Source organism: Bos taurus, chromosome 10 (genome assembly GCF_002263795.3).
Source record: "Bos taurus isolate L1 Dominette 01449 registration number 42190680 breed Hereford chromosome 10, ARS-UCD2.0, whole genome shotgun sequence".
Taxonomy (NCBI): domain Eukaryota; kingdom Metazoa; phylum Chordata; class Mammalia; order Artiodactyla; family Bovidae; genus Bos; species Bos taurus.
Genome location: NC_037337.1, coordinates 70,261,477 through 70,549,834, shown reverse-complemented (window position 1 = coordinate 70,549,834; position 288,358 = coordinate 70,261,477). Strand labels below are relative to the sequence as shown.

Sequence of the window (288,358 nt, the reverse complement as noted above, 5' to 3'; positions counted from 1 at the left end):
TTAGGTTTGTATGATGTTTTTTCATGATTCAATTTGGATAAATGCATTTTTGTCAGGAATGCGACAAAAGTAACCATCTATTCATATTAGAACCTTATGTTAGGAGGCACACTGTGTCAATTTGTTCCACTAGTGATGTTAACTTTAATCTCTTGCTTTAGATTTCTCCACTGTAGTTTCAGTTTTGCCCTTTGTAATTTATAAATATCTTATACAAAACTACCTGGAGACTATGTAAATATCCTGCTATTCCTCCACCTTTTACCCACTAATTATAGTATCCGATGATTCTTATGATAATGGTTTCCAAATGGTGATTTTCTAATTTTTCTCTTTCCTTTTGGCTTTATACTATGAGATCATCACAGTTTTGTAAGCAGAATGATACAATTATTAAATGAAGTCTCTTGCTTCTATATGGAGAATGATAAATATATGAAAGAGTAGAAGCACAAAGACTTCTATGCTTTATTGGCATTATACTATAGAAGAAAGACTAGAAGCACAGAGACTTCTGTGCTTTATTGGCATTATACTATGAGATCACTAGCAGTTTTTTAAGCAGAATGATATGATTATTAAATGAAGTCTCTTGCTTCTGTGTGGAGAAAGATAAATACAGGGAAGAATAGAAATACAGAGACTAGTTGGAAATCTTGCAGTCCAGTGTGCAAGCAGTAATGGAGAGTGAGTAGAATCGTCGCAGTGGAGGTGGAAATATGTGGATGGATTTTAGATATGTAGGCTTGCTGAAAAATTAAACGTAGGAAGTAAAGGGAAAAGGAAATTCAATTGCTTCTTCCTGTTAATGAAGCATTATAATTTAAAGTATTTATTCGTGAATAAATGGATAAAAAGGATATGGATATACTTGGAAGACTAGCAGTTTAATTTGCCTAACCCTCACTGAAATATCCTAGTTGCAATTTTTTCATGAAGAGTCCTGAGTTAGACCACTGTAGGCCAAGAAAGGACTTCTTCCCAGGTGTTACTAGTGGTAAGGAACTCGCCTACCAATGCAGGAGACAGATGCAAGTTTGAGGCCAAGAAAATGCTGAAGAAAGCTAGAGTATAGTCCTAGGAGGGTTCACCTTGAAGGTAAATTAGTACTCCGAACTTGTTTAAGGATCCAGTGAAACCCTTAATTAACTTTCCTGTTTGTGTGTGATAAACACAATTTGAGTGTCTAGGGCCTACTGTATATTCATTAACAATTATGAATTTGGAGCTCTTTCTGAACCCATTATCAGATGAACTGTTTATGTGGGGGCTGGATTGTTGATTTATCTTGTACCTTGGAAAAATGCATTGAGTTTATGGTCTTAAGGTTCATGATTATTTGCCTGATTCATTATAAAACTTAAAAGGTGTGAGTATGGAGTATGGATGTGTTTTAAGTATTTTAAGTTACTTTTGGAAATAGTGCATATAAAATCAGTATGTAATCTATGCATATATCTTTCTTATAGGGTGATAAGGCTTTTGAGGTTATCAGAGTCTGTTTATACTTCCATCTATTGGAATAGTGCTTTGCACATGGTAGGTACTTAATAATTATGTTGAAAATGCAAATAAATACAAATTCACTCCCCAAGTACATTCTGCCAAGTTATAAAATAGTTACAATACACCAGACTTTGCAACTGCAAGAAAAAAAAATTGTTGGTGAATAATTGCATTAATATTTCAAGCTTGAGAATTCTAAATATTCTACTTAAATCCTAGGGCACTTTGAGGAATCTAAACATAATTTATGCCATACTTTATGACTCTGTTTTAATTAAAATAGCCCTGGAAACATGATGCCCAATGTGTTTAACTTGTAAATACTGTGTTTTAGGGTTTCAGAAATTATTATTCCTAAGAATTCTTTGTGACGCCCAGGTTTACAATAAGGTTTTATTTTGCTGTTCTGAGCAGTAGAATAGATACCACTCCCATCACAGAAATCTGCAGATTTCCTTATCTAGAGAACTGCACTAGTATCTCAGAATATATACATTTCTGTAGATTATTCCATTATCTCAGCTTGTCATAATTTGATCAAAATTAGTTTTTTTCTCCTAGAATTAATTCTTTACCATAAAACTCAAACTCTACAATCCTTTCCTCTCGGCCTGTCTTTTGTGATGGATGGATGTGTAATAAGAACCTCTGAAGGTCCTATCTCTGAATTGTCAGGCAATTAGGAGAAAGAGGGCTAATTTTAACTGAACCGGTTTCCTCTTCCTCAATTTAGCTTTCCGTGACTTGATCATATCAAAGGGAAATAACTAAGCTCCACTGTTCTTCCGCGTACAACTAACTTCATTAAAAACTTTGTATTTTTGCTGTGTCCAAAATGGTAGGAATCCATTGTGACATTCTAAAGAAAGTGAACAGCCTTGATACGTGTTTATGTAAAGAAGACAACTTATCGGGTAGTAAATATTCTAAAACACTTCAGAAAAAAGATTCAGTGATTCTGTAATGACAGACACGTAGCTTTTCAGTGCTCTTGTGATACGCCCACGCTAAAAATTGCTAAATATAAGTACAGTTAAAGAATTGTTTTAAAGAATTTTTAAAACCAGTTTGGAAGTTAACATCTCATAGCATGGCATGTTTTTTTTTATACCAACAAAGAAGTATAAGAAAACAAAATCAAGTATAGTTAAACACTTTAAGAGAAGAAAAATCAACCCTCTCACCCAGGTGCCCGGCTAGCTCAGTCGGTAGAGCATGGGACTCTTAATCCCAGGGTCGTGGGTTCGAGCCCCACGTTGGGCGCATGTAGTATTTTCGGTTTTTTACTTTGCTTTAACATTCCGAGTTCTCTCTACAGCATTTTAACACACGAGGGTTGTGTTTTTAAACCGATTTTAGATACTGTCAATATTAACCAAATCTCTGGAAAAAAGACGAGCTTGCAAATTAGTTCTCAAATTGCGCTTGCGTACTTAAAAGCACACGTTCCTATTCCTTTCTCCTATCCCTCTCCTAGCTCCTCCTTCACTGAGGGAACTGAAACGGCCAATGTTTACAGTTGAAATTGATTTTCTGTGTTACTGTGCCTTCCTGCATTATTGCTGAGAGAGGACGGTTTTTTATTTAATCGGAACAAAATTCAGTTCAGTTCAGTTGCTCAGTCGTGTCTGACTCTTTGCGACCCCGTGAATCGCAGCACGCCAGGCCTCCCTGTCCATCACCAACTCCTGGAGTTCACTCAAACTCTCGTCCATCGAGTCAGTGATGCCATCCAGCCATCTCATCCTCTGTCGTCCCCTTCTCCTGCGCCCAATCCCTCCCAGCATCAGGAACAAAATTAGGAGCCTCAATACTGGCAACTTTTCTAAAACTTAAGCAATCCCATGGAAAAGCAGAGAGTCGGAGGACTTCGAAGTTCTCTCTTGTTTATTTTACGTTTTTTCTCAATATAGGGCTTTCCTAGGGTAGGGAAGGGGAAATGTCTTCTGGAGAAATATACAGTGAGAAATAGTCCATGCTGTTGTGAGAACCAGGGCACAATCAGGTTTTCTTCCACTGTTCGTGGGACTTATTTGGAATCTATCCATCCAGTTGGATAAATATTATCAAGTTAACATTCCGGTGAAGGGGAGGCTCTTTGAAACCAAAGCACAAAAGAACTGAGATGTGAAACTTCGAAAGGGCAATTATTACTAAGTACTATGGAATGTAGGACTTCCGCTTTTTTACCCTCTTCACTAAGAACTTCGAAATAATCAGGAAGAGAATGTGCACACCACAGCCAGTCACGTTCCAGGATCTCTCACCGGCCGCTGTAGGTGAAGGGCCAGGTTCCAACCTGAATTACTATTTTCTGTACGCCCCGTGTTATCCGCTAGCTTTCCTCCTACTAAAGGACCAATTTGTCTCTCTCGGTTTTTCCCCTCAACATACAAATATGCTGTTAATTCTCTATCTTAAAACATAACTTAGAACTTTGACCTAGGTTCCCTGCAAGCTACCATTTTACCGTATTTCTCTGTTCCTCTTTGGAGCAAGTTACCCCACAATGGCGCAAGCTCACCATTCTCTCCTCTCACCTGACAAAGACCAAAAAACAAACTCCTGTAGTTGAACAAGTTTGACTTATAACCCCTTGCAGTGAGGGAGACCTGTGGGGTGTCTCAGTAAGAGGGTGTTAGAATCTACCACAGGATTTGTGTTTTAGTCAGGGAATTTGGGAGAGGGTCTAAGGAAATGACCCTGGTGACTCAGAGATTAAAGCGTCTGCCCGCAATGCGGGAAACCTGGGTTCAATCCCCTGAGTCAGGGAGATCCCCTGGAGAAGGACATGGCACCCCACTCTAGTATTCTTGCCTGGAGAATCCCATGGACGGAGGAGCCTGGTGGGCTAAAATCCACGGAGTCGTAAAGAGTCCGACACGACTAAGCGACTTCACTTTCACTTTAAGGAAATGAGGGCGCCCTCTGGATTTCTGTTGTCAGGAAGCAGGGGCCATTCTATGATGAGAAGGCGATGGCACCCCACTCCAGTGCTCTTGCCTGGAAAATCCCATGGACGGAGCCTGGTAGGCTGCAGTCCATGGGGTCACTAAGAGTCGGACACGACTGAGCGACTTCACTTTCACTTTTCTCTTTCATGCATTGGAGAAAGAAATGGCAACCCACTCCGGTATTCTTGCCTGGAGAATCCCGGGGATGGGAGAGCCTGGTGGGCTGCCATCTATGGGATCGCACAGAGTCAGACACGACTGAAGTGACTTAGCAGCAGCAGCAGCATATGGAAAGGAGACTAAAGGAGGGATAAAGCTTAAACTGAAAGTCGCTCATTTAGGACAAAAGTGTTCAGTGTTCTGAGTGGGATAGGGACCAACTTGTCTAAAGTGAATGTTCTATGAAATCTGGATTCCACGTCCAGGCCTCCCCAATTTGTGACCAACCCACCATAAATCAGGGGTTCCCACGGTCTCTCCTGAGGTTTGTTAATTTCCTAGAATGGCTCACAGAAAAGGATACAACTCAGAAGAGCTAACTGGGAGAGATGGTAAGCCAAGGTAAGGGACTAGGGTTCTCTCCTCTGCTTGCCACTCCCCCAGCACCTGAACATGTTCACCATTCTGGAAGCTCTGTGAACAATGTATGATAGGGATTTTTATGGAGGCTTCTTCACACAGGCGTGATCAGTTATTGACTCAATTTCCAAACCCTGTCCTTTCCCTAGAGGATGGGGCAGGCAGGGGTGGGGCTGAAAGTTTTCCTTCAAAACCTGACTTAAGACTTTCTGGTGACCAGCTCTCATCCTAAAGTTATCCAAAAGCCCCCCAAGAGGCACCTTTTGGTGAGAAGTACAAAAGGCACTTCTATTACCCAGGAAATTCTAAGGGATTTAGAAGCTCTGTGTAAGCTGCTCCTAACACCCCTATCATGCAGGAATCAACAAGGATTTTAGGAGCTGTGTCAAAAACTACAGGTAGAGACCAAATACATTTCTTGTGTCACACTTGCCTAATTTGTCTGAGTCACTATAAGGCCCTCAATCACCCTATTCTAATTGCCAAGTAGCCCCCCCATTCACCTCATCCTACATTATTTTTTTCTATAGAAGTATCTTCTAATTCTTATTATTTGCTTTACTTTCACATCCTTGGAACGTAGGTCCACAAAGGCAGGATTTTTGTCTTTGCTCTCCAATGTATCTCAAGCACCTAAATTAGTATCTGGCAGATGTTCAATAAATATGTTAAAAATTAGTGAATTAAGAAGGCTGCATTGGTTTCTTAAAGCTGCCATAAACAAAGTGCCCCAAACTGAGTGACTAAAGAAATATACTGGCTCCCAATTCTGAAAGCTAAAAGCTTGAAATCAAAGTGCAAGGAGAGTCATGATGTTAAAGACTCTCTTGAAGAATCTGTCACCTCTTTCTCTTAGCTTTCTTGTGGCAGCAGCAACCCTTTGTGTTCTCTGGTTTGTTGGTGCCTAACTCCAATCTCGATCTGTTGATACATTTTCCCGTTTCTCTCTCACATGGCATTTTCCTTTTTGTATAATGACACCAGTCCTAGTATCTGATTAGAGCGCACCCTAATAATCCCATCTTAATGTGGTTACACCTGCAAGTAAGGCCACATTCACAGGAGCTAGAACTTGCAATCTCTCTAATGCACACAATTCAACCCTTAACAGAGGGCTCCATTTCTTAACCTCAATCGCTGGTGTCTGCTACTTTATAGTATCTATAAAGTTGTATTTCAGCTAGAGACCTTATGTTTTATATTATTCAGTAATGAAAACCTAGTAAGTCATCCAAATGCTACAAAAGACAATTTTATGTTTACTTCATGAGATAATGTTAATACTGAATCCATACAATGGACAATTAGTAGTATACCTATTCCTGGCCTAGTACACTTAGATTTCAAAGTTAAGAAATGGAGCTTTGTTCTTACGGAGCTTACATTCCAGAAAGAAGATAAAACCTGAATAGAAACAAATACAAGGTGAAATTGTAAGTGCCTTGTTACAGATAATGTGCTTATGGGAAAGAGGACTACTTTGGGGAAAAAGGTGCTGTAGGAAATGGTAAGTCGAGAGGACACAGGAGTCTCACTTTAGGAATGAATATATTGGGAAACTGAATTTTCAGTTTTAGCTTTCAAGTTCTTTGTGGTCTAATTGTAAATTATTTTAGTAATGCCTCATCTCAGTGCCAAATGCTTTAAGATTTTGTGCAGAGCAATCAGTTCACTTAGGCTGGAGTAATCCCCTATTATGGATATTCTCCTCATTCTGCAGGATCAAGGTCAGAAGCCTCCTCTATGAAGTGTCCCTGGTGCACTGGTCAGAACCAACTCCATCGGCAACTGGCAAGGGATCCTTTGATGGCACATACCACATTCTGTTTTGTATCCTTGTGTACACATCCACTTCTATTAACCTACAACCCTTCCAAGGGCAGAGGTCCATGTCTTACTGTTGTAGCATTTACAGGATCTAAAACTATACATGGTACACAGCCAAGAGTCAATAAATACTGAATGAATCATAGTTTGGGGCTACTAAAATAGTAGTACACGGTGACAAAGTAAACCTAGATGTATTTTAAAAAGTAACACACACACAAAGATAAAAATGAATCCTTTCCTATTCTTAATGCCAGGAACCAACTCTTTCAAGTGTTACTTGGTGTTAGTATCTTCATATACAGAGCACATAGCAAAACTAGGCAGACTATAGAAAAAGGAGAAACAAAATGATCAAACTATGAGTAAAAACAGACTTGGGACATATAGTCTAAAAAATGTATAAATTCTTACTCAGTCTTCAGGACTATGAAAATACATATATATTTCCTATCTTCACAGGTACTTAGAATGAAACCAGCAACATTCTAGTAAGAGGTAGTTCATTAAAAACAAAGGAAGAAAAACAAAAATAAAAATTAAACAATGACTGAGTACATATGACAAAGAACACTGCTTTTAGAAAATAAAAAACACAAAAGATTAAAGACATTATGAAGACATGTTTAAACAGCAGCTGCATAAAAATGCATGCGTATCTTTGCATTAAAATATCTTTTCCTTAGAAATTCATAAACTATGAAGTTAAGAAAGTGAACATTTCCACATTTTGCTTACCAAATGCTTAACTTACTACCCAAAATTATCAGTCCAAAAGTAGCATTATTATAACCTGGACACAAACATCAAAACAAAAGGATCTTCAGACACAGACCCATGTAAATATTTGAAATAACTAGAAATGGTAACATTATTCTTTATATGAAATAATTGATGAAAATAATGAAATTAATGAAGTCTCTGATGCCCAAGACAGATTATGTGAATTATGGAGAGATGCTTTTCCTCTTTTTGAAAACTTAACTATGTAACAAATCTCCAAAATGAAACCGCTTTAGTATATTTTATTGATATAAATACAACTAATTTCATAAGCATCAGCTACCATTCTACCATTATATAAGAGAAACCAGTCAAAATGATTAAATATTAATGTGACAAATAATTACAGAAATGCTTTCACTTCTACTAAAGTCGTCTCTAACAGCATTCTATATACTTTGTACAATTTGCTTCTAATTGATGAGATACTTGAAGCAAAGCTGAATTTTAATCAAACTTTCATTTCTCAGTGGAAAATGCTCTCTTCATCAGAGGAGGCTGATTCTTCCCAACATCGAACATCATTTCTAAAGGTGGATTATTAAGAGAACACCAATCAGGTATACGGCCTGTCTGGTTGTAATAATCCTTTGAGACTGAACGGCTCCCAAGTATGTCTTGAAGTGCTCCAAAAATAGCTCCTGTGTGGTAAAAAAAATAAAAAATTTATAGCTGATATGAAAACTTTTACTGGAAAATTTTATGTACACATATATCCACTTCATTATATGACAAGAGAGAATGGGTAAAATTCAGTAAAGCATATTCACAGTCTTCAGATTAATTCCAGTTAAGCTGTTCTATATCCTATATTTTGAAAAACCGGGTAAGCCATAACTCTTGTGTTGAAAATAACTTAAATGGCCTAAACTAGATTATAGTGAAAATTACTGTGTTACTATGTTTAAATACAGGTAGAGTACGGTGGAAATATTTTCAACTCTGTACACAAAATAAATAATAATCTTAGTTTTCTTAGCCAAAACTCTATACGTGGGATGACTTTAATGGAGAGAAGTTCATTTTAAAAAAATCAAAGGGCAAATGCTAAGAGAAAATAGACACATAATTCTGAAAATCAATAATGTAAGGAAAAGTAAATGGTCAAAGAAAATTGATTAATTAATTGTTCTATTAACTAAGTAGGCAATTTCTAATAATGAATCATCTATAACCATTAGTAATGTCATTCAGGAACCATTTACTATATAATCATTATTTTAAAAAATGAAATTCTTGGGAATTCCCTGGTGGTCTAGTGGTTAGGACTCTTCACTTCCACTTCTGGGGGTCTGGGTTCAATTCCTGGTCAGGCAAGTAAGATTCTGCAAGCTGCAAGATAAGGCCAGAACAAACAAAATTAGAAAAAAAAAATCTTACCTCCCAGCCATGCTACACAATTAGCCTTTGCAGGTGGAGTATGAATTCGGAATGTCTTGGTGGCAAGCGTTTTTTTATATTTTGGTTTTTCTACCAAATACCTTATTTCTGCAAGTAGTCTGTGAAGGAAACCTGGCAACATAGACGTGCCACCTATGACTACCAAATTCTCTGCTAGCTGCTTCCTGGTGTCTATTGGGCACTGTTAATAGAAAGAAGAGAAAAAAAAAAGAATTAACTTTAACTGTATAAATAATGCCTGACTGAATTTAGGAAAATATACAGATTATTAGGTGATCATTTTTATCACAAAAAAGGGTCACAGCAAGCATTCTTTAACAAGGGATTTTTTCATGTGACAAACATACCACCATGATAACATTACCATGTACTTAAATAAATCCTTAAAGATTTAAAAGCTAATAGTGTAGAATTTTAAATTCCAGAGGGCATATAGTAGTAATATGGGAATATTCTCATTTTCAGGGTAGAATGTCTGAGTTGAGCAAAGAACATAATAAGAAATTACTTTTTGTGGAAACCTAATTTTTCGAAGGTACTATTGCCATGATATCCAGAGTTAGCTGTCAAGAGGTAAGATAAAATTCTTGGAAAAACTGTTTCCACAAGAGTTCTCTCTAAGCATCAGGAATGTTAAAGTCCTTCACTGATGTTATGATTTTCAAAAAAGTCCCCAGGTAGAGTGGGAGAAGTAGATAATATCTCCCAAAGTATTTTACAGGAGTTCTATGGCTCCACAGTCATTACATAAAAAGAGACATATATACCCTGTGGAATGAAAACCTTAATACTACACAAACGTGCATGTGAAGAAACTACTCAGTACATAATAAAAATCTGGTATTGTTATCATGGAAAAGAATGCATGATACATCTACAGCACAAACTACCCTGGGTTTGAAATGCTGTCGGTACCATATCTCAGTCTAAAGTAAAACTCAGTAAAACTTCACATAAAAGATAAAAAATGTAACCAATGGCTAAAATTAAAAATACAGATTTTAAAAAATTCTTTATAAAGGACTGTAGTCATAAAAAGAAACCATTTACAAAATAAAAATACCTGCATAAGGGAATCCAATATTAAAGTGGCAACTGATTTCTCTTCATTATCTTGCTCAAAAAGGATCTCCACAACAGAATCTCTAATGAGATTAAGAACAGTGTTTTGTTGGCATCACAGAACACAACACAGTACAATAGGTCTACAGATATATTTTTAAGTACCAGTACTATGTGAATGTAGAGTAGTGATTAGGACACAAGGTGTCTGCATTTGTAAATGAGAAGAATAACAGTACTTGCCTCACAGGTGTTGCAATAAAGATTCAATGACTTAACAGAACAGCGCCTGGCACATACAAGGTATGCCCTAAATACTAGCTATAACTATCACTATGTATAGATTTTGGGGGCTTCCCTAGGGGCTCAAACAGTAGAGTCTACCTGCAATGCAGGAGACCCCAGTTCAATCCCTGGGTTCGGAACAGCTCCTGGAGAAGGGAATGGCAACCTACACCAGTATTCTTGCCTGGAGAATCCCATGGACAGAGGAACCTGGAAGGCAACATAGTCCATGGGGTGGCAAAAAGTTGAACATGACTGAGCAACTGACACACACATGTATAGATTTACATATATTTTGTCCACCTTAAACCTAATAACAAAAAGGACTGAAAGTCTGTAAAAGTTAATGGAATTCAACAAATAGATCAATAGTGATACAACAGATTTAAAAACAAACCTTACCCCACCAGGCCAAAAGTATTCTTTGTTGGTCAAAACAATACGTGGCAAAGATGGCTGCTGCTGCTGCTAAGTCGCTTCAGTCGTGTCCAACTCTGTGCGACCCCATGACAGCAGCCCATCAGGCTCCGCCGTCCCTGGGATTCTCCAGGCAAGAACACTGGAGTGGGTTGCCATTTCCTTCTCCAATGCATGAAAGTGAAAAGTCAAAGTGAAGTCGCTCAGTCGTGTCCGACCCTCAGCGACCCCATGGACTGGAGCCCACCAGGCTCCTCCGTCCATGGGATTTTCCAGGCAAGAGTACTGGAGTGGGGTGCCATTAGTTGCCTAATAAAATACTCATTTTCCTGTTCATTCTCAAATTAAAAGAACTCTGTTTTTGGTAGCACAAGGAAAATCTTTGTTGTGATGTAATATTTCTCTACCTTGATTGTGGTGGTGGTGAATGAGAAACCTACACGTGATAAAATCACAGAACAATATATACACATTGTACCAATGCAGATTTACTGGTTTTAATATTGTATTACGGTTATCTAAGATGTAACCATTGGGAGAAACTTTAAGGAGTTACATAGGACCTATCTATATTACCTTTGCCAACTTCCTGTGAATCTATAATTATTTGAAAATTAAAAAAAAGATAAAACTCCATTTTAAGCTGGATACAAAGCCCCTCCCCAGTTGAAATACTATATTTAACAGCCTCTCTTGCAGCAGAATGTAGCTAAGCACCAGACAATGAGATGGAGGCAAAAGTGGTAGTTGGGACTGGTAGAAAGTCTCCTTTACAAGGAGAGAAGGCACTTTTCTCTTTCCCTTCCTAGGACTGCATGCTTGGAAAACACATGTAGTAGCTAACTCCAGCAACCACCCTGGAACCCAAGAACAAGGGCTATGCCCCCAAAGATGATGAGTGGAAGGAAACTTGGGTCCCTGGTGGCAATTTTTATACCAACTTTGGACGATCTACTTCTGAACTTCTTTTAAGTGAAAGACAAATTCTATCATGTTGAAGCCAGTATTTTCAGGTTTGGATATCTGGTAATCAAACTGAACCCTAACCAATGCAATACAAAACTATATATATAAATATACATATACTGTTAAAATAAAATTTGAACCACACTATGCATACTAAAGTTTTTTGAATCTTTTTCAAAACATAAAATTCTCTTCCTGATATTCAACATACTTGCCTACTGCCCATCTTATGAGTACAGGATACTGAGGCCTAAGCGTGCTGAACACTCAGTCACTCATGGTTAGCCACCTGCCTCTAGGCCTGCACACTGTTGCTTCTGCCAGCTGAGCTGAATACTTACGAACCATCAGTTTTCTTTTTCCAAATTTTTGTCAGTTAATGTGATATTGAAAAGACATAATTTTACAAGTAGTATTTAAGAAATGAGGGCTGCCGAGTGGCTCAGTAGTAAAGAATTCACATGCCAATGCAGAGACACAAGTTCTCTCCCTGGGTCAGGAAGATGCCCTGGAGAAGGAAATAACAACCCACTCCAGTATTCTTGCCTGGGAAATTTCACAGACAGAGGAGCCTAGTGGGCTACAGTCCATGGGGTCACAAAAAGTTGGACACAAATGGGTGACTGAGCATGCACACACTTAAGCAATGAAACAGTAGGGTAGAAAATAAACACTCATTTTCTTCATTTCTTATTCTGGGCTCCAGTAAACAGGAGAAATTTTAAAACAGTAAATTAGTGAAAATAATTTAAATAAGAGGTAAAATGATAAAAAGTTACTATCAAAGAGTATTACATTCTCACTTTTTTTCCCCCAATCTACTATATTTAACATCTGTATGTTTATGTAAATCCTTTTTGAATCTCAAACTCTATGCTAATTATCTCAAAATCTTAACAGGATCTTCCATATTTCTGTAATTCTTTTCTGTGCATCTTCTGATCTAATATTTTACAGATGAAACTTTTATAATACAAATTTCATATAGCTTGGGTATGAACAAAAATTACATTGTTACCAGCATGATTATGTAAGTTCTTGGCAACTTACACTGCATCATCAGATTGAAAAATAAATAATAAAAAGGTGAATTACTAACTGGTCCTAAAGATTTAGTACCTTTGGAAGAATGAATTCTTTCTAACTAGACAGTATTTTAAAACAGGAATCAGCAAACTATGGCCTGTAAGTCAAAACCAGTCACTGTCAGTCAGTCAATTCAGTCGCTCAGTCGTGTCCGACTCTTAGCAACCCCATGAATCGCAACACGCCAGGCCTCCCTGTCCATCACCAAATCCTGGAATTTAGCCAAACTCATGTCCATAGAGTCAGTGATGCCATCCAGCCATCTCATCCTCTGTCGTCCCCTTCTCCTCCTGCCCCCAGTCCCTCCCAGCATCAGGGTCTTTTCCCATGAGTCAGCTCTTCACATGAGGTGGCCTAAGTATTGGAGTTTCAGCTTTAGCATCATTCCTTCCAATGAACACCCAGGACTGATCTCCTTTAGGGTGGACTGGTTGGACCTCCTTGCAGTCCATGGGACTCTCAAGAGTCTTCTCCAACATCACAGTTCAAAAGCATCAATTCTTCGGCGCTCAGCTTTCTTCACAGTCCAACTCTCACATCCATACATGACCACTGGGAAAACCATAGCCTTGACTAGACGGACCTTTGTTAGCAAAGTAATATCTCTGCTTTTGAATATGCTGTCTAGGTTGGTCATAACTTTCCTTCCAAGGAGTAAGTGTCTTTTAATTTCATGGCTGCAATCACCATCTGCAGTGATTTTGGAGCCCCCAAAAATAAAGTCTGACACTGTTTCCACTGTTTCCCCATCTATTTCCCATGAAGTGATGGGACCAGATTCCATGATCTTAGTTTTTTTAATGTTGAGCTTTAAGCCAACTTTTTCACTCTCCTCTTTCACTTTCATCAAGAGGCTCTTTTAGTTCTTCTTCCCTTTCGGCCATTAGGGTGGTGTCATCTGCATATCTGAGGTTATTGATATTTCTCCCGGCAATCTTGATTCCAGCTTGTGCTTCCTCCAGCCCAGCGTTTCTCATGATGTACTCTGCATAGAAGTTAAATAAGCAGGGTGACAATATACAGCCTTGATGTACTCCTTTCCCGATTTGGAACCAGTCTGTTTTCCATGTCCAGTTCTACCTGTTGCTTCCTGACCTGCATACAGGTTTCTCAAGAGGCAGGTCAGGTGGTCTGGTATTCCCATCTCTTTCAGAATTTTCCACAGTTTATTGTGATCCACACAGTCAAAGGCTTTGGCATAGTCAATAAAGCAGAAATAGATGTTTTTCTGGAACGCTCTTGCTTTTTCCATGATCCAGCGGATGTTGGCAATTGGATCTCTGGTTCCTCTGCCTTTTCTAAAACCAGTCACTGTATGTTTTTGTTAAAGTTTTACTGGAATCCAAGTCATGCTTACTCATTTACATACTCCCTAGATCTCCTGGAGGAGGAAATGGCAACCCACTCCAGTATTCTTGCCTGGAAAGTCATTAGGAGGAGCCAAGTGGGCTACAGTCCGTAGGGTCGCACAGAATTGGACGTGACTGAAAACACACACACACACACACACACACACACACACACACACACGGCTGATTTTGCACTCCAACTGTAGAGCAAAGTAGTTGCAAAAGAGACCATATGGCCCACAAAGCCTAAGGTATTTAGCATTTGGTCCTTTATAGAAAAAGTCTGAGGACTTTCCTGGTGGCTCAGTGGTAAAGAACTTGCCTGCCAATGTAGGAGACACCAGTTCGATCCCTGGTGCAGGAAGATCCCATATGCTGCAGAGCAACTAAGCAGATGCACCACAACTACTGAGAGTGTGCACTAGAGCTTGGGAGCCACAAACGCCAAGCCTGTGTATCACAACTACTGACGTCCACGCACCCTCGAACTTGTACTCTGCAACAAGAGAAGCTACCACAGTGAGTACACTGCAACTAGAGAGTAGCCCTCACACGCTGCAACTAGAGAAAAGCCCACACAGCAACGAAGACTCAGTACTGTCAGAAATAAATAAAATTTTTTTTTAAAGTTTGATGAATCCTGTTTTAAAGTATCATACTTTATCCTCCAACTCAAAGAATGGCTAATTCTGAATTACTCTGAAGAACAGAAAAAAAATTTTTTTTAACTTTTAAAAAGTTGAATAATAAAAATAATGATAAAGTGTGTTAGTCACTCAGTTGTGTCCGACTCTTTTGCGACCCCATTGATTGTAGCTGGCCAGGCTCCTCTGTCCATGGGATTTTCCAGACAAGAATAATGGAGTGAGTTGCCATTTCTTTCTCCAGGGGATCTTCCTGATCCAGGAATTGAACCTGGGTCTCCTGCATTGCAGGCAGATGCTTTACCATCTGAGCTACCAGGGAAGCCCCAGTGATGAATGATGAAGCTTAATGAAAAACACATACTTAGTAAATTAATAATACTAAAGGCTTCAAAAATATTAAGGCCAAAAATTTATTTTAGTTCATTATTTTGCTTGTAAAAATTAAGGTCTAACCTGATTGATCCAAGGACATGTAAAATCTTCTCTCCATCTAATGGGTAGTCAACATTTGGGGGTGGTGAGGGACGCTGAAATATAAATATCACAGGCATAAGTAAACAAAATACAACCTGCAAAAAGGATATACATTTCTTTTTCAGCTTACCTCAGTATTCCCATCAATATTAAATTTTGCTGCCTGGATATTTAGTCCACGCTTCAGATCACTAACAAAGCAAGTGCGCACTTAAAAGAAAAGGAGACATCATTACGGTTTGTGATTGAGTCAATGTTCCAGTTAAAACAATTCTATTCAAGTAAACATGTTAATCATCTGTTCTTTCCGATTTTATAAACTAACTCTGTCTTTAGTTAGCTTACAATTTATTCACATCTAAAAAGCTTTCATTCACTACAGAATCATAAGACATTTTCCTGCCACAAAGCCACATTAAAAAAAATCTTGGTTGGTCAGAACACAAAGCTAAATTTTGGCCTTAGCTACAGTAACACTCTTTAGTTTATGGTTTTTTCTCCCTCTTTGCACACTACATCACCTTTTTTTCACTTTGAACATTTATTCTTTTAAATATTATTTCTGCTGCAAAGTACCTTTTATAATAAGTGGCTTCAAATTATTTTCATAAATAGGTAAGAAATAAAAAATTTTTTCAAGAAGGGACAAAACTGACATTGAGAGCGAGAAATCTAATGATTTGGTTACTTACAAAACATGTTGACATAACATTATATTATACAAAATTCTTTACATTTACTAATTCAAAATATACTTGTTAAGAATCTAAAATATGCCAAGAACCTACTGTATAGCACAAGGGACTATATTCAATATCTTGTAATAACCTATAATGGAAAAGATTCTGAAAAAGAAGATGCATAACTGGGGACTTCCCTGGCAATCTAGTGGTTAAAACTCTGTGCTCCCAATGCAGGAGGCACAGGTTTGATCCCTGGTCGGGAAACTAAGATCTCACATACCTCATGGTGTGGCAAAAAAAAAAAAAGAAAAGAGAAAGAATATATATAACTGAATCAGTTTGCTATTCCCTGAGATACTGTAAGTCAACTATACTTTGACTTACAGTAAGCTGGTGCTCAAGTTACAACTTTAAGTCTTCATTAACTATTTAAGAAATGTGAATACTCAGATGCTCAACATCTTACATACTTAGCATATGAAGGTGTTCTTTAAGGAAACTAAATTCATTGAATTAAAAACCCGAGAACAGATAAATTACACTTAAGGATTTTAAACTAATTGAAAAAACTTAGGTATTACATAAGTAACATAGGAAGTTTGTGAGAGTTAAGTGTACATATTGCATATTTGTTTTTAATATAAATGGGTTCCTACTACACATATTTTCCAGCAACATGCTTTTTCCCTTCATATATTATTGATACCCTTCCAAATCAATACATCTATCTCCTCCTTTTTAAAAGTTATATGGGTCCCACCTGGGGTACCCAATAAATAAATAAAAAGCCATATGGTAATCCTTATGATGAAGGCATCAAATTTCATTCCGCATTCCCTCTTGCAGAGGATGCATATCTTTCCATTTTTATAAATATGCCAGAGTGCCTTCCAAAAAGGTTAGTTTTCAATTCTTATTAATAGCAATATATTAATTTTCCCAATCTCACCAACACTAAATGTCTATCTTTCAAATTTTTGCCAATCTGATGTTTGCCTGGCTAATGTAAACTTCTTTTCACAAGTTGGAGGCTATATGGAAAGAAATATTCCAAGAAGTTATCAACTGTTACATTATGGAGAATAGGACTGGAAGAATGGAAGAGAAACTATTCATTTCACTTGAGATATTTCCTCTATTATTTGAGCTTCTGCAAAAATAATGAAGAAATGACTGAAGTTTTATAGTAACTGAAGAGGTTTTAGATAATTATGCCGCATAAGTAAGCAATATAATGAAGAACAAGATCTATTTTGCAGCCCTGGCTCTCACCTTACCTATTGTGTGACAATGAACAAATCATTTAATATCTCAGGGACCCAGCTGTACCAGAATATCTCCAGGTCCCATTTAATTTTAAAATTCATTATTGTCTAATTCTCTATTAAACATTCTAGAGTATTAATTTTACATGACACTTAATAATGAAGAACGCTATAGTTTAACTGATTTCCTTTCAGTGAATCAAGATACCAGAAAACTCAATTTAAACATTATCATAAAAATATACTCTAGCAAAGGAGGAATATTAATAATGTATCTTATTAAAGTGAATCTAATATATTTACCCAACTGTAGAATTTCTGAAGTCAGTAAAATGATTTTTTTAACATTATAAAAATGCATTTAAAATACTAAAGAAAAAAAAAAAGCTAAACATAAAATCAGTAGTTTCCATAAGCAGTATAATTGTTAATTCATACTGTGAAAACTACTAATTCCCTAGTAACTCTGTATCTCTATCACTGAGAAGTTTCTTTACTAGTACATTAAAAGTAATACCAAAAGGGAATTCTCAGGAAGTCTAGTGCTTAGAACTGTGCACTCACTGCCGAGGGCCTGGGTTCCATCCCTGGTCAGGGAACTAAGATCCCACAAGCTGGTGGTGTGGCCAAATTAAAAAAAATAAATAATGCCAAAAGCTTCCACAAATCTGAAGAAAAACCAAAATTTTATATACATTATTCCATAGGATATATGTTAAGTAGTTTTAGGTTACTGCATTATAAATTTAATACATTTTGTATCTGTATAAATACTTAGAAACATGCCCTCCAAATGAATATTTAATGATGAAAGGAAAAAAAATAGGAACTTAGTTCACCTTTAATGTCCTCCAAGATACCTTCTGGAATTGAACCTAAAACAGAAATTTTATTTACAACTATAGAACTTTAATAAGCAGAAACAGTCTATTAAATTGCACTCACATTTCCATTTTCCATTTCAGCAAACTATTAAAAAGTACTATAATTTTTTTTAAAAGACAAATAGAAAAATCAGGTTCCTCCCTAAAAAGGGAGGAAATGTCAGCATTCAAAGTCAAGCCAAAGCACAGAAGTTGAAGCCAGATGTACACAAAGTACTAAAGAATGTGACTAATACTCATAAATTTGATTAAAAAAAAAAAAAAAAGACCTGAAAAATATAGCAGAATAAATGGCATTGGATAGGAACTGACCAAGGAAATCTTTTTTACCATAAAAAGATTTGCTGGTTATCTTGTGTTAAAGTACTTATAAGAAATAGTAAAGCTTAAAAATGAGCTACGTACTTTTCTTTTACAAAAAGGGAAGTTTCAAGTTGGCTTATCTTTCCTATGATAATGAATGACTGTCAGTGAGTGACATACTAACTTTATGCATATTTGTAAAAAGAATCATGCATAGACAATTTTTTTCTTCAAGGTAAACGTGATTTTTAAAAAAATGAGTGAGAAAGTACCTATTATATAGATTTCTTCAAATTTTTAGAAAGATTTTAAAAGATAATGTTTGGATATGTTATCATTGTTATGTAATTTTATTGCCAATAAATCGAGTTTTCCAAGTCAGACTCAAAAATTTAGAATCTTTGAAACTCAGAATTTTTAATCCATTGTTAAATATGTAAAAACAGTCTCATTAATTTGTAAGAACAAATTATTTATGTCAAGGAAGACAGAAATTTATAGCTATAAAAGGAACCATGATTTAGTAAGGGTAATCATGCACTTCTTCCATCTGGAGCTACATATCTTGTCTGTTACTGAAAGAATTAAAATTAAAAACCACATCTTTAAGATGTTAAGCCATAATCTTTAAAAATTAATAAACTATTTAATCACAAATTTTTTAAGAGGGAGCAAAAAAATTTACCATTAGTAAATATGAATTTGGAATTATTATTTTACCTTTATTATAATAAAGGTATTACATTGGTCCTTTATTGGTCCTTTCCAAATTCTTGTGTGTTTCATAATACAGTAATAATGATATACATAAACTTTATAAATTAGTATAAATATAAGTATGTATTGCAGGTATATATTCAAAATTTTTTTTACTGGTGAGGCCAGTGTGTGATCAAAAAGTTTGAAGACTCCTAAGGAGATCAGCCCTGGGATTTCTTTGGAAGGAATGATGCTGAAGCTGAAACTCCAGTACTTTGGTTGCCTCATGTGAAGAGTTGACTCATTGGAAAAGACTCTGATGCTGGGAGGGATTGGGGGCAGGAGGAGAAGGGGACGACGGAGGATGAGATGGCTGGATGGCATCATTGACTCGATGGACGTGAGTCTCAGTGAACTCCGGGAGTTGGTGATGGACAGGGAGGCCTGGCGTGCTGCGATTCATGGGGTCGCAAAGAGTCGGACACAACTGGGCAACTGATCTGATCTGAATGTTAAATGTTAAAATTTATCCCATGGAGAATATAAAGATTTCCAAATCAATTTAAACCTGGCTATATATAGATGAGAGAAATGTAACTAGATTATAAAGAATTTACAAATTTAAGAATAAGTGCTAAAAACTGTAACATTTCACATGTGCTAAACTCTCTCTAGGAAAATTCAAATGAACTCCAACATGTGCCAAAGACATTTGGTAATGTGAGAAAGTTTTCTCTAGGCAACATGGAAGGCAAGCTTGAAAATAAAAGGCTTATTTTAGTTAGGAGTAGATGCTGGCTTTGGGAAGGAGCTTCTCAATCTTAGCGGTTTAATCACAGCCATTTAAACACTGCAAATCAGGCATTCATTGGCTCTGGCTTTGAAAAGTCATATTTAAATTTCAGCTAATTTAGAATAATAAGTATAATATTTTACATATAATTTACTTTTCAACTATACTTTTTAAATTAATGTATTTAGTCTTTGTAAGTTTTAAGTTAGTATATTCATTCTTTTTTGAACAAGGTTCTAAATACTAAATAAAGAGGTCACTTAAGGATACCCAAGTATATGTAGGACTTAGATCTAATCTTTGTCAGAACCATGATAAGAGATATTTAAAATATATTTGCATTTCTGACCCTAAGTGGAAAGTAAAAGTGTTAGTCACACAGTTTTGTCTAACTCTCTGCGATCCCATGGCCTTTAGCCCGCCAGGCTCCTCTGTCCATGATTCTCCAGGTTAGAATACTAGAATGGATAGCCACTCCCTTCTCCAGGGGAGCTTCCTGACCCAGAATGAAACCTGAGTCTTCTACATTGCCGGCAGATTCTTTACTGTCTGAGCCATCAGGGGAGCCTCCCTTCTAAGTGAATCCTTCAGCAAACAGTGATATGATTTAATTCCTCAACTATGGGGAATATATGGCTTACGATGACAGAGTCAAGATTTGGGGGCATATTAGAAGGAAAGATTAGAATCAGACTTCAAGACAGTTGGTTAAGAAAAGGGTGTCCAACCTAGATGTCCATCAACAGATGAGTGGATAAAGAAGTTGTGGTACATATATACAACGAAATATTGCTCAGCCATAAAAAAGAATGAATTTGAGTCAGTTCTAGAGAGCTAGATGAACCTAGAGCCTGTTACACAGAGTGAAGTAAGTCAAAAGGAGAAAAATACCACATATCAATGTGTATACATATGGAATCTAGAAAAAGGGTACTGATGAACTTATTTGCATGGCAGCAACGGAGAGGCAGACATAAAGAACAGACTTGTAGATGCAGGAGTGGAAGGAGAAGGTGGGGCAAACTGAGAAGCAGCAATGATAAATACACATCACCAAATGTAAAACAGACAGCCAGTGGGAATGTGCTGTATGACACAGGGAGCTCAAACCTGGTGCTGTGACAACCTAGAGGGGAGGGGTGGGATGGGGGTAGGAGAAGGGTTCAACAGAGAGGGGAAATATGTATATTTATGGCTGATTCATGTTGATGTATGGCAGAAACCAAGACAGCACTGTAAAGCAAATATCCTTCAATTAAAGATTTTTAAAAAAGAGAGAAGTGTCTAAGAACACACAGTTCAGAATTTTAAGGAAATATTAAGGTCAATTTTAATGAAGACTTTTATTTAAAATATCTTGGGGGACTTCCCTGGTATCCAGTGGTTAAGACTCTGTGCTTTCACTGCAGGGGGATGGGTTCATGTCCTTGGTTGGGGAACTAAGATCCCACATGCCATGAACCAAAAAGAAAAAAATCTTGGGATGCTACATTAAACTACACTAAAAAGGTAACAAAGTTTATCTGGAATGGATGAATAATAAACTGATCTACAGAATAAAGAATGCTATTATCTTAACTATCTAAAGACAACAGGAAACAATACATGTAAGGATAAAAGTCCTAACAACCTGCCCTTCTCTTTCCAACATTTATTCAACGTCCAGGCGCTTGAAAAATAAACAAGACAGGGATTCTCAAAGTCTACTGACAGAAAAAGTTAAAATGTACTATAATTGATACTGCTGAGGGTATAACAGAGAGGGGAATAATTTATTCTGCTTAGGGAAATGAGGAAGGCTTCATAATTTAAATGACCTTTCTGTCAAGGAGATAGATAAAAAACTCAAATAGGTAAAGAAAAACATTCCAGGTAAAGAAACAGTATAAATGAAGGCATGGGGTTATGGAAGAACAACGGTGCCAGGAATATAGCCTGGAAGAGGTAAGAAATTTACTACAGCTGAAATAAGGTGCAAAGGGTTGAGTTTAGTAGTTAAAGCTAAAGCTAAGTTAAAGTTAAAGGGTAGAATAAAGTTGGATTGTAAAGAAACATGTGTATCAAACCAATAATTTGGATTTTAACCTGTGGGGACCAGCAAAAATTCTCAAGCAAAAGAATAATGTAATCAAATTAATTCTGTGAAAGTTATTCCTGGCAAGAGTATGAAATAGACTAAATGGGTCCAAAGAGTAGGCTCCAAGAAAGAAGCAATGAGGACCTAGTTTACAATGTCTTTGTTTTCAAATGTTCCGTGTTATGGAGGACAGAAAAAAAAAAAAACAAGACAAAAAACAGATTTCTGAGGAAGAATTCAAAGGATTGATACACTAGTTTTCTAAAATGTGAGCTCAGAAAGAAATAATCCAACAATGATTTGTTAGAATGAATTTAGGGGAAGAGATAATGTGTTTACTTTTAGAAGCCTTAAGTTTGAGATGCCTAGAGGCATATGTAGTTTCTATCTAAAATGAGCTGAAAACATGAAGTTTAGAAGAAGGGCCAGGCTCAGTGATACAGTTAAGAATCAACAGCATATAGATGTAGCTGAAGTTATGGGAACACATGAGATCACGTTTAAAAAGCCAGTAGGAGAAAAAAAGGAACAAAAAATAGATCCCTAGAAGAATATCAGCAGGGAAAGAAAGAGGAGAGCAAACTAGGAAGGAATAGTTGGAGAACTAAAAGAAAACCACAAAGGAAGAAAAGTCCTGAAAGCTAAGGAAAGTAGTATCAGGAGTATATGACGATCCAGATGCAAACTAGTACATACAAAATGGATAAATAACAAGGTCCTACTGTATGGTACTGCTGCTGCTGCTAAGTCGCTTCAGTCGTGTCCGACTCTGTGCCCCATAGACGGCAGCCCACCAGGCTCTCCCGTCCCTGGGATTCTCCAGGCAAGAACACTGGAGTGGCTTGCCATTTCCTTCTCCAATGCATGAAAGTGAAAAGTGAAAGTGAAGTCGCTCAGTCGTGACCGACTCTTAGCGACCCCATGGACTGCGGCCCACTAGGGTCCTCCGTCCATGGGATTTTCCAGGCAAAAGTACTGGAGTGGGTTAGGGTTAGGGTTAACTATATTCAATATCTTGTGATAAACCATATGAAAAAAGATATATATATATATATATATATATGTATAACTGAGTCACTTTGCTACACAGCAGAAATTAATATAACATTGTAAATCAACTATACTTCAATAAAATTTTTTTTAAAAAAGAGAGTATATGATAATCCATGATGTTAAAAGTTCTGGAAAGAATGATTAAAATTTAACTACTAGATCTGGTGATTAACAACAGCTCAATAATGACCTTGTAATTGGAGCCAGGACATCAGAGTGATGTGAGAAAATGAGAGTAAGTATGCAGTGTGGGGGGGAAAAATGAGTTGAATGTAAACCACTCTTAAATAGATTAAAATGATTTTACCCATCACAGAGGGAAGGCTCTGTTCTTTAGCAGCACCTGTGTCAACAGTACATTGTTCCAACAGTTGAGTTTCCAACTCCCTGAAGAAGAAAAAAAAGTTACTGTAATTAAAATATTGCAATTGATATCCTTTTCCTATTTAATACTTTTACTTCATAACAGAACATGATGCTTTAAATAACAGTGGTTTTACCCTTAAAAGATGAACATACTCAAGGTTAATAAAGTGAAGTCGCTCAGTCGTGTCCAATTCTTTGCAACCCCATGGTCTGTAGCCTACCAGGCTCTTCCATCCATGGGATTTTCCAGGCACGAGTACTGGAGTGGGTTGCCATTTCCTTCTCCAGGGGATCTTCCTGACCCAGGGATCGAACCCAGGTCTCCCGCTTTGTAGGCAGATGCTTTTACCGTCTGAGCCGCCAGAGAAGTAAAGAATGGAATAAATAACAATGAATGTCCACATTACAAGTCTTCTATTAATCACTGTCAAAAAAGTAGCATCTTTTTTTTGTTGTTGTTACTTTTTGTTTGTTTTTTATTTCTTTAACATCTGCTTTTTTGGTATAGGTGAAGCAATGTGCTAAATGCCAGGAAACTTACTTGTGAAGAGCTTTTCCTCCTAAGGGGAGTGCTCCCCAACAATTTAGTACTGGGATTCCTTCATATATCTATAAGGTAGTCAAGGATATTACTATTTGAGGAGGTAAAAATGTGTTTCCCTCACCTCTGCACTACTATTCTATATCAGCTTGGCCGGCTAAATTCTTTAAGGAGTTACAGAAAAATCAGTCTTTTTTTCTTCTCCAAAGAAAATAGCTAAACATATACATACAAATACATGGTAAACACCACACACAGAGAACTCATCTGTTAGAGCCTGGGTGTCCAAAAAAGTAGCCACTGTCCAAATATGGCTGGTCTGAACTAAGATACACTATAAGAAGAAATTCCACAACAAATTTAGAAAACAGTAAAAAAAAAAAAAAACTGTAAAATATTCCATTATAATTATGTTAATTATATATTTAAATGATAATATTTTAAATATTGGACTAAATACACTACTAATTTCATCTCCTTCATTTGTATTTGTAAACTTTGTAGCTCTTAGAAAAATTTTAAATTACATGTCTCACACTGTATTTCTATTAGAGCTGAGAGAACAGTGAACGATATTGTACTATGGATTTGCTACCTTATTTTACATGTTGTTTTTCCTGATGTTTTATAAAGTACATTATTTATGAAAAGCAAAAAGTCTATGGGTAGGAACACTGGCTTTGAAAACTAACATGGGTTTGTATCTTGCTGTACACTTCTATTAACTTGGGTCAGCCACCTATCTCAACTTTCAGCTTCTCATTTATATAATAATACTTTTTGTTATGAGACTTACACACGAAATACTTTCTATTTTAAAAAGCTATTGCCTAATTCAGTTCCTGAGCAGCTAATGATCCTTGATTTCCTTCCCATGATTATTTCTTCTAACAAACACACATATAGATCTCAAAATTCCAAGAGTTTCGCACTTACGCACTTCAAATTCCTTTTCAAATGTAGCAAATATCTACTCTAACGCTTGTAAGAAATATTTATACCTATACTTAAATTCATTTAATGACTGAGAATGGACCAGTTTATAGTCAGTAATTTCATTTTGTAACAGCTGAAATTACTAGGGAGTTCTTCCCTATGGCATATGATACAAAAACTACAGCACTTACTGCACAAGTTATGTGCCAGGTTCTGTACTAAATACACATATTATCTCACTCTAGTCACACAATACCCCTATGAGGTGCAATTATTTTAATTCCCAATTCACAGATGAGGAAACCTGGGCCAAGGGAGAGTAAGCTACCTGCCCAACATCATACAACTAGAAAGCTTAGCTGAGACTTAAACTTATGTATTTGATTCCAAACCCCAAACTCACAAACCCTATGCCATACTGTCCCCATGATAGCCTCAGGAAATTGAGGGGAAAAAAAGGAATTTACTTTTCGACAGTGAGCCCTTCAGTTTTTTGAAGGCAGATCTCATGTTGTAATTAAGTTTTAATTTTTCTTGATTTAACTTTCTCATTTGTTTCCAATTACTCTTCATATGACTTATCTTAAAACTTGACTATCCTATCCAACTTCTTTGATCCTAGGTCTGATCTCTGGAGTATATACTGGGATCAAGCCATAATGAAAATTTCTACAGAAAGTACATCTAAATCTCAAAATTCTGTGAATTTTTCCCACATATATCATATTTGTACATGATAATCCAAAATAGCTTGATACAACAAAAACAATTTGTAATAACCCTAACTATTTCAAACTAGAGTAAAAACTGCAAAATTAGCTGGTTTACTAAAAAAGATACAGGTAACACCAGGCTCTCCCTATATCCACAATCTAGGACCATGGCAGAGTTTATCCCAAGTGTAAGAAGAGCCATTAGATGACTTGGAGCAAGCAAGACAGACGGAACCTAGAAAACAACAAAACCAGAATGAAAGTCAGTAGTTGAAGGTGTTTCCTTTACATTTCAAATATATTTGAAAAAATTCATAATTATGATACTTACTCAACCAGTTTATAGCACCTAATAAAGAATTAACTGATTTACTTGAATTCACACATAATCAAAATATACTGTAATACACAAAAACATTCTTTAAGTTCTACAAGTTGTTTCATTTTGAAATGACAATTATAAAACTTTTCTATTAACTCAGTTCTTTCTCTTTTGGAAGAAAAACCTAAAATAATAAAGAGATGGTCCAGAAACACACATTCAAAGAAAATGCTAAATTTAAAAAATAAAGAGATGTTTTTACCATTTTTTTTTTTTTTTGCTCAGCCTGTGCACACGGGTTGTGTGAACGGGTTGTGTGAAGCACTAATTGATTTAATTTTAGTAATTTTTTTTTCTTGATTTCTTTTTTTTTTAATTTATTTATTTATTTCAGTTGGAGGCTAATTATTTTACAATACTGTAGTGGTTTTTGCCACACACTGACATAAATCAGCCATGGGTGTACATGTGTTCCCCATCCTATTTCTCTGTTTCTATCTATACCAGATAAGAACACTAATATAAACACAACTCAAATGATGGTAAAGATATCTCTTTATTTTTTAAATTTAGCATTTTCTTTGAATGTATGTTTCTGGACCATCCCTTTATCGTTTTCAGTTTTTCTTCCAAAAGAGAAAGAACTGAGTTAATAGAAATGCTTTATAAGTGTCATTTCAAAATGAAACAACTTATAGAACTCAAAGAATATTTTTGTGTATTACAGTATCTTTATTTAGTGCTATAAAATGGTTGAAATAGAAACAGAGAAAAAGAATTCTTGACTGTCCTTACTCACAAAGTTTATAATATGAATTATATTTTTTAAATGTTATAATATAGTAGTTAAAAACAAAGTGAAGAACTACAAAAATCCTTAGTTCTAAGTGACACTTTTCAGTGAAAATCCTGCCAAATTCAATCAAAATATGGAAGTCCATCATAACCAAATAGCAAACAAAATAATGGATAAATTTCCCTTGCCTAAGTACAGCAGGTATTCTGGTAATATACTAGATAAGAACACTAACAAACAAAACTCAAATGCTAAGTCCCAGTAAAAATACAGAAAATCATCTATTTTATTTAGATAAGAGCTGAAGTAACTTCTTACTATGTTTTGCATTCTCTCTACTGCAAACCAAATTCCTGATTTAAGTATAGGAGGGTATGTATAGGGTATAGGGTATGTATAGGGTATGTACAGTTAAGTATAGGAGGGTATGTAACCTGTTTCTCTGTATCTGTCCTACTAAATTATAACTTAGAAAAATTAACTGCCCTTATCTCATAAATAAATTGTGATTTTTGATATATTTTGTATTCGGTAGAATGTATGAAAATTACATTTTTATGTGCTCAGTTTCTTATATATTGTACACATTTTATACACTCTTGCTAAAAAAACTTTAAATTTGCAAGGCAAAGATTTTTAAAATGTTAAACAATAAAGATTTTGGCCTACTATGAAATGTAATCATCTTATGTCATAATTTTGGTCTTTAAAATAATCTTACTTAACTCATATAAAATGATAGTTATGAATAATATCACTAATATCAAGATCTAAGAGTCATTCCTGGCATTGTCCACTTACTCTATGGGAGACATTATTTGAATACTTCATTTACTAGGAATTTAAAGCCTATGAAATGAAAATGAAAGAGCTGGAAAATTTAGAACAGTCAGCATACCTAAAAAATGAAAACTAGAGAGACCTGGAAGAAAAATATCATAAACTTCACCAAATAAGTTTTCATTTCAGGAGAAAAAAACAAACAAACCCAAAACTTAAAACCTGTAGTAAAATAAAAGAAAGAGCAATAAATAGGAACCTTCAATTATCCAATTATCTACGTATTAGATAAAATGCTAATTATGCATGAAATAACCATACAAAGAAAACAGATGGTCAGTTTATTTTGTCATCCAATTCCTCTTTTCAACGAAGGAAAAAAAATGAGGACCTTTTAGTTTAAGCTTTGAGTACCTACTAAAAACAACATAAAAAACAGGTACCTCAAAATACTTGAAAAGAACACGAGTGAGTGTCTCTCTGAAGTGGGAAGGACATAATACAGACTCGATAACCACAACTCTGCGGTCTCTGGGATTCACCAATAGATGCCTGAAAAATGATAGTTTTTAACAATTTTAAAAGTTTGTATTTTTTTAAATAATGCAATTTGTTAAGGTTAAAGAAACTGTACCAACTTCACTTAAGAAACTTTATAACAAAAAGATATCTTCATTTTATGATCCACGAAAGACAACGTTTATCACTATTTCATGTTATAAATTTCTTTATTCAATTTTTAAAGGTTATTTTCCATTTGCAATTATTACAAAATATTGGCTATATTCCCTATGTTGTACAGTATAGCCTTGAGCCTATCATACACCCAAAAGTTTGTGCCTCCAACTCCCCTACCCCTATGCTGCCCCACTAATAACCTTTAGTTTGTTCTCTGTGTCTGTCAGTCTGCTTCTTTTTTGTTATATTCACTGCTGCTGCTGCTGCTGCTAAGTCGCTTGAGTCATGTCCGACTCTGTGCGACCCCATAGATGGCAGCCCACCAGGCTCCCCCGTTCCTGGGATTCTCCAGGCAAGAACACTGGAGTGGGTTCCCATTTCCTTCTCCAGTTATATTCACTGGTTTGTTGTATTTTTTAGATTCCACAAAGAAGTGATAACATACAACATTTGTCTTTCTATCTGACTTACTTCACTTTGCATTTGTTAGTCACTCAGTCATGTCCAACTCTATGTGACCCCAAGCACCGGAGCCCCCCAGGCTCCTCCGTCCATGGAATTCTCCAAGCAAGAATACTGCAGTGGGCAGCCATTCCTTTCTCCAGGGGATCTTCTTGACTCAAGGATCAAACCCAGGTTTCCTGCATTGCAGGCAGATTCTTTACTGTCTGAGCCACCAGGGAAGCCCTCACTTGGCATTATGCAGTTCAAATCCATCCATGTTGCTACAAATAGCAAAATTTCATTCTTTTTTATGGCTGAGAAGTATTCCTTGTATATATATATCAATATATATGCCACAGAAAGACAACATTTTTGATCTCTTATTATATGCCACATACTGTGTCAGGAAATTTACATATATTAATTCATTTATCTCAGAAAACAAAAACTAAACCCTATTATGAATATTAACTTGAGTAATTAAAAGGATGTGTTCTTTTTTTAAGCTACAAAAGTAGTATACACTCACAAGACTCCAAATATTATAGAAGTTTATAACTTGGAAAGTACAAAAATACCTTATACCTCTTCTAACCAGAAACTATTACTAACAGCAGTTTGTATATTTTCATTATTGTGTGTTGTTGTCATTTAGTTGCTAAGTCGTGTCCAACCCTCGCAACTCCATGGTCTGTAGCCCTCCAGGATCTTCTATCCACGGGATTTCCGAGGCAAGAATACTGGAGTGGGTTGCCATTTCCTTCTCCATCATTACTGTGTATTTATATTTATATATTTTAACAGAAATATTCATCCCATAGATGCTGTTCTATAAGATTTTAATTAACAGAATATCTAAGACATTTCTGTATCAGTACATATGGATATAAAACTTTTTTGACAATACAGTGTTTCACGATATGGATGTATTAATACAGTAATTAAATTATCCAATCCCCTTTACTAATGGACATAGTATTTCCTTATGCTTGCCAGTTTTCTAGTCTTCAAACATGCTTTTGAAAAGATTGAATATGAAAAAGTTAAAATGGCAGTTGGAAATTAACCTTTTCTTTCACATTAGAAATAATATGACCAAATATCACTATTATGGGCACTAGGAAAAGCTGGGGGAAGGGGGGCAAGGAAAACACAATTGCATTTTACCTGAAATATAGTATATGGATGAATTCCTTTAGGTAGGAATATAGTTCTTCTGTATTGATGTTATATTGTACAACTCTGATAGGCTATAAAAAATTAAAATGATTTATTAATTTACAGTAATAAAATCTCAAATTAAACATGTTTATTTACTTTACAAATGGATTTTCTGATAACAAATCAAAAGCAATTTGTATTTAGAATAGATGTAAATATTAAAAATAGATTAATCACTTAAATTAGAAATCTTTAAGAACCGGCATGTCCAAGATGACAAAACATTTTGGTTTACAGAATAAGACTGTACACACAGTGAGTAAAGACCAGTGCTCATTACATTTTTCATCTGACATTATTTTGGCATCATCAGCAAAAAGCACCATCAACTAAAAAGCATCAAAGGCTTCATCAAATACTCCAGACTTGGTTCAGTTTCTGTTAAATTAGTCCCAAAACACTGACATTTGTCCTCTTTTTTTTTTTTTTTTACATTTGTCCTCTTGTAGTAGCACTTCACTTGACAGTCTCTTTTAGTTGATATAGGGACAGTCCCAAAGTAAATCAGCTCATAAATATGTGTGGTAAAATAAAAACATGCACCATTACCACTAAAGCAAACACTACCAAACCAGGCTACTGCTGCTGCTGCTAAGTCACCACTAATACATCACCAGGGCTCCATTCACTGCATCCTGCTACAACTTGCACTTTTATGAAAACAAATATGCTCATATTTGTTAAATAAGGGAATAATGTCTATATAATAAGGAAGGTTGTACAGTTCATATTAGGCAAGAGGAGCTGAAATGATAATAGGAGAGTTATAACCTTCATCAAGGTAAAGGAAGTCATCAACTCAGTGGTCACAGAAATGGGCATTCTTGCAGATTTATTTTTAAAAAGTTTAAATGATCCAGTGTACCAGGGGCTACCATACCAGAGTGAAGCCTTTCAAGACCTTTTACTGGGCTGCATTTCTTTCTGGTCCCACCTGAACAATAGCTCAAGCGGCTCAGAGCTCACTTCTGTACCTTCAGTGTCTCAGTACCCAGCAACCAACAGTTTCAACTATTCATTTTACTTTAAATATCCCCAAGAGAGCCTTCAGCTCAGTTGTATCTTAAAGTTATTCCAATTTTTTCCTGAGGTATTAATTTTTGTTTTTGCTAGGGCTCAGATTACAAAGTTACATGGGTTTTAAGTTATCTGCTCCAACCCAATTTTTCCCAAAACCTGTCTTTGTTTGCAATCAAGGAGAGGTTTTTCAGGAATGCAAATAGTGAGTTACGGTAGAAAATATCTGTATTCGATTTTAACAAGCAAATTTTATGGCATGCAAAATTATTCTTTCTATTGTTCCACAATTCCTAATCTGCAAAATTAACTCCGGCAAGAAAGTTTCTTTTAAAAAATGTGTTTTTCACAGGTCCTTTGAATTACAGATAAAGAAATGAGAATCTGGCTCATATTTTTGAACAGGGTAAGAATAAAATGATTCTATAATTACATTACAAGGCTCATGCAATTATTTTACTAAGTTTAAAAACTTTCTCTGAATGTTATAGAATTACATTTATATCCAAGTTGTATAGAAAAAGCAAATCTGTAGAGACAGAAACAACATCCATGGTGGGGTAGAAGTGATGATCAACTATAAACAGGCATTAGAAATCTTATTAGAATGATAAAAATGTTCTAAAACTGAACTGTGGTAATGGCTGCATAACTTGATATATTTACCAAAAATCACTGAACTGCATGCTTAAAGTAGGTAAATTTTGCGATATGCAAAATTAAACCTAAATAATCAAAAAAGTTTTCTTGGGTTATACTCTAAGCTATGCATTTAGCACTGTTCTAATCAATCTTACTTAAAGTCATATTTAAAAATATTATACAGAACAGCATTTATTTTGCTAATTTGTTTAAAAAAAATACCTTAGGCATGCCAGCTTTTTTTATCACACTGGGAATTATACATCTTGGACCAGTTTCTCCAGCAAATCCACATCTGCAAATAAAATAGAAAATTGATATACATTCAACTGTTATAACATTCTTTCTATATATTTGTCACAGAAACAAGGTTTTGTGTATTTTTTTCAAAGCAGTGGTCACAAAAACATCTAGAAACATCTCTGATGTATTCAAAGGGGAAAAAAAACTAAGGAAAAGTTAATATCACCTATTGTCGTGTCCTACTCTTTGCAACCCCATGGATGTCCATGGAATTCTCTTGGCCAGAATACTGGAGTGGGTAGCTTTTCCCTTCTCCAGGGGACTTTCCCAACTCAGGGGTCAAACGCAGGTCTCCTGTATTGCAGATGGATTCTTTACCAGTTGAGCCACACGGGAAGACCTAGAATACTGGAGCAGGTAGCCTATCCCTTCTCCAGCGGACCTTCCCCAGAGAGGAATCGAACCGGGGGCCTCCTGCATTGCAGGCAGATTCTTTACCAACTGAGCTATCAGGGAAGCCCATTCATAAGTAAACTAAAGGTAAAAAAAATAAAATCACTTTGAATTAGTACTAGTGAAATAAACCAGTGTATTATTTTACGGTAGCATTAACTATTCAGCTTTTAATTTTATTTGAATTTTAGGTAACACATCTCTACAGCCATGAGTCTGTACTCCAGTTTCTGATTTCATTCCTATAGTTCATGTTACTCATAATTCCATCATTCTAATATTATTTAGTTTCCATACTGAAGTTTCCTTTGGTCTATTTTTAAAACTATGCATATCTGACATAATTATAATCACACTGTTCATATAACATGAATTCATAAAATAAGCTTCTGCCCAAACTATTAGTTTTCACTGCCATCATTTTTTAAATTGCATAAAATATTTCATCCTTTTTAAAAAAAAATATTTTCCTTTCTTGATTATTTAAGTATTTCCATTTCCGTTTTCCCATAAAACAAAACTTTGCTAAAAATGCTGTTAAAAACGATTACCATGTAAGTTCAGTCTCAATATTATCTCTTTTTGTCCTGTCTGGTTTTCAGTACTCATCTCCTCCTATTCCCAAATAGCTTTCTCCATCTTCTTTTAGCTACACCCCCAGGTTTACCTGTTTCAGTGCTCCTCAAACTCCAGGATGTAACCCACTGGCTGGATGCATAAACCCATCTCATCACTTTCCTGTTGTCTTTGTCAATAACCATCCTCCTATATACTAGCATTCCACTTCTCATTTCCTCAATATACCTAAAGTAATTATCTTTGGGTGTCAGCCTCAAGGTACTTACTATGCTATTAAAACAAACCTTTAAAATAAATTTAACAATGCATATGTGGGAAGATCTTGCATAGAACAGTAAGAGAATATCATGAACCAAGAACTATGTTTATCCAATTATGGAGCACCTGATGTCCAATTCTTTTCGGGTTTTTTTGGCCATGCTTGGTAGCTTATGGGATCTTAGTTTCCCAACCAGAGATTCAACCCAGGCCCTTGGCAGTGAAAGCACCAAGAACTAACCACTGGACCGCCAGGGACTTTCCTCCAATTTCTTAAACAGGCTCTTCTGACCACTTGTTCAACAAATAGTTATTAAACACACACTGTATGTCAGGCACTATTCAGGGATATACAACATTTTTTCAAACAGTTTCCATTATATATATGCAATTCTGGCTGTCACTTTCCTTTTTTCTTGAGCCCAGTGCAAGGGTTCTAAATCTGGAGTCCACAGACCACTGCGATGGTCCACCAAGCCCTGAAATTGTGTGCAAGTATTTTAAGGTTTGTGTATTTTTGGCTTTCTTTCGGTCATCAATAGGATTTATGTCATCCAAAAGGATGAGAATCACTAATCTAGTGTTTACAAGTTGCCTTTTAAAATATGGTAAATTTCGTAATCTAAAAGCTGTGGGGGCGGGGGGGGGGAGGTGGGCAACAGAGGATCTCTAATGTCCACAGGGTTTCGGATCGTTACGTATTCAGTCTTCCTAATTCGACGTCCCACTCTTGGGAAGCAAGATACATTTGAATTTCCAGCACCAATAGCATCTCCGTTCAATAAATGTTTAATAATGAAGGCCGTCATCAAGCATTACAGTTCGGCTACCACCTTTCTAAGGAGATAAAATTAGGATAAGCGCGGCCTAAGTCATCGCTGTCATCCCCTGCATAGGTGACCCCAAAGGGTCCGTTCAGTTTGGGGGTGAAAACAGGGGCGGCAGTGAAGGCCATTCTCTCGAAGCCTCTTGGGCCTCTCTAGGAATCAGAACCAGACCGCCCAACGGATCCCCGGGATTTGCATCGCCCACGGTGCAGGTAACAGGGGCCGGCATTTGCGGAGCTCCCGGGGGCAAAGTGGAGGCCTAAACAGCCGCCCCAGAGACTGCGATGAGAACCCGGGCTGGGCCTGGGGCTCGGCTACCCGCCCTCCCTTCCGGACGCAGTCACTCACTTGGTAAAAGCCTCTCCCAGATCTATCACGACCGCCGTTTTCTCCCCGCCGCTTCCCAGGCCCTCGTACAGCGGCATGGTAGCAAACAGGCCGATAAATACCTGCAGACCTACCGACCCCTGCTGCCGACAGATCTCGGCGCTCGGGGGGCGGGGCCGGGGGGACGGCGAGCGGGCGGTGGCGCCGGCGGGGACCTCGCGTGGGCGCGGCGCACGGGGCCCGGGGCCCGGGCTGTCCCTGGCTGTGCCTCACTCCACGTCGGTCCTGAACCCTCGCAGGCGCCGCGTCCTGGGCACTAGGGAGCTACGAGTGCACGCGGCCGCTGTTCTGGATACAGGTTGGGTCGAGGGTGGAAAACACCGAGGGCCGAGACGATCAGGCGCGCCGGACGCCCCTAGCTGGGGCGGAGCCAACCCCGGGTCCTTCCCTCCGGACCGCCCCTTGGGGTAAGGGTCTTAGGAGCGCTTTTGTGGCTTAGGTGTCAGAACGTATCCACTACCGAGCTCTCTTAGAGAAGAAACGACCCCAGAAGCTTTGATTCGTGCCGTCTTGGGACAAAATTGCTGTGCCACGTGTTTTGCCTATCATTTATTCTTCGCAAGAAACACAGAAAGTTGGTTACTTCCTTGCCTGTTCGAACCGAATGTCCCCAGTGCCCCATCTAAAGCCAGGATTGGACCCGAAGACTTTCTGATTTCAAACCTTGTGCTACTTATCCCTTAGAGAAGAACAAGTAAAGACAAATTTTTATTTTGTAGTCGTTCGGCTGAAAGTTCATTTTAATCTTAAAAAACAGTAGCATCTACAATACTATCAAGGGGGTTTAATGGAAGGAACACTGAAGCAAGGGTCCTGTTTAAAACTGAGAAAAGTTAGTGAACTATCTTTCAGTGCCCGTGCATGCTAAGTAGCTTCAGTCATGTTCGACTCTTGGCAGCATTATGAACTGTAGCCCCCTCCCAGGCTCCTCTGTCCATGGGGTTCTCCAGGAAAGAATGCTGGAGTGGGTTGCCGTTTCTTTCTCCAGGGGATCTTCCTGACCGAGGGATCAGACCGGGGTGTATTATGTCTCCTGCATTGACCTGCGGATTCTTTACCACTAGCGCCACCTGGGAAGCCTCTGTGCCAATATGAATACACAATAGAAAGTATGATATGGACTACTTAGAACTTTGTCATGTCACAGCTCTGTTCTTTCTGCTGAAATTGCCCATGAAAACTGGAGTCAGTGATGTAGGTTGCTGCCTTGTCTCTCTGACTATAGAAAGAGAAATGATCTGTTTTCTGTTTTTCCCCAGTGTGTCTTTCTTACTGTAGATGCCTGAGCCTCCCTACTGAGGGATACGTTCTTTCTGTAAGAGTGAAAGCTACATACAGTGTATAAGCTTGTACAGTGTGACAGTAGAATTCACTAATCAGTGGTCTTCCTGAAAGTGAGTTGCTGGAGGTAAGAGGATGTAGTTGGAGTTGTGATGAGGAAGGAAATTTCAAAAAGAGAAAGAATAAAGCATTTTGCTCACTAGAGTCAAGAGTGTTTGAACAGGACTCTTCTCTTGGATTTAAGTTCTGTTTCTGTCAAGAGTCTAATACTTTTGATCATCCATTTTCTTATCTTTCAAACTGTTCTGCCACTTCTCAAGGTATTTGAGAAGATCAACTGACGTTCTGTTTTCCCTGACTGCTCACCAACTGTATTAGTTTTCTAGGGATGCCATTACAACATTTTCTAGGGATGCAAGTACAACAAATTGAGTGGCTTGAAACAATAGAAATGGAGACTTCCCTGGCAGTCCAGTGGTTAGGATGCCACACTTCCACTGCAGAGGGCATAGGTTCTATCCCTGGTCAGGGAAGTAAGACCCCACATACCCTGTGGCACAACCAAGAATAAAGGTTAAACAATACACATGTATCCTCTTATAGTTGTAGAGGCTAGACGTTTGAGACTAAGGTGTCAGAAAGGTCGTGCTCTCTGTGAAGGCTCTCTGGCCTCTTTCTACCTTCTGGTGGGTGCTGGCAGCCCTTGGTCTTCCTTCGCTGGTAGATGCATCACTCCAATCTCTGTCTCTTTTGTCACCTGGTCTTCTTGCGTCTCTGTCTTCATGCAACATTCTCTTCCCAGTGTTTTCACATTTTCCTTCTTGTAGTTCTCTGAGTCCAAATTTCCCTCTAGTCAGTTGGATTAGGGCCCTGATCCTAAACCAGTATGATGTCATTTTAACTTGATTTTATCCACAAAGATTCTAATTCCAAATAATATCACATTTTAAGTTTTCCAGTGGAAAAGAATTTGGGGGGAATACTGTGCAACGCATTTGGGGTTGGACAACATTTTGCCCAACAGCTAAGTGTTCTCTTCCATAGCCCTGCCCTCAGACTTCTTCTTATTGTATACTGTCTCTTTTAATAACCTCTTTCACTCCCCTGCATATACCTAGAGCTAATATTTGTTGAGTTCTATTTGCTAGCTCTATTTGTTGAATGTAATCCTATTGATTTCTCACAATAGCTTTATGTGCTCAGTGTGCTTCAATCGTGTCCAGCTATTTGTGATCCCATGGTCTGTAGTCCACAACTCCTCTGTCCACAGGATTCTCCAGGAAAGAATACTGAAGTGAGTTGCTGTGCCTTTCTCCACAATAACTTTCTCCATCTTACAAATGAGGATACTGAAGCCAAAAGATATTAAATCACGTGCCCAAGGCCTTTCAACCTGTTAGTAATAGATCAGGAATTTGAACCCAGATTATCTAACTCCAGGCCAAAACTATATGGTTAGATTATAACGCAGTTTTATATTATTTCAAAGAATTATGTTTTATCATAGAACTGTACAATCTTAGTATCTGAAGTGATAAAAAGTTTTTCAAGTCTGAACTCCAACCTAATATAAGACTTTAATGTCCATCTGTGATGAGAATTACCTCCTCAGATGGTTCCAGTGATGAATAGAAAACTCATGACTGGTTGGGATATACAAGATACTGAAAATACATTTGCTAATACATGTAAAGTTTTTAAAAGAAAAGGGAAAATGCTACAAGAATCACTTTTCCCCCTCTTTGGCCATGGTCTGCAGCATGTAGGATCTTATGCTGTCAATTGACAAGAAGTGATGGGCCCAAATCATTAAGCCCTTCACTAATATTCTGGGGAGTTTTGACTTTATGCTACAGTTATTAGTCACTGTTCAAAATATGTACGGGAAAGACAATGTCAAGTTTGTGTTCAATTTTATCAGTTTGTATTCCTTTATTGTGAAGTGGGGTAGACTAGGGTAAAATGGAGGGGGCTGAGACTGGTGATGAGAAACCAATTTGCAAGCTATTATAAGAGTCAATAAGAGAAATGGGGCTTCCTAACTGGCTCAAGTGGTAAAAAAATCTGCCCAAAGCAGGAGATGCAGGACATGCAGGTTCAATCCCCAGGGGTCTGGAAGATCCCTTGGAGGAGGAGGAAATGGCAAACAACTCCAGTATTCTTGCTGACATAATCCCATGAACAGAGGAGCCTGACAGGCTACAGTCCATGGGGTTGCAAAAGAGTTGGACACAACTGAACACACCCAGTACAGGAGATAAATGATGACTGTTAATTAGAGAATTATCATGTGTAGGTGACAAATTACCTTTAAAATGTTATCCATTGGGAAAAGATGTAATTCTTTATTTATTAAGAATGAAATTGTAATAAGGCATTGATCATAGTTTGGAGCTGTTTTCTCAAGCACTGTGTTAGAAAAATAATATTCTGATTTAATCAACCATTAAGTTACATTATCAGAGAGACTTTATAGTTCCCGTTTTATTAGTGCTTCCTAATTAATCTTTTCTAAAGTACAAGATGTGATCATAATCACAGATCTCATAATGTAGCTTCATTTTTAACCTCTTTTTCAACTACTTCTGCAGGTTATGTCACCAAAATGAAAACAATAACTAATTCTTGAACCCATGTTACCAAACTGTTCATTCTTCATCATCAAAGCCCTCCTCAAAGCTAATGATCTTTTCTGTCTCCAGGAATAACTCACCGGCTTTAACTCGGAGGCCAGTTTTGGGTCTAGAGCGGCTGGTAAGGTGGCCTAACCTTTAGGCTTCTTGAGTTCATTAGAAAAGTGCTTCAATTTTTAGTTGATGAGCAAGAGTATTCACCAGCACCAATATCTCAAGTCACTGCATTTATAGCCAGAAACCTGTGTCCTAGTCACCTGTCGTCTTTTCCTATCCTAATCAGTTGCAGAGTCCTGCAGTAAGTTTAGTATAAACCTAATCTGCTCCACTCCTACTCTGCAATCAAGGTTATGACTGCTTAATTGGCCTCTTCATCCTCTCCACAGTCCATTTTCTGTATTGCAGGCAGAATGAGCACTCTCACATGTGAATGCAATCATGACACTTTTCGCTTTAAGTTTTTCTTTTTTCTTTCTTTGAAATCATTGATTTATTTATTTGGCTGTGCTGGAGCATCATTGTGGCATGTGGGATCCTCAGTCTTCATTGTGCCATACTGGATCTTTAGTTGCAGCATGTGGGATCTAGTTCCCCGACCAGGGATTGAACTCAGGCTCCCTGCATTGAGAGTGCAGAGTCTTGGCCACTGGACCACCAGTGAAGTCTCTGCTTGACTTCTGCTGTTTTTCAGATAAGGCAGCAGCTATATACCAACCTGCCAGTTTCCCTGCTGCTTCACACCTCTCATAACGCACCTGGAATGCCTTCCTCACCTGGCATCTTTTTAATCTTTCCAAACTCTGCTGAGGTTTCACCTCCCCTGAAAAACTTTCCCTGACCCCTAGTTTATTAGTATATTTAGATCCTCTTATCTGGGCCTTCATGACATCCTATGCACATTACAGCACATTACAATATTTTTGTCTGCTTAGGTTACTATTGTGGCTCTAGTGACCTAACAGAGAGCCTGGCATATAGGAGGTTCTGGATAAATATTTGATAAGTGACTAACACTTATTACTGTAAAGTGACCTCTTATTTACTGTGCCTCCACCCAGATAGCAGGGGGTTAGAGACGAGCACCAGGTATAGAATTGACTATGGAGCAGGCCTGGCCCTCATTCATTTTTTGAATGGATGACAGTGGCATTGGGGCTTCCTAGGTGACTCAATGGTAAAGAATCTGCCTGCCAATGCAGAAGGCTTGGCTTTGATCCCTGGGTCTGGAAGATCCCCTGGAGAAGGAGATGGTAACCCATTCCAGTATTCTTGCCTGGGAAATCCCATGGACAGAGGAGCCTGGTGGGCTACAGTCTATGGGGTTAACAAAGAGTCAGACACAACTGAGCCACTGAGCACACAGGCAACAGCAGCATGGAAAGTAGCCAGCTGAACTGCTGCCAGCCAGCTCACCTTGTAGCTGGTTAGCAAAGGACATAGACAGCTGCTCTAGACACAGCATGCAGCTATCCATCTACATGATTGACCACAGTAGCACTTTTGAAGCTGACCTCTCAAAGAATATTTCATGCCACATATCATGAACACTCATGACACATTGTAATAAAACTTCAAGTAATGAATCAGAGCTTATAATAGGCTGGAATTATGGTGGTGTGTCCCCTTTTACTAAAGGGAGGCAATTCACTAGAGAATAGCACCAGGAACTGTGTTAAGGTCAGAACACATTTGGGCTGATTTATCATACTTTTCATTTCTGAGGAACTACATAATGAAGATTTACTGCTAACTATGAGGTATGGCAAGATCCTAAACCATCAATCACAAAATCAGTTGCCCAAAGCATATTTAAACCTATAGAGGCAGAGACAATTGGCTTAAGTATTTAACACAGATTTTAATAAACCATACATTGAGCATAAAAGTATGTTTGCTGAACTAGCAACCTATTTCATTAATATTCTACTATAAATGATTTTCATTCTATGCCTACAAATGGATGGAAAAAAAATGAAAGTTTTCTGGTTTTCCCCCAGGCATACTTCAGGCCAGAGTCAGGCTTGGAATAGAACTTAAGGACTTGAAATTTGGGGGGCATTGTCTCTAAAATGAGAGTATGAGACTTTTTTTTTTTGTCTTTTCTGATTATTTTTGTCTGTTAGGAGAAGGCAATGGCAACCCACTCCAGTATTCTTGCCTGGAAAATCCCATGGGCGGAGGAGCCTGGTACGCTGCAGTCCATGGGGTCGCTAAGAGTCAGACACAACTGAGCAACTTCACTTTCACTTTTCACTTTCATGCATTGGAGAAGGAAATGGCAACCCACTCCAGTGTTCTTGCCTGGAGAATCCCAGGGACAGGCGAGCCTGGTGGGCTGCCGACTATGGGGTCGCATAGCGTCACACACGACTGAAGTGACTTAGCAGCAGCAGCAGCAGCAGTTTCAAACAGAAAAGTTTGGTATTTTATTCTGAGAGGATAGAATAGATAAAGATGGTTGGACTGAACTGATTTTAAAAAAGTAGATTCAAAATAGAATGATTTAAGAGTGTCTATCAGTTACAATTCTATTACTGTAAGCCCTTTTTTACATTCAAGACAATGTAAAGTATTTCTTAGCTATATCTGATCGTGTATAGTAACAGTATGGTTTTGTTGAAGCAACAGTAAGAAATAATACAGCTAAAGAAAAACTGTCATTGGGGGAACTTTTGATAGATTATACACTTGTATTATAGAAAAATTGTCTTTGTTAATGATAGCTATGATTTCTTCATGCAGACATAATGCTAGATTCTTCATTTCATTTAATCATCACAAATCCTTAATGGCCAACAAATGGGAAAAAAATTCTTGCTCAGAGAGGTTAAGTAACTTTATAAGGTCATACTGCTCATATATGACAAAACTTGGGATTGATTATCCTATTGCCTCACACAACCTTTTGAGAAAAAAAATGACAGCTAAATTATAAATGTGGACATCAGGCATGCCTAAAGGGAAAAAAAGTCAGCGCCAAAATATTTAAATAAATGTGTCAAGACATATCTAAAATTAAACAGTACATCAAAGGGTGTGTTTTATTATAAGGGTGTGATTTATTCTGCTCCAGAAAAACTATTCCCAGACAGTCTAGATTATGTCTCTAATCAATATGCTTAGTGAGGGAAAATATATTCCATTTTGTGAAAAAGATCCCACACGTTTTAGCTGCAAATAGTTAATTAGTCATTTCATATCCAAAAGAGGAGAGTAATCCTCTAATGTCCATATGGCATATGTTTTCCAAGCTTATTTTTACATTCCCTTCTGTCCTTTAAAACCCCAGCCTGACAAGATCACTTGGCAATATGAGGAAATGTTACCTCGTGTATTCTATCAAGACGTTCATGGAGCCCCTCTTCTCCAAGTCTTCATCTGACAGAGGTTCTTTTGTCATCTGGGCTGGTTGCTTTAAGTTACAAATTTGAATTACAGGAACAATGACTGGAAAATTGATGTTAAGAAATTATAGCATTTTAGATGTGATCATGGTATTGTGGCTATGTTATTACAAAAATTCTCTTCTGGAGTTGCATGATGAAATATTTATGGATAAAATTAAATGATACCTGAGATTTGCTGCAAAATAATATGGGAGGGCAGAATTAATTTGTGTGTGTCGGGGGTAGAATTAATTTGTAGATGGGGCAGATTGGCCATGGTTTGCTGGTTGTTGTATATGGATGATAGCTACTCGAGGGCTTTTTATACTTTTGTGTATTAAAAAGTAAAAGTTAAAAAAGAAAAGTGAAAAATACAAAATGATTGAATCACTTATTGGGATATATACATATTCATTTTATGATAACCTTGCCTTCAACCATTTAGGCTGTACATACAGCTCTCAAGGTATGTTCTGAGAGGGTCACTTATCATCCATGGACATCAGTGCATATAGGACAATGTTTATATTAGGACAACATTTTTATTCCTATTTTGGCATAACTAATGTCATTTTTCTCATTGGGTCTCCACCCTCACCGCCCCGCCACCCAGATAGCATCATTCTTCCCATTATTTCCTGGTAGGTTTTATTGTGGTGGCTATTGTTGTCATTGCCATTATTGTTTTGTCCTGGTATATTGCAGTGGCCACCATTTCAGAGTATGTGAGTTATCCTCCTGTGATTGTGGCAGGGATACATCCTGTCACAATTTGTAAGACACTGATGTGGTGACTGAGTCTGATCACAATATCTTTATCTTCACCACTTCCCCCCAGCTTACTTTATCCTTCACCAAAAAGTTGGCAACGCCTAGCTTCACACTCTCTAAAATTGTAAACAGGCATATTGAAAGAACTAAGAGAAAATTGTCAGTCTAGGTTCTGTCACTCAGGGTCAAAGGAGGAAGCAAAAGCAATGTAGCAAATATCCAACTGGTGAATAGTTAAGCAAAATGTTGTGTGGCCATACAAAGGAATACTACTCAGCAATAAAAAAGGAGTGAACTGCTGGTTCATGCTACAACAGGGATAAGCCTAAAAGTCAGTTATACTGAATGAAAGAAGCCAGCCAAAAAGACCACCCAAACCATATTGTATGATTTATATAAAATGTCCAAAAAGGCAAATCTATAGGCATGAAAAATAGATCTGTAGTTGCATAGGGCTGGTGTAATCCCCAGCTGAATTAGCTGAAAATGGGCCTTAGCCTCTGCTTGCCTCTTGTTTGTAGAAAAATTTAAGTTTTCCAGGCCTGCCCTCAGTCACAAAATGCTGGGTCAAGAATTAATGACCAGAAGAATGTGAACTTATAATAATAATCGATAGCAATTGGGTAAGAAGAACTGGTAACAATTTGAACAAATAGAACAGCCAAATGGTAGAGTCAGAGAATCTTTAGTCCCTCCCTGAAGGACATAGATAGTGTCTAACACATTTCTGAGTTGTTTTACAGATACTAAAACCCCCACCAGAGGGAAGAAGCCAACTGCTTGAAGAACAGGTACACCCCAGACTGGCTGGAGCCTGAGGACTGATGATATTAATCCCTGTGACACATCACCCTGTTACCTCATCATTAACCAATCAGAGAATTGTGCACAAGTTGATCATGCGTCCTCCCACTTTGTCCCTCACTTTGCCTTTAAAAACCCTTTCCTAAAATCCACTGGAGAGTTTAGGTCTTTTGATTGCTAGCTGTCCATACTCTTTGATTGGCCTTGCAATACACAATGTACTTTCCTTCACCACTCTGGAGAAAGGAAAGGCTACCCACTCAAGTATTCTGGCCTGGAGAACTCCATGTACTGTATAGTCCATGGGCTCACAAAGAGTTGGACATGATGGAGTGATTTCCACTTCACTTGCTCCCACAGTCTGGTATTAGTAGACTGGCTTTACTGTGCATGGGCAAGCAGACCCAGGTTTGATTTGGTAACAATGACACTTGCATAATTTGATAAATTTATTAAAAATCATTTACGTGTATATTTAAAACTGGTGCATTTGATGATATTCACCTTAATAAATATTTTATGATACTTACTGAGTAAATTATACCTCAACTAAGGAACACTAAGGACTTGGTTTTCACACTACTTTTGACATTGCTGAACATGTGAGATGTGGTAGTTGTCAAAGTTGTGAAATGGGATGACCCAGGGAAAGAGTTTTGGAGAAGGAAATGGCGACCCACTCCAGTGTTCTTGCCTGGAGAATCCCATGGATGGAGAAGCCTGGTAGGCTGCAGTCCATGGGGTCGCACAGAGTCGGACACGACTGAAGCGACTTGGCAGCAGGGAGAGAGTTTGCTTGTTACCTCTTACAGCATTGCAGATGCCTACTCTCCATCTGATTTGGAGCTCCAGAACCAAGGAGCTTTGTATCAAAAAGTTGTGGTGGGTGGTGGATGTCTCATAGAAATACATTTGCATGACTTTCTGCTTATCATGGGAAAGAGGCCGTGACAGCCCTTCTTTTATCCAAAGTTAATCCCTCCAGTTGGGCTCTGGACCTCATCCCCCACTCCTCTTTGCTGGCACGCTTCTTCACTTATCTGCCTCCTTCTCTTTCTCAGCAGTTCACATGCATCTGTGCTCAGTTGTGTCCGACTCTTTGCCATCCCAAGCACTGTAACCCACCGGGCTCCTCTGTCCATGGAACTTCCCGGGCAAGAATACTGGAGTGGTTTGCCATTTCCTCTTCCAAGGGATCTTCCTGACCCAGGGGTCAAACCCGCATCTCTTGAGTCCCCTGCATTGGCAGGTGGATTCTTTACCACTAGCACCACCTGGGAAGCCTAGTCTTTGTCTTAGCAGCATCTTTCCCCAAAAGAAAATCCTCTCTCAACCTATTGTCTTCTCTCAGTTCAGTTCAGTTCAGTTCAGTCACTTAGTCGTGTCCGACTCTTTTCGACCCCATGATTCACAGCACGCCAGGCCTCCCTGTCCATCACCAACTCCCGGAGTTCACTCAGACTCACGTCCATCGAGTCAGTGATGCCATCCAGCCATCTCATCCTCTGTCGTCCCCTTCTCCTCCTGCCCCCAATCCCTCCCAGCATCAGAGTCTTTTCCAATGAGTCAACTCTTCGCATGAGGTGGCCAAAGTACTGGAGTTTCAGCTTTAGCATCATTCCTTCCAAAGAAATCCCAGGGCTGATCTCCTTCAGAATGGACTGGTTGGATCTCCTTGCAGTCCAAGGGACTCTCAAGAGTCTTCTCCAACACCACAGTTCAAAAGCATCAATTCTTCGGTGCTCAGCCTTCTTCACAGTCCAACTCTCACATCCATACGTGACCACTGGATTGTCTTCTCTAGCAACAACCATATGCCTTGTTTTCCCTTCCTTACTTCATTGCAGTGTAGATTTTGCCACTTGACCAGGATTGCTCTTGCTTAACACATCAGTGATTTTAGTTGGTAAATCCAATGGACACATCTCAATTTTTAACATACATCACTTCTCTTCAAGTTTTCAAACTTTTTTTTTTTGGAATTGATTTTAGAATTATTATGTATTCAAAATTCTGTTAATAGTTTTAAGACTTAATAATTCCCTCCATATATAATCTATATTAACATATATAGAATGCACAAATATAAATATGGAATTTATCTGTTTATCAATTAACAGAGAGAATTTATCAATTAAAAAAAAAGCAAGTCTATATAGGCTCCTGTTTTCCCTAGAACATATTCTTGGGAACTGCATCAAAAAGTGGATTATTATAAAGCCAAGAGTTCTTTCCACAGAAACATTAGAATCAAGGGCCCTAGGGAATTCCCCAGCTGTCTGGTGGTTAGGACTTGGCACATTCACTGCCAAGGGCCTGGGTCAGTCCCTGGTCAGGGAACTAAGATCGCACAAGCCGGTGGCATAGTCAAAACAAAAAATTTGGGGTCCTAGTACTTCAAAATTTTGGCTTCGAATAAATCATAGGCATAACTAACAATTCTTGAAGCTTTCTCTTCTTTTAGCTTCTATAATAATGCCCTATATATGTTATGCTCTCTCTATGTTATATAACATATGCCCTATATATAATATATAACATAATATATTATGTATAATATATACATTATATATATACACATATATAATATTTATAACATATTTTATGTGTATTTCTTTGGAGACTTCTGTTATTCTATCTACCCCTTAATGCAAATTCTCTACCATTTGTCTTGAGAATTGTTATCTTTTGCTCACTTCTTTTCTCAGTTCTACACACTCTCCCTGAGTCATCTCTTTCTCCTCAACAGCTTCATTTACCATCTTATAATCATGCCTACCCACCTACCCACTCTCCAACAATCTGTACCTTCAGCCCAGTACTATTTATTGCCTGAGTTTAAAAGCTGTATTATCCAACTACATATTGATCTTGGTGTATGTCTTTCAACCATCTTAAACTCTGTATGTCCCAAACTTAACTATTTGTAATCTCTTGAGAAGTGGCTCCGTAGCCTGCTTTTCTTATCGTTTTGAAAGACCTCCTTTCTAGACCTCCTCTAAACTGGAAACCCAAAGTAATCATTTTCAACATCTCGCTCCCTCTTACTCCCCACACCCAGTCAGTCCTGAAGGCCTATGATTTCTCTTTCTTGTATATCTCAGTCTGTTACCCTTTCTCTCTCCTTGCTACTACGACTGCACTAGTAGTTCAGCTTAGTTCAGATCTTCATTATCTTTCTCACCCTTTACTTTTGCTTGTACTACGAGAACTGAACATGGTAGCCGCAGAAGGAGTCTCTGGGTTCTTTTCACTGTCACTTGAGTCTATACGATCACTAAATCCCTGAGAGTTAAATTTGGTAAATCCAATCTCATTGCAGAGTTCAGGGGTCTGATAGCTGCAGGACTTGGAGATGGCATCAAAGATGGCTTTAGCAAAGCTGCCCAAGTAGAAGTATAACTCTTAGCAGAGTTACAGCAGTGGTCCACATCAGTCATTAGCAGCAGTGTCTTAGGCACAAGAGCAGAGAGATAGTGTAAGTTGTTTTAGAAACAAGAATAAGATGTGCCCCTAATGAGACTCAGTGCCCTGTCACCTTGCAAAGAGAATATCCTGGCAAGAATAAAGCGCTTATTGATTTTGTTTTTCCCTACAGTTGCTTCTACAGTTAATCTCACAGAATTAAGGTGGTTTGGTCAGAATGGTGGCACCATGGATGATGGTTTCACTTTCTTGGGCATTTGGACTGCCAGATCAACCCAGTGGTCACAAATTCCTTCAACCTCAGTCATATACTTCCTTGGGTCTGTTTCAGAATGGACAAGACTTTCAGGACCTTGAGGGATTTCCCTGGGAAGGAGTGAAAAAAACCTCAGACTCTTAAAATGGGCAAAGAGAAGAAATGTCCTTCAGGGAAGTAACCTCCATAGCCTTGCTAAGTGGGCCACCTTGTATAACAGGTACCACTCCTTGTCTTTGCCTCCAAAGGCCTGACCATCACTGCCAAAGGCTTCCGTAAACTGCCTCAGCACTGTCCTCCAGAGTTCCTCCCAGGGCCTCAGGGTCCAGCCAGAGCACCAGTGTCTTCATTTGTAACTTGATATGTTCTTTAAAAACCAAAAGTACTCATCATCCCTTTCCTATGTTACTGCAATTTTCTACCTTAAATATCGTCCTTCTCCTTCACATTTCTCACAGTGCTGCCCAAGAGATCTTTGTAAAACCCAATCCTGATCATGCCATCTTCTTACTTAAAACTGCTTAATAGTTATCATTAGGACAAATTCTAGATTTCTTAGTATGGTGAACACAATCTGTCAGGACCACCTAGTTTTAGACTCCCCAGAGATAAATACTTTTGATGTTTGGATTACTATTCCCTCTTGCATATGAAAGAAGGTAATGGGCAAGATAACTAAGGAGAACTGGGTTATCTCAATGGGTATCATGCTGCTTAACTCTACATACTTCTTTTCCTGGCTGTAGTCTTTTTTTGCATTTACAGATCAATGTATTCCACAGTGCAAATATATCAGTAAGCATATCATTCTAAGGTAGCAGTTCTTTCTAATTATATCAGTTAACTGATTTGAAGTTTGTTTCTAGTTTGGTAAACAGGACACGAAAAAATGTCAAACTAAATACACTTGGCAGATGTTTTGCCTTAAACACTAAACAACTTTTTTTTCCAAATGTGTAATTTTATTTTCATGGAAAAATTCAAAGATGCTTTGTAGTTTTTGACAATATTCAATCATCTTTTTTTAAGTCCAAAGGATAAAAACATCTTTTCAGTTCAGTTCAGTTGCTCAGTCGTGTCTGACTTTTTGCAACCCCATGAACTGCAGCACACCAGGCTTCCCTTGTCAATCACCAACTGCCAGAGTCTACCCAAACCCATGTCCATTGAGTCGGTGATGCCATCCAACCATTTCATCCACTGTCGTCGCCTTTTCCTCCTGCCTTCAATCTTTCCCAGCATCAGGGTCTTTTCAAATGAGTCAGCTCTTTGCATCAGGTGGCCGAAGTATTGGAGCTTCAGCTTCAACATTAGTCCTTCCAATGAACAGTCAGGACTGATCTCCTTTAGGATGGACTGGTTGGATCTCCTTGCAATCCAAGGGACTCTCAAGAGTCTTCTCCAACACCACAGTTCAAAAGCATTCATTATTCAGTGCTCAGCTTTCTTTATAGTCCAACTCTCACATCCATACTCGACTACTGGAAAAACCATAGCCTTGACTTCACGGACCTTTGTTGGCAAAGTAATGTCTCTGCTTTTTAATATGCTATCTAGGTTGGTCATAACTTTACTTCCAAGGAGTAAGTGTCTTTTAATTTCATGGCTGCAGTCACCATCTCCAGTGATTTTGGAGCCTAAACAAATCAAGTTAGCCACTGTTTCCACTGTTTCCCCATCTATTTGCCATGAAGTGATGGGACAGGATGTCATGACCTTAGTTTTCTGAATGTTGAGCTTTAAGCCAACTTTTTCACTTTCCTCTTTCACTTTCATCAAGAGGCTCTTTAGTTCTTCTTCACTTTCTGCCATAAGGGTGGTGTCATCTGCATATCTGAGGTTAGTGATATTTCTTCCAGCAATCTTGATTCCAGCTTGTGCTTCCTCCAGCCCAGCGTTTCTCATGATGTACTCTGCATATAAGTTAAATAAGCAGGGTGACAATATACAGCCTTGATGTACTCCTTTTCCTATTTGGAACCAATCTGTTGTTCCTTGTCCAATTCTAACTGTTGCTTCCTGACCTGCATATAGGTTTCTCAAGAGGCAGGTCAGGTGGTCTGGTACCCCCATCTCCTTCAGAATTTTCCACAGTTTATTGTGATCCACACAGTCAAAGGCTTTGGCATAGTTAACAAAGCAGAAATAGATGTTTTTCTGAAACTCTCTTGCTTTTTTGATGATCCAGCGGATGTTGGCAATTTGATCTCTGGTTCCTCTGCCTTTTCTAAAACCAGCTTGAACATCTGGAAGTTCACGGTTCACGTACTGCTGAAGCCTGCCTTGAAGAATTTTGAGTATTACTTTACTAGCGTGTGAGATGAGTGCAATTGTGCGGTAGTTTGAGCATTCTTTGGCATTGCCTTTCTTTGTGATTGGAATGAAAACTGACCTTTTCCAGTCCTGTGGCCACTGATTTGTTTTCCAAATTTGCTGGCATATTGAGTGCAGCACTTTCACAGCCTCATTTTTTAGGATTTGAAATAGCTCAACTGGAATTCCATCACCTCTACTAGCTTTGTTCATAGTGATGCTTCCTAAGGCCCTCTTGACTTCACATTCCAGGATGTCTGGCTCTAGGTGAGTGTGAGTGATCACACGATCATGATTATCTGGGTTGTGAAGATTTTTTTGTACAGTTCTTCTGTGTATTCTTGCCACCTCTTCTTAATATTTTCTGCTTCTGTTAGGTCCATACCACATCTTTTATTAACATTTTTTTCTTGGAAAATATTCATATGTACAGAAATATGTAAAATGTGCTCTTTCCTCCCACATATGTATAGATATATACACATTATTTTACACAAATGTGATCACTGGTTCTAAAACTTATTTTTCACATAATATAACTTGGAAATCTAATTAAGTCTGTAATATACTCTCACCTTCTCTTTTTAATAGCTATAGTATCTTTTTTTTCAGAGACCTATTGTTGACATTTCAGTTATTTTTAGCTTTCCACTATTATCAAAAGCTAATGAACATCCCTGAATGTTTGTGAACATGGACAAGTATATCTATGGGATAAATTTCTAGAAGTGGAATTGCTAGTTCCATTTCAGTATCTATCTATATAGATAGATATATCCTTTATGTATCCTCCAAAGTTGTACCAATTTACACTCCCACCAGTTGTAAATAAGAATGCCCATTTTTCTCACATTCTCAAGCACAAGGTATCATCTTTTTATTATTTGCTTAATTAATAGATGAAAAATGGTATTGCATAATTTTTAATATAATTTCCTATAATAATGATTGCTATTGAAAACCATATGTGGTTATTTTATATTGCCTATTTATGTTTTTGCTAATTATTTTACTGAGATGATATCTTACTAGTGGCAACACCAGAATTTCTATATAGGAAGAGCTCAAAAGCAAGAAACTTTGTTGGAAAGATTGAAGCTAAGGACCTTGCTTGCAATTGTGATTGCACAGTACTTTACATAAGACTGAGAAAAGTCAATTGTCCTTATCAAAGAGTAGAGAACAGGAATGGAAATAGCCTGTCAGTCTCCCAGTCCCTCCTTGATTTCGTCACTGCTTTTATAAGAGCTCTTTTATTAAACAAATCAGTCCTTTTATGTCATGTTTGCTGCAAATATTTTTCTCAGTTTTTCTTTCAACTCTATTAAAGTAATTTTTACCTTTAAGAATTGTAATTTTTATGTGAACTATTTTACCATTTTATGGCTTCTGGAATAACTATAATATCTAGACAATATCTCCATAATGCGAGACTATAAAAAAATTTACCCATTTTTTTCTGGTACACTTATGGTGTCATACACCTACTTTCTGATCCACCTCGGATACATTTTTGAAAAGAAAGAATACAGAGATCCAGCTTTTTAAGAGTGGTTAGATGGTTATCTCAATGGCTACAATTTTTTAAATGGTACTTTTGAAATTCTATTAAGACCTAACCTGAGGAAGGAAAACACATGAGCTTCCTTTCAATGCTATTGCTCAGAACTGGTTTCTGTTGCTTTGTAATATGTCAGTGAGGACACTATTTATCCAATATTTATTCTGGATCAGAATATACCTTAAGACAAATTAAATGCTGTCAAAATAAAGTGATCTTGGGAGAATAAAATATAAAATGGCTAGATACCTACATACAGTGTACTGCAAAATGAATTTGAATTTAGTATCACCAATACAATTCTTCATGAGCAAGATTCTATTATTGTGTGTGTGTGTGTCTGTGTGTGTGTGAGCGTGCGCACGCATGTGCGTGTGTGTCACTAAGCAAACTTGCCCAAAACAATATATTATCTAACTGGTAAAAAGACATTTTCTCCTTGGAAGAAAAGTTACGACCAACCTAGACAGCATATTAAAAAGAAGAGACATTACTTTGCCAACAAAGAGTCCGCGTAGTCAAGGCTATGGTTTTCCAGTGGTCATGTATGGATGTGAGAGTTGGACTGTGAAGAAAGCTGAGCACTGAAGAATTGATGCTTTTGAACTGTGGTGTTGGAGAAGACTCTTGAGAGTCCCTTGGACTGTAAGGAGATCCAACCAGTCCATCCTAAAGGAAATCAGTCCTGAATATTCATTGGAAGGGCTGACGCTGATGCTGAAACTCCAATACTTTGGCCACTTGATGTGAAGAACTGACTCATTTGAAAAGACCCTGATACTGGGAAAGATTGAAGGCAGGAGGAGAAGGGGATGACAGAGGATGAGATGGTTGGATGGCATCACCGACTCAATGGACATGAGTTTGAGTAACCCCCGGGAGTTGGTGATGGACAGGGAAGCCTGGAGTGCTGCAGTCCATGGGGTCCCAAAGAGTCGGACATTACTGAACGACTGAACTGAACTGAACTGAACTGAAGATGATATATTTAGGTGATTTCTTATTGGTCTCTTTTTAAAAGTAAAAAAAAAAAAAAGCTTATTAGTGTATATGATTTTTAAGGGAGGAAATATGTTTTATTGACTATCACAGTGATAATAAATAATTTTGAATAAATAGATGAATATTCAAGCTGTAAGGTAAATATCTTTAAAAAGGTAAATTCGCAGTCATTAAATTTGGGATTTAGAATTTTAAAAAGTGAGGTAGTTTTCAACCTGTGTTTGGGGATCTTCTTCTGTAACTTTTTCTTTTACTAAAGAAGAAAGCTATGTCATATTCACATCCAGAGTTTATATACTGAGCATATTTTAGTTTAAAATGTATCAAGAGTTGAAATATGTTGTCCTTGGATACAAAAGAATCCAACCAGAAGAATGTCCTCATTTAATAAAAGAATCACAAGTAGGACAGATTAGTCAAGCCAGCCCTCTCCTCTGCCGAGTCTTGGGAGTTAACAACCCAGGACAGTAATAGATAAGCCTATACCCTTGAGGCTGAGGGACCATAACAATGGTATTCAGCAGTGGGAGGAATTGGGAGAAAATAGACTGAGCCCCGATGATCTGAGCCTTCTGAGCTTGCCATTCGATATTTCTCATAGGCTGATGCCCTAAGACTTAACCTAACTCCTTTGGTCCTCTCTCGAACTGAAGAGATGAAGCATATCCATGGCCTTGGTTTAGGACGCTTTATCAACATCACTTCTGTTTTGAGCCACTTCTAACCCTGGGGAAAGCGTGAGTTGGTAGTCCTTCTATTCTGGGGCCAGAAGCAGGATATTGGGTAATGGCTTATTGATGTCATTTTTATATTTCCCTTTACATCTATACATATACTAAATGGAACTTCTCTCTTTTTTTAAGTGTGTGATTCTAGGGAGTGTTTAATTCAGTTTGATCATTTGGGTGGGCTTAGAAAAATACAACAGGCTGTAATTTTATTTTATTTTTTTTTGTCATCCCACAGAAGTTGTCAAATGAACAAAAACAACCTTGGCTTCTGCAAATGTAGGCGGTATTTAAGGTGAAGATGTAGGTTTTTTGCTTAAATTACTAAGAGAGTTTCTTTGATTTTCCTTACCAATGGAGCATTAAACAGGGAGAACAACGTGGTAAGATTTTTGACTTCTGAGTTTCTGAAGAAAAGCTTCTCAGGGACATAAAAACCACTCTCATTAAGTACCAACAATTGTTTATCTGTTCACATCTATTTGCTGATTTTTATATATGTTTTGATGTATGTAAGATATGTATTTTTCTTTATTAAAAATATCTTTTCTTACCACCCTTTCCCTATTATCATACAATGCAAAGGTGTTCCTCAGTCATTAATTATTACCCCCAGGTCTTTTAAAATGTCTTCTGTGGTTTTAGTTTTAACTACAAAATTAATACATGCTCTTAATAAAATAGTTGCAATACAAAAATGTATAAAGTAAATTTAAATACTCCCTTTCTCAACCTACTTCTACTCATTAGAAGTACTCACTGACAGGTAGTTTGGTGTCTTTTCAGATATTTTTCTCTGTGTATAAAAACATTTTAAACAGAACTTGTTCTTTTTTTCCCCAACTCCATTTGTATTGTTTGTAGAGAAGAGATATCATTACTTTTGGGGGGAGATTTTTTTTTAATTAATTTCAGAATTATAAGAAAGTTGCAAGAACAGTACAAAAGCTCTTCTACACCCTTCACTCTGATTCTCCACTTGTTGGCATTTTACCATTTTTACTTTATTATTTTCCCTCTATCTATATACAAACGTATTATTTTCTCTGAACCCTTTGAAAGTAACTTGTGCTAACAGGTGCCCCCTTCCCCTAAATACTTCAGTGTAAAACACTGTCTCTCCTAACCATAGTACAAGTATCAAAATCAAGAAATTAACATTGATGAAAATACCGTTATTTACTGTGCAGCCTTTATTCTATTCCTCACTTTTGAAATGCATCATCTTGAGACGTCCCTGGCTGTCCAGTGGTTAAGTCTCTGCCATTTCACTGCAGGGGGCTCTGGACAGGGAACTAAGATCCCATATACTGTGATACATGGCCAAAAATAAAATACAATAAAATGCATCATCTTTTTTGAAAGGAATATATTAACAGATAATGTGCCCTATTAGGGGCTTCCCAGGTGGTGCCAGTGGTAAAGAACCTGCCTGCCAATCCAGGCAGATGTAAGAGACACAGGTTCAGTCCCTGGGTTAGGAAGACCCTCTGGAGGAGGGCACTATTCTTGCCTGGAGAATCCTGATGGACAGAGGAGCCTGGTGGGCTGCAGTCCATATATATGGTCACACAGAGTTGGACATGACTGTAGCAACCCAGCACACACAATGCGCCTTAATATTTTTTTTAACAGTTGTTCAAATGAGCAGCTATCCTCAGCATTTCCTGGACTTGCCTTCCCCATGCTGTGGTTCACATCCTCACCCTCAAATGTTGTCTTCATTCCCCCTTTCTGGCTGCCAAAATTTCACTTCACCTTCAAAGCCTCTTTCTGACACTCCTTACAGACCTTAGTTCTGCTTTGCTTCTGTTCCCTCAGCTTTCTGTCCAAGGCTGCTTTGTAGTATTTCCCATTATAGCATCACTGTTTGGATTTCAACCTGATACTCATACTATTTTAAACTTATGGAAACCAGCACCTAGTTCAGGGCTCAAAATAGAAAGAATTGTCAATAAATGCTCATTTAATCCTGAGTGATCTATAAGTCTTTTTTTCTCATAGGTGGGTTGCCAACGAAATGAAGGAAATATTGATTGCCTTCCTGTAAGTTTTACTCCTTTCTTATTTGATCTAAAGTGTGTCATACTAAGCAAGGGAAGAAAAACGTTATAGTTTAAGAACCTACCCTAGCTGAAAACTACAAAACATTTCTGAAAGAAAGAAGAAAGAAGACTGAAATAAATGGAAAGACATTCTGTATTCATGGATTAGAAAACTTAATATTGTTAAGATGGTAATACCCCTATTTACAGATTCAACACAATCCCTATCAAAAGTCCAAAAGTGTTTGCAGAAATGGAAGAGATGGTCCTTACATTCATATGCAATTGCAAGGCACCCAACAGGCCAAAACAATTCTGAAAAAGAAGAACAAAATTGGAGTAATCACACGTTCCAATTTCAAAGCTTATTAAAAGCGACAGTAATCGAAACAGTGTGCTGTTGGCATAAGGATAGACCTATAGACTCAGTCAGTCAGTCAGTTCAGTCGCTTAGTTGTGTCCGACTCTTTGCGACCCCATGGACATATAGACTAATGGGACAGAATTGAGAATTCAGAAATAAACCCATTCATCTATGGTCAATTTATTGTTAAAAACTGTAGTAAAATATATGTGATATAAAATCTATCTTAACCATTTTTAAGTATTCAGTTTAGCGACATTAAGTATATTCACATTGTTGAGCAATTATTGCCACCATCCGTCTTTAGAACTCTTTTCATCTTGCAAATCTGAAACTCTATACCCATTAAACAGTAATAATATGACCAATTAATCTTTGACAAAGGCAGCAAGTCTATTCAATAGGGAAAGGATAATCTCTTCAATAAACAGTTGTGGGTCAGTGGGATTTCTACATGCAAAAGAATGAGGTTGAACCACCCTACCTCATACCATATATAAAAATTAATGAAAAATGGATCAATAACCTAAATATAAGGGAAAACCTATAAAACTCAGAAGAAAACAGAGTAAACCTTGATGACCTTGGATTTGGCACTGAATTCTTAATTTGACACCAAAACATAAGCAACAATTAAAAAAAGTAGATACACTGGACATCATTAACATTGACAACTCTTGTCCATCAAAAGGCATCCAGAAAGTGAAAGACAACCTACATAATTTGAGAAAATATTTGCAAATCATATGTCTCATAAGGGTTTAAAATCCAGAGTATGTAAACAACTCCTACAACTCGACAACAAAATGATAAACAACCCAGTTTAAAAATGGGCAAAGGAGTTAAATAGACATTTCCCCTGAGAAGGTATACAAATAGCTAGTAAACATGTGAAAAGATGTCAACATCATTAGTCACTGTAGAAATGCAAATTAAAACTACCAAGAGGTACAACTTCACACCTATTAAGATAAAGATAGTTTAAAAACTAGAAAACAAATGTTATTTAAGATGTGGAGAAAGTGGAACCATAGTACATTGCTGATGGAAATGTAAACTGGTGCAGCCTCTGTAGAAAACAGTTTAGCAGGTCCCTAAAAACTCAATGGACGTAAGTTTGAGCAAGCTCTGGGAGATGGTGAAGGACAGGGAAACCTGGCGTGCTGCAGTCTGTGGGGTTGTAGAGTCAGACACGACTGAATGATTGAACAAGAACAAAAAATTAAACACATATAACCTAGCATATCACCATATAACCCAGCAATTCCACTCCTCGGAGTATACTCAAACTACTGAAAAGAGTCATTCAATCAGATACCTACATGCCAATGCTGATTGAAGAATTATTCACAATAGCCAAAAAGTGGAGAGAACCCAAGTGCCCATAAACAGATGAATGGGTAAATAAAACATGATATACCTACAATGGGATATTGTTCAACCATAGAAAGAAATGAAGTTCTGATATATGTTATCATATATCAGATGATAACAACTGGATGGACCTTGAGAACATCATGCCAAGCAAAAGAAGCCAGACACAAATACTGTAGGATTCCATTTACATGAAATATCTAGGATAGGCAAAACTGTGGAGGCAGAAAGTGGATTAGAGGTCACCAGAGTTGAGTTGGGGGCAGGTGAAATAGAGAATCATTGGTTAAAAGGTGCAGAATTTCTGTTAGCAGTGATGAAAAAGAAAATAAATAGTGGTGACGGTTGCACAACATAATTTGATATAATTGAATTTTACACTTAAAAAAATGTTTAAAATGGTATGTTTTATCTTATATATATTTTGCCACATCAAAAAGAATCTATCTGAACCTACCTCAGTCTGAACTGCATGTGGTTATTAGAGGCAAGTTACTTTCTTTAGACGGTGAGGGGGGAGACAAATACAAAAATGCAGAATCAAGGTAAGGGAGACTATCCTTCTAAAATCTAGAATCTAAACCTCTCCGTTTCCAATGTTAGTGTGCATCAGATTCCCTCGAGCCAGATGACTTGTCCCTACCAATAAAGATTCTAATTCGTTAAGTCTAAGGAGCGCTGGCCACTAGCATTTTTAACAGGCTCCCCCAAGATGAGTGAGAAGCAAAAACGGTGAAAAGAATTTGTCATCTGCTATTGCCTGGGAGAACCTGCCTGCAAGATTCCATCGAACGTTTGCCCTTTCCCTTGCAGTACTCAGGTTCCTGCTCTCACAGTCCGTCCCAGCTCTCAGCGAGGGCTCCGGACTTCCATCTGTGCCCTCAAGCCTGGGTCCAATCAGGTCTGTCTTCCTCTGACTCAGCATCAGGTCACAGTGACTCAGCACCGGGTCACAGCTGTTGCTCCTGCTCTGATCTTGTCACCCAGCTCCAACCTAGTTCCCATTTTCTATCCCAGTTTTGATAACTGGGTCTTTGTTTTGTCACCAAACCCTGGTCCTTTTCTCACCAGTTTCCTCAGGGGAGGCTGTCCCTGAATCTTGGTCCCAGGACAAAGATTTTCCGATTTTGGCTCTTTTTTTTTTTTTTTTAATTGAAAGCACTTGCCTATAGCACTTTGTAAACCCCACTCTATTCCATAATCCCTCCTCATTCCCCTTCCCTCCCTCTATACACATACTTCCTGTTTAAACTCCCTTCCTTTTCCATGTCACCTCCAGGTGTTTGGTACCTCCGCTGGGGCTCACTGCTGACTCCATTCACCTTCCTGTGAACATGTGTGAACAAGCCCTGCAGGTCGATCCCAGCAAGCTGTTCACCAGCTGTGAAGGTGTGTGCCCGGCACCCTGGGACCCAGCCTTATTCTCCAGGCCTTGCCTTCTCTTGGTGTCCCTGGTCCTGGGCCCGGCCCAGACGCCTGATGGAAAATCCTGTTACCTCCGCTGCTTCCTTCTTGCTGCCCACTGAGGAAATAGAAAGGGAACTAACAGCTGTGTGTCTCTTCCATGTTTTGAGAGTTTGCTAAAAGGAATATTGCTGATGAGGCAGTAGTGGTAAAGAACCTGCCTGCCAACGCAGGAAACGTAAGAGATGTGGGTTCGATCCCTGGGTTGGGAAGATCCCTGGAAGGTGGGCATGGCAACCCATTCCAGTATTCTTGCCTGGAGAATCCCATGGACAGAGGAGCCTGGCAGGCTACAGTCCCTAGGGTTGCAATGAGTCAGACACAACTGAATCAACTCAGCACGCACACAAGCATTTTGCTGATGACATTTAATGTAACACATTATTTTAACTCTTTTTGGGAGGGCAGGGAATAAGAATATGACACAGAGGACTTCCCTAGGGTCCAGTAGTTAAGACTGGTCTCCAGCTTTACTTATTTATTTAAGCAATCTGATCTTCAGCTTTATTTCCTATGACTCTCTTATGCAAATTAAGGTACCAGAAAATGTATGTTCTCACTCCTAGGCCCAGCTGATCCCATTCCCCTGACTTGAATACCCTACCCTTGTAACCTTGAGTTCTAAGTTTCCTGTCATGCTAGCTCAAGCCGCACTGCTCTATGGGAAATTTCCCTATCACTTCAGCACACAGTTGTCTCTGCTTTCTCTCCTTCTCCTTTGTCACGTAGATCATACACATAGTCTGCTTGGCACAGGGATCCTGACATATATTAAGTGTTCAGTGGAGCAGGCAAGAGGATGGACTCTGGAGCCAGACTGCCTGAGTTGGTATCTCAGTTCTGCTGCTTGCTTGCTGTGTGACCTTTGACAACTTACTTAACCTCTCTGAGCCTCAATTTCCTTGCCTGTGAAATAAAGGTAATAACTATACCTCATAGGGTTATTATATATAAAATTATTTATCCTTCTAGTCTGATATTCCATCTTCTTCACCTAAAGTTTGCTTTTTGAAGATAGGTATTAGCTACTTGGGCTTCCCAGGTGGCTCACTGGTAAAGAATCTTGCCAATGCAGGAAAATGCTGGTTCGATCCCTGGGCTGGGAACATACCTTGGAGAAGGAAATGACATTACACTCAGTATTCTTGTCTGGGAAATTCCATGGACAGAGGAGTCTGTTGGGCTACAGTCCATGGGGTCAAAAAGAGCTGGATGCGACTTGGCAACTAAACAACAACAATTAGCTACTTATGATGCCACTCATCCCAAACACCTCAGAGAGAATTTCAGTTTAGGTACAAGGATATAATATGGAGGAATACATGACTGAGAAAGCACTATCTTGCAAGTGTAAGTTGTGGGATAGCACTGGTGGGGAAAAAAAAGTTCAAAAGAAGAGGAAACAAGGCTTGGCCCTCGAACAGAGGTGGGAAATTCAGAGGAAGAAAGGATGTCAGCAATACTCCTGAAGGAAAGGGATTTCAGATCCTTAGAGAGGAGAGAGGAAAGGATTTTGGCCAATAGGTTTGAGGCCAGTTTATTTCCTTTGGAAAGGGAATGCCTTTGGCCACCTGGAGGGCTGACTGGCTGCTGCTGATTGGCTTGAAGCTGAAGGGAGCAAAGGAGGAAGAGACACCAGTTTTCCTTCTGGGATGCCCAGCCCTGCTCACTGGACTTGGAAGGGAGACAAATTTCCATCTGGTAATGTAGACTGTGGAATTCGACCAGTGTGTTCCTTGGGCCAAGTCACTTAGGGTGCTGTGCTGGGCATGTGGGTCGGTGCTGGTGTTAGGGATACGGGAATGTGTGTGTGCGCTGATGAGGTCGTTGCACGTGACAGAATATGTATATGTGGGCAGGGAGCACTCATCTGGGGAATAGTACAAGCTGGGAGAACATAGGCCAGGGAAAACGGTGTTGCGGGGGTGCAAAACAGGCTGCAGAATGATTCCAGCTGGGGACATATATCCTGGTGGGGGATATAGACTGAGGGGGATACACACTGGGGAGATACAGGCTGAGTGGGGTTGTGTTAGTTTTCTACAGTTGTGTAACAAATTATCACAAATTTAGTGGCTTAAAACAGCATCCATTTATTAGAAGTCCAAGTCATGGTATGGCTGAATTTTCTATTCAGGGTATGACAAGTTTAAAATCTAAGGTGTCAGCTGGGCTGTATTCCTTTTTACAGCTCAGGGTCCTCTTCCAGGTTTCACACAGCTGTTGGAAGAATTCAGTTCCTTGTGGTTATAGAACAGAGGCTCCCCTATTCTTGTGGGCTGTTGGTAGAGGCCACTCTTAGCAACTAGAGGACATCTGTCGATCCTTCCCATCATGCCTCCCTCCCTGTACCTTCTCATGCTTCACATCTCCCTCATTTCTCTGTCTCCAACCTCTAGACCCAGATTTAAAGGGTTCATGTGATTAGATCAGGGCTTCCCAGGTGGTAAAGAATCCACCTGCCAATGCAGGAGACAGGTTTGATCCCTGGGTCTGGAAGATCCCCTGAGGAAGGAAATGGCAACCCACTCCAATATTCTTGTCTGGAAAATTCCAAGAACAGAGGAGTCTGGTGGGCTACAGTCCATGGGTTTGAAAACAGTCAGAAATGACTGAGCATGCATGCAGATAATCTATTTTAATGTCAATTTGAGACCTCAATTACATTTGCAAAATCCCTTCACAGCAGCACCTAAATTAGAGTTGGATTGAATACATGGGAAAAGGTGTGTGCATATCAAGGGCTGGGAATCTGGGAAGCTGTTTTAGAATTTTTCATTTCACAGAGGGATAGAGGCTGGAGGGATAAGGTGGGAATACACAGTCTGGTGGGTAAAGATGCAAACTAGGGTCCATTGAGATAGGAAGGGATGCAAGCTGGGAGGGATATGGGATGGGGATATGGACTTGTTGGAGAGTCATATTGCTTGATGGGGAATATGTTGAGGGTATGGAAGTTGGGAGGGATATAGGCTAGGAGGATAAAAGCTGACAGGGATACAGGTTGGGGAGTGGTACAAACTTAGGGGGAATACAGGAAGGGGCATGATGCAGGATAAGGGGAGGATGCAAGCCGGAAAGTGATAAGAGGCCAGAATAGGAGCAGAGCATTCAGCACCAGTGCAGAGAATGGGTACCTAAGAAGTAGCTATACTGAACCTGAGTGCTATGACACAGCTGGGTCCAGGTTTGACGGGGCCTGAAGAAGGGCACTCAGCCCAGCCTGGGTAACCAGGGACAGTTTCCTGGAGGCAATGCTCCAGGTGAGTCCTGAAGAAGAACATGCATCCATAGTCAGCCAAAGGAGAAAGGTGACATAAGTGTGCAAGTCAGAGGCAAGAAGAGGAGCCCAGGCTCAGAGGTGTGTCAACATAGATTATGATGCTTCGCTGTAAGGCTAAATCTTCGATTAAGACAAACAAGTTTATCACACTTTGAAACAGTTCATGTCACTGAAGATAGACTGTGTAGGAGAGGAAGAGGGCCAGGCTACAGATCCAGAGGCCAGGATGGGCTTTTCCCAGGCATCAGGCAGCTTTTTGCAGTTTCAGTGTCTCATTTGATAAATACGGAATTTGGAGCAGAAACATACCTCCAAAACTATTAAGTGTTCTAAGATCCCTAAATTAGATAAATATATTGAATGTCTGTAATAGGCCAGATGGGCTTCCCTGTTGGCTCAGCAGTAAAGAATCCGCCTGTAGTGCAGGAGACACACTGGGGCTGGGAAGATCCCCTGGAGGAGGGCATGGCGACCCACTCCAGTATTCTTGCTTGGAAAATCCATAGGCAGAGGAGCCTGGCGGGTTACAGTCCACAGGGTCACAAAGGTCGCATGACTAAAGCAACTGAGCATGCATGCATGCAATAGGCCAGATACTATTACAGTTCCAACCTATTTTCAGCTATGTAAGCAATGTAATTGGTTGTAGTTAAGTGCATTTTCATAAAATGCAAAATCATTTTAGATGATAGCATAATATCAGCAAATTAAACAATATTTTCTCCCTATTTAAGAATATTTCTGTTTGGGGAAATTTTTATGTTAATGGGAAGATCCTGGTGGACATAATCCAAACTCCTTAGGTAAATTTGATAACTTTATTGATGAAATTTCTTTGGTGAAATTCCAAAAAAATGCTACAGAATTATATCAAACTTATTACTTAAAAGATCTATGCCCAGAAAATAATTCTGTCCATCAAAACTTGAAATTTAAATAGCAGAATGTCAATAAGGTTTACTTCTGCTCTCAGAAAAGTCCTCAAAAGAAAAAGAAAATCCATAGCCATCAACTCAAGAAATAGCTCCTTTTATATCTAAAAATCAATGTCTCAGCAACTGGGTCTGCACTCTGTTTCAAATAATAGTATTTATTGAAGATATAATGGGCATTAAGGACACTGTGCTAAGTACTCCACACTATCTCATTTAATCCAACAATCCTAGGCTAGCAAAACTATTATTATCCTAATTTGAAGCTTAATGCACCTCTTGGTTCCTAAACATTACTTCTACTTAGGTTCTAGAACACTTGTTTGCTCTCTTAGGCTAGAAGGCCAAGAATCTCTAGGTAACCTATGCAGCAATCATGAACAACCCAATTACAAGCACTGAAATCGAAACTGTGATTAAAAATCTCCCAAAAAACAAAAGTCCAGGACCAGATGGCTTCACAGGTGAATTATATCAAACATTTAGCGAAGAGCTAACACCTATCCTTCTGAAACTCTTTCAAAAGATTGCAGAGGAAGGAACACTTCCAAACTCTCTCTATGAGGCCACCATCACCCTGACACCAAAACCAGACAAAGACAATACAAAAAAAGAAAGCTACAGGCCAATATCACTGATGAACATAGATGCAAAAATCTTAAACAAAATTCTAGCAAACAGAGTTCAACAATACATTAAAAAGCTCATACACCATAATCAAGTTGGGTTTATTCCAGGGATGCAAGGATTCTGTAATATATGCAAATCAATCAATGTGATACACCATATTAACAAATTAAAAAGATAAAAACCCTATGATATCCTCAATAGATGCAGAAATACCCTTTGACAAAACTCAGCACCCAATTATGATTAAAACTCTTCAAAAAAATGGGCATAGAAAGAATCTACCTCAACCTAGTAAAGGCCATATATGATAAACCCCCAGCAAACATTATTCTCAGTGGTGGAAAACTGAAAGCATTCCCTCTGAGATCAGAAAGAAGACAAGGGTGTCCACTCTCACCACTATTACTCAACATAGTTTTGGAAGTCTAGTACGGCAATCAGAGAAGAAAAAGAAAGAAAAGGAATCCAGATTGGAAAAGAAGTAAAGCTCTCATTGTTTGCAGATGACATGAAGCTATACATTGAAAACCCTAGAGATACTATCAGAAAATTACTAAAGCTAATCAGTGAATTTAGCAAAGTCATGGGATACAAAATCAATACACAGAAATCACTTGCATTCCTATATACTAACAATAAAAATTAGAAAGAGAAATAAAGGAATCAATTCCATTCACTATTGCAACAAAAATTATAAAATAGCTAGGAATAAACCTGCCTAAGGAGACAAAAGAACCGTATACAGAAAATTACAAAATTAAAGAAATTAAAGATGGCATAAACAGATGGGAGAGATATTCTATGTTCCTGGGTAGGAAGATCAATATTGTGAAAATGACTATACTAATAAATGAAAACTACAGATTCAATGAGATCCCTATCAAAAATCCCAATGGCATTTTTCACAGAGCTAGAACAAAAAATTTCACAATTCATATGGAAACACAAAAGAGCCTGAATAGCCAAAGCAGTCTTGAGAAAGAAGAATGGAGCTGGAGAAATCAACCTTCTAGACTTCAGATTATACTACAAAGCTGCAGTCATCAAGACAGTATGGTACTGCAACAAAAACAGAAATGGAGACCAATGGAACAAGACAGAAAGCCCAGAAATAAACCCACGTACCTATGGGCACCTTATTTTTGACAAAGGAGGCAAGAATATCTTATGGGAGCAAATATAGCCTCTTCAATAAGTGGTGCTGGGAAAATTGGACAGCTACATGTAAAAGAAAGAAATTAGAACACTTCCTAACACCATACACAAAGATAAACTCAAATGGGTTAAAGACCTAAATGTAAGACCAGAAACTATAAAACTCTTAGAGGAAAACACATTAAACACAGGCAGAACACTCGATGACATAAATCAAAGCAAATCCTCTATGACCCACCTCCCAGAGTAATGGAGATAAAAATAAAAATAAATAAGTGGGACCTAAGTAAACTTAAAAGCTTTTGCACAGCAAAGAAAACTATAAACAAAGTGAAAAGATAACCATCAGAATGGGAGAAAAATAATAGCAAATGAAACAACTGACAAAGGATTAATTTCCAAAATATACAAGCAGCTTATACAAGTCAATACCAGAAAAACAAACAACCCCATCAAAAAGTGAGGAAAAGACCGAAACAGACATTTCTCCAAAGAAGACAAACAGATGGCTAACAAACACATGAAAAGATGCTCAACATCTCTCATTATTAGAGAAATGCAGATCAAAACTACAAAGAGATATCACCTCTCACTGGTCAGAATGGCCATCATCAAAAAGTCTACAAACAATAAATGCTGGAGAGTGTGTGGAGGAAAGGGAACCCTCTTGCACTGGTGGGAATGCAAATTGATATGGCCACTATGGAAAATGGTACGGAAATTCCTTTAAAAACTAGAAATAAAACCACCATGTGGCCCAGCAATCCCACTCCTAGGCATATACCCTGAGGAACAAAAATCGAAAAAGACACATGTATCTCAGCGTTCATCGCAGCACTATTTACAATAACTAGAACATGGAAGCAACCTAGATGTCCATCGAGAGATGAACGGATAAAGCAGCTGTGGTACATATATACAATGGAATACTGCTGCTGCTGCTGTTGCTAAGTCGCTTCAGTTGTGTCCGACTCTGTGCAACCCCATAGACGGCAGCCCACCAGGTTCCCCCGTCCCTGGGATTCTCCAGGCAAGAACACTGGAGTGGGTTGCCATTTCCTTCTCCAATGCGTGAAAGTGAAAAGTGAAAGTGAAGTCGCTCAGTTGTGCCCGACTCTTGGCGACCCTATGGACTGCGGCCCACCAGGCTCCTCCGTCCACGGGATTTTCCAGGCAAGAGTGCTGGAGTGGGGTGCCATTGCCTTCTCTGCAATGGAATACTACTCAGTCATAAAAGGGACACATTTGAGTCAGTTCTAGTGAGGTGGATGAACCTAGAGCCTATTATACAGAGTGAAATAAGTCAGAAAAGAGAAAGATAAATTTCATATACTAACGCATATATACGGAATCTAGAAAGATGGTACCAATGAATTTATTTGCAGGGCAGCAATGGAGAAATAGATATAGAGAACAGACTTACGGACATGGAGGAGAAGGGAAGAGATGGTGAGACGTATGCAGAGAGTATCATGGACATTGAAAGTGAAAGTGAAGTCGCTCAGTCGTGTCCAACTCTTTGCGACCCCACGGACTGTAGCCTATCAAGTTCCTCCATCCATGAGATTTTCCAGGCAAGAGTGCTGGAGTGGATTGCCATTTCCTTCTCCAGGGGATCTTCCCGACCCAGGAATCGAACCTGGGTCTCCCGCATTGCAGGCAGACGCTTTACGGTCTGAGCCACCAGGGAAGCCCTATCATGGACATTACCGTGTGTAAAATAGATAGCCAATGGGAATTTGCTGTATGACTCAGGAAACCCAAACAGGAGCTCTGTATCAAGCTAGAGGGGTAGGATGGGGAGGAAGAAGAGAGGGAGGTTCAAGAGGGAGGGGACATATGTATACCTATGGCTGATTCATGTTGATGTTTGACAGAAAACAACGAAATTCTGTAAAGCAATTATCCTTCAATTTAAAATTAAATTAAAAAAATTATGCAGTAAGTTCTACTTCCTTCTACAAGGCACAGGCAGAACCCAAAGTAGGAAGAGCCACTTTGAAACAAAGATGCCACTGTGGACTATTTAGCCTGAAAATGTGCTTTTGGAGGGGGAAGATCTTTCTCATATTCCCTCTCTAAAGATGTCACTGTTCTGCTTTAACCAGAGAAGCTATTAAAAATAATTCAAATGGTGTGAGCATGATACTCACTGATCAGAAGTGACCCTGTCTGTGCCAGGCATTACCTGCTCCCCAACATTTTAGTCTGGGATGATGGGGAGTTGGTGAAGGAGTTGAAGCAAAGTGGAAGGCTTGGAGTAACAGCTTGGGACCATGGCTTTTCACCAACTGATAAATGCTTTATTTTAACAACCAGTGTGACTGTCCCAATGTGTTTTAAAGGAAAATCCCACAGTTGGCCAACCCCACTGAGCTTTCCTGTAGAAAGGGCAGGTCTCAGGTATATCACCCCAGACCTAAGCTGCACCTCCTCAGTGTCTGCCCTCAAGGTTGCTCCTGAAGAAGGCGACAAGAAGGAAAGCAGCAACCTCAGAGTTCCTGCTCGATCCCCTAACTCAAGTGCCTCCTTCTTCCATTTCTGTGGTTGGAAGTCCAGCTCCTGGGCTTGGAGGAAGGAATGGAGAAGGAGGAAAAGGGTGGAGGTAGTCCTCTTTGCCTTTGTTTCTTTCTTTGTGATGGGGAGAATGTTTCTATATTCTAGTGTTTTTATTTCTCCCATATCTTTTTTTTTTAATCATCTGCCTATGATGCCTTCTTGTCTGCCACATTTCCTCCTCCCAGGTAGAGGAGGTGAAGCCAACTGCTGAGATTGTGTCTTGGGCAAAGTGGTGGGTCTGTCAACTGCTCCTGAGTGAATAGGGCGTTGCGCCACATGGAATCTGGCTCTTGTCCTCCGGCTGCCTCAAACATGGCGGCATACTGGAAGTCAATACTCTAACAATGACTGGGAGGTGGGGCAGTGAAGCTGAAAGCCCTGACACATGATTTGGGACAGGTTTGGTTTTCTGGTGGCTCTGTCTGTCCATCTGGCTGCGGGTGCCCTCATGGCCGACCCAGCCAGTCAGGTGCTCCTGGGCCTGGTCTTACCGTCCCAGCCACTGATGTACATGAAGGTACTCCTCCTGGTAGGGTATGAGCCACTTTCTTCAACAATAGGATGAAATATTTTGGGGTGGGAATTCTGTCAGCTTCCTAGTCTCATTTATTATGCTCAGCATATTGCAATCATCCTTGGGAAGCGTGGGTTGTTCACAGGCTTAACTCCAAGACTGTGTTCAGGGGTCCATGGTAAAGTTTCACAGCATTACCAAGAGTGTGACAAGGCTAAGGAATTAGGATCTGGAAATGTACAGAAAGAAGTGTGATCTTCCTTTGACCAAATTATTGGGGAGATAGTTTAAAAGGTGATGGCTGCTTCTGCTGCTACTCTCATCACACATCCCTTCCACGTGATCACTCTGAGGTCTATGGTATAGCTCACTGGCAGAGAATCCAAGTACTATGGACTTGGTGACTCCATAGCAACCATCTATCAGGAAGAGGGCATCCTAGGATGTTTTGTGTTTCCACCATGAATGAAATGAAGAGTTACTCCCAAGCTGTCACAGATCTTTTGCCAGTATGTTGATCTGTACCTTTGTGCCTGTCTCTAATCTTATGGCTGTCAACCACTGTGGCCTTCTTGGTGGATGCCTTTCTACTCCCCAGTATATTCTTGGATAGATGGCTGGGCATCCTACAAAAAGGGGGAAATATGAGCCAAGGAAATAGCTTGTTTTTCCAGAAGTTCCCCTTTGGGAAGACTTACTGTTGTAACCTGAGAATGTTCATTTGAAGATGTGGGGCAGGGACAGTGACATTTCTATAGTCCCAGTTGCAAAGAATTATGGGAAAGAATATTGATTTCCATATTACTGCTTTGGAAATAATCATTTGATCTTGGGAAAATGAGAAAAAAAGACTATGAGATCAAAAAGGATTAGGCCAAAGTGCCCAGATTTACCTCTTCAAAACTAGGAACAATATGCACACTGGAGAAGACAGTAAATTACAGAACAGCACTATGGAATCTAGGAATCAAGCAGAGGTGTGATTAAAAAAAAAAAGATCACAGAAATAGAATTTACAGGAAAAATGAAGTCTGACAGGAAAAAAAAGAAGTCTTATGTTTTTGATAAGCTAAGCAGAATATGATCTGAGTGAGAAGTGCTTGTCCATGGAAGATGACTGCTGAGAACAGTGTCGTAAAATGAACATTAGTTGGCAATGATAAGCGCCTTAAAATGCCTTTTACAAAGAGAGAAATGGAAGGAAAACAAGGCATGTCACTAGGCCCTTATAGAAAGCTCCTAAAAGCAAAAAGAGAAAAGGAAGAACATCAAGTGATCATCCTACGTATCCTTACTAGGAATCTTTTGGGGACCAATTTATTTCTTCTTTTGTGGTGATGGCTCACACGTTAGATTTAGACCAATCCAAAAGTAAATAATTTTTTCTGTGTGAAATATATTTTCAATCACTCTGATTCTGAAGGAAATTTTTTTCCCTTTGGCTATTTTTATACACCAGTTACGGAGGAATTGCTTTGAACTGATTCTGTAAAATGCATCCTTTATGTCCATTTTATATTGTAGGTCATGACAAAGAACAAATGAAAACAAAACCTATTGCTCTGGCTATTTCAAGGGATTTGGGCCTGGATAGAATATGAGTTCTGAATTCAGCTTGAAGCAGTTTTTTTTTTTTTTTAAATCTTATTCTCAGGGTGTATCTTGTTTTCATATGCCATTTCTCTCTGAATGAATGTGAACTTTACCAATGAAAAGGATTGCAGACTTGTGTAGGAAGGTGACTTGATATATCAATTGGCCTAGTCCCCTGGTTTCAGATAGGACGTATACAAGCAAGGAACAATTCCTTCTTATAAGATATAAAAAATAATTAATTCCTGAGTCTCAAAGCCTCTGAAATGTGGTGTGTGTGCCCAATCACTCAGTCATTTGTGCAACTCTCTGTGACCCCATGGACTGTAGCTCGCCAGGCTCCTCTGTCCATGGAATTTTCCAGGCCAGAATACTGGAGTGGGCTGCCATTTCCTCCTCTAGCAGATCTTCCCGATCCAGGGATCAAACCTGCATCTCTTACATCCTCTACATTGGCAGGCGGATTCTTTACCACTAGCGCTACCTGGCAAGCCCTCCATTGGGATATATCTTCCTAATTTGCTTGGGATTAGTACATTTCATTCTGAAACTGGTCAAACTTCCTTTTCGGTTAGTAGTTTTAGTTTGTGCTTCATAATTTTAAAATGATTAGCATTACCGTGCTTATTTTGGTAATAGGCTTATGGCCATAATTAAATAGTCAACAAATACTTTTTGAACAGCTGCGGTGTTAAGGCAAGGCACTGCCGTAGGTGTTGCGGGAGATGTGAGACTATATAAAACACACTGTCTTAATTCAGAACTTACGATTTTAGTGGGGAGAGGGGAAGATGGTTTTATATAGCACATGTACTTACTATATCAGGGCATGGCCTTTCTGCATAGACTTCCACATAGGTTTTATCAGCTAGTTCCTCTCTGTAGTGGTATCATGAAAAAAGATAATAAAATGAGTACCAGTTTTAGATTATTGAAGAAGCATATGAGGAAATTTTATATTGTGTATTATTCATAATGTTTTTGTGTGTATAACCTTTTCCTCTCAGCTAAAACGAACATCTGTGAGGAAAGTTAAGTTTGACTTAGATATCTTTACAAGAACCACATTCTTTTCACAAAACAAAAACACATGCTGATTGATTAACCATAGAGCTAAACTCAATGCCAAGATAAATGCATAGCCTACATTAAATGATGTGCTTCTCATTGCTTAATGACTGTGAAACCTGGACTCAATTATGCTGTTTCTTAGACAGTGTAGCCAGAAGAATTAACTAAAATGTATACGGACAAGGAATTTATCAGGAGGTTGAGTGCTATACTGAAGGAAAATCTTTTTTCTTTTTGCACTTACATCCATGCCATATTTAAACCTTAGTAAGTCAATGTTCAAAATGTTCAAATTGTTGGTACTATTCTGATTAAGAGTCTCAAGACTGTCTTCATTGTAATGGTATTGATAACCCCTTCATCATATCCTGTTCTCTGCTTTTGCTGTCCGTGTGCTACAGACTGATATAATGTATCCTGAGTCTGATGTTAATGCCCAACTCACATTTTTAAAATGTGAGATAACATTTGTTGGAAACCAGATAATGAACAACAATATAATGAGCCATAGTCAATATATTTGGTAGTTTTCCCACACTTAAACCTATCCCTGTAATTTCCTTGTTGAGTTAATGGTGTTTAACCAGAAACCAACATCCCAGCCAAAATAAAATTTATCCTTTTATAGAAACCTGGAACAAAAGAGAATATATAATCTCTTTAGCTAATCTACTTCCATCTCTAAGAACTTTCTTTGACAAGAGTTGTTCCTTGGGCCTGAGTTTTGCCATTCCCGGTAAAGCCATCTTTAAAAATTCTGTCCTTGCTAGAGGCATAAAGGAGTACATTTTTCTTTGCAACATAGGCAGTAGGTGTGTACACCTATACGGCTTCCCTAGTGGCTCAGACAGTAAAGAATCTGCCTGCAGTGTGGGAGACTTGGGTTCAATTCTGGGTTGGGAAGATCCCCTGGAGGAGGGCATGGCAACCCAGTCCAGTATTCTTGCCTGCAGAATCTCCATGGACAGAGCAGCCTGGTGGGCTACAGTCCATGGGGTGGCAAAGAGTAGGACACGATTGAGCGACTAAGTACACAGCACACATACATGCACACCTATGTCAATAATAAATATCTCATGCTCATTATTTAATATAATGAATCTATTAAAGTCATTGATTTAGCTATCGTTAGGTACGTAAAAAAAAGAAAAGATGGAGTTAAACTCTTCGACCTTATAAAAGGCAATTCTTATCTTTTCTAGAGTTATAGATGTCATTTTTGAATAGAGTTATTCATAAGGACCAACTCACTTAGGATTAAAGGGTATATTCCACAGAAGACATTAGATCTTTGATGTTCAAATCTCTTATTTTTTATTTTTTTTACTGACAGTCTCACAAGGACATTATTTATGGCTGAAAAAAGGAAGATTTATTTCTTATAAATGTTTTCACCCATGACTTTATCTAAAAAGTTTCTTTTTAAAGAGCTGTACTGGTGAACATTTTGCTTTTGTACCTACATCAGTAGCTCTTTCATCTCTTATCTTGCTTTTTCAAGGCAACAGTCAAAATTCCATTTGTTAGAACAGAATCAGAAAGTTCAAGGCCTAAAGAAATCTAACACTTAATAAGGGAATATAGAAAATAACAGATTTTAAAAAGAAGGGACTATAAAGCATATGATACTCTGCTTCAACAATTATAATAGGTCTCTTAGGGCAAAGCAGAGAAACAAGAGGATTCATCTGTGTGTTTGCATAATAAGAGTCAAACAATAAAGGTAGGTAAATATTACGGACTTTGTGTTGACAGTTAAAAGCAACTACAGTGTACAAAAATTTGCTGTTATAGAAACAGACTCCTAGACATAGAAAACAAACTTATGGTTACCAAAGGGGAAAGGGGGTGGGAGAGGGATAAATTAGGAATTTGAGATTAGCAGATACTAACTACTATATATAAAGTAGATAGACAACAAAGTCTTACTGTATAACACATTGAATATCTTTCAGTAAACAATGATGGAAAAGAATATGAATATATATATGTGTAAAACAGAATCACTTTGCTGTATACCAGAACTAACACAACATTGTAAATCAACTATACTTAAAAAAAAATTGCCACTCCAAAACTTTGCTTAAAGAAAATCATTTTATTGGATTTATTCTACTGACTTGTCCTCCCAATAAACTTCATATTAAACACATAATTTAGTACAAGGTAGAAATCTAAGCTCATTAGTACTGAAATAGATCCTGTCAAGTGTTTGAAGGTTTTGAATGCAATGAAAACATGTATCAGAATTTCAACAGCTTGTTCTGACGTCATTCTAATGTTATTATAACGTCATTCTAACGTTATTCTAACGTCATATTAACGTTATTCTAATGTCATTATCCTTATTTACTACATCATCACCACAACCATCAAATATTGAATACCCAGAGTGAGTTGATTATACTTAGCATATGGAAGTCTATTCCTAGGAATTTCAACTTAAGAAATTAAAAGCAAACAGAAAGCCCTTGACAGAGAATTTGAGTCAGGGAGGACCTGGGGAGAAGAACACTGCAAGATGCTGCAAAACTCGTGTTAATAAACACTTAGGAAGACCAGGAAGAAAAGACAGGCTTTTACAGTGAGAAGGAAAATATCCAATATGCAAATGACTGTGACTCTAGCAGCTCCTGTCCTTCTTTTGTGGCTGGATCTCTTTGTTGGCTGCCTTGGGAGACTTATAAGAACAACAAAATCCAAGGAAGGAGTTTTAAAGGGGTCAAAAATAAAGGAAGGGAAAATCACTGAAAAATAAGAACTTGCAGAAAGTTGAGGGAAATGTTTTGAGGAGATTCCAGGGAAACACAGACTTCTAAGAAGAATTTTTTTTTTAATGTGCCTCTTTCATTTCATTTTGTTCTGTTGCCTCACATGGTTGTCGCTGGTGTAATTTCAAATGAAAACAAAACAAAAATAAACAAACAAAAAACATCCTCATCAAACAGAGGTGCAGAATCTGAGGAAGTCTTGCAGCTGGTTTTCAAGAGCCCTTAATGCGAACCCTTAAGTGGTACTTCCCTTGATGATGTTACCTTGGTTACAGACACACACACTCCAGCTCACATACACTCATTTCAGCAGTGCCTTATGGACAACATACATGAGGGATCAAGCTGTCAGATAAAGTACTTGGTACTTGGTAAAGAAAATTAGGTGCTGTACTGTGGAGCATTTCTACTCAATTTACTGATAATCTTACCAAGGACACCACAATGCTCAGATTCTATTGCAAAGACTCACTTCTGGGTGGTATTTACATGGATATTGTCCACTTCTGGCTCTTGGGGTTGGTTATCCAGTTCTTCATGTGACCAGATCCTCTCTGATACAGAGGGTTTTTTTATCAATCAGAACCAGGTGATGACCTAATACAGCAAAGATGATCAGATAAAATACAGTTAAATTTGAATTTTGGATAAACAAATCATTTTAGCATAAGTATGTTCCAAATATAAAATAGAGATTCTCTATTTTAATTTACTAAGTCTGGCAACCCCAAAATTGTCTTCCTGAGCTTCGTTTCTTGTTACCTTGATTGGTGTTTTGGGTATTGCCAAACTCTTTTAATGTACACATACAATTTCTTGCTTTACTAGTAAAAGACTAACGACATTCATTGTATGTGGATTTACTGATTAGAATGTAAGTTTCCCTGATTTATAGTTTGTGTGTGTGCTGGAGTGGAAGAAAGGATCTTATTATCACTGCCATGTACTCACAGCAGCTGTTGAGATAAATTGCATTCATCAGAGTTGTTTAAAGCAATGCGAACCATTGAGGGGAGGCTAAAGGAGGAGTATAAATGGGTTCCAATAAGATCACTGTAAAGTAAGCTGAAATAATTTGTATCAAGGAAAAGGCGAATAGGAATACTATGGGAGAAGGGTAATTTTGGAGAATGGAAAACTTTGAGAATAAGGCAGCCTGGGAAGTGGAGTTCCGTAGCTGGGACTTAAGAAAATCACAGGTGTTTTAGAAAAACACTAGCATCCTTGAGAGGGATGCAGAAAGGGAGCCAGGAAGATGTCAGAGAAACTGAATATTTCAAGTTTGTGTGTAGGGCTGGCTCTCCCTGCATGGGGAGCTGGAATCCCTTTCTCCTGCTTGCTTCTCCTATTCTCCTTGATCCTTTGGTCCACCTGATTGACTCTGCTTTTTTTTTTAATTAGTACTGTTAATTTAACTGCATTTGGGTAAATAGAATCAATTTTGTGGTCCAGCTGAGAATCTCATCATATAACATTATTTTTATGAGATGTGGTCTGAATTTCAGACAGCTGACATAAAAACAAAATGTTAAAACACTTCCTGGTCAGGCTGCATGTGTAGCTTATCCACCTGGTGGGTCTTGAATCCAGGTAGAAGGCCTGGTCACACAGTACAATATATTATATTGTATTACACTGAATACATATCAAAAACAGATCTTACAGATTCAATTCAATCACGTTCAAGAACTCTTTGACTACCTTTCTGGAAATACAAACAAAATATTTTAAAGAGAGGTGGAATAGGGAAGACAGTGCAGAGATGTGCAGTGTTAGATATGGAGGTCAAAGGTGTAAGACCTTGCTCTGACTTCAGGATGTTTACAAATAACTACAAAACGAACCAAGCTATTATAAAGCAGAGAGTTAATAAGTAGAAGAGATGATTCATGTGGATTGCAAACATAAAGTGCTGTGAGGGTTCTTCCAGAATGGCTTTTAGATTCCTGACACCTCCTTCTAGCCAATATTAGAAATATCAGGTAAAGGAAATTGAATCCTTTAGGAACTCAAGAAGGTAAGTCATGAATTCCCAGGGCCCACGTTAGCCATAAAACCTTGGGCAAGTTCACAGCCTTCAGCCTCAACTCCCTCCTTTGTTAAGTGGGGTTTACCAATATCTATCTTTAGGGTTCCTGAGGAGATTATTAATAAAAGCCATTTCCCTTGCGGCTCAGCGGTAAAGAATCTGCCTGCCAATGAAGGAGACACAGGTTGGTTCCCTGGGTCGGGAAGATCCCCTGGAGAAGGAAATGGCAACCCACTCCAGTTAATTCTTTCCTTGAGAATTCCATGGACAGAGGAACCTGGTGGTCTACAGTTCATGGTGTCACAAAGAGACACGACTTAGCGACTAAACAACTGCAAATAGTGAAGCTCCTAGCATTGCGCCTGGCAGAAGCACGGGCTCAATAAACCGTTCTTCTTGTTACTACTTATCTGACTGAGAAAGGAACACTGTGTGGGGCTACTATACTGGTTCCTACTTATGGGCACGGCTAAGAGACTGAAACCGTAGTTTCCACCAAGAACAACCTGCGGCCTCGGACTTGCGCCCCTCGCCCCAACCAAGGACCAGAGAAATTCGGGCTCTTTTAGAGAAAACAGTGCCCTGGTCTCTTCTTTCCAGGGAATAAGGAAGAACTGTCGCGGAAGCCGAGAGAGCGAAGAGAGGCAGAAGGGCTGGGTGTCTCAAAGGGGTCTCGTGAGCCCGGACGCGGGTAAGACCCGCCCCCGCGGCTCGGCCCCCAGCGCCCGAACGGAGGCGGGGGAGTGGGCGCGGAGGGGCGTGGGGCGACGGCTCGGGTTGTCTGTGCCCGCCGAGCCGGGGCGGGTGCATCTTCTTGCCGCCCAATCCCCAGCCTTAGTCGCGGCCTCATGAATAAGCAACAAAGCGAAGCGCCCTCCCCCTGGCGTTCCAGACAGCGGAGGGAGCCGCCGCTGCTGCAGGGGCCGCCGCGGGGATGCCGAGCGCGGGCGCCGCCGCTCTCTTCTGCGCGCTCCTCTGCTGAAGGTTCACAGGTGAGGACGGGCTCGGCTTCCGCCACTCGGGCGGCAGCTGCTGCAGACGGGGCGGCCGGCAGAGACGGAGCCGGAGTCCCCGGCGGCACGGGGCCGCCCCGGGAGCTGTGCGGTCGGGGGAGCTCGGCAGCCCCGGGCGCGCGAAGCGTGCGCCCCGCGCCGCCGCCAGAACGCGGTGCCCCGGCTCGGGGTGCGCGGGGGCTGCTCCGAGAGCGTGGGGCGCGGCGCGCAGGCCTCCGAGGACTAGCCTCATTCCCCGCTCCAGCCCAGCCTCACGGCTCCGCATCAGCGAGCGGGCCTTTGTGCTGCCGGAGCTTGCAGGGCTGGCTGCTTTTGTGTGGGCTTTTCTTTCTTCTCTCCCTCCCCTCTCCGTCTCACAGCGGTGGTAGAGAAGTTCCCGAAGACTAAGATCTGCTCCTTTGAAAGCTTTGATTGCAATGTCCCCGATGCCAGTCAGTGGTCAGGAGCCTAGGAGCGAGTGGGGGCTGCGGTGGTCACCGAAATGTGTTACTTTGCAGAGAACAAACAGTTGAGTGTTTAGCGCAGGGATGTCACAGAACCTCCTTGCCGGTCCCCGAGGACACGGTAAGAGGATGCTCCTTGGAAAGGTCACTTGATTGGAAAGAAGGCCTGCGGGTTAGACTCCAGAATGATTGTAAGGTGCTACATGGAGGTGCCCAGATGCCTCCTGTGCGTCCGGGTCACTGACAGAACCCGACTTGTGTACATTCCGAACATGTAGAGCGAAAAATCTGGCTGGCTAAAAATCTGCCAGGCGCTCAAAATAGAGGACCCACAAGAGTTTGGAGTTCTCAAAGAAATCTTTGCCTTCCCAAGCTGATGCCAAGGATCGGCCAGGATCTTGGCTCCTCATTTTAGTGTAGAGCTGCTGTGGAGGAGAGGATTTAAAGGCTGATTAAAGAGTCTGCCTTCATTCTATGGAAGTTTTAGTTTGCAACTTCAGGGAATGGGGGAGTGGCTCACAAGACCATCCAAAAAACTCTGAAGGATTTTTTTTCCGTAGGGAGCAAAATGTGTGGCCATAATTTGCATGTCTCCCCTCCTTTGTGAATTTTCTTTATCACAAGTGATACTGTTGGGCTCCAAGGAGTCTTGTTTAAACACCTACAGAGTCAGTCGCTGACCCACTTTCTGCTTACTTGCCAGCAGAATCCCACTGTAGCATCTATTGGAAGAAACTCAAAATTGGGTGAGATTTTACAGTATCAGAACATTTACACACAATAGAAATTTAAGGGCAGCCTGACTTACTCTTATGCATAAGGTACAGTTGTTATATTTGTCATATTAATGAACCAAGCACTTATGCAACATACTTGATATTGATTGTGTTTATTCACAAAACTCCCAAGACTCAGCAAGTCTAAGGTAGCTACAGTAACAGAGCCAATTAAGAAGATGTGGATGTCTTTGTTTTCACGGGAGGTTCTTAACATTATATTCGGCATTTCTTGCTAGATCTTTAAATGTTATACTTTGGTTTTACAGAAGCAGTTTGATGCTAAACATAAGTATAGGATCAAAATGTGGAGGATGGGCTTACCTGTTATGGAAAATTTCTGCTCATCAACTAAAGGTCGTCTTCACTATTTATTCAGCAGGTGTTTGCCTGAAAACTTGTGTAAGGAATTGTATTTTGTTTTTCACCTTGAATTCTGTTTAGTTTCACTTAGGGAAGCTGGCTATTCAGAGAGAATAATCTGAGTTTGATCTCTGTAAAATGAAAGCTTATTCTCTAATTAAAATGTGTAGTCAGTCCTGTTTTTTCACGTAGTGTTTACTTGGTGATTATAAGAAAAGTATCTGAATCAAGTTTCAGCTTGAAATGTTAGATATTATGTTTATTCCTTGAAATGTCTACCTGGGGATTACTTTCTCCTGCCAGCTAGTATTTAGAGATCTTTTTAAGCAAATGAGGTTTGTGAACTACAAAGAACAGAAATGAAGTGTCACATTGGTTTGTTGAAAGGAACTGTATATAATGGATGGACAGGAGCTTGTTGATCAAGATTGATTAGGATGGAATTCTGCAGACATCAGACAATTCCCAGGTCACTTTGTCTACATGAAAAGTTGAAAGGGGAAGCTCCATGGAAATAGCTTGAGGGGAAAAGAGTGTTATGGATCTTTCAGACTGCTCACATTTCTGTATTTTGAGGGGAGTGCATGGTAGTACTACAAAGATTGAAGGCAGGAGGAGACGGGGACGTCAGAGGATGAGATGACTGGATGACATCACCGACTCAATGGACAGGAGTTTGAGCAAACTCTGGGAGATGGTGAAGAACAGGGAAGCCTAGTGTTGTGCAGTCCATGGGGTTTCAAAGAGTCAGACATGACTGAGCGACTGAACAACAACAGTATGTCTTAAATTGCTTGATACTTAAACATTTTTTTCAAACCATTTTTATGTCTGTTATCACTGATTTGGTCCCTCTTCCATCTTTGTAGAAAACAGAATGAACATTATTATCTCCATTTTGCAAAGAGGAAACTGAGTTTCAGTGATTTCCCCAAGGTAGAGCTGGAAGTTGAAGCCAACTTTTAAATCTTCAAGTCCAACTTCTTTTACCAGGAATAGGGTGATGCTCTAGAGTGATACACAGCGGTATCTTCCTTTGTCTATACTGCTAAATTGTAGAGAATAAAGCTTGTGGGCTTGATGTGTAGAACTTAGTTGTGGTCTGCAGGGATGGTAAAGCACTTTGCTGGCAGTTGCCCGAGTAACCATCTTGACCCCAGCCTACTTACCTCTTCGCTGTCAGCAGGATGCCTCTTTCCTCCTGTGGGTTACTTTGTGGTTACTCTGTTCTCTCTCCTTCCACTGTGGTTGAACATGCTACTGAAAGGATCATCTGTCATCCCAGGCACTTAATTTATAGTGAAGGATGAGTAGGGTCAGATCATCTTAAAGCCAATAAATCAGGCCAGTAACAGTCATCCAAAGCACAGTAAATCAGAGATGGGCTACCTTAATGCTGTGTGCCACAGCTGGGTTAATAGGGTCAGAGTCTTGATAAGCTCCACTTCAGACCAACAGGATAGTGTTGGCCATGAGAACCTTAACAATTAAAGGAAAGTAAGACAATGACAAATAATCATTAAGGAGCAGGAAAAACACAAAATGGAGATATTAAGACAAAGAAGGGAAAGAGTTTTCTTCTTCCATTATCAATCAAAGAATTACTGTTACTTAATTGGATTTTGAAAGGTGAAGGGGTAATTGGGAAGCAAGTTGACCTGAAGCTCTGAAACTTGTTCCTCTGTGATCTCTCTGTCTCTTTTTAATGAAATAAACTCTGAAAAAACCTGAAGTACAGGAGGAATGAGAATACACAAATTACTACTATTATTAAAATCACACATTGAATAAGTAGCCAAAATTGACTAGGTGATGGACAAAACATAAGCCATGAAATGTTATTGAAAATCTTACAGTGTAAAAGAGATTCCGTACCTTCTTTTTCATATTCTTAAATGGTTATTTCTGATAGCTCAGTTGGTAAAGAATCTGCCTGCAATGCAGAAGACCCCAGTTCGATCCCTGGGTTGGGAAGATTCACTGGAGAAGGGATAGGCTACCCACTCCCGTATTCTTGGACTTCCCTTGTGGCTCAGCTGGTAAAGAATCCACCTGCAATGTGGGAGACATGGGTTTGATCCCTGGGTTGGGAAGATCCCTGGGAGAAGGGAAAGGCTACCTACTCCAGTATTCTGGCCTGGAGAATTCCAGGGACTGTGTAGTCCGTGGGGTCCCAAAGAGTCGGATATGACTGAGAGACTTTCACTTTCAAATGGTTATTTATATTCACTTCACACCACTAAAAATTGAATACCTCTCCTATGTGTCTACCATTATTAGCAATTATATGGCAAAGGAAGCTGAAAGACTAGTGCTTTCATGCAAAGAAGGTAACCTTATTTTAGGTGATGAGACTTACAGATGTGATGATTTATACTGGAGAAGCTAGGAGATGGGCAGGAAGAGAATGGACCAGGCAGTTTTGTGATAACAGTCAGTAAATAGGACATGACCTGATGGACCATGGATTGGATACCAGGGGCAGGGAAGAAGGAGAGAGCTTTCTGGCTAGTGCAGTGCCATGAGCAAAACTTAGGAAGCTGAAATGAGTAAGGCACATAAGAGGGCAATATATCCAACTGGCAATGGGTTTCTACTGGGCACTAATGAAGTTGTGTTATAGATATGGAGGTTGGCAGTTACATGTTTGGGGACATTAACTGATGTGTTTTGGGAAGGTAGAGTTGTAGTGGCAAAGACAGGAAACTTGATGACTAACAGACATGATTACACAGGTAAGTTAATTAACCTCTGTAAGCTGGTAGTTTTCTCACCAAAAAAAAAAAAAGAGAGAGAGAGAGAGAGAGAGAAGGATAATGACAATGCCTGTATCATTAGGTTGTTGTAAAGGATTAAATAATTTATAAAACACTTGGCATCCCTGAATGGTAGCCATGCCATTTTTGATTTATTATTGTCATTTCTTTCCTTAAGACTAAACCATCTAGATTGTATAAAATGGATTGGAGAGGAGAGAATCTGATCAGGATAATAAATTAAGAGGCAGGTAAAATAATGACAATCCAATGTTCCTAAGAAGGGACAATTCCAAGAGATATTATGAGGGAAGGACCTGCAGAAATTGTGAATCTAGAATGTATAGGAGAGAAGATTTCAAGATGACACCACAGTTTAGATGAAGATACTTTGGCCACCTCATGTGAAGAGTTGACTCATTGGAAAAGACTCTGATGGTGGGAGGGATTGGGGGGCAGGAGAAGGGGACGACAGAGGATGAGATGGCTGGATGGCATCACTGACTCAATGGACGTGAGTCTGAGTGAACTCCGGGAGTTGGTGATGGACAGGGAGGCCTGGCGTGCTGCGATTCATGGGGTCGCAAAGAGTCGGACATGACTGAGCGACTGAACTGAGTGTGTTTGAAGTAGCACCCAAGTAACAGCCAGTAGATGATGGAAATCAAGGGCAGTTTTTTCCCCAAACCCCCACACCAGCTGTTTATGTTTATCCTGCAAAAGGAAAATATCAGGCAGATTGTCACCAGTTTTTTTTTTTTTTTTGGCATACTCTACAGGCCTCCTGTTTCTTGAGTACCCTTAGGGCAATGCTCATGTTCCTTATATATTATACATGAAACTCAATTTTCTTTGAAAAAATTAGCTTTGTCACTGATGAAATGATTGAACACGCCAGTTCCCTTTTGTGTCTGCGTTTTGGTAACACACTGAACAACAGCCGCATACTGTTTAGTTGGAAAAATATTGACCAAGTGTTTGAAAACACCTGATTAGTAAGTCTAACAAGATGGCTAAGGCTGTATTTTTTTATGTTGTCTTTCATTTGTCTTTGAAACTTGAATATGCCTAGACTTGACAAAGAGATTCTGGACTGTATCTATTTAAGATTGTAGAAGATAATGCTTGACAGAACAGCTTATCTGCTCACTGGTGGCAGAAACGCAGTAAATTGTTCAGAGGACTGCCAAGCCATTAGGATACCTTGATAGTGAATGACAGATAAAGTGCTATGACTGGCTCAGAAAAGGATGCTTTTTAAGCTATTAGAAGCTAATATCCACTATCAGTGAGCAACTGGGTTAGAGTTCATGTATCTGAATTAATTTGCACTGATGGATAGAGTGAAAAGAAAGGAGCCTCCAAAGTCACAGTGTAAAAGGAAAAGTTAGAGAAATGTTTTGTTTTATTTGTTAAATATTCTGATATTTGAGTTAATTTAAGATAATTAAGACATAATTTCTAATAAGCAGTGAAATCTCTCTCTCCTTCAGCAAAGCAGGCTATAGCCATTGATTTGTTTGTTCAGCCAGTATTTACTAAGCGTTTCCTCTGTGCCAGGCACTTTGCCAGGGAAAGGAGACAATGTCGAGGGAAAAAAGAAAAGGCCTATAGCCTTGTGATTACACATGGTTACTTAGGTTTGGAAATATTGTCACTGAATTGACAAGAGTTAGTCTTTCCTTATTTATTCTCTACCATCACGCAGCTCCCAGTGAAGGACTCCAAACTCATGGGAGTGGCTATGTGAACCTGTGCTGTGTTTGGAAAGACAGAGAAAGATCTGGAACTTGAAGGTCATCTACCAATTTATCTGAGTTGCAGATGTGTTCCCTACTGCCGTTCCAACAGGCTGTCTTTTCTGCCTCTCTTAAAGTTCAGGCGTCACTTTGAATAGTAGGGAGAAGGAGCATATGGCTGCAATACACAGGCATAGAATAGGCGTGCAGTTCACCCCACTTTTTCCTGTCGTAATTGAATTTAGAAAGCAGGTGGCTGACACTTAATTACAGAAGGAAGGTCTTTTAGAGCCATGGCAGAATTCCCTTCACACAAAAATTGTAAAGTTTAAGGTCTAGATGAAAATGAAACCTTGAAGGGAAAATCTGTTTTAGAAAGGCAATAGAGATGATATTACATCTTTTTTGTTTATCCCTACCACCCTCCAAATCTGATTTGTTCATAAAATTCTCCTCTCAGTCCACATGATTCCAGAACATATGAATAAAATGTGAGGCATTCATACAATCATTTGGGTGCCCTGCTTGCTTGATGACAAAGTTGTGGGAATATGAAAACATTTGCATTTTTCTTGTGTGTTTTATAGATAAAATAAGAAAATGGAATCATGGAGATATAGGGATTTCAAAGATTTTTTTTTTTTTTTAACTCCTTATTCTGTCAAAGGAGAGACTGAGGGTATTCGTCTAGTATCACATGGCATGTTTTATCAACAATAAAGCTATGATTCATTTTTCTCACGCCAGTCTATGTCCTTCTAAACTCTGCTGCTGGGAATTCCCTGGTGGTCCAGTGGTTAGGATTGCATGCTTCTGTTGATTGCAGAGGGTACAGGTTCGATCCCTAGTCAGGGAACTAAGTAAGGTCCCATAAGCTGTGCCATGGAGACCCAGCTTTTAGGCCACATCCTCAGTCTCCTGAGGTAATATTTCATTGAACTGGAAAAATATTTGTTTAGGAAAGAGCAGATCTCTGAACAGGTCAAAAATGAAGCAGAGAGTTCTATAGCTTTTATGTATCTTTGACTATCTAATTTATAGTTCAGCCTGTATGTTCAGAAGTCAAAGGTGTAGTGTCATCAGCTGTGAGCACTCTTGTTATATAGCTGTCACATGTTTTTGTTTTAAGGAAGGAAAATAGAAGCCGCAAGCCAAATACTGCTACCAGTTCTGTTACCTGGCTGTGAACTGGGCTGCATTATGGCTCATCTGAAGTATGGGGATAACTAATTCCCAGAATGTTCACATACTATTCCCTCTTTTAAAAATATCATTCCTGGATTCTTTCCTTTTAAAACAGTGTGTTTAAACAATGTATGCTACCTGTATGTAATTTAATATTAAATATAAATGCTTCAACCCCTCATCCTACAAATGAGGAAATTTAGCATCCCCTTCACTATCTGAGGGTGTCCCTGGTCGCTCAGATGGTAAAGAATCTGCCTGCAGTGCAGGAGATCTGGGTTCGACCCCTGGGTTGGGAAGAACCCCTGGAGAAGGGAATGGCTACCCACTCTAGTATCTGGCCTGGAAAATCCCATGGACTGTATAGTCCATGGGGTCACAAAGAGTTGGACACAACTGAGTGACTTTCACTGAAACTTCACTCATTATCTGAAGATTCTTGGGTGGGTGGCTTACATTTCTTCTAGTCATCTCTGGATTCAGTTTTCTTTTGCTTCTAAATGTATGGTCCCTGATATGCTGTTCCTTTTTTGCACATGGCATCTCATGGCATCTTTCCATTCCTATATTCTCCCAAAGTAATTTTTTCAGGTAAAAAATTATTGGTGGCAATAAATATTTATGGTCTCATCCCAGATCTGTGTACTAGGAACTTGGCAATAACTTAGTTGAGTGGTTTTGACTCCAGGTCTTTCAAGAAGCTGCAGTCAAGATGACAGCTGAGGCTGAAGTCATCTGAAGGCTTGACTGGGGCTGGAGGAGTTGCTTCCAAGATAATTCATTCAAGTGGGTGCTGGTAGTTCAGCAAGAGGCCTCAGCTCCGAATCCATGGATTCCTCTTTCCTCGTGTAGATAAATTCAACCTTCTTTTTCTCTTCAGCTATCTAAATCTTGCCCTTAGTACTTGACCTTTTCTCTGTCTCAAAGAGGCCTGGAAGACTAACTGGATTAACATGTGGAAGGGTCACACTTCTTAAAGGGAGAAGACCCTATGAAAATATACATCTTTATATTTTGTGTGTGCACATCATAAGCTTAATTAACCCTGAGAGTTTAATGATTAGACATAGGAGAAAGGAAAAGTATAACTTTTATAAAGATAAGGTTTTTATTTTTGGATTTAGAATTTTCATTCCTGTTTAATTTTCTAGAAAAACTGCAGTATCTAAGAACTTTCTGATGATGGGATAGATAAAAAGTCCTAAAACCCTTAAGGTTGGGGGGAAACGAGCAGTTTCAATATAATTTTAGTTGTAATGACAGTGTATTTTTTTTTAATAAATCTTAATCTTACAATAAATGTGTATTCAGTAAACGTTGATAATTTAAAATGTGTTTTTGTTCTCTGAAAGAGCTTTTTTTCCCCCAAAATATGCACTTGTTTACATTAACTATTTTACTTTTTCTAATTTTTTTGAGACATGAAGATTTTGCCTATAATTTTTATAGTTGTTGCAGAGAAAACAAATGCTTTAAGTATTTTAAAGATAAATTTTAATTGTGAGTCATTTATATACTTTAAAAACTCTTGAATGAAACTGGTATTCAGTATTTTATGATGATATTTAATAAGTTTTAAAACATACTTAAAAGGTTCTGTGAATGTAGTATTAATAAATGTTAAGGTTTCCTTTTTATTTCCTGGACGTGTTGCTATTTCTACCGTCATTTGACTCCATGATTAATAGAAGAATTGGGAAGAATATTGCAAATGTGATTTCAAGGGTAGTTTATTTCAAATAGATATTTTAAAAACAATGAACTTAGTACTTGAACTGTGTGTACCGTTTGCTAGAGAGCTGCAAGTTAAATCAGCTGAAAATTCAATAGGGAAAAATGAACTGGGTTATCCAAGTCTCAAAGGTACAAAGAAATAGAACATTCTTCTCCTATGTACTATCTCTAAACAGAAGTCAAGGAAATTATTTTACTTATGGTTTAATTTAAAGGGGCTTATTTACAACATATATTTATATGATGGTTTGATATGCTTTATTTTTCTGCAGGACTCAATTACTGGAATTGTCAACTCTACCAATTTATGTGCACATTTCTCTTCCACTATGAGCAGACCAATTGTGTTACACATTTGTCTGGCTTTCTGTAGCCTTCTACTTCTCAACTTTGCCGCACAGTGTCTGGCTTTCCCCAACTTGGAAAGGAGGGAGATAGTACTTCTTCATGCAGAAAAAGGACAGTCTGAGAGGCTAAACACAGATGACCTAGAAAATGACTCTGTTACTTCAAACACTCCAGTCTCTGGAGATCCAATGATAGTGTTAGCAGGACCATCAACAATGTCTTTAAATAAAGTATTCCCTAGTAACAAAGAAACCTCTCCTGTAGGAGCTGGGCTCATGCAGGCTGATGGTTCTAACATTTACACTGCTACTGAGCCAGAGGTCCCAGCAGGGGAAGAAGTATTCGGTTCTAGCCAGCCAGAGAGAATGTCTCCTGAAAGCCGACCTTCCAAGGCCACGTTAACCAACCCTGTCATGCCAACTGCTTCTCTGAATATTGATGAGAGGGAGGAACCCTCCCGTGGTACCATCATTCAGCCCACTGTGGAAGGAACCACTGAAGCAACACAAGGTTTTCTGAGCTATGTGGACGATCAGTTGTTTGCAACTGAAAGCCCGGAAGGACTTAGTCTGGGGCATTCACCTTTATCCCTTGTGAATACTAAAGAAATGCTAACCACCAGTCCAAGGACTGAGAAATTTGAAGCAAACCCAGAACATAAGACCACTTCTTTTCCTGGGTCTAAGCTCACAGCAGGCACTGAGCCTTCCCAGATGACAGCTGATAATACCCAAGCTACTGCCGCCACTAAGCACTGGCTCCCAACCTCTGAGTCCATCCTGAGTGTTGAACCAGAAACTGACAGCCTGCTGGGAGCCCCGGAAGTCACGACGAGTGTCAGCACAGCTGTTGCAGCTGCTCCTGTCATAAGTGATGAGTGGGATGACACCAAATTAGAGAGTGTAAGCCAGATAAAGACCCCAAAGCTTGGAGACAATACAGAGACACAGGTGAGAATGGAAATATCTCAGACAACCCAAGCACCCGATATCGGTATGGAAGGCATGGAAGAGGGCAAAGCTTTGACAGAGGCTGCAGATGTGAGTCTGAAGCTGCCTGAAATGGAAACACACATGGAAACCACCCTGCCAATGGCACATGGGGGTGAGAGAGCATCAGATCAGAGTTCCGTTACTCCCACAAGTCCAATGGGAGATACGAAAGTCTCTGTCATGAACCTGGTCCAGGATACTGCGGACTTTGTGGAATCCACCAAGGAGAACGGTGCCATGTTCTTAGAGACCACTGTTTCCATCTCCGAATATGAGTCTGAGGTGCATCAACCATTGGGAAATAGATTTAAAGGTAAAAGAAAGAAAAGTAAGCTTTGTTTAACCTGGAATGTTTCTGTTTGATTTTTTTTTTTAATTGAGATATAATTGAAACATACCATGGTATTAAGTTTTAGGTGGTTTATGTTTTTTAAGTGACAATTTAGAAGTAAATTAAGTTTTAAAGAAAAACAAAAGTAAATAAAAAATACATCTTGTATAAATGTATTTGTATAAAATACATTCAATTATAACTCCTATATGTAGACCAGTGGTGTTTAACAGGGAATAATTTGTCATCCCCTTACCCCCATAATTTGACTTACATACAGCATGAAGTGATCACCACAGTAAGTTTACTGAACATCCATCATCTCATATAGATACAAAACGAAATAAATAGAAAAACTTTCTTTCCTTGTGATGAGAGTTTTCAGGATTTACTCTCTTAATTTTCATATATAACATATGGCAGTATTCACTGTATGTGTCATGTTGAACATCTTTAGTACTTATTTGTACCTTTTGATTACCTTCATCCAATTCCCCCTTCTACCACTCCTACCACAAATCTGATAATTTTTACCACAAATCTGATCTCTTTTTCTGTGGGTGTTTGTTTTGTTTTTGAAGATAACTGACCTACACTACTGTGTTAGTTCCAAGTGATTTGATATTTTGTACATTACAAAATGATCATCAAGGTAAGCCTAGTTACCACTTGTCACCATACAAAGATGTTACATATATATCGACGGTATTCCCCACAGTTTACATTTCATATCCTTGACTCATTTATTTTGCAACGGGAAGTTTGTACCTCTTAATCTCCATTACCTATTTCTGGAGACATTTTTGGTTGTCACAACAGAGGGCCTCTAGTAGGTAGAGGCCAAGATGCTGCTAACATTCTACAGAGCATAGCACAGCCCCCAACAAAGGTTTATCTGAGCCAAAGTGTCAGTAGCTCCGAGAAACCCTGGTATAGATTAATATTTTTCAAACCTTTTGCTATGAAAATGTGTAAATATATATAAGAAAATTTGAAAAAAATAGCTATATGTTTAAATGGTATAATCAACAACATCAGATACTTATTTACACATTGTTGTAAAAAATACTCACATCCCTGATATTACCAAAAAGCCTTAGGTAAATATTTATCTCACAGTATTAACTATGTGAGTTCTTTGACTTTGTTTTCCCAAAAAGAAACTCATCTAGAAATAAGGGGGAAACCCCCCCACAATACAGATAAATCCTCTCTGCTGGCTTGATTCTGTACTTTCTACTTCCTCTTGGCCTCTACATCTGTGAATGTTATGAGATGTCAATCCTTGCATTTGTTGCTGATAAATGATGTTTTTCTTGGATTGGGTGTAGTTGGTCAGATAACAGCATGGGGAAGGAAAAACTTAGTGTAATAGGCATATGCTCATTCCAAATTGTTTTGGAATATGTACAGCTGTTACTTCAGCTAAGTGGCTTAATTAATGGAAAATATCAAATTAGTAACGTGTTTTATAAAGTGTTATGGAGATTGAATTAAAATGATAAAAATTGAATTTTACATATCCAATCTATTTTTTTAAAGACTGTAAGACCTAGTATACTGGAAGTTTTCGTAGAAGCTTTCCAAAACTATTTTGTAAGTTGGTTTTTAAATTTCATTTAAAAAGTTGGGTCCAAATGACCAGGATGATATTAGATATGACCAAACAAGAAGTTTACTTCAGTTCTCCATAATACTATAAGACATTCCTGAAGCATTAAATCACATAGTCCCAGATAATTTACTGCACAATTGAATCCATGATTCTTATACTTGATTTGCCTTAGCTTCTACTAATGTAACTTAAAAAGAAAATAAATTTGGCAATTATATGATTTTTAAAAAAATTATTGAATATACTCCTTACTTAGTCATAATTTCCTCACTTAACTACAATATTTTAGTAGGCAGCTTCTTTTTCTTTCTAGCACATAGAACAATGTATGGCACATAGTAGGTACTCAATAAGTATCTCTTTGTTGAATGAGTAAATGAAGATAGAGAACCATCCAGACTAGAATTATCCAGTCTGCCTGCCTGCCTTGTCCAAATTAATCAAAAAGCTTCTGAGTATTCTTGGTAGAGAGAGAGAGAGAGGAATGTCAAATAATTCCTTTCAATTTTTACTTTTTCGGTTGTTTCATAGTGTTAAAAATAATGTGAAAAATTGAGATTATTGATGACAGTAGTGAAAGAATAGTCAAAAGTTTGTCTGCCCATTTCCTGGTGATTACAAGTACTTTTCAGAAGTCAGCCACTCAAGTGCCAATCATTTTAGGGCCCAGGGACTGACTTAGCACATTCTCTTCTTCAGGGAACACAATGATTTCTTGGAGTTTTTGCATATTGATGAGGATCCTGGGGTTAGAGTCAGTCCTCTGATTCATCTGCTTCTTCAGCTGTTCACTCGGAGATCAGGTTTTAGGGGACTTCCCTGGTGGTCCAGTGGTTGAGATTCCATGATTCCACTGCAGGGGGCATGGGTTTGATCCCTGGTTGGGGAACTAAGGTCCCACATGCTGTGTGGTGAGGCCAAAAAAAAAAAAGATCAGGTTTTAAAAGTAATCTATAATAATTATTGTATATATATTTTTTCTGTGGGAACTGGAAAGAATGAGAGATGTGGAGAAATTTTGAATGTTACTTTAAAAATTCCCATTACTATTTCTAGCTCTCACTCTGTCTTTAACAGCAGTCTCTTATTTGAAGTGCTGTGCCCTTTTTATATTTCTTACTGTTTTGTGAAACTGTGACCATAGAGTGAACATCTATTTTGACATATTTTTTCCTTAGAAGTGTTCATTATGCTTTCAAAAATGAGGGCAACATGGAGAATGCATACTGCTTTAAATGGTAAAACTATGTATTTTTATGGCAAATAGAGCATTGTCCTAGGTGCTGAAGATACTAGTATTATTTCAGAAAAAAAGAAAAAAAGAGTGGCACAAAGAGAAAATATGAAGCACATGTAAGGTTGTCTTATAGTCACGTATATCAGTCCTTCAAATATAAAAATCTCCAGTTCAAAGAAAAAGTAGCCTAAACTGATTGGGGACCAAGAAATGGAAATGCTTGTACTAAAAAAATATACAAACACTATTTTAAAGCAAATAATTTCTGAGGAGAAATGTTTTTGAGTAATAGGAAAAACAACGATGCCATTAATAAAAACTATGAAAAAATCTTTCAGCTGCTTTTAAGAAGGAGCTTTTTTTATTACCTATGATAATGTGCTGAGTATCTAAAATTACTGTTTAAAAAAAGAGAGACGATAACATCTTCTAGAAATTATGTTTTCCTAGTGGCTCAGTATTTGAAATTTCCAACATAACCTCTCCCTAAGAAGGGGGCAAATATTAACCCTTATAAATAGTCTATAATCTAAATAACTATAAATAGTCTTTAATAATGTATTTGGGGGGATTATAATGTAAAGAAAGTGGACCTGCAATAGATACATCTTACCCCACAGGTGTATCTCATTCTTTTTCATGTTGAAAAGCAAATGCAGATCTTTTACACAGGCCACTCTAAGTTGTTCCTTGGGCAATGGCAAGGTTTCTTTTCTCACGGCCGAACAATGTCCTGTGTGTGTGTGTGTGTGTGTGTGTGTGTGTGTGTGTGTGTGTGTGTGTGTATCTCATCTTTTTATCCATTCATCTGTTGAGGGATAAGTACAGTTAGCACAGTGGTTAAGAGAGCTAACTATGTAAACTTAGGTTCCTTAGCTTCTCTACACCTAAGTCATTTGGAAAATGAGGTAATACTAGCTGACATTTATTGAATACTTACCAAGTACTGGGTGTGTACTAAGTGTTTTACTCGTGTTATCTAATTTAATTTTTGTAAAAACTCTATGGGGTAGATACTGTTATTATTTCCACTTTACAACTTAAGGAAGCTCAAGGTCCAGAAACATTAAGTAATTCATTCAGAGTCACGCAGATAGAAGATGGCTGAATCTGAATCGATACTCAGGCAAATTGGATCTGGAGCCTGTGTTCTTGGCCACTATGATACACGGCTTCCATGGAATGATGTTAGTACCTTCCTCCCCTTACATAGGGAAGGATAAGATAATGCCCATCATGTGCTTAGCAATGTGTGTGTATGGCATATAATAGAAACTCAGTAAACATTAGTTATTGTAACTAGTATTCCTTTAATTCAAAATGCCAACTTTCTGTCCCCTTCAGGGATGCAAATGTGAATATTGATATATATAAATGCTTCGGAGAGTTTTTGAACTTAGTTCTGTATAATGTCTTTCTAAATAAACTGATTATGTTGATATTCATAAAGGGAAACTTAACTTGATTTCTTATTTTATATTTTATTTTATGTGTTTTGTATTATTGTCTTTATCTCTGTCTTGTATTGATTCACCACTTCTTAGATTGATTCACCACTCCTGAAAACAGCAACACTGGAAACTTTTATTTACTGGCAGTTCATTTCTGAGCCATCCCTCTGCCTTCTCATTCCCTGAAATGACAGTCTGCTTTTCTTTAAATTATTAGTTATATAGTGACTTTTTCAGGTATAGGGATTTAGTCTATTTAAAAATGTTGTTTCTTCGCTTTTAAGACATCATCACTCAAGAGATGACAACAGCTGTTCAAGCAGCAGAAGCCACGGTGTCTTTGGTGACGCAGGAGCAGCAGGTTGCCACCCTCGAGGTCACCAGAGGCGAGGACGAGACCAAGGGAGGGAGGGAGTTGCCCTCGGCCACAGTGGATGCTCCTCGTGCTACTCAGCTGTCAAGAAGATGGGAGCCTCTGGCCACTGTGGTTTCAACGACACCCATCCCTGTCTCTTTCAAAGTTACTCCTGCTGTGGAAGGTCTGTAACAGAGGGAATTGAACTCAGCGTTTTCGGGGTGGATCTTTTCTGAGTTGATAAGGAATAGAATGAGTGAGGCAAATGGCCTGGGGGTAAAACCAGCAAGAACCAGGGGAATGAAATCAGAAGAGACCTGGGTTTGTATCCCAGTGTTGACCCTCACTAGTATTGTGGCTTCAAGAAAGTTTCTTAATGTCTCCAGGCCTTGGTTTGTTCATCTTTAAATAATGCCTACCTGTCTTATAGGTAATTTTCAGGGTTTTAACAAATGTATACAGAGAACTTTCTACATTAATATATAGGAGACCCTCAGATGCTCTGAGATCTTAAGGACAGTGAAGTTTTTGAATCTGAGTGATCATCAGAATCACCTGAGAATTACAAAAATTATTATTATTATTATTTAGTTATTATTTTTTGGCTTCATGTCTCTGTTTCATCATTGGCCTAAGTATTGGATTGGCAAAAAAATTCATTTGGGTTTTTCCATAACATCGTATAAAAACCCGAGCAAACTTTTTGGCCAGCCCAGTAAATCATACTTTTATTTATTACCTGAGTTATCTTTGACTAATAAATACCTTCCTAATCCTGCATGCCTGCCTCTCTCCCCACAAAACCCCTAGGATCTTGTCAGTAACCTACAGGTAACCCGCGAACCTTCCCGTCTAAACCCCTTCCTCCTCTGTTAACCATTAACCTGGATCTTCATTTCCTTGGCTTCTTTTTCGTTTCACTGTGTCTGGATGTACTCCTGATATTATATGTTTAAAAGTTTTAGGTTTTTACTTTATAAAAGCAGTATTGTGCTGTGGATAGCCTTTTGGGGACTTTTTTTTTAACTTGCTGTTCTATGGCTCCTATTTCTTTACTGTGGTTCTTTTGGTTTGAGTGCTTGTAATATTGCACTATGAAAATATATCACGGTTTATTTATCTCATCTTCATCCGGTCTTTTCTAGTGATTTGCATTTGGGTTGTTTACAGATTTCGCTATTGTGAACATAGCTGCCATGAATATTCTTTTACGTACTCTGCATTGCGTGTGTGTAGGAGATTCTCTTGGGTATATATATGTAGGAATAGGGCATATGAATATTTGCCTTTAGGAAGCAGTGCCTAACTGCTTTCCAAAACGATTGCTTCCATTTATACTGCCAACAGCAATGTATATGCTAATCTGTTGACCCATATCCTGGAAGCTTTCACAAATGGTTTCTCAGGCTTCATTACCAAGGAGGTTCTGATTCAGTTAAGTTGGGCTATGCAGAAAGCATGAAAATCAACATTTCAAAATTACCTCAAAAGATTATGATGATCAACTAGGCTTGGAAAAATGCTGCTATTCTAGAGCTTCTAGGTTTGGGGATACCTGGGGCTAATTTCGCTGCTTTAAAACTGAGCATATTCCAGACACAGATCTAAACTTTTACTCTTTGACTTGACTTTTGAAAGTTATCTTCTCATGGTAACTCGCTTCAGTTGTGTCCAACTCTCTGTGATCCCGTGGACTGTAGCCCGGCAGGCTCCTCTGTCCTTATGATTCTCCAGGCAAGAATACTGGAGTGGGTTGCCATGCTCTCCTCCAGGGAATCTTCCCAGCCCAGGGATTGAACCCATGTCTTATGTCTTCAGCATTGGCAGGCAGCTTCTTTATGTCACCAAAGTCATCTTTGGTGTATATTTAAACAAATTTTGTTAAATTTTCTATCTTTAGTAATAGGTTATGTTGTTATTGTTTGGTCGCTAAGTTGTGTCCAGCTCATTTGGGACCCTATGGACTGTAGCCTACCAGGCTTCTCTGTGCATAGGATTTCCCAGGCAAGAATACTAGAGTGGGTTGCCCTTTCCTTCTTCAGGGTATCTCCCCAACCCAAAGATCAAACCTGCATCTCCTGCTTGGCAGATGAATTCTTTACCACGAAGCCACCTGGGAAGCCCCAATAGGTTATATAAAATCCTATAAAATCCATAATATTGTCAATAGAATAAATGGGAGATTAAAATTTGAAACCAGAGTTCTGATTTGAGGTAGTGTATTTTCCTGGAAGATAAGTATTTGCCTTGGGTAGCTGAATCGATGCATTGTAGGAGATGGAACTGGTCTAAGTGCCAAATCTACTGTACGTGACATACTGGTTTCATTAGTCATTTCTTGCTTAAAAAGTAAAAACGTATATTTAAATGTATACATTTCTCATTCAGATCATCTTTGGTCAAGTCATCTCTCTTGTGTTTGGCAGACGTAATGGATACAGTCACAGGACCAAATGAGGAGTTGTTCACACCAATTTTGGGTTCTCCAGTGACGCCCCCTGGAATAACGGAGGAGGCACCCAGCACTTCCCCAGCACTTGCTGATCCTGAGGCGTCTTCTGAAAGAAGAACTGCAGCTCCATCCTTTAGCTATGTTAACACAGCTGCCTCCTATGGCCTGGACCAACTTGAATCTGAAGGTATCCATGCTTTGAAGGGGATCTTTTCTAGGACAGATACAGTGAGTCACTGAGCAAATGTTGTTTTTGAGAAAAGATCAAGGAGAAGTGTATTCAGTCTCTAGTGTCGATGAGGGGCCAGTAGACTGTGGCCCAGCCAAATCCAGGTTGACATCTATTTTTGTATGACAAGCTCAGATTGATCTTTACATTTCCAAGTGATTGGGGGAAAAAAAATCAAAACAAGAATAGTATTTCGTGAGACGTAAAAGTTTTTATAAAATCGAAGTTTCAGTGCTCCTAATTATAGCTTTGTTGGAATGCAGCCACATTTGTTCATTTGTGTGTTGTCTGTGGTTATTTATGTGCCAGCACAGCAGAACTGAGTAGTTGTGACAGAGACTAACTGCCCACGAAAAAATATTTATGGGATGGCCCTTGCCTGAAAAAACTCACTGACCCCTGCTCTCCATTAGTAACTCTCAATTATGGTTGAATGTTAGAATCACCTTGGGGAGTTTTTAAAGGATTCTAATACCCAAGTCCTTCTCCCAGTGATTCTGATTCAGTTGGGATGAGATCTGGCATCAACATTTCCAAGAGTTTCTTGAGATGATTTCTGTGTGCAAGCTGAGTTGAAAAACCTGGTTTAAATGGAAAACTTGAGTTTCCCCACTGGATTTTCTTGGGCAAAAATTTTAATGTGGATTGTATTTTTGTAACAGTGCTCTAGTGGTTAATGCTGGGTCATTCTCCCTTAATTATATCTCTGGGTTAGATGTTCCACTTTTTGGAGATGGGCAGTCTTCTCACCTCTTAAGGCTGAGAAATTCATGCCAAATTTTACTTTGCAAGACATTGGCTTTGAGCATGAAAAAGATGCTTGAGGTACAGCTGCACATCCACAAATGAGAAAACTGGAGATATAATGAAAGGTCGTTTAATTAATCAGCACTTTGGCAGGTGAACAGCTCCTGGCTAGATTGAAAAATGCCCAGTGATTTGTAAACTAATCTTGGAGATAGGTAAGCTCTTGGGCACTAAATTAGCCATGGGTTTGAAGCATTGAAGACATAGGGTGTGCTGTTATTTTATCTACTCTGTAAGAGGGAAGGTGGTTCAGCCAGGTTTTCAGCAGGCTCACAGTCTCTGTTGCAGACTTTCAGGGTAATGCTGGTAGTTCTCTGGCAGAGAAACATGACATTTTAAGAGGAATGTGAATTCTGTGGAGTGCTGGTTTAAGAAATGGATCAAAGCAAGCTCAGAGGCTAAGAGCTCTTGCTCTCCACATTAAGATCAGAACTTGGAATGTAGACTCACATTAGCTGTCTGCCCTCCTTGATGCCATCTGGAAAGACCAGGTTTCCCCAAATTAACCGGAGTTACAGATGACAGCTTTGCCAGCAGAGCTCACTGAATCAGAGGGAAAAAAATGGATTTGTGAATAATCCATACTTGTGAAACTGCAATAATTTTCTAAATTTAGTTGATGATGGAAGTTGTATTGAGATGTGTGAGAATTTTCTTAACTTGCCTGAGATGTCCTGGAGTTTTAGTGCTTTTCTTCTACACGATTCAGTTCCAGCTTCTTTTTGAGAATATATTTTGTCACTTTTGATCTAAGTTATGATCCTTGTCAAGGCTTTGAAAGACGTTTTGGTTTAAAAATATTCTTTCTGCTACATTGTTGGGCTTAAGACAAGATTTTGAATGAGCACACCTTTTCTCCTAAGTAAAAGGGAGTGCAGTTTTTATATTTAATTAGTATGTGTTAGTACTCTTGCCTGGAGAATCCCATGGACGTAGGAGCCTGGTGGGCTGCAGTCCATGGGGTCACGAAGAGTCGGACACGACTGAGGGACTTCACTTTCACTTTTCACTTTCATGCACTGGAGAAGGAAATGGCAACCCACTCCAGTGTTCTTGCCTGGAGAATCCCAGGGACAGGGGAGCCTGGTGGGCTGCCGTCTATGGGGTTGCACAGAATCGGGCACAACTGAAGTGACTTAGCAGCAGCAGCAGCAGTATGTGTTAATAATGTTGTTAGTTTTACGCTGGTCTGTCAAACCCTCTGAAAACAGAAGTGACTATACTTATTTAAATTGATAAATCAATAGATGCCTAGAGGCATTCATTTTCAATGCATGTTTTCCCACCTTGTCCAGGAATATAAGTGCAGCTTGAGGCTGTGACTGGGTGAAGAATTTTAATTTTTCCATAGCAATGGACCCAGGGGAGGATAGTTTATTTTTACCTAGAACAGGATCATGTGAGGTAAAGTTGTCTACCTTTCAAATTTGAATCTCTGTGATGTGTTGATCGGAGAAGGCAATGGCACCCCACTCTAGTACTCTTGCCTGGAAAATCCCATGGATGGAGGAGCCTGGTGGGCTGCAGTCCATGGGGTCGCTAAGAGTCAGACACAACTGAGCGACTTCACTTTCACTTTTTCGCTTTCATGCATTGGAGAAGGAGATGGCAACCCACTCCAGTGTTCTTGCCTGGAGAATCCCAGGGACGGGTGAGCCTGGTGGGCTGCCATCTATGGGGTCGCACAGAGTCGGACACGACTGAAGTGACTTAGCAGCAGCAGCAGCAGCATGGCCCAGATGAACCGAAAATTCGTTTCTGCTTGGTAGCCTGTCGTGTCTTTTCCTTTACATCACTACAACGTGATGACGAATGGTGTGTATCGTTTTCTAGGACCGCTGTAACAAAGTACCTCAAACTGGGTGATTTAAACAACAGACATTGTTCTTTTGCGGTTTTGGAGCCTCGAAACCTGAAATCAAGGTGTAGGCAGGACTCTGCTCCCTCCAAAGCCTCTGGATGGGGATCATCCTTGCCTCTTCCAGCTTCTGGTCCTTCAGGCATTACTTGGCTTGTGGCAGCAGAACTACAGCTTCTGCCTCCTCCTTCATATCTCCTTCCTTTGTGTTTCTATGGCCAAATTTCCCTTGTCTTATAAAGACATCAACCATTGGGTTAGGACTCGCTCTACTAATTACATCTTAACTTGATTACATCTGCCGGTACGCTATTTCCAAATAAGATCATATTCACAAGTGTTTGGATTAGAACTTAAACATATATTTGCACTGGGGGGTAGGGGTGGGGGCAGGTGCACAATTCAACATGTAATAGGAGGTCTGCTTCTGAGGAGTTTTCCAGTTGGCTCTGAAGACAGAACACTCCTTGAGAGGTATGCACTGGTAGACTGGGAATGTTTGGTGTGTTTCACATTTCTCAAGCATTGAAGAAAGCCTGCTTCTATAAGTGCATAGTGCCCTTTGCCTATTTCAATAAGTCTTTTATCTTGTCAGCAAAAATGCAGTTTGATTTTTGAAGGATAATGGTTTATCTTTACTTCTTTGTATTTTTTAAGGGAATAAATGCTTTCAGGATGATAAAAAATGCATTATACTTATCTCAGGCATAATTCTACCAGGGCTGTATTCAGCATCTTTGGACTATAAACATGACAAAGTGTTCTAACTTTTAATTCAAAATTGGATAATAGCAAAGCTTCCCAGGTGGTGCTAGTGGTAAAGAACATTCTTGCTAATGCAGGAGACTTAAGAGAGGCAGATTCGATCCCTGGGTCGGGAAAATCCCCTGGAGGAGGGCACGACAACCAGCTTCAGTATTCTTGCCTGGGTAATCCCACAGACAGAGGAGCCTGGAGGGCTATACTCCATAGGGTCACAAAGAGTTCACAACTGAAGCAACTCAGCACACACAGTATACACACACACACACACACACACACACACATGTGTGTGTATGTATATATATATATATATATATATATATATATATATAAACTAATTTTTGAACATGATCTCTGTTTAAGTTGATACCATTTTTTTGGTTGAATATTAATGTATTTCTCTGCTCCAAAATGGCAGATTAAAAATTTCTGATTGCTTATGAAAACCTACTTGGAATATTTTCATTTGGGTTAGCTGTTTTTAAAATATTTTGAGACTAATATCAAATTTCAATATTTCTTATCAGAAGAAATTCTACTTTATGTATTTGAGAAATCCAACTGAGGATATCTAAACAAATCAAACTTATTTTGTTGTTGTTCAGTCATTTAGGCGTGTCCGACTCTTTGCAGCCCCGTGGACTGCAGCACCCCAGGCCTCCCTGTGTTCACTGTGTCCCAGAGTTTGCTCAGACTCATGTCCATTGAGTCAATGATGCCATCCAGCCATCTCATCCTCTGTTACCCCTTTCTCTTCCTGCCCTCAATCTTTCCTAGCATCAGGGTCTTTCCTAGCTGACAATGAGTCGGCTCTTTGCATCAGGTGACCAAAGTATTGGAGCTTCGGCTTCAGCATCAGTCCTTACAACGAATATTCAGGGTTGATTTCCTTTAGGATTGACTAGTTTGATCTTCCTGCTCTCCTTGGAACCCTCAAGAGTTTTCACCAATACCACAGTTCAAAAGCATCAATTCTTTGATGCTCAGCCTTCTTCATGGTCCAGCTCTCACCACTATACATGACTACTGGAAAACTTAATTTTGGCCTTTCCTATATTTCCACAGAAGATGGAAATTCATCCGTGCTGTAAAACTGTAACAATAGTTCTGTAGGGTGGAAGATTGTGGCTTTAATAGCTCAATACTATTATGCATACCAGGTACTAGGTTTTAAGAACATGTGAGAAATAAGAACAAAAACGAAGGTTTCTCAGATGTTGTGATTAAGGTATTGGTGGGCCTTCCTCACATCCCCAGCACTTCCTCCCATAATATCTGGAAGCCAATACCTGGGCTTTCCAGCTGGTGGGAAACTGCTTGGTGGTCCCCATGGTGCTGACGGGACAGACTTGGGAACATGGTGAATTTGCTTGGACTCTCCCAAGATGAGCCTCTTAGCTTATTGCTTTTCTGCAAGAGAAGAAATAATTCCCATTTCCTTATCTGTTTCAACACGCCTGTTTATTACTGAGTTTATAGAACAAACTCATAGTAATTGACGGAGAAGGCAATGGCAACCCACTCCAGTACTCTTGCCTGGAAAATCCCATGGACAGAGGAGCCTGGTAGGCTGCAGTCCATGGGGTCACGAAGAGTCGGACATGACTGAGCGTCTTCACTTTCACTTTTCACTTTCGTGCATTGGAGAACGAAATGGCAACCCACTCCAGTGTTCTTGCCTGGAGAATCCCAGGAACAGGGGAGCCTGGTGGGCTGCCATCTATGGGGTTGCACAGAGTTGGATATGACTGAAGCGACTTAGCAGCAGCAGCAGCATAGTAACTGATGTGCTGGTGAATTATTCCCCCCTTTGTATGATGCATATTATATGTAAACACATGACATGTTACTTGAAAAAAATATATATATAAAGAGGTTTTTAATTCTAGATTCCAATAGGAAAACCATGTTTAATTTTTTAATATCTTGATTAAAAAATGAGACCAAATATATCATTTAACTTCAATTTTCTCTTTCTGACAGCTTTTCCCTTGTTTTTCGAAGACCATTTTGACTGTCCTTATATTTAGGTTTTGAAAGATTGTACTTTTGACATCTTTTCCCAGCGAGGCAGCGTGCACGGGGCAGAAGGCTGTCATTCTCCGTCACTTGTTGTTTGGTCTGTTTCTGTGACAATCCATTTTCCTTCCTTCATGAATAGTTGTGTGTACACATCTGTGTGTGTATGTGTTTAATTTCATGGATGTTTTTTCCACAGTCCTCTGCGGGCATTTCCTATATATATGTATATATTTGCAGCACCTCTTAATTTCCTCTGCTGAAGTGATAGTGATATTATCTCTCCTTTCTTATCTGGAATTCTCAGTTATGCCTCGTCCTAGGATTCTCTCTACAATAACATAGGAATTTCAATAACATAGGAATTCCAGTAGAAAGTCATGTTTGAAAAGCATGCCTTTGTTCAGATGACATATCTTTTGGCAGTGTGGGGACCTCATAATTGGTACTGAAATCAAGATGCTTAGTTTCTTTCTTTTACTGGTAAATCAGAAATGAATGGGGAAAAGTTTTCTTTAAGCGGCATTGTAGAAAAACCTCAGAGATATTTTTCTTTAATAGCTCCATTGAGGATTCTTAAGAGCTCATGTAATTTTTATGAGAGAAATATTTGCTCTTCACCTGCACTTTAATTCACAAAATCATTTTTTTTGGTCTTCCCAGTATGCACTTCTTTTCAGAGAATATTTTCTTATTATTTTCTCAATCCTCAAATAACTTTTCAATTCATAAGGCAGCTAGAATAGATGAATGAGAAAGTCAAAGAGGAGTCAAAGATCTCATCTCAAGGCCACATTTATGAAGCAAGTTTATGTGACTTATTTTGGGTAGCTGTTACGTGGGTATAATATTAAAGATCCAGTGGAGTGTTGTAAATTTGAACTGTCCACTGTTACTTGTGATACTGTAGTATGAGGTTAAGGAGGTTCATACTGCTTTTCACTCTGATCATGTTAAGAATGAGTACAAATTTTGGCCTTTCTTCTTGAAAATGCTTTGGATTTACTTTTGCCTCAGTAACAGAGGCAATTTCAATCACTGATTACCTGTTATGATAAGTCACTTTGTTGGCTTGTCCTGAAATCATCATACATTCTCTGGCATTTATGATAGATCTCTGTTCTTAAGTACTTGTGTGTTCTGTAAGTTGCTGCTGCTGCTAAGTCACTTCAGTCGTGTCCGACTCTGTGTGACCCCATAGACGGCAGCCCACCAGGCTCCCCCGTCCCTGGGATTCTCCAGGCAAGAACACTGGAGTGGGTTGCCATTTCCTTACAGTAAATTACTCAGCACTCAGATTAGTCAACATATGTCTGCTCTTAATGTTCACATAGCCAGTGGTATTTCATAAATAGTTAAAATCACAATATTATGATATGTTACCATAAAACTTTGCTACAAATTCTGCTGTTCAAGAAAGATAGCTAACATTCACTCTTAAGTGTTTTGGTATGCTTTCTTATCATAGGGCATGTATTTATTGATACAGTCACAATTAATTAAACATTGTTATAGAATTGATTCTTCCCATTTTTTTTGTATCTTTGTTGCTCAGCACCGGAAAGTTAGACTGCTTGGTAAAACTCATTCTTAGACACTTACGAAATTTCATATAATGGTTCGTGATGACAAAAGGATTTAGCTTTGTACATATTCAGAGGTTTTGTTTATTCATTCATTTATGTGTATACTTAAGTATTTGATGATTCAGATAATAAGTAGATTTTGTATAAATTTTAGTAGAAGATTTATGATAAATGCATAAATAACAGATATACAAGGTAGAAGATGGGAAAGGATCACAAAAAAATTACAGGGGGCTTCTCTGGTGGTTCAGTGGCTAAGACTCTGCACTCCCAATGCAGGGGGCCTGGGTTTGGTCCCTGGTCAGAGAACTAGATCCTGCATGCAACTAGAGATCTCACATGCCACAATAAACATGGAAAATCCTGCTTGCTGCAACCAAGATCAGGTGCAGCCAAATAAACAAACAAAAAGCAACCAAACAACAAAAGCAACAAAACAATTATAGAGAAAGGACAGTGAAAGTTAGGAAAGAGAACTTAACCCTAGCTTAGAGAAATGCAAAGTTGCTATTTATGCTTGGGAGTCGTGTGTGTATGTGTTTGTGTGTGTATTTGTGTGTGTGTGTATGTATATGCTCATCATTCTTTTGGTATTTATAGAAAAGTAAGTGGTAGGAGATCCAAAAGTATAGAGAACATTGTAAGAGGTGGTGAACTGTCTTTTATATGTCACACATGCCACACTAGCATTCAGTTATTTTATGTGTATATGATCAAGCATATTTCTATAATTTTAGCTTGCTGGTTAAATGAATTCTTTCTTTTTTATTCTCCCAGTTTTATTGGCATATAACTGATATACAGCACTGTGAAAATATAAGGTGTACAGGATGATGACTTGACTTACATATACTGTGAAATGATTACCACAACAAATTTAGTGAACATCCACCATCTTATGTAGATAAAAAATAAAATGTTTTTATCCTTGTGATGAGAACTCTTGGGATTTACTCTTTCAAAAACTTTCGTATATATCATGTACTAAGTTTCTTCAATCATGTCCGCCTCTTTGTGATCCTATGTATTGGAGCCCTCCAGGCTCTTCTGTCCATGGAATTCTCCAGGCAAGAATATTGGAGTGGGTTGCCATTTCCTTCTCCACATATATACCATACGGCAGTGTTAATTACATTAATTATGTTGTACATTACATCCCTAGTCCTTACCTATCTATAACTGGCAGTTCGTATCTTTTGTCAGCCTTCCTTCAGCTTTTCCTCCTTTTATCTCCTGCCTCTGATAACCACAAATCTGATCTCTTTTTCTATGGGTTTGTTTTTAAAGTATAACTGACTGCCAACATTGTGTTAGTTCCTGGTACACAACATAGTGATTTGATATTTTTTATACATTTCAAAATTATCACCATGATAAGCCTAGTTATGTCACGATGCAAAAGATACTTTGTCATTATTGAGATGAATTATTTCTTAAGAATAGTTTTTAGAGGCAGCAACCAGGTACTCAGCCTCAGGCTAACAAATACCTGATTTATAGAAAACAGTGCCAGGTCTGTCCTGAGTAGGTGGTTCCGAGTTCTAGGTAAAAGGATTGGTTTTGAGTGTTTCATCTGGGCTCATACTCCAGGGCTGACAATCCTGTGAGAAGTGGTCCAAGCAGGGCTTTCCATATGTGGTGGTTTGTGCAGTTGTCAAAGCAAGCTTGTAGCTTGGGATGTGGAGATTTCAAAGACATTTTATATGTTTGCAGAAAATCAAGGTATTTTTAAAAGCATGATTTTTCAGTAAGAGGCTAGATTTCTGATATAATCATTGAGAATTTTATTGCAGCAGAGTACGAATAATTATGAACTTTAACAATGTATAAAATAATATGAGCATATTACCACTGCATTTATCAGGCTATATTCATAACCATGACCCTGTTTTTGCATCAGACTACTTATTAAAATGAATATATATATTCCTAAAGACAAAGATTAGAAGGAAAATAAAATGCATTGATTTGACTGGCCTTACAAGCTTTTAAAAATTGTTCACTCTTGGAAATATTAAACATTTACATTGATTCTGCCTACATTTACCTACTTTTTTTCTCTTTTTAGCCATTCTTCCTTCTTTTAATTGTTTAATAACTCCAGAAAAAACATTCTGTGGAAACTTCTTCTACAAAAATGGTGTAAAGAGGGACTTCCCTGGCAGTCCAGGGAGTGTGGGTTCCATCCTTCATTGGGGAACTAAGATCCTGCACAGTGCATGGTGTGGCCAAAACAAACACACACACCCACAAACAGAAAACACTTTTAAACATTATAAAGAATCTTCATGGTTTTATCATGAGAAAGAGATTCTCCAGGTGGTTAGTGGTCCCCTCACTGCTCCCTCCGGGTTTTCTCAAGGTATCTGTTTCATATACTCTCTGCGTCCTCTTTCCTTTTAATACTCCAACTCGAGCATAGATGAAAACTCTCTCACTTGTTTCAGCTAAAATTAGTAGAAATTTAAAAGCTACTTAGCTCAAATCTAAGGGAACACAAATCAAATAAACCAAGAAAATAAAAGAAACATAAAATGCATTAGTCTTACAGGGTACAAATTTCTCTCTGATCTTACCTTAGCTAAGGAGCTCCCAGGGCTCCCAGCCCTTGACTCATTCCGTGCTCTGAGAAGGGTTTTTAATATTTGGTACCCAAAGCTCTGGAACAGTTTTTCAGGCACCTTGCTATGCTTTCTGGCTTCACACCTCTTGACTTGTTTCCTATTCAGAGGGTACCTTCTCATTCTGTCTTCCCCATCCCTGCCCCCACGTGGAAGAGCCAAGACAAAGATGCAGATTTCCTCTAGAGCCGACCACCAAGTAGGGAATCCCCAACCCCACTTAAATATCATCTGTCCTGCTTTCCAATATGAAGGAGACACCTTCTATCCCTAGGCAGTTGACAACCAGACAATCATCATAATTGACACTAAGTATATCCCACTCTTTAGAGGAAATCCCATCTCTGTTAAAAGCATGTCATGATTCATGTATGGGCAATATCACACTGTTCTCACTATACAAGAAATACACTTGTATAGGGTCGTTCTAAAACCAGCTTGAACATCTGGAACTTCACAGTTCACATATTGCTGAAGCCTGGCTTGGAGAATTTTGAGCATTACTTTACTAGGCCTGTGAGATGAGTGCAATTGTGTGGTAGTCTGAGCATTCTTTGGCATTGCCTTTCTTTGGGATTGGAATGAAAACTGACCTTTTCCAGTCCTGTGGCCACTGCTGAGTTTTCCAAATTTGCCAGCATATTGAGTGCAACACTTTCCCAGCATCATCTTTCAGGATTTGAAATAGCTCAACTGGAATTCCATCACCTCCACTAGCTTTGTTCATAGTGATGCTTTCTAAGGCCCACTTGACTTCACATTCCAAGATGTCTGGCTCTAGGTGAGTGATCACACCATCGTGATTATCTTGGTCATGAAGATCTTTTTTGTACAGTTCTTCTGTGTATTCTTGCCACCTCTTCTTAATATCTTCTGCTTCTGTTAGGTCCATACCATTTCGATCCTTTATCAAGCCCATCTTTGCATGAATTGTTCCCTTGGTACCTCTAAATTTTCTCGAAGAGATCTCTAGTCTTTCCCATTCTGTTGTTTTCCTCTATTTCTTTGCCTTGATTGCTGAGGAAGGCTTTCTTATCTCTTCTTGCTATTCTTTGGAACTCTGCATTCAGATGCTTATATCTTTCCTTTTCTCCTTTGCTTTTCGCTTCTCTTCTTTTCACAGCTATTTGTAAGGCCTCCCCAGACAGTCATTTTGCTTTTTTGCATTTCTTTTCCATGGGGATGGTCTTGATCCCTGTCTCTTGTACAATGTCACGAACCTCCGTCCATAGTTCATGTCCGGGAGTTGGTGATGGACAGGAAGGCCTGGTGTGCTGCGATTCACGGGGTCGCAAAGAGTTGGACACGACTGAGCGACTGGACTGAACTGAACTGAGGGTCGTTCTGTCACATCCTATAGCAAATAATACTCGGTACGATGCTGCTCCGAAAACAGAGGGCTATGTTGGCTGCGTTGGGTCTTTGTTATGATGTAACGGCTTCTCGTGGAACATGGGCTTTTCTTGTTGCAGTGCTCAGGCTCTAAAGTGCACGGGTGCAGTAGTTGTGGTGCTCTGGCTCTCTAGTTGTGGCATGAGGGCTTAGTTGCCTCGCGGCATGTGGGATCTTAGTTCCCTGACCAGGAATCGAGCCTGCATTCCCTGCATTGCAAGGCGGATTCTTAACTGGACCTGAACCACCAGGGAAGCCCCTTAAATGAATCTTTAAGACCACTTTGAGAAGCCAAAGTGGAAGGGAGGGAAAAAATGCTAAGGGGAGAGGAGGGAGATCCTGATCTAGAAAAGTGAAAGTGAAAGTCGCTTAGTCATGTGTCTGACTCTGCCACCCCATGGACTATAGCCCGCCAGGCTCCTCTGTCCATGGGATTCTCCAGGCAAAAATACTGGAGTGGGTTACCATGCCCTCTTCCAGGGGATCTTCTACACCCAGGGATTGAACCCACGTCTCCCGCTTCGCAGGTGAATTCTTTATTGTCTGAACCTAGAAACGTTATTGGAGTTAATTTGTTCAAAGATCATTTTCCCTCTTGGGCCACTCTCATTTGCCACCTGGGGGTGACAAAAGCATATAGATGGGTTTTCCTTAAAAAGTTGATATCATATTCATTTGAAGTGTATGCTGCTGCTAAGTCACTTCAGTCGTGTCCGACTCTGTGCGACCCCATAGATGGCAGCCCACCAGGCTCCCCCGTCCCTGGGATTCTCCAGACAAGAACACTGGAGTGGGTTGCCATTTCCTTCTCCAATGCATAAAAGTGAAAAGTGAAAGTGAAGTCGCTCAGTCGTGTCGACTCTTAGCGACCCCATGGACTGCAGCCTACCTACCAGGCTCCTCCGTCCATGGGATTTTCCAGGCAAGAGTACTGGAGGGGGGTGCCATTGCCTTCTCCGAAGTGTATGCATACTATAAATTAATAAAAATTATATTGTAGTCCTTTGAAGGCATTATTTTGAAGAGGAAGATAATGAATTAGAGTTCTGTTCAATTTTTTTCAATCACCATATGTTGAGGGCTTATTTTGTGCAAGGCACAATGCTTGATCCTGTGGGTAGGACACAAAGAAGAGTAAGACAGAATCTCTGGTTTCAAGAAGGTAAATATACACAGGTATGATAAAACAAACACATTTCCACTAATTAATTTGTAAACCTCATTTTGAATTAGTTAAGTCATGTTTTTAAAGTTTGAAGGGAAATCTACTTTCATAGATATTTTTGCAAAATTAATAATCAACCTAACCAACCCATGATTTATCTTTTGAGTGTATGTGGATTATTTTTTAAAAAATATTTTTTATTTTTTTAAATTTTTGTTGCACTAGGTCTTCATTGTTGCTTGCGGGCTTTCTCTAGTTGCAGAGAGCAGGAGCTACTCTTTCTTGTGGTGCACAGGCTTCTCATCCCAGTGGTTTCTTCTTGAAGCCAGGCTCTAGGTGCATGGGCTTCAGTAGTTCCAGCATGTGGACTTCGTAATTGTGGCTTGCTGGCTCTAGGGTGTGCAGACTTCAGTCGTCGTGGCACAGGGACTCCTTAGTTGTGGCTCTCGAGCCCTAGAGTGTGCAGGCTTCAGCAGTTCAGCACATGGGCTCAGAAGCGGTGGCACATGGGCTCAGTTGCTCTGCTGCATGTGGAGTCCTCCTGGACCAGCAATCAAACCCATGTCACCTACATTGGCAGGTGGATTCCCATCCCTGTGCCAAGCTCCTATGTGGATTATTATGCATAAGTTTTGTATATGTTTGCTTAATATTTCTTTACTAAATTACTGTGGAGAAAGGTTTTATTCTGGATGGCTCAGAATTTATAGATACAATAATATTAAAGCTTCTCTGTTTCTCTTTATAGCACCCTTGATAAGTAGAACAATATTGCTGTAGTCTCACTTTCCAAAGGGAAATACATAAGAGTCTGTCATCTGAATCCAAAGCGAGTTGTTTCTAGTGACTAGAAGCTAGATTTAAGAACCTACATAACTTGTTTCAGTGCTCTCTCTATTAAGATAACTCAATTTAATTAGGGGCAGGATCTATACAAGATAATAGAGAACACCAATTATATGGGGTCAAGGCTGAAAAGGGTTTATGTACTGACCAGAAAATGTGAGGTTAGTTATGTAGACTGATCTTTTTAGCTTGCTAACCAGATATAGGAGATGACATTATCAACAGCAGAATCCTCTACAGAAAGTAATGTTAAATTAAGTAAGAAAATATTTAAACATCTTTATGAAATATGGGCTGAATCCAGAATATCTATCAAGGGGGTGTTTGAAGTGCACAAATTATCTTGTCTCAAACAAGATATAAAATTTTTTCATGTATGTACCTTTTAAATATTGTGAAAGTTAGAATGGAGGAAATTACTAATGATCATGTTCACTATTACAGAGTTAATAGAAAGTTTGAACTTTAGTAAAATGTTTTCAAGAAATTTGTATAGATTAATATGGGAGGTTTAAAAAAATCACTGTGAGGGGATTTTAAAAAGAGAATTAAAGCAATTAACAAACATTTAAAGCAGAATGTTTAATAAGCAATAAAATTTGAGATTGTATGTAATTTAAAAATACACTGCAAATTACAGATGCTTTTATGAGTGAAATCTGGAATTTGAAAATGGTGTTTGAAAAGCCAATAAACTCTCATTTAACTTACTAGACCTACTTTAAATGTAGATGATATGGATACTTTTGGAAACTCACTCTGTGGATTTCAGTTTCTGATGAAGACTCTGACAGACCCAGCCATAGCAAAATGACTAGGTCTTTCATAAAACACACACTTTAGTACATTAATGACGTTGCAGTCAGAAAAAATCTTCAAGGATTGTACTTTTTAGCTCAGTCCATCCCAAAGTGAGCTGAAACCTAGCAAGTGAGCTGTAAGGAGTAAGCAAATTGGAAAGGGAAAGGCCTTCTAGGACAATAGTAATACTAGGAGTCAACATCTGGACTTGTAGCAGGAAGAGGAACCCAGGCTGAAATTCCCACATTAAGGCTGTGTCTTTAAGAGGGGAATAAAGCAGTTCCAGGTTTGTGTCACAGCCTGAATCCCTACAGAAGCAGAGGTAAATCTTCGCTGGAGAAGAGCATGCCCAGTTGAAATGCATTGTTTTCCCACAGATTAAATTCAAGCAAATGTAGTCTCATAATAAAAGATCAATAAACTGTCAAGGAAACAAACAGCCATGACTGAGAATCAGCAGAAAAGTGAAATAATTGATTGACCTACTCCTTATCCAGGACCTTAGGTACTAAAACAATCAGAACAGAGTGTGAAATAACCATGTATAAAAAGATTAAAAGAAAGAAAAGATGAAATCACAAAAATTGTCAATAATAAGAAACTGACAAAAATGACCCAGCAGATTTTTGTTAAAGGAATAAAGCATTTAGAAATAAAAATAAAATTGTTGGGAGAAAACCCTTGATAATTAAATGGTTAAATATGCAATAAGAGAGTTAGTGAATAGGAAGATCAGTTTAAAGATATTACAAACAGTATAGTACCAAGAGACAGCAAATGAGACAACAAGAGGGGAAAGCACAGAAAAAGTGGGACACATAGAGGAACGAATTCAAATATGTCAATAATGACAATAAATACAAGGGAACTAAATATGGTGTTCAGTTCAGTTCAGTCGTTTAGTCGTGTCTGACTCTTTGCGATCCCATGAATCGCAGCACGCCAGGCCTCCCTGTCCATCACCAACTCCCGGAGTTCACTCAGACTCATGTCCATTGAGTCGGTGATACCATCCAGCCATCTCATCCTCTGTTGTCCCCTTCTCCTCCTGCCCCCAATCCCTCCCAGCATCAGAGTCTTTTCCAATGAGTCAACTCTTCACATGAGGTGGCCAAAGTACTGGAGTTTCAGCTTTAGCATCATTCCTTCCAAAGAATACCCAGGACTGATCTCCTTTAGGATGGACTGGTTGGATCTCTTTGCAGTCCAAGGGACTCTCAAGAGTCTTCTCCAACACCACAGTTCAAAAGCATCAGTTCTTTGGCGCTCAGCCTTCTTCACAGTCCAACTCTCACATCCATACATGACCACAGGAAAAACCATAGCCTTGACTAGACGAACCTTTGTTGGCAAAGTAATGTCTCTGCTTTTGAATGTGCTATCTAGGTTGGTCATAACTTTCCTTCCAAGGAGTAAGCGTCTTTTAATTTCATGGCTGAAGTCACCATCTGCTGTGATTTTGGAGCTCATAAAAATAAAGTCTGACACTGTTTCTACTGTTTCCCCATCTATTTCCCATGAAGTGATGGGACCGGATGCCATGATCTTAGTTTTCTGAATGTTGAGCTTTAAGCCAACTTTTTCACTCTCCTCTTTCACTTTCATTAAGAGGCTTTTTAGTTCCTCTTCACTTTCTGCCATAAGGGCGGTGTCATCTGCATATGTGAGGTTATTGATATTTCTCCCGGCAATCTTGATTCCAGCTTATGTTTCTTCCAGTCCAGCGTTTCTCATGATGTACTCTGCATATAAGTTAAATAAACAGGGTGGTCATAACTTTCCTTTCAAGGAGTAAGCGTCTTTTAATTTCATAGCTGTAATCACAGTTAGCTGTGGGATTTTTGTAGATGTCTTTTATCAGGTTGAGAAAGTTTCTGCCTTTTCCTAGTTTGCTGAGACTTCTGTTTTTGTTTGTTTGTTTGTTTTTGGTCATTAATGGATATTGGATTTTATCAAGTGCTTTTTCTGAATCTGTGTTTCTGTACCTATTGAGTTGATGATACGGTTTTTCTATTAATATGCTGAGTTATACTGATTGATTTTTGAATGCTAAGACAACTTTGTATTTTGGGGATAAGCCCAACTGTATCATCCTTTTAACCTGTTGGTTTCAAACAGATTAGTTTTGTTCGAACAGATTAGATTAGTTTGAAAACTCAAAAAGTTTTCGAACAAAATAAAATTTAAGACAAAATGCATGACATAAAAAAATACTGTACTAAACTATTAGAGAATATACAGTACCTTAAAGCACACAGTAAATATTTACAGAAACTGATCATGTGCTAGACCATAAAGCCATCTTGACAAATTTCAAGAATTGATACCATGCCGGCCAATTCTCTGATGTCTGCTCAATTTAGACATTTAAAATAAAAAGATAAATTGTCCCATACCTTTGAAAATTAAAAAAAATACTTCTAAATAATTTATGTATCATTTTGCAACCCCATGGACTATAGCCTGCCAGGCTCCTCTGTCCATGGGATTTTTCCAGGCAGGAGTGCTGGAGTGGGTTGCCATTGCCTTCTCTAGGGGATCTTCCTGACCCAGGGATTGAACCTGGGTCTCCCGCATTGCAGGCAGATGCTTTACCCTCTGAGCTACCAGGGAAGCCCATAGTATAAAATAAGAGTAATTAAAAATGAATCCTAGCGAAATATTCTTTCAAAACTTGTAAGATAAAGATAAATGGATACTTAAAGGGAATGGCAACCCACTCCAGTATTCTTTTTTTTTTTTTTAATCTATTTATTTATTTGGCTGCCCTGAGTCTGAGTTGTGGAATGTGTACTCTTAATTGCGGCGTGTGGGATCTAGTTCCCTGGCCAGGGATTGAACACAGGCCCCTTGCAGTGTCTTGGCCACTGGACCACCAGGGAAGTCACGCACTCCAGTATTCTTGCCTGGATAATCCCATGGACAGAGGAGCCTGGCAGGCTACGGACCATGGGGTCGCAAAGAGTCAGACACAACTGAAATGGTTTCTCATAGCACATTTAACCTTTAAAGCTTCTATTAGAAAAGAAGAAAGTCTGAGAATTAATGTCCCAGGCAGCCTCCACTTTAAGCTATAAAAACAAAAGAACCCCAAAGAAAACAGAAGGAATGAAGTAATAAAAGTAAGATTTCATTATCTTACTTTTCCATTTCACTGATCCATGACGGCTTGACTAAGATTTTGTAAAATTTGTATGGAAGAACAAGAGTTCAGGAAATAATTCCCAGTCAGTGCACTGCTAAAGAAAAGGATTAGAGGCGAGGGACACTTGCTCTATCAGATATTAGGACTTATAAAACTCTTACTATATATATTTAGGCAACGTGGTCATGGACAAGGATAATTAAAATAACTAGTGGAACAGAATAGAGAGCATAGAAACAGACACAGTTCTATAGGGGTTCTTGATGTAGGAGAGAGATGGTTTTACAGAGCAGTGGGGAAAGCATTTATTTTTCCCCACAAAAGTTCTGGGACAATTGGTTGTCCATATAGAAAAAATTAAATCAGAGTGAACATAACCTGATATACAGAAACTGATTCCATATGGTCTAAAACTGATGTGAAACATGAAATTCAAACACTTGAGAAAAATTATAGAATATTTCACTCCCTAATGGTACACAAGGATTTTTTGAAGTCATGACACAAAAACTGCTCACCACAGGAAAATGTTGATAAATTCAGCTGAAACTGAAAACTTTTATAAGAAGTTAACTAGAAAGGCAGTGAATGTACAACTTCTAAAACTGGGGAAGGTTGGGAATTCCCTGGTGGTCCGATGGTTAAGGCGCTGGTCTTTCACTGCTGTGAGTATGGGTTCAGTCTCTGGCGGAGGAACTAAGATCCCACAAGCCACGTGGCCAAAACAACAACAAAAAACTAGGGTAGGTGTTTGTAATACATATAATTTTGTAATACATGTAACTGATAAAGGATTGTGTCTAGAGTAGTGAGAACTCCAAAAAAATCAATAGGGAAATGACAGACAACCCAAAAGAAGAAGGAGCAAACATGATTAGACAGAGATACACAAACATGATCAAATATACAACCTCAGAAATAATTTAATTACAAAAATGCAAATTACCTCCACAGTGACATACCATTTTATATACACTGGATTTAAAAAAAAAGTGTGACAATAACAAAAGTTGGTGAGGATGTGGAGCTAAGGAAATATATCTAGACATTATTTAGAATGTTGAACACTTCTATTCCTTTGACCGAGCAAGTTTACTTTTAGGAACATGCCCTAAGGAAACCTTTGAATAGATCTATTAGAGATCATATATGAATGTTTGTAACAGTACTATGCATAACAGCAAAAAATTGGCAACAACTAAATAACTCAAAAGTTTGTTCACATATGCTAAATAAATAGTACTAAGTTGCTTCAGTCGTGTCCGACTCTGTGTGACCCCATAGACGGCAGCCTGCCAGGCTTCCTCTGTCCCTGGGATTCTCCAGGAAAGAATACTGGAGTGGGTTGCCATTTCCTTCTCCAGTGCATGCATGCATGCTAAGTCACTTCAGTCGTGTCCAACTCTCTGCGACCCTATGGACAGCAGCCCACCAGGCTCCTCTGTCCATGGGATTCTCTAGGCAAGAATACTGGAGTGGGTTGCCATTTCCTCTCCAATAAATAGTGACATGCTTGCAAAATGGAATACCATAAATTGGTGAAATTTACAAACTGGTATTTTGTTAGATGTGTGAAACTTAAAATCATAATTTTGAGTGGAAAAAGATCCTGAAATAAAACATTCAGTAATTTTTTTCTCCATTACATCCTTCTTGTTGTTTTTCTAAAACATTTTAAAAAATTGAAGTATTATTGATTTACAGTATTTCATGTGTATGGCAAAGTAATTCATCATTCAGTAATTTTTTAATGACATTCAGGGGAAGTAGGTGGTTAAGATGATAGAGGAATATGCAAACAGATGCCAAAGTATTAGTAATATTCCAGTTTTTTTTAGCTGAATGTGAGTTCTCTGGGATTTATTTCATTATTAAGCTTAACAGTATAAATATGATATATATTCTCTTGTATATATCTAATATTACATGATAAAAATATGAAAACAGTTGGCAGAAATGCTTAAGTTTTAAAGAAGTTTTAAGGAATGTAATGAAATTCTATAACATCTAAATCAGCTTAACATTGAGAGCTGCTGAATTTTGTGGTCATTGTTTCAGTAGTTTCTAGGGTTCTTCAACCCCTTCCAATCCCAGGGAGCCATCTGCTGGAGAATGGCTTCAACTCCTTAAAATGAGATTCATTTTCTTTTCTGACTTTTCAGTTTTGCACCCAATTTGATGCCCAAATTAAAAATAAATTGGAGGCAGGTGCAAGCCCACAAGACGGCTGGAGTGGGCCGTCTGTGGCAGGCGGCATTGGCCCTGCTCCTTCCGGCCCACGCCTGCCCGCCAGGGAGCTGTCAGCTCACAAGAAGATTGTTGATCATTATGAAAATCCCCGAAACGTGGGGTCCCTTGACAAGACATCTAAAAATGTTGTGACTGCATTGGTGGGGGCTTCAGCATGTAGTGATGTCATGAAATCACAGATTCAAGTGGATGAAAAGGGGAAGATCGTGGACGCCAGGTTTAAAACATCTGGCTGTGGTTCTGCCATTGCCTCCAGCTTGTTAGCTGGAGGGGTAAAGGGGAAGACGATGGAGGAAGCCTTGACCATCAAAAACAAAGATATCGCCAAGGAGCTGTGCCTCCCGCCTGTGCAACTGCACTGCTCCGTGCTGGCCGAAGACGCCAAGGCCACCTTGGCTGATTACAAACCGAAAACAGAAGAGACCAAGAAGAAATGAGCCCCGGTGATGCCTTGAAGGTCCCACAGGCTGCCAGCCCCTCAGCCATGCAGACACATAGGTGTTGAGAAGCCCTTGCACTACAGTAAGTGAACTCTGAGATCCGTACATTTGCCGCGCACGTTGTGACTCTAACTCAAGCAAAATACACAGCCTAGTTCTGAACCCTCTGGTTTCTTGCAACTCACTTTCATCGCCTTAACCTCTCGTGTGTCTATTTCGATTTATGTGTATGACCCCAAAACTGAAATCAGTAGTGAAATCTCTATTGATTGGGTAGTCATGAAGTGCACAATATCTAATTTTATCTGAATCTTTGGGGGGAAGATTACCAGTAGAAGGCCTTGGTAAGATTATTTGGTAGGACCAAATAATAAGTATTGTACAAGTATTTATGTACAAGTATTATACATAAAACAGATTTTGCATCTATATAATAAATAAAGGAGTATTGTGAGACTAAATAAATAAATTGGAAAACAAAAATAAAATGGAAAATTAAAGCAGTACCATCCCTAGAGCTTTATTTACTCTATGTGTAGAAACCATTCTGCTACAGTGGCTTTTGATTATATTGTATAGGGGCTCCCAGGAAAACACATGGCAACAAACATTTCTTCTTTTAAAAGTCTGGCACTGGAATCTGTCAGAGCCATTCTTTTATGGGGGAAATGGGAGAAAGACTCATATGCTAAGCGTCCACCCAGAGAATTCACCGTTTCTTTTCATTGTATCCTTCATCTTCACATGCCCTAATCTATGTGGCTTAGTTTTGATTATAAACTTTGTAAAGAGAAAGAGAAGTTTGACTCTTAAACCTAGTGAATAAATAGGCAAAAGATAAGGATTCAAATTAATCACTGCTGTTCCAAAGAGTTTTAGTTGCTCAGTTGTCTCTGACTCTTTGTGACCCCATGGACTGTAACCCACCAGGCTCCTCTGTCCATGAAATTCTCCAGGCAAGAATACTGGAGTGGGTTGCCATTCCCTTCTCCAGGGGATCTTCTCAACTTTGGGTACCAGATGCGAGGAGCCAACTCATTAGAAAAGACCTTGATTCTGGGAAAGATTGAAGGCAAAAGGAGAAAAGGATGACAGAGGATCAGACAGTTAGATAGCATCACCATCTCAATGAACATGAATTTGAGCAGACTCTGGGAGATAATGAAGAAGAGGGAAGCCTGGTGTGTTGCAGTCCATGGGGTTGCAAAGAGTTGGATGTGACTTAGCAACTGAAAAATAAACAACAATTGCAAAGAGACAGAAAGTTCAGGTAGGAGCCTATTACTGTAAGTCAAGGATAGCCAGGTCATGTTGGGGAACAAGTGTTACTGGTGGGGTTCTTCCTACTCCTATTATTGGGATGACAAATTCTCAACCAAGGGTTCCCCTTGGACTCATCAATAATACTCTGGAAATGCTAGCTATGTCTCTGTCTTCTAGAGCTGTAAAACTGTCTAAATGGTGATACAAATAGAATGAGAGAAATGGAGCATCTTTGGTGGGAACTGCTTATTGAATGGCAACTGGACTTTGCAGTAGAATCAGATTACTCAGGCCAGGACCACAAGACAAACTTTCTCCAATATCTTCTATTGATTTTGTTGGGGGAATCATGGCCCTGGCCCTGAAAGGAATGAAAACTTTTAGTTTTGGTAACCAGAGGTGGAAATGTTTACAATAAATAAAGAAAAGAGGCCTGACCTAGAGAGTCAAAAATCTGGGGTCTCACAAACTTGTTTGAGGCTCTGCTGTGATATTTGAACACCCAAGGCAGTATATCACCAGTAAAGTAGACTGTAAGTAATACAGAATTTATAAAACTTGCTCTGCTTAGTCAAGTATGTATATTTGGAGGATAATGTCTGCACAGGCTTCTCACTGCAGTGGCTTCTCTTGTGGAGCATGGGCTCTAGGGCTCACAGACTTCAGTACTTGTGGCTCCTGGACTCTAGAGCACAGAATCAATAGTGGTGGCTCACAGGTTTAGCTGCTCCCTGGTATATGGGATCTTCCCAGACGAGGGATCAAACCTGCGTCTCCTATGGTAGGCAGATTCTTTACCAGTGAGACACTAGGGAAGCCCTGAGCAATGCTGCTTTCTACAGGTTCTTTTTGTTTGTTTGTTTGTTTTTGGTGCTACCTTTAGATAGAATAATTGTGTGTGTATGTTTTACGTTGATCCACATGCTTCTTTGGGATTCAGATAAATGAAAATAAAATTTGGGGTTTATTTTAACAAAATTACAGAATCCAGAAAGCATTACCCTATGGCCATTAACATATAACCTGATAGTGTTATTTGAATGAGTTCTTCATTTAGTTTCAGTTCTTGAAATCAGAGATTTTGTTATTGTTTCTGGCACAGTTTGCTGAATGCTTATTTCATTTTGTTGTCCTTTGTTTTCAGAAGTGTTCATGACATCATTATTTCTCTTGGGTGCATCTATTGAAAGACTGGGCTAAATACAGATGAGTTTTTCTTCAGTTTTTATGAGTGAAAGATGAATGCATACAACTCTGGGTTATTTTGTACCTGTCCATTTGATATGTTGCTTTTGTGCTTATTGCAGGATTACTCGGAGGAGTGTGTTACCCATTGCTTATTATTACTCTGTGTTTCCTTAGATCCAGCCAGTTGTTAAAAGCATAGACCTAGTTAACTGACTAAGCATTCACCCATCCATCCATCCATTCAAAAAAGATTGAGTCGTGACTTCTGCCAGGCACTGGGTTAGTCATTGGTGATACAACAGAGGACAAGATTATCTTTCCTTTATTCAATGGTTTCCCACCTTTTGGGGTCAAGCTGCTATAAAATACATTATTTTGCTAATATTAGAAAGGTGATCATACCTTTTTGTTACTGATCTGTAATAGTAGTCAACGGTCCACTGAAAATCGTGGCAGGGTACAGATGATATACTACTAAAGATGTTTAACAGCTAGAGAATGAATGTAACCTTCTAAAAATAAGAAAATTCCCTGGCAGAAATCGATAACGAGGGAATAAGGCTAGACTGAAGGAGAACTCATACAGTTCATACGGTTCACAGGGTTCTCAAGGCAAGAATACTGAAGTGGTTTGCCATTCCCTTCTCCAGTGGAGATCCAGTAAATCCTAAAGGAAATCAGTCCTGAATATTCACTGGACGGACTGATGTTGAAGCTGAAACTCCAATACTTTGGCCACCTGATGCATAAAGCTTACTCATTTGAAAAGACCTTGATGCTGGAAAGATTGAAGGCAGGAGGAGAAGGGGATGAGATGGTTGGGTAGCATCACCAACTCAGTGGACATGAGTTTGAGTAAGCTCCAAGAGTTGGTGATGGACAGGGAGGCCTGGTGTGCTGCAGTCCATGGGGTCACAAAGAGTTGGACATGACTGAACAACTGAACTGAACTGAACTGAAGGAGGACTCTCACTCCTGTAAGGCTTGTATTCCTCTTCTTTTCTCTACACAGTCTCTGACACTTTCTTTTCTATCGCTATGTCCTCAGATATACTCAGGTATTAAAAGTGAAACCTTATAAACTTCTTTGTGTTGAAGGTCAGGGTTGGTGGTAAAAAGAAGACTTTTTTCTTTCATCCCACACATCAATCAGGGCCCTTCCTTTTCTGATGATGTAAAAATTATATACTACTCAATCTGGTGTTTCTGAAGAAAATGCTCCTTGGTTTTATCATCTGACTTGGAGTTATATGTCTCATGTCAGGCATTTCAGGTGGGGGAGGAGAAAGAAGACTTTACCAGGGTGGGTGAGTACGGGAGAGATCGAGATACCTTGACCTAAGCAAGGTCCTCTCAATTGTGTTGTGAAGGCCGCAACCGTGGCCTAGATTTGCATAGATGCAGCTCTCTTTTCAGGATACAAAAGGATGGAGGAAGATAACTTTTGAGGTTCCTTTCATTATTTTTATAGCTCTGTAGTCCTCCTCCCACAGCTTTATTGATGTATAATTGACAAACTGTAGGATATTTAATGTGTACACCATGGTGATTTGATATACACATACATTGTGAAAGAATTTCCACCATGAGATTAACACATTCATCATCTCACATGTTTACCTTTTTAATTTTTGGTGAGAACATTTTAAGTTCTCTTCTCATAGCAAATTTCAGATGTACAATATGGTGTTATCAGCTGTAGTGACCATGTTATACATTAGGTCCTCAAACTTTATTCATCTTACAACTGAAAGTTTGTATCCTTTTACCAATTCTTCCTCTTTTTACCTCCATTCATAGACCCTGTCAATCACTTTTCTAGTCTTTGTTTCTATGAATTAGACTTTTAATTCCACATATAAGTGATACCATGTGGTATTTGTCTTTCTCTGACTTATTTCACTTAGCATAATGTCCTCCAGGTTTATCTATGTTACAAGTGACAGGATTTCTTTTTTTTTTGAAGGCTTAAATAATATTCCACATATATACATACACACACATACCTGCAGGTATAATATAAATTGCATAATATGAATAATATCCCATGTATATAAATATTTAATAATATATACCACATCTTTATGCATTCATCCATTGACCAGTACTTAGGTTGTTTCCATACTGTAGCTATTGTGGATAATGCTGCTGTGAACTTGGAAGTGCAGAGATCTGTTTGGGTTTAAGGTTTCATTTCCTTTGGATATATACCCAGAAGTGGGATTTCTTTTGTGTGAAAGTATTAGTCACTCAGTTGTGTTCGACTCTTAGTGACCCTTTGGACTGGGGTCCACCAGGCTCCCCTGTCTATGGAATTCTCCAGGCAAGAATACTAGAGCGGTTAGCCATTCCCTTCTCTGGGGGATCTTTGCAACCCAGGGATTGAACTCGGGTCTCTCACATTGCATGCAGATTCCTTATCGTCTAAGTCACCAGAGAAGCCCCTGGGATCATATAGTTAGCTCTTTTTTAGATAACGAATGAAAACCTACTGTATAGCAGAGAACTCTATTCTATACCTAACTCTATACCTAAATGGGAAGGAAATCCAAAAAGAGGAAATGTATGTATATGTATGGGCTTAATAACCCAGATCTGAAGTTATTGATATTTCTCCTGGCAGTCTTGATTCTAGCTTGTGCTGCATCCAGCCCAGCATTTCTCATGATGTCCTCTGCGTATAAGTTAAATAAACATGGTGACAGTATACAGCCTTGATGAACTCCTTTTCCTATTTGAAACCAGTCTGTGGTTCCATGTCCAGTTCTAACTGTTGCTTCCTGACCTGCATACACATTTCTCAGGAGGCAGGTCAGGTGGTCTGGTATTCCCATCTCTTTCAGAATTTCCCACAGTTTGTTGTGATCCACACAATCAAAGGCTTTGGCATAGTCAATAAAGCAGAAGTAGATGTTTTTCTGGAACTCTCTTGCTTTTTTGATGATCCAGTGGATGTTGGAGGTTTGATCTCTGGTTTTTCTGCCTTTTCTAAATCCATCTTGAACACCTGGAAATTCATGATTCACTTACTGTCGACGCCTGGCTTGGAGAATTTTGAGCATTACTTTGCTAACGTGTGAGATGAGTGCAATTGTGCGGTAGTTTGAGCATTCTTTGGCATTGCCTTTCTTTGGGATTGGAATGAAAACGGACCTTTTCCAGTCCTGTGGCCACTGCTGAGTTTTCCATATTTGCTGGCATATTGAGTGCAGCACTTTCACAGTGTCGTCTTTCAGGATGTGAAATAGCTCCACTGGAATTCCATCACCTCCACTAGCTTTGTTTGTAGTGATGCTTCCTAAGACCCACTTGACTTCACATTCCAGGATGTCTGGCTCTAGGTGAGTGATCACATCATCGTGATTATCTGGGTCATGAAGATCTTTTTTTGTATAGTTCTTCTGTGTATTCTTGCCACCTCTTCTTAATATCTTCTGCTTCTGTTAGTTCCATACCATTTCTGTCCTTTTGTGCCCATCTTTGCATGAAATGTGCCCTTGATATCTCTAATTTTCTTGAAGAGATCTCTAGTCTTTCCCATTCTATTGTTTTCCTTTATTTTGTTGCATTGATCACTGAGGAAGGCTTTCTTATCTCTCCTTGCTATTCTTTGGAACTCTGCATTCGAATGGGTATGTCTTTCCTTTTCTCCTTTGCCTTTCGCTTCTCTTCTTTTCACAAGTATTTGTAAGGCCTCCTCAGACAACTGTTTTGCCTTTTTGCATTTCTTTTTCTTGGGGACGGTCTTGATCCCTGCCTCCTGTACAATGTCATGAACCTCCGTCCATAGTTCTTCAGGCACTCTGTCTATCAGATCTAATCCCTTGAATCTATTTCTCACTTCCACTGTATAATCATAAGGGATTTGACTTAGGTCATACGTGAATCATCTAATGATTTTCCCTTTCCCTAACCTGCATCCCTATGCAGATGACACCACCCTTATGGCAGAAAGCAAAGAAGAACTAAAGAGCATCTTGATGAAAGCGAAAGAGGAGAGTGAAAAAGTTGGTTTAAAACTCAACATTCAGAAAACTAAGGTCATGGCATTTGGTCCCAACACTTCATGGCAAATGGTGGAGAAGCAACGGAAACAGTGACAGACTTTATTTTTTTGGACTCTAAAATAACTGCAGATGGTGACTGCAGCCATGCAATTAAAAGACACTTGCTCCTTGGATGAAAGGTTATGACCAACTTAGACAGCATATTAAAAGCAGAGACATTACTTTGCCACAAAGGTCCATCTAGTGAAAGCTATGCGTTTTCCAGTAGTCATGTATGGATGTGAGAGTTGGACTATAAGGAAAGCTGAGCGCTGAAGAATTGATGCTTTTGAACTGTGGTGTTGGAGAAGACTCTTGAGAGTCCCTTGGACTGCAAGGAGATCCAACCAGTCCATCCTAAAGGTAATTAGTCCTGTATATTTATTGGAAGGACTGATGCTGAAGCTGAAACTCCAATACTTTGGCCACCTGATGTGAAGAACTGACTCATTGGAAAAGACCCTGATGCTGGGAAAGATTGATGGTGGGAGGAAAAGGGGATGACAGAGGATGAGATGGTTGGATGGCATCACCGACTCAATGGACATGAGTTTGAATAAACTCCAGGAGTTGGTGATGGACAGGAAGGCCTGGTATGTTGCAGTTCTTGGGGTTGCAAAGAATAGGACACAAATGAGTGACTGAATTGAACTGAACTAAATGACCCAGATAACCATGATGGTGTGGTCACTCACCTAGAACCAGCAGTCCTGGAGCATGAAGTCAAGTGGGTCTTAGGAAGCATTACTATGAAAAAAGCTAGTAGTGGTGATGGAATTCCAGCTGAGCTATTTCAAATGCTAAAAGATGATGCTGTTAAAGTGGTGCACTCAATATGCTGGCAAACTCAGCAGTGGACTGGTAAAGGTCAGTTTTCATTGCAGCCCCAAAGAAGGACAGTGCCAAAGAATGTTCAAATACAATTGTGCTCATTTCACATGCTAGCAAGGTAATGCTCAAAATCCTTCAAGCTAGGCTTCAACTATCTGTGAACCAAGAACTTCCAGATATACAAGCTGGATTTAGAAAAGGCAGAGGAACAAGAGATCAAATTGCCTACATCCATTGGATCATAGAAAAACCAAGAGAATTCCAGAAAAAAATCTACTTCTACTTCATTGGCTGTGCTAAAACTTTTGACTGTGTGGATCACAACAAACTGTGGAAAATTCTCAAACAGTTGGTAATACCAGACCATTTTACCTGCCTCCTGAGAAGCTTGTATGCAGGTGAAGAAGCAACAGTTAGAACTGGATATGGAACAATGGACTGGTTCAAAATTGGGAAAGGAGTACGTCAAAGCTGTATATTGTCACCCTGCTTATTTAAGTTATATGCAGAGTACATTGTGGGCTGGATGAAGCACAAGCTGGAATCAAGGTTGCCAGGTGAAATATCGATAACCTCAGATATGCAGATGACACCACTCTAAAGGCAGAGAGTGAAGAGGAACTAAAGAGCCTCTTGGTGAAAGTGAAAGAGGAGAGTGAAATAGTTGGCTTAAAACTCAGCATTCAAAAAACTAAGATCATGGCATCCAGGCCCATCACTTCATTGCAAATAGATGGGGAAACAATGGAAACAGTGACAGACTTCAGCTTCTTGGGCTCTAAAATTACTGCAGTGACTGCAGCCATGAAATGAAAAGACGCTTGCTCCTTGGAAGAAAAGCTACAAGAAACCTAGACAGTATATTTAAACGCAGAGACATCACTTTGCAGATAAAAGTCCTTATAGTCAAAACTATGGTTTTTCCAGTAGTCATGTACGTATGTGATAGTTGGACCATAAAGAAGGCTGAGGGCTGAAGAACTGATACTTTTGAATTGTCGTGGTGGAGAAGACTTTTGAAATCACTTGGAAGCATGGAGATCAAACAAGTCAATCCTAGAGGAAATCAACCCTGAATATTCACTGGAAGGACTGATTCTGAAGCTGAAGCTCCAAAAGTTTGGCCACCTGATGCAAAGAGCCAACTCATTGGAAAAGACCCTGATGCTGGGAAAGACTGAGGGCAAGAAAAGAGGAGGAGAAGACAGAGGACGAAATTGTTGGATGGCATCACCAACTCAACGGACATGAGTTTGAGCAAAGTCTGGGTGATAGTGAAGGACAGGGAAGCCTTGTGTGCAGCATTCCATGGGCTCACAAAGCATCGACATGACTGAGCAACTGAACAACAACCACCTGGCTTCCCAGGTGGCTCTAGTGATCAAGAACTTGCTTGACAATGCAGGAGACATAAGAGATGTAGGTTTGATCCCTGGATTGGGAAGATCCCCTGGTGATGGGCATGGCAACCCACTCCTGTTTTCTTGCCTGGAGAATCCTACAGACAGAGGGTCTTAACGGGCTACAGTCCATAGCGTTGCAAAGAGTCAGACACGACTGAAGTGACTTAGTATGCATGCATGTATATGTATGGCTGATTCACTTGGTCATACAGCAGGAACTGACATAGCAGTGTGAAGGAACTATACTCCAATTAAAAAAAATAATAATGATAAAATTAAAAAGAGCTAACCAGCTCTGGTTAGCTGGCTATTTTTAATTTAGAGTATAGTTACTTTGCACTGCTATGTCAGTTCCTTCTGTATAGCAAAGTGAATCAGCCATGTGTATACCTTTATCCTGTCTTTTTTGGATTTCCTTTCCATTTAGGTTAACACAGAGCACCAGGGAGAGTTCTCTGTGCTATATAGTAGATTTTCATTAGTTATCTATTTTATACATTGTAGTCTATATATCGGAGAAGGCAATGGCACCTCACTCCAGTATTCTTGCCTGGAAAATCCCATGGATGGAGGAGCCTGGTGGGCTGCAGTCCGTGGAGTCACTAGGAGTCGGACACGACTGAGCGACTTCACTTTCACTTTTCACTTCTATGCATTGGAGAAGGAAATGGCAACCCACTCCAGTGTTCTTGCCTGGAGAATCCCAGGGATGGGGGAGCCTGGTGGGCTGCCGTCTACGGGGTCGCACAGAGTCGGACACGACTGAAGTGACTTAGCAGCAGCAGCAGCAGTGTGTATATGCTGTCTTCCATGATGGCTTAGATGGTAAAGAACACGCCTGCAATGCTGGAGACCCGGGTTCGATCCCTGGGTTGGGAAGATGCCCTGGAGAAGGGGATGGCAACCCTCTCCAGTATTCTTGCCTGAGAAATCTCATAGACAGAGGAGCCCGGTGGGCCATATTACATGGGGTCACAAAGAGTTGGACACGACTGTGTGACTAACACTACATTTCCATAGTGTGTGTATGTGTCAGTCTCTGCCTCCCAATTCATTCCACCCACCCCTTTCTACTTGGTATCGTGCCCTCTCTGTTTGTGTCTCTGTTTCTGCTTTGCAAATAATACCATCTATACCATTTTTCTAGATTCCACATATATGCATTAGTATACGGTATTTGTTTTAGCTCTGTATTTTAAAGAGGAGGAGCTAACTGAACACATTGAGGACCAAGTGTAAGTTATCCTTGGTGGTTGGTGGTGGTCAGAGGACAATGGTTCAATGATAAAAGCTGGAAATCGAGGGCTCAGAGCTCTGGCTTCGCCTTTGCATTCTCAAGGGGGTCAGAATCATATTGTCATGATATTCCTATCAAGAACAACCCTCTAGGTTTGTGGAGAGGAAAAGTAACTAAAAGTGATTTTACAAAGTTTAAAAATAAAATAAATTTTCTTTTTAGCTCATCACCAATTTCTGTCTACAGGAGGATGGTCAGTAAAATTGTCAAAAAGCCTTAATGATTCCTGATAGTTTTCTCCATAATCCACTGACTCTGTTACTTTTTCCTATCCGCTGTCCTTCTCAGCTTCTCTTTAACTGGAGTCCCTGGCCCATCTTTTTTCCCCCTCCAGCTTTATTGAGATATTAATGACATATAACATATATAAGTTTAAGATGTATAAGGTGATGATTTGATACCCACACACATATATGTATATATATTGTAAAATTATTACTGCAGTAAGGTTAGTTTACACTTCCATTCCCTCAAGTAATTACCAATTTTTGGTTTGGTGATACTATTTGAGATCTATTTTCTTAATAACATTCAAGTATATAATGCAGTGTTGTTAATCATTGTCACCATGCTTTAGGTTAGATCCTGAGAAATTACACATCATATTGTTGGGAGTCTGTATCCTTTTCTGGTTCATCTTTATAATCATTCTCTTCACACACAATCTACTGCTCCTTCCTTAGTTGAGCTCTCCTAGCAAAACTTGGCCCTGGTTAAATGTCTCTGCCTACTCCACTTATCCACCCACCCATTCAGTGATGTGGCTGAAGAAAAACACACTGATCATCTTAGTATGGTTTGCTTTAAATTTATAACATTACCGATGGACTCACGTGGACTCATAGGGTTGCCTGGCAATCTGACCACATCCACCAGTTTTGTATTTGACCAAGGAAAGAAATATGACAGCTTTCACATGCTCCCTGCCCCAAATCTAGCCACCGGCCTGCACCTGTGACCCTGCAGAGGTGGGTGTGTCCAAGCTGGCCATGCACTGCATTCCCTCCCCTCTCCGTAATAGCAGAGAAGCCAGTCTTATATGGTGGACACTGTGTGCCAGGCTTAGTTCTAAGTACCTGATATATTAACTAATGTAATCCTTACAACAGCCCTGTGTGGCAGGACTCACACCAGTTTTACAGTGAGGGAGCTGAGGCACACCAGAATTCAGTAATTTGTCTGAAACCACTCAGCATAGTAAGTTAAGTGGCTCCGGAGTCCTTGTGTGTCATCTCTCTATCACACCTCATCTGTCAGGACATTTCTCCTACTGCTCTTCCCTCCGCATCATCAGTTCACTCCTTTCTGCCAGATCTTATCAATTGCAGGCAAATTCTAACAGTTTCTGCTTTCAGAACCTACCCTTGAGCCCATATCTCCCTCCAGCTATCCCCTAATGTCCCTGTTCTCTTCTCCAAATTTCTTGTGTTTTCTCTACTTATGTCTGCTTCCTTTTCCCCAATTTACTTTAGAAGCACTTCAGTCTGACTTTTGTCCCTACCATTCCAGGAATACAACTTTTGTCAAGTTCAAGAATGACTTCCCAAATGTCTAAACCAGAGGGACAGTCGTCGTTTCTTACTCAGCCCCCTACTCAGACATGTTTTCTTCTCTTGTTTTGGTTTTCTCCTGCGGTCACTTCTCTGTCTCCTTTGCTGGATCTCCCCCTGCTGGCCAACCTCTAAATGTTTGATTGTCCAGGGCCTGGGCTGGCCCACTTCCCTTTCATCCACTCTCATTCTCTTGATGATCTCAGTCAGTGTCAAGGCCTTAAATATAATTTATAAGTTGATGACTCCTAGGTTTTTATTTCTAGCTTTGACCTTCCTTAGACTTCCAGCATTTCCATTTGGCTGTCAGAGGCACAAGTATCACCCAATTAATATATTTCACATAAAATTCTTCATTTGTCTCTTGAGTTCTCATTTTTAATAAAGTGAGATCTTCCTCTCACATCCCACATTGTAATTATCAGCAGGGCTCTACCTTCAAATTACATCTCAGGTCTGATCACTTCTCTCTTTTTCTAGGACTGCACCCTCATCCGAAGCATCATCATCTATTCCCTGGATTTTTCCAATAGCCTCCTCCTGTGGGTCTCCTTGCTTTGTTTCTTGCTCTAAGATAACCTGTTCTCCACCCTGTAGCCAGTCATTCCTTACAAATCTGCTTTAGATGTGGCCTCTGCGTACCCCTGATTTCCTTGCTTCATGTATTCTGTCTTGTCACTCACTGCCTCTCAGCCCAATCTTCTTTGCCATTCTTTGAACACAGGCTTTGCCTTTACCATTCCCCGTCCTCCTCTGCTGGGAATCTTTAATGATCTAAATTAAACAAAAGAATTCATTATTTGGGTATGATCTCTGTTCAAACCTTACCTTATTAGAAAAACTTCCCTTGATCTTGCCATCTAAAATAGTAGCACCTGGCATTTTCTGTCTTCTTGCTGGTTTTAATCAGAGTGCAGTATATTGCATATCTATTTATATATCTCTTTGTTTGCTGTATGTCTCCTGAGTGACATATCAGCTCCATGAAGGCAGAGACATTATTGTGGTATTCCTAGTGCCTGGAACTAGGTGCTTGATAAATATTTGTTTAATTTTTGGAATAGGGGCAGGTATTAAATCTTATGAAGGTAAAGGATATATAAGAATGAAAAAGATTAGAAGTAATATTTTTAAGTTAAGAAAATCTGTAAATGATAGCTGAAAAGGAGAAAATTGTCTGGAAGAAGGAGAGTCTCCGAATTCTTAGGTGGCTTTAATCCTCTGTTTTCTCTTCAGCCTTTGAAGAGAGTTCCATGTTACGGTCACCACTGTGTTCAGAGCCAAGAGGGAGAACAAGGAAAAGGCCTTCAGTGGATTTTGTGGGCCCTTATGGAGGGTTTCAGGGGTGCCTTCATAATGTGGATGGGAGTTCAGAGTATTCCTAGAAAATTAACATACGTGAAATAAAATGAAATTGGGGATCTTATGTTCCTTAAACCTACACCTCTTGAAGCATCACAGATGGACATATTATGTACTTAACTCATATGATGCTGGTAATGATAGTGATTTTTTCTCACGTGTTTCTTTTCTGACTGTCCTTGACCAATGTGTCATTTCCTGATCCCCTTTAGAATTGGATTGAGAACGCTCATGTGACCTTTCCCCGTTTCTTGGGTCCCTCCTGTGTAAGGAGAACAGATGCAGGAGTGGATTAATGTACCTCTCAGTTAACATTGTTGTGAGTTCTATTCACTGATGTGGAAGAAGAGCAGAAAGAAAACTATGTCAACATAATGAATTCTCTTGTTTAGTATTATGAGATAGAAAAAGACTGGAACACTTCTTTTAAATTCTGTTAGTATTTCAGTGAGCTTTCTAACAGACAGATCTGTAATGATCTCCAGAAAACAGGAAGATGATGTTTGCTACCCTTTTAATTATAAATATGACATTAACAAAAATCCCTATTACCTGAACTTTAACTCCCAATAAACATGATGCATGATAATTATCTGACATAACTGTGGTTTTGAAAGTTTAAAATGTAGGTATAGGGTGGGCATGCAATCCCTCAAAGCTCTTCTTGCTCAACTTTAATGATAAAATGTGTTTTAACAGGCCAGTCATGTTTATTTTGTAGTGTTTGGGTCATTTCAAAAGATTCATTTGTGTGCACTGCCTGTATTTCTTCATGTCCCCTTTGCTTTCCTCTTTCCTAGAGGGAGAAGATGATGAAGATGAAGAGGATGAAGAGGAAGAAGATGAAGAGGAAGAAGATGAGGAGGAAGATGAGGAAGATAAAGATGCTGACTCCCTGGATGAGGCCTTGGGTGACACCGAGCTGCCTGGGTTCACGCTCCCTGGCATCACGTCTCAGGAACCTGGCTTAGAGCAGGAAAACGTGGTCTCTTTGGAGGGGGTCACCTTCCAGGTGCCAGATGCCATCCAGTGGGAACAGCAGAATCAGGGCCTGGGTAAGAGTCATGTGTGTTTCTCTCCTTCCTCCCTCCCCTCATCTTACTTTTCTTAGGCGACAACTTTCTTTCATTGGCATTGATGATGGAGCAAAATGGATTTTCTTTTTATGGATGTTTCATTTTAGTTCTCACTTCTTTCTCCGATATGTTTATATTTATGCTCTTCAGTAGCCGGGTTCCAGTCTCCATCTGCCTGAAGAGCACGGTTACCTTAATTTTTGGGAAGAGTTCCATCGTTCCTTCCCAGCTGGAGGACAGCTGTTGGCTCTGGGAGGACTTCCAATTGGGACAGAATTGTGCGTAACCAGTCAGCTGCCCAAAGTGTCATGAATGCACTGGAGTCAGAAAGCAAATCTATTTTGTGATCCCCTCCTTTTAGAATTTCCTCCCTGGGGAAGTTCTTCCTTCACTTCTGGGTGAGCTTTTAGCCATCCCAATATGTTTCTGCTCATTCTTGTGGTTGCGTTTCATCATCAAATATAATCTCTTTTTATCACTTGGTGTCCAGACAACCCCAAGCTTACTCTTTCTTGGGCATGGCCTGGAGTTTTGGCGAGAGACTCTCTGGAGGCAGGCTGACCCCAACCTTGATACTCTCTTGTGGTCAGCAGGGATGCTCCTCTGTCTCTTCTTAACTTTTTCTGGAGAGATACTGTTTAGCTCTGGGTGATTGTTTGAGGCCTCACTCTGTTGACCTGAGGGGAAGTGACCTCTGCTCCAAAGAAATCTCCTCCCTGAAGCTCTCTTGATCTTTAAAAGGCCCAAGGATACCTTCAGTGCAGCAGAGGTTTGATTTAACAGTCATATAACCAGTGTTTAGAGTATTTCATTGAAAATTTGGATGTTGATCTCAGATTTTGCTCTGGAATATCATACTAGTGTATCTTGGTGCCTTGGTTGAAACTTTCAATTTAGAATCTTATTACATATGATTCCTTAAAGATTGTCCTTCTCTCCTCCCATGAAAACCCTTTCAGATTAGCAGTGAGAAAGGGTAAGTGCATGTGCATTATAATGAGTATGGAGTGGGGAAAAATCACATTGTCTGTTTATCACAGGATTGAGTAGTTTAAAAGCTCTCTTGCTTTTTTAAAAGCTCAAACTGAAGTTGGTAAAACCTTTAAAGATTTGCAGTCTAAGGAGAAATCTTTCCATAATCTCTAAAACTAAGGAACATGTGTAAGGATCTTTAATGTCATCTTCTCTTCCCTTATAGTTTTTTTGTGAGCTGTCCTTTTGATGTGGTTAATTAATTTGTCCAAAAAGCAGAACCCCTACTATGTTCCTTTGTAAGGTGTTAGAAACACAGAAAAAAACAAGGCAATGCTTTTTCTTGATTAGAGCAGAGCCCATTCGTAAAGGTTTCAGCGCAGGATGGTGATAAAAATGGGTTATAGGAGGGCAGAGTAGAAGTGTAGAAGGAGGCCATCTAGAGTCGCTTGGAGAGTTTAGAGCTGTCACCTGAAGGATATATAAATAGGAGATAGCTTGCAAGGAAAAGAAACCAAAGAAAGAACATACGCAAAGGCATTGGAGGGATGAAAGAGCATATACAGATGGGCTGGCAAAGAATGTTGTTAAGTGGGTAAAAAGAAGTTCTAGGAGATATAATAGCAGACAAGGTTGGAAAGGTAAGCAAGGATGCATCATGAAGAGCTTTGACTGCCAAGAGGTTTTCACTTGTCCTTTATGAAAACTGTTCTGGTGATAGTGTGGTGGAGGAGGAGGGGAGGAGCATGAGATTGGGGAGAGAGAAAAAGGCCACTTTTGAGATCCGTGAAATGTCTATGTGAGACATAAAGAACATGAAGTAAGGCAGAGCAAGTGGGATGAATGGAAAAGAGTCAACCTGAGAGCTTTTGTCATAGGTACTAATGGATTTGGGGGATTGAGGAAAAATAGAGGGAGAGTTGAGGATGATTTCTAGGTTTTTAGATTGGGTGAACAGGTGGAGAGTGATGCCTCTGACGAAAAAAGGGAATAAAGGGAGCAATATGAACTTGGCATTTTAGGGAGATGATGAGCTAGTTTTGGGCATGTTGAATATGAGGAGCCTGTGAGGTGTCCAGGAGGGTCTTAGATTTTGTGTCTTGAATTTAGGGAAGAGGACTGGGACTGAGAAGTTATTCTGGGTTTATCACCCTCTGCTGCTGCTGCTGCTGCTAAGTCGCTTCAGTCGTGTCCGACTCCGTGTGACCCCATAGACGGCAGCCCACCAGGTTTCCCCGTCCCCGGGATTCTCCAGGCAAGAACACTGGAGTGGGTTGCCATTTCCTTCTCCAGTGCATGAAAGTGAAAAGTGAAAGTGAAGTCGCTCAGTCATGTCTGACTCTAGCTACCCCATGGACTGCAGCCCACCAGGCTCCTCCATCCATGGGATTTTCCAGGCAAAAGTACTGGAGTGGGGTGCCATTGCCTTCTCCTATCACCCTCTAGGTTGGCATAAAGGTTGTAGTTGAAATGTAGCTGGGATTTCCTGTGGAGTGTGCTTATGGAAAGAGAGGAGGCGATAAAGGATGTGTTTCCACTGGGCAGGCAGACGGTATTAGTATATGTGCATACAATGTTATATTTACTAAGTTATTTTCTGAACAAATTTGGCATGTAATTGGGCAGTAATTACTTTAAAAAATATACCAAGTGAAACTGCTAAAACCTCATAAGTATATCAAAATATTATCAAAGTATTACAAAACAAACACAAACACTGACCTGGGGACATGTGAATAAATATTTGGTCTCTTCAGGCCTGAACAGGCTTGAAATGCACCTGTTCCACCACTGGTTGAAATGAACGAAATAAAATGCAAAATACCAATGTAACTTATTACAGAGGTTAAACACAAAAATCTACACGTCAAGTGACTCCTCAGGTAGTAGATTTATAACATGAAAGGATCATGGATGGTCGAACAGTCTTTTAGATATGGATTGGGTGAATATTCAGAGACTGTACCCCATTCCTGGAGAGAGGGTTGTTTTTGTACCCTCTCTGTAGGGAGAAGTACTGCAGGGAGATCATATGGCCTCTATTCCTGGATTGTGGTTTAGGAAGCCAATTTCCACCACTTGGAAAGTTGGCATACTATCTATGATAATGATAAGCAATTGGAGGAACTGTGAATCTTAGAAAGATTTGTAGAGGCTACAGTTCAAGGCTAACGTGATCATTTGAGCTCTAGCCTTACCGTGTTCCTCAACACAAATTTACCACTGAAAAGGAGCCAAATTTTTAAGAAATCAACTTTATTGAGGTATAAACTATATATAGTAAACTGCACTCAGAGTATGCAATTTGAGTCTTGTACACATCCATAACAGCCTCCATCTCATTGAAAATGCAGAATTTCCATCACTTCCCCTTTGTCCCCCCAGTTATTCCTCATGTCCTGTGCAGTCCATCCCTCTCTCAGTCCTCAATCCCAGATAGCCACTGATCTACTTTTAGTACTACAGGTTAGGTTGCATTTTCTAGAATTTTATATACGTAGAATCATGTAATACATACTCTTATGTGTCTAGCTTCTTTCACTTAGCATAATGATTTTGAGATTCAACCATGTTGTTGTCTGTATCAATAATTTGTTCCCCCTTTTTAAAATTAAAAAAACCTTATATTTATTTGGCGACATCATGTCGTAGTTGCAGCATGCGGGCTGTTCGTTGCGATGTGTAGTCTTTCCTCTAGTTGCAGCATGCACCTAGGCTTAGTTGCCCCGAGGCATGTGGAATCTTAGTTCCCCACCCAGGGATCAAACCTGCGTTCCCTGCATTGGAAGACGGATTCTCAATCACTGGACCACCAAGGAAGTCCCTAATTTGTTCTGGTTTCATAGCTGTGTAGTACTCAACTGTATGAATATGCTACATCTTGTTTATCTCATCACCTGTTGACGAACATTTGGGTTTTCCCCAGTTTTTGGTTAATAGCAGTTACATTTTAAGGTGTGGAGGGCATGAGGTGGAGGGTGAATAGCCCAGTTGTCCCCTTGTCTTGCCTCCTGAGTCCAGCCTCCATGCATGGCTAAAGTTTCTTAAATTAGTAATACCAATTTAATGATTTGTTATCACTAAGGTGATTTGTCACTTTAAAAAGTGATTTTGGACTTCCCTGGTGGTTCAGTGGTTAAGAATTTGCCTTTCCATGCAAGGGAATGGTTCAATCTCTGGTCTGGGAAGATCCCACATGCCTCGGAGCAGCTAAGCCTGCGTGCCACAACTACTGAAGCCTTTGTGCCTAGAGCCTGTGCTTCTCAACAAGAGAAGCCACTGCAATGAGAAACCCTCACAATGCAAGAAAGAGATGCCCTGGCTTGCTGCTACTAGAGAAAGCCCATGTGGAGCAACAAAGACCCACCAGAGTCAAAAAATAAATAGACTAAGTAAATCAATTAATCAGTCTTTTTTTTTAAAGTGATTTTCCCAAGTCTTGACATTTTGGTTTATATCAGATTTTTTCTTTTTATAAAATTTACCATTTCCCTGGATGTCTCTTACCTTTTGCTGCCACTTCTTTTCTTGAAAAATTCAATTTGCCAACATGTTTTTAGCATTCTAATTTTCATGGGAACCAAAACAAGCAAGTCCTTCCCGTTCTCTGCTGTGGGAAGACTGGGTTGGGTTAGCAGTGCTTGTGTCTAAGATTTTATTAGCTCACCATCTTTTTCTTGGGGGGACAGGAGTATTTACTAGGAACTCAAAACCACTGACAACTTCTGGGTCAGTATTAATTGATATAGTTTCCTAAATGCTCTCAGATCACACGATAAAGAGGGGCCCCTCCCCTGTTTGTGATGGATTTTGTGGTACCAAGAATAATGGCTCCCCAGTTGGCTCAGACAGTAAAGAATCTGCCCACAAAGTGGGAGACCCAGGATTGATCCCTGGGTCAGGAAGGCCCCTGGGGAAGGGAAAGACTACCCACTCCAGTATTCTTGCCTGGAGAATTTCATTGACAGAGGAGCCTGGCGGGCTGCAGTCCACAGGGTCACAGAGAGTCTGACACGACTGAGCGACTAACACTTGTACTTTTTTCAAATATGTTTATGTCCTAATCTTTGGAACCTATGATTACGTTGTCTTACCTGGCAAAAAGCTTTGCTGATGATTAGGTTAAGGATCTTGAGATGGAATGGTTATCCTGGATTTTCTGCAAAGGTCACACAAGTGTATTCACAAGTGTCCTTATAAGCAGGAAGAAGACAGGTCAAAGTCAGAAAAGTAGATGTGATGACAGAGGCAGAGGTCAGAATGATGTGGCCAGAAGCAAGGAATTCTGGCAGCCTCCACAAGCTGGAAAAGGCAAAGAGATGAATTTTCTTCTTGAGCTTCTAGAAGGAACACAATCCTGCTGGCACCTTAATTTTAGTCCTTCAAGACCCATTTTAGACTTTTGACCTGTAAAACTATAAGACAATAAGTTTGTATTGTTTTGAGCCCCTAACTTAGTGGTAATTTGTTACAGCAGAAATAAGAAACTAATACAGATTTCAATAAGTATTTCATGAGCAGCTTCATTTTAGAAAGCAGAGCTACATGGCAGCTGTAGGGTGAGTGTGAGTGTTGTAAACTTAACTATAGTTTTTTCTTAATGAATCACTAAAAATGCAAAGATGGAGGTCTCTAAAAAGTAATCTAATTTAAAACAATTTTACTTTAATTGACCATCGTATTCATTTCTACTTTTAAGTGGGTTGTTTTATTTATAGATGATCACATCCTATTTTACAATATGAATGGTATTCCAAAGCAAGTGCTAAAACCCATAGACACCTTTAAAAATGAACATATTGAAGTGGGTAGTTGGAATTGGCTAAGAATAATATACACTCTTTGAATAGATTATCATTTCATTTTCTGTGAAGAAACAAGAGGAGAAAACTTAGATTACTTTCTAAGGCAAAGCAGTAGATTCATGGCTTAATTCTTTGCACTTCTGTTTTCTGTTGTCACATACACATTGCCTCTAAAGCTTTGGAGGGAAACAGCCCAGTTTCTTGATCTTGCTGTTGGGAGGTATGATTGTGGACTGAACTGGTAGGCTGTCAGGATAAAGAATCAGGAGCGAAAGTTCCATGTTGTGGCTGAGGTGCACTGATTGTAGTGTAGAGGAAGTTTTTTTTTTTTTTACATATGCAGAATCAATTTCTTTTCTGATCTAACAAGATCATTTTCAGATTTATTGGTAGGAACCTGTAGAGAGCAGATACTGTGACCCACACTACTTCTTATCCTTTTGTAATCACATGATTATTCTTTTAAAACTATAAAATCAATATGGCCAAAGTTGAGTCAATGTATCCATTTTGACATTTAAACATTTCCGATGTAATATCTGGTGATTCTTTACTTTGTGCATTCTGAATCTGCTAGGATGCCTTTAGCTACAGGTAGCAGAAACCTTAAATAGACTTAAAGAGTAAAGAAATGTATTTTCTCTGAAAACAAGAAGTCCAGAGATAAGGCTTCTGGGTCAGTTGACTTGAGTAGCTCAGTGGCCATTGGCGACTCAGTTTTTCCATCTTACTGCACTGTCCTCCCTTGGGATGTTGACTTTGGCCCCAGGCTGGTCTCCTTACAACTGTAATGGCTTGAAGCAGTTTCAGGTGTCACACCTAGACAAGACATTGTTCAAAGAAGAAGACTGTCTTTTTATTGCGTTTCTTTCTCAGGAGAGAAGAAGCATTTCCAAGAATCCTCCAATAGAATACTCACTTTTGATTGGCTGAAATTATGTCACATGCTGGTTTCTAGACAGTCATTGGCAAGTGGAATGTGATCACATGACTGGTGGAACCATGAGGCTGCATGTCAGCCACCATACCTTTTTTTTTTTTTATGAATTATTTCTTTTTTTAATTTTATTTTATTTTTAAACTTTACATAATTGTATTAGTTTTGCCAAATATCAAAATGAATCCATCACAGGTATACATGTGCTCCCCATCCTGAACCCTCCTCCCTCCTCCCTCCCCATACCATCCCTCTGGGTCGTCCCAGTGCACCAACCCCAAGCATCCAGTATCGTGCATTGACCCTGGACTGGCATCTTGTTTCATACATGATATTTTACATGTTTCAATGCCATTCTCCTAAATCTTCCACCCTCTCCCTCTCCCACAGAGTCCATTAGACTGTTCTATACATCAGTGTCTCTTTTGCTGTCTCGTACACAGGGTTATTGTTATCATCTTTCTAAATTCCATATATATGCGTTAGTATACTGTATTGGTGTTTTTCCTTCTGGCTTACTTCACTCTGTATAATAGGTTCCAGTTTTATCCATCTCATTAGAACTGATTCAAATGAATTCTTTTTAATGGCTGAGTAATACTCCATTGTGTATATGTACCACAGCTTTCTTATCCATTCATCTGCTGATGGACATCTAGGTTGCTTCCATGTCCTGGCTATTATAAACAGTGCTGCGATGAACATTGGGGTACACGTGTCTCTTTCCCTTCTGGTTTCCTCAGTGTGTATGCCCAGCAGTGGGATTGCTGGATCATAAGGCAGTTCTATTTCCAGTTTTTTAAGGAATCTCCACACTGTTCTCCATAGTGGCTGTACTAGTTTGCATTCCCACCAACAGTGTAAGAGGGTTCCCTTTTCTCCACACCCTCTCCAACATTTATTATTTGTAGACTTTTGGATCGCAGCCATTCTGACTGGTGTGAAATGGTACCTCATAGTGGTCTTGATTTGCATTTCTCTGATAATGAGTGATGTTGAGCATCTTTTCATGTGTTTGTTAGCCATCTGTATGTGTTCTTTGGAGAAATGTCTATTTAGTTCTTTGGCCCATTTTTTGACTGGGTCATTTATTTTTCTGGAGTTGAGCTGTAGGAGTTGCTTGTATATTTTTGAGATTAGTTGTTTGTCAGTTGCTTCATTTGCTATTATTTTCTCCCATTCTGAAGGCTGTCTTTTCACCTTGCTGATAGTTTCCTTTGATGTGCAGAAGCTTTTAAGGTTAATTAGGTCCCATTTGTTTATTTTTGCTTTTATTTCCAATATTCTGGGAGGTGGGTCATAGAGGATCCTGCTGTGATGTATGTCAGAGAGTGTTTTGCCTATGTTCTCCTCTAGGAGTTTTATAGTTTCTGGTCTTATGTTTAGATCTTTAATCCATTTTGAGTTTATTTTTGTGTATGGTGTTAGAAAGTGTTCTAGTTTCATTCTTTTACAAGTGGTTGACCAGTTTTCCCAGCACCACTTGTTAAAGAGATTGTCTTTAATCCATTGTATATTCTTGCCTCCTTTGTCAAAGATAAGGTGTCCATATGTGCGTGGATTTATCTCTGGGCTTTCTATTTTGTTCCATTAATCTATATTTCTGTCTTTGTGCCAGTACCATACTGTCTTGATAACTGTGGCTTTGTAGTAGAGCCTGAAGTCAGGTAGGTTGATTCCTCCAGTTCCATTCTTCTTTCCACCATACCTATTATCTATGATTTCTGTGTTTTTCTGTTTACTTCTGTTGTGGCTGATTCTTATCCATGTTTCTTCTAAGACTCCTATGACCAATCTCGTTAAATTAATATATTTATTTTAAATATGTTAAAAATTTTTAATTTATCTAATTTTTTAAAAAAGTTGCACATTGAGTTTTTGTGTCTGTTTTATATATGTATTTTAATATTTTTGATTGTTCTGGGTCTTCATTGCTGCATTGGGCCTTCTCTAGTTGCGGCAGCTAGGGGCTACTCTTTGTTTCAGGGCTTGGACTTCTCACTGCGATGGTTTCTGTTGTTGTGGAACAAGGGCTCTAGGCATGTGGGCTTCAGTAGTTGCAGTGCACAAGGCTTAGTTGCTCTGCAATAGTCAGGACCAGGGATCAAACCCGTGTCCTCTGTATTGGCAGACGAATTCTTAACCACTGGACCACCAGGGAAGTTCCCTAAATATGTTTTGTATTCATGAGTTCTGGATGAGGGCCTGAGGATGGTATTGTTCCAAGAAGAGATCATTTTGGGTCACTTTATGGTTTGGTTGACATTCTGAATAGATAAGGCTTCCAGACTCCATTAATTAGTTAAGTGCAGAATTATAGCTGTCTTCACTTTTTTTCCCCAAAAGCCTCCATCTAATATTGGAATAGGTTCCTGATTCAGGAAGTAGAATATTTTTCTCTGGAGGTCTTTAAAAAACATGGTAAATATTCAGTTAACAGAGTATAGGGATGTTTGTGGAAAGCAGAAAAATGAAGTGCATTCATGCTTCTAGTTTTTCACCAGATATTTATAAAGCACCTACCAAGTGTATGCTGTGTTTTAGGGAAAGAGAGGCTGACATGTAGAGATAAATTGCAGTGAGGCAGAGAGTGGTCCCATAGATGTGAGGCCAGTGGCTGAGCAATTCCACTGTGGTGGAATTGAATCATCACTTAACAATCAGCGGTTTCTCTGAGTGGGCAGCCATCTGTGAGGTGTAACTTAAGGAGTGCTTGTGCAAGCCCCAATTTATATCATCCTTCCTGTTTTAATATGGTGCCTACCCTTCAATATTAAGAGTCTTCCTTTGGATTGAAATAATATTATATGTCTTGAGATGGCCTTAGTAAAATGCAGATCTACTATCTGGATAGGATAATGAGTCTCCAAGCTACTTCCTGGAGAAAGCAATGGCACCCCACTCCAGTACTCTTGCCTGGAAAATCCCATGGACAGAGGAGCCTGGTAGGTTGCAGTCCATGGGGTCGCTAAGAGTCGGGCACGACTGAGCGACTTCACTTTCACTTTTCACTTTCATGCACTGGAGAAGGAAATGGCAACCCACTCCAGTGTTCTTGCCTGGAGAATCTCAGGGACGGCGGAGCCTGGTGGGCTGCCATCTCTGGGGTCGCACAGAGTCGGACACGACTGAAGTGGCGCAGCAGCAGAAGCAAGCTACTTCCATTGGAACGTGGTATGTATGCTCAGTTGCTCAGTCTTGTGCAACTCTTTGTGACCCCATTGACTGTAGCCCTCCAGGCTCCTCTATCCATGGAATTTTCCAGGCAAGGATACTGGAGTGGGTTGCCATTTCCTTCTCTAGGGGATCTTGATCCAGGAATTAAACCCGAGTCTCTTGCATTGGCAGGCGGATTCTTTACTACTGGCACCACCTTTAAGATTAAGATTAACCACATTAAGATGTTATCATTTGTATATTATTATCAGTTTCATTACCTGGTAATTTAGGATGATTTTAATGTGAAAGAGAATATATTTTGAATTGGCAAAAAGGGTGTGGGGATTGGGCCTTAGAGAAACTGAACATTTGTCTGTGAGAAAGTCAGACCCTTCCTAAACTGTGTCAGTTCTTCTCTTTCTTCTCCTCATCATCCTTCTTGTCCTTTTAAAACACTTCATGTGTAGCTAAGGTCGAACTTAAATATAGTGCGGCATGGGCTGTGGCAGCAAGAAAAAGCTTCTCTGTAAAAGACAGTGGGAAGTGTGAGATTTCAAACAATCCTTCACAGCAACAAATGTCAGTGTATTTTGGCATATAGCATGTTAAGCTATGGATTGTGAGGTTGCTCAGGAAGCTGCCAGACTAACATGGTTAAATATATGTATGGAAGGAGAAAGAAAGAAACCTTAGTCCAGCCCAATGTGAGCAGCAGATTGACTAAAGCCTTTGGACCAGTGGTTCTCATTCTTGGCTGCACTTTGGAATCACCTGGAGAGTGACACAAATTATTGATACCTGGGTCCTACCCCCTGGAGCACAGCTGTCCTAGGCTGGGTCCGCTGGTTGTTCTCTTGGGGTGAGGCAGCTTCTGTTTATAAAGAGAGATAGCGGATTTTAAGAAGTGTTCTATGAATTGAATTCCCAGGAGTGAAGATTTACTTTGCTTGTAATGATCTTTTGGTCTTGGATTCAGTTCAGTTCAGTCGCTCAGTCATGTCCGACTCTTTTCGACCCCATGAATCGCAGCACGCCAGGCTTCCCTGTCCATCACCAACTCCCGGAGTTCACCCACATTCACGTCCATCGAGTCAGTGATGCCATCCAGCCATCTCATCCTCTGTTGTCCTCTTCTCCTCTTGCCCCCAATCCCTCCCAGCATCAGAGTCTTTTCCAATGAGTCAATTCTTCGCATGAGGTGGCCAAAGTACTGGAGTTTCAGCTCTAGCATCATTCCTTCCAAAGAAATCCCAGGGCTGATCTCCTTCAGAATGGACTGGTTGGATCTCTTTGTAGTCCAAGGGACTCTCAAGAGTCTTCTCCAACACCAGAGTTCAAAAGCATCAATTCTTCGGTGCTCAGCCTTCTTCACAGTCCAACTCTCACATCCATACATGACCACAGGAAAAACCATAGCCTTGACTAGATGGACCTTTGTTGGCAAAGTAATATCTCTGCTTTTGAATATGGTATCTAGGTTGGTCATAACTTTCCTTTCAAGGAATAAGCCTCTTTTAATTCATGGCTGCAGTCACCATCTGCAATGATTTTGGAGCCCCAAAAATAAAGTCTGACACTGTTTCCACTGTTTCCCCATCTATTTCCCATGAAGTGGTGGGACCGGATGCCATGATCTTCGTTTTCTGAATGTTGACCTTTAAGCCAACTTTTTCACTCTCCACCTTCACTTTCATCAAGAGGCTTTTGACTTCCTCTTCACTTTCTGCCATAAGGGTGGTGTCATCTGCATATCTGAGGTGATTGATATTTCTCCCGGCAATCTTGATTCTAGCTTGTGTTTCTTCCAGTCCAGCATTTCTCATGATGTACTCTGCATAGAAGTTAAATAAGCAGGGTGACAATATATAGCCTTGACGTACTCCTTTTCCTATTTGGAACCAGTCTGTTGTTCCATGTCCAGTTCTAACTGTTGCTTCCTGACCTGCATACACATTTCTCAAGAGGCAGATCAGGTGGTCTGCTATTCCCATCTCTTTCAGAATTTTCCACAGTTTATTGTGATTCACACAGTCAAAGGCTTTGGCATAGTCAATAAAGCAGAAATAGATGTTTTTCTGGAACTGTCTTGCTTTTTCCATGATCCAGCGGATGTTGGCAATTTGATCTCTGGTTCCTCTGCCTTTTCTAAAACCAGCTTGAACATCAGGAAGTTCACGGTTCACATATTGCTGAAGCCTGGCTTGCAGATTACAGTGTCTTTAAAAAAAAAAAAAAGATTTTTTTTTTCTGTGTTTAATCTCATGTAGAGATGAAACTTAAAGTCGATATCCTTAGTTTAATTTTCCCAGAAAGTCCATGGTCACGTGACAGACTTCGAAATCTGAACTGTGGACATTTTGTACCCTGACTCCTGCATCTGAAATGAGTGAGCCTCTCCAGATGTGAGTTTCCATGGATAGGCACCTTCCTGTCCTGAGATGGTTACCCAGTTTTCTGGCTTTGAGAGTAATACCATTCCCTCTTTGGAAAGAACTAAATTATTTGTCCTAGACAGGAGGAGCAGAACTTGGATGTAGACCTCCTTTTTCCGCATTAGGCAAGATGCACTGGTGCTAAAGCTTGAATTAGAGATCGTGATCTCTGCCTCTCCTTACTCAGGAGAAAGAGTGCTTAAGGCATATTAGATCTGCAGAGCAGAATGCCTTCCAAGTGCAAGAAATCATTTCCTCATAGGTTTTTCCATTTGAGTTACTGAGTTACTCAAAGATTAGGAGTAGTTGGGGACCTATAGGGGAGAAAGGGGCTTCCCAGTTGGTGCTAGTGGTAAAGAACCCTGCTACCAATGCAGGCGATGCAGGTTCGATCCCTGGGTTGGGAAGATCCCCTGGGGGAGGGCATGGCAACCCACTCCAGTATACTTGCCTGGAGAATCCTCTGTCCTCCATGGACAGAGGAGTCTGGCAGGCTACAGTTCACAGGGTCCCAAAGAGTCAGACACAACTGAAGTGACTTAGCACACACACATGCATGCAGGGAGAAAATCTTTCCCTGTGCCCTTGGTGAAACATTTGACAAACTCAGGATTTTAGGTTTTAAAGGCATTTATTTCCTAAATTTTCCACTTATTTATTTTTATCCTGTTATATTTTAGGTATTTGTTAGAAGCCATAAATCTTTTGCGCGTGAGGTAGGTTATAAATAGGTTAAAGATATGAATAGAGTTCCTTCCAGCTGCCCACTTCTGGCTGTGCTCGCAGGTGTGTTTGGCGGACACCCATCATGAACCAGAAATCAAAAAGAGACCTGGCCAAACCTCAAGAAAACCAGACTCTGACATGAAAAGAATGTGATGTATTCTGGTTTTTTGGTTTGTTTGTTTGTTTGGTGCTCATGACACTTCTGATGCGCAGTTATGTATAATGGCCACAGTGAAACTTTCATGTTTCTTCAGTGTAGGAAACGTTAAGCCTTTTGGAAGGTGGAAAGGATGGATGGCAAGGATGACTGTGTGCTACGCTAAATTTTTTTTTGACGACACAATGATTCTTCACAGCTGTATGTAGGACTTTTGTACCAAGAATCTTAGGCAGACTGGAATTGAGGCTTTGAAATTCATTAATTCCAAGAGTGGTAGAAGAACTCAGATCATTAAAACACACACACACACACAGTGTTCCCTTTGCCTGAGTCAGCTGTGGGACACTGCAAATTCCCTTATTCTTCTCCTACTATTTCTTTGGGGAAAATGAATGAGAAATCAACTCTTAAGTCTCAAATGCTAATGAGGAAAACTCATAGACTAGAGTTAGTGGAGAGCTCAGTGGCAGCCACAACCACCCTTGAGTGCGATTTTGTCTGTCCAGAGCAAGCAGCTAACTCCCTTCTGCGTAAAGCTTCCCTGGGGATGTTCTTGTGTTGAGGAAGGGAAATCAGTCTTGGTTGTTAAAATATTAATCTTTGCACAGCTGGGTCTCTCCAGTACTGTAGTAGTAGGTTCTGTGTGATCTAAAAGAACTGCCAACCTCTCCAGCTGGCCTCAGGAAGCCAGAGCTATTTTTGAAATTCAAAGGACTGGTGGTGTTAAGTAAAAATACAGCGCAGGATAAGTGAAGGAGAGACCGAATGTAAAAATAAGGAATCAGGTTTACATCAGGTAACTCAGGGATTCAACAGTTCAGGGATAGGAAGTATTTCTTAAAAGTGTATTTGTCTCTTTTGTATACTGTGGATATATTCAAGGACCTCCAGGATCTGTCTGGGGTCTGTCTTCGTCGGGCTATAATCTCTGTCATTAGAACAGGGATCGAATGTTTCCTGACCCCACATTTTTCTACCGTTATTCTTCTTTCCTCAGACAGCTTTCTGCCTTTTTTTGTCTGGATGCACCCCAGGCTCTCGCTGAAGCCTTGCTGGGAACCCTAACTCCCACTCAGTCCTTCCCTGTGAAACTGCCCCGAGCTGTTCTTGGCAGGGCTCATTTCCACTCCACTCTCTCATTTTGCTTCGGATTGATGGACTGAAAGGGGCTTTTCTTCCAGCTGGTAGCCATGCTGGACCAGAAACCGTCCAGCACAATTGGGAAGAGGGATGGGAATGCTCTATTGCGCTTTGCCAATCAAACACTAGTCCCTTATTTAACTCCTGGATAGCAGTTTTGGGGAGGGGAAAGGGTGGGTTAAACAGAGTTAGTTGCATTTGTGGAAAAGATGATAACTGATCAGGTACTAAGGGTTTTCCATACTGCTTATAACTGAGGTTAAGTTTAAACATCACATGACAGATAGAACTTCATGTGATCTTAACTTTCTCTGCTTCTCGCTATACTTAACCTCAAAATAGTTTTTACATCTACAAACCCTTCAGTAAGGAACTAATTATACCATGACTTCAGGTAGATAGCATGTTATCCATATAACATAATCTAAGGTTTGTTTTAGTTTTTCCAGCAGTATTGAGGTATGGCTGACATAACATTTTGTACAGCATGCTTATTTGATACACTTGGATACTGCAAAATGATTACCATCATAGCATTAGCTAACACCTGCATTATGTGGAGTAACTACTGTTTCTTTCTTATGGGCAACAATTTAGCAATTTTTTGGCAACTCCATGCAGCATGTGGAATCTTCCCCAGTTGGGGATCGAAGCTGTACCCCCTGCATTGGAAACACAGAGTCTCAACTACTAGACTGCCAGAAATGTAACATTTTAGAATGGTTTTTTAGAATGAGTTTGGAGTGATTCTATGATCACGTTTAGTGATCAGACCTTGAAAATATTGGGCCAACTACCTTCATTACCTTATAGTCTAAATCAGATGAGAATCAAATGATTGCATTCTCAAAGGGACCAAGCATTTAAAAAATTTCCAAGCAGTTAATTAGGTGGCTCAGTAGTGATAAGGCCTTTGATAACCTCCACCAAAGAATAAAAAGTCATAGCATCACCTACATGGGAGTGAGAAATTTATTAAACCTGATTCTCTTTGCCACTGGATCATTGCTTCCTCAAGTCAGAGAGCTGAGTTGTCCTTTTGTGTCTAACTTCTAGCTGGAACTTCCCTGGTGGCTCAGACGGTAAAGCGTCTGCCTGCAATGCGGGGGACCTGGGTTCAATCCCTGGGTCAGAAAGATCCCCTGGAGAAGGAAATGGCAACCCACTCCAGTACTCTTACCTGGAAAATCCCATGGACGGAGGAGCCTGGTAGGCTACAGTCCATGGGGTCGCAAAGAGTTGGACACGACTGAATGACTTCACTTTCTTTCTGACTGGAACCAAATTTTAACTCCAGGAGATAGTGAAGGACAGGGAAGCCTGGCATGCTGCAGTTCATGGGGTTGCAAAGAGTCGGACATGACTTGGCGACTGAACAATATAGTGTTTTAAATGCTTTAAGGTTTGAACAAAAATTTTCTCTTTTTATGTCTTTAATGCCCTGTAAAAGGGCCTAGATAATATAATATGTTCTTGTATCAAAGATTGAAAAAGAAAAAACCCATTTGGACTTGTTGATTTAGGAAGAGACTTCTGGAACTAAACCCAAATATCTCAGCTTCACATTATTCATCTTTATTTTTTTTTAATGATCTGTGTGAGATAATAGACTTAATGCTTTCCAAAAGCTTAATGCTTTCCCTTATCTGTATTTTCATAATTAAACTGTATTGAATTAGAGAATTGGAAAAAAATAACATTTCATTCTTTAGAAATGAATTTCTTATGTGAAAATTCAGCAGTCACTTTTCCTTTTGAGGGCTAAAAAAGGATTCTTGGAGCTAAGCCAGAAAATAATCTCTTCATCAGCAACAGTTAATAAAAACATTAATAAGGCACATTATATCTGAAGAGAAGGCTTTGAACTAATTTCTTGTAATCAGAATGCACTCGTAGGCTCAGTTGGGAATTATTAACATATGAAAACATCTCTTAGGCTCTTCTGGGAATTAAACAAGAAATATTGAGAGGACTGAAAAAAAATGTCAGAAATGAGGAAATTGAGTATAAATTGTCCTCTTTGAAAAGTACAGAGAAAACAAAGATGATGTTTTAAAAGCTTCTAATTATGTTAAAACAGAATTGAGAAAGTAGTGAAAACGGTGTCCTTATCTCTTGATTTGAAGTTACATGATGCTAATTTAAGGTGAATTACTTAATCAAATGTTATAGATAGGTCTGCTATGTTAAGAATCTGGAATATTTGGAGTCTCCCCAGTTTTGTCTTCCTTAATTTGGATCAGAGAAAGAATTCGCTTAACTTCTGCATTTCAGAAAATGGAGCAGTTCAGTAATTTACCCTTTTCTATTGAGATCATAAAAAGAGGATGCTAAAGCCTCAAAGCTTAGCTTAGTGATCAGGTGAGGTTGAAGTCAGTCAGTTCATTTCATTTCAGCATTTGAGAATTAATAGCCACAGGATTCTGCTTTTCCAGCTAAGAGTGTTCCTGATTTTCTGTCAGACAGAAAGACTTTTTTTTCACAGAATCTGGCACAAAATAAAAATGTGTGTCCAACGAAGATATGCCTAGTTTCAATTCATGTGAAGAATCCTTAAAGTAAACTTTACAAACATCCAGATTATCAAGACCCAGGGAAGGAATTTATTGATAAAACAGAGAAGGGCTCATAGCTGAGAGAATTTTGATTTACGCTTTCTACCTCTAAGTTTTCCTGCAGGGCTGAAATCTTTCTGAAATAATGGGATTTGAATTTCAAGCTGTTCCTTTTGAAAGAGGACAGCAACTGTTTGGAACAGGATGGCTTTGATGAATCCTTGGGGATAAATCTCCAAGTAATGTCGGCGGCTTCCAGCGGCAGAAGATTAGATGTGAAATCCACCACAGGCACCAGGAGTTTCACCTAGGTTTGTTTATCACAAACTTGATTAAGTATTGCACTTCCCATAGGACCACAGCCTTGGGCTTCTGAACCCTACCATGTGGGATGCAGACTGATGACAGAGGTCATGTACACAGTCCTAAGGTGAAGAGTTGTTGCTAGCCTCAGAAACCACAGAGAGTTCTAAAAACAGCTCATTTACTTAATCCACTAATCAGAAAGAGGTAGGGGAAAACCACAGGAAAAATCATGATGTGGGGAAAGTTTGTTCTCAGTGAAATCTTTCAAACTTTTCTTCCTCCTTCTCCCTGATCATCCTCACTTTGTACCTTTGCTTTCATCACTAGGGTGGCGGTCACGCAGGACTACCCTTGGGATCTAAAGAGTCTTCAGTTTTCCCTTAATCCATTTCACTATATCAGAACACTCTTTCTTTAAGAACTTGGTTTAAAGACTTTTTGAGGGACCATCAGCAATTCATAGTTGTTAAAAGGTATATTTTTAAAGAAGATTTAATTATGGTTCTTACTCAGATATAGAATGAACATGTGTCAAAGACTTTTAAAAGCTCATTAATTAACAAAGAAACCAGGCAGACACAGCTGGATCAAAGGAAAGATCAAAAAATCACAAATTTACATGGAGTCAAGGACTGTTTCAAATTTGGCTCCAACTAAGCCATAAAATTTGCAAATCACTTGTGGATTGTCAAATGAACTCCAACTTTTAAACCAAAACAAACAGACAAAAAGAAAAAGGACTGTTAAAGTAAATTGACAAATGGATCTATGACTAACTTTTTCCAAGGGATGAAGGCTGTTTCTCCACTGGACAATTAATTTGCTTGTCTGGAGAAGAACTATTTGTATCGCTGTCAGTTATCTACAAGTTAAAAAATTGAGTCCAAAGGTGACTCAGAGCCCTACAAGGAATCAGATAGTTCTCAGAGGCTTCAACAGTCCATTAAAAGAATGTTCAGTATCATCTTCCTTTTTTCAAAGTTAAAATTTTTTCTTGCACACTGAAGTAAGAATCCCTTGTAGCCCTAATTTGTTTGGAAGCATTTGTATTGTGAAAGAGTACTTGTTAACTAAAAGAACTGAATAGGAGACTTTGGATAAGCGAAGATGGATCTGTCAGGGAAGGCCAGTTGCTGTGACAAACGATTCCAGTCTCAGTGGCTTAACTCAGTGGATTTGTTACTTGCCCTCTTCAGAGCCGCCACTGTCAACAGTTACTCTTCCACCAAGTGTCTCTACTATCTTCTTGGGCCTAAGCAACCTCCGTGGATCCTCTGTATCCAGCCAGGTGGCAGGGAAAAGAACTTAAGGAAAGCTACGTGCAATGCCTCAGCCTGGAGTGGACTCATTTTCCTTCCACTCAGATTCTGTTAGTGAAAACTAGTCGTGTGACCCCACCTGGCTGAAGGTGGAGCCAGTGGTGGTGGCTGTGGTCATGGTCGTAATTGCAGCTTAGCTGAAGCAAAACCAACTTGGTGACCACTTTGCATTTTCAGAAACACTTCCTCTAGGAAGGAAACCCCAGAGAACTGAGGAAAACCCAGTTTTCTATCATTAGTGATGTGCAGAACCCAGGGTCTGCTGTCCAGGAGCATAAGAATCATGGGGATGAAAACTCTATAATGTGAGGTGGGAAGTGACGTACGCAGGGAAAAAATGCTCTGAAAGTACCAAAGGGTGAAATAGTAATTTCAAACAAGGGGAGCCGTGACAGCCATAGAGACAACATGCAGGATGGCAGTTGAAAGCCTAGAATTTGGGATCATGATGTCCTGAATTCAAGTCTTCTCTTTGCTGCCATTGTTCCTTGACAAATCTTTGACCTCTCTGAGCCTTGGTTTTCCTAACTCTAAAAAGGTAACTGTTAGCTCATAGGGTTGTTGTAACTTGACGTGAGTAGATATATACAGGCAAAGTGAAATAGAGGATCATTTAGATAAAGGTTAGTTTGATTTAAATAGGCAGAGAATGCAAGGAACCTAATAAGAAAGACTGCTTTCCTCCATATTTTCTCAAGGAGTTTGCATACAATGGGAATTCCCACTAAGACTGTGTATGAGAAGAGGGAATCTACTACCAAGCACATGTTTGAGAACCTCAATGCTCTTGAGAGTACAATAGTTGAATTATTTAAAAATCTGACAGAGATTCCTAGTGGCCTTTGTTGATTTATTCTTTTTTTCCCCAGCATGACCCAGAGGTTGTCCATGCAATACTTTATTAATCATTGTGTTTAATGAGTTTAGTGTGAGGAGATTGGAAAGTGATTGCCTGTTTTAGAGGCAACACAAATAATTGATCAGAGTTTTCACTTTTCAGATATTGCACCTTCAAGATATAGGTAAGGTTTCTGTGTCTTACCTATATTTTTGCCTCTAAGTGTTATTTTTCTCTGTGTTAATTATATATTTTAACTTTTGGAATACGTAGGATAATTAAAGAATGCTGTTAAGAAAGAAAACTCACAGCGTGACTATTTTCAGGACATTTAGCATAAAGACTATAGTATTAAGACATGAACTTGGAAGTGGTGTTTTGTACTACTTAGTAGCCTCATACAGTTTTACATCCAGCTTCTCTGCATCGTGAATGTCTTAATAATTTTATACAGCTGAGAATGCTGCTGCTGCTAAGTCACTTCAGTCGTGTCTGACTCTGTGCGACCCCATGGACTGTAGCTTACCAGGCTCCTCCGTCCATGGGATTTTCCAGGCAAGAGTAGTGGAGTGGGTTGCCATTGCCTTCTCCTACAGCTGAGAATAATCCTTAAGAAAAAGTAGGTATGGTGTTTCTTGAATATCAGTGCACATCCAGATCACTTGGGGATGCTGATAAAGTGTGGGTTCTGATTCACTAGGTCTGAGGAGCCACTGGGGATGCTGCATTTGTACAAAGCTCCCACGAGATGAAGATGCTGCTGGGCTGTGGGCCACACTGTAAGGGGCAAGAGGCCAATGGACATATGCTTTATTTGGGAAGATGAGGAAGCCTTACTTGGGAGACTGAGAGGTCCTAGAGGTCTTTTAAAAAAGGAATTTTATAGTATCTGCTTTTATTAAAGGTACAGTTGGTTGGTCCTCCCCTTCTTCCATTAGGGACAGAATTCTCTAGACCCCTAAACCACTAGTTAGTTTTGGCTCTGCTTTAAATTTTTTACTGATTTAATTTAATTATTTGTACTCTTAATGATGGTGACAAGGGCATTTCATCTCTCTCTGCCTTCATATCTTCAAAAGTGAAACCACCTGACTGTTACCTGCTACAGAGGAGAAACGGGGATGAAACGGGGATGAACTATGCCACCCTTGGCTAGTGTGTATGCTGACAGATCTTACCATGAACTCAGCTACTCAGATCATTCCCTTGGTTATTATTTGTGCTTTTAAGAAGTGTGGAATTTTAGGACTTCCCTGAGGCTCGTAAGAGCCAAGTGCCAAGCAAACCACCCCCAGCTCCCTTCAGTTAAGGATCGCAGGATGAATTCTAAAAAAGGAGCCACGTGAATATGCCGTGACTCGCTGAGAGTCCCAGTCACAAGTGGATTTTGTGTGTGTGCCAAGTTGCTTCAGTCGTGTCTGACTCAAAAATTTTGAGACCCTATAGACTGTAGTCTGCCAGGCTCCTCTGTCCATGGGATTTTCTAAGCAGGAATACTGGAGTGGGTTGCCGTGCCCTCCTCTAGGGGATATTCCTGATCCAGGGATCAAACCTTCATCTCTTATGTCCCCTGCATAGCAACCCACTCCAGTATTCTTGCCTGGAAAATCCCCATTGACAGAGGAGCTGGTGGGCTGCAATTCATGAGGTCGCAAAGAGTTGGAGTTGACTGAACAACTAAGCACAGCATTGGCAGGTGGGTTCTTTACCACTAGTGCCACTTGGGAAGCCCTCAGAGTGGATTCATCATCAGTCAGTCAGTATCAGTTCAGTTGCTCAGTTGTGTCCGACTCTTTGCAACCCCATGGACTGCAGCATGCCAGGCTTCACTGTCCATCACCAACTCCCGGAGCTTGCTCAAACTCATGTCCATCAAGTCGGTGATGCCATCCAACCATCTCATCCTCTGTCATCCCCTTCTCCTTCCACCTTCGATCCTTCCCAGCATCAGGATCTTTTCCAATGAGATTAGAACAGGACAAATCCAACCTTGCTGTTGGGAGAAAACACATCCAAATGTACACTTCTTCAAAGTTTTTGTTGAACTTCTGCTGTTTACATAGCACTTTTATGGGCACATAAATATAAAGTAAAATTATCAGTAGCAGCTCTCATTTGCTGGGTGCTTGCTCTATACTCATGCTGCTGCTGCTGCTGCTAAGTCGGTTCAGTCGTGTCCGACTCTGTGCGATCCCATAGACGGCAGCCCATTAGGCTTCTCCGTCCCTGGGATTCTCCAGGCAAGAACACTGGAGTGGGTTGCCATTTCCTTCTCCAATGCATAAAACTGCTAAGCAATTGATTTTCTTCTGAGTTCCTTTGTTACTTTAGATAATACTAGATAGCAGTGATTCTTAAGAAAGGATAATGATTCTAATGCTTAGGGCATCAGTTGTCCCTGGCTTCATTCCCACAGTGCTTTCCATGCACATGGACATTTCCTCAATTTCCATATACTTTCAGAGGAGAGGATTTGATCATCTTCCTTGGAAAGTCATTACATTGCTTAAATGATGAGAAAATTCTTCAACAACGTAAATAACGTATGCTTCTTTCATGTTCCGTACGTTCCAGGTTTTGGCTATGATGGTAACCACAGAAAGCTTGATTTTATTTATTTGATTATTTTTAAACTAACAGTAGTTGATTTACAATATTGTATTAGTTTCAGGTATACAACATAGTGATTTAGCATTTTTATAGATTATACTCTAATTAAAGTTATTATAAAATAATGGCTGTATTTCCCTGTGCTGTACCATATATCCTTGTAGCTTATTTATTTTACATATATTAGTTTGTACCTTTAAATCTCCTACTTCTATTTTTTCCCCTCTCGCTTCTCCTTACTGGTAGCCACTAGTTTATTCTCTATATCTGTGAGTCTGTTTCTGTTTTGTTACATTCATTCATTTGCCTTAGTTTTAGATATCACTTATCAGTGATAGCATAAGGTATTTGCCTTTCTCTGATTTATTTCACTAAGTGCAATACTCTCTAGGTCTATCCATGTTGTTGCAAACAGAAAACTTTCATTCTTTTTTATGACTGAATAATATCCCATTATTACTCAAGTTGACTCATTGGAAAAGACTCTGATGCTGGGAGGGATTGGGGGCAGGAGGAGAAGGGGACGACAGAGGATGAGATGGCTGGATGGCATCACTGACTCGATGGACGTGGGTTTGGGTGAATTCCGGGAGTTGGTGATGGATAGGGAGGCCTGGCGTGCTGTGATTCATGGGGTCGAAAAGAGTCAGACACCACTGAACTGAACTGAACTGATATATACACCATACCTTTATCCATTCTTCTGTTGGGGGGCACTTAGGTTGCTACCATGTTTTGGCTATTGTAAATAATGCTGCTATGAACGCTGGACTACATGTTTTCATTTTCTTTGTACCCAGGACTGGAATTGCTGGATCATATGGTAGTTCTATTTTTAGTTTTCTGAGGACTCCGCCATACTGTTTCTACAATGACTGTACCAGTTTGCATTCCCACCAGTAATGTGCAGGAGTTCTATTTTCTCCTCATCTTTGCCAGCATTTATTATTTGTAGAGTTTTTGATGATAGCCATTCTGACAAGTGTGAGGTGATACCTCATTGTGTTTTGATTTGCATTTCTCTGATGATTAGTGATGTTGAATATCTTTTTATGTGCCTAGTAGCCATTTGTATGTCTTCTTTGGAAAAATGTCTACTTAGGTCTTCTGCCCATTTTAAAATCAGATTGTTAGTTTTTTGATTGTGAGTTGTGTGAGCTATTATGTATTTTGGATATTGTCTCTCTGTTGGTCATATTGTTTGCAAATATTTTCTCCCATTCAACAGATTGGGTTTTTTTTGTTTGTTTTGTTGATGGTTTCCTTTGCTGTGCAAAAAGCCTTTAAGTTTACTTCCGTTCAGTTCAGTCACTCAGTCGTCTCCGACTCTTTGCGACCCCATGAATCACAGCACGCCAGGCCTCCCTGTCCATCACCAACTCCCGGAGTTCACCCAAACTCATGTGCATCGAGTTGGGATGCCATCCAGCCATCTCATCCTCTGTCGTCCCCTTCTCTTCCTACCTCTAAGCTCTCCCAGCATCAGGGTCTTTTCCAATGAGTCAACTCTTCACATGAGGTGGCCAAAGTATTGGAGTTTCAGCCTCAGCAGCAGTCCTTCCAGTGAACACCCAGGACTGGTCTCCTTTAGCATGGACTGACTGGTTGGATCTCCTTGCAGTCCAAGGGACTTGCAAGAGTCTTCTCCAGCACCACAGTTCAAAAGCATCAGTAGGTCTCATTTATTTATTTTTACTTTTGATTTCTTTGCTTTAGAAGATAGATCAAAAAATATTTTGCTACAATTTATGTCCAAGAGTGTTCTGTCTATGTTTTCTTCTAGGAGTTTTATGGTGCCTTGTCTTAAATACATTTAGGTCTTTAATCCATTTGGATTTTATTTTTGTATATGGACTGAGAAAATGTTCTAATTTCATTTTTTTTTTACAGAAAACCTGATATAATCTTCACAATAACCCTAAGAGAGACATAGTAATATATTTTCCATTTTACATATGAAGTTATTTAAAATTCATATATCCAGCAAGTGGGAGAACCAGGAATTAAACCCACATCTTTATTTTGTTTTGAAAATGCTGGCTTTTTTAAAAACTGAGTTATAATTGATTTACAATATTGTGTTAGCTTCAAGTGTACAGCAGTGATTCATATATATATACACACACATATGTATATTTTCAGATTATTTTCCTTTATAAATTATCACAATATATTGAATATAGTTCCTGTGTTTTATGGTAAATCCTTGTTGTTTATTTTGTATATAGTAATTCATATCTGTTAGTCCTATCCTGCCAGATTATCCCTCCCCCTCCCCCATCCCTTTCCCCTTTGGTAACCATAAATTGTTTTTTTTTATGAATTTGTTTCTGTTTTGTATATACATCCCTTTGTATTATTTTTTAGATTCCATGTATAAGGGGTATCATATAGTATTTGTCTTTCTCTGTCTGAATTGCTTCACTTAGTATGGTATTCTCTGGTCCATCCACATTGCTGCAAATGGCAGTATTTCACTCTTTTTTTTTCAGTCACTGAGTTGTATTCCATTGTGGGCTTCCCTAGTGGCTCAGCTGTAAAGAATCCGCCTGCCAATGCAGGATCCATGGGTTTGATCTCTGGATTGGGAAGATCCCCTGGAGAAGGGAATGGCTACCCACTACCGTATTCTTGCCTGAAGAATCCATGGACAGGGGAGGTTGCCAAAGAGTTGGACACTATTTAGTGATTAAAAAACAAGTATTCCATTGTAGATACACCCCACATCTTCTTAAAACAGTTATCTGTTGGTGGGTATTTGGATGCCCACTTCTTGGCTGTTGTAAATAGTGCTGCTATGAACAGTGGGGTGCAGATACCTCTTTGGAGTTTTCATCTTTTCCCAGTGTTTGGCCAGGAGTGGGATTGCTGGATCATATGGTCACTCTATGAAATTACTGCTCTTAATATATGAACCCACATCCCTCTTACAGTTTTGGGAGCCCCATGTTGGAGCTAGCTCTTACTGAATTGCAAAAGCCAATTGTTAGCTTCAGGAATTTTGTAAGCTTGTTGTGAAATCCAGCCATTATTAAAAATCAAATTATTAAATAAATTAAACTTACATTTAAATTTTAATTTAACTAATAAGATAAACTTTAAATAAATTATATCAAAGATAGAATCAGACATATTCAAAACCTGGCATGCTGCAGTCCATGTGTCCACAAAGAGTCGGACACAACTTAGTGACTGAATAACAACAATAATACTCAAAACTTTTCACTTCCTAATTATTCTACTACATTTTAGTTATGCCTGTGATCTTGAGGTTGGTGCTGGTTTAGTCGCTAAGTCGTGTCCGACTGTTGCGACCCCACAGACCGTGGCCCTCCAGGCTCCTCTGTCCATGGGATTCTCCAGGCAAGAATACTGGAGTGGGTTGCCATTTCCTTCTCCAGGTGCCTCCCTGACCCAGGAATCGAACCTGGGTCCTGCACTGCAGGCAGATTCTTTACCAACTGAGTTACAGTTTACATCTGCTATACCCGTATGGTTGAAATTCTGTATCATGGTGGGCTGCTGTGTCTGTTTTCCCCACTCTGCTCTCAGTGATGTCATATGGATAGCTTGGAATTAGCTCTGGTGGAAATATTTATATCATAGAAATGGATAAATGCTACGAGTCAGGACTTGATTTACTATTTTTTGATGGCCTAGAATTAAAGTCTTAACAATGCAGATTAAATTTTAAAAAGTAGTTGTCTCTAGTGCCAACGCTGAGATTGGCTTCAGTTTAATGAGTATAATTAGTATCAGGATGGAGAATGGCTGAACAGTAGATTACACATCAGATTTGATGACAGTAGATGTATTGAAAAAAGAGTTAGTGGGATGAAGTGCAAATCCACTTGTCAACTCATAGATGAATTGCAACCATAAGTTAGTTATAGCTAGAAAAGTTTGGCAAAAACTAATGAAAGCCTTCTGTGAGAATCAATTGGCTATATTAGGATTTAGAATAGGGAATATTATGTCTGTTAGTGCTATTTGTACATTGTTTTAAACTTTTTATTTTGTATTGGAATACAGCTCATCAACAATGTTGTGATAGTTTCAGGTGGACAGCAAACGGACTCAATCATATATATACATGTATCTATTCTCCCAAACTCCCCGCCCAGCCAGGCTGCTATATAATATTGAGCAGTTTCCTGTACTATACGGTTGGACCTTGTTGCTTATTCATTTTAAATATAGCAGTGTGTACATGTCCACCCCAGGCTCTCTATCCCTTTCCCCCAGGCAACCACAAACTCGTTTTCTAAATCTGTGAGTCTGTTTCTGTTTTATAAGTAAGTTCGTGTGTATCATTTCTTTTTAGATTTTGCGTATAAGGGATGTCATATGATATTTCTTCTTCTCTGACTTATTTCACTCAGTATCAGTCTCTGGGTCCATCCATATTGCTGCAAATGGCAGTATTTCATGCTTTTAATGGCTGAGTAGTGTTCCATTGTATGTGTGTATATGTGTGTGTGTGTGTGTGTGTGTGTGTGTGGTATATATATATATATATACACACACCACATCTTCTTTATCCATTTCTCTGTCAGTGGACAGGTAGGTTGCTTCCATGTCTTGGCTGTTGTAAACAGTGCTGCAGTGAACATTGGGGTGCACGTATCCTTTCAAACCATGCTTTTCTCCAGATATATGCCCAGGAAGTATTTGTACATCATGTGCTATATATCCTTTATATCAATAAAGTTTGTGCACACACACACACACACACGTACACACCCCTTTTCTCAGGAAAATTGGTTGTTAAGCTTTTACCCGTGTATCACCACCATCCCCACTTGTTTGGTTCTCAGTGGAAATGAAGAACATTTGCAACTGTTACTTACGAAGTTCTTCCATAGCTTTCTCTTGTCTAAGTGGAATAGTCTGTGATTCCTTGATCTTTCCCTATTGGTTTTTTTTTTTTTTAATTTTATTTTTAAACTTTACAATATTGTATTAGTTTTGCCAAATATCGAAATGAATCCGCCACAGGTATACCCGCGTTCCCCATCCTGAACCCTCCTCCCTCCTCCCTCCCCTACCCTCCCTCTGGGTCGTCCCAGTGCACCAGCCCCAAGCATCCAGAACCGTGCATCGAACCTGGACTGGCGACTCGTTTCATACATGATATTATACATGTTTCAATGCTATTCTCCCAAATCTCCCCACCCTCTCCCTCTCCCATAGAGTCCATAAGACTGATCTATACATCGGGGTCTCTTTTGCTGTCTCGTACACAGGGTTATTGTTATCATCTTTCTAAATTCCATATATATGTGTTAGTATACTGTATTGGTGTTTTTCTTTCTGGCTTACTTCACTCTGTATAATAGGTTCCAGTTTTATCCATCTCATTAGAACTGATTCAAATGTATTCTTTTTAATGGCTGAGTAATACTCCATTGTGTATATGTACCACAGCTTTCTTATCCATTCATCTGCTGATGGACATCTAGGTTGCTTCCATGTCCTGGCTATTATAAACAGTGCTGCGATGAACATTGGGGTACACGTGTCTCTTTCCCTTCTGGTTTCCTCAGTGTGTATGCCCAGCAGTGGGATTGCTGGATCATAAGGCAGTTCTATTTCCAGTTTTTTAAGGAATCTCCACACTGTTCTCCATAGTGGCTGTACTAGTTTGCATTCCCACCAACAGTGTAAGAGAGTTCCCTTTTCTCCACACCCTCTCCAGCATTTATTGCTTGTAGACTTTTGGATCGCAGCCATTCTGACTGGTGTGAAATGGTATCTCATAGTGGTTTTGATTTGCATTTCTCTGATAATGAGTGATGTTGAGCATCTTTTCATGTGTTTGTTAGCCATCTGTATGTGTTCTTTGGAGAAATGTCTATTTAGTTCTTTGGCCCATTTTTTGACTGGGTCATTTATTTTTCTGGAGTTGAGCTGTAGGAGTTGCTTGTATATTTTTGAGATTAGTTGTTTGTCCGTTGCTTCATTTGCTATTATTTTCTCCCATTCTGAAGGCTGCCTTTTCACCTTGCTAATAGTTTCCTATTGGTTTTATATTCTGTGTTTGAGGTGCGCACACCTGGGCACATGATAGTATTCCAGAGAGGAGATGATCCATGCTGGGTGGGATGGGAGACTGATGGCAGTGCCTGGAAGAAGCGTGCGCTGGCAGTCAGGAGACTTGGGTCCCTGCCCTGCAGGAGGATGTCCTCGTGAGTTATCCCCTCAATTATTTCATTTTAAGCAAAAGCTTGAATTAAGGTAAATTTGAGAGTTCTCTGCAGTCTTAAAGTCTGCATTCCTCTGCGCATGTACTGTACTTCTTGCTTTATCAAGGTCAATGCAAGTATGATAGAACCTCCTCAGTGATTCAATTTGGAGGTTTAAGAGAGAACACTTCCTTAAATTTGTATGGCCCTCTTATAGTTTACTAAATGTTTTAAAATATGTCATCCTAACAATGAGATAAACAGAATCATTGATATCCCTACTTTACTGCTAAGAAAACTGAGGCTCAAGTAGTTCATTACTTGAGAGCTAGTTGGCAGAGAAGCTAGATGTGGGGTTTCACGGTTACTTTTTCCATCTCTGAAGTCCTTTACCTTCCATCTGCTTAAACCAGTGAGGCAGGTTTTCCATCCCTCCAAGCATCCCAGAAAATCCCACATAGTAATTGTCACATCATCATATGTCTTCTAGGCACAAGTTGAGGAAAAAAAGTCTTTACTTAAAGGTAGATTGCAGCTTTAGAAAGGTGATTTTTTTCTGGTTAAGTCAATAAGTTCATCCTTTCTGAGATTAAGCTAGGAGACAAAGGAAGTAAGAGTGGGTTGCTTGCTAGGATAATACTTGCTCTAGAGCTCAAAGGCATGAATGAGCACATACCAGAGTGGGCATCAGAGGACAGAATGACCTGATGAGCGGACAGTAGCTTGGGGTGGGTGATGTTTGACTTTTTACTTTTTCAGACAATAAACATAGTCCTAAGATTTGGAATTTTGTAAGTATATGAGTGTATAACTTGGGATATGTTTGGCTGTAATCACAAGCAGTGCTGCCTCTAGTATCTTTTCTGCTTTATATAGCATAAGCTGTAGTTGGCTTCAGGGATGAGCTAACAGTGACTTCTTAAGTGAACAAGAGGCACTAGAAAAATAACAGGGTTTTATTCATTTTTACAAAATGGCATGAAGATGTTTCCTTATACTATTCTAGGTTTCCTCAATTTTTCTTGTCACCATTCATTTAGTTTGGAGTTGCCACATTTTTATGGGCTAAATTCTCAAAAAGATGGGAATTCTTGAAGACAAATATAGACGTAGAGGTGGTATTCAAATAAAGAGGAGCCAAGTTATTGATTCATTTCTTCTAGCGAGGCATCTGTGTGACAATCATCCCCTTCCTCATTCAGGAGCCAGGAGTCGCTATTGAGGGCTCTGTCTCTGCCTTGCTGTGGGATATATGAGTGGAATATACACTCGAGTCTTCTATCTGTAAAATGGAGATAACATTCTGTAAGAATCATTATGTGGGACGACAGGGTAACACCTGAGCGAGTGCCCTGAGGTCTGGTCTCAGGCACCACTTGTAATCAGCAAGTGAAAAAGATGGCTCTTCCTCCAACTCATCAGTAGATGTCGCTGCAGTCAACTAAAACGGCAGAAAAACACTGGTCAAAAGGATTCTGCTGGTGGAAAAATACAGGAGTACTACTAGTAGCTATTAATAAAATTAAGTGTGCATCTAGCTTTCTTCTCCAGCTCAGACTCAAATCCTTTACAATATATTACTCTTTATTATTTTTAATAATATATCCAAATATGGGCAAATCTTTTTGGACAAAAAGTATATTCAGCAAACCATTCCATCCATCTTTCTTTTCATTTACCAGTTCATTCACTTGAGAAATACTAGGCGCCTGTGGTGTGTGAAGTACTTGTCAGGCTCTGGGCTCACCACGATGAGCAGTACAGACAGTCTGGCTTTATGGAGCTTCCTGTTGGGTGGGAAAGACAGGCAGTTAAAGAAGCAATACAAAAAAAAAAAACAAAAAAAACCAAGAAGTAATTATGGTACAGAAAGATTAGTGTAATCACATGGCAACTACTAGATGAAAAGAAAACAACCAGGGGACCTGCCTGAGTGGTGGAGTCAGGGATGGTCTCTGGAATTAAATGGTGTTTCAGAAGGTGCCCATATTATACATCAAAGTACAAACTAGAAAGCCAGAACTTGGATTCCTTCACTCTGTTTAAGAGTCTTACGGGTTCTTGCTGTGATTATTTACCTCCTTTGTTATTAGCACCATCTGAAATACTGGATTGGCCAAAACGTTTGTTTGGGTTTTTCTGTAACAGATATGGAAAAACCCGAATGAACTTTTTGGCAAACCAATACTTAGAAAAATGTCTTCCTTCCTGATTTTATGGTACATAGAAAACTAAGATCATGGCATCTGGTCCCATCACTTTACGGCAAATAGATGGGGAAACAGTGGAAACAGTGGCTGACTTCATTTTTTTGGGCTCCAAAATCACTGCAGATGGTGACTGCAGCCATGAAATTAAAAGGCGCTTACTCCTTGAAAGGAAAATTATGACCAACCTAGACAGCATATTAAAAAGCAGAGACATTATTTTGTCAACAAAGGTCCGTCTAGTCAAAGCTATGGTTTTTCCAAGTCATGTATGGTGTGAGAGTTGGATTATAAAGAAAGCTGTGCACCGAAGAATTGATGCTTTTGAACTGTGGTGTTGGAGAAGACTCTTGAAAGTCCCTTGGACTGCAAGGAGATCCAACCAGTCCATCTGAAAGGAGATCAGTCCTGAGTATTCATTGGAAGGACTGATGTTGAAGCTGAAGCTCCAATACTTTGGCCACCTGATGTGAAGAGCTGACTCATTGGAAAAGACCCTGATGCTGGGAAAGATTGAAGGCAGGAGGAGAAGGGGATGACAGAGGATGAGATGGTTGGATGGCATCACTGACTCAATGGACATGAGTTTGGGTAAACTCTGGGAGTTGGTGATGGACAGGGAGGCCTGGTGTGCTGTGATTCATGGGGTTGCAAAGAGTTGGACATGACTAAATGAACTGAAGATCACTTGACAGATCTAAAACATTCTTAGTTTATTTATTTATGTCATTGCCTCTCCCTTGAGATGTTGAAAACATAGTGCCTTTTATATGTCAAATTCTGTGATAAATACTTTTGATTGTTTTCTTGGTGTGTGATGTTTGGAAGGTAAAGTTGAATGTTGAAGCTTTCTGTCTTCCCCTTGTTTCTACATTCACTTCACACTGGGGTGTATGGATTGAACGAAAAGCTTCACATTCCATCTGGGTTTGAAGTCAGCCTAAAGTACAACTGGGAGCTATACTTTGGCAACAATTATGTGACCTGGCTGGAGGGAAGCACTGGCCATGCATTAGATCTTGAACATTTTAAGCAGATAATAAAGAAAAAAATATTGGCAAGGGACATGAAGTTATTCTGTTCAATGTTTGCTGTATCTCCAGTGACTCATGAATTATATTTTGAAACCCTAAATTCAATTTATTAAGAGTCCCAGATATTGATTTTTGGATGAGTAAAAACAAGTGAGTAAATTTAAATACCTCCTTTTAAAGAGACAAAAAAAAAAAAAAATTTATTGCAGAGACAGCAGAAATGTGTTCCAGTGAATTAGTAACAACTTTTCATGTCTTTTTTTCAGTTAAGAAATTGCAAAGCTAACTTTTTTGTTTTTTTTAACGTAACTCTGGGGTCTGCAGTCATCTGTATTTGATTCATTCAAAAAATATGTATTTGTCACATTAGTAAAGCCATGGCCTCAGGGCTGTATGAGTATATATCTATTGATCTTTCCAACTATTTTCATTGGAATAAAGAAAATAAATGTTCTAGTGTACCAGGATATAGAGCAGATTGCAAGAACTGAACAAAACAGTGAAAAGACAGTACGGTGAAAGGTGGAGTTGTACACAAGTTCTTTTATTTTACTTACATGTCCCCTCTTCCATTTCCATGTTTAGGAAGTTAAAGTGTTTGATATTGTCTTAATTTGTGAAGGAAACATTGTAAAAATCATTTGTGGAGCCCTGGGGTAATTTCTTATATTGCTTTGCCTTTGCTTCTAGTGTATGATATGGTCTTGGGTAAGTCTTTTAATTGCTCTGAGCTTCAGTTTTTGAGTCTATCTAAAGGTCCATCTAGTCAAGGCTATGGTTTTTCCAGTGGTCATGTATGGATGTGAGAGTTGGACTGTGAAGAAGGCTGAGTGCCGAAGAATTGATGCTTTTGAACTGTGGTGTTGGAGAAGACTCTCGAGAGTCCCTTGGACCGCAAGGAGATCCAACCAGTCCATTCTGAAGGAGATCAGCCCTGGGATTTCTTTGGAAGGAATGATACTAAAGCTGAAACTCCAGTACTTTGGCCACCTCATGCGAAGAGTTGACTCATTGGAAAAGACTCAGATGCTGGGAGGGATTGGGGCAAGGAGGAGAAGGGGACAACAGAGGATGAGATGGCTGGATGGCATCACCAAGTCGATGGATGTGAGTCTGAGTGAACTCTGGGAGTTGGTGATGGACAGGGAGGCCTGGCATGCTGCGATTCGTGGGGTCACAAAGAGTCGGACATGACTGAGCGACTGAACTGAACTGAACTGAACTGAAAGGGTCTTTGAATGAACTGAGGTCACTATGTAGAAGCCCCTATGATTTTTCTGTGTCCACACTTGCAGTGTACTGGGTCCACCTTCCTTTTTGACTCAAAAGTCCAAGTCTAACCCATCCACCTGTGATCTTGATCCTATTGACTACTCACTGCTGTTTGAGCTGATAAGAGGTACCAAGCCATTTGGAAACATTCATTGTCTAAGTTAGAAATCGAGATGTTATCTCTGATTCCTCTTTGTTTCCCTCAGTTTCCACATCCAGTTGATAGCAAAGCCCCATTAATTTTCTCCTAAGTGGCTATCGAACATATCCTTTTTTGCCATCCCACCTTTGTTAGGCTAGCATCCTCTCTTGCCCAGACTATTGAAGGAGCGTGTTTACCAGTTTCCTCCTTTGCAGTCTCTTCCACTTCCAGTCCACTTCTATGCTGTCTTCAGTGAAATCCTTCTAAAACACAAGACTGATTATGTCTGTTGGGAGCAGCAGCAACCCCACTGAACAAATATATATATTGTGAGAGAAGGTGTTAGGCCAACTTCTGAGAAACAGTCAATTTGAATAAGACAGCCTAGTCCCTCTGAAATTAAAACCTTGTGTTGACTCCTTCATTTGCCTATGAGAATGTCCAAGTCTCTTTGTTCTGGCCTTTAAGGCTCTGCACATGTGAGCCTCAGACCTCCTGTGAGCTTACCGTCTGTTGTGTTTCCTTCTGCCAGGTGGGCTTCTCCTCCCCGCCGCACTGAGTGCTTCTTAACCTGATCATGTCGTGTCCTGCCATGTGTCTAAGAGTTTGCATATCCAGGCCTCTCTGTCTGGAATTCCTTTTCTCCCTTCTCCCTCATAGATCTGTGATATGCTTAACTCATTCTGCAGCAGCTGAGGCAGATGTCATCTTATTTGGGAGAGTTCTCATAGGTTGGTTACTTCCTATACTTGCATGGCTTTTTGCTGATGGGGTTTTATTGTATTTGTTAATGTCTGTCTGCCTTACAGGATTGTGAGCTACCTGAAGGTGAGGAATCCTGCCTTAGTCATCTTTGTATTCCTAAGACCTTCCATAGTATACAGCACATTTTAGCAGCTCAATAAGTGGTGGTTTTTGTTTTAAAGTTTTTTTTTAAATGCTCAATTTTGTTTTTATTTATTTTTTTATGTGAACCATTTCTATTTATTTTTTGATGTGAACCATTTTTAAAGTCTCTATTGAATTTGTTACAATATTGTCTCTGTTCTGTGTTTTGGTTTTTTGGCCACAAGGTATGTGGGATCTTAACTCCCTGACCAGGGGTCGAACCCATACCCCCTGCATTGGAAGGTGAACTCCCAACCATTGGACCACCAGGGAGGTCCCAAAAAGTGGTTGTTGACTGACTGAGATAAATGAGTGAATGTATGTGTATACATGCTTGGATGGAAGTGGTAACTGCAGTATTTCTCATCTCAGTGGAAATGTCAGTAACTATGGAAAGATACTTGGAAGCTGCAACTGGCTTGTTGGTCTTCTAGCGAAGGGTTTGATATCTGCAGGTAGATCCTGACCTGATAGCCAGGGACTAGATCTTTAGAGTCTCCTTAAGCTGTAAGAGTTGATAACTTTATTTTGGCTATGTGACTTCAAATCCAAGAGCTGGAACACTTGCCCTGTAACACTTTTACCTGCTGGCTGAGTAACAAGGGTAGTTTGCCAAACACAGCTTGTCATTGTCTTTTTTCTTGGTTCTCTGAAATCTGCTTCTGTTGTCCATCAATGACAAATCATTAGGCTCATTCCCAAACAAATTGGTTGTCAAATAGGCATCATTAAGACGGATGAAATGTCTTAGTTTCAGCTGAGCAAGGCAAATACGATGCTGTCTAATCATGACAGGCCTGGTGATGTGATGTTCCGAGAAGTGAGGAACATCTTTCAGGTCTACAGCATACCTCAGTGTAGGTAATTACCCTAGTCAGTGAGCAGTGATCAATAGGAAAAGCTTAAGGTAGAGACATTAATCCATCTTTTAATGCACAAACAGCAGCAGCTAAAGGTTTTCTTGCAGGGGAAGGAATGAACAGATAGTCTACCATGTCATTTCCAAATGTGGCAAGTTGATTTTTATAATCAATTTGTAGACATATCCATTTTCAGGGATGTGAATAATAAAAATAACTAAAAGCTTTTGCAAGATCTTCTCTCAGTATCTGCTTGTCTCACATCCTTGCTTCCTTTTAGCCCCTATGTCACATCCATTATCATCCTGAAAAGAAAAATCATTCAGACCACTTAAATGATGTTTCAATGACACACAATCCATTAGAATTCAGAAAAAGCCAGCACTTTCCAAAGAGAAACTCTATTTCACTTATCCTTTCTCTCGTTTCTTTACTTGAGGTGAAATTTCAGCTTCTATTGGGATTTCTTATTTTATACATTTTTATGAGATCATTATATTTTCCGATAATGACCTGACCCCTTCTAAAACCACCTGCTTAGTTGGCTAAAAGGAGCAACGTAGGGGTTAATAGAAGTCTATTTCATCCATTTTTGTTTGTTTACTGTGAAGCAGTATATGCTCAAAGCAAAAATTTTGGGCAAAATATATAATCCTGGCGTTATGCCCAGAAACAGCTGGGCAGGCTTCTAGCTCTGTCCACCACCACAAAAAACCTTTCTTCAGAGAAGGCCACAAAATAATTAGAGGCCAGAGAATGGGGCACACATTTTTGCTACCATTTCCTCTGGGTTGCCAGTCAGGCTGTGCTGACTCCTTACACGAGTGATGAGAAATCCCTCTTTCTTGGTCTCCTCCCCCTTCCCCTTTGTCGTTCTTCCATTGGTGTTCTAGCTGTACCCTGTGGTTGTGGCTGGAAGCTCCATTGTCAGAGATTTTTCATATTTACAACTGTCTTCCTGGTGTCTAGAATATTGCCTACCACATAATAGACCTGCCATAAAGTTTTGTCGACTAAATGAAGTTTTCAGAGGGTAATACTGACCTAGACAAACCAGCCTCTTTGTTACCATCACTTTCCCCTCACAATGCATTACCTTGGTGCCTGAGGCTAGAAGGCCCTCTTCCTACCAGGGGGAGATGGGATGGTATAGAGAAGATGAAAGGAAACCCGATCTGGCCACATTTCAGAAGTTGGGAAAAACTCACCCACAGTCTGTCTACTCAAAGGAGTTAAAATGACCTATTGCCTTCCAGTCTTTCTATGTATTTCTCCATAGTTGACATTATAGTTCCCAGGTGGCTCAGTGGTTAAGAGTCCACCTGCCAAGCAGGAGACACAGGTTCAATCCCTGGGTCGGGATGATCCCCTGGAGAAGGAAATGGCAACCCACTCCAGTATTCTTTTTTTTTTTTTTTTAATTTTCTTTCTCTCCGATTTTATTTTATTTTTAAACTTTACATAATTGTATTAGTTTTGCCAAATATCAAAATGAATCCGCCACAGGTATACATGTGTTCCCCATCCCGAACCCTCCTCCCTCCTCCCTCCCCATACCATCCCTCTGGGCCGTCCCAGTGCACCAGCCCCAAGCATCCAGCATCATGCATCGAACCTGGACTGGCAACTCGTTTCCCACATGATACTTTACATGTTTCATTGCCATTCTCCCAAATCTTCCCACCCTCTCCCTCTCCCACAGAATCCATAAGACCGTTCTATACATCAGTGTCTCTTTTGCTGTCTCGTACACCGGGTTATTGTTACCATCTTTCTAAATTCCATATATATGCGTTAGTATACTGTATTTATGTTTTTCCTTCTGGCTTACTTCACTCTGTATAATAGGCTCCAGTTTCATCCACCTCATTAGAACTGATTCAAATGTATTCTTTTTAATGGCTGAGTAATACTCCATTGTGTATATGTTCCACAGCTTTCTTATCCATTCATCTGCTGATGGACATCTAGGTTGCTTCCATGTCTTGGCTATTATAAACAGTGCTGCGATGAACATTGGGGTACACGTGTCTCTTTCCCTTCTGGTTTTCTCAGTGTGTATGCCCAGCAGTGGGGTTGCTGGATCATAAGGCAGTTCTATTTCCAGTTTTTTAAGGAATCTCCACACTGTTCTCCATAGTGGCTGTACTAGTTTGCATTCCCACCAACAGTGTAAGAGGGTTCCCTTTTCTCCACATCCTCTCCAGCATTTATTATTTGTAGACTTTTGGATCGCAGCCATTCTGACTGGTGTGAAATGGTACCTCATAGTGGTTTTGATTTGCATTTCTCTGATAATGCCACTCCAGTATTCTTGCCTGGGAAATCCCATGGACAGAGGAGCCTCACTGACCATAGTCCATGGGGGTCACAAAAGAATCTGACACAACATAGTGACTAAACAACAGCAACACATTTATTTATTTGTGATAGTATTTTCCTTTGATTCTAATACCAATAATTTTTGCATTTTAATGCTTCTAAAATCATGAATAAATCTTAAAGTCAATGTATATTTTTATTGTCGATGGTAAATCTTATCATCAATGATCTTTTAGAATCCATTTGTATATTATTCAGAATTAATATAGAGTACAGCTGCTTTGGATTTTTCCCTCATGGAAAAGTAACCAGACTGACCTGAGAAAAAAGTATTTCTCTGACCTTTCAAAGCCTTCTTGGTCCCTAACTTCTCCCTGTTTGCATGCATGTTAAGTCACTTCAGTCACGTCTGACTCTTTGCGACCCTACGAATGGCAGTCTGTCAGGCTCCTCTGTCCATGGGATTCTCCAGGCAAGAATAGTGGAGTGGGTTGACATGCCCTCCTCCAGGGGATCTTCCTGACCCAGGGATTTAACCTGTGTCTCTTATGTCTCCTGCTTTAGCAGGTGGGTTCTTTACCACTAGCGCCACTTGGGAAGCCCTCTCCTTGTTTACTATTTTTTTCAAGCATACTTTATTTTATTGTGGTAAACTTCATATACATAAAATAACCATTGACCATTTTATTTTTTAGTTATTTTCTTATGGCTGTGTCATATCTCAGTTTCGGCATGTGGAATCTTCATTGCATCTCTTGGGATCTTCACTATGATCACCACTTCACCACTGTGTGGGCTTCTCGCTAGTTGTGGAGTGTGGGACTCAGTAGTTATGATGTGCAGGCTTAATTGTCCTACAGCATGTGGGATCTTAGTTCCCCACCCAGGGATTGAACCCAAGTCTTTTGCATTGGAAGGCGGATTCTTAACCACTGAACCATCAGGGAAGTCCCTCATCAACCACTTTAAAGTGACATTTAATACATTCACAGTGTTGTGCAACAATAACCTCTATCTAGTTTCAAGACAGTTTAATCACCCCAAAGAAGAACCATTAAGCAGTCATTCCTCATTCCTCTTTCCCTTAGCCCTAGAAACCGCTAGATTGCTTCCTGTCTCTGTGGATTGATCTATTTTAGATTCAGCGATTAGTCCCGAAGGTAACTCTGAAAGACAGGCCTTCTCACTTGACTTGTGAAGGCAAAGAATGCACAAGCATGGCTGTGGTATTTTATTACATGTTTATACACGCTAATACACCAGTATCAGGATTGACTACTAAACATATATGCTGTTGGCAATTGTAGAATCATCCTGGGAGTGTTTAAAATTTAGTGGTCTTTTTATGCGAAGCAAATGAAAAGCAAAACTACTGATGTGGTGGGAAAGCTTGTGGAGATGAAGTAATATGAAGAGCAAGGCATATCTTGGGTCTTCTGCTTCAGAATTTTAGCTTTAAGGTATCAGCTGAAGCTGTGGTCTTATCTCAAGGCCCAACGGGAGAAGATCTGCCTCCAGAATCACATGGTTGTTGGCAGAATTCAATTTCTTGTGAGTGGTATGACCGAGGGATTCAACAGTGTTGACTGTGGGCCTGGGGAGACCCTCGGTTCCTTGCCACATGGGTCCCATGCCTCACAGTGTAGCCACTTGCTCCGTTGAAGCCAGCAAGAGGGAAGGTCTGTGGGCAAGACATACATGACAGTTTTATGTAACATAGTCACAGACATGACATCCCATCACCATTGCCATATTTTGTTGTTAGAATCAAATCACAGGTCTGCTTATGCTCAAGATGAGTATCAGGACTCTTAAGGACTTGAGTATTAGGGAATGGGGATAACACAGAGCCATATTGCTTTATAAATGGGTCATCTACCCTCTCAGATCTGTCTGCAGAGCTGGCTCATTTCTATCCTGCATTGAAGAGTAAATTAGGGAAAGAAACAGGCTCATTCTGAAGGACAGTGGGGGCATGAGGAAAAATTCTGTGGAGAGTTTGCTGAATACCTTCAGTGCTGCCTAGAAACCACAGTGACTCACCATTTGGTTTGTTATCTCAAGGGAAACTGGGGAAAAATGATGGTCTTTGAGGAAGATAATAAATGATGATGCTTCTAGTGAGCCCAGCCTAAATGCCCGATTGGAAGTGTCTCCTGGAGCCTTGAGGGAACAGAGTGGCCGCAATCACACCATCAGACAATGCAGATAGAGCCTCTTAAATCAACGGCATTGTTTGTTAAGAGTTCATCCTCCAAGGTCCAGTGTCAGCCAGACTTAGTCTGAAGAAATTCCTGAACCTTTGAGGGGTTCTGCTTCATACACAGAGTAAACTATACTCTGGCTAGCAACATAATCTTTGTGAAACGTTTTTTAAATAATTATTTTTCATTGGAGGATAATTGCTTGACAATGTTTTGTCAGTTTCCTCTGTACAATGATGTGAATCGGCTCTAAGTTTACATATATCTTTTCTCTCTTGAGTCTCCCCCGCCCTGTCCCAGCCCTCTAGGTTGTCACAGAGCATAGAGCTGCTTCCTACGAGCTATCTGTTTTACACATGGTAGTGTATATATCGGAGAAGGCAATGGCACCCCACTCCAGTACTCTTACCTGGAAAATCCCATGGACGGAGGAGCCTGGTGGGCTGCAGTCCATGGGGTCACTAGGAGTCGGACACGACTGAGCGACTTCACTTTCACTTTTCACTTTCATGCATTGGAGAAGGAAATGGCAACCCACTCCAGTGTTCTTGCCTGGAGAATCCCAGGGACGGGAGCCTGGTGGGCTGCCGTCTGTGGGGTCGCACAGAGTCGGACACGACTGACGCAACTTAGCAGCAGCAGCAGTGTATAAATGTCAGTGCTACCCTTTTTATTCTTCCTACTCTCTCCCTCCCTTGTGAAACATTTTTTGATCCTAAATGACATGACCTTGCTTGATCAACAATATCATGTGTTTGATTTTGCTCTGAATTGTTCCCGAATCTTTCAAAATCAGTGAAACCTAGCACAGTATCACATCCATGCAGGCAAAAGAATATTTTACATACTCTAGTGGTGAGCATAGGAAAGGAGTCCCTCAAAAAGCTTTGAGTAATAATTGGTATTATTGGAATAAATTGTAGCTTTTGAGTTGCTTATTGCAATAGAACAACATCCATTTGTATAAATAGTTGTGAGTCTGCTTTAAGAGCATGCTTGCCCTTTGATAATGTTGATGTCTCCTGCCTCAGTCGGGAGTTGTCATTCTTTGCTCCCAATAGTGTAGTGAATGCAGTGGTTGTGAATTTAAATGGCAAAGATAGAATCAGAAGTGTCTCACGGTGCTACTTTGACAGCTACTACCTGCACATTCTTTGTGAAAGTGAAGTGAAAGTCACTCAGTCATGTCCTACTCTTTGTGACACCATGGACTGTCCACAGAATTCTCCAGGCCAGAATACTGGAGTGGGTAGCCTTTCCCTCCTCCAGGGGATCTCCCCAACCCAGGAATTGTACCGGGGTCTCCTTTATTGCGGGCGGATTCTTTACCAACTGAGCTATCAGGGAAGCCCTTCTTTGTAGGTGTTTTTAATTAGAGTTTTGCTAAATTTCCGTGCTTAGGATATTATGCTAAACCAGTCACGAAGGAGTGAATAATGATTAAACAAACGTTTTGGGAAAAGTTAATGAATGCATAAATACTATCAATGGCAAGTTCTTTATCGGATAACTAATCCTGTGTTGGAATTGTTTAGGGTAACATTTTAATGCCAATATTTTGAGTACTGAACCAACCTACCACTGCTATTTTAAGTAGAGCAAATCTTTGGCTAAAAGTGTATGGGTTATCTAGACTGACCAGTTACTCCCAGATTGACTTCCTTTTGCTAACCTAACTATTTCCAGGCTAATTCCTTGGATTCCTGCTTCTATTCGGTATAAACTGAGGGATTATGCACTTCAAAAAAAAAAAAAATCTCCTAAGAAAAATGTTGGTTAAAAACCGACCAAATTCCAGGCAGGTGGAAAGTTTCTGTTTGTTAGTTTTAGTGTTTGTACAACTGCTTGTCTCTGTTGCAGTCTGTGTGATTGAGAGTTAACCGTGCAGCTTGACATGGCATCGATTCTGCTTTCTTATTGATCAGGGGAGATATGAGCTGGGGAAGTTGTGATAGATGAATTGTGCCAGAATGTTCCTGGCAAAAGCTGTGAGTCTGTGTCCTTCTCCAGCTCATTAAATTAAAGCAGAATACTAAAAATGATACGCCAGGCATGGGAAGCCTTTCTTCGGATACAGATAATCAGATTTTCTGCTCATTTGGAAAGAACCATGACCTACCTACTGATCTTTAATAAAATGTTATTTTAAAAGAGCACATAGATCATCTTTCCCATCTTCATCTTTAAAAATCCTCCCCTCGCACCGCTGGCCCTTATTTTGGGTTGAATTGTATCCTCCCCTCTAAAAAAAGATATATTGAAGTCCTAACCCCCAAAACCTGGGGATATGACCTTATTTGGAAATAGGGTCTCCATAGATTTATTTTATTTATTTATTATTTTTGGTTGTGCTGGGTCTTTGTCACTGTGCCTGGGGTTTCTCTAGTTGTGATGAGTAGGAGCTGCTCTGTAGTTGCAGTGCATGGGCTTTTCTTTGTGGTGGCTTCTCTTGTTGCAGAGCACAGGCTCTAGGAGTGTAGGTTTGGGCACATGGGCTTAGTTGCCCTGTGGCATGTGGAATCTTCCTGGACAAGGGATTGAACCTGTGTACCCTGCTTTGGCAGGCAGATTCTTAACCAATGGAGCACCAGGGAAGTCCTTCATCATTGTAGATTTCGTCAAGTTGAGTTCATTGGGATGGATCATAATCTAGTGTGACTGATGTCCCTGTAAGAAGAGGGAAGTTTGGGCACAGACACAGCCACCCAAGGATGCTGTGTGGAGACACAGAGTCACAGAGGGAAGGAACCACACTAAGACTGAGGCAGAGATTGGAGTGATGCTGCCACAAGGCAAGGGACACCCAGGGCTACTAGAAACTGGAAGAGGCAAGGGAGGAAGGAACCTCCTCTAGGAGCTCTGGAGGGAATATCAATATCTTGATTTTGTATTTAGGCCTCCACGACAAAGAAAATAAATTTCTATTGTGTGAAGCTTGGGCTTCCCAGGTGGTGCTAGTGGTAAAGAACCTACCTTCTAATGCAGGAGACACAGGTTTGATCCCTGGATAGGGAAGATCCCCTGGAGGAGGGCATGGCAACCCTCTCCAGTACTCTTGCCTGGAGAATCCCATGGACAGAGGAGCCTGGCAGGCTACAGTCCATAGGGTCACAAAGAGTTGGACACAACTGAAGTGACTTAGCATGCACACACGCAAGTTAAGCTTACTGTTAGTGTGTTTGCAGTGCCTTGTTGTGGCAGCCCTGGGAACTGAACACATTCTCCCCTGAGCTTTCCCTTTCTTTCCCTCCTTCCCTTCATAACCCAGTTGCAAGTTGGCCAGATTGTACTACCTTCCCCCCTCCCCCACTCACAACTATTCTTGCTGAGGTCTTCAGGAACCTCCAAGGAGGAACTAAGTCTGCAGACACTGGAGCCCACGTGCCTGGGTTCAAGCCCAGACTCCATTCCCTTCCAAGCTGCATGAACTCAGGCAAATTATTTAAACTTTCTGTGTCTTAGTTTGTGTTTATCAATAAAATGAGCTGATCCTGGGGGGCTGTTGTAAAACGTAAAAGAGTTAATAGAGCCAAAGCACTTAGCATAGTTCCTAGCACGTAACTGTTACCTAAAGTCCGTTTATTTCCATTAATACAATTTGCCACCTGTGTCCTCCCTTTTCAGGTCTTACTTTGCCGTTCTGCAGCATTGGGCTCTACTGGCCTCTTTCTCCTCCTGACTTGGCATTCCATTGCTTTGTGGTCATGCTCTCTCTGCCTGAGCTTCTCCTGGGAAGGCATTATAGCTGTGGATAGAATCCACTGGTCGAAATCTAACGGATCTGGGCTCTGTGCTCAGCTTTGTACTTTTTCAAGTCACTGACTTTGGACAAGTTAATCTTTCTGAGACCCAGTGTTTTGTTTTTTTTTAATAAAATGGTGCTTATTGGGTGATTGTAAGGAGTAAATATAATGTAATTATAATGAGATAATATAAGCAGAAGGCCCAGAGTAAGCTGGATTCTTACGACTTTCACATCTACCTTTGGCTCATCCTCCAGTCCCTTAGTTGAGAGCTGCCACGTGAGGCCCTGCTTTTGGGGTCCTCTGAGTAGAATGCAGCAGCCCTGCTGCCCACCACCCTCCCAACTTTTGGTGTAGAGATAGATCTATGGAGTATTTTTAAGGAACTGGGAAAAGTCCTACCAAATTTAATCTGGTCATATTTGATATTTTAATCTCACTAGCCTCTATATTCCAGAGAAGGCAATGGCACCCACTCCAGTACTCTTGCCTGGAAAATCCCATGGACGGGGGAGCCTCGTAGGCTGCAGTCCATGGGGTCGCTAAGAGTCAGACATGACTGAGGGACTTCACTTTCACTTTTTAACTTTCATGCATTGGAGAAGGAAATGGCAACCCACTCCAGTGTTCTTGCCTGGAGAACCCTAGGGATGGGGGAGCCTGGTGGGCTGCCGTCTGTGGGGTCGCACAGAGTCGGACACGACTGAAGCAACTTAGCAGCAGTAGCCTCTATAGTCAGTGGTTGCCAGGTTCCATGCACTTTCTTCTGCATCTCTTAAAAGCATTCACTTTTTGCAGAAACTAGACTCTGGCTCTGGAGGGAACCAGACGTGATATCTGATGGAAATCAACAGTTTCAGCCCTAAGCTCAGGAATGATTGTGTCTAAGGCAGCCAGTGAGGGGGGCTGAGCAAGGGAGTGGGGACTCTAGAAGTGGTTTGTGTGTGGTGTTACATGGGGAAGTGGGTTACAAGTATGAGAACTGGATTCTAGGATGTAGGATGCCAGGATCAAGCTGTGGAGAAGGACCTGACATATTCCAGGCAGGACTTCAGAGCCTGTCCTGTGAGCTGGGATTCAGGGAAGGTCTCTGGTCCTAGACTGGGCAAACAGAATGGAAAATCTGGAGACTCTGGACCGAGTCAGCACAGGGCTAGGGAGTAAGGGCTGTGAGGGATGAGCTAGAGTCCTCTCTATGCCTGCCCTGGGCCAGGTTAATCATGGGGAACCTCACTGGGGTGGGAGTACAACCTAGAATCTGGAATGGGAATTAATTCTTAAGCCTCACCAAACAGGGCTGAGGGACCTAAGCATGGACTGTTGGTGCGGGCTGTCTCTGCCATCGTTACCTTGGAAACCAAGGCTAAGGCTGCATTAGTGGTCCCAGCTGGGGAGGCCCAGAGAAGGAGAACCAGGGAAAATAAAGCTAACAGATGGATGTCCATCATGGCTTGTGACCATTGGAAAAACACACAGAGGAAGTTTGGGAATACAGGAACTCTGAAACATCTTCACTTTGTACATTTGCTGAACATGCTCTGTGAAAAGCCCCTTGTCAGCCCCCACAGCCCTTGAGATACCTTTCTTCATTGCTCTGAAGAGCAGTCACCTTTTTCTGCTGGAAAGGTATTTTGACAATGATATTCTGACTCAGAAATGCTCCTTGCAGCTGCCTTATTTTCATATGTCTTTTTAAAATCTCTTTTTATTGTGGTAAAAGTCACATAAAAAACATACTATTTTAACCATATTTAACTACCGTTCAGTGGCACCAAGTACATTCACATTATTGTGCAGCTCTCACCATTGTCCATCCATCTCCTGAATTTTTCATCTTCCTAAACTGAACCTCTGTCCCCATTAAACACTAACTCCCCATTCCCCCTCACTACTCCCCACCCCAGCCCCTCCCCCACACCCCCACCGGCCCCTGGAATATACTTTTCTAACTCTGAATTTGACTATTATAGGTATAAAGTAGAATCAAACAGTATTTGTCTGCACCTACTGTATATTGGAATGCATTTTAACTTCATATATGTCCTTAACCCAAATTCACTGGATATAGTTTATAGGGATGATCTACAAGATCAGTGTTACAGTTGTCCATTTATTCCTTGTTAGCGATATTTGGATCTAAGACTCACAAAAATTGCAGTTTGTAGTGATCAAACCACAGTTTTGGAGGACTATTAGTTATTGAAAGGAAAAGATATTTTCAAAAGTTTTATACGTCTACCAGACTTTTATCAGTCTTTGCTGATGGCAGTCAATTTTTCTGCTAGAATTAGGACCAAATTGCCTTCCACGAGTTCAACAGCAAATTTGTGCAGTGGGGGTACAAAGCCAAGAACAAGCTATTCCCTATTAGTGACAAAGAGTTATGAGGAAGTAACTGCAAAGCTGACTCATTCATGCTGCTTTTACTATCCTGTTTAGGAGACTCTGGAGATGAATTATTCAGCCTTTTCAGTGTAGGCAGACGAATGAAAGAGTGAATACGATACAGCTCAGGAAAAGTGGAAGGAAAGGTGAAATTGTGATTATATTAGGTAAGATTCAAAAATGAATTCACTATTGATTAAAATGGACTGTAATCCAGTGGACTTACTATGAAGACATAGAAGGCATCTTTCCTCTCTGTAGACCGTAGGGCAGTTTTATGTTTCAGTTGGTCAGAGTCTCACTTTGTCTTCTCTATGTGGACAACACGGTTTAGACTGTAAATATCCTCCTGACAGATCCTGTTACTTAGGTTTTCAATTGCTTGAAATCTGGAGCTGTGGTCACAAGAGAGTTCTCCAGTCTGTTCATAAATAACCAGAGAACTCACGTATAATGCAGCATCCAGGATTTTATATTCTGCACACATCGAAGGATGCTAGCTTTGGAAAGATCAAGAGAGTGTCAGATTTTTCCTGTGCATTAATAGCTCTGGTTCTGGTCAAAGTCCATAGATTCCAGTTGGTCGTTAATTCCCAATAAATGCATAATGCAGAGAGAGTTATTGCTTCAAAGGGTTTTCAGTAGCATATTTTTGGTGAGTGATGTGGTGTGAATTGTTTTTTACAGGGTACTTTAGAGATGATTAGTGTTCTAAACATTAGTTGAGTCATTTCCAACAGACCATTTGGAACCCTTTCTGCAGGCAGCAGCTGAAGAGACATTTTGAATCTCCCTTCCCCAGTCCTTGGGAAGGCGTACTTAATGTAAAAGACTGGCTGTAAATGTTGACTTTAAAATTCGAGCTCTCCCTGTGATGAGATTGAGCATCCTTGCCATGGCACTCCTGAAATCTTGCCCCCCTTTCTACAGTGACCTCACTGTCTAATGTAGGACAAAGTGTTTGGCAAAGTGGCCTAGTGTCATTCATCGAGTCCATCAAGAGCATGACCTCCCAGATTTATATGTACCGTGGGAAACATGAAACACCAGAAAAGCCATTTAAATATTTTATACAGCCTTCTCCTGTTCCTGAAGACTCTCAGCTTTAACCTGTGCTAATGCAGCTCTCTCATGTTGATCATTTATACCCCACAAAACCTGCTCTTTGTGTCTCTAGGATGGTTACATCAGATCAAATCAGATCAGATCAGTCGCTCAGTCGTGTCCGACTCTGTGACCTCATGAACCGCAGCACGCCAGGCCTCCCTGTCCATCACCAACTCCCGGAGTTCACTCAGACTCATGTCCATCGAGTCAGTGATGCCATCCAGCCACCTCATCCTCTGTCGTCCCCTTCTCCTCTTGCCCCCAATCCCTCCCAGCATCAGAGTCTTTTCCAATGAGTCAACTCTTCGCATGAGGTGGCCAAAGTACTAGAGTTTCAGCTTTAGCATCATTCCTTCCAAAGAACACCCAGGACTGATCTCCTTCAGAATGGACTGGTTGGATCTCCTTGCAGTCCAAGGGACTCTCAAGAGTCTTCTCCAACACCACAGTTCAAAAGCATCAATTCTTCGGCACTCAGCCTTCTTCACAGTCCAACTCTCACATCCATACATGACCACAGGAAAAACCATAGCCTTGACTAGATGGACCTTTGTTGGCAAAGTAATGTCTCTGCTTTTGAATATGCTATTTAGGTTGGTCATAACTTTCCTTCCAAGGAGTAAGCGTCTTTTAATTTCATGGCTGCAATCATCATCTGCAGTGATTTTGGAGCCCCCAAAAATAAAATCTGACACTGTTTCCACTGTTTCCTCATCTATTTCCCATGAAGTGATGGGACTGGATGCCATGATCTTCGTTTTCTGAATGTTGAGCTTTAAGCCAACTTTTTCACTCTCGACTTTCACCTTCATCAAGAGGCTTTTTAGTTCCTCTTCACTTTCTGCCATAAGGGTGGTGTCATCTGCATATCTGAGGTGATTGATATTTCTCCCGGCAATCTTGATTCCAGCTTCTGTTTCTTCCAGTCCAGCATTTCTCATGATGTACTCTGCATATAAGTTAAATAAGCAGGGTGACAATATACAGCCTTGACGTACTCCTTTTCCTATTTGGAACCAGTCTGTTGTTCCATGTCCAGTTCTAACTGTTGCTTCCTGACCTGCATACAAATTTCCCAAGAGGCAGATCAGGTGGTCTGGTATTCCCATCTCTTTCAGAATTTTCCACAGTTTATTGTGATCCACACAGTCAAAGGCTTTGGCATAGTCAATAAAGCGGAAATAGATGTTTTTCTGGAACTCTCTTGCTTTTTCCATGATCCAGTGGATGTTGGCAATTTGATCTCTGGTTCCTCTGCCTTTTCTAAAACCAGCTTGAATATCAGGAAGTTCACGGTTCACATGTTGCTGAAGCCTGGCTTGGAGAATTTTAAGCATGACTTTAGTAGCGTGTGAGATGAGTGCAATTGTGCAGTAGTTTGAGCATTCTTTGGCATTGCGTTTCTTTGGGATTGGAATGAAAACTGACCTTTTCCAGTCCTGTGGCCACTGCTGAGTTTTCCAATGTATGTATGGGTTACATACTCCACTTTAAATTGTCTGCTCTTCCTACCTCTGTCCACCACATTACTCAGCATTAAAGAGCCTCACTGTGGGAATTTGTCACCTCTTTCATGACTCTTTAGGGCTTATCCTGAAGACTATTCTTCTCTTTAAATGCTATGGCCTATGGTAGAATATTCCTATGATTAGTCTTGAATTTACTGCTTTAAAAAATTAAAATGTAGTTAATTTACAATGACATGTTAGTTTCACCTGTACAGCACAGTGATTCAGTGTACTGCTTTTTGAGCAAGGCTGCAATGAAAACCAGTGGTAGAAAAGAGACAACTTTCCTACTTTTCCATTCTGGACTGTCTTCCTTTGCTAAAGAAAAATGGAGAACCAGATGTGAATAGAAGATAGGGTAATGATCTCTGACACTCTGAAACTCCATGCACTTGAGTTTATGAGTGTGCCATGGTTGTTTTCTGTTTCTCATTTTAACTTTTATACTATGTTATGTCTTTAGACCTGCCCACCCCTTATTTCTCCAGTAAGGTCTGCTCAGTTCATATTTGAGAGTAGAAGGTTATTCCTATAGGTGGTGGTGTGCAACCGTTGGGTCTTTGTATGTCTGCTGCAGACTGCTAGAGCTGTTTCTTTAACAATCATCTGGTTTAGGTAATGCATTTTCCCTTTGAGGACACAGACTTTGAGAAGCTAAATAGTTTGGCCAGAGCTATAACTTGTGAAAAATACCAGCTCTCTTGTCTCTTAGTCCAGTGTTTCTGGTCACCACATCTAGCTGCTGCACTTATTTTATTCACTTGTCCCTGTCTATCAACACACACATACAGGAACTGAGCTAATGCAAACTGATACTTTTCTATTTTTAAAAAATTTTATTGAAATATAGTTGATGTACAATATTGTGTTAGATTCTAGTGTACAGCCAAGTGAGTCATATATATTTGGCTTCCCTGGTGGTTCAGTGGGAAGAATCCACCTGCCAGTGCTGGAGACATTTGATCCCTGGGTTGGGAAGATCCCCCTGAGGAAGGAAATGGCAACTCACTCCAGTACTCTTGCCTGGGAAATCCCATGAACAGCGGAGCCTGTCGGGCTACAGTCTGTGGGTTCTCAAAAGAGTCAAACACAACTTAAGCAACAGCATATGTGTGTGTGTGTATGTAATTCTTTTCCATTATGGTTTTTAAACAAATGTTTATTTATTTATTTATGGTTGTTCTGGGCTTCCCTGGTGGCTCAGCTGGTAAAGAATCTGCCTGCAATGCGGGAGACCTAGGTTGGGAAGATCCCCTGGAGGAGGGAAGGGCTATCCACTCCAGCGTTCTGGCCTGGAGAATTCCATGGACTGTATAGTCCACGGGGTTGCAAAGAGTTGGACATGACTGAGTGACTTTCACTTTCACGGCTGAGCTGGGTCTTTGTTGCTGCATGTGGCTTTCTCTAGTTGTGGAGAGTGGGGGCTTCTCCCTAGTTGTGGTGTGTGGGCTTCTCATTGGGGTGGCTTCTCTTATTGCAGAGCATGGGCTCTAGGGGGTGTGGGCTTCAGTAGTTGAGGCCTGTAGGCTCTAGAGCACAGACTGATACACGGGCTTAGTTGTCCCATGGCATGTGGGATGTTTCCAGAGCAGGGATCAAACTGGTGTCTCCTGCATTGCAAGGAGAATTCCTAACCATTGGACCACCTGTGAAGCCCTCCATTATGGTTTATTACAGGGCATTGAATATAGTTCCCTGTGCTGTACAGTAGGTCCTTGTTGTGTATCTATTTTATATATAGTAGTTTGTATCTGCCAATCACCAGCTCCTAATTTATTCCCCCCTCATCCCTATTCCCCTTTGGTAACCATAAGCTACTTCTTAAGTAGGAAACTATCAGACTTCTTATTACAGCTTTTATACCATTTAATTGAACCCCACTTTGGTTATGTTATATTGATTAAGTCTGTATTGCTTAGGGTGAGGCTGGACTTTTACAGCAAAAATATCCTCAAATAATTCACTGGCTTAAAAAATAGAGAAGATTATTTCTTTCTTACATGAAAGTCCAAAGTGTGCATCCCAGGTTGTTAGGCTTTTACACAGATGTCAGGGATGCAGGTTCATTTTTTAAAAAGATATTTAGTTATCTATGTATTTGGCTGTATCAGGTCTTTAGTTGTGACACATGAACTCTTAGCTGTGGCGTGTGGAATCTAGTTCCCTGTCCAGGGGTTGAACCTGGGGCCCCTGCATTGGGAGTGCGGAATCTTAGTCACTGGACCATCAGGGAAGTCTACAGATTCATTTTTTAAAGTGGCTGCTCTGACATTCAGTAGGATGGTGTTGGTGTTGGGGATGCAGTTGGTGAGAAGGGGAAGGAGAGTGTGAAGGAGGCACGTCTGGGCCCCAGAGTCACATATGTCACTTTCACTGATATTTCATTGGCTACAACTTAGTCACAGAGCCAGCTCTAAGTGCAAAATAATAGAAAATCAGGGCTTTTGGGCAGCACATGCCCAGATACAGTTCTGTCGTTACAGAAGGGGAGAATGGATTTTGGTGGACAACCAGCACTGCCACAGAGCTCGAGTCCAGGAAGCCAGCAGTGCCGAGGGCTGTGTGTGTGGTGAGTTGTTGACCAGGACCTGGACTTCTTACTGTGTTTCATCTGGAGATTTGCATCATGACTTTGGCTAAAGCGCCTAACCCTTTGCACTTCCGTTTCCTTAGCAGGAAGGAAGAACCTGGGATTGATGAACTCCAAGGTTCCTTCCAGTGCTGGGAAGCCCTGCCTGACCTCTTATCTCGGGGATCTCTTTCTCCTTTAAGCATCTCTTCACTGTGCATCTCATGTCAAACAACTCTTGCAATTTTGTTAGGAGCTTTTATTTCATCTCATGAAACTATGAGCTTTGCAAGGGAACAAGTTTATCTTTCTGTCCCTATAGCACTTTGCAGGTATCAGAAGATCAAAAAATATTTCTGGGTTGGCTGATTGGTTGGTTGATAATTGTGGTCCCTGGGAGCTCATTGGAAGAAGAAACTGTAGATATGAAGTACCGCAGACTTATTTTCTCTGGGAGGGAAGCAGAACTGAGAGAATAACCTCTAAGCTTTTTCCTATGCTCATAGTTTATGATTCTGTGACTCAGCAGCTCTGGAGTTGGGAAGAATCCCATCTCAGTTGCCTTCAGTGACATTCCCTCTAAAAGTTTTATATCATCAGGTTGAGTATCTGGATTAAAGTTTCCATCTCCTCCAGTGGCTTCTACAAGGTCAACCTGCTACATATGAAGCTTTGAAAGAAAATATTCTCACCTCTCTGAATAGAGCTGTAATTTTAAGTCCTTTAGTTTCAGGCAAGGGTCTGAGTACTCATAGGATATTAAAATGCAGGGCCATACAATTTGCTGAGCCTTGGAATCACATTTTGTACATTTAAATTCTAAAACAAAGCCCTCAGAGATTCACTTTAGAAACAGCGTGTTAAGCATTTATTCTATAAAAATCTGAGTCCCTGTTTTGAAGTCTACATCCATCATGTTGTTACTGGTGGGCAGTGACTGAGCACCAAATAATGCAAAGCAGTGCTTCTCCAGATTTTATGGAGCATTTGAATCACTGGGGATCTGGTTAAAGTGCAGATTCTGACGTAGTAGAATCTGTGTAGTGGCCCCGGAGATTCTGCATTTCTAACAAGCTCCCACAGGATGCAGTGATGCTGGTCTGTGGCTCAAGCTTTGAGCAAGGATGTAAGGAATGTTTCCTGTTAACATAGCACTTTAAAGATGCTCTGCTCCTATTAATTAAATATGAGGTAATTATGTGGCCTCATATTCAGGTTATTTGCATATATGATCCCTTTAAGATGGTGAGATCCTGAAATCCAAGCAAGAGCCCTATTTATTTCACCTCACTTTCTCCTATGAATTTAACATACTGTCATGCGTTCAGGCTTCCCTGATGGCTCAGCAGGTAAAAGAATCCACCTGCAGTGCAGGAGATGCAGGAGGTATGGGTTCGATCCCTGGGTTGGGAAGATACCCTGGAGAAGGAAATGACTACCCACTCCAGTATTCTTGCCTGTGAAATCCCATGGACAGAGGAGCCTGGTGGGCTACAGTCCAAAGGGTCACAAAGGGTCGGACACAACTGAGCATGAATGGTAGTATATCATGTATTTCACAAGCCCTTAAATGATTTTTTAAATGAATGATTGACAAGTTTCACTGAATACTTTTTTGTTTCAAGTAGCAAGTATATCTGTTTGACCTGGGACGTGTTTTGTTGCTTTCTCTATCAGAATTAATACATGAGAGAAAATGTAGCCTTGTAGAGGATCACATTGGAAATACTTTTTCTTGCTGCTTTATTTTCCTCTCCTTCGAGGTATGCCTTGGCACATGCTTGAGCATCCTCAGGACTCCAGGAAGTCACAGCCACCTTTCAGTTGAAGTCACTAAGCTTCCATCACTTTTCCCATATAGCCGTGGCAGTGTGGTCTGTGCATTTCTTGAAATCCAGGTCAAAGGGTGAGGGTGCGTTCATGGTCTGACCCAGGACAGATGGAAAGTAATGAGTGTGTTTGGTTGTCCTGGACTAGACCCAAATGAAATCAAAGGACATAAGTGGTGAGCCATGAAAAATTATATTTTTATCTAAGTTTTAAGTGTGGTATTTTTGTGTTTGAACTGTCACAGACACACTGTATATAATACTGCAGGCCTTGATAGCTTTACTGACAAGTGACATTCCTCCATAATTGTCTTAGGAAAAAAAGGAATGTCTTTGGATGTTATATCATCAAGAAGCCATATGTATATTAACCTGATAGTAACTAACCCTTCATTGAGCATTTCACTATGGCTTCAAAACCTTTCTCATCCCTCTGCTGGCTGATGTAGACACTGAGAAGAGTGGAGTTATCAAGGAGGCCTTGATAATGCTGTAGAATCTATATGCTGCCAGTCTCCACATGACAAGTGAATTGGTTTATGTGATCATTCACACCAGACCTTCTTGGTTTCATCCTCCACAGGGCATTGAGTCTCAGTATTAATTTCTCATTATCCCAACTCTTAAGAGGCTAAACCTTTTTGACTCTCTAGAATTTACAGTCTACCATATGATAACATATTTATAACATGGATAACACAAAAATGAACATCATTACACAAAGACACATGCATGGCTGTTGCATGAGGATGGTGACTGATGTGACCTGTAACACATGTCAACATTCTTAACTAACTAAATTTATGGCAACTTAGGTGAGAATCCTGCAGTGCCAGAGACAACATAGCATGCTCCTAGACACAGTGACTGCCCTCTCAACACCTACATTTTAGTGGGAGGGAAGGGAATAGACATTAGTCAAGCAATCACCAGTCTTTAAAGTACTGTTGTGATTAAGACCATAAGGAGATTAGGTAGCCAGAGATCTTATAGCAGGGGTCCTGACCTGAGGGGGATCAGACAAGGCTTCCTGTGGCCATGTGTTTATGAATTCAGGTGTGTAGGAAATGGGGAGTATGGGCTAAGAAAGGAGCATATCAGGCAAAGCAAACTGAATTGTTCAGGCTAGAGGCAGGAAGAAGTATTTGAGGACCTGAAAGAAGGCAGGTGTCCTGGAGTTAAAAGGAAGCAGAGGAAGGCTAGTGAACCTGATAGGGACCAGACTCTGCAAGACCTTGCTGCCCAGGTTAAGGATTTGGGATTTTATGCTGTGAGCAGTGATATGCCATAGAAGGGTTCTGATGTGCTATTTGAATTCTGAAGGCATTGCTCTGGCTGCAGAATGTATTGTAGGGGATGCTGTACAAGGAGTGGCCGTGGAGTAAAGGGGAGCAGGAGCAGATGCTGGGAAGCCAGTGAGGAGCTTGCTACAGTCAACTGGGCAAGAAGGAGGCTGGCTTTTGCTGGGACAGAGAAGAAAATGGATGGATTCGGAGTGATTTAAGAGATAGAATCAAAAAGTCTTCATGGCTATTGGATTTTGGGAGAGAGGGATAAAAAGTGCTAAAGATGACCCATAGGTTTCTGCTGATGCAGTTGGGTGGATAATGGTGTCATTACTGAGATGGGGAAGACCAAGGGTATGAGCCAAGGTAGGGATAGAGTAAGTTGTGGAGACGGGGAGAGATTACTGGTTAAATTTTGGGTACATGAAAAGCCCTTGAAGGAGAGATTTATCTGGAGTTTAGAGGAGAAACTGAGCTGGAGCTATCCATTTTGTAGTCATCGGCACTGGATGGTAACTGATGCCAGGAGAGTAGATGATATTGCCTACGGAGCAAGTTTAGAGGGAGAAGGACAATGACCTGGAATGGGACCTGGGGAAGCTTTAGTAATCCAAAGAGGAGATAGAATCGGTCAAACCCCCAAAGGAGACTGAGGAAGAGTAAGCTGAGAGGTAAGGGGAAGCGTGATGTCACAGAAGCCAAAGGAGAGGACTGTTTGGAGGTGGAAGTGGTTGAGCAAATGTGGCTGAGAGGCAGGCAAACCAACCAACAACAGGTCTGAAAATTCTGGGATGAAAAGCTCTGAAATCAAGAGATAGTGCAAATATCCCCTCCCTCTTTTTTATTTTAAAAATGTATTTATTTTTTAATTGAAAGATAATTACTTTATAGAATTTTGTTGTTTTCTGTCAAACCTCAACATGAATCAGCCATAGATATACATATATCCCCTCCCTCTTGAACCAATATTTATATACCTATGGCTGATTCATGTTGAGGTTTGACCAAAAAAAAAAAAAATTCTGTAACACAATTATCCTTCAATTTAAAAAAAATTAAAAAAAGAGATAGTGTATGTCAAGTATCTGTAGAAAGTTCCCAGGGACCTAGCACTTCCTCAGCTTCCTTTTGTGAAATGGGAATGGCAGTAGAGTTGTTCTGAGCACTGCATGGCATGTGTGCGAAATACTCAGCACAGAGCTGGCAACCAGTAAGCACACAGTTAGCTGATATAAGAATGACCAAAAGTGTTATGGAGAAAATGAGAGTTAGAGAAACTGGGGTCAGAGGAGCAGATGACATTGGGCCTAGTCTGGCTGGAGCTTGGTTTGTATCTGGGAAGGTGCTGGGAATAACCTGAGTGGGAGATGACCGAAGCCTGGGATAAGGTCAGGGTAGTTGAGGGAGCAGAGAACTTTTAAGATAGTGTGTCAGAAGTTTGATAGTAGGCTGGAATAAAACAGAGAAGTTGAACGTTGTTTTTTGAACATTCAGGCTTACAATATTCTAAAATTTTCTCTTAATTTTAGTGTGTTTAATTTTGAGTTGTTAACTCAGTAGTTAAGCCTATGCTATGCTATGCTAAGTCACTTCAGTCGTGTCCAACTCTGTGTGACCCCATAGACGGTAGCCTACCAGGCTCCCCCATCCCTGGGATTCTGCAGGCAAGAACACTGGAGTGGGTTGCCATTTCCCTCTCCAATGCATGAAAATGAAAAGTGAAAGTGAAGTCGCTCAGTCGTGTCCGACTCTTAGCGATCCCATGGACTGTAGCCTACCAGGCTCCTCCGTCCATGGGATTTTCTAGGCAAGAGTACTGGAGTGGGGTGCCATTGCCTTCTCCGAGTCAAACCTAGGATGTCTTTTAAAGAATGCTCTAAGAAACTCAGTTGGGTGGAAGCAATAGGCAGTGTCTGTCTACTGATGTAGAGTGAAGGAAGGCTGAAGACCAAGGGAGAAGCCCAGATGGACCTCCAGAGGCCGAAGGAGTATGTTGAATTCAGAGAAAGTGAAAGTGTTAGTCACTCGGTTGTGTTTGACTCTGTGTGACTCCATGGACTGTAACCTGCCAGACTCCTCTGTCCGTGGAATTCTCCAGGCAAGAATACTGGAGTGGGTTGCTGTGCTCCTCTCCATGGGATCTTCCCGACCCAGGGATTGAACCCAGGTCTCCCACATTGCTGGCAGATTCTTTATTGTCTGAGTCACCAGAGAAGCCCCTTGAATTTGGAGAAAGAGTATTTAAATCCAGAATGGTGGTGCCCTGAACTGAAAAGGACATCGATTGTTGTAACAAATGATGACCCATTTTATCAAAAGTTGTGAAGAGGCTAAAGAGTTTCCTATATTCCATCAATGTTATCCTTAAGAATATATTAGCTCTGCAAGTACAGTTACTTTTTTTTTCTTTGCTGGAACTAAAACCTTTATAATTTTAGTTGTGTGGACATTGCGTCAGTTGAATACTTAGTAGTCTTGTCCTGGACCAGTGACATTCTAGAATGTGTAGACAGTAGAATGAGTGCATCCCTCTGGTAAGGGTGACTCTGTATCTGTTTTGTGGCATCTGTTGGCTTCCTGGCCAGGCCCATTCTGGGGAGCATGAAACTGCTGCTGAAAATATATGACTTTTTTTTTTTTTTTTTTTTGCTGTGGCAAGGCTGTTTGATTAATTTGATATTTTCTGAAGTCATCAATTGGCCCTCAACATGGATTTGGTTAGTTTTACCATCATCTTTTAGTGCTGCTCTTCAAACTGCATTATTTATTTGCTGAGCTGCCACACATTTTGCATTGCTGAAGATCATTGGCAGGAGCACAGGGATAAATATTATTAGATTCAATAACCGTCTCCTTCCAAAGAGAACTTTGGACCCTTTCGGGTGTCTGATCAGCCAAAGTTGCATTCCTGAAAGAGATGCTGCCTGACTTTATAGTATACGAAGAACAATGAAAATCTTTCCTTTATTTGTAAAATTATTCTTAACGAATGTCCTTCATTCCTAGTTCATTGCTGTTTGTGACATGATGTCATTATAAAGTGGAGGAGTTTAATGCCACTTTACCTAGCTCTGTTCCCTCCTTCTAAGTTGACTCACTTTATGATGAAAAAAGCAGAACAGGTGGCTGCCAGAGGCTAAGGAGAGATGGAAGTGAGGAGCTGTTGTTTAATGGGTATAGATTTCAGTTTTGGAAGATGAAAAAGTTCTGGAGATCCATTGTTACAACAATCAGAATGTGTATAACACTATTGAACTGTACATTTAGGAAAGGTTTAAGATGGTAAGTTTTATATTTTGTGTGCATGTATGCTTGTAATCATAATTTTGAGAAAACAACAGTGAAACCAAAGCAAAAGAAAGAAGTAGGCTCCAACACAAAATGAGAGTGGACAAACAGCTGAACTCTTTTTTCTCTGGTTTCTCAGCTGGGCATCTCGTTCCCTCGCCCCCAGGACTGGTGCCCCAGGAGTGATTGCAGGTCTCATTGTATTGCCTTCTCTCCTTCCATTTTTCCTTTTTTTTTTTTTTAATTATTTATTTCTTTTTGGCCGTGCTGTTTCTTCATTGCTACTCGAGCTTTTTCTCTAGTTGTGAAGATCAGAGGCTCCTCTCTAGTTGTGGCACATGGGCTTCTCATTGTGGTGGCTTCTTCTGTGGAGCATGGGCTATCTAGGGCATGTGGGCTTCAGTAGTTGCGCCTCCCAGGCTCTAGGGCACAGGCTCAGTAGCTATGGTGCAGGGGCTTAGTTGATCCGTGGTATGTGGGATCTTCCTGTACCAGGGATCGAATCCATGTCTTCTTCATTGGCAAGTGGATTCTTTACCACTGAGCCATCAGCAAAGCCCCTTATGTTCTTCCTTGATCAGCTGCTCACTGTGGGAGAATGCAGTCACTCACATGGTTGATCTCTTTGCCCCTGGCTCCACCCAGATCCAATGGCTAGAGAAAGAGGAAGGCACGTTTTGAATACTGTAAAATAGGGCTTTGAGGAATGTGGTCCTTCCTGGACTTGCTTGGACTGAACTGAATGCAAGTGAAGCAGCCAAGAGCTTAATTTTTTTTAAGTGACCACTATAGATTTTGTTTTATTGATTGTTTAACTCAAGGTCAAAGATTCAAATTAATATTCCTTCTGTATTCATGGAAATGAATTAACATCAGTTTTCATACAGGCTGACTCCTGTTTTACTGTATATTATCTGTTTATTCACTTTATTCTTTGTTTTCTATTTCTGTATTCATTCCTGCATGATCATCCGTTCCAGTGGCTTTGGTTGGTATCATTTTACTAATAGATGCCCTTATTAATATTTAGTTTTTATAGTGGGTTTGTTTCTGTGCATATATTTTAAAATTAATTTTTATTGGAATATGGTTGCCTTATTGTTAATTTCTACTGTACAGCAAAGTGAATCAGCTATATGTATACAGATGACAGTGCCAGTGTTGCTCAGTCATGTCCAACTCTTCGTGACCCCATGGACTGTAGCCCGCCAGGCTTCACCGTCCATGGAATTCTCCAGGCAAGAATACTGGAGTGGGTAGCCATTCCCTTCTCCAGGGGATCTTCCCAACCTAGGGATCAAACCTGGGCCTTCTGCATTGCAGGCAGATTCTTTACCGTCTAAGCCACCAGGGAAGCCCCACGTATACATATAGCCCCTCTTTTTTGGATTTTGTTCCCATTTAGGTTACCACAGAGCATAGAGTAGTGTTTCCTGAGCTATACAGTAGGTTCTCATTAGTTATCTGTTTTATATACACAGGGAGGCCTGGCATGCTGTGGTTCATGGGGTCGCAAAGAGTCGGACACAACTGAGCAACCGAACTGAACAATACTGTATATGTGTCGATCCCAATCTCTCAATTCATGCTATCCCCGCCTCCCCCTTGGTGTCCATACATTTGTTCTCAAGGTTCAGAAAGTCTACTTCAGCCTCCACAGACTTTGGAGAAGAGTCTACTCTGTCTCCCCACTTCCCCATGTTACTACATCTGCAGGGTTAGACAGTGTTCTACTAACCGCAGTTACCTTGCCAGTAGGAAAATCAAAACACAGAGGAAAAAGCCATCTGAAAAGTGCTCCACTTGAAGCCAACAGTTGGAAGGTGAATGTCATGCTGTGGGACCAGAGATGTGGACAAATTACTGTGAAATCCAGGTTCAGTTCGGTTCTTTTGATCATCTACGTGAGGACCTAGACGGATACAAAAGCATTTCCCCAAAATACCTCTGGGTAGAATCACTCACTCTCCAAGCCATGGGAACTTTGAATCATAAGGGGAACAAACTTGGATTCAGGATCAGAACTCAGCAGTTGAGACTTCAAGTGTTGTTTTTCTGCTTTAGCTGCAGTGAAGGTGCTTGTGCTGCTGGAATGGTGAGCCTACTCTGTTACACCTCATGTTACTGAATCATCATCCTTGAATGTCCTCAGTGGGAACTGAGCACTCTCCCTGAGCTTCAGCAGTAGTAAAAACACCCCTTAATTAGTTCTTTCCCTCATTATTTGTGACAGCAGCCCTTGCCATCATAGGGGCTTAACCGCTTGTGTTATTCATCCTCACAAGTCTTCCCTGTGAGATATAGGCTCTCTGAAGGCAGAGACTAGGTCTTAGTTATCTCTTTATTCATCCTCCAGCAGGTACCTGGTCTCAGAGGAAGCTTAATAAATTGTTAAAGTGACTCAAAACAGAAAATCTATGTAGGTTTATCAGGTTAAAAACATTGCTTCTTCTGGATCTATATCTTTGCTTCTACTTTGCACCATAAAATAAAAGCTACTTTTGATGTGAAACCATCAGACCTAAAACTTACTGCTGACGCAGATGAGGAAAGATCTCTTTGAAAAAAAAAATGTGAAATGTGAGTATCTATGATTATGACATTTTTTTTGTAGTTCAGAAACAAGTACGTATATCTTGCAGCAGTGAAAGATCATCTGTTCTCTGTGACACAGTTTTCCTTTCATTTTCCTTCAGTTTCTTTCCCTCTCATCAGTGAGGCTTCTTGCTATTTTGATCAAAAGTCCAATGGGTTGATTTTCTTATTTATGAAGTAAAAGGTTTAATTATGGGCACAAAGCATTTCCAAATTGCATTTGAATGACTTTCTCTCTTCTTACTCAATGTCAGTCAGTCACTTAAGAAGACTGCTTTGCTCTCCTGTCTGTAGCTTTCGTGTGTCATGCATCTCTTTCCTGTTCCTCCTCTTGCTTATTATGCTTTCACATTCTTTTTATTTTCTTTCAGTTTCAGTTTCATTTCCAATATTTTCCTTGTGATTTTTTTTTTTTGGTTGTTGTTGTTCCCGTCAAGAAAATTGCCCTTTTATTAAAAGAAGTGCCAAGATCTCTCCAGAAGCAGACAGGCATAAAGTGCTGATGGCCAAGGTGAACATTCAGATAATTCAAAGGGCAGGATAAAGCCATACTGGTCAGTATTACAAGGATATCTTCTTTCGTCACCATACAAGCTCAGTTTTCCTTTAAGACAGCCTCCTATTAATTATGTCCAAATAAGGTTTTTGAAAAGCGTGCTATTTAATCTTTTTGCTTCATCTGACATTGAGTCCACAGCAACTAGATGTAGCCTGATGTCTTTGTATTTTTAGAGTATGAGAAGTAAGTATTAGTTAGGAAAGTTCATTTAAACACCTGGCAGATGACAAGATCAAAGATGCACTTGCTTTGAGGAGGGAGTCTTGGGTTTTTCCTGCTGTGAACTTTCGTGACAACTCTCCAGAGATCCGAGTGTCGCCTTTCCTTCTCTTATGAGGGGTCCTCCTGGGCAACATGTATAAGTTCATACTCAGCTGACTTGGGTTCTTTTGTGCAGGATTCTACTGCAGCTAAATTGGCAACTTTAATATCTTCCTCCCTGTCACTTTCAAGGCTGCATGAGTTTTCCTTTTCTCCTTGGAGAATATTTCTAAGTTCTGTCTCGGTCTGCTTAGACCCTCTCACTCATCTGGTTTCCTTGGTTTCCACCCTATTGTTATTCACCCAGATTTTCCTACTTTACCCAGCTTTTCTGGGTGGATGCCTCTTTGGGTGGGTTGCCTGGCCTTTTGACTTTGTGAGTCCCTGAGACCCTTTGTTTCTGTCTCTATGCAGTGCAGCCTCCCACCTCTCACCCAGGCTCCTAGTAAGTGCAAGTCGTTCCAGCCTGGAACCAGTGCCTTGGGTTCTTAGTAGTTGGGAGTAGGGAGAAGTCAGACTCTACTGTTAATCTTGGAATACGAATACATTAACTTGAAAGTATATGTAATTAGTGGTGAAGAGCACAGGCTTTGGAGCCAGACTTCCTGGGTTCGAATCCCAGGTCTGGCCCTTATGAGCTGTGTGAGCTTGGGCAAATTACTTACTTTTTCTTGCCCAGTTCTCTCAGTTCCCAGTTCTTACTCTTTCTTGCCCAGTTCTGCACAGTAGAGGCAATGGTTGTACCCACTTTACATAGCTGATATGAGGAGTAAACAAGTTAGTTCATATAAAAGGTTTAGAATGTGTGTCCGCTGTATAGTGAGCACAATATAGTATTAACTATTACCAAGAAATCGAAGCCCACATCCACTGGGTTCTGACTCTGTCAGAAAGAAGGCAGGTGGATTAGATCCATGTTTATCAAAGGCAGGTCCATGCGTTTACTGTGAGAAATTTTAAATCTTGTGCTTGCATTCGGATGCAAATGTGCATCCATCAGGACACGCATATTTTGGATTACGTGGATGATTCCTTAGAGCTGAGTGTGCCGCGTGATTGCATTGTGTTTATGATCACGTTCTCATGCAGTGAAGGCCATGACATTGAGGCAGGCAGGCTGCAGGAAGGCAGGCCTGGCAGTGGCTCTTGGAGAGCAGAGGGGAGGGGGATGGAGTCTCGGGGAGCCCACACAGCCTGAGCCTGCCAGGCTGTCAGGGGCCGGTCCTGCTGCAGTCTGTGCAGCAGCCACGTAGCGACTGGTGGTGTCGATTTAGATTTTATTGGAATTGTGTTTAATTTGTGAGTTCATTGTGGTTTTATAGTCATATAAAAGAGCTATCAGGGTTAGGGGTTTATATCTAGTCTTAGGGTTTTAGTTATTTAAGTAACACTAGAATAAAAATAATTTATTAGCACTGGAGGATCATAAGAATTCTTACTTTGTAAAAGGGATCTGCCATATATTCCTGATACTTGAAAAAGACAAGATCAATCAGTGGTTCCCAAATGCCAGTTCACAAATCGTGCGAATCAGGTTATTAAAAATTCCTTGGGGAACTTGTCAGAAATACAGACCCTTGGGCTGTGTCCTGAAGCTTCTGAGCTGGGCGCGTGGATCTGTATTTTTGCTGCATTGCTCAGGTGATTCTGCGAAGCAACAGGTTTTGGCCTCTTTGGAACCAATGACCTCTCAATGTTCTTCATGGTCCTAGGATCTTAGGATTCAGTGTCTTCATCTTCAAAATTAAGATAATAGTACTTGTCCCTTTCTTACTGCACAAAAGAGTGGGGAGAATTAATGAGGCAATTTTCATAAGTATTCTTGGAAGAAAAGTACAATTTAAGTGTAATGTATTGAGGCCAGAATTGAACTAGATCGTCTCAGCAATGCAAATTGTTAGTTCAGAACAAAGAGGAGACTCAGGTCCATAGAGAGCATTGGCAGGCTGAGTTTTGCTACCAGGATTCCAGTTCCCAAAAGTGTTGATCCACCTTTGGCCTGAACTCAAGGCCCGTGGAACCCAGTACCTTACTGTGAGATTTACAAATCAGGGACTTGGTGGTGACAGAGGCAGGCAGGCTGGACAGGGAGGTTTCATTTCCTTGAGCTGCATTAACAGAGAACCATACATTGGGTGACTTAAGAGAAATATACACCCTCACAGTTCTGGGGGCTGTAGGAGAAATCATAGTGTTGGCAGGGTGAACTCCTCATTAAGGCTCTAAGTGGGAGTCTGTTCTGTGCTTCTGTCTTAGTTTCTGGGGATCTGGGGAGTCCTTGATGTTCCTTAGCTTGGAGATGCTCCTTAACTTGGAGATGCTCACTCCAGTATCCACCGTCATTGTTCCATGACCATCTTTTCCCCACGAGTCTCTATTTTCACGTGGTATTCTCTCTTTCTCTGTCCTCTGCTTACAGGGACACCAGTTATATTGGATTAAGGGTCCATCCTGCTCTATTATGACTGTTTTTTTTTAAGATTGTTTTTGACGTGGACCATATTTAAAGTCTTCATTGACTCTGTCACAATACTACCTCTGGTCTATGTTTTAGTTTTTCTTTTGGCCATGAGGTATGTGGGATCCTGGCTCCCCAACCAGGGATTGAACCCACACCCCCTGCATTGGAAGGTGAAGTCTTAACCGTTGGACTGTCAGGGAAGTCCCTGACTTATTTTAATTTTACTAATTACATCTGCAATTCCAATTAAGTCACATTCTAAAATAGTAGAAGTTAGCGCATCAACATATCTTTTATTAGGAACACAATTCAGTCCATAGCATCATTTATCTGATTACATGAGCTGACATGAGATATTTCTGAGTGAATTCATTTCCCCAAACTGATTTGAAATGCAGAGGGCATTACCCCTTAGAAGCCGTGTTATCTGTCACAGTGAGGTCCCTGCAGCAACTGTAACTACTGACTTAGCTCACAGTGTACTAGAAGCAGAATTTCTTGTAAGGGTCCTACAGAATCTAACCAACGTACCCAGAAAGGTTTCAGTGAGAAAATATGTTCCAAGTTTCAATGTTGGGTGCTAAGAACGTATTTCTCCCCCTTAGCTCTTAGAAATTTTATTCTTGTGTTTACTGCTGTCATCTTGATTCTTATGTACATATTTACATCCCCCCCCCACCATTTTTTGGGTGTGTTCTTTTCCGTTTTGGTACTGATGCTACCTTTTATGTTTTTATCACCTTTGTGGAAAGAGGGGAGCATGGGGAAGAGAAACGCTCTGTGCTATAAATAGTCTTTTTCTCATCGCTGCGTTAAAATTTACTTTTCACAATCCTATTTTCTCAGCATCTTCTCTGAAGTTCTGAGTACACCTAGCCATCCAGTATATGAACTTCTCTATTGTGTGTGTGGAGTTATGTGTACATTCCATAGTATTGAGTCAGAGATGCTCTCAAAAATGAGAAAAGGAGGATATTCTAAGGGGTTGACAGTGTGTTTACTTCAAATTGTATTGTTTAAATAAAGTCTCTGTGCCGGCTGCAGAGCTCAGCCCTCTTCCTCCTGTTCCAGGCTCCTTGATGATCCATTGTCTTCTGTTCAGGGAAGCTAGTCCTTGGCCTTGATCCCATATGGCCCTTCCTTTAGATGCCAAAGAGTTTATGGAAAGTGGCTTAAATTTTTTCTATTAAAAAAAATCATGTTTCATGTCAACATTATGGTTGTCACAGGTATCTTAATGTCATTTATGCTCATCATTACTTTGAAATTATGGTGAGGTCCCTGCAGCATGGATCCATTCCTCAGTCTTTCTATTTAATGAGAGAGTAAAAAGGTATACTTAAGATTGTATCACAAATTTAAAAAATTATTTGATAGTGGTATTTAGATATAATGGTTTCTGAAATCAGCTAGTAGGTATTGGTAAAATGCCCAGATATCTTCAGAACAATCAGTTCTGAATAAAATCAGTTAACTCAGCCTTTCTTTCTTCTTAGATTAAAAGAGATCGTTAGTTCAGGTCCTCTGAGAAGCAGAGTCAAGATGGGATTATGCATATGAGAGATTTATTGGGAGTTCGCCTGGGAGGATAAAGGGCAGCGGGCAGGAGTGGGCCAGGAGGGCTTTCTGACTACAGTGCGGGTCTGACTTCTGTGAAAGGAGTGGTGCAAGGAGCGAGGCCTGGTAGGAAAGGATGCAGATGACAGCTCAGTTCTCAGGATGTTTTGGCCAGGCTGATTGTGAGTTCTTGAGCCCAAGTTGCCCACTAGAGGACCCTTCTGCCACACAGGCCTGGACATGCACTGGTACCCCGACCCCCATGCCCAGCCACTGATTGAGAACAGCCTGGAGACACAGACACATGCACAGATGTGGTGATGGATCCAGGAGTGGAGGGCGGGTAACCCATACTCTCCCACAGCAGGAGAGCTAAGCGAGGAATTCCATGGCCTTCATGAAGATCTCTCTAGGGGTCCATGAACGTAGATGGTAAAAATTACATGCTTGTTTTCACTAACTGAATTTTAGTGTCCTGTCTAATCACGGGTGGAGCCAGTAGCTGTAGTCGTATTAGCAGTAACTATGTCTTTCTCACCAATAAATATTATAGATAGTTTCATATCAACATAATAGTTGTCACAGAATCTTAATATGTCATTTATGCTTATCATCACTTTGAAATTATGGTGGTTATTGGATCTGTTCCTCGATCTTCTTATTTAATGAGAGAGTAAAAAGGCATATTTACTACTGTATTGGGTTTTCCTCATAGCTCAGTTGGTAAAGAATTTGCCTGCATTGCAGGAAACCCCGGTTTGATTCCTGGGTCGGAAGGATCTGCTGGAGAAGGGAGAGGTTACCCACTCCATTATTCTTGGGCTTCCCTTGTGACTCAGCTGGTAAAGAATCTTCCTGCAATGTGGGAGACCTGGGTTCAATCCCTGTGTTGGGAAGATCCCCTAGAGAAGGGAAAGGCTACCCACTCCAGTGTTCTGGCCTGGAGAATTCCATGGACTTTATAAGTCCATGGGGTTGCAAAGAGTTGGACACAACTGAGTGACTTTCACTTTGCTATTGTACCACAAATTTTAAAAATAATTTGATAATGGTATTTAAATATAAGTGTTTCTTTAGCATTTTGTTCATTTTATTTTATGCATTTATTAACATGATTCCAAGAAGAGGTCTTTAGTCCTCTCTGACAGGCAGAGGAGTCCAGTACACAGAAATGGTTTAGAACCCCTCATGCAGGTAGTTTTCAGTAGAACCATTTCAATTGTATTAGCAGTTATCCTTTACCTGGCTCCAAATGTCTGAGAATGGTGGCCCCAGTCCTCGTGAGAATACGTTATTGTGGAAGATGATATATTAATTCGACAGTGACCCTCATCTACAATGTCCCTCCAGGCCCTGGGTGGTGCTAAAGCTACAGCAATGAGCAACACAGGCATCCCCTCCCTTGGAGAGTTTAATCGACTAACAGGAAAGACAGTCGTTAAACAAAAACAGTTATAGTTATCTTACAGCGTGGCACCTGACCTTAACAATATGGGAACCTCAGGATTCTTTGGGTGCCCTGGGAGAGGGACCTGTGTAGGGGTCAGAACAGACCTCCCTGAAAAGTGCCTTTTGAGCTGAGCCTGAAGAATGAGAGGAGTAAGCTAGGGAAAGAGGAGGTGGAGATAGAAGTTAAAGTGTAACTTTATGTGTAATTTGGTGGTAAGACACACTTAACTCTTAAGAGCTGAAATCATGCAGATCTTATAAGCCACACAAAGATGTTTAGACTTTTCTCCAAAGGCAGGAAGAAGCTTTGAAGGGGTTTTAAGCAATACTTTTGAAGTTTCCCTTCAAAAATATTACTTGGAAAGAAACTAGGGAGGCTCTTTTCACTAAGATGAAAAAAGATGGCAGCCTCCTAGGAGGTACATGGTGTGAGAAAACAAGTAAGACAATCAAGTTATTCTTTTTGATTTCTTTTTGGCTCTGTGAATGAGTTGGGTCTTGATTTTCTGTTTGTTAATCTATCGGAGACTGCATTACCATTTTGGAAGCAACTTTCATAGAGTTAAGATGTTCATAGTAGCTGCACTTCACTCCCAGATCTATTGCAGATGTCTCTGTGTGAACATAAAACCTCACACAAATCTTGGAAACTATTTCCCCATAACATTGGACCACAGAGAAAGTGGATACTGTTTGTTTAGGTTCTCTTTCTGCACATTTGTTACTTGCTGCAGTGTGGATGGCCTTTAGACTTCTATATTAAGAAGAAGATAAACTTATCATTAATAATGTAGATGCTTATATTGCCAATTAAACAAAAGGTCTCTGGCTGTTTCTTCATAGGAAACTCGTAAATGGGTTCCAGGTTTGTTTGTTGCTGGGTAGAAACAAATCCATTTTGGTTGATGGCTAATTCAGGGCCATGCGTGGTTAGGCAACTCATAAAAGTGTTTGTATGGAAATGAGTCTCAGATAATCAGATTTTATTTCTAGTGTCTAATTGATGCTCAGAGCTTTGGGATTTAATTATGTCGGTTGAAAAAATGCGAGTCAATTTCTCTTCCTCCCTTTTAAACATAGCTGCAGACTTAACTTTAATTCATAAATATACAAGGCATTATAAATAGATGTTTTCTGACCCAGTACCTGGTACCATTAGATATTCAGTAAACGTTGACTTCTTCTCCTAATTGAATGAAAGCATATTAATAAAAAACCTACCCAAGATTTTGCTTCTGGTTCTTCTGCTTCTGGTGTAGCAGTTGACTTGGTACAATTTGTGATTACTCCAGAGAAGTAAATAATTTAAGTGGGAAATTGTTTTAATGAGAGGAGACTTATGTCTTCTAGTCATCCAGGCAGCCTGGCTTGATTGTCATGTTGGGTGTTTGCTGTAGTAGGAAGTGTGGCAGGTGGGTCTCCTGTGGGATCTGAGACCCGATGAGTGGAGTGTGTGCAGATGGAATATGAGTTCTGCCTTTTCCCTTCCCTGTGGCACCCACCCAGCTTCAAAGAGGACCTGCATAGCTTCTTTGCCTCATCTTCCATCACTTAGTGTGTCTTTTTTCTTTCACTCAGTTTAATGTCTTCAGAATTCATCTATGTTGCAGCAAGTATCAGTATTCATTTCTTTTTACAGCGGAGTAATATTCCATTGTATCATTAAACCACACTATGCATTCACCAGTTGATGTATATTTGAATTGTTTCCACATTTGGCTACTTTGAATAGTGCTGTTATGAACATTAGTGCTGTTATGGACAAATATTTGTTTGAGGGGCTGTTTTCAATTCTTTTGGATATCTATATATAAGAATGGAACTATTGAGTCATATGGTAATTTATGTTGAATTTGTTGAGGAACGGCTAAATTGTTTTACACAGTAGCTTTATACTTTCCATTTCTACCAGCAGCGTGAGGTTCCAGTTTCTCCACATCCTTGCCAATACTGTTATTCTCTGTTTTATTTTTTGTTTTGTTTTCAGTATGCCTTCCTAGTGGGTATGAAGTGGTGTCTCACTGTGACTTTGGTTTGCATTCCCTAATAACTAAGGATGTTCAGTACCTTTTCCTGTGCTTTTTGACCATTGGTGTACATGCTACAGTCTGGACAAACCTTGAAACATTAAGCTAAGTGAAAGAAGCCAGACACAAAAGGTCACATATGGTATGCTTCCATTTATATGAAATATCCAGAATATGTAAGTCCATAAACACAGGAAGCAGATTAGTAGTTGCCAGGGGTTTGGGGGAGGGAAGAAGGGAGAATGACTGCTTATTGGGTATAGGGTTTCCTTTGGGTTGATGAAACACATTTTAGGATGAGGTTATGGTTATGAAACACTGGGAATGTGCTAAATGTCACTTAATTGTATACTTTCAAATGGTCAATTGTAGGTTTTGTGAATTCTTGCTGTTGTTGGTCAGTCACTAAGTTGTGTCCGACTCTTTGCGATCCCATGGACTGCAGCACACCAGGCTTCCCTGTCCTTTAGTATCTCTTGGAGCTTGCTCAGATTCATGTCCATTGAGTCAGTGATGCCATCTAACCATCTCATCCTCTGCTGCTGCCTTCTTCTGCCTTCAATCTTTCCCAGCATCAGGGTCTTTTCCAGTGAGTCGGCTCTTCACATCAGGTGGCCAAAGTATTGGAGCCTCAGCTTCAGCATCAGTCCTTCCAGTGAATATTCAGGATTGATTTCCTTTAGGATTGATGATTTGTGAATTCTGCCTCAATAAATAAAAAAGCGAAAACACGTGGTTAGAAGTCAAGTCTGGATTTCAAGCTCTAGCAGTGTGGTGGACTGCATATGGATTTCCGTCTCCTGTTACAAACTGAGAAATTTTGCATGAATCAAAACAAAGTGTAAAATATACAGCTTGAGGCTGGGGCAGGAGCCGAGAGAGACGTGAGAGCTCCAGGCCTGCCTTCATCATGCAAGACCCCACAACTCAGAAATGAACGCACACTGCTGTTCCGGGTGGGCGAAGCCCCTGGTACGCTCAGCACAGGCAAACAGAAACTGCTCACCTGTAGGGACATTTCCGCAGTGCAGGCTGCCCAAGACTCCTGGGGAAACAGCATCCACTGAAATACCCGTTCCCATGAGAAACTACAGATCACACCAGGAGACATCTCAGCATGAGGTGAAAGTAAGCAGGCGTGACAGACAGGACGGTTAGCATCTCAAGAACTTGGCAAAACAGAAGTATGTTTGAAATGATTAAAGAATAAGGATATTGAGATTGGTTCCACTGCTTTAATAAAATGTTTCCCCATTTAATAAAATGTTGAACAGCTGCTCCAAAGGAGTGTATGCAAAGTTTGCTTAAGGGATTTCAGAGGGGAAAGATGGAAGTTGTTCTCCTGCCGGCCTGTAGTGATCTGGCAAGGCAGTTTGGTTTTTTTCCTAAGGATCAAGAGCTCAGGGGAACTTTCTTTTTGAGTAATCCATTTAGATGGCAGAAAAGCTTGCCTTTGAGTGTATTAACTGCAATGCTGAGGTGCTCTTAGCCAAAGATTTGCCTCCATTTCTCTTGAGAGTACACCTTGATATTTGCCCATTATTGTGAGAAGTGTCATGTTAGGAACTGGTAAATGGAATTTTTGGAAACAAACCCTGAAGCTGCCTTGAAAACCACTTTATTCCTCATTCAGTGCTCCACTTCTAATTGATTTCATCTATTGGTTGAGCCATGGCACTAGAAAAGTAGAAGCTTCATGATGACCAAGTAGAGTCATGTCAGAAAGTTTAGATAAGGGTCATCAGCAAACATCAGACTTCAGAGTTACCTGGTCACTAAGCCAGCCTTCCCTTGGTCTCGTCCTATGATCAAGCCATGGCTTTTTATAGGTAGAAGTCCCAACATTTATATGAAGGAGAGGAGAGCGTGGGGATCTTGCTTTGAAACTGAGGCAATCTGTCGCATAACGCTGAGGGAGAACACACATAACTGCAGACGTAGGCCTGATGGTTTTTCTGGTTGCCACAGCCTCACCTGCATCTTGAGATGGCAAATGTTAGTTTCAGTGTATCTGGCCAGCAACGCACACAAGCAAATGTTCGTTTCAATGCATCTGGCCAGCAACACACACAAACTTGACTTTGCACTGGAAACTGAAGTTTCTATTAAAAATAAAGTATGCAGACCAAGCTCTTCTTTTTCACCAAGGGATTGAAAATCAGGTACGCAGAAATGTGAAGAGAGAACTGTAAGAGTGAGTCAGGAAAAATTTCAGGTCAACTGAGTGTGGCCTTGATGCTTCCTAGTGGTAAAACCATAGATCAGAAACCTTGGTGTCAGAACGATTTTCAAGGGTGTCTTAGGCAAAGTAAAGTGGTTTTCCCCCCCTTGCCAGTCTGGTGAACAGGAGGGACATGGACAAGTTGTATGTTCCCTTGATGAGCAGTGTTGTATATCATGCTTCCCTTTTGGGGAAGAGAAAGAACATACATGGAGGAATAGTTTCTTCTTCATTAATGCACCATATCCTTCTGTGTGGTAGAAGTTCATAACAACCTTCTCGTCATACAGTCATACATACAGCTTATGGTTTTTCAGTATGGTTATCATTAATAAATGATCCCCAGAAGATGTGTAGTTGATTACAAGATGTTTCCTTGGTAGCTTCCCAGTAGGTATCTAGTGTCATTCCTAACTTTTCTATCAGCTACTGACATCTGTAATGCTACTTGAAAGTAGAGATTAGGGTATCTGGGCTCTTTGTACCCTTCTCTGTAAATATCAGGGCAAAGCCTTCAGAATTAATTGCTTCTTAGATGCACGATTACTGCTCACTTAGCCCTAAGCAAAGAAGTAGGTCATTCTATTCATCAGAATCTTAACTGTTCTGTAATTATGTGAGGAGCAAATAATTATAGATAGGGTTTGTGTGATTTTAAAGCAGGTGAATTTAGCATCATTAGAGAATAATCTGTAGCTGGAAAAACTTAAGGTTCTTAAAAAAAACATGCATACAACATTTAAACCTTGGTACATTTTATTATTCTCAAATGTGTTATATAAGTTGGAAAAAAGCTTTGTCTGTTTCTTGGGCTGGAAAAGGCACTTATGATTAAATAACAAGAAAGAAAAAGAGCTAGTCTCCATTTATTTCTTGACATTACAGAAACACTGTAATTGAAATTTAGTTATATATGCTTTGAACAAAGGACTGTATTCTGATGTTTCATTTTTTATAGGTGGAACATACATTTCTCTTTTCATTGATTAAGATAAAAATCAGGTTTCAAACTTTACTGAAAAATGTAAATGATGTTGAAAATTTGATTATTAAAGAGAGATCTGATTTATAACCTTTTCAAAATTGAATGTGAGCTACGTGGAATTGGCTGTGAAATACACCTTGCACAATGCTGTATGGAAAGGGTATGTTTTTAAAATTCAAGTAGCCTGAAGTCTTTGATTAGAATTCATTTAGATAAATGAAGATGGTTTTTGCTCTGAACTTGGCCAGCTTGCTTGTCTTTCTTGCTTTTTTACTTCTATTCTTTTCCAGAGAGTTTGTTTTAATATACAAAAGGAATAAAATTAGTATGCCAAAGTGCAGGCCTGCCTGTATGGTTGGCAGAATTAGACAAGTGTCTTAGTTTGCATTCTCCCTAAAAGCAAGATGGTGCTAGGAGTTTATTTGGGACGTGACCACATGAAGCATGGTGAGGGAGTGTGGAAGTAAGACGGGGAGAGTGGGGAGCCGGTGCAAAGGGGCAAGCTCGTGCGTGGACTGTTGCTGGGGGTCCTTCTTACTGGAGATTCTCTGAGGAGCTGTGTGGGACATACCTCGGGGATGAGGAAAAGGAAGGAATCTCCCCGATGTGGTAGGCAGAATGATGTTTCTTCCAAAGAGGTCCACATCCTAAGCCCTGGCACCTGTGAATATGTGACTTTACACAGAAAACTTTGCAGATACGAGGGAGTTAAGGACCTGGAGAGGGAGAGGTTATCACAGGGTCCTTCTAAGAGAGAAGTAGGAGGGTCAGAGTCAGAGAAGAAATATGACATAGGAAGCAGAGCTTAGAGAAAGAGAGAAATTTGAAGTGCTGTGCTATTGGCTTTGAAGATAGAAGTAGAGGCCATGAGCTGAGGGATGCAGACAGCTGCCAGGAGCTGGAAAAGGCAAGAAACATGTTCTTCCCTGGAGCTTCCAGAAGGAACCAGCCCTGCTGACATCTTGATTTTAGCCCATGAGACTGATTTTGGACTCCTGCCCTCTAGAAATGTGAGAGCAGAAATTTGTGTTGTTTTAAGCCATTAAATTTGGGGTAGCAGCAATAGGAAACTAATATACCCACCAAATAGCAGGCCTTGTTGATTGAGGATGGCCTCTAGGGCAGTATTTCCTTGGTGCTTCTAGCCATCTGCACACAACCTCCTATGATGGATGGACAACCTCAGGCAGAGAGAGCCTGCACAGGGTGGCAGCAACTCTGCAGGGCAACCTCTGCATGGGCCAGGGCACCAGTGGGCTTGGCTGTACCTGGACAAAGGATTTGATGAATAGAATGTGAAAACATCCTCATGAACACTTGGAAATAGTTATGCTGGGTTGTTTCATATCAACAGTCCAGGTTTCTGAGCCCCTCTGACCATTTCTCTGCTGTCTCTTCTCTTCCCATTCTCTTCTGATGGCCTTTAAATATTGGGGTTCCTAGGCATTATGATCTTGGTCTTGTCCAGTCTTACTCTGGGATGGCTGATTGTATGTGTCAACCTGCCTGGGCCAACTTGACTGGCCAAAAGCTGTCGAGACACTTTTTTTCCAGGTGTACTTGGAAGAGTGTTTTTGGATGAGATGAACACTTGGTAGATGGAGTAAAGTAGATTGCCTTTCCTAATGTGAGTGGCCCTCATCCAAACAGCTGAAGGCCTGACTAGAATAGGAAGGTTGACTCTCTTTTGAATGAGAGAGAGTTCCTCCTGCCTGACTGCCTTCAAGCTGGAGCTTTGGTTTTTTCCCTATCTTTGGACTTGAACTGAAATATCAGCTTTCCTGGGTCTCTCGTTTGCCAATTCACCCTGCAGACCTTGGATTTGTCAACTTCCATAATTGCATGAACCAATTCCTTATGATATAACCCTTTATATATATAAGTGTGTGTGTGTGTGTATGTGTGTGTGACATTTATGTATATAAAACATGTCTCTAAGCATAAGTTTATATACATACATACATATATATATATATATATATATATATATATATATCATAATAGTTTTGTTTTTCTGGAGAGCCCTGTCTAATATACACTCTGTACTCCAGGGTGATTTTCTCTGCTCTTAGCTTCAGCTTCTATCAATAGACTGGTCAAACCCAAACCTCAGTCTTTAGCCTGGGTTTCTCCATATCTACATTTTAAACTGCCAATAGAGACAGCCCCATGGATACTGTGTAGATACTTTAAACTCCACATGTTCATAGTAAAACTCATTGTCATTCCCCTAGGAATCTGCTCCTGCTTTCTGAATTCTTTTTGCACCACATCTCCATGTACTCTGATCCCATCCTCAATATCCTCAGCACTGCTCATTATGAGTTTTAAACCTTCAGGATTTCTGCCATTTAATGCTGTTGTTTCCCAGTGGAGGGCACACAGGGCTGGCACACAGGGCTGGCACCCAGGGCTGAGGTGGAAAAATGCCGTAGCTGGGAAGGAACTAGGAGATCATATTCTCATATAAACACACACACAGGGCAGGTGGAGGGAGAGAAAAAGACAGACATATACAGAGAGCAACAGAGCCATTCAGACATGCAGAGCCTGATAGAGAGGAAAAAGGCGGGGGTCGGGGGAGAGGGAAACACAGACTACAGTTTTATATAAAGAGATAGAGAGTGGGAGACAGACCCATGTAGAGGCAGAGAGGGAACGTTTATCAGAGAGAGGAAACAGGGAAGAGAATGTTAGAGAAAGAAGGAGTCAGAATAACAGAAGTGACCTGATACACACCATTCCCTAGAATTTGAAAAAGCCCCACTGTGTCTCCTGATACGGTTATCCTGGCCCACCTGCCCACATCCCTTCCCAGAACAACCCACTGGCCTACTGGATAGGCGTATGCTTTACAGCCATAGGGTTCAAATTGCAGCTCAACCACTTTTTAGCTACATGACTTTAAGCACTTCATTTAAGCTTCATTTTCTTCATCTGTAAAATGAAGGTAGTAATACCCACCTTGCAAGCTTTTTGTTAGATGCCCAACAAATAATTATTAGTTCAGCCAAATCATGATATCATCTGGCTCCCTTTATTGAAAGGGAATTTGTATGTGTCTGCGATAAATATAGCTAATAAAACATTATTATCAGCCATAAAGGAAAATTAAGAATACCCTTCTAAGCAGTATGGGAGACTTTTCAGCTACAGTCTATTAAAAACCAGCCATACTTACAATTGACAAGATGCATGGAAATGTTTTTTAATCTGCAGTTTCTTTTTTATCCTCTCTGTCTTCCCTTTTTACAAACTACTATACAGCTGTGCTCATTTCACATGCTGCTAGGAAGGTTGTGCTCAAAATCCTTCAAGCTAGGCTTTAGCAGTTTTTGAACCGAGAACTTCCATATGTATAAGTGGAGGTTAGAAAAGGCTGAGGAACCAGAGATCAAATTGCCAACATTCACTGAATCATAGAGAGAGCAAGGGAATTCCAGAAAGACATCTACTTCTGCTTCATTGACTACGCTAAAGCCTTTGACTCTGTGGATCACAACAAACTGTGGGAAATTCTTAAAGAGATGGAAATACGAGACCACCTTACCTATCTCATGAGAAACTTGTATGCAGGTCAAGATGTGACAGTTAGAACTTTACTTGAAACAACAGACTGGTTCAAAATTGGGAAAGGAGTACCTCAGCGCTGTATATTGTCTCCCTGTTTATTTAACTTCTATGCAGAGTACATCATATGAAATGCTGGACTGGATGAATCACAAACTGGAATCAAAATTGCTGGGAGAAATAGTAACAACCTCAGATAATGCAAATGATACCACTCTAGTGGCAGAAAGTAAAGATGAACTAAAGAGTCTCTTGATAAGAGTGAAAGAGGAGAGTGAAAAAGCTGGCTTAGAACTCAACATTCAAAAAAAACTAATATCATGGCATCTGGTCCCATTACTTCACGGCAAGTAGATGGGGAAACAATGGAAACAGTGACAGACTTTATTTTCTTGGGCTCCAAAATCACTGTGGATGGTGACTGCAGCCATGCAATTAAAAGACACTTGCTGCTTGGAAGGAAAGCTATGACAAACCTAGACAGAGTATTAAAAAGCAAAGACATCACTTTGCCAACAAAGGTCTGTATAGTCAGAGCTATGGTTTTTCCAGTAATCATGTATGGATGTGAGAGTTGGACCCTAAAAAAGGCTGAGCGCTGAAGAACTGATGCCTTTGAATTGTGGTGCTGGAGAAGACTCTTGAGAGTCTCTTGGACTGCAAGGAGATCAAACCAATCAGTCCTGAAGGAAATCAACCCTGAATATTCATTGGAAGAACTGATACTAAAACTGAAGCTCCAATACTTTGGCCACCTGATGCGGAGAGCCGACTCGCTGCAAAGGACCCTGATGCTGGGAAAGATTGAAGGCCAAAGAAGAAGGGGGTAGCAGAGGATGAGGTGGTTAGATAGCATCACCAACTCGATGAACATGAATCTGAACAAACTCTGGAAGATAGAACAGGATAGAGAACCCTGGCATGCTGCAATCCATGGGGTTGCATGGAGTTGGACACAAGTTAGTAACTGAACAAGCTAGGATAGGGCAAATTGTTGTTCCTGGAATACCTGTATGCAGGAGGGCTCTGGTGAGTGTGATGGAGAACTTGGTTTTAATAATCGTAGTCTACTTTTTTTGCTTTTCATTAGACCTTCCCCTGCATCTGGTTGTTTCCTTACAGAAGGAGATCACAGGCCTAATTATATTGCTATATTTTTGTTCTTTCATTCAGTGAATTTTCAAGAAACAGAATCAGTAGGATGATAATGAATCTGTAGCTATGGGCTGAGGAATTAACCAAGTGGAAGGGCCTCACCTTCTTCTGCTCCCCACTATCAGCAATCTAGTGCTAACCTCCATTTGCAAAGGTTTACAAAATTTTGTAGAGCCTTTGGGGGTAAAATATGTTTTTTTTTTAATTTTAAATATACTAAAAGATTAGAAATAATTTGGAAAGTCTTAAAAGTATAGAAAACAAAAAATCATCCTTAATTCTACAACTCATTGATGACTTCAGTTAACCTTTGAAGTACATCATTTCAATTATACATATAAAATTTTTTTTCTCATAACATTTTTATCCACAACTGAGTTTACATTATACATATGCTATTTTTTCATTTGCAATATATAATGGGAACAACACCATACCATTAAGTATTTTTCTTTAAATAATGTTAATTTTGTAGAATATTAACTCTGTGGGCATAGCCTAAAGTTTTGTTTCCTTTTAAGTGTTTAAACCATTCCTTTATTGCTGAATATTGATGCTGTTTCCATGTTCTTCTCTATTATAAATAATGGTGCAGTGAAAAGAATTAAATAAAAAATTTTTATGCATTTCCATGATTAACTATATAAGGTACATTGCTTCTACAAATGAAACTTCTGAAAGCAAAATTCATACTTTTTTAAAAGCTTTTGATATCAATTGCAACTTCTCCTTGCAGCTCCAAAAAGTCGTGCCAATTCATACCTCTTTTTTCAGTGTGATTTCTCTCTGTTAAAAAACTGCAGTTGTTGGTTCTCTTCTTCATAAAGAATCATATTTTCTTTTTATTAAAAATCTTTCCAACATTCTCTCTTCTAGCTTTTGCATTCTCTTATTGATTTCTAAGTTTCAAAGCCATCATTGTGTTAAATTTATTTTACACTGCCTTGAATATTTTGCTGGAAACAGTTTATAGCATCTCCATGAAAGAAAATCATGTTTACTCAAAAGTTGTGAACTCATTTAAAAGCAATATACAATTGCTGAAAAAGGAAAAAGCACTTACTGACCAACACCATGTCAGGGACCTTGGTGGATGCCTGAGAAACACAAGGTGTGATCCGTAGGGGTCTCACCTTCTCAGCTGGAGAAACAGAACCAAGTTCACATACTCTGAAGAGTAATTTTTCTCAACCTTGTTTAGATCCATGTCCCCTCAAACACCATCTCACTGTCTCTGGTGTCTCACTCACTTCCCAAGAAGAATTTTCCCAACCTTCTTTCTGTAGTTCCTATTATAAACCACATAACTAGACCCATTGAATGTGTTTTTTCAGATTATCTGTGCACATCCCATGCTGATATGACTTCCCTCCCCTAGTGAGAAATTCCTATGTTAAGAATCACTTAAAGTGGGGCTCTGAAATTTAAGAACCCAAGATCTGGACAGTTTGCCAGTGAGACCTGGCTTGATAAAGCTTGAGTTAAAACATTTCTCTTGGCAGTGAATTTCCTACAGTTGGAAAACTTGTGAGTGCCTTGGACCCTGATGCCATCTCTGCCTCTTTTCCCTCTTCTCTAACCTACCTGGGCTGCCATTCACAGGTAGTCAGCCGGCCCCTGCTCACCTCCTCCATGAGGGTCTCACACTAGCAGTCTGCTCCAATCTCTCTTTTGCTAGTTTTTTAATGTAATATCCAGCTGATTCCCGGATTCCAGACATCTTGCTTCTGAAGTAATTGGCTCTCCTGCTCTGTTCCTCATTCTCAGTCCCTACCTTGCTGTTGTCATCCACGTCTTATAGATCTGATGTTCTAACCTGTTTTCACTGGACTTAGGTCCCCATGCCTTCTACTGAAACAGTGTTGACCACAATGCCTGGCCAGTGCACTGTATGTTGTAAGTATTATTGAAGGATTAATGAATTGGAAGCATTCTCTTGCTTGAATTTCACTTTATGTCTTGGGCTTCAGTTCAGTTCAGTTCAGTCGCTCAGTTGTGTCTGACTTTTTGTGACCCTATGGACTGCCAGGCATGCCAGGCCTCCCTGTCCATCACCAACTCCCAGAGCTTGCTCAAACTCATGTCCGTCAAATCGGTGATGCCATCCAACCATCTCATCCTCTGTCGTCCCCTTTTCCTCCTGCCTTCCGTCTTTCCCAGCATCAGGGTTCTTCTCCAGTGAGTCAGTTCCAGTGATCTGTGGCTTGGTTCTTGAATTTCCTGCACTTTCTTCCCTTGACCCCTGTATTATTCTGATTGAGCACCACCATCTTTGTCTGAATCCCAGTTGAGTCTTCCCTCAGAAGGAGTGGTGAGAGCAGGACAAACCCAAGAGGTCTTCCCAAGGTCCTGCCGTAAGAAATTGAAGCTGGGAACTGAAGGAGATAGAGGAGCCAAAGATATCTCCACATCTTCAACCTGAGAGAGCAGAACAGCGGTGGTATCGCCAAAAGAAATGGGCACATAGGAAGTCTTATTCCTGCAGGTTGTTAGTCAGATGGGGGTTGGAGTTCCAGTGGCTCTTTCCTCCCTGGAAACCATGGTTAGTCTCTTAGTTTTTCTGAGTCTCAGTTTCTTCTCTTCCCTGAGCATCATCTTACCTGACTCTCATATTTATCATTAGTTTGCCAATCAAATGATTCAGTACGTCTGAACATGCTTGGTAAGGAGTAAAGCCGTTAGCTGTCATCACTGTTGTTGCACATGGTATTATTAAAGTCAGATTGTAAGTGGAGACACTAGCTTCTTGGGTAAAATGTGTTTGTGCCAGGGGTCAGAAAGCTGTGACCCCTGGGTCAAATCTGGCCTGCTGCCTGTCCTGATATAGCCCATCAGCAAAGAATGTTTTCCAATTTTTAATTTGGTTGAAAAAAATCAAAAGAAAAATATTTGTGATGCAAGAAGATTATATGAAATTCAAATGTTGGTGTCCATAAATAAAGTGGATTAGAACAGAGCCAGACCCACTTATTTATGTACTATTTTCTATGGCTTGAGGCATCAGCAGAGTCGAGTAGTTGTGACAGAGATTGTATGGCCTGCAAGAGCCTAAAATATTGACTTTTAGTAAGAGCTCAGCAGCCTTGGCCTGCCCATTGCACTCTCCTACCTCTGCTCTCTAACATTGATTCAACTGCAGAATTTCCATTGAGCTTAAAAACTGACAAAGGTGAAGAATAAAAGATAAGGAGAGGCCCCAACAACTGTTTCAGCTGTGGGCAGGACCTTTCAAGGCGGCCTCCAGAGTCAATTATAGGAACATGGAGCAAGCTGCAAAGCCATTAGATGGAGCCATGTGGCCACCAGCTGACCTCATACTCACGTTCTGCCTCCCTTGCATCCTCCCAAGAATTTCTGAACCTTCTTAATGATCTTCTGGTATGATGTTGAAAAGGGATGGTGGGAGGACATCGGCCTTGTTCCTGCTCTTAGTGGAAAAGCTTCTAGTTTCTAACCATTAAGTATGATGTTAGCTGTAGATGTTACCAAGTTGAGAGTTCCCCTCTATTCCTAGTTTGCTAATTTTATAAAAAATGAGTGCTGGATTTTGTCAAATGCTTTTTCTGTATCTATTGATATGATCATATGATTTTTCTTCATTAGCTTGTTGATGTGATAGATTAATGGATTTCCAAATGGTAAGCCAAACTTGCATATCTGGAATAGATTCTTTGCATACATTTTTGGTTTTGATTTGCTAATATTTTGTTGAGAACTTTTGCATTTGTGTTCATGAGAGATACTTGTCTGTAGTTTTAAAGACTATCTGGTTTTGGTTTTAGAATAATGCTGACCTCATATAAAGAGTTAGGAAGTTCCCTTCTGCATCTTGTCTTCTGGAAGAGATTGTATAGAATTGGCATAAATTCTTCCTTAAATGTTTTAATTCACCAGTGAACCTATCTGGGACCTGCTGGTGTTCTGGAAGGTTTTTAATTATTGATTCAGTTTCTTTAATAGATATAGGCCTATTCAGTCTTTTTCTTCTTGTGTAGGTTTTTGCAGATGTATTTTTCAAGGAATTACTCCATTTAACCTAGGTTACCAAACATGTGGACATATGGTTGTTCATAGTATTTCCTGATTATCCTTCTAATATCCATGGGATCTGTAGTAATGTCCCACTTTTATTTTGGATCTTACGAATTTGTATTTTCTCTTCTTTCAGTTAGCTTGGCTAGAGGCTTATCAATTCTATTGATCTTTTCAAAGAACTATCTTTTTTTTTTTTCTTTTTTTAACTGAAGCATAATTGACCTGTAATACTATGTTAATTCCAGGTGCATAGCATAGTGATTCAGTATTTCTATGTATTACAAAATATTTACTATGGTATGTCTAGTTATCTGTCATCAGACAAAGATATTACAATATTACTGACTGTATATTCCACATGTTGTACATTTCATCCTCATGACTCATTTATATTGTAACTGGAAGTCTGTACCTGTTACTCTCCATTCAGCCCACCACTCCCTCCCTTATGGCAATCACTGTTCCTTCTCTGTATCTGTTTCTATTGTTTTCCTTTTTTCATTTGCTTTTTTTTAGATTCCACGTGTAAGTTAAAATCATACATCATTTTTCTTTCTGACTTATTTCACTTAGCATAATAACCTCTAGGACCATTCATGCTGTTACACTGAAATCACAAGAGATTTTTCTTTTTATGGCTAGCATTCCACTGTGCATAATATACCACATCTTCATCTGTTCATCTGTTGCTGGACGTTCAGGTGGTTTCCATATGTTGCCCACTGTAAGTAATGCTGCAATGAACGTAGGAATGCATGCATCTTTTCTAATTAATGTTTTTGTTTTCTCTGGAGAAAAATACTTAAAATGGAATTGCTAGATCTTTTTGTAGTTCTGCTTTTGAGGACTCTCCATACTATTTTCCATAATGCTTGAGCCAATTTGTACCACCAACAGTGCACAGGGGTTTTCTCCACATCCTCACCAACTTGTTATATCCTCCACGCTTGTTATTTCTTATCTTTTTGTAATGGCCATTCTGACATGTGTGAGGTGTTCTCTCATTGTGATTTTGAGTTGCATTCCCCTAATGTTGAGTAATGGGGGCTTTTTTATGCTGAGTATCTTTTCGTGTGTCTTGGTCATATGTATCAATATATCTTTGGGAAAATGTCTATTCAGATTCTTGGTGGGATTGTCAGTCCTTTTGGTGTTGAGTTAATGAGTTCTTTGTATATGTTGGATATTAACCCCTTATCTGATACATCATTTGCCAATAAATACCTTTTCCCATTCAAAAAAAAAAAAAAGAGAGAAAATGTCAGTTAGAAATGAACTTGATATTTTGAAGGTGTTTTTCTCACTCATCCCCCACACCTCCCCCCAAATAATAGAAAATGCATTTAGCAAAGAAAAATATTCTCTGTTCCTTTAACAATGATGTGAGGGATATGTTAGTGTTCTTTTTTGCATTTTTAAATGAGAATAAAAAACGATTACTGTCATTATGTTAATACTGTTGACCCTGTCACTGTATTTCATACAATAAAATATTCATTGTATCAAATTAACTTAGTACATGAAATATAAATTACCAAATGAACTTAACACATGAAATGTAAGTAGAAAGATGGCTATTTACATTTTCTTCTCTTATTTTCCTTAGTGAGAAGCTGGATGGAAAAGCTAAAAGACAAGGTAAGAGAAATACTTTCTTCCTTTGGATTTATTTTAGAGGGCATAGCTTTGTCAAATAAAAGATCTTCAGAATAATGGAGCTTTATATCATTATTCTGATTCTGATAACCTGTGCAAAGATCCAGGACCACTTCTGGGTACCCAGCAAGAAAGAAGACCTTCCCTTTAAGAAGGGATGCCTTATTCTTTGGAGTGCCATTCATTCTTCTGGAATGTAATTCCTGATATATACAACTGATAGCATCCTTGACATATCAAGGTAGAGTTCCTTTTAGGGAATTTCAGGAGTGTAATCCCATTCTAGTGGGCATTTTATGTCCCAGTACAAGGATCTTTTAAATCTGATCTTCCTGTATGAAGAAGAAATACTTTGGATTTTGGAAGACATTGATTTTTCTGACCCAAGGACAAAAATTGACAGATCTGACTTAAGAATAAAACTTTGTGGTGGAAAGGGCATCCTTCACGCATAGTGGAAGGTGAGATTAAAAATCCCCGAGCACCTGAGCACTCTCTTTAGGCCCACTTTTGTGTGGTCTATCATAGTGCTGCTGCTTACTGAGTGACAATGAGCTGACCTATCTAGAAAGGCCAACTATAGAAAAATATTTTCCACTCTTGGATTCATTCTGTCATCAACAACTGTGATTGACAGTATTAACTTCCTTCCAGGTTCATGTTTTTCATTTTCTTTTAATTTTCAACACTCTCTAAGGTTTCATTTTTAGTGCCTTGTAATTTCAAACTGGAATTACTCATAAAAATATTGGTGGAATTTTGAACTCCTTGCAGTAGCCTCTGTCAGATCTAATTACTACAACCCAGCTCAAATTTCACTGGGGGTATAGTTAAATGGAAATCATTTCAACTGCCAGATAGGAGTTACTTCCAATTCACCTGTCTTAGAATATACATCTGTGGATAGTATTCCATATTTTTTTATTATTTGAGGTCAGTTCCTCTCATATTTGAATGATTAGTATTTATTTTGCTACAGTTTAATGTTAAAGGATAAGAGAAAACATTCACTAGTAGTTAAAATTGTATGATTATATTAATTATTGTCAGTATTATTTTTCTACTTCTCAGAAAATTTAGACTATATGATTTTTACAAATGAGATTATTTGATGTTCATACATATTTAAAGTGATATAGAAGAATTTTAAACCTGTTGACATTAGTGGAAGCCATTTTCACATCTGTAATAGGTTCAGTTGTCTGAGGGAAGTATAATCAGAGGACTGAGCAAGATTTGGGGTAGGAGAAGCTCAAAAATTCAGAATTGAATATATTTACATTGGTAGTGCTTCATGCTATTTTTCAGAGGAAAATATAATGCAATGAAAAGTAAACAGGCTTTGGTAGTTTAATCTAGGGATCCATATGTCATTGTTTCTATAGAAAATGTCCTTCTGAATTACCAAAATGGACAAAAGCTAGACTTAAGAAAATAAATTTTGGCACATAGCCTGTTTTGAAATTGAATGTTGCAGAGTTTCTTACCTGTGTATATATATAGCTTCGCCACTTTGTTTAGAAATCTGGGTAGCTTTAGAGAAAGGCTATATTTTCTCTTCCTGTGGACCCTTCCTTCTTATCTTTTCCCAAAGGCCTAGCACCCTCTCCTTGCTCTATTTCACCAAGAGAGATAATTTTGTGAATGGTTTTAGTTTTCTGAATTTAAGTTTTTCCAGCCCTTTCTTCACTGTATTCCATAGTATTTTTTCAGTTATGTCTTAGTTTTAAAAAACTGGAAGAAAAATAGCTGAAACTCCACCAGGTTTATTTGTTCTATGCCTTGTCTATATTTTTATTTAACTATATTTTAAATTGAAGTATAGTTCATTTATAATGTATTATTTTCAGGTATATAGCAAAGTGATTCAGTTATACATATATACACTTTTCAGATTATTTCTATTGTAAGTTATTGCAAGATATTGAATATAGGTCTCTGAATATAGTAGGTCCTTGCTATTTACCTATTTTGCATATCAGATCAGATCAGATCAGATCAGTCGCTCAGTCATGTCCGACTCTTTGCGACCCCATGAATCACAGCACACCAGGCCTCCCTGTCCCTCACCAACTTCCGGAGTTCACTCAGACTCACGTCCATCGAGTCAGTGATGCCATCCAGCCATCTCATCCTCTGTCATCCCCTTCTCCTCCTGCCCCCAATCCCTCCCAGCATCAGAGTCTTTTCCAGTGAGTCAACTCTTCGCATGAGGTGGCCAAAGTACTGGAGTTTCAGCTTTAGCATCATTCCCTCCAAAGAAATCCCAGGGCTGATCTCCTTCAGAATGGACTGGTTGGATCTCCTTGCAGTCCAAGGGACTCTCAAGAGTCTTCTCCAACACCACAGTTCAAAAGCATCAATTCTTCGGCGCTCAGCCTTCCTCACAGTCCAACTCTCACATCTATACATGACCACAGGAAAAACCATAGCCTTGACTAGACGAACCTTTGTTGGCAAAGTAATGTCTCTGCTTTTGAATATGTTATAGTAGTGTTTATATGCTTAATTTTCTATTGGAGTATGATTGATTTGCAATGTTGGGTTAGTTTCAGGTGTATAGCAAGGTGATTCAGTTATACATATACATATATCTATTGTTTTTCAGATTCTTTTCCCATATAGGTTATTACAGAATATTGAGTAGAGTTCCATGTACTGTACAGTAGGTTCTTGTTGACCATTATTTTATATATAGTAGTGTGTGTATGTTAATCCCAAGCTCCTAATGTATCCCTCCCTGTATCCCCCCCACACTAACTCCTTTGGTAACTATAGGTTTCTTTTATATGTCGGTGAGTCTGTTCCTATTTTGTAAATAAGTTCATTTGTATCATTTTTAGATTCCATGTATAAATGATATCATGTGGTGTTTGTCTTTCTCTGATTTACGTCACTTAATATGATAATCTCTAGGTTCATCAATGTTGTTGTATTTGTCTTATTTTGTCTCTTTCTTGGAGGGATTCAGTTTAACCAGTTCCCTCCCTCTGGGAGTAAAATATTATACACTTACTTGATAAATAATGCATATGTGTACACACATATATGTGTGTATATATATATACACACACACACACACATGCACACGCACGTATATATATCTTGGGCTTCCCTGGTGGCTCAGACAGTAAAGAATCCGCCTACAATGCAGGAAACCCGGGTTCAATCCCTGGGTTGAGAGGATCCCCTGGAGAAGGACATGGCAACCCATTCCAGTATTCTTGCCTGGGGAATTCCACGAACAGAGGAGCCTGGCGAGCTACAGTCAGTGGGGCCGCAAAGAGTCAAACATGACTGAGCAACTAACACACACATACTTAACTTCCCCTCTCTCTCTCTCCCCCTCTTTCTCGTCTTCTGTCTAGCTGGCTAGCTAGCTATCATCTATAAAAGTCTTGTTAGTCATTACCTTCAGAAACTATTTGAGAGTGAAACTATTGCTGTTTTGATGAAAGTCACAGAATCCTGGAGAATTGAAAACTAAACTACATATTTAACTAGCTCTTCAGTCAACCCATAATATCTATTCAGTTTTGCTTCATTTAATTGTTCCTGATGTTGGTGTCCCTGTTAGTTGGATTCTAGAAGGAGTGGTAGGTATTCTCAAAAGTTCTGAATTATTCCTTTTGTTGTTGTTGTTTAGTCTTCCTGTATTAAAGTGAAGTCACTCAGTCGTGTCCGAGTGTTTGTGACCCCATGGACTGTAGCCTACCAGGCTCCTCCGTCCATCAGATCTGAATGGCAGACAACCTCCGATGGCAATAGCTTAACCAAGAGAGAAGTTTGTTTTTCTCTCATTTATGAGTCTGGAGGGAGCAGTCAGGGTCAGTGAGGAACGACGCTATGAAGGTGCAAGCTCCTTTTATTTGATGTTCCATCATTTGTGACCTTGATTCTCACGGTCATCTCATGGTTCTGGATTGCAGTTAGGTCCATATTCAGTCAGAAGGAAGGAGGAAAAAGGGAGGCTACAACATCCCTCCCCTCTTAAGAAGGAGGAGAAGAAAATGACAACCCACTCCAGTATTCTCGCCTGGAAAATTCCATGGACCCAGGAGCCTGGCGGACTACTGCCCATTGAGGCACAAAGAGTCGGACATAACTAAGCAACTGAGTGCACACACACACACACACACACACACACACACACACTTCACAGCAGCGATTCTCGTGTATAGTCTGGACCAGTGGCATTGTGTCACCTGAGAGCTTGTTAGAAATGCAAAATCCCAGGTCCCTAACTAGACCTACTGAATCAGAAACTCTGGGAAAGGGGTCAAGAAATCTGTGTTTTAACAAGTCTTGCAGGTGATTCTGATGCATGCTCAAGTTTGAGAAACACTGTTAAACAAACCTCATAAAGATACTTATGAATTCAGTAGACTTTAGGCAGAAAACTTTACTTTTTCTTACGATTTCTTGAAAACAAGTGTTTCTGAACAAAAACATTAGCCTAAGAAAGGATGACTTTCTCATAAATACAAAACAAACCAAAACCAAACAAAAAAACCCAACTATATGCAGTAAACTTTATCTTATAATCCATTTTTTAATTTTCAAACTGTTTTTTGGAAATAATTTCAAATTTACGGAAAAGATACAAGAATAAGAATAGTACAGAGAATACCCCTGTTCTTTTTATCCAGATGCACTTGTTCTTCCCATGCTGCTCCATTTGTTTTCTCTTTTATTGGCTGTCTTCCTACCTCTGCCCTTTTTTCTGAGCCATTTGAGGGAAAGTTGCATACATTATGGTCCTTTTACACCAAATCCCGATATTTCCTATGATTAAGAATATCCTATTAGCAAACCATAGTACAGTTATCAACTTGAGTACATTTAACATTGATATCATACTTTTTATCTGTTCTGGCATCTGGACTTCAGGCTTAGTTAACAGACCCAAAATGACCTTCATAAAATAATTCTTCTCGAGTACAGGATCTTGTCTAGGTCATATAACACATTTAGTTGTCAGGATGCTTCAGTTTAGTTCAGTCGCTCAGTTGTATCCGACTCTTTGCAACCCCATGGACTGCAGCACGCCAGGCTTCCCTATCTATCACCAACTCCCGGAGCTTGCTCAAACTCATGTCCATCGAGTTGGTGATGCCATCCAACCATTTCATCCTCTGTTGTCATCTTCTCCTCCTGCCTTCAATCTTTCCCAGCGTCAGGATCTTTTCTAATAAGTCAGTTCTTCACATCAGGTGGCCAAAATATTGGAGCTTCAGCTTCAGCGTCAGTCCTTCCAATGAATATTCAGGGTTGATTTCCTTTAGGATTGACTGATTTGATAGTTTTCCTTAATGTGGGCCATTTGTATAGCCATCTGTTGTCTTTTCTGATGCTGATATTTGTAAAGAATATGGTACTTTAGAAAACAGAATGTTCAGTTTAAGTTTATTGGATGTTTGCTCATGATTAGATTCAGCATTCTCAGTTGGAATATGCATGATTTCAGTTCTGTCCTTCTCAGGGAGGTAGTGTGAAGGAATGGGCACGTGCAATATTTCTGAACAGAGAAAAGGTGCTGGGCACAATTCATAGCTTTATATGCAGATGCATCTTATTTGTTTTCATTTCTGCAGGAAACAAGTCATGGCAATTCTAAAAAAAGAGGTTATCTTCACTTAGTTTTGAATGAGGAATGGTTAAATTACATTTGAAGAGGGTAGGTTTCTTTATTCCCTTCTTGTAAATTACTTGTAATTTCAAAGCACAGGCAGATCACACACACACGCACACACATACGCACACGCACACGCACACATACACACACAGGAGGGAATGAAGAGAGGAGAAAGAGATTAATTGAATTTTTGTAAAGTCTACATTATTTAAAGCTCTGGAAATGAGAAGCCTTAATGTGTAAATAAGAAATATGCAAAGAGTGACACATTTTGTAATATTCATGTTTTTGGTGTGGGCTTGAGTTACAGAATGTTAAGAGACCCACAGGTTGATCAAGTTGAGCTTCCAGAAAGCTCAAGTATCATCCTTTGAATGTAGAGCTCTGTATTAATAAGGTCTAATCTACTGGGCTTAAAATTGATCATACATTAACATGTATGTGTATTTCCATGCACTGAGAATGGTGATGTAAAATGAAACTCGTAGTTCTGGTGAGAACACCCAGATTTTGTTATTGTCCAATATTTTCCCACATGGAAAATTACATACTTTTGTAAGCCTTATGTAGATGTAGAAGAACTTTAGAAAAAGTTTGGGTTTTGGCAAAGCATATTAATTTGTTGGGAAATGACTGGGCTTTGTTTCTTTGGGAAAAACAGTATGCTGAAGAATGATGCTATATTCTCAAATTAATGAAAAAAATTCCATATTGTGCTCTAACTCAAGACTCTGGAAAACAGAACGAGTGAATGAGCTGGCTGTGTACAAGAGGATGCTGCAGTTTTGTAAGGTCTTGTCTGTTCCTTTGATTTACTTCTAGAAGTGTTGGGAAAGCATCACAGCCCGCTTACTTCAGCATTTTTTAGAAAACTTTTATTTTTTGTTCTTCTCTGTTTTGGGCTTATTCTGAAAGATACTGTGCTATATTAAAAGTTTTAGAAATAGTTACATAAGTGAACAAACTCATAGTTTTTCTCCTGTAAAATAACGTCTGTCTAAAGTACTCACTATAGTATTTTTTGAATTGTTAATTATTTATGTTTCTTTCCCCGGGTAGGCTTCTAGAAGGGGTCGTCATGGAAGATAAACCAGTGTCGTGTTTCTCCATGAAGGGCTGTGGTTATTCATAAACCTGTATCTCTCAGGTGTCTTACTGGCCAGGATGCAGAAATGACCCTTCCTTAGGGTGATGGCCTGGCCCTGAATTTGGGTTGGTTCTGCACTACTTACTCAAGTCCAGGGATGTGTGGAGATCACGCTGGTCTCTTAGGACCAAAGTGTCCATAATAACACCTTGGAGATGTTGGAGACTGCCATGTTGGAAATCTCCAAGCTCTTTTGGAAGTACCAGCACTGTTAGCAGTGATATTTCTGGCTTCTGTCACTTTCTTTCTTTGGAGCCTGGGACACTCAGAATTCCCTGCCAGCCCTCAACTTTGGTCTTGTTCACTAGGCAGATTTTTTCTTCTGTATAAATGAATCCATCTACATTATGTGCAATTCTCTCTCATCCTTGTCTTTTCTGCTTGGCCTCCAAAACCTAACATCCTTTTTTCCTCTGCAGGGCCTTCTCTTCCCTGCTGTCTCTAGAAAGCTCTCTCTTTCACTCATGTAGAAGCACATTCCTCTTTCCTTTCCTACCATGATGCAGCTAAGATTGTAAGAGGGGAACCACCAAAGTCAAGGCCCCCATTTGTCCCCCAAGAAACACAATATTCCACTGAGCAATGCCCCCCAACCGTGTCCACCCCCACCCCCCCAGAGCTAGACTCAGGCTGCTATTTGCAATTTATAGCATTTTAATAGTCCTGGCAATTTCAGAGGCTACTTCATCCATCTTTAATACAAATTATATTTCTGTCACCAAAACCTGATGTTGACAAATGTGCATAACCAAGTGGCTGGAGGTGCCACCAGGTCTGGCTGATTTATTGCAGTATTTATATGTATATGAAATATCCAAAAATAGTCATACCTCTCTGTTGCCTTCTCCCTAAAAGTGACTTTATTCCAGGTGCTACTTTAGAACAAAGCTGACAAGAGAATTCAAAGTGTCTAAAAACCCCGCTGCCCTCCAGCAGAACTGGGAAACCCAGGGCAGTGGTCTGCTTAGCATCCTAATGCAGGTTTCCTTTCCCATGCAGGCAGGATATATGTCTGGGATGTTGGTGCCCGTAGGGGTTGGGATAGCAGGAGCCTTGTTCATCTTGGGAGCGCTCTACAGCATTAAGGTTATGAATCGCCGAAGGAGAAACGGCTTCAAAAGGCATAAAAGAAAGGTATGGAATCCGCAACAGCAAAACCTAGTCACTTTCCCAACTGTTCCTCGCTTTTCTAATTTGCTTAATAAAGCACATGGGGCTTAATGATGCATGAATGGTACTGATGTGCCCAGTGGTTCCGATGAGTTGCTGCAGCTGCAACCTCGGCTTCATTTGTTCACGTGTCTTTTAAAGGGGACCTGTTCCTTGGCTTTGCTCTGCAGCAGGAGTGTAATGCTTTTCTGTTTTCTTTCCCCAGCAGAGAGAATTCAACAGCATGCAAGATCGAGTCATGCTCTTAGCCGACAGTTCCGAAGATGAATTTTGAACTGAACTGGAGTTTAATTGGGAGAGTCAACGTGATGTTATTATTTTTTATTTGAGGGCTAAAAAAAAAAACAACAAAAGAGAACAACATTCTGCCACATTGGGGCTGTCGGGCCATTGGTCTCACTGTCTGCTGGGTAGTAGATTTTTCTTGTACTGAACAGAAAAGGCATGCTGTATATGACCTGTGATGCGCAGTATTTGTTTTTATCCTGTAGTGAATTTTCCACAGCCATGGGCTACAACTCGTAAATATGCAGCATACATGTTGTTCAGTAGGAGTTGCTAGGTTAGATAGAGTAAATATTTTGCATTTTTCCACAGTGTCTTTCCCTTTGTTTGGATTATCTGTGCTAAAGTGTAACAGTTCTTGCTGCCAAGGCACACTTGACTCTGAAATAGAAATCTTAACAAAGAAGAACTTGTGATGATTGCTCAACCTACTTGAACCCTTGGTTTGTGTGGGCCACGGCACACACTACATTCGCATCAAACCTAGCAGCAACTCGGAATGAAATCTTTTTCATCAAGAAGATCTCTCAGCTCATTAGGATATATGTAGATTTGTACGTACCTTACATTATGTACTTGAGTCTCCTGGTTTTATTATTTTCCCCCTTCTTTTTTATTCTCATTCTTGACAAAGAAAAAAATGCACTAGAAGTAATGCATTAAATTGACTCTTGGTCTTCATGTAAGCTTGCTTTCTTAAATAGTATGCTGCTGCTGCTAAGTCGCTTCAGTCATGTCCGACTCCGTGTGACCCCATAAACGGCAGCCCACTAGGCTCCTCTGTCCCTGAGATTCTCCAGGCAAGAACACTGGAGTGGGTTGCCATTTCCTTCTCCAATGCATGAAAGTGAAAAGTGAAAGTGAAGTCGCTCAGTCATGTCCGACTCCTAGCGACCCCATGGACTGCAGCCTACCAGGCTCCTCCATCCATGGGATTTTCCAGGCAAGAGTACTGGAGTGGGGTGCCATGGCCTTCTCCGCTTAAATAGTATAATTGAGTCCAACAGATGTATCCATAGATTCTTACATGTTTATCATTAAGAGAGATCCTTTTAGTATATCATTGACTTTGTCAAGAAGAAATGAGGAAGAAATCAAGAGGAAAAGGAGGGTAGGTAAGCTCCCAGAGCGTTTGGCTCTTCTCTTTGGCTCTGTGCTTGTGTGGCCACCATTCTGAATTATTCAGAGCACTGCTTTTCTATATCTGCAGTCTTGGTCCTTGTATGATTGGACCACCATTGGTTCTTGTTTGGCTTTATTAGAAAACCGCGTTCTCTGGTAGGAGCAGGCTCAGGAGCTAAGAGTCCTGGCACAAGACAGAGCTTATGAAAAACCAGCCTCTCTCAAGGTGACTCACTGTGGAGATGCTGGACTGCGTAGATCATGTCTCATTTCCCGTGGAATGCAATTCCTTTTCTCCAGGTATTTGGGATTTTAAGAAGTGCAGGTTTTGGGGGTATTTTTTTGACTTCATCACATGGCATTTGGAACTTCCTCAACCAGGGATTTAACCTATGCCCCTTGCAGTACAAGTACAAAGTCCTAATCAGTGACCACCAGGGAAGTCCAGGAAGTGGTTTTGGGTGAAGACTTGGCTCATTAGCGTGGAAGAATAAAGGTTACTAATAACACTGTCCATGATGTTTTACAGCATGGAGAACTTGTTCAAATGTAATGGGGCCTGCTTTGCTGTTTGCAAGGAAAGCTACACAGTTATTCCTCAAAGCTGTGTATGTTTTTCTTCTCCCATTTGACTGAAGACAGAACTGAAGCAGAGAAGTGAAATGATTATCCAAAATTGTACCCAGAAAGAATCAGGACTAGAACCCACTTGGACCCCACACCATGCACCCCTATCTTCAGCTCAGTGCCCTTTCCACATGCTTTAGAAGAACCAACAACATTGCAGAGTCCTTCAAAACCAAGATTCTAAGGAAATAGCTTCTTGACCCAGGAACACGGAACACAAGTTTCTGTCTTTGTTAAATGAACGACGTCTTACTAATTTCTCTCATCAGATCAGATCAGTCGCTCAGTCGTGTCCGACTCTTTGCGACCCCATGAATCGCAGCACGCCAGGCCTCCCTGTCCATCACCAACTCCCAGAGTTCACTGAGACTCACGTCCATCGAGTCAGGGATGCCATCCAGCCATCTCGTCCTCTGTCATCCCCTTCTCCTCCTGTCCTCAATCCCTCCCAGCATCAGAGTCTTTTCCAATGAGTCAACTCTTCGCATGAGGTGGCCAAAGTACTGGAGTTTCGGCTTTAGCATCATTCCTTCCAAAGAAATCCCAGGGCTGATCTTCAGAATGGACTGGTTGGATCTCCTTGCAGTCCAAGGGACTCTCAAGAGTCTTCTCCAACACCACAGTTCAAAAGCATCAATTCTTTGGTGCTCAGCCTTCTTCACAGTCCAACTCTCACATCCATACATGACCCCTGGAAAAACCATAGTCTTGACCAGACAGACCTTTGTTTCTTTTTCTCTCCCACATCAGCTGTTTTCCTTATAATCACATAAATTTAAGTATCACTTGTAGGTAACTCATAGAGAAACCTTTCTTGAATTCATTCTTGTGAGAGAGAGCTGGCTTACATGAATGATTTTATTAAATAATTCTTTTTGCCAAGAAATACAAGCAAATGGGCTAACTTGATCAAGAGAATTTAAAAGCTCTGTATAGTCAAATAGATGTTAGAATAGACACACATGCTCAGGGTCAGGTTTTAAAAATAGAGCTCAGAACCGTGACACTTCAGGATTTTGTTATTTCATGAGTAGAGACATTCTGATACTACAGAGGGTACGTTTGCCCTTTCTGAGAGCAGCCTCTTGCTGTAAGTGTTCCTAAGGTAAGGAGGAGGTGAGCACAATGTATCATTACTGCCTTTGTGTTCTTGACAAGCTGTTTGTAGAGAAAACACAATAGGCCTGTCTATGCAGTATCCCATGGGTGATACTTATAGCCATTCCTGCCTCAGGCTACTCTTAGTCTGAAGATCACGGTAAATAGGTTGAACCTTCAAACTGTAGTATAATAAAGTCACCAGTGACAGACGTATATTATCACTTGTCCAGAGGGCTATGGTGACTTGTTTGTGCCTTTAGGCCTAAACAGAAATGTCTCTGCAGTTCTTATGGGGGCAGGTGACTGTTTAAAGAGAAAGAGATTACTTAGATCCTAGCGGTTTGCTATACGAAGCCATTTAAACACCTGGGTTGAGTGGAAGGTTCTATGGATCGCTCAGCTAGTGTGTTTTCCTCGCTGCCTGTGGCTGTGGAACAGTGGTGTTCAGTGGTTGGTTTGGGTTATTCAGAGGAACGGAGAAGATTGTCGTTTTCTAAACAAAACCTGGGATTAGGGTTGCTGCCCCGTGGAGGTGCCTGCCAATGGTTATGCTGTAGTTCAGGTCGAGAGTAGTAAATCAGGCACTGATGGGTTTTTGTATGCTTATATTTGCGTGTTAAAAATAAAACATCAACTCTTTATTCAAAAAACTAAGCTTAAAACGTTTAACAACTAAACATATAACGCCGTCTAGAGTTGGAGGGTGGTGACAGATGCAGTTTCAATTGCTAACACCTGCCCCTCTGAACTGAACTGACCCGGTCAGAACTTCAGGTGTCCTGCTGTGGGGCTAGGGACTGTGTCTTATTCTGAGGGGTAGGCAGGGTTTCCCAAATTCTCTGGCTCCTGAGAATCACCTGGAATACTTATTAAACATAAATTCCAAGGCCCCTTCTCAGACCCACTGAATCAGAATCTCCAGGGGAGGAGCTTGGGATTCTCCTGTCTGGGCAAGTGTGAGGACAGCTAGAACCTCTAGGCAGAGAACAGCTTCCTTATTAAAGGGACAGGGAGAGCAGGCCCCCGGGGAGAGAATCTGCCCTAGTCAGCTATTCATCAATCACACCCACCGTAGTGCAGCAGGGAAAATGGGAGGCAAGAGGAAAAGGGTGGAGGCTTCTGGAGCAGGGTCCCCAACCTCTGGCATCTAATACCTGATGATCTGAAGAGGGGCTGATATAGTAATAATAGAAATAAAGTGCACAATAAGTGTCATGAGCTTGAATCATCCCCAAACCATCCCCCAGCCCCCTCCCCGAAAAATTGTCTTCCACAAAACCCATCCCTGGTGCCAAAAAGATTGGGAACCGCTGTTAAAGAGTAGAGTGCTGAGATAGAGGGAGAGGGTTCCTCCTGTGCCCCTGGTGTCTTTCTCTAATCAGAAGACAATACTTTCCTTTTAAACCTCTGCTTTTCCCTCTTCTGTTAGTTGCTTCTCTCAGTAGCTGCTGGCTTAATTCATATGCAATATTTGGAGTTAATTAGTATCCCAGGGAAACAGATTCCCTGAGCAGTGCTTTAGCCTTGGCTTCAGCTCATAAACTGCCTCAGATGCAGTCTTGCAGAAACATTTTCTTAGAGTACCTATATCTCTTACACGGGTCAAAAATGTTATGGGGAAATTTTTTTAAAGCACAGTTTTAGAACACACTGAAAGTAGTTTTAACGTGGTCAATCAAAGATAGTTCTTTTTTTTTTAGACTTGAAAGTGAACATTTATTTAGAATGAAAATTCCCAAATTTTATAAAATTGACATTCCACAAATGTACAGGAAAATTATATTTTTATTGATTAACCTCATGGTATACCTCTCGTACTTTTTTTTCCTGACCTTTTTGGCTGCACAGCCTCAAAGGTGGTTCTTTATTTCATCATTATTTTTTTTTAAGTGGCTAAAACTTAGAAGTCAAAATGTCATAGAGGTATCCCTTGTGCTTTTCTCTCTGTAAAGATATCTTCTTCACATGGAGTCCAAACAAAGCCCCTTAATGGGAATCACATCCACAACTTAGGGGAGATGCATCAGATCATCCACAGGCATTGTAATTTCTGTGTAAATAATCAGTGTTTCTACCAGATGCCAAAGAGTAGCTTTTGGGAACAAGATACATTACTTGGCACAGGGTTTTAGCTGCATGACCTTTTGGCAAGATAGGCTTTGTTTTGAATACAAGGAAATCTGAAAAGGCAGGATTACAACTGAAGAAGAAAAAAAAAAGCTCTGCTTTTGAGGGCATGTGAAGGTATCATTACAAGGGAAAACTATGGGTAGAAAATGGAAAAAAAATCATAATACAAAGCAGATGTCAAAAGGGCACAAGACATTAGTATGTGCTAGAGAAGGCTTAAGTTCTGATGCTTGGAAAAATTATAAAGATAAGTGACAAGAATGCAAATGAAGTAGACTGTTAGCAGGGGAAGAGGCCATAAATCTATACCAACCTAGGTCTCCATCCTCTCCATCCAAGAAAATGACCATGCACTAGGTAGAGCAGACATGGCTGGGATCTCATTGAAATCCGCCATCAATGAGATGAAAAGAGCTTGGTTATTGTAAATAAGCTTAAACTCAGTTAAGTTTCTTAATTATTCAAAGTTCAAATAATTGAATATACGTTTTTAGGAAGGAAATAATTTGAAAACAAAATAATAGTACTGACTTACTAAAAGCTTGCTTACTTACTTATTTGTACATTTAGTATCTCTCATTAGAAACGCACTTCCTTTTGGGAGGAAGCCATTAGACTGAAGCTGGGGATGGACAGAGCAGAGACATCTAGTTATTTGCTTTGATAATTATCAACTTTGGCAGTCAGCATAGCTGGAAACATAATTCCGTGGCTTAAGTTCTATATGCAGAAAGAATCATCAACATTCATTTTGTAAGCCACTGTTAGCTGCATAAATGCAGCTGCTAAGTCGCTTCAGTCATGTCTGACTCTGTGCGACCCCATAGATGGCAGCCCACCAGGCTCCCCCATCCCTGGGATTCTCCAGGCAAGAATACTGGAGTGGGTTGCCATTTCCTTCTCCAATCATAAATGCATTGGCCTTATCCTATTTGGGGCATCTAACTCCCTATTGATTAGCTCAAATTTCTATTATGTGTATATAGGAAAGTGAGGAAGGAAGACCGAATGAAGGAAGAAAGAAATTTCCCCGTCAATAGCAGCAAAAAAAAAAAAAAAAACAGAGACCAATCACATATTGTTCTACTTTGTTTAAAAACATACACAAAATATTGGGGTTAAAAACCTCTCAAGTAGTTCACTTAGTAAAGCAAAGATCTTAACTTGCCCTCCTCAAAAAGCAGCAGCATCAATAAACACATGATCACTGTTAATTATTTGTATTATAGTGTATAAATTCTCATCCTCAGATTAGTTTCCAGATTCAAGGTTCAAGACTGATGATGCTCAGAAGTGAACCTTTGGTGGGATAAGGATGGAGGAATTGAAAAGGAGTGGAAACAGAAGAATTAACTGCAGGGGGAGAAATCCTCTTATTTTCCTTCTCAAGGTTCACAGGTGAGGGAACGGAGAGCAAGCAGAATGGAAGGCCAGTGTAGTGCTCACTTGAATGATTTTATTGCAGTTGAGGCACGTGAAGAGGTCTGTTGCTCTGGTCCTAAAAATATGAACCTGGTAAGAGGTCAGACGCTTACTCCTTGGAAGGAAAGTTATGACCAACCTAGACAGCATATTAAAAAACAGAGACATTACTTTGCCAACAAAGGTCCGTCTAGTCAAAGCTATGGTTTTTCCAGTAGTCATGTATGGATGTAGGAGTTGGACTATAAAGAAAGCTGAGCGCCAAAGAATTGATGCTTTTGAACCGTGGTGTTGGAGAAGACTCTTGAAAGTCCCTTGGACTGCAAGGAGATCCAACCAGTCCATCTTAAATGAGATCAGTCCTGGGTGTTCATTGAAAGGACTGATGTTGAAGCTGAAACTCCAATACTTTGGCCACCTGATGTAAAGAGCTGACTCATTTGAAAAGACCCTGATGCTGGGAAAGATTGAGGGCAGGAGGGGAAGGGGATGACAGAGGATGAGATGGTTGGATGGCATCACCGACTCAATGGACATGGGTTTGGGTGGACTCTGGGAGCTGGTGATGGACAGGGAGGCCTGGCGTGCTGCGATTCATGGGGTCGCAAAGAGTCGGACACGACTGAGCAACTGAACTGAACTGAAGAGGTCAGAAAACTGGGGTTTTATTAACCAGCATCATGTGCATCTCAGTATTGTCTTCCTAATTCACAGTGAAATGAAGAAACCAATTGCGTTAGAGACATTTCTCCAATTTTATGCCTCCCAGCATGGCTATAGAGTTCGTGTATTTTCAGACTTTTCATGACCAGACAGACCAAAGTATACATTCAGGAAAGTGTAAGCACAGTCTTCCAAAACAGAAAGGTGTTTGGATACCTGATATCCCAGTCTTTTCTTTTCCAAAAAGTGATTTTGATACAAAAAGTGAAATGATCAGTTTCCCTCTTTCCTTTCTTTGTGTTAAGAGATGAAAGAAAGGAGAAGAAATCTGGAATGGTTCTGTAACTGAACTGAACAAATTCTGAACGTCTGTGTTAAGGGGAGTGAGGATGGTTAGAGAGTCTATCTTTGGTAAACCAAGAGCAGTGTGATGTTATTGCTTCTTATGGAATCAGTATTTATTAAATATCTGTTTTGTGTTTGGCAGTGTGTTAAGAGCTGGGGGAAACAAGGATAGTGCATGAAAAGTCCAGGAAGAGTTACTGACTAGTGAGGGAGGAAGTAAACGGGCCAGTTCATCACAGGGACACAACGGAATTCAGAAAAGCAGCATCTAACCCTGCCAAGATTGGAGATGTTTCTCCAGGACTGCAAGCATCAAACATGAGGCTAGAGGGTTGAGTAGGAGTTAGTCAGGAAAGGGGAGAATGGGATGAAAGCTTCAGCTAGAGGAACCATGTGCAAAAGCCAGTGGTGAGAGATGGAGTAATTAAGTATGTCTAGAGCACTGGGGATGCTAGGGCACTGAGGGTGGGAGCAGGGGTTGTGAGCACATACACTGTAAATATGAGGTTGATCCTGAAGGGTCTGCTAGATCGTGCCAAGGAATTAGGGCTTTTTTTTGGAGGGCATTTAGAAAGCCATGGAAGGGTATTTTGCTGAGCAGTGATAAGATCAGGCTGAGTTTCTGGGAAGGCTGGACTGGTAAGATCAGGGTCAAGGGCCGGTGTACCAGTGCAGGTGAGAGATGACTGTGGCCTGGACCAAGGCTGCAGGAGTGAACGTGGAAGAGGAGGACGGGTCCACAAGTGCTCAGAGTGGGGAAGCAGTGGGCCTTGGGCAGTGCTTAGAGTTTAGGGGATGAGGGAAAAGACAAAGACAGGAGCGGACCAGGGTCCTGGTATTTCTGAGACCCTGCAGATACCTGGGAATCCAGTATGCTACCTTCCAGAGAGACGGACTGTGTGTTATCCCAGCTGATAAAGTCCGAGAAAAATAACCTGCAAACTGCAAGAAGAGTATAGGCAGCTTTGACTTTCTAAAAAAATGTGAGTATGTATAATAGTAGGCTCCAAAGAAAGAACTTTGAATTTAATAAAACTTAAACATTTGGGAAAACTCTCAGAATACCTTTAGGTGACTATGTTCCTTTGATTGTGCCTCGGGTATGGTTATATCTGTGATCTGACTGACTCCCTTGCTTTGTAAAGACCAATGTGAGAGTTTCTGATTCTTTGACATGAGAACCAAAACTTAGGATTTTGTTTTCCCCTTTTTTTTTTCAGGAAATGAAATCAATTATTATGCCTAAGAACCAATTTTATACAATTATGGAACTGCTGTCTAATCTTTTTTCCTGTTTTATTGAGCTGTAGTTGACATAGAGCTCTGTATAAGTTTGAATTGTACAGCACAATGTCCTGACTTACATATACTGCAAAATGATTCCCACAAGTTTAGTTAACATCCATCTCCTCACATAATTATAAAAAGTTTTTTCCTTGTGATGAGAACTCAGGATCTGTTCTTAGCAAATTTCACACAGCAGTGTTAACTGTAGTTAAATTGTACAATACATCCCAGTACTTATTTATCTCATAACCGAAAGTTTGCATCTTTTGACCACCTATATCCAATTCCCCCACCCCCTGCTCCCCCTGGGAAAGATTGAGGGCAGGAGAAGGGGGCCACAGAGGACGAGACGGTTGGATGGCATCACTGACTCAGTGGACATGAGTTTGAGCAAACTCCAGGAGACAGTGAAGGACAGGGAAGCCTGGTGTGCTGCAGTCCATGGGGTCACAAAGAGTCAGACATGACTCAGTGACTAAACAACAACTGTACCCCCAGGATCTTGTTTTTCTTGAAAACAAATCCAGGAAGCTTCTCTCAAGGCTGAACCATGTGAGGATGCTACTGGGATTTTGATGTGTGACCTGGAGAATCTCATGAGCAATGCAGGTTCCATGCCCCATGCTGAGTGTTTCTGTGGCCTTTTGACAGTTGTCACAGAAAATCATCAAGTAGTTTATCTTCTTAAGCATATGAAAAATAAAGAAGTTTTTCACGGTTGCCATATCAACACAAGGCATATTCTGGAGGGCTCAAGGCAACAATGTAGAATTGAGGAAATGCAGAGAAGCATAAGAAGAAAATAATTACCACCTCAGTCTCACCCCAAGATAACCATTTGTTAAAGTTTTAGTCTTTATTTTTCTTTTTTTCTGTATACTTATGTTATATAGACATACTGTTATTTTTACACAAAATCAGGATTATAATTTACATGCTATCTTATTGCCTCCCTGTAGCTACATATCTCATGGTTATCTTAAAGGGACTAAAGAGAAAGAAAAGAGCTTGTGAAAATCCCAAAGCTGGATTTGAAGGAATAAGCTGGGTTTTTTTTTTTTTTTCATTAAGATTTAGTTGGTATTTGATTTTCCAAGATTGCCCACTTACGTCCAGTCACTTCCATATGATAGAAATGAAAACATAATTAAAAGAAGACAAATCTCCAGAAACAAATGCTAGTGGGCAAAAGTCAAGTCCTAAGGGATTAGAGATGGCTTTTCTCTCTTTGCCTTTGCTACTGAGGCAGGATTGTAAGCTTTTGTAATTAGACAGTAAGGCCGAATAACCATGAGAGTAGATAACATGTGAAAGTGAAAGTTGCTCAGTTGTGTCCGACTCTTTGCGAGCCTATGGACTATACAGTCCATGTAATTCTCCAGGTCAGGATACTGGAGTGGGTAGCCTTTCGCTTCTCCAGGGGATCTTCCCAACCCAGGGATTGAACCCAGGTCTCCCGCATTGCAGGCGGATTCTTAACCAGCTGAGCCACAAGGGAGCCCAAGAATACTGGAGTGGTTAGCCTCTCCCTTCTGCATCGGCTCTTCCCAACCCAGGAATCGAACTGGGGTATCCTGCATTACAGGTGGATTCTTTACCAACTGAGCTATCAAGGAAGCCCATAGATAACATTTTGTATTGTGAGAAATACTAGGGAAAAACACATGCTTATTGTGTCATCTAAATTGAAGGCTCATTCAGCTCAAGTCTTTTGAGTTTAATTAGTATTTTTTTGCATCAATTACTGTCAGAGTGGAACTTGTTTCCTTGGGTTTTCCAGTGTGTATGTATGTATGTGTGTGAGAGAGAGAGAGAGGGAAGGAGGGAGGAAACGCTAAGTAAGCATATACTTAGGTTTAATCTGGGACACATATGAGACTGAAAGAGGACACCACTAAGAATTGTGATGGGACAACAGACATAACCTGGAATGGTCCTGGGCAAACTGGGACCACATGGTACCACTCTAAATCCCAGCTCTTATTCTAGCCACTGCAGTAGCATCAGTTCTGCAGAGATGTCCCCCAGTGTGGGCAGGTACAACCTGCCAGCACCTCAGGCGTGCTCTGATGTCATGGCATGGGTTACTCTGGGGCCTTGTTTGGCACTTACACATGTACAGCCTAGCAATGCAGGAGGGCTAACTTGCTGGGTCCTAACCAATGGGGATGGAAACCAATGGATACACGCTCCTACCATTTCCTGCTTACATGGCCAGTTCTCAGGGTCGTTTCATGAGATTCCTCAGAATGTTCCTTAGGAGGGCACACTGGTCCATTGCAGTGCACCTTGAAAACTCATCCTTGTATTGGCTTTCTTCCTTCCCTGTTTCACTTAACTGGCACACAATGCTTTGTCTCAGGTTCTGCTTTCAGGGAACCCAAGATGCAAAAGTTGGGACTGGAATTTTGAAGTGAGTTCACCTGTCAGAGGTAGTAAGGACCCCGTTATTGGTGGTAGGTGGAGAGGTGATACGTGGCCAGCAATGTCTCAAGTATTAATACCCATGGTGGACTGGTATGGGGTGAGGGCAGAGGCTAAGTATTGGGTTGTGGTAGCTGTGGTCCTGAGGCAGTATGGGAGCTCTGGTATTTTAAAGATTGAGGTGGCTGGGATTTTAGACTGCTTTGGGATATTTAGAAAAAGAAAATGACAGGCTCAGGTCAGTGAATTATCAACACAGGAACTGTTGTCTAAGATTAAGAGATTGCTGTATGGGAGTATTTCAGGAGACTCTTACCTGTATATTGTGCTGAAATTCTGATACTCAAGGTCACTCTCCAAGCCAACTACCTAGACCCACCGAGATGCTGGCCAAAGGGGAGAGAAGCCTGAATAGGTGATGGAGGAGGAAGATGAAGATAATTATGGTCTTGGGATCAGATGCAACAGCAGCAACTGTTTTTGCAGAGATTATGTCTGGCCACCAACTTGCAGGGGACTCTCTATGTTAGAGGGAATATAAAGCGGAGGGGTCACAACCAAGTGCAAGAAATGGGTGGTGGTACATATCTCCTGGGCAACACTCCAAATCCTCTTTCTCATGTCACTACTGTGTTCCCCAGTTCTGTGCAGGCTTCGAGCAGCTTTGGGTGGGTGCAGCCTGACAGATACCAGCCTTGTGCTATGACCCTTTCATTTATCTCTTACCGGAGTGTCCTGATACCACACCAGGGAAACCAGATCAATGCTCAGACACAGATAACTCACAAGTATTAATAGGAGGGAATTGATATGTGCGGGGCCACCCTTGGCCAGTGGGGAGAGGGATTGATGGAAAAATGCTTTCCTTTTCCTTTCTGGTTTGGAGTTGAAATTTATAAGGTCCTTCAGAAACCCTGGTAGCTCAGTTGGTAAAGAATCCACCTGCAATGCAGGAGACTCTGGTTCGATTCCTGAGTTGGGAAGATCTACTAGAGAAGGGATAGGCTACCCACTCCAATATCCTTTGGCTTCCCTGGGCTCAGATGGTAAAGTATCTGCCCACAATGTGGGAGATCTTGGTTCAGTCCCTGAGTTGGGAAGATCCCCTGGAGAAGAGAATGGAAACCCACTCCAGTATTCTTGCCTGGAGAATTTCATGGACAGAGGGGCCTGGCGGGTCTCCATACAGTCCATGGGGTCACAAAGAGTTGGACACAACTGAGCCAACTCACTTCACTTCAGGAACCTGGTGAGAGTAGAAGCTAGTCACCCATAACAGTAGTCAATCTGATGATGCCTCCCGGTTGTTCCTTTCCCTCCACTTTTCTCTCCTCCATCTGTACTCCTGTTCCTTGAGATCACTTTTTCAAACAAACTACTTCCCTGGTGGCTCAGACTGTAAAGCGTCTGCCTACAATGCGGGAGATCCAGGTTCAATCCCTGGGTTGGGAAGATCCCCTGGAGAAGGAAATGGCAACCCACTCCAGTATTCTGGAAAATCCCATGGATGGAGGAGCCTGGTGGGCTACAGACCATGGGGCTGCAAAGAGATGGACACAACTGAGAGACTTCACTTTTACTTTTCACTTCATTTAAGCCTTTGTCTCAGTTTCTGGTTTTGGGAGAACCCAGACAAAGACCGGAGAAGGCAATGGCACCCCACTCCAGTACTCTTGCCTGGAAAGTCACATGGACGGAGGAGCCTGGTGGGCTGCAGTCCATGGGGTCACGAAGAGTCGGACACGACTGAGCGACTTCCCTTTCACTTTTCACTTTCATGCATTGGAGAAGGAAATGGCAACCCACTCCAGTGTTCTTGCCTAGAGAATCCCAGGGATGGTGGAGCCTGGTGGGCTGCCGTCTATGGGGTTGTACAGAGTCAGACATGACTGAAGTGACTTAGCAGCAGCAGCAGCAGCAGACAAAGACAGGGAGGGAGAAAGTATTGATAGATGAGTGAGGGTATAAAATAAGGGAAGAAGCTGTAATCTGGTATAAACTGCAGGAGTATTTCAGGACATCAGAGCCTAATGTAGTAGTCTGATATCTCTAATAATGAAGACGACACATTTAGGCCACATACTTCCTTGTCAGAAAACCCTGTAACCAAAGGATGTAGTGGTTTTAGAGCTAGAAAGGTCCTGGAATCTCACTTTTAGTTTAACTCTTTTATTTTAAAGAAAAGGTAGTTTAGGCTGTGGATATATTCCAGGATATCTGATAAAAGGGATTTTCCAGTCAAACCATCCAGTACTAACCAAAATAATGATGAATATTCCCCAAAGTGTAAACTTATGTACCTGAGTCTTGAAGATAAAGGAGCAACCTAAGAGTCTTGAAGACAAGGAACAGGAAAAACAGGGTCAGGTTCATTGAGGGCTATGTTCAGAAAGTACAGAAGGTGCGGATATTTTATAGAAAGAAGAAAACCTTTCCAGTAGAGAGAGAGTTCTCTTGGACTTGTTAAATTTTTGGCTGTGAAAGCAGGGAATAAATACATTCTGCATGCCAAGTAATTGACATATTCAGCCATGTGAGGTAGACATTATTATCTCCATCATACAGAGCAGGAAGTTGAGGCTCAGAGAGGTTAAGTGACTTTCTAAGATGAATTATAATCCAAATACTTTCAGAAATTAATTAATTATATTTTTGGTTGTGCTGAGTTTTCATTGCTGTACACAGGCTTTCCCTGGTTGCGGCGACTGGGGGCTACTCTTCATTGTGGAGCATGGGCTTTTCGTTGCAGTGACTTCTCTTGTTGCGGAGCACAGGTTCTAGGCAGTGTGGGCTTCAGTGGCTGCAGCTCACAGGCTCTTGAGCACAGTCTCAGAAGTTGTGGTACACAGGCTTAGTTGCCCTAGGCATGTGGAATCTTCTGGGACCAGGGATCAAACCTGTGTCCTCTGCATTGGCAGGCAGGTTCTTATCCACTGTACCACTGGGAAAGTCCCCCAAATACTTTTCCATTCACATCACTCTATCTCCTCTTACAGAGGGGAGATCCAGTTTCCTCTGTCCTTAGCAGTTCTAGAGTTTCCAGGCAGCCTGGACAGGGCTGTAAGCAGAGTCCATCAGAGGGAGGAAGAGACCACTGATTATTCCTTGTGGTCCCTTCACCCCAAAGCCTCTATGAAAGGAATTAATTCAATTTCACATTCAAGGCCAATGTAATAGGCCTAGTTTCTACCCTTTGATTCCCACTCCCAGCTAAAAGTTTTTACTAGATTGCTGGTGAGAACCTGAAAATAATTTCACTGAAATGGAAAAGACAGTTCATACCTAAAGTGAAAAACAAATTTTTGGCAGGCAAGGTAGTTGTATGAGTCAAAGTTGATAAATATATTTTTATGAATAGTGGTGAACTTAAAAAATAACATTCTTAGTGCTTTTGATAAGAAATTCATTCATCCAGTTAATACATTTTCTTTTTTGTTTTTTGAGTGCCTAGAACTTATAGTGTTTTCTATGTTGGGAAGTTGTCACACATGGCTATTTAAGTTTAAATTAATTAAAATTAAATTAATAAGAAAACTCAGTTTATCAGTCAGACTATCTTTATTCAAGTGCCCAAGTAGCCATATGTGTCTAGCAGCTACTGTATTGGCCAGAGAGGATGTGGAACATTTTCATCATCACAGAATATTCTATTGGACAGTTCTGGCCGTGCTGGGCACAGGAAGGTAAGTTCTGGGGATACAGCAAATCAAATATGTGTGGTCCCTACTTCATGAGCTCCCACTTTAGCGAGGAGACAAAAATATGCAAATAAAATAATAATATATGGTAATTGATGCTCTTATTTTACCGAGTGCCATTACCTGAGAGATGTGAAGAAGCCACTGGCAGAGGGAACAGGTTCAAGCATCTTAACTTCCCATGTTTCAGGGAAGGGGAATAAAGTGGGTGTGAGGGCTTTGGACATCTGGGGAGAAAACTGGTCATCAAATGGTACCACAAAATGGTGTTTGTGAGAGAACAGCATCATAGCAATATTTGAGAACAGAAGTTATTTTTTTATTAGAAAAATTTTATTTATTTTTTATTGATATATGGGGCCTTCCCTGGTGACACAGTGGTAAAGAATCCACCTGCCAATGTAGGAGATGCAAGAGATGTAGTTTCGATCCATGTTCGGGAAGATCTCCTAGAGTAGGAAATGGCAACCCACTTCAGTATTTTTGCCTGAAAAATTCCTTGGACAGGGGAGGCTGGTGGGAGACAGTCCATGGGTTTGCAAAGAGTCAGACACATCTGAGTGAGCACATAGCATGTTGAAACATACTTGATTTACAATATTATGTTAATTACTGCTATATAGGTAAGTGATTCAGTTATACATATATATGTATATATATATTTATGTTATATATATGTTATGGGGCTTCACTGGTGGCTCAGATGGTAAAGAATTTGCATACAATACAGGAGACACAGGTTCGATCTCTGGGTTTGGAAGATGCCCTGGAGAAGGGAATGGATACCCACTCCAGTATTCTTACTTGGAGAATTCCATGGACAGAGGAGCCTGGCAGGCTACAGTCCATAGCGTCTCAAAGAGTCAGTGAGCGACCAACACACACACTCACATGCATATGTTACACATATAAATGTATATACACATTCTTCTTTTGATATTCTTCCCCATAATGATTTATCATAGGATATGGACATGAGTTTGAGTAAACTCTGGAAGTTGGTGATGGACAGGGAGGCCTGGCGTGCTGCAGTTCATGGGGTCACAAAGAGTTGGACACGACTGAGCGGCTAAACTGAATATAGTTCTCTGCTATACAGTAGGACCTTGTTGTTGATCCATTCTTATAAGAACTTACATCTGCTAACTCCAATCTCCAACTCCATCTCTCCCTCAACCCTCTCCCCTTTGGCAACCACCTGTTGGAGAACAATAGTTTTTAAATTTGGGAGCTGCTTGAGAATCACCTGAGGGCTTTTTAAAACAAAGACAGCTGAGCCTCACACCCTGAATTTCTGATTCAGTGGGTCTGGGGTGGGGTCTGAGAGTCTGCACTTCTAACAAGTTCCCAGGTGATAGGAATACTGTTGGTCTGGCGACTGCATTTTGAGAATCACTGATTATTAAAATGGATGAGACGTGAAAGCTCAGCAAGAGGGCATGGCTAACCTGAGTCTTGCAGCCAGTGAGTGATGAAACAGAGAAGGTAAGAGAAGAGGGTGGGAGAGGGGAAGGTTTGAGATAGTTTTAAAAAGCATGTCTTGTTTGCCCACACTGGGAAGGGACAGACAGAAGCTGAACTATACTTTTTTTGGGGCCACAAGGCTTGCGGGATTTTAGATCCCCCATCAGGGTTTGAACCTGGGCCACAGCAGTGAAAGCGCTGAGTACTAACCACTAAACTACCAAGAAATTCCCTGAAGTAAGCATTTTTGACACGGTTCTGTTAGGTAGGTAGAATAGGGAAAAGGAGTCCGAAATAGAGGTGGCTAAAAGACAAAGAAGGGAAAAGCCCGCGAAAATAGAACAAAAGAAGGTCCGAAGTCCAGAGTGAGGACCTCAGGTAAAACAAACAACACTCCTGGCTGGCCCAATTTACATAGGACAGGCCCAGGGAGGGAAAAAAAACATATAAAAAGAGGAGCCAAAGCTAGCTGACTTCACTTTGACTTTTCACTTTCATGCATTGGAGAAGGAAATGGCAACCCACTCCAGTGTTCTTACCTGGAGAATCCCAGGGACGGAGGAGCCTGGTGGGCTGCCATCTATGGGGTCGCACAGAGTCGGACACGACTGAGGCGACTTAGCAGCAGCAGCAGCAAAGCTCGCTCTCTCTCTCTCTCTCTCCCTCGCGCTGGGGTGCTCTTCTCTTCTAGTCTTTGGATCTACGTGCCCTCACACCTCAAAGATGGATTTTCCTGCTATCTTCTAAATAAAATAGAGCTGTAACACTGAGCTGTAGCACTGATTTGTCTAAGAGCTATAACACAGTCCTTTCACAACCTGAGAGCAGTCTAAGAACCGAGAGCCGTGACACGCTGAGGGGGCTTTAATGTCCATCATTCCAAATCTTTGTTGTGACAGGACAAAGAACCAAGGAACATACACTTGCGTGACAGTTCTAACGGCAGGCAAGCAGGAGCTCACCTTGGCATGATTTATAAGGATTTTGTTTGTTTTGATATGACTTATTTCAGAGGAGCTTCTTTACCTCCAGATTTATTCTTTTATTTTTAAAATTTATTTTAATTGAAGGATAATTGCTTTACAGTATTGCATTCAGTTCAGTTCAGTCGCTCGGTTGTGTCCAACTCTTTGTGACCCCATGGACTCCAACACACCAGGCCTCCCTAGCCATCATCAACTCCGGAGTTTACTCAAACTCATGTGCACCCAACCATCTCATCCTCTGTCCTCCCCTTCTCCTCCTGCCTTCAATCTTTCCTAATATCAGGGTTTTTTCAAATGAGTCAGTTCTTCACATCAGGTGGCCAAAGTATTGGAGTTTCAGCTTCAATATCAGTCCTTCCAATGAACATCCAGGACTCATTTCCTTTAGAATGGACTGGTTGGATCTCCTTGCAGTCCAAGGGACTCTCAAGAGTCTTCTCCAACACCACAGTTCAAAAGCATCAATTTTTTGGCACTCAGCTTTCTTTACAGTCCAACTCTCACATCCATACATGACTACTGGAAAAACCATAGCCTTGACTAGACAGACCTTTGTTGGCAAAGTAATGTTTCTGCTTTTTAATATGCTATCTAGGTTGGTCATAACTTTTCTTCCAAAGAGGAAGTGTCTTTTTATTTCATGACTGCAGTCACCATCTGCAGTGATTTTGGAGCCCAAAAAAGTAAAGTCTGCCACTGTTTCCACTGTTTATCTATTTGCCATGAAGTGATGGGACTGGATGCCATGATCTTCAGAAAACATTCAGTTTTCTGAATGTTGAGCTTTAAGTCAACTTTTTCACTCTCCTCTTTCACTTTCATCGAGAGGGTCTTTAGTTCTTCCTCACTTTCTGCCATAAGGGTGGTGTCATCTGCATATCTGAGGTTATTGATATTTCTCCCAGCAATCTTGATTCCAGCTGTGCTTCATCCAGCCCAGCATTTCTCATGATGTACTCTGCATATAAGTTAAGCACAGTGACAATATACAACCTTGACATACTCCTTTTCCTTACTGGAACCAGTCTGTTGTTCTATGTCCAGTTCTGACTGTTGCTTTCTGACCTGCATACAGATTTCTCAAGAGGCAGGTCAGGTGATCTGGTATTCCCATCTCTTTCAGAATTTTCCACAGTTTCTTGTGATCCACACAGTCAAAGGCTTTGGCATAGTCAATAAAGCATAAATAGATGTTTTTCTGGAACTCTCTTGCTTTTTCCATGATCCAGCAGATGTTGGCAATTTGATCTCTGTTTCTCTGCCTTTTCTAAAACCAGCTTGAACATCTGGAAGTTCATGGTTTACATATTGTTGAAGCCTGGCTTGGAAAGTGTTGAGCGTTACTTTGCTAGTGTGTGAGATGAGTGCAATTGTGCAGTAGTTTGAGCATTCTTTGGTATTGCCTTTCTTTGGTATTGGAATGAAAACTGACCTTTTCCAATCCTGTGGCTACTGCTGAGTTTTCCAAATTTGCTGGCATATTGAGTGCAGCACTTTCACAGCATCATCTTTTAGGATTTGAAATAGCTCAACTGGAGTTCCATCACCTCCACTAGCTTTGTTCATCATGATGCTTTCTAAGGCCCACTTGACTTCACATTCCAGGATGTCTGGCTCTAGGTGAGTGATCACGTCATTGTGATTATCTGGGTCATGAAGATCTTTTTTGTATAGTTTCTTGCTACTTCTTCTTAATATCTTCTGCTTCTGTTAGGTCCATACTGTTTATGTCCTTTATTGTGACCATCTTTGCATGAAATGTTCCCTTGGTATCTCTAATTTTCTTGAAGAGATCTCTAGTCTTTCCCATTCTATTGTTTTCCTCTATTTCTTTGTACTGATCACTGAGGAAGGCTTTCTTGTCTCTTCTTGCTATTCTTTGGAAAGCTGAATTCAAATGGGTATATCTTTTCTTTTCCCTTTGCTTATCTTCTTTTCACAGCTATTTGTAAGGCCTCCTCAGACCGCCATTTTGCTTTTCTGCATTTCTTTTTCTTGGGGATGGTCTTTATCCCTGTTTCCTGTACAGTGTCATGAACCTCCATCCATAGTTCATCAGGCACTTAGTCTATCCTATCTAGTCCCTTAAATCTATTTCACACTTCCACTGTATAATCATAAGGGATTTGATTTAGGTCATACCCAAATGGTCTAGTGGTTTTCCCTACTTTCTTCAATTTAAGTCTGAATTTGGCAATAAGGAGTTCATGATCTGAGCCACAGTGAACTCCTGGTCTTGTTTTGCTGACTGTATAGAGCTTCTCCTTCTTTGTCTGCAAAGAATATAATCAATATAATTTCGGTGTTGACCATCTGGTGATGTCTATGTGTAGAGTGTTCTCTTGTGTTGTTGGAAGAGGGTTTTGCTATGACCAGTGCATTCTCTTGGCAGAACTCTATTAGCCTTTGCCCTGCTTCATTCTGTATGCCAAGGCCAAATTTGCCTGTTACTCCAGATGTTTCTTGACTTCCTACTTTTGCATTCCAGTCCCCTATAATGAAAAGGACATCTTTTTTGGGTGTTAATTCTGGAAGGTCTTGTAGGTCTTCATAGAACCGTTCAACTTCAGTTTCTTCAGTGTTACTGGTCGGGGCATAGACTTGGATTACTGTAATATTGAGTGGTTTGCCATGGAAATGAACAGAGATCATTCTGTCGTTCTTTAGTTTGCATCCAAGTACTGCATTTTGGACTCTCTTGTTGACTATGATGGCTACTCCATTTCTTCTAAGGGATTCTTTCCCAGAATAGTAGATATAATGGTCATTTGAGTTAAATTACCCATCCAGTCCAGTTTATTTCACTGATTCCTAAAATGTTGACATTTACTCTTGCCATCTCCTGTTTGATCACTTCCCATTTGCCTTGATTCATGGACCTGACATTCCAGGTTCCTATGCAATATTGCTCTTTTCAGCATCAGACCTTGCTTCTCTCACCAGACACATCCACAACTGGGTGTTGTTTTTGCTTTGGCTCTGTCTCTTCATTCTTTCTGCAGTTAGTTCTCCATTGATCTCCAGGAGCATATTGGGCACCCACTGACCTGGGAAGTTCATCTTTCAGTGTCCTATCATTTTGCCTTTTCATACTGTTCATGGGGTTCTCAAGGCAGGAATACTGAAGTGGTTTGCCATTCCCTTCTCCAGTGGACCACATTTTGTCAGAACTCTCCACCACTTAGCTATTTCACATGTAGTATCATCGTGTATATGTATGTGAGTATCTGAATTTCTCACAGGTTTCCAGGTGATGCTGCTGGTCTAGGAACACATTCTGAGAAGTATTTATTAAGTAGATTATCAAATTTCATAGGAATGAAAGATGACATCAGTGGTCTGATTGTACCCAGTTAGTAAAAAAGAGAGAACCCAAAGTTCTTCAGGCTGAATCCTGGGCTATTTACCAGGCTCTACCAGGCTCTTCTGTGCTTTGCACCTTTCCTTTAGATGCTTCACAATTCACTCTTTTTGCTGAAAGTGAAATTATATGCCCCTTTTCCCCAGACTTCTAGCCTGCACAGTGCAGGTGAGGCAGGTTCGAGTTTAATTATGGAGGTGAACATTTACCTTGGTGTGTGACATGGTGACGACCAATTCAGCACCTATTCCCAGAATTTTTGTTTTGGAGGGAGAGGGAGCTTTGTTAAAGGAAATGCATTGAAAACCTACTGTGTTGAAGAGGGTGCAGGAGCCAAAACGACAAAAAAAGACAAACTTCCCTGCTTTTTATTCTTGGAAAGAGGAGGAAAACGCATCAAGAGGAGGGCAAGACAGTGCACAGTCGGGTTCTGTGTAGGAGAAGCAGTCAGGGACAATCCGCAGTGGAAGAGTGTCCAGAGGTCTTTTAAAGACAAAGATGTTCAATGCTCAATTGAAGTTGTTTGTGTTACTTTAGTGGAAAGTCTACTAAATATACACATGCCCTGTGAAAAGTGTTTGTGAAAATCAGAGGACTAAGTTTGCTACCAAAATGTCAGACTCTGTACTTCAGCACCAAATTGAAATCATGGAAACACAGTTTTGGGTGAAAAAGAGAAGAGCAGCTTTATTGTTTTGCCAGGCAAAGGAGCCTGCAGCAGGCTAGTACCTTCAAGACTATTCTCCCCAAAAGGATTCAGGGAGTAAAACTTACAGTGTTAGCTCAAAACAGGGTTTTAGATAAGAGACAGGCCAGGTGCAGGCTCTGCATTCTCTGCTCATGAAATGTTTCAAAACCCATCAAGGCTGGCTTCAGGATGTCCAGAGATGGGCTCTGGTGGTCTCTGGGGTTGTTGTACTATGACCTTCTCTCTGAAATTAAGAATGCTTGCAAAGAAAAGGAGTGTTAGGGAGTGTTTCAAAGGGGAGAAACACCAGGTGCCTGATAAAGCTTTAACTAGCAAGTGATTTACTTTAAGCAATTAGGTGTAAAGGAATCGTTAGCAAAAGAAAAAAAAAAAAGAACATGCAGAAAGAAGACATCAAGTGAAGAGTAAGGTGATGGACACCTAGCTGGTCCAAACAGTTTTACCTATAAAAAGCTTCATGTTTGGGTTAGTGTGACCCAGAGCACCGACCGGGCTATGGGATGGAGAGTGGAGGTATAAAGTGAGTTATTTCAGATGGAGGCAGAGTTCAGAGCTAGGGAGAGAATGGGACTCACCAGAACTTTGGGGGTGATTTGGACTTGACTTTCGCAGGGTGTGGAAGAGCAAGGAGGACCCGGTGTGTCGTAACTCACCTGATCCCTCAGGGGGATCGTGTTTGGCTAGTGGCTGGGTGGCAAGTGGGAGAAGGGGCCTGGATAGGATAAAGCTTCCCCGGTTAGGTTCTTGGACCTCTGGACAGGTCATTCTCACAGTGGCCTTACCTACTCTGGGAAAACTGGGGTGACCTTGACAGTGTGGGGAGAAAGTGAGGCCCGGTACATAGCTCTGACTATGAATCATATTCACCTAAACAGCGGCATCTAGCAAGGGATAGAGGGTTTGAAATCATGATCTGGATTCTCTTTTTCCTGTCATTGTTGGCCTTATGTGGGGCTTTAACCAATATATTGATAGATAGTTGGTTCTGGAATCAGGCTGCCAAGATTCTTAATCCCAGCTTTACCATACTAAGCTGGGCTAACTCAAGCAAGGAATTCAGTTTCTGCCTTAGCCAGGAAGAGATGGTACCCTCAAAGAACTGGACAGGAGAGTTTAACAAAGAGATCCTTCCTCCCTCCCTGCCCCACCAAACCCAGGCTGGGAAAGGCTAAGGCAACCAGTGAGGGATGGTGAAGCCCCCAGGGACTAATAGCAGGGGGAGTGGTCATGTTTCTGCCAGAAGGGAGAAGAGGAAGGGACAGAGTTACCTGAACCTGGCGGGGCAGGTATAATAGGGTGGGGCCCAAGCTGCTGGATCAGGGTTATGGTCCAGGAACGACTGCCACAGCTGGCCTAGCAGGCAGGAGGAGGAGGGGAAAATGCCCATTCCTCCCTTTTCCTAGTTTCCTGCCTCAATTCAGTGTCTCCCATTGGCCTGACTCAACTGGAACCACAGAGGGAAAAGGCCTTATTGATGCAGTCACACAGGCCAGACGAATCAGTGCAGAGTAGGGAGCAGAACAGGTATGGAGAGTCAAACAGTATTACCTGTCCAGCTTCAATAAGCCTTAATGTTCTTATCTGTAGAATGGGGATGTTAGTAGTAAGGGAATTTACCTTACGGAATCATTGTAAATATTAAAGTAGATGGTGCATGTAGAGCTCGTGCTACACAACACAAGTTCACGTGCCCAATGCACAAGAAGCCAAATAATACTGAAATGTCAGAGTTTGGAGCAGAGAAAGATTTATTCCAGGGCCATGCTAGGAGAACAAGTGGCTCATGCTTCGTCAAACCCCAAAAACTTTGAAGGTTTTAAAGGCCAGGTGAGGGAGGAAGGTTGCAGGGTATGTGATCAACATGTGCACAATTCTTTTTAAAAAAATTATTTTTAATTGAAGGATAATTGCTTTAAAATATTGTGTGGGTTTCTGCCATACCTCAACACGAATTAGCCATAGGTATATATACATCCCCTACCTTTGAAACTTCCCTCCCCTTATGCACAATTTTTGTTTGCTTGATTTGAGATAATAGGGTGTTAACATCATCAATCCTTAGGCCTCAGAAGGTCCAGGGGGCTATGTGCTCTTGATCATCAAGTAGTTAATTTCTTCCATTTGGCGGTAGTTTTTAGCATCTGGAAAACTCAGGAAATATGCACCAGATACTCTTATCTAGGTATTAACACTTCAGAGAGGAGCTACAGCAGAGGATATGGGGGTGGGGTCTGTCCCGGGAAGGTCCCATAGTGTCCTGCTCAGTTATACATGGAGCACAGTGTCTGAACCGCAGCACATGCTCTGTTTTTGTTACTTGTTATTATTACATTAAAGGTAACCACTCGGGCTGCAGGAATGGATACTGTTCTTGGGGACTGATTCCGGGACTCCACCCTCTAGGTCAAGAAGGCGTCTGGTTGCAAAATAAACTGGGTAGGCTTCCTTGGCGGGCACAGAAAGCGGCTTAGTCACTGCTGGTGAGTAATGCGCTGAGTCAGAAGAGTGGCAGCAGCGCTCTCTTCTTCCTCACTCTTCTTTCAGCCTTGCTGACATTTGGTATATCAAGCTAGTTGAAGGCTTAGCCTGTCTGGTGGAGGTGACCAGCTTTATTTATAGACTCCAGCTCTCTGGGGCGAATCGTCCCAGGGGAGGGGATAGATAATCACTTTCCTTCCCCAAGGAAGGACGAATTGGCGTGTTCACGGAGAATCTGGAACCGACCAAAACCGCAGATTCAGGCAGCTATGATTTGGGGCTGGAGGCACGTTTTTCCATAAGGAATCTCCCTCCACCCCCACCACCCCAAGACCCAGAACCTGGCCCAGCCAATCATAATAGCTTGTTCTTTAGATCCTGAACTGACCAGGGACCCAGAGATGACTGTCTCCACTATAAAGAAAGGAGATGTACAACATCTCCTGGTTCCAGTCATCTCTTGGTTCCTTTCAGATCTAAAATAAACAGCTAAAAAAGAAAACTTCAAACAGGCTGGTGATTGACAGAAGATCATTTATGTCGCTCGATATATATCAGTATGTTGGTTAGGCGTGCAGGTTTTGGAGCCTGGTTTCCAGTCCTAAGTGGGACCCTGGGTAAATTTCTTAACATAAGCTTCTCTTTCCTCATCTGCAGAGTGGGGATGATCATTGTACCTTCTCCCCAGAGCTCATCAATTGGTGGTTGTGCAGGAGTTGGAGAGGATGGAGTGGGGAGGGCATGACATCCTAGGGAGAGAGGAAACAAGATCATGTGAGGGATCGCTTAGCATGGTCCCTGGTATATGGTAAACACTTAAAATTTTAGCTATTACTTAGTATCTTTACTTTTGAAGAATCTAAAGTACATAGATGTCTATAAAGTGCACGAAGCCTTTCCCAACCCACAAATTCTACTTGGGCTTACATGGAAAAGGTCACCAAAATTTCAGCTACTATCTTCACCCCCAAAATAAAATCAAGGCCAGCGTTCGAGTGGTGAGTAGAATTTGACTCAAGATGTAGCGTGAATCAAGAAATAGATTCATCCAGGTCAGTATGGTTTAGCCAGAGAAGGCTCTGACTGATCAGTCATGTCTTCTAATATAAGATTAAGTCACTCTGGCTTTGCCTGGGTCCTAGAAGGAAATAGGTTACTGAGGGCTCAATCCTTCCTGGCTGGGTGATGACCTGAGAAAGACAGTAAGCTGGTTTGACTCTGGTTGGCAGGACCAGAGTCTGTGCTCCTATCACATTGCCAGGATGCCTCCCCAAGACCTGACCCTATCCCCTGGCTCTTGCTTGGATAAGAAAGATGCTCCCGCAGCTGAGCTGCAACCCACGGGGAGCCACAAGCATCTGCTGTAAGCCCTGTAACTGTGGCATGAATGAGATGCTTTTCTTTTAGGAGTGCCTAGTGTTAAAGACTGCTTCATTCAGTTGAATTATTCTTAATGTTACAGCTGCTATAATAGGAAGAAAGGAAATAGAGAAAGCTATCTTCACCATCCTCACACTCCTATAATCTGAATATTTTATTTTTTCTTGTTCCCTTCTGGTTCATGCTCATAAGACTAGATGGTTTTTATATAGCTGAAACCATGGCAGAAATTCCATTTTGCATTTTTGCTTCATTAAGTTTTAGAAATAGCACTTGTAGACTTTTAATTCTCCATGTCAAGAAAAATGTATAAATCCTGCTAGACACCACCCCTCTCCACCACCACACTCATTCACCTCCATTATGAGAAAAATTGAAAAGAAACCTGTGTATTTTTAGGGGCAGGTACTTCACTGATGGGCACTTCTATAATTTTAGAAATTACTATAGTATTTTGCTTCATGTAAAAATTTAATTTTACTCTCTTATCCTCAGTCTTCTTGCTCTTTGCCTTTCCCACAAATAGGGCCCAGAAGCTTCTAATCTAAATGTCAGATCCTTGTATAAGCAACATGGACCTACTGTATAACCCAGGGTGCTATATTCAATATCCTGTGATAACCATAGTGGAAAAGAATATGAAAACACAGTATATATGTATTAATATAACTGAATCACTTTGCTATGGAGCAGAAATGAATACATTGCAAATCAACTATACTTCAGTGGAATAAATGGAAAATAATCAGATCCTGTCAGCTCTGTAAAACATGATGTACTCCTGGAAATGCATTCTTTCACACTGTGTCTCCCAGTCTGCCTCACCCACCAGGAGTGACAAATTCTGTGGACACCTTCTGGATTTGGGAATCAGGGCCACCCTGCAGCTGGGGCAGTGGTTCTAACAGTAGAAACAGTGCCCACAAGACAGCTACCTGCCTGGGGGATGTTGGGTCTCCTGAGAAAGGAGAGGGGCCCCTGGGGTGTCAGGCCCCCGGGCAGAGATAGATTCTTGCACAAAGGCAGGAAGATGAAGGCCCTCCTATGCCCTGGGAGAGGGCGACAGCTCAGTAAGGTAGGGAATCACCCTGCCACTTGGCTGAACCTTGCTAAGCTTCTGGGCTCAGAATGAAACTCTCAAAAGTGGTCCAAGTGTGCACAAGGTCACCCCGTAAGTTGTTCCTACTAGCTCACGACAAGCTTGCTTCCCCACAGAGATGGTTATAAACCTCACGTTTCGAAGTGGCTTTTTTGGGGAAATGAAGAATGTATGTTGGTTTGCTGAGACAGTCCCAGTTTTTGCCTGTTGCTCTGGCATACTAATTATGTCCCCTCACTCTCAAAAGCATAAATAATTTGGTATAATTAGTTTTGATATATATAAATATGACAATATTTATTATATAGAATTACATAATTTACATATAATTATATATATATATATATATATATATAAAAATACTTGGGCTTCTCTTGTGGCTCAGCTGGTAAGGAATCTGCCTGCAATGTAGGGGACCCCGGTTCAATTCCTGGGTTGGGAAGATCCCTTGGAGAAAGGATAGGCTACCCACTCCAGTATTCTTGGGCTTCCCTGGTGGCTCAGACGGTAAAGAATCCTCCTGCAATGTGGGAGACCTGAGTTCAAACCCTGGGTTGGGAAGATCCCCTGGAGAAGAGAACAGCCATCCACTCCAGTATTCTGGCCTGGAGAATTCCATGGACTGTATAGTCCATGGGGTCGCAAAGAGTCGGACACAACTGAGCTACTTTCACTTTCACAACTAGTTTTTGAGAACTCCAGTAAGATCTTAGGACATATGAAGTTGAGAGAATTGTCACATTTGATGGGAGAAGTCTGTTTGGGGGAGAAGCATTTCTGACTCTGAAAATCAGAGGTGATGGCAAAGAGGTGGTAGCCACAGTAATGTCCAGACAGGAGGACTTCTGTGCCTCCCCCACCCCCCTCCCCGACTCCTGCGGGCAGGACTTGAGCAGCTGGGCCACGGCAATGCAGGAAATGGTCTTGCTGAATAGAGCTGGGATGAAAGTTGGCACCCATCTATATTTTGAAATGGAGAGAGAGAAGGGGCTGGTTGGGTTAGGATCTCAAAAAGACTTGAAGGGGCGAGGACCACACATCTCTAGGGGTGGTACCTACCCACTGCTTTGACTTTTCCAGTAACCACCATGTCCTCCAGAAACAAAGGAATTATTCAAAATAGAAAGCAGACTGCATCTTCTGAGTCCTAGCACCATGCCCTTCCCGCTACAAACAGCTCTCATGGTTTGGCTAGCTCTCACCTGCCCTCTGCTTCTGTTTGCATTGCTCCTCTCGGATCTCATTGGCTTTTCTGAGTCAGAGGCAACGTGAAACAGTCTTTGCCCAAACAAAAATGCTGGTTCATCAGGGAAGCTGGGAGGCTGAGCAGCTGTGGACACGGCTGGTGCCGGAAGCCCCTTCAGCAGTGTCCAACTCTGCTTTTGCTGATTATCGACTTTCCCGGAGGCAACACCTATAATTTTTTTACCCCCACAAAATGATCAGAACAATGTTTAGTGGCTGCTGACTGGAGTAGGGCTTTGGAAGCCATTTTCTCAGGCATAGCAAGTTTCTACTGCCCTGGTTCTGATGACTCAGCATTCCCAAAGCACATTCCACATCCCCCCCCCCCACCGCCACCCAACCCACACTGTAAAAATCTGCCCTTTAAAGTATTTCCCAACAAGCAGCAAGCTTCTCTTTTGACCATGTCTGCTCACGTGGTTTTTGATTTGGGAAAGAGGATGAGGAGCCGTGTGGAAGCATCACTCTCTGGGATGTCAGAGTCTCCTTGGAAGAGCCCTAATTAAAGACTTAGAATGATTGACAGGTGGGGGAAGCTCACGAAAAGAGCACTTGACGGGCAACAGAAGTCAATGTCTGAGTTGCAAAAAAATTGGCAATTGGAGACCTTGAAAAACCTTTACAGGTAATACTATAATTTTGTTTCTTAGTTATACATTTATAAAAAGGCTCTGAATGGCTGCCAAATGAACCTATGACATGCCTTGACTCTTGTAAATAGGGTATAAGATAAATTGGTAGCAAATTTATGATTTCAAATTTAATGGAATTTTCTATACTGTACAGTCTTGCCGAAATATAGTCTTTGCATGTATTCATTTGGGGATAGGAATCTGTGAATAGGGGAGACTTATTTACTGCTGAGGATAATACAAGTTCAATGAGAAACACCAGCAAACAACAAAGGGGTGGAGAAAGAAACATGCGGCGCCTCTCCTGTGTTCTGTTTGCGCATGCTATATCCAACTGTATCATTTTGGGAAAAAAATGATGTCACATTCCTTTTAATATTCAAATTACACGACTAGGAAACGCAATCTATTAGCACAAAACAGCCTTTTTCTCTGTCCCATCGTTAATGACCTCAGATTAAACAGTCTCCCTGAGCATCAGCTACCTTATCTTTAAAATGGGGATCATACTGATAGCATTTACCTAGAAAGGTTCTTGGTCTGCTTAGATGAGAAGATACTTGGCATGCTCACCACTCATGGGAAGTAATAATGCATTTTATAATCTCTCTCGGGCACAGTGGGTTGGCTCTGGTTCCATGTGTTCAGAGGACAGAAAACCAGAAACTCAATTCAGGTCTCTTTAAGGAGAGACGATCTTTTAACGGTTGTTGCTTTTGTTGCCACAAGGTGTCGCTGATGGTCCCGGGGGCCAGTATGGCTCTCCCTGACTGGTGGGAGGAGTGAAAGTGAAAGTCGCTCAGTAGTGTCCGACTCTTTACGAGTCCATGGACTATGTCCATGGAATGCTCCAGGTCAGAATACTGGAGTGGGTAGTCTTTCCCTTCTCCAGAGGATCTTCCCAACCCAGGGATCGAATCCAGGTCTCCAGCATTGTGGGTGGATTCTTTACCAGCTGAGTCACAAGGGAAGCCCAAGAATACTGGAGTGGGATCAGTTCATTTTAGGGCAGTGGCTCAGTCGTGTCCGACCCTTTGAAACCCCATGAACCGCAGCACACCAGGCCTCCCTGTCCATCACCAACTCCCCAAGTCCACCCAAACCCATGTCCATTGAGTCGGTGATGCCATCCAACCATCTCATCCTCTGTAGTCCCCTTCTCCTCCTGCCCTCAATCTTTCCCAGCATCAGGGTCTTTTCAAATGAGTCAGCTCTTCTCATCAGGTGGCCAAAGTATTGGAGTTTCAGCTTCAACATCAGTCCTTCCAATGAACACCCAGGACTGATCTCCTTTAGGATGGACTGGTTGGATCTCCTTGCAGTCCAAGGGACTCTCAAGAGTCTTCTCCAACACCACAGTTCAAAAGCATCAATTCTTTGGCGCTCAGCTTTCTTTATAGTCCAACTCTCACATCCATGTATGACTACTGGAAAAACCATACCCTTGACTAGACGGATCTTTGTTGGCAAAGTAATGTCTCTATTTTTTTAATATGCTGTCTAGTTTGGTCATAACTTTCCTTCCAAGGAGTAAGAGTCTTTTAATTTCATGGCTGCAGTCACCACCTGCAGTGATTTTGGAGCCCCCCAAAATAAAGTCAGCCAGTTTCCACTGTTTCTCCGGTGTCATCTGCATATCTGAGGTTATTGATATTTCTCCTGGCAATCTTGATTCCAGCTTGTGCTTCCTCCAGCCCAGCATTTCTCATGATGTATTCTGCATATAAGTTAAATAAGCAGGGTGACAAAATACAGCCTTGATGTACTCCTTTTCCTATTTGGAACCAGTCTGTTGTTCCATGTCCAGTTCTAACTGTTGCTTCCTGACCTGCATACAGGTTTCTCAAGAGGCAGGTCAGGTGGTCTAGCCTATCCCTTCTAGAGAGGATCTTCCCGACCCAGGAATCGAACCACAGTCTCCTGCGTTGCAGGATTCCTTACCAACTGAGCTACCAGGGAAGCTCTGGTGGGAGGAGGGAGGTTCATTAACTGCATTCTAGATGCAAGTTAGGGAGGAGAGCTCTCTTTCCCGTTGATGCATTCAGCTATGTTTGTTCCCCAACAACCTAGACCTGGGTTCCAAGTGCTGCAGCTCCTCTATAGCTCTGTACAAAAGAACGTTCTGTGATGATGGAAGCATTCTGTATCTGTGTGGTTCACGATGGTAGACATTAGCCATATGTGGTTGTTGAGCACTTGATTACTTCTTTTTCTCTTTCTCTCCAGCTTTGAGAGATAATTGATGTACAACATTGTATGAATTTAAGGTGTACAATGTTAAGATTTGATACACATAGATATTTCAAAATGTTGGCTACTAGGTAAATGGCAACCCATTCCAGTATTCTTGCCTGGAGAATCCCATGGATGGAGGAGCCTGGTGGACTATAGTCCATGGGGTCACAAAGAGTCGGACATGACTGAGCGACTTCACTTCACTTTTAGGTATAATAAAGTTTGTTAACATATCCATCAACTCACATCATCCTATTTCATTATTTTCATTATTTGATGTCTGTAATTAATTCTGAAATTACTTGCTATTGAGCTGTTAAAATGTGGCTAGTTGACTATGGTACTGACTTTAACATTTTATTTCATTTTAATTAAATTTAAGTTGTCAATGTGACTGGTTACCATTTTGGACAATACAACTTTAGGGATACAGCTTACTCAGCCTAAAAACACAGACATGTACATGTACACATCTAGCCATTTTCCTGACTCATATGCCTACAAAACTGGGGCAAAAATCAGAAGGGGTTTCAGTCAGTACATGGTATACTTGAAAATTAGCTTTCTATCAGGACCAAAGAATCAGCTCAGGTTCTTCGTGCCACTCCTTGGTGGGGCTGGAGTTCAGGCTTCATAGTACTTAACAGAGGAGCCAGAAGGATACAACAGTCTAACAGCCCAGAGATGCTGCAAACCCAACCTTCCTCAGTAGGACACCCCCAGAACATTTGTCTTTCAGCCTTTCCAAGTCACCCTGTCCAGGGACCAGACTGGAAGAAACCTGTCTTGATTCCATCCTAACATCTATTTGTTTCCTGCCTCAGTCTGCCCAGCAGTTGATTTTCCAAGTATTTTTGTCTCCTTGTCCTTAAGAGACAATAAGTAAAACCATCTAAGGTGGGCACATTTTTCTAGGATTAGGCTGCTCATTCTTGGCCATCGTCATATTATTGCAATGAAACCTGACAACACTATGAGGTAGGTATTTGTCTTAGCCAAGATTTGTGAAAGCAGAGCCTGATACAAAGGCTCACGTGCAAGTAATGGACTCTTTGGTAATGGAATTGGAGGAAGCAGATGGAGAGGGAATGAAGAAGGACAGAAAGAAAACATTTGTGTGTTGATAAACATCTATCAGGCAACTCTCTGGAAAAACAACTACAACTCTGCTTGTGACACTATTTTCATTTTTTTTTCCTATTTTTTAAAAAATTATTTATTCTAAATTGAAAAATAATTTTTAAACTTTATTATTCTTAATTTAAGGATAATTGCTTTACAATATTGTTTTGGTTTCTGCCACACATCAACAAGCATCAGCCATAAGTATGCATATGTCCCCTCCCTCTTGAAACTTCCCCCCACCCCATCCCACTCCTCTAGGTTGTTTTTAAATTGAAGTGTAGTTGATTTACAAGGTTGGGCTAGTTTCAGGTGTACAGCAGTGATTCAGTTATACATATGTATATCTATTTTTTCAGATTCTTTTATAGATTATTATAAAATATCGAGTATGGTTCCCTGTGCTATACAGTAGGTCCATGTTGATTGTCTATTTTATATATTCTAGTGTATATCAGAGAATGCAATGGCACCCCACTCCAGTACTCTTGCCTGGAAAATCCCATGGACAGAGGAGCCTGGTAGGCTGCAGTCCATGCGGTCGCTGAGGGTTGAACATGACTGAGCGACTTCACTTTCCCTTTTCACTTTCATGCATTGGAGAAGGAAATGGCAACCCACTCCAGTGTTCTTTCCTGGAGAATCCCAGGGATGGGGGAGCCTGGTGGGCTGCCGTCTATGGGGCACAGAGTCGGACATGACTGAAGCGACTTAGCAGCAGCAGCAGTGTATATATGTTAATCCCAGACTCCTAATTTATCCTTCCTGTCCTTATCTCTTTGGTGAACATAAGTTTGTTTTCTATGTCTGTTTGTTTTTTTTTTTTTTTTTTGGTATAAGTTACTTACCTAGTAGGATAACCTAGACATTCATTCCTGAGGAATTGAACTCTCATCTGACTTACCCTTGTCCAGACAAAGTTTTTGCAATTGTCCAGTCACAATATCATAGTTAATAAAAACTACAGGAGATTCCCCAGTGAATCCTCTAGATTTCAGACCTACTCCTACATGCTCCCCTCAGATGGTAGAAACATCTGCTCTTTGTGGTAGTCAGGATTAATTATCTCCATCAGTACAGTATTCTTTTCTTTGCCTATTAATCTACAGGCAGGAGGAGCCTAAAGTGATCAAGAGTTAGCCTCAGGTTCAAAGTCAGTGGAATTTGTGTCTTCTGAGTTCTAACATAGGCAATCAGGATGTACATTTTAGAAGTGCCTAGGTTTACAGGCACTTTTATAAAAATTTATAAAATACAATTTTTATAAGTGGGTCACTGTGAATATATTGCTGAAACTTGGCCTCTGTTCACCAGTGCTGAATAGAAACACAGACACAGAGTTTTGGGAGAAGTAGAAAAGGATAGCTTTATTGCTTTGAAAGACGAAGAGGGACACAGTGGGCTAATGCGTCAAAACTGTGGGTCACACTCTGGAGCAGGTAGTGAGGATCTTACAGTGTTTGAGGAGCAGGGTGTGATATGCTAATGGACATTTTTCTGATTGGTTGGAGGGAGGCAAGTAGGAGTCAGTATTATCAACCTGGTTGCAACCGGTTGGGGTGCTTGTGGGCAGCATATAGCTAACATCTTCCACCTGGTGGGGATTTCATTATCTTCAAAACAGCTCAAAGGACATGGCTCAGAATATTATCTATAGTCCTTGCTACTGCTAAGTCGCTTCAGTCATGTCCGACTCTGTGCGACCCCATAGACGGCAGCCCACCAGGCTCCCCCGTCCCTGGGATTCTCCAGGCAAGAACACTGGAGTGGGTTGCCATTTCCTTCTCCAATGCATGAAAGTGAAAAGTGAAAGTGAAGTCGCTCTGTCGTGCCCGACTCTTAGCAACCCCATGGACTGCAGCCTTCCAGGCTCCTCCGTCCATGGGATTTTCCATAGTCCTTGAGGAAGAACTAAATGTCCTTGACTTTGTTTAATGGCTGGTGGTTTAGACGATAAGTTGTGTCCAACTCTTGTGACCCCATGGACAGTAGCCTGCCAGGCTCCTCTGTCCATGGGATTCTCCAGGCAAGAATACTGGAGTAGGTTGCCATTTCCTTCTCTAGAGGATCTTCCCAAGCCAGGGATCGAACCCACATCTCCTGAATTAGCAGGCGGATTCTTTGTCTTGCTTGACTGTTTCCCTTTCTTCATTTTTTTACTTCTCTGATTAAATTTTCCTTTTTTTTTGACTAAAATTTTTCTATAGATAAAAGGCAGGTGGAGGACATGGGTGGGATCTATTCTGGGGAGTCCTTGTAGGATTCTGTTCAGTTACAAATATGGTAAAAGAGGCCAAAGCGATTTGTGTTTCTTAATTCCTATACCTGTGTATTCTAGCTGTTATTGTTAACCATTGGCTTGGCACGTAAGCAGCATTTTGGACAGCCTTGCTCCAACCTCACAGGAGACTGTCCTAGCTGGGGTCTTAGCTTGACTCAAATAACCATTATAGCATTCTAATAGATGGTGGTGAGACCAGAAGATCCCATGGCCATGTACACATTAGTCTGACTTCTTTTTTTTTTTTAATAATTTTATTTATTTATTTTGGCTGTGCTGGGTCTTCGCTGCAGCATGGTTATTTTTTCTGGTTGCAGAGCGCAGGGGCTCCCCTCTAGTTGTGGTGCATGAGCTCCTCACTGAGGTGGCTTCTCTTATTGTGGAACGTGGGCTCTAGGGTGTGGGCTTCAGTAGCTGTGGCACGTGGGCTCTGTAGTTGCAGCTTTTGCACTCCAGTGGACAGGCTCAATAGTTTTGTCACACAGGCTTAAGTTGCTAGCTGCATGAGAGATCTTCCTGAATTAGGGGCTCAAACCTGTGTCTCCTGCATTGGCAGGTAGATTCTTTACCACTGAGCCACCAAGGAAGCTCCTAGCCTGACTTCTTTACTATGAATTTAGGGCTCTTGATTTGAGGCAGTGTTGTACAGGATACCTGCAGGTAGATCAGATGTCCTGTAAGTATTTGGATGGTGGGGTTAGCAAAGGCACTGTGGATAGGAAGACATACCCATATCCAGATATGTGTCATTTTCTACTATGGTAAATTGTAGCCACCTTTAGGGTAGAAGTGATCCCGTGCAAACAAGTGACTGTTAAATCATCTAAGTGGATGATGCTTTATAGAAGGCTCTGTGTTAGGCTATTTTTTCCTGGAAGGTCAGCTTCTATTGATGAATAACAGATTAGCCTTGGTAAGGGGAGTCATCTTGACTCCATAGAGAGCTCATCCCTGCCAGTATGAAGCATGTTTCTTCAGAAATGGTGCTCTCTGATGGGCATTAATGAGAAATAAAAGTACGCTTCTATAGGTTTATCCACATGCCTTTTCCTCTGGACTTCCTTACCTTTAAACTTTCATTCTCACTCCTTCCTAGTTTCTGAACAACTGGCCAAGCTATTTGCCACTGTTCAAAAGTACACATCTATCAAGTACCTCCATACTTCAGACCATTTACTCCTCCACACCTAGGGAACCACCACGGGCTGTATTCCCTATTCTGCCAATTGAGAGGATTTCCTTTCACCACTGCCCTTCAGGGCCACTCATCAGGGATGGGGGCAGTTAGGGCAGAAGTAGCCCACTTATGCAACTGGTCCCCATCTACTGAGCAGACCCATCTGTGAATGAGACCTGAGAATAGTCCTCTTCTATGGATGTGAGTTAGTGAGAGATGTCAGTGAAACAAAGGTTAGGTGCCTTGAGAGTCTGGGTCAACTGTAATGTAATTTATTTTTGCCTTCAGAATCTATGATCCTGAATGTATTGTTTCTATAGCAGTGGATTATTGCTGTGCTACTGGCCATATGCTTTGACAGATCTATTCATATCCCGTTCATGATATGGGCAACTCTGGTCGCATACTCACTCAATTTCTATCAGTGCCCGGAAGCTCTCCAGGAGTTGTTGTCATTGCTGTTTTTGTTTTTGTTTTTCCTTGAAAGGCAAATATTTCTCTGTCACAGAAGGAATAGCATTGCTCCAGAACCCTGGCTTCTCCTACTGGGTCTTGTCAGACTCCAGACACCCATCCGTATCGTCCATGGATATCCCTAGTCCATTGACCCATTGGGTCTAATGGCCCAAGTGGCAGGACAGCTTACAGTACACTTCTGATTTGCTTCAGAGTTTCCTTTCACTCTGGATAGCACTCTAAATGGGCAGATTTTTAATTACTTGATATATGAATTGGAACATTATTTTTAAGAGCAATATTGCCCCTAAAATCCAAAGAAATTTTTCTTTTTCTTAGTGGTGGAGATTTCAAGGCATTACAATTTACCTTAAGGACGATTTGCCAACATATCCTAGATCAAGGGTCCCCAATCTCTAGGATCTAATGCCTGATGATCTGAGCTGGAGCTGATGTAATCAGAATAGAAATAGTGGTGGTTTAGTCGTTAAGCCATGTCTCACTCTTGCGATCCCATGGACTGTAGCCTGCCAGGCTCCAGACAAGGGTACCGGAGTGGGTTGTCATTTCCTTCTCCAGAGGATCTTCCTGACCCAGGAATCAAAGCCGGGTCTCCTGAAAGATTCTTTTACCGACAGAGCTATGAGGGAAGGCCTAGTAGAAACAGCACACACGATAAATGGAATGTGCTTGAATCATCCCTAAACCACTCCCACCCCTCACCCCATATTCCAGTCCATGGAAGAACGGTTTCCCATGAAACCAATCCTTGGTGCCAGAAAGTTTGGGGACCACTGTGATCATTGTACCTCTAAGAATTTCATCAGTGTGGCAGGTTCCTTAATCTTTGTGGAATTTTTCTCCTACTTCCTGGCAAACATGCTTCTTACTAGGGCATCTAGTTTACTTCTTGCTCCCTAGGTATAACTGGCAGATATTATCAATATGGTGGGCAAATGTGGTGTCTGCAGGATATCAAGACCATTGAAGACTTTGCAGAAGGAAGCTCTTAGAGATAAGAAACAGCGAATGCATCCTGCTCCTCCTCCTTATGTTAAACAGTGAAACTCATTTGATCCTCCTTCCTCACAAAGATTGAGAAGAATGTACTTGCTCTGGCAAGTACAAGCCATATACCAAGTGCTGGAGGCTGTGTCGATCTGTTCTAGTGAAGATACTGTATCTGACACAGGAGCTGAAATTTGAGTCATCATCTAGTTAAGTTTGTCATGGTATGCTGTCCTCGGTCCCGTCTGGCTTTTGCTGGGGACCCTCAGGTGACTTGATGGGGACTGCCAGTCATACATGCTTGAAGTCTTTGACAATGGTTCTACGTTCTGCACTTCTACCTGGGATGTGACATTGCTTCTGATTAATTATCTTGACTAGGTGTAGGAAGAGTGTCAGGACACCCGTAGAGCTCTTCCTGTTATTCTAGCTCTTACTCCAAAAGGTCAGGGAATCATTGTGAAGGTTCTGCCAGTTATTAAGAATATCTGTCCCAATTATGCATTATATATAAAATTCCATCTATCATCTGGCCCCCATATGCCCCCTATCCCTGCTCTATGTGTAGGAATGTGGTTGCACTTCAGATACCACAGATGGAGATATACCTCTTTCCCCAGTATATAGTTAACCTAGCAACTGGGCACATGTACCTCTGAGAGAAGGTTTGGGGGGATATTTACTGTACATACAGTGTTGCTGTAGATTCTTTCCCCAACCAGACCTAGATTTCCCTTAAATTAATGGATCCTGAGCTTTTACACTGACTTAGATTTAGAATAGGTGAGGGACTGTGCGTGCATGTGTCACTCAGCCATGTCTCTTTGTGACCCCATGTACTGTAGATCCCCAGGCTTCTCTGTCCATGGGATTTTGCAGGCAAGAATACTGGAGTGGGTTGCCATTTCCTCCTTCAGGGGATCTCCCTGATACAGGGATCAAACCCACGTCTCCCGCACTGCAGGTGGATTCTTTACCACTGAGTCACCGGGGAAGCCCTGAGGGACCATAGTTCCCCCTTATTGCAACTTACACAGATTTCTGTTCTCCCTGTCTTTTGTTTTATTGGTTATAAAAGTTAAGTAGTACTCGGTCTGCTCTCCATTTATCATCACTTCTTGTAACACTATGATTGCTATAGTTACGTGGTGTTCAAGGAAGCCCGATTGCTACTCCAAATCTTGCTGACCAGGATAATAATTACTACATTCATCTTGCCTCTGACAATTAAGCACTGCCATTTGCCATTTCATAATCCTCTTAGTTCTACTTTATGGACCAGCTCAATGGCAGATTCTCCCATTTTAAATAATGACCTTCAAAGGATGGCTAACAAGCGTTTTGGATATTTCAGGGTCCCTCTCAGGAATTCATTATTTATTATGTTAATGAAGGGAGTGTCTGGGCTGTCCTGGATTACAGTCAATTGGTGGGTTTCCATGTCTCATATAATATATTGTTTCTACTGTTTCCACCTTCCCGAGCCTTTTGATCCTGTCAACATTCTGCCAAGGCAGTTCCTCATTTCTTACTCTATCCAAACTTTAAGGAACCATCCCAGTAATGTATCAGAACCAGCTCCAGGTGTCCTGCCACATCAGTGTACCCTGAGTTATATAAAAGTATTACACAACCTTTTCCACACTGGTGGTCTTTTTTTCTAGAAGTGAAGATTGATGCCAGGCACCTGGGAGTTTGTGAAGCCTTGAAAACCTAAGGATAGAGCCCAGTAAATTCACTTTCTTAGAAACAGAAACTTCATCTTACTAAAGGAGATAGATAGGGTTGGACATCAGTCCAGCCCTAGAAGTTGATGGCTGATAAAGGGAAAGCCTGGACTCAGGGAATTGCAAGAGAAACGGTCAGTGTCACAAGATGGTCACCTCCACCACCAGTTTTTTATGCAATATGATCATTTCTGTGATTCATGTAGGGACAGGATCTAAGAGCTTCATAATGGCATTGTTGTTTGTATTAGATAACACATTAAAATAAAGCATTTACTTTGAGAATCCTGATTGAATGACCATTGCTAATTTGCGTGCAAACGGAGTCACAATGCTATAAGCCATCTTTCATTCTCCTCTTTTTGCTTTCCATTATAATCCTGCAAAAGAAGCTTCTGGGGAGTTAAATTTTGATGTCTAGCTAAGGTAGGGGTTCCCAGGAACCTCAGTGGTAAAAAATCTGTCTGCCAATGCAGGAGATGCGGGTTCAATCCCTGGGTTAGGAAGATCCCCTGGAAGAGAAAAAGGCAACCTATTCCAGTATTCCTGCCTGGAAAACACCATGGACAGAGGAGCCTGGCGGGCTATAGGCCATGGGGTTGCAAAAAGTCATATACACTGAAGCAACTGAGCATACATGCACAGCCAAGGTTAAGTATCAAAATGAGGCCCATCAAGCGTGATGATGATGTAGCATTTTATTTTATTTTTATTTATTTATTTATTTTTTTTTTTTGATGAAGCATTTTAATAGGGAGTCTACTATGTGTCAGGCACTGTGCTAAGTACGTTGCATATATAAAATCTATTTGGTCTTCACAACTCTAAGAAAGTAAGTATACTATTCTTACCTTTTCTTTATATATAATCCTTTCTTGGAGCTATTGATCACTGGTGAAATGAGAGGAGAAGACACATCATTCATATCCTTTGACTCCCAAACCATTTGATCAGATGTTTGTTTCCATTTCTCATTCATCTTTCCTCTTGGATCTAAGCAAGCAGTATTTAAGTATTAAGTATTGTGGATGCTTGTCTAGCAAACTGTCTGTGGGAGATTAAAGTGAGTGAGTGAAGTCGCTCAGTCATGTCCGACTCTTTGCGACTCCATGGACTATAGCCTACCAGGCTCCTCTGTCCATGGGATTTTCCAGGCAATAGTACTGGAGTGGATTGCCATTTCCTTCTCCAGGGGATTTTCCCGACCCGATCGAACCCAGGTCTCCCACATTGTAGACAGAACTTTTACTGTCTGAGCCACCAGAGAAATCATTTAACAACCCTATTGAGAGGTGGATTCTATTAATAATTTGCTTTTCCTTGAATTCAAGCTGGCTTTAGTGACTTGTTTCATTATACAATGTGGTAGAAATGTTGTTTCTTCTGAGACTGGATCAGAAGAAGCCTTACAGCTTTTACCTGTTTCTGGGGACCCCTGAGCTGCCATGTAAGAAATTTGACTACCCCAAGGACTGATGCTAATGCTCCAATACTTTGTCCACCTGATGTGAAGAGCCAACTCATTGGAAAAGACTCTGATGCTGGGAAAGACTGAGGGCAGGAGGAGAAGGGGGTGACAGAGGATGAGATGGTTTGGATGGCATCACCAACTCAATGGACATGAGGTTGAGTGAACTTTGGGAGATGGTAAAAGACAGGGAAGACTGGTGTGCTGCAGTTCATGGTGTTGCAAAGAATCGGACGTGACTTAGCGACTGAAGAACAAGGTTGCCATACAGGAGAGGCCATGTGTAGGTGCTCAGCGGACAGTCCCAGCAAGATACCAGACCTGTGAATGAGGCTGTCTCTGGCCCCTGCACAAGCTCACCTGCTGGTTGGCTGCCACCAAGTGAGCTTCATTGGAACCATGGGGAAAGGAAAGAATTATTCATCTGAGTCCTGCCTGAACTCTCAATCCATGGAATCATGAAATATAACAAGATGATTGATATTTTACACCACTAACTTTTGTGAGTAGTTGTTACATAGCAGTAGACCCTGCTAGTCTTGAAAAACACTCTCTAGTCTTGAAGAATGGCAGAGGTGGTAGTGGGGGATGGTGAGAGGAGAGGGTGTGGGGAGAAAGTGTGGGTGTTGGAGAAGTTTGTATGCACATATGGTGATGATTCGCTATTACATTTGTAACTATGTTAATACCCCAATCTCCTTTTCTGCTTTAGGCATTTGAAGTTGACTCTCATTATACATAATCAAAAGAGACTGAATTCATAGTCTGTAAGGCACCTTCCAGCCCCCATGTCCTATGACTCTGAGGGCTCTGGCTAGACCATGACATTGATTCCCCAGGAAGTGACATCTGTTTTCCACTCCTGATGAGAAGCCACCTCCAGCAGGAAAAAAGAACCACAGAAAAAAAAAAAAGAAAAAAGAAAAAAGAACCACAGGATGTCTGCCCCTTCATCCATAATCTTTCCCTAGAAAATCCACTCTTAAAATTTTGGGAAGAAGCTAAGGTGTGAAAACCCTATTGAAGTGGTGATTTGTGGTTGAAATCCATAATTATTCCTGGAGAGACTGAAGCCTAGTGATTATAAGCATCCTCCTGGGTTCTCTGGCTGCCTGAGAGTTATGTCTTTCATATCCTGCAAGGCAGTGCTTACATAAAGACTAATTATTCCCATATAACCACCCACAGGAAACTTCCTGGCTTGTAGCTAAAAAGGAAAACATCACCACTACACAACAGGTAATGTGAGAAAAACAGAACAGATGCTGTGGGAGCAACAAGGAACCTGAATTCTCCCCAGCTCAGGGCTGGATGTGGGGGGTGAACAACCTAAGGCACAATGCATGGTCTGCTTGCAGCTTAGGGAACAGCCCATTTAGCTTATTTGTGCCTCATTTTCCAGATATGGGAATAAGTGCTATAATCATGTCCATCTGAAAATGTGGCTGTGACGATTAAATTACCTGGTATGTGCAAAGCATTAAGATAAAGGAACTAAAGCCGGTCATCACCATCATCATTGCAGCCCATGTCCATTTCTAAGACTGAGTGACCTGGTTTTGTCTCTGGTGGTGGGCAGGGAACAAGTAGGCTTCCCCATGACCAGAACATTCAGAGGTATATGAGGATGGAGGGGAGGATACAGACCATGAATGAGACACCCTGTCCTGAGTCCTCTGCCTGGAGCCCTGAGGGTGCTTTGGCTGCTCTGGGAGAAGGGAAGGAAATGAGACCACTAAGCTGAAGGGCATGACATTGGGATTGGGTCCTAGATCTGCTATTTTTTAAAACTTTTTATTGTATATCGGAGCATAGCTGATTAACAATGGTGTGATAGTTCCAGGTGGACAGCAAAGGGACTCAGCCATACAAATACATATATCCATCCTCCTCCCCAAACTCCACCCCATCCAGGCTGCCACATTAGCACTGAGCAGACTACTCTGTGCTCTACAGTTTGGCTCTGTATTAGATTGGCCAAGGACTTGGGAACCAATAATTCCAAACTTTTGAGGTTCTACTTCTTTTCTATAAAATAAGAAGGTACAATACTTTGAGATGACTGTCTCTCTCTTCTCCACAATTTAAAGCTACGGCTCAAGTCAGTAAAGAATCTGACTGCTATGCGGGGGACACAGATTCAATCTCTGGATGTGGAAGATGCCCTGGAGAAGGAAGTAGCAACCCACTCCAATATTTTTGCCAGAAAAATTCCACGGACAGAGGAACCTTGTGGGTTATAGTCCATGGGGTTACAAGAGTCAGATACAACTTAGCAACTAAACCACCAGCAGTAGCAGCAGTTAAACAAACACCCTCAATATCTTTGCTTTATACTTAGAACAAAATAAAAATTCCTTCCATGATCTACAAACTGCTACATGATCTGGCTTCTGCCTGTATCACTACATCTGATGCCACGGACTCCCTCTTTCACTATGATCCAACCCAAGCCTAAAGCCAGTTTCTGGAACACTTCAAGCTCTTTTCCAACTTATGCTGTTCCCTTTGCCTGAAGTGTTCCTTGCTGCCCTTCACAGCGTTGTTTCTTCTTAACTTTATGTTCTCAGTTTAACTTCCAGGTTCTCAGCCAGAGCCTCCCTAACCATCATAGTTAAAATAGATTCTCCCAGAACAGAAGAATTTGTTTGTTTTGTCCATCTACTCAAGGCTATGGTTTTTTCTGTGGTCATGTATGGATGTGAGAGTTGGACTGTGAAGAAGGCTGAGCACCAAAGAATTGATGCTTTTGAACTGTGGTGTTGGAGAAGACTCTTGAAGAGTCCCTTGGACTGCAAGGAGATCCAACCAGTCCATTCTGAAGGAGAACAGCCCTAGGATTTCTTTGGAAGGAATGATGCTAAAGCTGAAACTCCAGTACTTTGGCCACCTCATGCGAAGAGTTGACTCATTGGAAAAGACTCTGATGCTGGGAGGGGTTGGGGGCAGAAGGAAAAGGGGACAACAGAGGATGAGATGGCTGGATGGCATCACTGACTCGATGGACATGAGTCTGAGGGAACTCTGGGAGTTGGTGATGGACAGGGAGGCCTGGTGTGCTGCGATTCATGGGGTCGCAAAGAGTCGGACACGACTGAGTGACTGAACTGAACTGAACTGAACCACAATCTCACTTCCTTTATTTCCTTACTTATTTTTTAATTTGTTTCCATCACTAGAATGCTCCGCAAACACACAGGTTGTTGTTCACCATTTTATTACCAGTACCTAACCCAGGGTCTGATTCACAGAAAGTACATAAAAAATATTTGTTGAAAAATAAATGATGAACTTCACTCTGTAGATAAATTCTTTCAGAGTACGTGACTGTCCGCCTGAACCTAAGCCCTCACTGATTCTGAAAGTTTATTTCTGAGGGAGGCCTAAACTTGGTCTAGGTTAGCATTTCAACTTGTATCACCAGTTGGCTATTTGGAGTCCCAGCTTTTGACAGCCAGCTGGACCATTTCCTGGCCTTGAAGCCTGTGAGAACTGCCAGAACACTTTCATGATCCCTAATGAGAAATACACTCATCTCACACGCTAGTAAAGTAATGCTCAAAATTCTCCAAGTCAGGCTTCAGCAATACGTGAACCGTGAACTTCCAGATGTTCAGGCTGGTTTTAGAAAAGGCACAGGAGCCAGAGATCAAATTGCCAACATCCGCTGGATCATTGAAAAAGCAAGAGAGTTCCAGAAAAGCACCTGTTTCTGCTTTATTGACTATGTCAAAGCCTTTGACTGTGTGGATCACAATAAACTGTGGGAAATTCTGAAAGAGATGGGAATACCGGACCACCTGACCTGCCTCTTGAGAAACCTATATGCAGGTCAGGAGGCAACAGTTAGAACTGGACATGGAACAACAGACTGGTTCCAAATAGGAAAAGGAGTATGTCAAGGCTGTATACTGTCACCCTTCTTATTTAACTTATATGCAGAGTACATCATGAGAAACGCTGGGCTGGAAGAAACACAAGCTGGAATCAAGATTGTCAGGAGAAGTACCAACAAACTCAGATATGCAAATGACACCACCCTTATGGCAGAAAGTGAAGAGAAACTAAAAAGCCTCTTGATGAAAGTGAAAGAGGAGAGTGAAAAAGTTGGCTTAAAGCTCAACATTCAGAAAACAAAGATCTGGTCCCATCACTTCATGGGAAATAGATGGGGAAACAGTGGAAACAGTGTCAGACTTTACTTTTTTGGGCTCCAAAATCACTGCAGATGGTGACTGCAGCCATGAAATTAAAAGATGCTTACTCCTTGGAAGGAAAGTTATGACCAACCTAGATAGCATATTGAAAAGCAGAGACATTACTTTGCCAACAAAGGTCTGTCTATTCAAGGCTCTGGTTTTTCCTGTGGTCATGTATGGGTGTGAGAGTTGGACTGTGAAGAAGGCTGAATGTCAAAGAATTGATGGTTTTGAACTGTGGTGTTGGAGAAGACTCTTGAGAGTCCCTTGGACTGCAAGGAGATCCAACCAGTCCATTCTAAAGATTAGCCCTGGGTGTTCTTTGGAAGGAATGATGCTAAAGCTGAAACTCTAGTACTTTGACCACGTCATGCGAAGAGTTGACTCATTGGAAAAGACTCTGATGGTGGGAGGGATTGGGGGCAGGAGGAAAAGGGGATGACAGAGGATAAGATGGCTGGATGGCATCACCGACTCGATGGACATGAGTCTGAGTGAACTCTGGGAGTTGGTGATGGACAGGGAGGCCTGGCGTGCTGCGATTCATGGGATCTCAAAGAGTCAGACACGACTGAGCAACTGAACTGAACTGAACTGAATGAAAGACTTCTACATTTAGGCCTCTTCTGATTTAGGATTCTTTGGATTGCAAATAATATAAACCAACTTTAGATATTTTAAAAAGAAATGACCTGACCCCAGAAACTGACCACTGACGGCAACTTCATGGCTTCCAGTTAAACTTGAACATTTTCTTCTTCCTCTCTCTCTTTTTTTTTTGTTGAGGTATAGTTGATTTACAGTATTATGTTTATATATATTATGTTTATATATACAGTTTCTGGTGTAGAGCAAAGTGATTCATATATATATATGAATATATATGTGTATATATGTATATGTATAATATTCTTTTCCATTATAGATATTACAGTGAATATAGTTTGAATACAGTTCCCCGTGCTATACAGTAGTTCCTTACTTTTTATCTGTTTTTTATATAGTAGTGTGTATCTGTTGGAGAAGGCAATGGCACCCCACTCCAGCACTCTTGCCTGGAAAATCCATGGACAGAGGAACCTGGTAGGCTGCAGTCCATGAGGTCGATAAGAGTCAGGCACAATTGAGCGACTTCACTTTCACTTTTCACTTTTATGCATTGGAGAAGGAAATGGCAACCCACTGCAGTGTTCTTGCCTGGAGAATCCCAGGGGCGGGGAAGTCTGGTAGGCTGCCATCTATGGGGTCGCACAGAATCGGACACGACTGAAGCAACTTAGCAGAAGCAGCAGCAGCAGCAGCAGCAGCAGTTTGTATCTGTTAATCCAAAACTCCAGATTTATCCCTCCTCTGTTTTCACTTTGATAACGATAACTTTTTTTTCTATGTCTGTGAGCCTGTTTCTGTTTTATAAATAAGTTAATTTGTATCATATTTTAGATTCTCCATCTAAGTGAATGCAATCTCAAAAACGACAGAATGATTTCCGTTCATTTCCAAGGCAAACCATTCAATATCATGGTAATCCAAGTCTATGCCCTGACCAGTAATGCTGAAGAAGCTGAATTTGAACAGTTTTATGAAGACCTACAATACCTTCTAGAACTAACAAACACCCAAAAAAGATGTCCTTTTCATTATAGGGGACTGGAATGCAAAAGTAGGAAGTTAAGAAACACCTGGAGTAACAGGCAAATTTGGCTTGGAATTACAGAATGGAGCAGGGTAAAGGCTAATAGAGTTTTGCCAAGAGAACGCACTGGTCATAACAAACACCCTCTTCCAACAACACAAGAGAAGGCTATACATGGATATCACCAGATGGTCAACACCAAAAGCAGATTAATTATATTAGTTGCAGCTAAAGATCGAGAAGCTCTATACAGTCAGTAAAAACAAGACTGGGAGCTGACTGTGGCTCAGATCATGAACTCGTTGACAAATTCAGACTTAAATTGAAGAAAGTAGAGAAAATCACTAGACCATTCAGGTATGACCTAAATCAAATCCCTAATGATTATACAGTGGAAGTGAGAAATAGATTTAAGGGATTAGATCTGATAGACAGAGTGCCTGAAAAGTTATGGATGGAGGTTTGTGACATTGTACAGGAGGCAGTGATCAAGACCATCTCAAAAAAAAAAAAAAAAAGAAATGCAAAAAGGCAAAGTGGTTGTCTGAGGAGGCCTTACAAATAGCTGAGGAAAGAAGAGAAGTGAAAGGTAAAGGAGAAAAGGAAAGATATATCCATCCGAATGCAGAGTTTCAAAGACTAGCAAGGAGAGATAAGAAAGCCTTCCTCAGAGATCAATGCAAAGAAATAGAGGAAAACAATAGAATGGGAAAGACTAGACATCTCTTCAAGAAAATTAGAGATACCAAGGGAACATTTCATGCAAAGATGGCACAATAAAGGACAGCAATGGTATGGACCTAACAGAAGCAGAAGATATTAAGAAGAGGTGGCAGGAATACACAGAAGAACTGTACAAAAAAGATCATCAGGACCCAGGTAATCACAATGGTGTGATCACTCACCTAGAGCCAGACATCCTGGAATGCGAAGTCAAGTGGGCCTTAGAAAGCATCACTACGAACAAAACTAGTGGAGGTGATGGAATTCCAGTTGAGCTATTCCAAATCCTAAAAGATGATGTTGTGAAAGTGCTGCACTCAATATATCAGCAAATTTGGAAAACCAGGAGTGGCCATAGGACTGGAAAAGGTCAGTTTTCATTCCAATCCCAAAGAAAGGCAATGCCAAAGAATGCTCAAACTACCGCACAATTGTACTCATCTCACACACTAGCAGAGTAATACTCAGAATTCTCCAAGCCAGGCTTCAACAGTACATGAACTGTGAACTTCCAGATGTTCAAGCTGGTTTTATAAAAGGCAGAGGAACCCGAGATCAAATTGCCAACATCTGTTGGATCATTGAAAAAACAAGAGAGTTCCAGAAAAACATCTATTTCTGCTTTATTGACTATGCTAAAGCCTTTGACTGTGTGGATCACAACAAACTGTGGAAAATTCTGAAAGAGATGGGAATACCAGACCACCTGACCTGCCTCTTGAGAAACCTATATGCAAGTCAGGAAGCAACAGTTAGAACTGAACATGGAACAACAGACTGGTTCCAAATAGGAAAAGGAGTACATCAAGGCTGTATATTGTCACCCTGCTTATAAGCACAAGCTGGAATTAAGATTGCCAGGAGAAATATCAATAACCTCAGATATGTAGATGACACCACCATTATGGCAGAAATTGAAGCATAACTAAAGAGCTTTTTGATGAAAGTGAGAGGAGGGTGAAAAAGTTGGCTTAAAACTCGACATTCAGAAAACTAAGATCATGGCATCTGGCCCCACATTTCATAGCAAATAGATAGGGAAACAATGGAAACAGTGTCAGACTTTATTTTGGGGGGCTCTAAAATCACTGCAGATGGTGATTGCAGCCATGAAATTAAAAGACGCTTGCTCCTTGGAAGAAAAGTTATGACCAACCTAGACAGCATATTCAAAAGCAGAGACATTACTTTGCCAACAAAGGTCTATCTAGTCAAAGCTATGGTTTTTCCAGTAGTCATGTATGGATGTGAGAGTTGGACTATAAAGAAAGCTGAGCGCCAAAGTATTGATGCTTTTGAACTGTGGTGTTGGAGAAGACCCTTGAGAGTCCCTGGACTGCAGGCAGATCCAACCAGTTCATCTTAAAGGAAATCAGTCCTGAATATTCACTGGAAGGACTGATGCTGAAGCTGAAACTCCAGTACTTTGGCCACCTGATGGGAAGAACTGACTCATTTGAGAAGACCCTGATCCTGGGAAAGATTGAAAGTGGGAGGAGAAGGAGACGACAGAGGATGAGATGGTTGGATGGCATCACCGACTCAATGTACATGAGTTTGAGTAAACTCTGGGAGTTGGTGATGGACAGGTAGGCGTGGTGTGCCTCAGTCCATGGGGTCGCAGAGTCAGACACAATGGAGTGAACTGAACTGAACATCTAAGTGATATCATATGATATTTGTCTTTTTCTGTCTGACTTATTTCACTTAGTATGATAATCTCTAGGTCCGTCTCTGTTGCTGCAAGTGCTATTATTTCATTCTTTTTTATGGCTAAGTAGTATTCCACCATGTATGTTTATGTGTGTGTGTGTGTGTGTGTGTGTGTGTGTGTGTGTGTGTGTATTGTAAATAGTGCTGCTATGAACGTTGAGGAGCATGCGTCTTTTCGAATTTGAGTTTTCTCCAAAATAGATGCCAAGGAATGAGATTGCTAGATCACATGGTAACTCTGTTTTTAGTTTTTTAGGGAACTTCCATACTATTCTCCACAGTGGCTGCACCAATTTACATTCTTACCAACAGTGTAAGAAGGTTCTCTTTTCTACCTACCCTCTTCCACATTTGTTATTGGTAGACTCTTTAATGACGGTCATTTTACCTCTTTGTAGCTTTGATTTGCATTTCTCTGATAATTAGCAATGTTGAGCATCTTTTCATGTGCCTGTTGGCCATCTGTATGTTTTCTTTTTTGAAAGGTTTTATTTATTTATGTATTTATTTTTGACCTGTACACACTGCTGTATTTTACTTATTTTTGTCTGTGCTGCATCTTTGCTGCTGCACATGGGCTTTTTCTAGTTGCATAGAGTGGGGTTACTCTCTACTTGTGGTGCATGGGCTTCTCATTGTGGTGACTTCTCTGGTTGCAGAGCACAGGCTCTAGGCATGTGATCTTCAGTCGTTGCAGCATGCAGGCTTGGTGGTTGTGACTTGCTGGCTCTAGGGCATGTGGGCTTCAGTAGTTGCAGAACAAGGGCTCATCACTTGGGGGTCATGGGCCCTAGAGCATGCAGGCTTCATAGTTGTGGTATTTGGGCTTCTCACTGTGGTGGCTTCTTTCGTTGCAGAGCCCGGTCTCTAGGGTGAGTGTGCTTCTTTAGTTCTGGCACGCAGGCTCAGTAGTTGCAGGATATGGGCTCAGTTGCTCTGCAGGATGTGGAATCTTCCTAGACCAGGTATTGAACATGTGTCCCCTGCATTGGCAGATGGATTCTTATCCACAACACCACCAGCCATCTGGATGTTCTCTTTGGACAAATTAGACTAAAACTTCTTAAAAGTGATCAGTCTGCATTGCAATTAAGTAGAGTATTTATTTACCAATCTCATCTCATTTCTATTTATATTCCTTCCTCAAGATAGGCAAATATGTCTCCTCCCAGTTAGCAGGTGGAAAATTGACAAATGAAGGTTTTCCAAGACTAATTAATTAAATTTCATACTAGCTTATAAGCTCTTGAAGTCAGGCATTGTATATCCATTTTATATTTTCTCAGGGTACTGAGGAGGATTCTTGGAATTGAACTCCAGTTAAATGTAAATAATTGAGAGTGTGAATCCAGGTTACTGTTTGGGGTTTATTTAAATGTTTTAATAATTGTAATTTTCCTTTTTTGGAGTATGGTTTTTTCTAGTCTAAATTGTAATATTACTTGGAATTTTAGTCTGAAAGTTTCTTTTAGTTTAAAAGAAACCAGGATTCAGATAAGGAAAATTATGAATATTAGCCCATTAAAATTAGACCCATAACATTAACCTAATTTAATTCTCTCCCCTGACCCCAACACCTCCCTGGCATGAGTACTTGGTGTGAAACTTTTTTTAAGGTTCCAGTGAAAATTCTGCTGAATCATTGAGGAGTGGGTTTGGTATTTCAGGTCAAGAACCATAAATAGATCAATGGTCACAACTCCACAGTCTGCTCTTTGAAATCTAGCCAAAGGAAATAATTCAAAAGAAGAAAGAAAAATATGAGAATTTTATTATAGCATTGCTTACAATATAAAAAAATATGAAACCATTCACAGATCCAAAAACATGTCCAAGTGAATTATGGCATATCTTATAGACCATTGGACAGTTATAAATAAAGTATGGATATTATTTAGTAACATTGAAATATGGAAGAATATTTTAAGTTTTTACCAAATATTTTAAGATTAAAAATGTTCAGAACACTTGTGTTCCCTTTATCACAATTTGATGAAAATAAATGTATATATATAGGAAATAGTACATCGATTTAAAGCAAGTGTATTAGAGATGTAGTACATTTTAGAATTTTCCTTTCATGTTACAATATCACACATCAATAAACATTATTTCATTTTGATAAAAATGTCAAAATTATAAGACAATGAGAATATCATTGAGGAGGTTCATGATTAGCTTTACTGGTATACATTTTGGGTAATGTAATATCTTCCTTACACTGGAATCATTTGGTTTTGGCATCTTTCTTCTAGAATAAATACCCAGATTTTATTCTTTTCTAAATTATTCTCAGGATAATATTTGAAGTAAGCTTTCCTTAGTTTGTCATAAAATCTTCCTTGAGGAATGTCTTTGATCAAAGCATAATACTCGGTGATGCAACATCTGGTGTGCCTGTCTAAGACCAAGGTCCAAAGCTCTCACCATCACTATGCTTCTAACCAGTCCAGTGAACTTGGAAAAGGTGTTTCATTTCTCTGGGGTTGGTCCCTTCATGTGTCAGATGACCTTCTCAGACTATGATCTTTCAAGATCTCTTTATCATTGAATATAAATTTATCTATTTATTTTTAATTAATTAATTTTACTTTACAATATTGTATTGGTTTTGCCATACATTGACTTGAATCCACCATGAGTGTACATGTGTTCCCCATCCTGAACCCCCCTCCCACCTCCCTCCCCATCCCATCCCTCTGGGTCATCCCAGTGCACCAGCTGCAAGCACCCTGTATCCTGCATCAAACCTGGACTCGCAATTTGTTTCACATATGATATTTTACATGTTTCAGTGCCATTCTCCCATATCATCCCACCCTCACCCTCTCCCACAGAGTCCAAAAGACTGTTCAATACATCTGTGTGTCTTTTGCTGTCTCGCATACAGGGTTATTGTTACCTTCTTTCTAAATTCCATATATATGCATTAGTATACTATATTGGTGTTTTTCTTTTTGGCTTACTTCACTCTGTATAATAGGCTCCAGTTTCATCCACCTCATTAGAACTGACTCAAATGTATTCTTTTTAATGGCTGAGTAATACTCCATTGTGTATATGTACCACAGCTTTCTTATCCATTCATGCTGATGGACATCTAGGTTGCTTCCATGTCCTGGCTATTATAAACAGTGCTGCAATGAACATTGGGGTACATGTGTCTCTTTCGATTCTGGTTTCCTCAGTGTGTATGCCCAGCAGTGGGATTGCTGGGTCATATGGGAGTTCTATATCCAGTTTTTTTTTTTTAACTTTACAATATTGTATTGGTTTTGCCATATATCAACATGAATCTGCCACAGGTATACATGTGTTCCCCATCCTGAACCCTCCTCCCTCCTCCCTCCCCATACCATCCCTCTGGGTCATCCCAGTGCACCAGCCCCAAGCATTCAGTATTGTGCATCAGACCTGGACTGGTGACTCATTTCATATATGATATTATACATGTTTCAATGTATCATTGAATCATCCCGAATCATCCCATCCTCTCCCTCTCCCACAGAGTCTTTAAGGAATCTCCACACTGTTCTCCATAGTGGCTGTACTAGTTTGCATTCCCACCAACAGTGTAAGAGGGTTCCTTTTTCTCCACACCCTCTCCAGCATTTATTGCTTGTAGACTTTTGGATAGCAGCCATTCTGACTGGCATGAAATGGTACCTCATTGTGGTTTTGATTTGCATTTCTCTGATAATGAGTGATGGAGAAGGCAATGGCACCCCACTCCAGTACTCTTGCCTGGAAAATCCCATGGATGGAGGAGCCTGGTAGGCTGCAGTCCATGGGGTCGCTAAGAGTCGGACACGACTGAGCGACTTCACTTTCACTTTTCACTTTCATGCATTGGAGAAGGAAATGGCAACCCACTCCAGTGTTCTTGCCTGGAGAATCCCAGGGGTGGGGGAGCCTGGTGGGCTTCTGTCTATGGGGTCGCGCAGAGTTGGACACGACTGAAGTGACTTAGCAGCAGATAATGAGTGATGTTGAGCATCTTTTCATGTGTTTGTTAGCCATCTGTATGTCTTCTTTGGAGAAATGTCTGTTTAGTTCTGTAGCCCACTTTTTGATTGGGTCATTTTTATTTTTCTGGAATTGAGCTGCAGGAGTTGCTTGCATATTTTTGAGATTAATTTTTTGTCCGTTGCTTCATTTGCTATTATTTTCTCCCATTCTGAAGGCTGTCTTTTCACCTTGCTTATAGTTTCCTTTGTTGTGCAGCTTTTAATTTTAATTAGGTCCCATTTGTTTATTTTTGCTTTTATTTCCAATATTCTGGAAGGTGAGTCATAGAGGATCCTGCTGTGGTTTATGTCGGAGAGTGTTTTGCCTATGTTTTCCTCTAGGAGTTTAATGGTTTCTGGCCTTATGTTTAAATCTTTAATCCATTTTGAGTTTATTTTTGTGTATGGTGTTAGAAAATGTTCTAGTTTCATTCTTTTACAAGTGGTTGACCAATTTTCCCAGCACCACTTGTTAAAGAGATTGTCTTTTCTCCATTGTATATTTTTGCCTCCTTTGTCAAATATAAGGTGTCCATAGGTGTGTGGATTTATCTCTGGGCTTTCTATTTTGTTCCATTGATCAATATTTCTGTCTTTGTGCCAGTACCATACTGTCTTGATGACTGTGGCTTTGTAGTAGAGACTGAAGTCAGGCAGGTTGATTCCTCCAGCTCCATTCTTCTTTCTCAGGATTGCTTTGGCTAGTCAAGGTTTTTTGTATTTCCATACAAATTGTGAAATTATTTGTTCTAGTTCTCTGAAAAATATCGTTGGTAGCTTGATAGGGATTGCATTGAATCTATAGATTGCTTTGGGTAGTATACTCATTTTCACTATATTGATTCTTCTGATCCATGAACACAGTATATTTCTCCATCTATTTGTGTCCTCTTTGATTTCTTTCACCAGTGTTTTATAGTTTTCTATATAGGTCTTTTGTTTCTTTAAGTAAATATATTCCTAAGTATTTTATTCTTTTCGTTGCAATGATAAATGGAATTGTTTCCTTAACTTCTCTTTCTGCTTTCTCATTGTTAGTATATAAGAATGCAAGGGATTTCTGTGTGTTAATTTTATATCCTGCAACTTTACTAAATTTATTGATTAGCTCTAGTAATTTTCTGGTGGAGTTTTTAAGGTTTTCTATATAGAAGATCATGTCATCTGCAAACAGTGAGAGTTTTACTTCTTTTTTTCCAATCTGGATTCCTTTTATTTATTTTTCTGCTCTAATTGCTGTGGCCAAAACTTCCAAAACTATGTTGAATAGTAGTGGTGAGAGTGGGCACCCTTGTCTTGTTCCTGACTTTAGGGGAAATGCTTTCAATTTTTCACCATTGAGGATAATGTTTGCTGAGGGTTTGTCATATATAGCTTTTATTATGTTGAGGTATGTTCCTTCTATTCCTGCTTTCTGGAGAGTTTTTATCATAAATGGATGTTGAATTTTGTCAAAGGCTTTCTCTGCATCTATTGAGATAATCATATGGTTTCTATTTTTCAATTTGTTAATGTGGTGTATTACATTGATTGATTTGCGGATATTGAAGAATCCTTGCATCCCTGGGATAAAGCCCACTTGGTCATGGTGTATGATCTTTTTAATATGTTGTTGGATTCTGATTGGTAGAATTTTGTTAAGGATTTTTGCATCTATGTTTGTCAGTGATATTGGCCTATAGTTTTCTTTTTTTGTGGCATCTTTGTCAGGTTTTGGTATTAGGGTGATGGTGGCCTCACAGAATGAGTTTGGAAATTTACCTTCCTCTGCAATTTTCTGGAAGAGTTTGAGTAGGATAGGTGTTAGTTCTTCTCTAAATTTTTGGTAGAATTCAGCTGTGAAGCCGTCTGGTCCTGAGCTTTGTTTGTTGGAAGATTTCTGATTACAGTTTCAACTTCCGTGCTTGTGATGGGTCTGTTAAAATTTTCTATTTCTTCCTAGGTCGGTTTTGGGAAGTTGTACTTTTCTAAGAATTTGTCCGTTTCTTCTAAGTTTATAATTGAATATAAATTTTAATTTCAAATTTACTTTTCTTAATCTCATGCTTTGTTAGATAACCTATTTGAGTTCTGAAATTAGTCTTTTTTTTTTTTTTGACAAGTTTAATAGAGTTCTAAGTCTGGGAAGAGATTCCTGAAAAGTCAGGTTAAAATCCTAATGTTTTTGACATTTCATCTTTACTTTTGCTTCTTTGGAGTGGTTTAAATTTTGGCTTCAAATAAGGGGTTTCCTGTGTCCCAACCATTGTGCTGTCTGTATCTCTAGTGAGATGATTCCCAATTTTGAGTGTATATCAAAATCCCCTGGTGGGCTTATTAAAACACAGATTTCCAGGCTTTCAGCCCCAGAGTTTCTGGTTCAGAAAACACGGGGATCAGACCTGAGTCTGAAGTTTTAATAAATTCTAGCTGATGGCAATTGCACTGGTCTGGGGACCACTCTTGGAGGATGACTGCTCTCAAGAAATACTTGTATAGCAGCACAAGGAGGCATGTAGAAGAATGGGCATGCTGTTATGGATTGCAAAGTGTTAGAAACCACTTCAGTGACCAACAGGTGAATGGTCAAATGAACTGTGGTTATATTCATTCTGTGGTATTTTATATGGCAGGTAAAAAGAGGGAGGTAGGTATCACTATGCCATTGTATAGTGGTTAGGAGTGTTAGTTCTGGAGTCAGATTGTCTGTGTTTGGAAACAACTCTTCAACATTGAAAGCAATGAAGACTCTGCATTATAATTTTAATTTAATATGTTGGAGTCATTTTATTTTACTCATAAAAATTTTTTAAAGGGAATGATGCCTTTAGCTATGCTCCTAATTTGAAGTGGATCTGCACTTGTTGAGTTCATTAGAATCAGATCAGTGAAGTCGGAGTCACGGGTAAATAATCATGAGGTCGGGGTGACAGTTTCTACAATAAATATTCTGACAAATGTGTGTTTTTATTTGTTGCATGCATTCATGATCTCAAGGTTATAAGTCAAAGTCCTGGGCTTTATTAGAGTTCTTTGCCTTTCACAACAAACATACTAACAGTTTAAAATGCATATTGTCAAGATTCAAAATAATTACAGATTTATTTGACCTTTATAATTACTAGAATTTACTTACCTTCCCTCTTACCTATCAAAAAAGAAGCTAATTGTTAATTCATAGTTTTGGATTCAGAAAGCAGTTTACCCTGAAGTTTTCTGCAATTGAAGCTGAAGTCTTCTTTCTAAAATTTTTTATTTTATGTTGGAATATAGTTGATTTACAATGCTGTGTTACTTTCAGGTGTACAGCAATCTGACTTAGCTCTACATGTTCATGTATCTGTTCTTTTTCAGATTCTTTTCCCATAAAGGTTATTACATACTATTGAGTACAGTTCCCTGTGTTATACAGTAGTCCTTGTTGATCATCTATTTTATATACAATAGTGTGTATATGTTAATCCCTGTCTTTTAATTTATCCTGCCTATCTTTTCCCATTGTGCATGTGTGCTAAGTCATTTCAGTAGTGCAATTCTTTGTGACCCCATGGACTGTAGCCTGCCAGGCTCTTCTGTCCATATGATTCTCCAGGCAAGAGATGGTAATCCATGGTAATGGATTACCATGCCCTTCTCCAGGGGATATTCCCAACCCAGGGATCGAACCCGCATCTCTTATTGTCTCCTGCGTCAGCAGGTGGGTTCTTTACCACTAGCTCCACCTAGGAAGCCCCCTTTTCCCTTTGGTAACCATAAATTTGTTTTCTAAGTCTGTGAGTCTATTTCTGTTTTGTAAATAAGTTCATTTGTATCATTTTTTAGATTCCATAAGTAAGTGATATCACATGATATTTGTATTTCTCTTGTCTGACTTATTTTACTTAGTATGATAATCTCCAAGTCAATCCATGTTGATGCAAATGGCATTATTTCATTCTTTTTTAATGGCTGAGTAATATGTACCACATCTTCTTTATCCATTAATCTGTTGATGGTTATTTAGGTTGCTCCTATGTCTTGGCTGTTGTAAACAGTGCTGCAGTGAACACTGGGGTGCATATATCTTTTTGTTTATTGTTTTCTCTGGATATATGCCTGGGAGTGGGATTGCTGGATCATATGGTAGCTCTAGTTGTAGTTTTTTAAGGAAACTCTAAACTGTTCTTCATAGTGGTTGCACCAATTACATTCCAACCAACAGTGCAGGAGGGTTCCCTTTTCTTCATATCCTTTCCCACATTTGTTGCTTGCAGATTTTTTAATGATGGCCATTTGGACTGGTGTGAGGTGATACCTCATTGTAGTTCTGATTTGCCTTTCTCTGATAATTAGCGATGGTGAGAAGCTGATGTCTTCTTGTTTCAAGTTAATTTTGATCAAGAGTCACGTTAAATATTTGGGGCTATGATTTTTAATTCTACTTTGGCTACAAGCTATGTGACTGTGGAAGCTCATTTCTTCCCTCTGTGCTTCAGTTTCTTCACCTGTGAGGTGATGCTACCAGTTCCACCCTCAAGGGGTTGCTATGAGGATTAAATTAGAGAATATGTTCCCAGGTGGCACAGTGGTAAAGAATCCACTTGCCAATGCAAGATATGCAGGAGACACAGACTCGATCCCTGGGTCAGGAAGATCCCCTGGAGTAGGAAATGTCAACCCACTCCAGTATTCTTGCCTGGAAAACTCCATGGGTGGAGGAGCCTGGCAGGCTACAGTCCATGGAGTCGCAAAGAATTGGACATGACTGAGTGAGTGGGCACACATTAGTATTCAGAAAAATATTTGACTCAAAGCTGGTATTATTAGACATGGAAAGAGTGCTTTAAGGCATAGTGGGTGAAAAAAATCGAGTTGTAGAAGAATGTATCCAGTATGATACTGTTTATATAAAAATTCTCAAAAAAATTCTGAATGCTTTTCATGGGTCAATGTACATGCATGTAAACACAAAAAACAAGATCTGAAAAAATATTTCGGAAATTGATGTCAGTGCTCATCTCTGGAGAGGGGAGGGAGGAACTAGATTACCTGAAAATGTGGGTAAGGGGACTTTAGCTTTTTTGGTAACGTTATTTTAATTTTTACATGATAGATTTATTTGATAATATTTATGCAGTTAAAAATTACTAAGACAACCTATTTGTCTCAGAGAAAGCTACCTAATGGGTTTATTAAGGATTACAAAAGTAATTCACAATTTGAATTCAAACTGAAGAAAGTAAATGATTGTTACATAGGAAAAAATTATCTTAATAAAACTGAAATTTTTGTTTTTTAAAAAATTTTGGGTAATAATTCAGACCTGCTGTTAACATTGATTTATTTAATTTGCTAATGAAAACAACAAACTGAAATTTGTTTTCAGACTTTTTTTCCCCTTGAAATGTTTCAAAATTTTTTCAGTTTTGAAGAAGTGCATTTTTAATTCCCCAAGTATGTTGCTTGCTATTAGTAGTTTGGCAGAAGTGATACAATTAGTTTCTTTTGTACTGTATTTATTCACAGTCAGGATCAATCGGCATAAATCAACACTGTCTCTTTTACAGTTTTTAATAGTTTATATCAATATGTTAAATTATGAAAGGCATTTTGGTCTACTAGCTTCACTACTGAATTATGCATCAATCAGTTTTCATCTTGGTTATTTTTAAGATATGTTGGCAAATTCTCAGTTACAGACCATAGACCTGCACTGAATTATTATGCTCACTCTACTTCTCTCTCCAGGTAGGAGAACAAACTGATAAAAATGTATATCTGAGAATCACAGTAGGGATAGAGCATTGATTAAGCAAATGATTTATGAATGCTGTTAAGAGCCAGGAGAGGCTACAGATAGATCGGGGAACTTTTAACATAGTGGCTGTCAAGTTTTAGTTTGCATCAGAATCTCCAAAGGTCTCTTTAAAATGCAGGGCATACACACTGAGGAAACCAGAAGGGAAAGAGACACGTGTACCCCAATGTTCATCGCAGCACTGTTTATAATAGCCAAGACATGGAAGCAACCTAGATGTCCATCAGCAGATGAATGGATAAGAAAGCTGTGGTACATATACACAATGGAGTATTACTCAGCCATTAAAAAGAATACATTTGAATCAGTTCTAATGAGGTGGATGAAACTGGAGCCTATTATACAGAGTGAAGTAAGCCAGAAGGAAAAACATAAATACAGTATACTAACGCATATATATGGAATTTAGAAAGATGGTAACAATAACCCGGTGTACGAGACAGCAAAAGAGACACTGATGTATAGAACAGTCTTATGGACTCTGTGGGAGAGGGAGAGGGTGGGAAGATTTGGGAGAATGGCAATGAAACATGTAAAATATCATGTAGGAAACGAGTTGCCAGTCCAGGTTCGATGCACGATGCTGGATGCTTGGGGCTGGTGCACTGGGACGGCCCAGAGGGATGGTATGGGGAGGGAGGAGGGAGGAGGGTTCGGGATGGGGAACACATGTATACCTGTGGTGGATTCATTTTGATATTTGGCAAAACTAATACAATTATGTAAAGTTTAAAAATAAAATAAAATTGGAAGAATAAAAAAAAAAAATAAAATGCAGATTCCTGGATCCTGTTCCCAGAGAGAGCATCAGAGGATTCTGATGCAGGCAGATTATGGGCTGTACGTTGAGAAGCATTGCTGGAGCCCCACTGTTAGCTACTGCTGCTGCTCCCACATACTAGTTTCAAGGGCTGCTCTGGTCCAAAATATAACCTGTTTTTTCTTCACCTGCCCAGAGATTAGGAAACAAAAGTATACCACACTGGTGGGGAGGAAATCAGGCTGTTGAAGTTCTGAGAGCCATTGGAATAGGTGGCTCATGTATCTTCAGGTTAAGAGTCTTCATGAATCCTTGAAAAATGAAATAAAGAATAGAGCAAGTAGGTCTATAGACTGACTTTTTATTTCTCATATCCTCACACTACACATAAGGTCCCATTAGAACTTGTAGCCCTTTATGTGCTCAATGAGATGCCCTTTTTCATCAAAAAAAAAAAAAAAAAAAAAGATCTTTTATCTTCAGGAGCTCAAGTTGATGCATTCTCCTGGGGGACTGCTAATTTATTTTGTAATTTAATTTATGATTAGGCAACACATCTTCATACTAAGTGTGTTGTCGTTTGCAGTTGCTCAGTTGTGTCCACCTCTTTGGGACTGCAGGGACTGCAGGCACCAGGCTTCCCAGTTCTTCGCAATCTCCTGGAGTTTGCTCAGACTCATGTGCATTGAATCAGTGATGCCATCTAGTCCTCTGTCATCCCCTTCTCCACCTGCCCTTGATCTTTCCCACCTGCCCTCAATCTTTCCCAGCATCAGGGTCTTTTCCAATGAATCAGCTGTTTGTATCAGGTGGCCGAAATATTGGAGCTTCAGCGTCAGTCCTTCCAATGAATAGGGCTGATTTCTTTTTGAATTGACTGGTTTGATCTCCTTGCTGTCCAAGGGACTCTCAAAAGTCTTTTCCAGCCCCACAGTTTGAAAGCATCAATTCTTGGGTTCTCAGCCTTTTTTATGGTCCAACTCTCACATCTATACATGACATACATCTATACATAGCTTTGACTATATGGACCTTTGTTGGCAAATTGATATCTCTACTTTTTTAAAGTGCTGTCTAGGTTTGTCATAGCTTTTCTTCTAAGGAGCAAGCATCTTTTAATTTGCCGTCCTTCAAGACACCCACGTCTCAATCTCTAGAACCTGTAATCATGTTACATTTCATGGCAAATGGGAATTAAGGTTGCAGATGAAATTAAGGTTGCTAATCAATCGATCTTAAAATAGGGAGATTATCCTGGATTTCCATGTGGCCCCAGTGTAAACTCAAGGGTCCTTACAAGTAGAAGAGGGAGGTAGAATAAGAGAGCAGAATGATGTAATATAAGAAGGACTCCAGCTGCAATTGCTGGCTTTGACGATGGAGGGAGGGGACCACTAGCTAAGGGGTGGGGGTAGTAGCTTCTATAAGCTGGAAAAACAAGGAAATGGATTCTCCCCTGGCACCTCCAGATGGAAATGCAGCCTTGCTGACCTCTTGATTATAATCCAGTGAGATCCTTGTCAACTTCCTGGCATACAGAACTGTAAGATAATAAATTTGTATTGGTTTAAGCCCTGGGTTTGTGGTTATTTGTTACCGTAGCACTAGGAAATAAGTGCACTAGACAAGGCCTCTTGGGGTCACAGTCCCTTCATCTAAAACAGTGATTTTTTTTCCTATGGGAACATTAGCCATGATGGAAGACAAGTTTGGGAGATACCTGGAGGTACGTGAAAACCTGGTGACTTTCTCAAATCCCAACATACATGAAGTATGTTCATACAGAGACTCCACTTCAACAACAGTGACCCTGACCTGCACCTGGGGCTGTAATTTCACTTCTGTGGTTGCCTGTAATGCTGGGGCCCTTGCCTTCCCCACGCAGCAGCCTTCTACACGCATCCAGTTGTTTCTGCACCATCATGAGGAATTCTGTACAAGTCCTTCCTCCAGAAAGGAAAAAGAAGATTTCTTTCCATGGTAGATTAGGTTCAGTGAGATCAGACATAGGAAGAAAAGAACTTGAAAATCACCCTTCTAACCTTCTTGACTTATGACAAACTTCCAAATTTGGTGTTTGCTTAATAATTAGGCAACTTAGAAAGTTGGTTTCACAATTGTGGAAGTATTGGTTCTAGTTTTTCTGCAAGAGATATGATTTTTAAAAAATTAATAAACTGTTAATGCATTTATTTATTCACTTATTTTTAAAAAAGTTAATACCATTGTGATCAAATATCTAATATTCTTATCACAATCTACATTCCATCTGACCAACATGATACCTTTGAAACAGTCTAAAATTGTCTGACTTGTTAATGGTCAGTGATAGAATTAATTATAGGAAAACATCATCTGTTAAGCATAAAGAATACATTTGACTAGATGGAATGACAGGTGCTCACCTTATGAGAAACACATTCAAATCCTTTGCTGTTCTTATAACAGTAACTCAGTTTTCCTTTACTGGGGTCTTGCCTTTCATTGCCATTTTCGATGAATACATGTCTACAAAGTATTACTCTTGTAGTTTGTTTTCTACTTCATTTTTCTTTGGTTTTTCAAAAGTTCTAGAATCTCTTTTCCTGGGGAAAGATTCAGACCACGGTCAAGGTGCATCTTTTGCCTCCCTATTCTCCCTCTTCTTCTCCTTACTTCTGCAGAGAAGCTGGACACTCTGGTGGCTGTGGGAGGCTAGTGGATTATTACAACTGGGGCCCATCCCCCCAGGACCCCTTCACCTGCCAGCCAAGCCAACTGTCTTTCTCTTCCCGTGGCTGTATCTCCCAAAATTGTTGATATCACATTTTCATGTACCAGGAAAGTGATTTATCCCTCCTGAGTGAAAACAGGTCTTCTCCCAAATCTGCCTGTCCTAGTAAATGTTCAAGTACAATAATCAACACAGAAATTCTGTTTATTAATGAGAAACTAGAATGAAAATTCAGAGGGTTCAGCGGACGGGCAGCCCACTACCCTCAGGGTGGGCCCTGGGCTGCCTATGTTTTTCCAGATGCCCAGGGGTTGTGTGAGCCCTTTGTGAATGCAGACTACTGACTTGCTTGGCAGAAGTCAGATGGCTTATTTCTGTTTGGTGACAGCTTATCTTTTCTAGGAAACAGTGCTAAGGGCCCACTTTTAGGAAACAGTGCTAAGGGCCCAGCTACTAAGCCTGTGTCCCTTCATTCTCTTTCTCCAATGAGTCTCCAGCCTCAGGGGCTGCTGTGAAGAAGATGCTGCTGAACCACTGAGCTGAAGAGCTGTGCACGAGGGGCTCAGGAGGAGGGCACACCCCCTGCTCTGCACCAGTACTGGGGCTCTGTCTGTGCTCCATTTGTGCTGACCAGTCTCAGCCCAGGTAATCAGCTTCAGGGGTCAGCAAGCCATGTCTGGGGAGCATGAGAAGAACTGAGTTCCCATCATGTGGTAGGCTCGTCCAGCAGCCACAGGGAGGGACTGGAAGAATCCATGTGGCCCAAAACAAACAAAGCTAGGGGTTTATCCTGAGTTTTAACTTGAGAAGACAATAGACCTTCTATAGATCAGTCACCCAAGAAAGAAGGTCCAGAGGAAGGAGTGGACTCAGAGTGATTTCCTTCTGCTCTTCTTTGGGATTCGTGCAACTTGCATCACCTAGCAGCATCCAGCAGTCCCCACAACTGAGAAGTGTAAGTCTTCCTTCCCTTTTTCTTCCTACCTAGTGGGCAAAAAGACTGCCCCATGTGTTCCCTCAGCCTCTGCCTGTAGCCTGCTGCAGGACTGATGAACATAAACAGGAACAGAAGAGCAGACGAGCCTGAGGTTTTACTCAGAGGGCAGTAGCAGCAAGGGAGTAACCAGGGAGGAGGTATCCAGAAGAGGTGGGAAGTGCACTTTCTAAACTTTCTCCTGGGAGACAGACCAGCACAGAAGTTTTCTTTTTACAAAGAAGCACTGCCAGGAGATTCCCAAGTTTCTTCATGGTTTTAATCAACAATTGATCTAATGGCTATGTAGTCCCCTGGGGCTGCTACTTATGGCTGTGAACACTTTGCTTCAGGGGATTCCCAGCACATCACAGGCATCCAGGGGTCAGATAGTGTTGGACAGCTTAGATGCGTGTCAGGAATGGGTAGACCAGCTCCAGAGCCCTGGCCATACTCCCCTGTCTCCAGTTAGTGCCTGAACTGCACCTGGTCAGATCTGGCTTTTCCTAGTTGCTCCCAGTAGGAGTCCCTAAGGTTCTCTTCCAAGATGGAGCCTCAGGCCAGCTCATTTTCCAAGCCTGGCTTGCAAAGGAATGCCCATAGCTTCCATTTAAGAGCCTGGAACAGTCTTATTAATATTAGTAACAATAACAACTGTAAGTAACATTTATGGAGCACTTTGTATATACCAGACATTTTATAAACTCTTAATAAAAATCCTCATAGCTGTAAAAAGTGCAGCAACAAACATTGGGATACACACGTCTCTTTCAGTTACAGTTTTCTTAGGGTATATATATATATATAGTGGGATTATTGGGTCATATGGTAATTCTATTCCTAGTTTTTAAAGAAATCTCCATACTGTTCTCCATAGCAGCTGTTTCAATTTACATTCCCACCAGCAGTGCCAGAGGGTTCCCTTTTCTCCACATCCTCTCCAGCATTTATTGTTTGTAGATTTTTTCAATGATGGTCATTCTGACCCGTGTGAGGGGATACCTCATGGTAGTTTTGATTTGCATTTCTCTAATAAAGAGCACTTTTGAGCATCTTTTCATGTGTTTGTTGGCCATCTGTCTTCTTTGGAGAAATGTCTGTTTAGGTCTTCTGCCCAGTTTTTGATTGGGTTGTTTGTTTTTCTGGTGCTGAGCTGCATGAGCTGTTTGTACATTTTGGAGATTAATCCTTTGTCAGTTGTTTTGTTTGCAACCCTCCCATTCTGAGGGTTTTTTAATCTTGTTTATTATTTCCTTTGCTGTGCAAAAGGTTTTAAGTTAAGTCTCATTTGTTTACTTTTTTTTTTTTTTAATTTCCATTACTCTAGGAGCAGGGTCAAAGAGGATCTTGCTGTGATGTATGTCAAAGAGTGTACTGCTGGTGTTTTCCTCTAAGAGCTTTATTGTTTCTGGCATTACATTTAAGTTTTTAATCCATTTTGAGTTTATTTTTGTGTGTGGTGTTAGAAAGTGTTCTAGTTTCATTCTTTTACATGTAGTTGTCCAGTTTTCTCAGTATAACTTATTGAAGAGACTATGCTTTCTCCATTGTATATTTTTGCCTCCTTTGTCAAAGACAAGGTGCCCATAGGTGAGTGGGCATGGAAGTAACCTAGATATCCATCGACAGACAAATGGATACAGAAATTGTGGTACATATATACAATAGAATATTTCTCAGTTATAAAAAAGACTCATTTGAATCAGTCCTAATCAGGTGAATGAACTTAGAGCCTATTATACACAGTGAAGTAAGCCAGAACAAGAAAGACAAATACTGTATATTAATGCATGTTCATGGAATCTAGAAAGATGGTACTGATAAACCTATTTGCAGGGTGTCCAAAATCACTGCAGATGGTGACTGCAGCCATGAAATTAAAAGATGCTTACTCCTTGGAAGAAAAGTTATGACCAGCCTAGATAGCATATTGAAAAGCAGAGACATTACTTTGCCAACAAAGGTCCATCTAGTCCAGGCTATGGTTTTTCCAGTGGTCACATATGGATGTGAGAGTTGGACTGTGAAGAAAGCTGAGCGACGAAGAATTGATGCTTTTGAACTGTGGTGTTGGAGAAGACTCTTGAGAGTCCCTTGGACTGCAAGGAGATCCAACCAGTCCATTCTGAAGGAGATCAGCCCTGGGATTTCTTTGGAGGGAATGATGCTAAAGCTGAAAGTCCAGTACTTTGGCCACATCATGTGAAGAGTTGACTCATTGGAAAAGACTCTGATGCTGGGAGGGATTGGGGGCAGGAGGAGAAGGGGACGACAGAGGATGAGATGGCTGGATGGCATCACTGACTCAATGGACGTGAGTCTGAGTGAACTCTGGGAGTTGGTGATGGACAGGGAGGCCTGGCGTGCTGCGATTCATGGGATCACAAAGAGTCGGACACGACTGAGTGACTGAACTGAACTGAACTGAATGAAGATGCAGACATAGAGAACAGGCTCGTGGACTGAGAGGGAGAAGAGAGTGGGAAAGAATAGCATGGAAACATACACATTACCTTATGTAAAATAGATACCAAGTGGAAATTTGCTGTGTGACACAGGGAGCTCAACTTGGTGTTCTGTGACAACCTAGAGGAGTGGGATGGGGTGGGAGATGGGATGGGGGTTCAGGAGGCAGGGGGCATATGTATACCTGCGGCTGATTCATGTTGATGTATGGCAAAAACCAATACAATATTGTAAAGCAATTATCCTACAATAAAAACAAAATCCTCATTACTGATGCACAAGACAGGCATTAGCAATCTCACTTTCGGATAGGGGAAACATAGCTTAGGGAATGTAAGTTACCTACCCAAGGTCATGGGGCTGGTGGGTGATAATGTGTGACTCAAGTTGGTGTGTTGAATCATCATGCAATGCAGCTCATGGGTTTCTTTTTAATACCACAAAGATGGTCACACTTGTCAGGATTGGGGGAGGTCTTTGGTGGTAGGGTCACCTGACCAGGTGATACGTTTTGTAGTCAGACAGACCTGATGTTAAATTCTAATTCTACCAGTAGTTATGTGACTTAAGTGTTACTTAACCTCTTGGAACCTCAGTTTCCTCTTCTGTAACCTGGGTCTAATTATACCTACCTCATACTGGGTGATTTTGAGATCAAAAAAGATAATGCTGGATTTCCTAAATTTCATGCCTTTATGGTTTTTGCCAATTATTTAAAATTTGCCACAGGCTGACTTAAAGAAAAGCAAGTAATTGAAAAAGGAAACCATATTACCACCATGATTGAAAATCTATAAATGGAATATAACTAAAAATCCATAACTGTTTTAGGTAGAATTAATTTTTTTTGTATCTTTAAAATGACCCATTATTATAAGCAGAAGCCCATATGCCATAGAAAATACTGAAATGCTGTTTATAAAGTGCCTAGATCAGAGCTCAGCACAGAGTAGGTGATCAGTAAATGGTAGCCATTCTCCTCCTGCCCATCTCCTTTCTTCTTGTCCCTATTTTGGTGCCCATTCTCATCCCTGTCCCTGCCACGATGCCCCAGTCTGCACAGCTGTGCCTCTGCCTTTCTTTCCTCTCAGAACATTCTGCAACTGGCACTATGCCATTCTCCAACTGGAACTATGCCATTCTCCTTGGCCTGTTTGGAAGAGGTTCTATGTCTACCTTTTGTATATCTCTCTATGCAGGGAGGGAGACCCTCCAGGAAGGGCTGCCGTGAGGAGGTAGCCTTGGCCCCTTGATGATGTGGCTTGTGGGACACTGAGCATGACCTAAGGCCTGGCTGCTTGCTGCTGTTCTGGCCCTTAAAATTCATCCTGACTCTTGTATACCCAGGTACCCAGCTACCCTTAAGAGACTAGGCTAAGTCACTACTTTCCCAAAAATCAGTTTAAAAAGGAAGAAATGATCTATGAAGTGATTATGAAGTTGGATTTTTCTTTAGTAAGTTTAAAAATTTTTATTTTAATTCACATTCAATAAAATCCACATTTTAATGTATAGTTATATGAGATTTGATAGATAGAGTCCTATAGTCATCACCACAATCAAGATACGGAAGAGTTTGGTCATCCACAGTGCTCCCCAAAATTCCCTCATGTTACCCCTTGATAGTTATATCCTGCCCCCATCTTCAACCTTTGGCTATTGCTGATTGTTTTTATGTCTTTAGTTTTGCCTTTTACAGAATTTCATATAAATGAAGTCAAGCAATACATAATTTTTCTTGAATATTCCTTGTTTCACTTAGCGTGATGCATTTGAGATTCATCCATGTCATTACTTCTATCATTAGTCTGTTTTGTTGTTGAATAGTATTCCACTGTTACGCTATACCAAAACTTTTAAAATTGAACTGTAGTTGATATATTGTGTCAGTTTCAGGTATATTTCATTAAAGGTAATTGCAAGATACTGAATATAGTTCTCTGTGCTATATAGTAAATCCTTGTTGTTTATCTATTTTATATGTAGTAGCGTGTATCTGGAGAAGGCAATGGCACCCCACTCCAGTACTCTTGCCTGGAAAATCCCATGGACGGAGGAGCCTGGTAGGCTGCAGTCCATGGGGTCGCTAAGAGTTGGACATGACTTAGCAACTTCACTTTCACTTTTCACTTTCATGCATTGGAGAAGGAAATGGCAACCCACTCCAGTGTTCTTGCCTGGAGAATCCCAGGGACGGGGGAGCCTGGTGGGCTGCTGTCTATGGGGTCGCACAGAGTCGGACACGACTGAAGCGACTTAGCAGCAGCAGCAGCGTGTATCTGTTAATCTCATATTCCTAGTTTATCCCTTCCCCCAGCTTTCCCCTTTGGTAACCATATGTTTGTTTCCTAAGTCTGTGAGTCTGTTTCTGTTTTGCATATAGATTCATTTGTATTATTAGATTCCACATATAAGTGGTATCATAAAATATTTGTCTTTATCCTACTTACTTCACTCAATATGATTGTCTCTAGATCCATCTATGTTGCTGCAAATGGCAGGCACGATTTCATTCTTTTTCATGGCTGAATGGCTGAGTAATATTCCATTGTGTGTATATGTATGTGTGTGTGTGTGTATCAACTCTTCCTTATCCATTTATTGTTGATGGACACTTAAGTTGCTTCCATGTCTTACGAGTATCAGTTCAGTCACTCAGTTGTGTCCGATTCTTTGTGACCCCATGGACTGCAGCATGCCGGGCCTCCGTGTCCATCACCAACTCCTGGTGTTTACTCAGAGTCATGTCCATTGAATCGGTGATGCCATCCAACCATTTCATCCTCTGTTGTCCCCTTCTCCTCCTGCCTTCAATCTTTCCCAGCATCAGAGTCTTTTCAAATGAGTCAGTTCTTCACACAGAGAAGGCAATGGCAACCCAGTCCAGTACTCTTGCCTGGAAAATCCCATGGATGGAGGAGCCTGGTAGGCTCCAGTCCATGGGGTCGCTAAGAGTCAGACACGACTGAGTGACTTCACTTTCAATTTCACTTTCCACTTTCATGCATTGGAGAAGGAAATGGCAACCCACTCCAGTGTTCTTGCCTGGAGAATCCCAGGGATGGTGGAGCCTGGTGGGCTGCTGTCTATGGGGTCGCACAGAGTTGGACACGACTGAAGTGACTTAGCAGCAGCAGCAGCAGTTCTTCACATAAGGTAGCCGAAGTATTGGAGTTTCAGCTTCAACATCAGTTCTTCCAATGAATATTCAGGACTGATTTCCTTTAGGATGAACTCGTTGGATCTGCCTGCAGTCCAAGGGACTCTCAAGAGTCTTCTCAAACACCACAGTTCAAAAGCATCAATTCTTTGGTGCTCAGCTTTCTTTATTGTCCAACTCTCACATCCATACAAGACTAAGGGAAAAACCATAGCCTTGACTAGATGGACCTTTGTTGGCAAAGTAATGTCTCTGCTTTTGAATATGCTGTCTAGGTTGGTCATAACTTTCCTTCCAAGGAGTAAGCATCTTTTAATTTCATGACTGCAATCACCATCTGCAGTGATTTTGGAGCCCCCAGAAATAAAGTCTCTCACTGTTTCCATTGTTTCCCCATCTGTTTGCCCTGAAGTGATGAGACCAGATGCCATGATCTTAGTTTTCTGAATGTTGAGCTTTAAGCCAACTTTTTCAGTCTCCTCTTTTACTTTCATCAAGGGGCTCTTTAGTTATTCTTCCCTTTCTGCCATAAGGGTGGTGTCATCTGCATATCTGAGGTTATTGATATGTCTGCTCATGGAAGACATATGAGGTTATGTTCCATGTCTTAACTGTTATAAATAGTGCTGCTATGAACATTGAGATGCATGTATCTTTTTGAATTAGAGTTTTCATCCTTTCATGATATATGCCCAGGAGTGGGATTGCTGGATCATACTGTAGCTCTACTTTTAGTTTTATAAGGAAACTTCATACTGTTTTTTATAATGGCTGCACCAATTTACATTCCTTCCAACAGTGTAGGTGGGTTCCCTTTTCTCCACACCGTTTCCAGGATCTATTATTTGTAGATTTTTTTTTTAATGATAGTCACTCTGACTGGTATGTAGTGTTACTTCATTGTCATTGTGATTTGCATTTCTCTAATAACTAGTAATGTTGAAGATCTTTTTATGAGCCTCTTGTTCATCTATATAGGTTCTTTGGAGAAATAATGTAGTAATACTTAGCTTTTTGTCCATATTTTGACTGGGTTTGAGCCGGTTTTTTGAGTTATTTGAGTTATTTGAGCCGTTTGTGTATTTTGGAAATGAATCCATTGTCAGTTTCATCATTTGTAAATATCTTCTCCCATTCTGTAGATTATTTTTGCGTTTTGTTTATGGCTTCCTTTGCTGTGCAAAACCTTATAAATTTGATTAGGTCCCATTTGTTTACTTTTAGTTCTTTCACTTCAGGATGCTGATTGAAAAATGTTTTGCTACAATTTATACCAGAATGTTTTGCCTATGTTCTCTTCTAGAAGTTTTATGGTATCATGTCTAAAAGTTAAGTCTTTAAGTCATTTTTACTATATTTTTGTATGTGGTGTGAGGGAGTGTTCTAACTTCATTGATTTATGGCTCTCCAGCTGTCCCAGCACCACTTGCTGAAGAGATTGTCTTTTCTCCATTGTATATTCTTGCTTCCTTTGTTGAAGATTAATTGACTGTAAGTGCATAAGTTTATTTCTGGGCTCTCTATTCCATCCCATTGATCTATATGTCTGTTTTTGTGCCAATACCACACTGTATTGATTACTGTAGCTTTGTATCATTGTCTGAAGTCTGGGAGAGTTATGCCTCCAGCTTTGTTATTTTTTCTCAGGATTGCTTTGCTAGTCCTGGGTCTTTTGTGATTTCATATAAATTTTTGTATTATTTGTTCTAGCTCTGTATGCCACAATTTTTAAATCCATTTCCCAGTTGAGGGACATTTGGAATGTTTCCAGATTATGATGATTACAAATAAAACTGCTATAAACATTCACATACAGGTTATTGTGTGAAAACAGCTTTTAATTTCATTTTGATAAACCTAGGAGTGAGACTGCTGAGTTATATGTTAGATGTATGTCTAACTTTATGGAAAAGTATCAATTTTCCAGTTGTTGCACCATTTAACATTCCCACCAACAGTATATGAAAGTTCTAATTCTTCCACATCCTTGTCAACACTTGGCATGATCATGTTTTGTTGTTGTTGTTGTTAGATTTTAGGTATTATAAATTATGTAGAAGAATACCATTGTTTCTAAAAATTGAAATACAATTCACAAGCCACAAAAGATGCTTTAGCATCTTTTTAAAGTACAGAATTCAATGGTTTTCATCCAAAAGTAAGAAAGCATCACCACTAATTCTGTAACATTTTCATCACTCCAGAAAGAAACCCCATACATATTGGCAATCACTTCCACTTCCTTCTACCTACAGGCTCTAGAAACCATTAATCTTCTTTATGTTTCCATGGATTTGCCTGTTCAGGACATTTCATATAAGTGGACCTGTACATACCTTTCACACCTGCTTCCTTTTACTGAGCATAATGTTTTCAAGTTTCATCCACATTGTAACATATGATGAATTCTTTTTTGTGGCTAATACAGTTGGTTTTCCTTATTCACAGTAGTTCTAGTCTATGAAGTCACTGTAAACGATGAATTAGCAGATATTGAACCCTTGGTTCTAGGAGAAATATATACATGTATATCACATAGATTATAATCTTAAATCTGAAAAGTAACTCGTTCTGGTAGATTCTAATTTCTTTCTTTGCTTTCTCTTTCTCTCTCCCTGGGATAGGAGATTCAGAAGTGTTAAATGACTTCTTGATGCTGCCTCACTAATAGGTACCAGGCCAGGTAGGAATACAAATCCCGTCAAGCTGGCCCCAGAGCCAGAGCTTCCTGCTCTACACTGTGCTACCCCTAACTGGCTCGTCCACTGGGCACTTCTGCATGAAGCTGAAAAGAGCATGCAGAGTCACCTTTCCCATCTCAGCTGGACATGAGCACTGCAGGAGGCTCAACATTTTTGCTGCTCTGCACTGGTTGGTCAGTTCTAAACCCGAGGAAAGCCACAAAGGAAGCCAAACTACTAGCAGCAAGTTTGTTGGTGAAGCTGCAATTGGGGCAAGACACCCTGGTTGTAATGACAGGTTGGTGCCTGGTTATGCCCGCAGTCAGAGGGTTGAGGTTCAGCTCTTCCATTTGTCAGCTGTGACTGTCTGGGCAATGCACTTCACTTACCTGAACCCCAGTTTTTTCACCTACTAAAGGGCAATGATGACGACAGCTAGCTTTTCATCACCTTGTATCATAGTGGGATTCACTTCCACTCAGACAGCAACTTCTATTTCTGCTTTTCTGAAGGCAGAAATAGTAGCTTTATGGGTTCTGAGCTCTGTCCTTTCTGGAAATTCATGGACTCACAGCCTATTTTGTAGATGCACGACTTCTAGCAAGTAGCTACTTTAGTTGTGTGGTATTTCATAAAAGCCTCACGAAGTATAATTTTGAAGAGTTAGTAATGAACATGAGCTGAGAAGGTAAGCATCCCTGGTCAAGAAGAGAGGGATGTGGGAAATGCACACAGTGGGAGTGAGGAAAAGTTTGGATACTTTTTATTAGGAAAGATGAAATATATGTAAAAGCTCATTTCTCAAGTGTGGGAGAGCTTGGTAGGACTATTCAGGAAGAAAACTATGTTTTTAACATAGGAGAAATTATTGGGCTCTTTCATATGTGTGTATGGGAAAGGTCACTTATAAGAAGCTTTGTTTGTGGTTATGGATTTCTGGGAATATTTGTGTTTATGTTTTCTTGGTAGAAATAGACTACTTGGACCAGTAGAGTTAGGAGAACCTGTGTTGGTCAGCATGATATTTGGCGATGTGGGGATGAGTCAGGAGGAGCGAGAACAGTGTTCAGAGAGAGAAAAACAAATATCGTATATCAATGCATATACATGAAATCTAGAAAAATGATACTGATGAACCTGTTTGCAGAGCAGCAGTGGAGATGCAGATGTAGAGAACATACTAGGAACATGGCAGGGGGCAGGGAGGAGAGGGTGAGATGAATGGAGAGAGCAGTATGGGAGAATATACTCTACTATATGTAAAATAGAGAGCCAGTGGAAATTTGCTGTATGACTCAAGGAACTCATACTGGTTCTCTATAACAACCTAGAGGGGTGGGAAAGGGTGGGAAGTGGGAGGGAGGTTCAAGAAGGAGGGGACAT

At 40.4% G+C, this 288,358-nt stretch overlaps 2 protein-coding genes, 1 non-coding gene and 2 pseudogenes across 4 annotated transcripts; 4 read left to right on the top strand and 1 right to left on the bottom strand.

Moving 5' to 3' along the window:
* The first annotated feature begins 2,696 nt into the window (after positions 1 to 2,696).
* On the top strand, positions 2,697 to 2,769 carry TRNAK-CUU (transfer RNA lysine (anticodon CUU)). The gene has a single exon. It is a non-coding gene; the product is annotated as a tRNA-Lys (tRNA).
* Positions 2,770 to 7,876: 5,107 nt separating this feature from the next.
* Positions 7,877 to 34,401, bottom strand: ACTR10 (actin related protein 10). Its single transcript, NM_001034400.2, is given in 13 exon segments — positions 7,877 to 8,290; positions 9,030 to 9,231; positions 10,114 to 10,195; positions 15,316 to 15,389; positions 15,467 to 15,546; positions 18,124 to 18,159; positions 23,401 to 23,480; positions 24,001 to 24,068; positions 25,777 to 25,884; positions 27,991 to 28,099; positions 29,837 to 29,919; positions 31,772 to 31,844; positions 34,258 to 34,401. Coding segments are annotated over 13 exon segments (1,254 nt in total). The 5' UTR covers positions 34,335 to 34,401; the 3' UTR covers positions 7,877 to 8,108.
* A 32,197-nt stretch (positions 34,402 to 66,598) lies between these two features.
* LOC101906445 (mitochondrial carrier homolog 2-like) lies at positions 66,599 to 67,610 on the top strand (annotated as a pseudogene).
* Positions 67,611 to 75,112: 7,502 nt separating this feature from the next.
* Positions 75,113 to 217,205, top strand: ARMH4 (armadillo like helical domain containing 4). 2 transcript variants are annotated; one of them, XM_059890294.1, is made up of 8 exons: positions 75,113 to 75,233; positions 84,523 to 85,903; positions 90,509 to 90,763; positions 93,006 to 93,218; positions 126,693 to 126,947; positions 208,238 to 208,269; positions 216,069 to 216,203; positions 216,448 to 217,205. In XM_059890294.1, exons 2-8 carry the CDS (start codon positions 84,580 to 84,582, stop codon positions 216,511 to 216,513), a joined length of 2,280 nt encoding a protein of 759 aa, XP_059746277.1. In that variant the 5' UTR covers positions 75,113 to 75,233; positions 84,523 to 84,579; the 3' UTR covers positions 216,514 to 217,205.
* LOC101905452 (iron-sulfur cluster assembly enzyme ISCU-like) lies at positions 112,338 to 113,584 on the top strand (annotated as a pseudogene).
* Positions 217,206 to 288,358: the final 71,153 nt, after the last annotated feature.

Coding starts and splice junctions, on each gene's coding strand:
- ARMH4 (XM_059890294.1), top strand. CDS start 84,580: ATGAGCAGACCAATTGTGTTACACATTTGTCTGGCTTTCTGTAGCCTT. Junction 85,904..90,508: donor ATTGGGAAATAGATTTAAAG/GTAAAAGAAAGA, acceptor TTCGCTTTTAAG/ACATCATCACTCAAGAGATG. Junction 126,948..208,237: donor ACAGCAGAATCAGGGCCTGG/GTAAGAGTCATG, acceptor TATTTTCCTTAG/TGAGAAGCTGGATGGAAAAG.